We start from the raw sequence: 288,358 nt of genomic DNA on the forward strand, positions 1-288,358 counted from the left end.
AGTGGTTGGACATGATCATAGAATCAACCAGGTTGGAAGAGACCTCCAAGATCAGCCAGTCCAACCTAGAACCCAGCCCTGTTCAATCAACCTGACAATGGCACCAAGTGCCTCATCCAGGCTTTTCTTGAACACCTCCAGGCACGGTGACTCCACCACCTCCCTGGGCAGCACATTCCAATGCAAATCACTCTCTCTGGCAACAACTTCTTCCTAACATCCAGCCTAGATGTCCCCTGGCACAACTTGAGACTGTCTTCTTGTTCTGTTGCTGGGTGCCTGGGAGAAGAGACCAGCGCCCACCTGGCTATAGCCTCCTTTCAGGTAGCTGTAGACAGCAATGAGGTCTGCCCTGAGCCTCCTCTTCTCCAGGCTGCACACCCCCAGCTCCCTCAGCCTCTCCTCATAGGGTTTGTGTTCCAGGCCTTTCTTAAGGATCTTTTCCAACCTCAACAATTTTGTTAGCCTTGAAACAGGAGCAGAGCATGGGCTCTGACATAGGTCTGCAGTGCTCAGACCGTCTTATCCTTCACTCATTTTCTGGTGCAGTCTTGGAAACTGCTTAGAAGCGTTTCCCAGGTAATGCTCAGGTTTGTATTGGGGTAGGTATGTGCTGGGGACCATTCCAACGGGTACTCTGGATGTGGACACTCTTGTTTGTGGGGATGGAAGTTTAGCTTCGTGAAGGCAGGCTGCCCTGCTTGGTCTCAGCACCAGGGATTTGTCCCTGACCTGATCTCCAAGCAAGCATAGTCAGGAGGACAAAGAGGAAAAGGCCTTGAAGCATGACCAGACTCTTTTAAGAATAGGAACAGGGAAAACTGTGACTTACTATTGGGAAATGAAACAAAATTAGCAGGAGCCCTCAGACCAATATCTTGGACCTTAAATTGAAGTATACTCTTGACCGAGTGACCTTTTCATTGGGCCTTATAGCACTATGCAAACTTTGAAAGCTTAGTAACACTGAAGTTCATGGTATCAAGTTTGTAATTTGGCTCCTCTGCCAGGTTTACTTCTGGCAGTTTTGGCAGAAGGGCAAGAAATTTAGACAGGGAAACACAGATGCCACAATAAGTTGGAGTACTCCTCTCATTCTATGGTACAAAGCTTGCAGCCTTGCACCTGGACCAGCTTCTACTGATTTTTGACCAAAAAGCCAAGTCTTCCAGGGACATAACATGGCTTGAAATAAAATAGACAGCGTGGATCAGAAGCTGGCTGTTGCAGATCTGGAGCTCTTGGCCCACCTCTCTGAAAGGGCAAGTAAATGATGCTACTGCCATGACTTTAATTCAGAAAATTAACCCTAGCAGTGATTCTTGATCCAGTTCTAAATGAGTCTGAGTTACATCTCAGTTCAGCAGCTTTTCTAGGGATCCTGTAAGCCCTCTTACCCTAAACATCAGTGTGTTAGCAGCCAGAGTCTTGTTGCAGATACCTGAAAAGGAGGTGGTAGCAAGGTGGTCTCTTCTCCCTCATAACAAGTGATAGCACAAAAATAGGCTGAGAGTGGACCTTATTGCCCTCTACAACTACCTAAAAGGAGGTTGTAGTGAGGCTGGAGCTGGTCTCTGCTCCTGAATTATTAATGATAGGACAAGAGGAAATGGCCTCAAGTTGTGCCAGGGGAGGTTTAGGTTGGATGTTGGGAGGAAGTTCTTTCCTGAGTGGGTGGTCAGGCACTGGAACAGGCTGCCCAGGGAGGTGGTGGAGTTGCCATCCCTGGAGGTGTTTAAAAGAAGAGTGGATGTGGCACTTGAGACTATGGTCTAGTGATTAAAGGATGCTGGGGTGAAGGTTGGACTGAATGATCATGGTGGTCCTTTCCAACCATAGTGATTCCTAGCGATTAGATGTTGTGCTGAGGGATTTGGTTTAGTCAAGGACTTGTCAGTGTGCAACTAATGACTGGACTCAATGATCTTGAAGGACTTTTCCAATCTAAGAAATTGTGTGATTCTGTGAAATGGCCTCAAGTTGCACCAGAGGAGGTTTAGATTGGATATGAAAAGAAACATCTTCAGTAAAAGAGATAATTGACTCCTCATCCCTGGAGGGATGTTCAAAAGAGGCAGAGATATGGTGCCGAGGGACATGTTTTAGCACCAGCCTTGGCAGAGTTAGAAGTGGTTGGACTTGATGTTCTTGAAACTCTTTTTCCAGCAAAATGATTCTATTATTCTATGTATGCACAGTGACATTATTCACTTTCCTTTCCCTGGATTCCTTTTATCCACCCCCCCAATACTGTCAGGATGAATTATCTTTCTTCTTTTCAGAAACTCAGTGCTAGAGGTCACCATTTTTAGGCTCAGTTTATACAGTAATCATTAAAAACAACCAGCCTAAGTGCTGGGAAATGCTTAACAGAGGTTAGACCTATATTAACAGAGAAATAGGCTTGGTTTATTAACAGGTCTTGTTTAAACATGTCTCATTTCCATGCCCTTATGACCACATTAGGTTTTCACCTCAGATGGGCATGTGGCAGAGAAGTAATAGAGCGAGAGAAGAGACAAGCCCTTTTTCAGTTCACAGAACCCCAATTCTTTATTAATCACAGCTTGCTCACAATGACATACAGGAAAATAGCACTAATGAAGAGTAGAATATGCAGGCAGCAACCTCCAGGGGGGCAGGGACAACTTCAAAACTGCAGCTATTTTGGGGACGATGTGTTAGGTTTGGTGATACTGTACTTGGCACAAGCACCCTGTCTAGTCATTCCTCCTGCTTCAGCCCTCTCAGCCCTAGATGTCTGTCACTAGGTAGGGTTAGATAACACTCAAGAGTAAAGTTCATGATGAATGAAGTCAGCAGTGTAAAAAAAATGAAGAGAAAAGGTAGTAACTGGCTCATGGGTTCCAGGTGAAATATTTGTTAGCCTCTTGTACTATTAAACACGTAGTATGGTAGCATCAGATAAGCATCATAGATCATGGCACCTACAGATAAAGCCACTTGATGCTATCTATTAGTTGCTCCATTGATAAATTTTCAAGTGGTGAAAGAAGCTGACTTTACAATTAGCATTTGTGTGGCTGTTTGGCATTGCCCAGAATTTGTCATAGCTTGATGGTTTACAATATGCCTCTTAAATTTGCCTCAAACAGATCCCATTTGCTGTTGTTCTGTTGCACAGGTGGGTTTGTTGCCTTCACCTCAAAAAGCAGAGGTAACAAGCGCTGCCTGTGGCAATTCAACCTCGATTTTATAGCAGGCTACAGACTCCCGCAGCGCTGAGTTGCGTTTGAAGACACTACATCTTAAGAGCCTTTTGTCTCGGACAGCAGAACATGAAGTCATGATTGCCTGTGATCTAGTCACTGTTTCAACAAAGCTCATCGATGGCAAAGCAGTCTAGGTTATTAGGCAATGACTGGTCTCTAGCACCATAGAACTACTACTGACCTCGTGGGTTCGAATGAAGAGGCGCAGGGGGACAGGGTTAGACGTGAAGTGCTTTGAATGAACAGACCCAGCAAATTCAACCGAGTGGAAGTAGACAACATCAGAAGCCTGTTACAGGACATGTAAGATTATGAAATAACTTGCATAATGCAATACTTGTATTTTTTAACAAAAATGTAAGTATTTACAAAATAAGATCCAAGTTTTTTTGTTTTTTTTAAACATCAAGCAAATCATTCTGCAAAGAGACCACACTGGGTTGGTTTTTATTTTTGTTTCTTTCTTAAAGTTGCTGTTTGCTTTTTTTTTTTTTGTTGTTGTTGTGGTTGAGTTCTTGATTTTTATTTTATTTTTTTTTTAAACCATGTCATACATTTCCCATACTGATATCTCATGATCCATAATATAGGCAGGGGGAGTTTACTAATGGTGGGAATAGGTCACATCCACCATCGGTGTTTTCAGCCAGACAGTTCCACCTGGAGCTCCTTGTTTCTACGGACCTCTGCAGCATGCCTCTCCTGGAAAACACAAGAGAAGTGGGAGAAAAACAAATGAATCTAACCTCTGTCTCATTCCTGTGATCCTGTGGTGGAGTTGCCATCCCTGAAGGTGTTAAAAAAAAGCCTGGATGAGTCAGTGCCATGGTCTACTTGATTGGACAGGGTTGGGTGACAGGTTTGACTGGATGATCTTGGAGGTCTTTTCCAACCTGGTTGATTCTATGATTATCCTATGATTTTCTTTGCCCAGGGAGGCTCCTGATGACAACTCAGGTTGTGCATTTGATGCTCGTGCACTGCTTATTCCTCTTTAAAGGGTGCAACTTGGGAGGGTGTCATCCACCACACCATCCTGAGGCCTGTAGGATGTGTATGTTCTGCTCTGGAACTCAGTCTCTTCTCTGGTATGGACTTACTTAATTACTTTAAAGGCTAGCAAAGAGAAGTGTTTCTTGCAGCATAAAATCTCCCCCATGCTTACATCTGCCCTTGAAATTCCTAACTGCTTAACTACATAGGGAAGAAGGAGTGGGATTGAATTAATTACTAGATGCAGTAGAAGTGTTAGTTACTGTCTTACCTGGAACACTTAGGAACCGCAAAGAAAGGCCCAAGAGTTTACTTGCAGCAAGATGGCTCAGTATAAACATCTCAACCACCCCTTAGGCCAAATGGTGAAGCTGTTATTTTGTGATGGAGAAGGGGCATGGTGGCCAAAAAGTCAAAGCTAGGCACTTCTGTCCACTTTCAGACACATCTCCCCTTTTACAAACGTAGCCAGATTTAATTCAGAGTTACTTGAGCTCCTGTGTATTCAGCTGCTTCTGTGTAACTGGGCCCATGGTTAGACTGAACAGCTGTCAAATGGATTTAGGAATGTTCTACTTGGAGTGTTTATAAAGCTATTCTTTGGCAGCTTCTGGGGTTTAGGATTTTGGTTTATGCCTCTCTCAACCATCAAACAATCAGACTTTTACCTCTTGTGTCTGATCACTGAAAAAAAAAAGCCCCAGACGATCAAAGGACAAGCAAAAGGTGCCTACAGAAGCAAACACCCATCCCTAAAAGCTGACCTTTAGACTCTCCTGTGGTGTTTCCATGCATTAAAGGGTCTTCTATGGTAGAAAATTCATAGGAGCCAGCAGTTAACCTTTTTGTTGTGTCAGTTATACTATGGATCACAGATCAAGACAGTTTATGGCACCAACTGAACCTGCACATCCCAGTTCTTATAAGCTCCATCATTCTGGATGCTAGACTTTAGAAGGGGCTTACTGCCCAAGGCTCCTTTTAGCTGCTGTATGTGGAAGTTCTCTGTGATTGCAGGAACTTTTAGCCCCCAATACCTCAGGACATTTGCATTTGAAGATCTGGACCCAGGTATCTCACTTTTTCCCCTGCATATATACAGGGTTTGCTGTTTCATATGAACTGTCTGTATAGTCATGCCACTTTCAATTACTGGTCTGAACAAATGTTCCTAAATGAGTTACTGCCATCTTTTCTTCAGCAGCCTTCTCTGGATTTCATGCACATGTGGCATGATATCCTGGTGGAAATGGGGTTTAACAGTCTCTTAACATTAACCTAGGATGGAGACATGCTTCAGCTGTCCTTCCCATTTGCTTTTGGAACTCAAGGACAGCTAATTGGCTTTCTCTTTTTGTTTTCATAAGCTTTGGGATATGTGCATGCAAACTAATGCAGAAATGTCAAGGAATCTGAGTGTGGTTTTTAAGGTCAAGAGCTATCCCTTTTGTACAGTTACTTGTAACATTATTCTTTGGTTGCTGTTGTTTCTTTCCTGCTCTCTGAGACTTTTACCTCCATCAAAGAAGCAGAGATGCTTATGGAGGAAATCTCAGTGAAAACAACAGAGAGCTGTTTTCTTTCTGTAAGTCAACTTCCTAATACTGGTATTTGTCAACAAGTGATGACTCATAGAGAACTAATTATTTTTTCCTTATACTTCTAAATCTTTATCTGCAAGTTTCCCTTTGCTATGTGGAAAAAGGTTGTTAGAAAGAAGGGTATTCTTGGTCCTGCCTGGTGCTTATGATTTTCCTGTTTCCTCTGGCTACACTGAAGATCTCCAAAAGAAGATCTACTCTCTTTTAGTTGCCAGACTTATGGAAGAACAGACCCCTTTTGATGTATAGGAAAGATTATTTTTCCCCATAGGTTTTCATCTTTCTTCTTTGAGAAACTAAGAGCACAGACACAGGACAGGTTGCTTGACTCCTCTTAAAAGCTGAAATCTAAACATAAGTGACCTTTTATTTGTTCTCAGTACTAAAAAGCTAGAAAATCAAACTTTGTCTGGAGAGACTCCAGCAAAGGGCCATGAAGATTAAGGAAATGAAGCATGTCTCAGTCTCTCCTTTGAGGAAAGGCTGAGAGAGCTGAAACTCTTCAGTCTGGAGAAGAGAAGGCTCCAGAGGAGCTCATCAATGTGTATAAATACCTGAAGGCAGGGTGAAAAGACCCAGAGTCTTTTCAGTGGTGCCCAGTGACACGTCTAGAGGTGGTGAGCACAAACTGAAACACAGGAGGTTCTGCCTGAACTTCAGGAAACATTTTTTTTGCTGTGAGGATGATGAAGCACTAGCAGTGTTGTCCAGAGAGGTTGTGGAGTCTCCATCCTTGGAGATGTTAAAAAGCCATCTGGACAAGATCCTGGTCAACCAGCTGTAGGTAGCCCCATAGAGTTGTAGAACAGGATGGTTCTGTGATTTTATGACCAGATGATGTCCAGAGGTCTCTTCCAACCTCAACCATCCTGTGGTTATACAAGGGTTTTTTTCAAAAGTGAGGGGTGGTTTAGATAAGCACCAAGGGCTCTGACTTAAAAACTGCTCAAGGGTTGAAACAGATAAGAGCTACCCACCACACCTCTTCAAAATAGGGATTAGATTTTCCTGTCTAGGCTAAGGTGAGGAGTGATGTTGTGGTTACCTTCTCTTGGAGACGTTCAATAAGAGCAGCTAAATTAGCTTCACGGTTTTCTTTGATCTGTTCCATCTTCAGTATCAGCTTTTCCTCTGCCATTTTGCTGAAGTTATTGTTCTCCTCCAAAGCTTTTTGAAGCACTTCTCTCTCATGTTCTCTCTTCTCTGCCAGATGTTTCAGCACCTGGGCCTCCTGGGACTGGAAACAGAGAGACACATGGCTGAAAGGGAATACTCATGTGGAGCAAGGTAAGCCTCACAGGGCGATAGATCACTGAGAGTGGCAACTGCCTGAAGCTTGTTGCTTTGCTGTCACACACACTGTTTGGAAAGATCACTTCTGTGTCCAAACCAGATTAGCTTCAACCAAAGGGGCTTAGAGGCACTGCCTGGATGTGGGACATATGCAGCAGAGACACGTCTGAAGTGTTTCTGTTAAGAAGAAATGCTGTTATGTGTTTCTGCCTTGGGTTGTTGGAGTTAACAGCAGTGCTTGCTGAACCTCTGACAGCTGCAGGCTTTTTAGCTATGAGCATGTCGTCTGCAGAGACAAGGGACTGGTGTCTGAGCATAGCCACAGTGTCAAAAGGGAGCTTGCTGACACAGGTGAGGTCCATTTTCCACTCAGATTGGACTATTTAATGTGCTTGAATAATTACTAACAGACTTTGAAGCATGCTGTTGTGAAAGACAGAATCAATTCAGATAACGGTTTGGTTGTTGTTGAGTTTCTTTTTTTTTGTTTGCCTTTATTTTTCCCCCCATGAGATTTATTTTTGGCTTCACCTCTCTGATCAGAAAGGGGGAAACAGTTTTATTCTGTAGAAAGTAATAAACCCAATTTTTAGTTAAAAGCTCAAGCTTAATTTTGCAAGGAAGATGAAAACTGCAGGTAGGAATTAGAGATGCAACCTACATGCAAGACTATGTTGTTCTTCTTTGCAAACTCAGTGCTGAGCAGCATCAGCTTTGTTATTTGTTTCAAATCAAATTACTAATGTGAGACCAGAGATCCTAGGAGAGAAGCCAAAGAGATTGCAGCATTGGGCCCACCCTGCAGGCAAGCCTAGTCAAAAAGGCAATGTATTTCAGAAGGGTGATTTGGAAATGATAAACAAGTTGTATGGTTTTGGATACGATAAATTAGAGGGAGCATGAGAAGCAGACAGAAAACAGGGAATGAAATATGATTCCAGGAAGCTAAGTGCATTGTTTCAGCATGGACCACAATGAGCTGCCGCCTTTGTTATCTGTAAAAATGGATTTGTTTAAAGCCTGAATTAAGGGCTTTAGCCAATAATTAAAATGAGCAGTAATGAATCCCATTAAGCTCTATCATGTGGATTTAAATGGAGTGAAAAAAGCTGCACATTTTTGACATGAGTGAGGTCCAACTAGGAGCAGAAAAATAGTATTCTAATGAAGGTAAGGTACACATAAAGCCAAATGTAATCACGAGGCAAGTGAAGCATATGCTAGGAGAGGCTGAGAAAGCCAAGCAGGACATCTTGCAGCAGGACACTGCAGTAAAATGTATCTGGCCTTGAAAAACTGTAATGGTTGCTTGAGATCAGAGGAAAGAGCTACTTTCATCCATCTTGGCCACTTAATATATTTGTTTTCACCCCTAGCCTGATTGCAGTTAAGGACTCATTTCTCAAATTGTGATCCCTGGAGCACTTCCTGATGGGAATGGTCTGCCTAAATGGTTGGTAGCTTACAAAGGCTATTTTGGACTCCTACCTCCCTTTATAATGCAGTAAAATATGAAGCAATTTTCAGGAAATAACTGTTGTGTAGCAGAAAAGATGCTGCAAATGTGACCGACAGCTGAGTCTAGACATGAGGAACCCTGCCCATGGCAACAAGGTTGGTGTAGATGATCTCTAAGCTGCCTTCCAACCTAAGCCATTTTAGGATCATCTAGTTCCAACTCCTCTACAGGCAGGGACACCTCCTGCTGGACCAAGCTGCTCAAGATCCTATCCAATCTGGCCTTGAACACTTTCAGGGTTGGACCCTTTACAACTTCTTCTACTGTCATGTCTTTTTCCATGAAACATTTAAGAAGTGAGTTCTTAAATTGAAATACTTCCTAATTTGATACATTTAACGGTGCTTAAATGTGCATATACAATGTGTTGCAAAATCCAGCTTTTTCAGAGTTGGAAGGCAGACATTTCCAAGGACATATGCAGAGCCTGTAGAGATGCTATAGAAAGAAAAAAATAATGCATTGCATTTGGACTGTGCGTGTAAGCTGCACTTCTTAAAAGAGCATTGGCTTTCAGTAAGAGGGAGCAAAATGCCTTTGAGACTTTGGGGCACTTTCCCAATTTTCAGGATTTGCTTTCTTCTACTCAACCCCTCTGTCTTCTGGAATGACTTTGTATTTTCACAAATCCAGGAGAACTGTGGGAAATTGGAGTTCTGTACCAAAGCACACACAGTTCTGGAGGCTATGCTGGCAGACAATGCACTAAAAAGTAATTTGTGCACTAATGCATGATAATGAAGAAAATCCTTATACTCTAATCCAGTGTTTACTGGATGCAAATTGTGTTGGCACCAGTAAGAGTCTGAATGTGAGCTAAAGCAGACCTCAGGAACTGACTGCACACCCCTAAAGAGGTGGTTCTCTGTAACATGCCTCAATGAGCATTCCTTTTCCTCACTCAAAACGCTGTAGGTATTAACATATGGCATGTCCAGTGGCTCAAAGCAAAGGGACCCCCTGCTCCCCATCACAAGACATCCACATGGCAGAGCCCTGTTTAGACTGATGTCTCTCTTCTGATCCTGCTACACCCCACCCATTTGGGAGTCTGCCTGTTTCCCTCGTGTTCACACCATTTCTGAAATCCCCTTAGCACAAATTTGGAAGGTAGTTGGTGGTTTTGGTACTGGATTGTCAAACCATTTTCTGTTTCCAGCACATCTGGAAAAAGAACTTGGCCACCACATCTGTTCCAAGTCTGCTACACATCCAGACATGCATAAATGAATGACTCCAGATATCTAATGGGGCCAGGGCTAGTAGACTCCCTTTATTGCTTGTGTTGGGTTTTAACTGCTGCATTGGGACTCCCATGGTCTTGATACAGGAGTCTAATGTATGTAGGAAGTTTTTATTCCAGGTTTAGTTTCAAGATTGTGTTTGAAGTGCTGGAAAAGACACTTCCAAATCATTGGTAGTTTATCTTCTACCCCACTTATAAATGGCTGACCATAAGTGCATCTTGTGCAGCTCTTGGGAGAAAATGAGTAAAAAGGGCTAGAAATGGGATGAAAGATAAAGGAGGAGAGAAAAGTATGAAATGATGGAGGGAAATCACCAATACTTTGTCGCTCTTTGTTTTACCTTCTCAAGCAGTTCTTTGTCCTTCTTAAACCAGGGACCCCAGAGCTGGGCACAGTATCTTGCACCACTTTACAGTAATGGTATTAAAAACTCATGTAGCTATAAATCAGTATCCAACAGCATCGAAATCAGAAAACATGACTGTTTTCCTGCATTCTTTGTAGCCTTAATCATGAGGGATGTGCTGGATTCAATTTCATTCCAATACAAAGCCATTAAAAGGATTTAATTACACAGGGCTTGTCTTCCATAATCCCAAGTCTAGCAGAAATGTTCATCCCCTCAGTGTTTCACTTTAATGCTAGTAAGGTAAACATGGGCAACAAAGATGTAGAATTCAACATATACCTCTCAGAGTCTGTACAATCAAGGGTATTAGAATCATAGAATCAACCAGGTTGGAAGAGGCCTCCAAGATCATTCAATCCAATTTACCACCCAGCCCTATCCAATCAACTAGACCATGGCACTAAGTGCCTCATCTGGTTGTTTCTTGAACACCTTCAGGGATGGTGACTCCACCATCTCCCTGGGCAGCCCATTCCAATGCCAATCACTCCTTCTGGGAAGAACTTCCTCCTAACATCCAGCCTAGACCTCCCCCAGCACAACTTGAGACTGTGTCCCCTTGTTGTTTGCCTGGTAGAAGAGACAAACCCCAGCTGGCTACAGCCTCCCTTCAGGTAGTTGTAGACAGCAATGAGGTCTGCCCTGAGCCTCCTCTTCTGCAGGCTGCACACCCCCAGCTCCCTCAGCCTCTCCTCATAGGGTTTGTGTTCTGCTGAACATTCAAGGCCAATGGGTAAAGATTGATAGATGTTAAAGATTCTGTAAGAAATAGACTTCTGCTGCTTACAGTGTCACTGTGCTCTAATTTTTGAAGTGGGAAGGATGAAAAGATTTTTCTGGTTATCCATCAAGGTGGGAAAATGGAGCACACACATGCAAAAAAATAGAAAAAAAAAGGGATACTAATGACATGGTTTAAAGGGGATTCTATGAATGGAATGAACAAATCTGCAACCAGCCCAAACTGGTCTTGCTGTGTGGTGCAGAAGGAAAAGATGCCTCTGGTGGAATTCTGAGCTTGGTCTGGGAGTGTGAAGACATGGCTGTCGAGTGAGGTAGAGAAAAGAGGAGGAAAGGAAAGGGCTTTGTAAAAGCTTATAAGGGAATAGACAAGAATGATGAGCAGAAAGCTGTGTAAGGACAATGAGGCTCTAGGTACTCTTCTATGAGTTTGAACATTTATTAATGAACACTACTTAATTAACAGAGCAGAAATGAATTCTTAAAGAGTGTGAAATCAATTAGTATTTTTTTCCAAAAAGGCAATTCTTCTCCATTTGTTATAGTGGTTTTTAATGAGAAGAGTGCTGGAAGGACATGATCTAGAAACAGTCATGCCTGTCAGATGTTGTGCATCACCGAAAAGTATGGCAGCAGCTGCCAGAGTGGATGTCAGAGAAAGCCTAGCTGGTTTGTCTGGCAGCAGAACGTGGAAGATGCTTAGAGAAAGTGCAGATGATCTGTACAACTACCTGAGAGGAGGTTTCAGCAAGCTGAAGATGGGTCTTGTCTCCCTAGTAGCAAGTGATAGCGTGAGAGAAAATGGTCTCAAGTCACACTGGGGAGGTTTAGGTTGGATAGGAGAAGAAACCTCTTCACTGAAAGGGTTCTTCACCATTCTAGTTTACTGAATAGGGCTGGGTGCTAGGTTGGACTGGATGACCTTGGAGGTCTCTTCCAACCTGGTTGATTCTATGATTCTATGACCACTGGAACAGGCTCCCCTGAAAGGTGGTTGAATCCCCATCCCTGAAGGTGTTTCAAAGAGGCAGAGATGTAGTGTTGAGGGACATGGTTTGGTACCAGCCTTGGCAGAGTTAGAGAATGGTTGGACACAATGATCTTAATGGACTTTTCCATCCAAAATTGCTCTATGTTTCAATGACTTTGAGCAAATCTGTCTGGTCCTTTTCTGTCTGTCTAATCTACCTACCTACCTATCACTTCCTAGCTTTCAGCAGTCACCAAGTTACGTATTACCTGACCCAGAGGTTGAATTCATCTCATCGCTTCCTACAAGGTAGTGTTCTATCCATTTTGCTATTATCTTTTGGAAATAATATGTCAGTAATCTTCAAACAGTCTGTGACAACAAATATAGCTTGATTAAACAAACATGAAAAGGTGATTCCCCTCTCTCTGTTTTGAAATTGCTGACTGATAATTTCATTGAGCATTTTTTTCCCCTTTGGATTGTGTGAAAGAGAATATAATTGTTCCTATTAATCTTCTCATTACTATTCATGACTTTTTCAGGCTTCTATCTTATCTTTTATCTGTTGTCTCTTTCTAAGCTGAAAAGTAGACTATTTAATTTATCTTCCTATGTAAGATTTGCTATTCCTCTGATTGCTTTTTTATCCTTCTTAGCACTCTACTCTTTTTTTACGGGCCAAAAAATGAAGGCACCAGTTGAGATGTGAAACCACCAGGGATTTTAACAGAGATGTTAAAAAGGTTTTCCTTCTGCTCTTTGTTCCTTTCTCAGCAATTTCTCCTGCAGTGCTAATGTGGAGGTTCTTGTCAATTAAAATAACTCAATTATATGTTCATTCAAAATGAATATAGTATTGAGGTGAAGAAATGGCAGGTGTCTGTACTGCTGTCCCTGATTACCAGTTTATGGCATAATGAGTTTTTCTTTAAGAAGAAATGAACAGTAATGAAATCAATGAAATGAAATCTCTGGGACATTCAGTTTCTATTTCCCACTAAGAATGTGCATAATATCAAGGTTCTTAATTGCTGCCATTTCATTCTGGGTCTGTATCTTTGCACAAGTATTTGCACGCGCCGCAGAGGCACTTCACAGATTGAGTCTTTGGGGCGTTTCATCATTTGGCTGTTTGAAAGCTCATCCTTCTGGGCAGGTGCTTGTGCAAGTGTGTATTCTTTTGGTCTGCAGTCATGAACTTTTGCAGAAATGAATGCTCAAGGAGAAGGATTGCTTTGAAAGAAGCAATAGTGCTGATATTGGGAGCACACTCTTGTGATAGCAAGGCAGCAGAAGCGGCAAATGTAGCAATGCTTCTGTGTTTGTCTCAGAGAATTGTTCACATTAGCCAAGTGCAGCATAGTCAGGCCTCACTGCAAAGCAAAACTAAGGGCCGGGTTTGGAGCACTTGTCAGTAATCCAGCTCTACTGACTTCAATGGACTTATATCTTACCATGCATCAGTTTCCACTGGGATTTTTGGAGGTGACCCTGCCAGGAGTGAAAGGAGAATGGAACTCCTTTTGTTGGAGCCGCTCCATGTGCTGCCTGCGGTGTACCTGCTCTCCCTGCACTTCTCTAGACATTGCTGTCCATTTCTTACAAAGATTCTGCAAATGTCAGTTTTAGTAACAAACCACATTGTTTAAAAGAGAAATGAAAGGCTTAGTGACAGCTAAACTTGTTTAATTTTCAGATACCCTCTGCCAGCGATTCCATGAACAGGTGGAAGCGTCTTTTAATTCCATTTTAACTGGTGCAAGCAGATTTGCCACAAAAGAGCATTAATCACCTGGCTGAAGACACAGAAATTCCTTCTTTGGCTACTGAAGCGCCTCTGACTTCTGCAGCTCTCCTTTTGGGCCACAGCAAAAGGAAACATGGACTAACTAGGACAATACATTGCCATACTTTGACTTTCCCATGGCCACTGCAGCCAGCCACGACTTTCCTGAAGTGCTGCAGCACAGCATAAACACTGGGCCCATACAGGGCTCATTTTCAGGTTGGCAATTCAGGCTGGCTATGGCAGGGTCTCACTGGCTTTGCCTGCCATCCTACAAGTCATCTGATCCAGAATTTGTCCCTTTGTCTACTGAAAAAAAAAAAACCAACCAACCAGACAAACACCCAGCAAACCAAGCCCACCATCAGAGCAAAGAAAGACCTCTTCAACACAGCAGTCACCACAAAACCCAAACAAACAGTTAATGTGAACTTCCTGCTGCATTCACCTTGTGAAGAAGGTGTAGCAACCCTTCCAAACCCTATGTGACAAACACTGGTTATGAAACAGGGGTTTGCCGTTATGGGTAAGGTCATAAAGAAGAGAGGATTTAGCCTGTAGATCACTCCATGAGGCCAGCCTTCAGTGCTGTTGAGACTGTCTGCTAGAAATGCTTCTCCTAGTAGCTGCACTATGCTAGCATCTTCAGTCAAGTGTGAGGTGAATAGTCCAGAAGGCTCTTCATTCAGGGCTGATGTGCCTGCATACTGCATGAATAAGACATTTTAGGCATCAGGCATGCCTTGTGAGCAATTTTCATGGGTACTACCAGCATTCCAGATCTGGTAGCCCAGACTGTTTGAACTTCACATCCATCTTTTAGGCACCAGAAGACTTGCACTGTTTTTCAGAGGCTCTGAATGAACAACTTACACAGTAAGCATCTATATTTGAACCTCCTGCTTGAAGCTATCTGTATTCTGTGCTGCATGCTTCCCAAGCATCAAAACCAGTGAGGTTTGTTTGCAAGCTGCTGGATGAAAATTAACTTAAACATGTTAATAATTTTTGTCTATGGGGGCCACTGTGTGTCAGCAATGGCAATGGAAAACAGAGAAATGGACTGGAAATGTATGCTGAGTTAGGTCAAATCAGTAGTGCTCTTTGAAGGAATGATACCTTTCTCCTCTCCTCTGCAGCCTCCAGCTTCTTCTGGATCTCCTCAAGAGAGAGTTCTTTCTTCTTTGGAGAAGCTAAAGTTCGTGGTGCTTCTGAGACCGGAGATGGCGGCTTTAAGATCAGCTCAAAGGCCTGGCCTGAGGCACGTTTGTTGATCTGTTTCACTTCCATGTCTGCAGGATAAAGTGAGAAAAGGTAAGCCCTTCAATAATACTTCAGCAGCGTTGAGGGGAGCAGCAGCACAGACCTTAGTGTAGGATCAGAAGTACAAGCGAAAGATTTAGCATCTTTGCCTTGGGCATTTAAAATGCAATGGCAGATTATGGGCTGAAAACTGTTCTCAGGAGAAGTAAATTCCATTTTATCTGTAATAGCTTAATTATATCTTAATCTCATAAAGATAAAAATTTACAGCAGTTTTGGAAGCTTATTGGGGTTTTGTGCCATTTCACACCCCCTGCGAGCAGTGCCCAAGCTGATTAATTTTTTAAGCGTGCTTTCATCTTTTCTTGCTCTCCTTGGGAATTATGTCAGCTGTGAGGAGCTGCAATTCTCAGATGGGGAGTAGGAAAAGTACAGCTCAGTAGGAGAGGGACAGCATGGAGAGTTGAGTTGCTAGTAGGAATAATACCCAGTACCATAAGTAATGCACAAACAGTAGAAAGTAATAGACAAAAGCAGCAAACAAACAGTTAAACGAGCAAAACATCTACTGACTAACACTATGGCCTGGGGTGGTGAACTGAGTCACTTCCCAGCAGTAGCTCCACTGGCTGACCTGCAGGATAATTTCCAGTGGAAGTCACTCACCATCATATTTATAGATGTTCATGTTGCGAGGTTCCGGGTAAAAACAGGAGCAGATCAGGGAGAGCATGGACAGCTCCTTCATCTTTTCCTTGTAAGCTGAAACGAGAGCTCTTGTTAGCAGGCTTCACTTCCCCAGCTCCTCCTTGGCTGCTCTAGGTGAGGTGCCTGGCTGGCGACCAGCAAATCTGCTCTATCGCCCAGCTGGCAGAATCCTCTAGAATGTCTCTTGTGAACATTGATTAAGCTTTTATCAAATCACACATGAGATGCTCAGTGGTGCAGAGACTGCTTCTGATCTCCTGCATGACCTCAGCCTTGAGTGTAGAGCAGGCAGTCCTCTCTGGTTTACAGAAAGTGAAGCTGGCTACCAGGAAATGTATTTAGCATTGGAAGAGTGCCAAGACACCACTCTCCTGGCAGGTGGAGAGACATGAAGCTCTTACAAATTCTCTGATGTATCCAAATGCAATTGAGAACATCTCAGAAACGCTGCCCATGTGTTGCCATAGGCAGATGCTAAAGACATTATCTGTTGCAAATGAAAATGTCATCCAGATAATTAAAAATAAAAGCAGAAATCAGGATATGTTTATCAAATCCCTTGCATGGTGTCCTTAATATGCATAACCACTTGAAACAAAGCATTTCCTTCCTCACCTACTGGCCAAAATGTGTTGCTTCCATATTCGGGTCTAGTGTATATGATACACTACACAATAGCTGATGCCCTTGTAATTGACCTCTACAGTGTCTGCTTTATTGACTTTGCCATGACTATAGGTCCCAGACATAGTCTGAGGAGGAGTTGGTTTAGAAGTGTCAATACCAGCACCTAAGCACTATACAATGTTCTGCACTGACACTTGTTAATTGCCATCATCCCAGCATGTAAATAGGACAATGGTCTTGCATCTGGTCACTTGGCAAGTCAGTGACAGAGCTTGGACCACAGGTAGCCTCCTGGGTCTTGGGACAGTACCACAGCCACTGCCCACACTACAAAAAGTGTATTTGTTGATGGGGGTTTGCTTCAAAATACATTTTGGCACACACAAATTCCTTCTCTCTACCAAAATCAGATCTCATTTGCTGCCAGCATGTGAAAACATGGCTTAAAATATAACTGCCACTGAAGTATTGTTACTAACAGAGCAAACCAAGTTAATTCTTGATGTTACTAAAGGAAAATAAGGTATCCCTTTGATCTTCTAATTGTGCATACACATGAGACTGTCATTCAGCCTTTCTCATGGATGCTCTTGTGTTTCCTGAATTCATTTTCCCTACTCAGAAAGGTCCCCAAGGTTTAGGAGGGCTTGAGAGCCTTGGGTACTGCTCACTATGGTAGTATTAGGATGATTCATCAGCTCAGGAATTAGTTTCTAGCTGCCAGTGGATGATTAATTAATCTAAAGCTTTGTACGAGGGCTTCTAATCATGGGCACTAAATAACCTACCTAAAGGATATAGAGCTTTGCAGAAACCATTGATGAAAGCCAGCATCTTGGGTCAAGACTGTACTGAAGATTATGGTTTCTGGGAACAGAAGCTGCCAAGGAAGCTTGGACTTGACAATTTTTTTTGTTTGAAACTTAAGTGCCAACTTGCAAGGAATAACTCAGAAATGCTCTGAAAACACAAACCATGATGTCTGCTGAAGTCAAACATAATGATATGTCCATTTAAGCCTTCATCCAACAAAGCTTTTAACTGCATGCCTAATTCTAAGCACGCAGATGTGTTTGTCCAGACTGTCCTCTGAGGAGAGCTTTCCCCCCACACACACCAAAATCATATCCTTTCCAACAAGAGACTCTGCATCCTGCCTGGGGGTCTGCTGAACATACAGAAAATGGACACCAGGTTGCACAGTAAAGACATGGACACTGATGACATGAGCTGAAAGTTAAAGGTTCTTGTACAAGCTCTGCTCCATTGTCTACCTGGAAACATTTTTGGAAGAAGAGGTGTGCCAAGTAGCTTCCTGGGAACACTGCCTGTTGGGGGGTTGTTATTATTTTGTATCTTTGCTTGACATTGAACAGGTCTTGTTTTCTAACAGCACTTAGGGTAGTCAGAAGCAAAGTGTTTCTTCTTCTAGATTGCCTGCAAAATGTGACTGGAGAAAGATAAGGACATGCTCATCTCTCTTACCTTTCAGTACAACAGCTGCACTGAAAGCACACTGGTGAAATGACTGTCCTGTTCCATCCTAGACACTGACAGAATTAGGGTGCTTTTCCCTGCTTTACATCCATTACATTTCATTTTTTCACAGTACTAATTTAGTTTCCATTTGTCCTAGAAAGTCCTTCAACTGTATGAGGAGCTCAACTTGCTCACAGAGTGTTCAAGAGACTGCTGCAACCCTGGGAACCAACCAACCAACCTGCCATGATGACAAATACTGTTTCTCCTGATGGAAATGCTAAAAGAATTGGCCAAGAGGGCCACTGGGAGCCTGGGGTGTATTAAGAAGAGTCTGTCCAGCAGATCGAGGGAGGTTCTCCTCCCCCTCTACTCTGCCCTGGTGAGACCTCATCTTGAATACAGTGTTCAGTTTTGGGCTCCCCAGTTTAAGAGGGACAGGGGTCTGCTGGAGAGAGTCAAGTGGAGGGCTATAAGGATGATTAGGGGACTGGAGGGCATGGCTGATGAGGAGAGGCTGAGAGACCTGGGGCTTTTTAGTTTGGAAAAGAGAAGACTTAGAGGGGATTTGATAAATGTTTATAAGTATTTGAAGGCTGCCAGGAGCAGGGGGAGAGGCTCTGCTCACTTGCTCCCTGGGATAGGACAAAGAGCAATGGGTGTAAGTTGCAGCAAAAGAGGTTCTGCCTCAATACAAGGGGGAACTTCTTTACTGTAAGGGTCCCAGAGCACTGGCACAGGCTCCCCAGAGAAGTTGTGGGGTCTCCTTCTCTGGAGACTTTGAGGACCTGTCTGGATGTGTTCCTCTGTGATCTGTGTTAGATAGTATTGTCCTGCTCTGGAAAGGGGGTTGGACTCAATGATCTCCTTGAGTCCCTTCCAACCCCTAACATCCTGTGGTCCTGTGATGAAGGTCTCAAGGGGACTGAAGATTTGCACACCTCCTCAGGCATCCCACATCAGGGTTATGATCACCTGGTCCCCTTGACCAGGCAAAGAACAGCTTATTTGGCAGCACTGGGTAGCAAAGCAGGCTTTGCTCAGCTGTCCTTTCCTTAAACTGCCATACATCAAGAAAATAAGCAGTAACATTAGCCCAGTTAGTGGTCCAGTAAGAGTGGCTGTCCCATGTCACACAGGTTGAACAAAGAGACAGCTGTGCTTTCCCAAATCTCCATTGGATTTGGGATTAGCCATGGAAACCTTTTGTTTCAAACAAATTAGTGCTTCAATTAAAAAGGCAGCACTCAGGCCAGAAGGTATTGATTCAATCTGCACAGGACCTCTTGTGTTGACTGAAATAGGCATGTAATTATGTGTCTTACAGTGGGGCTTTTAAAACCCCTGAAGACAAGCAGTGGCTGCAACAGAGTTGGTTTTCCAAATGTGTTTCAACTGCCTTGCTAATTATACAGCTCCTTGTGCAGCCATGTAGGGTACATATCATCCCATTAAACGTGCAGGTTAAATGAGGGGAAGGAAATGATGGCAATCAGGATATTCTAAAAGCTCTCTGAGAGGGAAATTGCTAAGAAAGAACAAAAGACAAAAGATGGCAATAGAATCTTCTTAGTTCAACACAGCAAGATTTAAGTGTTTGTATACATTGAAAGATTCAAAGTCGGGCAAGAGCAGGACACTGGTTTTCACTAAAACCAGAAGGGACGTGCTGAGCAGGTCCAGAAGAGGCCATAAAGATGATCAGAGGGCTGGAGCACCACTGCTAAGACAGAGAGTTGGGGTTGCTCAGTTTTGAGAGGAAGACCTAATAGCAGCGTTTTAATATCTGAAGGGGACCTTGAGGAAAGTTGTGGAAGGACTGTTTAGAAGGGGCTGTAAAGGCAGGATAAGGGGCAATGAATCATAAAATCAACCAGGTTGGAAGATACCTCCAAGATCAGCCAGTCCAACCTATCACCCAGGCCTATCCAATCAACTAGATCATGGCACTAAATGCCCCATCCAATCTTTTTTTTTTAACATCTCCAGGGACAGTGACTCCACCACCTCCCTGGGCAGCCCACTCCAATGGCAAATCACTCTCTCTGTGAAGAACTTCTTCCTAATATCCAGCCCATACCTCCCCTGGCACAACTTGAGACTGTGTAATGGTTTGAAACTGGAACAGGATAGATTTAGGCTGGGCATGAGGAGGAAGTTTTACAACAAGAGTGCTGAAATACTGGAACAGATCGCCCAGGGATGTGCTTGAGTCCCCATCCCTGGAGACACTGAAGGTCAAACCTGACAGGGCCCTGAGTAACCTGATCCAGCTGGAGATGCTCACTGCAAGGAGACTGGGCAAGATGACCTTCAAGGGTCTCTTCCAACCCAATGCATTCTGTAATTTCAATATTAGCAGTTCTTGCAGTTTACTGTGAACATCCCAGTAGTTACAGATCTTCTTAAAATCTGAGGCTATGTCATTATTTCAGAACCTCTTATTTTAAATAAACTTCTCACATTCAGAGTTGCAGAGAAAGCTTTGGAAATATGATCCAACACCTTTAAAAACTGTGACAGCTTCAAAGAGGAAACTCAGGTAGCTTTGGAATTCAAGAATGCATGATTTTCTTCTGAGTCAGTTAATAGTATTGTTTTAAGCCAATCTCACCATTTTCTGGAACTTCAGGCATTGTGTTTAGAAAGTTGAGTGACCATTTCCATGCCCCTTTACAGACTCATAGAATGCACTGGTTTGGAAGATATCCTCAAAGGTCATCTAGTCAACCACCTCTATGGTAAGCAAGGACATTCCCAACTAGATTAGGCTGCTCAGAGCCTCATGAAGTCTGACCTTGATTGTCTCCAGGAATGGAGCCTCCACCACCACCCTTGGCAATCTATTCCAGCACCTTCATAGTTCAGAGATCTGTGTGCTCTTTGCTGGCTGGTCCAGGCAAGATCTCCCAATGATCTCCCAAACTGTGCCAGAGCTCTGTCTGCATGAGCAAGCAGGAAAGGAGAATAGGGCTGGATCTCTGAAGGGGAAGAATTCTAACGACTAAGTGCTCATGCTGTATGTTTTGGGTGTCATTAATTTAGACCAGGTGACTGCCATGGTTTGAACAACCATTCATGCCTGGAGTGTAGTAGATATACTGCTAATGCACATCTTCCAGTTCATTAACTACCAAGCAAATCAGTTTGTTCACACTGAGATTGATCTGTAGTATGAACCAAAGTATGTCTCTCTCTCTGAAGGTGCTCTCCTGATCTCAGAAACATGCTTATTCAGATTCATCCTACATTCTGCCACTAAGGACAGAAAATCAGTCCCCTGCCAGTTGTGCCTCTCTCTTTCCTGTTGAGTGAAGCTAATAGGGAAGAGTGCTATGTCATCAACCATTGCCTTGTCGCTGGGAGAAACAGGAAGATTAGGAGAAAGACTGGTAAAACCACCCTGTCTGTTCTCTTCTGTTACCCAATAGCTACCAGGATTTTTGTTTTTTTACAGTTTGGACTGTAAAATAGAAATCTGGCCTGATTATTGGGCCATGGACAATTTGGGTCACATTCTGTTCCTTGGCAAAGCACAGCAAGGACAGATTGCTGCGTCACAGCAAGAGACGGTTACTCATAAGCAATACTATTTTTAACGCATGAGATGGGATGGAATCAAGCACTAGTGGCATTCACAAAAGCACAGGGTGGCAGGGAAATCAGGGAGTGCTGCAGCAACAGATCTCTGAAACACAAAAGAAGATCCAAGCAGCTGTATCAAATTGACACAATGAACCCTGTTCTTGAGTGCAAGACCTTGCATGCCACTTCTGTCGCATAGTTCAGGTGACAGCACAGGATCTGGCTAGGAAACCCATCCCAAGGAGTACGTAAGCAGGTGTTTGATCATGCAAAGGCTGCCCAGTAATGACTTTCTTGCATTGATGGTGTGTAGATGCAAGCACGCAGACCAGAGGATGGCAACAAATCTAACTGAAAACTGCTCCCAAATTTTGCAGCTTAGTCACTGATACGACTATGGATTCTTGGACTACAGTGGACTACACCCAGTGCTAGCGCTGTGTCTGCGAGTATCATAGTATCATCAGGGTTGGAAGAGACCTCACAGATCATCAAGTCCAACCCTTTACCACAGAGCTCAAGGCTAGACCATGGCACCAAGTGTCTGACTGGATTCTAATGTCTTTGTTCACTTTACTTTTAGATGTCAGAAGGTTAATGTTATGGTTTAAAATGACTGTTTTTACTTTTAGATGTCAGAATGTTAATGTTACGATCTAAAATGTAAAAGGAATCATAGAATCAACCAGGTTGGAAGAGACCTCCAAGATCAGCCAGTCCAACCTAGCACCCAGCCCTAGCCAGTCAACCAGACCATGGCACTAAGTGCCTCAGCCAGTCTTTTCTTGAACACCTCCAGGGACAGTGCCTCCACCACCTCCCTGGGCAGCCCATTCCAATGCCAATCACACTCTCTGTGAAGAACTTCCTCCTAACATCCAGCCTATACTTTCCTCAGCACAACTTGAGACTGTGTCCCCTTGTTCTATTGCTGGTTGCCTGGGAGAAGAGGCCAACCCCCACCTGGCCACAACCTCCCTTCAGGTAGTTGTAGACAGCAATGAGGTCCCCCCTGAGCCTCCTCTTCTCTAGGCTAAACAACCCCAGCTCCCTCAGCCTCTCCTCATAGGGTTTGTGTTCCAGACCTTTCACCAGATGTTCCAGCATCTCAACATCTCTCTTGAATTGAGGGGCCCAAATGACTGGTCTGTAGTATTTCAGTTTATGCCATTTTCACCACTGAAACAACAAGGAAACCCTGACTATCACAGGCATCTATGACACAAGTTAATATGACTGTTCTGTTGGGCTACTGCAACCCCTTTGTCAAAGTGAGCTATCAGTGGAAGGAGGTTCTTGATTTGGGGAAAACCAGAACATCTTGCCACGGTCACTGGAAGCAAACAGCGATGTGGGCGTTTTGCCATAGTGACTATTAGAGAGCCTTGGGCTTGACTGTACTTTCCATTTACAGAAATGACAACACACATTTGCTTCCAGTGCAGAAGGAAGACAGCCTGTGCAGAGCCCTGATAGCCTCATCATACTGCATGCTGGTGGAAACATGCGAAGAACAGACAAGAAAGCTATGGGCAAGCTCCTCCGCCAGCTCTACAGAAGCTGGTCTGCAGAGCCAGACACTGCACTTTCTCTGCTGGTACACCCTTCTGGAGAGCCAGTGCATCACATTGGCACGAGGAAGTTCTTGGCAGCTCAGTTTCAACAGTCCTCCAAGGCTGAGGGGAAGGAAATGGATCCCAGTTATAGAGTAAACCAGATTGGAAGAGACCTCCAAGATCACCCAGTCCAACCTATCAAAAAGCCTGGCTGAGGCACTTAGTGCCATGGTCTGGTTGACTGGATAGGGCTGGGTGCTAGGTTAGACTGGATGATCCTGGAGGTCTCTTCCAACCTGGTTGATTCTACGACTCTATGACCCACCCCCAGTGCTGATACAGAGGTCTGTGTCCCTCCTGAAATTAGTTTGAACTTTAGAGAACTTCAGCCAGGGAGAAAACAAAAAGTCCAGAGGTTTTTTTTTCCCCAAAGGGAGAAAACCTCCTTCTTAAAGGTCTCCTTTGCCTTTGCAATTATTTCAAGGCATCCCCACTACATCTTCCTCTCTATCTCCATGCCCTATCTCCTTTCCCCCAATTTTCCCTTCACAGGAAAGGATGTGAGCTACTAAAGCAAAGCTTGAAGAAAATGGAAAGGGTGAACAGGAGTGAGAAATGAATTCAAAAGCTACAGTACCTCTAAGACAGCTTTATTTCCTTCTAGTTAACTGAAAACAATTGTTTCGTGTCTTGCAGTGAGAAGCTCAACCCCTGTTCTTCAGAAGCTCTGGTAGGATGCTGATGTTTAAGATGCTGAACTTAAGCCTACCTTCACAAGAGGCCACCACAGCCACACTCACTGTCACTCAAGTGTGAAAGTCAGGTAAGCACCAATAGTTTGCAACTCCTTAAGGCAGCCCTATCCAGTAATCATTCTGCTGTATTCTGTGAAACAAAAAAGACTGCAGAAATTAGCTTTGGGATGATGTGACCAAAAGGAATAGGCTGTACCAGCTGCACCAGGAGGAAAATAACCCTCCTGACTGGGGCTGACCTTACCTGCTTCAGAATAGTTGCTGGTTTTGCTGCATACCTGCACAATGCAAAGAGTCTCTTTTGCCTGCTTTTGTGGCAAGCTTGGCTCTGTTGTGGCTTACAGAAAAATCCTCAGTTTTCTTTCCATTCAGGACTACTGACAGTGTTAACAGCAGTGATTCTGGGTCTGATCCTGTTATTGTTTTTCCTGTACTCAAGGAAAATCCTTATTCCCTGAGCTATCACTCAGTCTTGTATGAATGATTTGAGAATCCAAACCTTAAGCTCTGGAATTTTTGAATGGATGGATTTGCTTTCCATGATTTAATGGTCACTCTGTCTAATGTATTTCCTTCACATTGTGTGCCTGAAAGGTGGTGAGAGACTTTTCCACAGCCCACAATCATTAAACTCTTTTTTACTTCTGAGGCTTTAAAAGCCATATATATCACTCCAAAATACCCAGGAATATGGCTCTGGACATGCCTTTGGTAAGCCATGCTTGATCTAGAATCTCAGTCTCCATACAGGCTAAAAACAGTGTTTTCAGGAATGCTGATGTTCACATGTGGCCAGAGAAGCAGGCTTCTTGCAGACTTTCCTCAACTCAGCCACCCCAGCCCTACTGTATACAGATTGTCTTACCTCAGCATTTCTGAGGCTGGGGCTACCAGCTCTAATGGTATGCCATAACAGCAGCCTCGTAGAGTTTGCTTTAGGACTTCTCTGCAGCAGTACAACCCCCACATGTCTGATCCTTCCCTCAGAAGTGGCAGAGTAGTGCTTAGGAGAACCCCTGAGCCAGGCTGTTCCCTGGGTTCAAAGCTATAGTGTTTGGCTGAGTCCTGGGTCCACATTAGTGGCTGAAGCACCAAGGAAAGATTTGCAAATGAGGTGGCACTTCTCCAGTGTCATCTTAAGTGCGGGGTGGACTGAGTTACAACTTGGAAACTTCATAGCCTGCAGTCAGCCTGCCTGCCCCCAGCAGCCCTGGCATGCAGATATCAGTCACTGGAACATCGACATGGCTGTGGCTTGCTGCTGATTCAGGCAGGTGGAAAGTGCAACTCTGAGTCTTCGTGTTAAGCAGATCTGGAGCACCTAGCAGTCAGGGACCAGGCTATTAGAGATGGCTGCTGTCTCCCAGTACACTCTTAAGGTCATCTCATTATGGTATTGATGGAGCATGCAAAGGCCCAGCTGAGATCTGTGCTACTTTTGTACAGACGTGAGCACCTAATGGCAAAGAGCTTATGTAGTGAGTGAGAAAGACAGGCAAGAGATGCTGGGGGAGCAAAGACAGAGAATGAAAAAAGATGCCTCAGGTCATGGACCCACTCTGCAGGAAAGCTTCATAGAGAACAGGAGTGGCTGAGGGAACTGGGGTTGTTTAGTCTGGAGAAAAGGAGGCTCAGGGAAGGCCTTCTTGCTTTTTGGTTGGAGTCAGGTGGGTGTTGGTCTCTTCTCCCTAGTAACAAGTGATAGGATGAGAAGAAATGGCCTCAAGTTGTATCAGAGGAGGTTTAGATTGGATATTAAGGAACATTTTCTCACTGAAAAGGTTGTCAATAACTGGAACAAGCTCCCCAGAGAAGTGGTTTTATCACTGCCCCTGGAGGTATTTAAAAGGTGTGGTGCTGAGGGACCAAGCAGACTGGATAGCACTGGTTTAATGGTTGGGCTCAAAGATCTTAAAGGTCTTTTCCACCAGCCTAAATGATTCCGTGATTTCTTTGTGAGTGACACCTCCACTGACACAGGCTGTCTCACAGACAGTGCTGCAAGCAACACTGGTACTGGGCTGGTGGAACAGCCCCTAGAGTGAGGATACAAATCAATTACGATGAAATAGAATGGCCACAGCTTACTTATGCACTCTACTGTGATCAAACAGCATCTTCTCAAGGTAGGAATTGTGCTGTGAGTTTTGTTTTAGCACAGCAGGACTGGGTTAGTAGAGCAAGGTGTGACAGAGCTGGCTGCCAGCACTGCTTTTATTTATGTGAACCTCTCCCTCAGCTGCAGTGTTTGCATTGGTGGCATTTATTCAGATTTTCCTATTGATCTCTTCAGATGCTTCCACTGACCTCATTTTGCAAAACCCTGACCCCCTTCTGTAGGCAAGACTCTGGTCTTGTGTAGCCCAGCCACACATCACTCCCTGACACTGGATGTCATTATATTCCATGGTAGCTGTGTGTTATTTACCCCTAGAGAGTAATGACATAACCTTGACATATTGTCAGTATTCATAATTGAAATAAGAATTCTGCAACTATTTCTTTTCATCTGGACATAGCAGATCAGAGAAAAAGAGGCTGAGGGGAGACCTCACTATCTACAAATCCCTGAAAGCAGACTGGAGCCAGTTAGGAGTCAGTCTCTTCTCCCTAGTAACAAGTGACAGGACAACAAGAAACGGCCTCAAGTAACATCAGGAGAGGTTTAGATTGGATCATAGAAGAAAATTAGTCACTGAGAGGCTTTTGAAACGCTGGAACAGGCTCCTCAGGGAGGTGGCTGAATCCCCATCCCTGGAGGCGTTTCAAAGAGAGAGAGATGTGGTGCTGAGGCACATGGTTTAGCACCAGCCTTGGCAGAGTTAGATAATAGTTGAACTTGATGATCTTCAAGGTCTTTTCCAACTGAAATTATTCTATGATTCACTTGTATTATGAAATCCCTCCCCCCATCTTCAGACTGAGAATACAGTCTAATTGTTTTAAGAGCCATATGAGCTTCTCAAGAGAGCAAATGTGTAGCAGAGTTCCCAGCATGTCCAGAAAGCAAGCCACTGGTAACAGCATTGAGGGAAGGAATGGCGAGTTAAGGAAGAGTGGGAAGAGAATCCATCTTGCTCTGACTTTAAGGGAGTCTAGGCTCATCCTCAATCAAGGGCACAAAGATGAACTGCTAGAGTGCCAGTTTCCGTGAATAGAGAGGATGGTCCTTGACATTTTCCTGGGATCAGATAAACATGGTTATAACAGAACAGTAGTAGGTCAGATCTAATATCTGACTATTTTTTATAGCTTATCCAGGGCTTGCAGCCACAACATGCATTGCTATACACCCCTGTGCCATTTCAAAGTGCAGACACCTCTGATACCTTCTGATACTTAAAAACCTGTGCTTTGAACTGATGAAGGCCAGAATATTAGCTAGGCATAACTTAAGGCTGAGAAAACAATCAGCAGATTCAAGTGTAAGGTGCCTTTTGTCTGTGCTTCGGGCAAAGAAAATACAAGGGCAATCAGCTAAGTAGACATTTGTCTTTATATCATAAGGGATAAATGCAGTTCTAATTTGCAGTGGGGGTGGTCTCTTGATCTTTACATTCTGGTAATTACCTGTATTCCTTGCTTGCTGAGTCATTTCACTGGGGGCAGAACCTATTGCAATTATTTTCACACCATAATTACCTAGGAGAATTCATTTTAGAGACAATATGCTGCTGTGGGGGCTGTGGAAGGTACTCCTCAAAGCATTCATTTCATACAGACCAGAGACCCTATTTTATACTCGCTCAAGGGCAAACACATAGAAGCATTCATGGTTTAATTTATACATAAGTGTATGCACAAAAATGGCTAAAGCTTTTCCTACATGTTTATTGGTTGATTTGGAGCAAGCTGCATGTATTTAATGTGCTTAACCCAAAGCCACATATCTGCAACTGCATCCTCATGCTACAGAATCCCTCTTCCTGGCTGCCATGACTACCGACTAAATGTCAAAATGCAAAAGACAATGCAAGGAGACAGCCTGAAAAATCCAATTTTCCTTCTGGCTTTTGAATGGAGTTTTAATTCTGTGGGACTGTAAAAAACTAAAACCCAACAAAACCAAACAATCAGTTGTCTCACCAGTTATAGTAAAGGCTTTGGTTTGCATTCTGCCCACAATCACACATGATTTCTATAAGGAGATTACTGAAAAATGAAGGGTTCCTATGCTTGTAATAATGTAGACAACATCATACATGTTGTAATTGTGCTAATCAACAACAGTAACTTTAAACCTTGCAGCCAGAGCAAAACAAGCTCTGGAATTTCTGTATAAAACTGAGATTAGAGTTTGCCTTTCAATGTTATTTGTGGAGGATTTTGTTTGAAACTTAAGGAGGGGTGGTAATGGAAATCATGTGCAGATCCCTGGTACTCTGGCTTATACTCTAGTGCTTTATTTCCCTTTTATCACAACAAAGATGACAGAAAGTTCAATGCTTTTATACAATTTCAAGAGTCTGCTCAACCTGGTGTATGTTGGAGCAAGGAGTTTATTTAATGACAAGGTACTCCACAGGATTGCATTTCTGCAGGTGTATGCAAGAGGCTGTATTTATTTAACTAGAAGCTCTTCCAAAAGACTGAATTTCTGGGTTTAGGGAAATTTAGTTTCTAATTTAAGAAAGTCTCCCTACGTAGGAAGCCTGTCAAGGGAGTGTTTATCCTTGGTGAAATTCTTGACTTGAAAAGAATGTCTTTTAAGTTTTGAAGGATTTTGAAAGCATTGCATAGAGTAAGGAAAAATGAGAGCGAATCCCTGATGAACCATGTTGATGCAAAGCAGATTCTGTAAGACTCATCTTTTCATTTGCTGTTGTCTTCTAACTGGTGGGCAGTAGAATAGCTGGGAAAAGCATCTTTTGACAGGTCTAGACTGGGACTCATTCTAGACATTCCAGTGTTCCACATGTTCATTGTGAAAATCTAGTGGTGCAACCCTGTTTTCACAGCATTTAAAGACATAAAGTAATTATCTGCTCATAGAATCATAGAACCAACCAGGTTGGAAGAGACCTCCAAGATCACCCAGTCCAACCTAGCACCCAGCCCTATCCAATCAACTAGACCATGGCACTAAGTGCCTCATCCAGCCTTTGCTTGAACATCTCCAGGCACAGTGACTCCACCACCTCCCTGGGCAGCACATTCCAATGCCAATCACTCTCTCTGCCAACAACTTCCTCCTAACATCCAGCCTAGACCTCCCCTGCCACAACTTGTGACTGTGTCCCCTTGTTCTGTTGCCTGGCAGAAGAGACCAACCCCCACCTGGCTACAGCCTCCCTTCATGTAGTTGTAGACAGCAATGAGGTCTGCCCTGAGCCTCCTCTTCTCCAGGCTAAACAACCTCAGCTCCCTCAGCCTCTCCTCATAGGGTTTGTGTTCTGCTGAACATTCAAGGCCAGTGGGTAAAGATAGATGTTAAAGATTCTGTAAGAGACTTCTCCTGCTTATAATGTCACTGTGCTCTATTTTTTTAAGTGGGAAGGATGAAAAGACTTTTCTGATTATCCATCAAGGTCATATGTCAGCATTTGGCTATGTAAACTCTTCGCCATCAGTGCTGAAAGATGAAGTTTAAGCATGAAAACAGGACAGATTCTGGGGCAGTGACTCTTTTAAAAACATAAATGTACAGAAATAAATGCAAGTTTATAGGCTGGCTCTGAAAAGCTCTCAAGGAAGAGGTGGTTTTGCTATTTCTTCCACCTTCCTTTCACAGGGGGCAGATTGGGAAAATGGAGGAAGGAAGCAGGTCAGAAGCAGAGGTCTGTGTGAGTCAACAGGAAAAGAGGTTGGGTTCACCGATGGCTGAAGGTATTTGGTGCTGTGGAGCTCCACCTAAGGCACTGCACTCAGTTTTGGTGTCCCCCCAGTTTAAGTGGGATGTGGAGGAAGGGCTATGAAGTGCGACCAAGATAGTAAGGGGCATGAAGCATGAAGCATGCAGCCTGTGAAGACTGGTGGAAAGGGCTAGGTGTGTTAGGTCAGGCAAAGAGGCAGCCAAGGGACAACATGCTAGCTCCTTACAACTACTCAAATGTAAGATCAGTGAAATGAGAGACTCAAACTCTTCCAGATAACAGAAAAAGAAACAATGGCTATAAACTGTAGCTTGGAAGCTTGTGAGATCATCCACCCAGGAGCCGGATAGACAAAGTGGTACTTAAGCATAAAGACATGCCAGGATCTGGACTTCTGCACTACTGCTATCATTCAGGATTTGTGGGACTCTCAGTGGACTCTTCTCCTGGCTTTATCCCCAGCCACTCACTCATTTGCTGCCCTCCATCTAACCTGTTCAGCTGTTCAATGTGGCCATCTCCTCCAGCCCCCCCACCTCTTCTCTGAAAAGCTGTCTTCCAAGTACCCTTCCAGATTTGGTTAAACCTCTCCCAGTAGTTCAGCTGGCTTGCAAAGCAAGCAAAAAGCCATACAGAACAGACACAGCCAACAACAACAAAAAGATGCATAGAAGCAAAGAAAAAGAAGTATCATCACTAGCCTTTTAAATTTGGGCTTTGCCTCACTGTGATGATTTTGTGTAGCTTGAGGAGCCTAACCAATCGTTTCATTCTTGGAACCCTTGCAAATAAAACAGCAGTCTGGCCATCAGCACAGCAAATCTGGTCTCTCTGCAAGTTTTGTTACTGAGCAAAACCTCTAAATGGTGCTGGAAATAGCACATCTGGATGTAAATGTGCCTATTTTAACCAGAAACGGGCCAACTGAAGACATTTCTACAGGTCAGACTTAAGGCTTACTGCAGGCCATAAAATAAACCTGAGGGATGCATTTAATTGGACATTCTTCTGGGCAGTGACAAGAGGCAATGAGGTGATCTGTGTGAAGTGATGGATGAAACCTTCAATAACCTTGACCCCTGCCAGGTGACAAACATCTTCCAATTTGTCACATCCTTTCTTAGCCTGACAAAAATACCTGCCAAGCATCAGCTCTGAGCACCCACTAAGCTACGACCATCTATCAGTGGTCCTCTGGAAGCCCTTCTAGAAGAGATGGCTCATATCCTGCAGCATTCCACTGTCGTGAACTTGCCCTAACTCCCAGGAAAATTTATTACAATAGAACCATGGGATCATTTTAGTTGGAAATGACCTTTAAGCCCATTAAGTTCAAATATTCTCTAGCTCTATCAAGGCTGGTGCTAAACCATGTCGCTCAGTACCACATCTGTGTCTCTTTTAAACACCTCCAGAGATGGGGATTCAAGCACCTCCCTCGGCAGTCTATTCCAGTGTTTGTACACCCTTCCTGTGAAGAACTTTCTTCCCATATCCAACCTAAAGCTCCACTGGTGCAACTATTTCCTCTCCTCCTATCACTTCTTACTAGGGAATAGAGACCAACACCCACCTTGCTCCAACCTCCTTTCAGGCAGTTGTAGAGAGCCAGAAGGTGTCCCCTCAGCCTCCTTCTCTCAAGATGAAACAACCCCAGTTCCCTCAGCCACTCCTCACAAGACCTGTTCTCCAGACCCTATGGTCTGTTTGAAGGTTTTGACAGCCCTGATCTTGAGCTGATCAATGCTGGTTTTCTGGCAAGCAGGTCATCCATGGATGAATTCCTAGCCCTGTTTCAAGTCAAGGTAAAAGCTCTCTTTGACTGTGGTGCATTTATGTTTTACCCAACAGATGCTTTCTGGGTGGCTTTCTAAGCTGAATTTTTTGAGCTATTTGTCACATATCTGTTTTTCTCTATTTTCTTTTTCTATTTTCCATTTCAGATTTTTTCTGTATGTTATCTACACAGCTATTTCTACTTACCTGATTTATACTTCTACTATTGTATTCTGCAATGTCTTTATGCATACATTGAAACATTTGATTGCCTCCATTAAGAAGATTATGATACCACTCAACAGCACATTGCTAAATTTGATCATATTTAGGCTCAGATTATAAATATTATTAAGTACTTTAATCAGAGGATGTGTAAAATGAATGAGGGGGGGAAATGACAGCTTCTTTGAAACTAAGCTGATGGTGGGAAGGAATTAGTAGGTTATTCAGAACTGATTAACCAGATGAGAAAGAACATTTGTTGGGATATTTTTGTTAGTTGTTGCTACAATAAAACTACAATAAGAGCCAGGAGTGAGCTGTGTTTTAGCTTTGCTACTTTAAAAAAAGTGCATCCACTTTTAAAAGTAGTAAAATTAATGCATAAATGTCTGTCCTGTAACTATTTATATTAACTTTCAGTAATGTAACTGCTTCCAATTGTCTTTCATGATCCACCTCTGTCTTTCATCTGTCTCTTCTCCTTCCCTCCTTATAGTCTTTTTCAGTGTAGCGATTTTTCTCCTGTTCTGAATGTTACTGAGGACTTCTAGAACTCATTTGCACACTCTCTCTCCATCTCTCTCTCCCTATCCATCTCTATCTGTCTCTCTTCCCATCTCTATTTCTCTCTCTCTCTCTCCCCATCTCTCTCTATATCTCTCTATATATCCATCTCTCTCTCTATCCATCTCTCTCTATATCTCTCTGTATATCCATCTCTCTCTCTCCCCATGTCTCTCTATATCTCTCTCTATATCCATCTCTCTCTCTACCCATCTCTCTCTATATATCCATCTCTCTATCCATCTCTCTCTATCCATCTCTCTCTATCCATCTCTCTCTATCCATCTCTCTCTCTATCCATCTCTCTCTCCCCATCTCTTTCTATATCTCTCTATCCATCTCTCTCTCTCTCTCTCCCCATCTCTCTCTCTCTCCCCATCTCTCTCTCTCTCCCCCCATCTCTCTCTCTCTCTCCCCCATCTCTCTCTCTCTCTCCCCCATCTCTCTCTCTCTCCCCCCATCTCTCTCTCTCTCCCCCATCTCTCTCTCTCTCCATCTCTCTCTCTCTCCATCTCTCTCTCTCTCCATCTCTCTCTCTCCATCTCTCTCTCTCTCCATCTCTCTCTCTCCATCTCTCTCTCTCCATCTCTCTCTCTCCATCTCTCTCTCTCCATCTCTCTCCCTCTATCTCTCTTTATATATATATCCATCTCTCACTCTCTCTCTCTCTCTCTATCTCTATCTATGCATGCAGTACTTGCCTCCACTCACAGAGAAGATGGTCTTGATGAATTCAGAGCCATGACTTTGCTACTAAATTGACCACATGAGCAGTTGATCCCTGAAGAGATTCTCCATTAATTTCTGTGGGGCCAGCGTGAGGGTATTTGGCTGATTTAGAATAAAAAAGGCTCTCCCTCACTGTATCTGGATTTTCAGGGCACTGTGCACCAGCAAATCCCAGTGTCAACAGCCTGTCATTAAATGAAAATCAGAGCTATTTCTGCATGGTTCAGCTTGCCCTTTATAGCACAGTTATTAAACTCCCTGGACTGGCTTGGCTGTCATATTTTTCAGTATGTTCTAAAATAAGGAGGAGCTGGAGCTATCCAAATGTCAGCTTATAACAGGTTGTCTTTTCTCTTTTATGGCATAATTGAATTGGTTTTTCCTGTATGAAAAAGTCTTTTCTCCTGTATAATCAAATTCTCATGTGTTTTTAGTGTAGCTGGCTTTTATGTGCCTTTTCAAAGTGATACTGGAGATGTTTTCTTCAGGAGACTCACAGAGGGGAAACATTGTTTCATTAGACATATTGGATATTAGGGGAAAAATCCTTTACTGAAAGAGTGGTCAAGCACTGGAACAGGTTGCCCAAAGAAGTGGTGGAATCACCATCCATGGAGGCATTCAAAAAATGTGTAGATCTGACTCTTCAGGGCATAGTTCAGTGGGCATGGTGGTGTTGTGTTGCCAATTGGACTTGAGGATTTTAAAGGTCTTTTCCACCCAACATGGGTCTACTACCATAGAGTTCCACTGGCTTAGGACTTAATTTCAGCAAGACTGGTGTTCCTGGGCATTGCATATCTTGGACATTTAAATGTGTGCCTGCAGCAACCCATGGCTATTTCCCATCTTGTGCCACTTTTTTTTCCTTCCACTGCAGTAGAAAATATGGGAGTCCTCCTTCCACTGAACACTACAACTGCAACGACTTGGCCTACAGTTCTCTTGGTTGGAAGGTTGCCTCTTGCTGAATTTTGGAGAAGCTTTCAGAAAAGAAATAATTTCACTATTTCTGGTAAGATGACTGGAGAAGAATATATGCATGTGGCAGACTAAACAAGTGCTTATTGTACTGCTTTGAAAGGCTCCAGTGCTTTGTGCCAGGAAATCATTCCTCATTTGAAAAATCTGCCCAGGCCTGGACCCAGAAGAAGTCATTGAAATTTCAAACTTCAGCTGTGGCTGGGAGGGACATGTCCAAGCTTTACAGACAGTTTCTCTGAAGACACTTTGTGCTGGGCGTGATTGACTCCATATGGGCTGAGAGTGCAGTGTTGGAAATTGGAAATGGATGAGGAAACAACTCTCCTGTGGTCTTAATTCCTCCCTTCTGGCTCTGCAGAAGTGTGGATGATTATAAGAAGGAATAGGATGTGTGAAGGGATAAGAGCTGAATCTGCCTGGTGGAAGAAATTGCTGAGAGCAGCTTAATTAAAAAAGAAGAAAAAAAAAGTCAAGTCAATCAGGGGATAGGATGATTGAAACTAGATCAAGACTGAGGGTGACACTATGACTGGCTGGGTAATGAGATGGGATTAAGAAAAATGAGGGAAAGGCTACCAAGGAAATGGACTGGGAATGGAAATCAGTAAGTGGTGGGGAAGAAGCAGATGGGAAACTCTGACTAGGATGGCAGATAGCTCACAATAAAGCTTGAAGTCATCTGAAATAGACATGTTCTTGACTGCTAGCTCAGGCTTTTGTCTAGTATGGAAATGATACTTGAAAGACTATATAAAAATATTAAAGTAGCAGTTCAGGGGCAGGCTGAGGTCCATCTGATGCTTAGCAGCTGTAATAATGAATAAATGTAAAAACCCATAAGCATTAAAAGGTGCCTTAGCTAGACTCAGATAAAGCATAGCTTAAGGTAGATAGCCAGTTTCTAGACTACACCAGTCAGTGGCATAAAATATCCACATAACTGCTTTTTTTTAACCTAAGAAATTCCTTAAGGATTATAAAATGTCCCTGAGCAGCACAGAATGGTAATGCAGCTTTAGCAGGTAAGTCACTCTGTTTCCTAATCTGCTCAGAATGGATTTTTGGCAGCTTCTATAACATCGGAGCATTGTTACAGTATAGAGCATGACCTCACGTCACCACTCTGAGGTAAGTAAGATTATCCCCATCCTACCCAAAAGAAAGTCAGGTCATAAAGTGATTAATAGACAAATCAAATAAAGAAGCTAAGTGCCTAAAAGGATAATTAAGACAAATCCAGAGTTCTAAATGCAAAATGGGGATCCTGCCAATTACCACATGGCTGCAGAGAGGCAATGAAAATCCACAAATACCTCAACTTGTGCTCAGTTCTGGGCCTCTCAATTCAAGAGACATGTTGAGATACTGGAACTAGTGAGGGGCCTGGAGCACAGCCCTGTGAGGAGAGGCTGAGGGAGCTGGGGGTGTGCAGCCTGGAGAAGAGGAGGCTCAGGGCTGACCTCATTGCTGTCTACAACTACCTGAAGGGACATTGTAGCCAGGTGGGGGGTGGCCTCTTCTCCCAGGCAACCAGCAGTAGAACAAGGGGACACAGTCTCAAGTTGTGCTGGGGTAGATATAGGCTGGATGTTAGGAGGTAGTTGTTGCCAGAGAGAGTGATTGGCATTGGAATGGGCTGCCCTGGGAGGTGGTGGAGTTGCTGTCCCTGGAGGTGTTCAAGTCAAGCCTGGCTGAGGCACTTAGTGCCATGGTCTGGTTGACTGGACAGGGCTGGGTGCTAGGTTGGACTGGATGATCCTGGAGGTCTCTTCCAACCTGGTTGATTCTGTGATTCTATGATTCTTCAAATTGGTGGTGCATTGTAGGGTGCTATTCCTTTTGTGCCAGAAAGGGTGCCTCAGACTTGGAATGTTTCATTCCCTAAGAGTGGTAATCAGGTCCCAGATCCTGTCCTCTGAAGAAATCCCTGTATCTTAGTTCCTAAGAGCATGTGGCACATAAAATAGGACAGGAACCTTCATGAATGCAGGTACAGGCACTGCTTGCTTTAGAAATGCAGCTGGGGGGAAATGTTGCTGGCTGTTTAACTGTTGCCATTGAGACAACTTGGACTGGGAAACACCAGAGCTGGGTTCAGTCTCTTTCAAAAATGAGGAGATTCAAGCTGAAGGGTCCTAACTACCACCTGCTCCTATAATTGTTTCTATTTTGGTGTATCATGCAAAATCCATCCATGGTTCTCTAAGTCAAGACTCCCCGGTTACTAGGTGGAGGTTAACCCTCCAGTGTGTTCTCTTGTCCTCTCTCCATCGTGGTGCTCTTCTCACAAAAGGGTGGGAGGTGGCCTTAGTTTGGTAGTTCCAGTGTTCTCTGGGGAGGAAGGGCATGCAAGGATAAGGGTCACCACATCCCAGCACCACATTTGGAGGCCCTCAGCTGTATGGCTGAGAGGCAGTACTGTGCTCATTGTCACTACAATGGAGAACTTTGCCGCTGCTGCCATGAGAGAAGTGTCCAAGGGACAGCTGAAGTCTCATCATTCTCCCCTGCATTTCCCTTTTGGTCGCTGAGTCACAAGTAGATTCACTCTGGGATAACCTCAGCAATGATGTCTGGACTCAATGATCTTAAAAGTCTTTTCCAGCTGAAACAGTTCTATGATTGTATGTGTTGTTTGAACTCAGCCAGAGGCACTGACCTCTCCCAAGGTGTTGTGGAGGAGCAGTCACTCCTGTACCCCACCACAGGTGCTTTAGAGCTATTCTCAGGCACCTTCCTAAACCTCCTCCAAACCCCACTGATATTGTTTTGTGATTGTATGTGTGAAGGATCACAATTTCTCCACAAAATAACTGCTACCACAGTCATGGGGTTTGTGTGTTAGAAGGACTGCATCATTTATTATTTGTTTATGAACTTCTGGGATTAAACATCTACACCTTAGGAAAAACAAACCAAAAACCATTTCTAAACAGATTCACCAAAGCCTAATGTTTTGTGCTGATGTTGTGCATCAGTTTAACTGCACATCCTGGCAAGAAGAGCTTAAATTCACTTCATTTGTTAAATTATGTATTAGAGGACAGGAAAAAGAAAAAAAACAACCACATAATAAATGGAAGAGAGAATTCAATCATTAGAGTGCAACTTTGTATGCTGGTATTGCTCAGACACAATGTCTTGAATATTTTGTTCCCTGGGGCTAGTGTTTCTCCATCCATTTTTTTCCCTCTTTCTCCTCAGGATGCAGGTATGTGCAGACTGACCTCTGCAAAGCAATTTTTCCTGGATTGGAAAAGTGCTGAGCAACCAGACCAACAGATACTGCCTGCACTGCAGCTACGAGTGCCCAGCACCTGGCAGGATGGAGGTATGTGCCCTAGGTTGAACTGCTGGCTGAGGTTCACACTTCCAAGTGGGATCAGTAGTCTTTTTTAATTGAATGAAAAGCAACATCACCTCAGACTATATCCACAGAATTCATAGAGTGAGGATCGTGTCTAACCTAGAAAGAAATGTGACTGGCAGCTGCCAATTTCTGTCCCCTCATGGGCTAAGGATGAGTTGATAGTGCTGAGGCCAGTGGCTGAACTCTAATGGCTCCAAGTGAGTCAAGACTCATTGACAAAGGTATTCCATCTGTCATCCATTTTATGGATACTGCTGAAGAAGACATGTTCTGTTCTCCACAAGCCACCTAATAACTGCACCAGCTTTTGTGAATGAAGGTGACTTGTGTGGAGAACTAACATTGCATTTTTGAAGGCAGCTACTGCAGAGCTAAGTAACCACAGCTGGTTCATGTGTGACACCTGCTCCTCCTTACAGCATTGGGTAGAACTATTTAGAGTGCCAAGATAAGAGGCTATGAAGCCTGATAATATAAGTTTAAAAGCAAATGTACTTAATATATACATAACCTGAGGGAGCACTTTCTATGAGAACACAAAATTTCACTTCCAGTTGTGTTGCTGTGCACTGGTTACGATCTCAGCTCCTTAAATTGTGGTGGCTTTCTTCCTGTAGTTAAGCTTTAGTGAGCCAGTTTTCCAAACAGAGCAGCTATTTGGGGTGACACCATTTTAGGATGCCTATTTAAGATACTTCAAGTTTGATGTTTTTCAGGAATGCTGAACATTTCATGTCCTTTTGGACTGTAAACTAAACAGGTAGTTAAATTAGACCTACATGAAAATGCTCCACAGGTCAAGTACTGCCTAGAGCTACCTGTGGTGGGAACCCTCAGATCTCCATTTCAGATGACATAATAAAGCCTACTTCTCACGGAAGGCTCCTAGGATAATTACTTAGTTAATTTTGTGTAGCCTTTGAAAGCTAAAATGCTGTCTGAATATATTGCTGATAGGAAGGTCCCATCTCTCTTCTGTAATGATTTTTCTTTTTCTAATTAATGCTATTAATTAGAAAGTGGAGAATTCTGTTCTAAAGAAATAGATACAAATGTCACCCCAGAAAAGCTCTTACTAGCAGGTTAGATTGCACATATATTTATAGCAATAAAACAAGTGATCTAGAGAAATGTAATGGCATAGTGCAAATATCAAAGAAATGGGGGGAAAAAAACCCAACCAAATAACAAACAAACCCAAACATGACAACATAAACACAAATCCCAGGCTTAATTAATTAATTAAAGGAAGTCCAAGTTGTCAAAATCAATGTGAATGAATTACAGGAATACATTATTAAGCAGGAATGCCTTTAATCTCAGTAAAGCTCATATTGAGACAAAGAAGTTTGGGCTCTCAGCAACTGCAGAAGGCATTTATGGATCTTGGAAGGAGTGGACATTTTTTTTCTGGACCAGAAGCTTGAAGGTTGTGGCAGAGCAGTCTGAGGAGCTTCTGGGATCTGTGTGTGTGGACTTGGCAGTGCTGGGTTAACTGTTGGACTTTGATGACTTTAAAGGTGTCTTCTAACAATATGACTCTAGATTTTAAAGAGGCGATGGAAGTGGAGATGAGGGAACATTTCTGAAGTTCTCAAGCAGCTGAACTTTATTTTCACAGCATGTTATGGAATCTTTTCCATCAGATGGTGGAACAGATGAGGACCCATCCTCCTGCCTGTCCACTTCACAAGCTAACTAAAGAATTGCCATGAGGTAATATAAATTCTTAGCCTTATAGAATGTAAAAAAATCATTACTGCCTGAATTATCAACAGCAGGAAGAGCAACTGACTTTATGAAACAAGGAAAGAATGTGAATAGGTGTTAACCTTTAGTTCTTTAGTACATTAGCTTAGTAATCAAAATGATCAGAAAAATAAGCTAATTGAAATGTTCCTTCTGCTAGACCTTGGCAATAACAGCATCTCAGTCAAATCACATTTCTGTTGACATTTGAGACAATCAATTCTTTTTTTAATCTTGTCTACATTCGTTCTCATCTTAATTTCCTATTTGTCTATTCAGATTGGTAGTTTTCTGACAGCTTGAAATAATTCAGTGCTGACTTGTGCTCACTTATTTATAAAACAGGAAGAACTGTATTTGTTTGTGAATGGAGGTGGTTTAATCCTTTGGTTTGTGAAAGGAGAAGGATTAATCCTTTTGCTACAACAGCATAATGGGGAAAGGAGCATGCTGAGTCCAAACTCAGCCTGGCGCTTAGCCGTCTGTTGTCTAACTTGAAGCCTGCCACTGCCATTGGTGTCCAGATGATTTCTTGTGTGTCATTGCTGAAGATCAAGCAATTGTTTAAGTGCACTGGAAGATCAGAGCCAGAATGCTGATCCTTTTGCTGCAAAACCAACCTTGTTATTAAAATAGCCAGTTAAACTTGACAACCATACACTTACTCATGACTTCATATGTATGTTTACATACCAGATCAAATGATAATGCAGTACTCAGTTAATAAACTTAGCAGTGACACTGCATCCATCAAGCTAAGTCTCGAGGTCTGAGCATGCAACTAGAATGCAAATAACTAAGTAGAAGAACAACTCTAAAGCAATTTTACAGCAGTTTCATCAGTCTTACTGAGATATGCTAAGGAGGCAGCATGGGGCTGCCTGAATTCTCATTTATCACCTCAGAGTTCCTGTCTAGCTCAAAAGGAGGCTGAATTAAAACACATCTGTAATGTACTATTACCACATAGCCCACGTTCTTCTGTTAAACAGCTTACTAGTAATTAAGTAAGAACCTTTATCAGGACTCTGACTTCCTGTATGAAAATTGCCTGAAGATGTTTTCAGGATAAATTTTCTTTGAACTAAACACTGCATAGAAGGATGTGCTGCAAGTCTGTGAATGAAATAATGGTTTCAGGCAGTTTTTGTTTCAGTGGCATTACTGACTGCTGCACCCTCAGAATGCCATGTACATGCCTAAAGAAAATGTATCTAACCAGGTTTATGAGTTCTGTAGTCACCACCACCTGCAAAAGCTCTTGACTTATGTAACTCCCATCCTATATGGTAGGGAGCATAAGGTGCAAAGGACAACAAGGTATGTGAAGGAGCAGAAGGTACATGGATGGAGTCCATCTACATCCAGATTTTATTTAAAGATGGCATCAAGGGGAGGATGCAATTTAGAAGTCCCCTGAATTTCTGTAGTCATCTTCTATGACATTTTAAGATAAGACACACTAAATAAGGAGTAAATAGGTGTGTGTGTGGTGTGGTTTACTATGTAATCTAAACAAAAAGAACTCTTGATGGGCATTCAGGGTGTACTGAGCTATGGAAGTTCTTGCAGTTGTTGAAATCCCTGCATAAGTCAAAGCAGCTTTCCTTGGAAACCCTTTATTTAACAGAGCCTAAGAGAAAATGAGGCTTAATTTTGCTTTCTATAGCAGAACATAAACACAAGCTTATGAAGGTACTTAGCATCTGTGGGACCTGAGTTATGTGAAGAGTTCTGTCCAAAGCCAGCAGGACTATTCACATGCTCAAACTCAGACACCTACTTAAGTGCCTTGCTGGAATAGGGCCAGAAACATAATAGTGGGCCAGCTTAAGCTGATTAGAAATGTTCTGCTGGCTCCAGTGGCAGTAGGATCTAGCCTTTATTGCCACTTTGCAAAATACAGTGCTCAACAGGGGGGAAAAAAAAAAAATCAGGCAATAGGTAGTTCTCTCAGTGGTCTATTGGGTAAATTTCGAGCACAAAACAAATGTAGCTTATTTAGCACTAACTGGAAATGTGATGACAGAGAATGCATCCATTTTTCCACATGAAGATAATATTTGTTGCCTTGGAAAACCTCTCAAAATAGAAGTGGCTTTTTCTAATAGGCTGCCCAGCTCCAAATTTCCTCTACAAATAACAAGGGAAAATAAAACTGCAAGAAATGGTGAAGAGAGCCCTTAGTCTTTGTGAGTTTGAACAGAGAAGAGGCTTTAAATATTATTATCTTTCAATTTTAATTGACTGCTGTTGTAGTTAGTATCTCTAGACACCTGGAGTAGGTAGTTAGTGTATGTAGCTTGTTAACCAGGTACTAATAGGCAAACTGGCATGACAGAGTCAATCCATCCTGGGCAAACCTAACGAATCCAGGCATCTCTCTTGGCTGCAGAAACCTTTTTATTGGTGTGCTGTGAGACCTTTAACCAAAGGCTGCCAAGCCCCTTTCTTCTCGAGAAGCAGAGTACCTAACAGGGCCTTCTGCAGTGCTAAGTCTCTGACTGACTACAAATTATCAATACTGATTACCAGATTGCTGCAGTGGGGAGGGGACGGCGTGCTCGGCACTGCAGGGCTGGCCACACTCCCACAGCCCTTGTCTCCTTCCTCTCTTTGCACCTCCAGCTGCTTCACGCTTTGTTCCCACTGGTGCCACAGGCAGGTTAAAATGCTTTCCATCCCCAGGAGTGGGACAGCAGCGTCCAAATAAATAAATGTATAATGCCTTGGTTGCAGCCACCGCCAGGAAAGATTCAGTATAACTTTGTGTAAGGTGATTAAGAGTCGTCACAGAGCCTGAACAGTAAGGGAAATCGAATAGGGTTTGCTTCTTGAGGAAGGATCCTAATTGTGTTGGAGCTCTCCACCCGTATTTTGCAGGATTTTTGCACAAGTGACTTTAATGATGAATGATTGGGAAAACTTGAATTGGACCGTGTTAGACATAGGTCCTGCCTTATTTCCACTCCTGCCTCCCTCCAAACATTAAAAGAAAAAAAGAAGTGAAAAGAAAAAAAAAAAAGCAAAGCAAAGCCAAGGAGCAGTGTGGTCACTGGCATCTGGATGCTGTCAGCAGGAGGACCCCACAGTTCTGCCCTGGCTTCCACACCCTCCACTGCGACTTTCTGCTCCCCACCCACCCCCGCAGCCTCCCTCGAACAAAGGGGCCAGGCTGCTGCTACCGCTCGCTTCCACAGCTGTCTGCAGGACGGGAGCCCTGTCGCCAGACGGGACCCCCAGGGCAGAGTGCTCCCCGGGGAGACCCCTAGACTGTCCGGGGCCAGAGCTCCGCCGGCCGCTCCCCGGGGCCTTGCAGAGGAGATGAGTGTGTGGGCGGTGGCACGGCGCAGGGTGCGGCTCCTGGCCGGGGGGGGGACCAGGCGAGGGTGGGAGGATTCTTTGCTTGCAGCTGAAAAACGCAAGATAACAGCCTCGCAAGATGCCCCCTCGGGAGAGAAAAACAGGGTGGGAACAGCTAGAAGGCACTAGCTCGCCATGATGCAGTGACCTACTTCAGCACACCCCACCTCCCCGTCCCTCCATCCTCCCCCCCTCCCGGCAGACTGCAGGTGCGGGCAGCAGGCAACCGGCGCATCCTCCTCCTCGCTCCCGCAGCGGCTTGCGCCGGGCTGGGCGCGGCCCTCTCCTCATTACGCTACTCCCCACCCCAAACCCACGAGTACCATGCCGCCGACACGGCTCCCTCAGAACCACCACCCGCATCCCCCTGCTGCCCTGGTGCTGGTTTTGGCGGTGCCTTTCTTCCCTCCTTCCCTCTTCTTCCCAAGGCGGTTCTGAAGCTGAGAAGAGGGCTGGCCCTTGGCCGACGGGGGTAGGAAGGTGATGGGAGGTGTATTTGCAGCGAGGATAACTTCCCGAGAAATTTTATCCTTTTTTTCTCCCTTCTCCCCCCCCCCCCCCCCCCCCCCCCCCCCCATGCCATGCTGTAGCTATTATTTTTTAAAAGAACCAATAACTGAATCACAGTCGGAGGAGTTGGAAAAGACCTTTGGAGATCATCTAGTCCAAAGCCCCCCTCCCATTTCAGAGCAGGCTGAAATGGCTGAAAGCAGTTCAAAATGATTCTGTGTCCATGTGCTGACCTCACCCATCGGTAAATCTGATCACAGGTGAAGGCATTAAAAGATCCCTCAGCATCCCACACCCGTTCTTTTTCTTTTCTTTCTTTTTGGTTCCCTTTTTTTCCTGTTCAAATAAAAAGCTGCTTAGCATTGTCTCGATTTTTTCTAAGCTTTAGCTTAGAAAAAGCACCCAGGGTAGACAGCAGTCCTGGGAACACAGTCCCTGTTGTACTGGCTGAAGAAAAAGAGATGTAGTTTCTTACCCATTGCTGTTTTAGCCATGGTGGGATGTGCAGCCTCTCAGAGGTGGTGAAGGCAAAGGGGTCCAGCTACAGCAGTGGAGAGAGAGAGAAGACTGAATAAGGCACTGAGTCAGCAGAGTGGGGCTGTGCAAGAGAAGGAGCAAGAGGCAGGAGCCCATGAATAATTATTGCTCCTCCACCCAAGCAGATTGGCTCTAGAGGTCCCCTGACATGACTCCTGCAGAGCCAGAATCTCCAGGCATTAAATATTGATCCACCAATGGTACTTGGAGTATAAAGTGCCAGAATGCAGTTTGAAATGGAAATCAGCCCTTGGATGCCTCTCCCCCCTCAGTCTGGCTTTAATAGTACATTCCATGTCAAATGTTTTATGTCTTACACGAAAAAAGCCTATTGGTGTTGAATGCTCTGCTGTTGCTACCTGTGAAACAGGCACGAATTCATTTTATTCCAAGGGTATGACTGTAAAAGGGGCCAGTGGAAGAGGTTTTCTAAACCACTGCAGCAAAGCAGCTGCTCAATTTAGTTTTCTCTCTGTGTCCCATTTCCTACAAATGTACAGCTACATCCCACAGATAGCATATACAAATGGTTTGTACCAAATGTTTCTGCATTTTGGTGTTTGTTTTATCATCCCCAGACTGAACCCTGGACAAGTTGAACTCTACTAAACATCGGGGAATGGCAGCTGGGCCTCCTCACACTCAGCAAAGGTTCTGGAAAGCCAAGAGCAGGATAAAAGTAAAGTCCATAATCACTTCCTTGATATGCCAAAACAAGAGCCACTGAGAACCTGCAAACTTAATTAAGTTGATTAAACATGCAGGATGGAGTCTGAGAGGATTATTACATGAAGGAGGATGGACACATTCAAAAGACTCTTTACATTAATTTGAAGGGTTCTCCAACCCCAGCAAAAGCAAGGCCAATGAAGTGACTGACAGCGCTAAACAAACGTGAGTTGTTAAGATTCTTACTTAGAAACATGGCAGTAATGGGAACTATTTGTACACCTCTGGGGGCTCAAAGCTGTTGCCAACCTAGAGAAGACAGTATCTGAGGTGATGCTAGAAAGAGGAAGACACTCCATCTTTACCTTCTCATCCGTACACTGTCCAACTGGAACTCATTTGCCTCTCCTGGGGGAAAGCAGCCTTATTGCCAAAAGGTTGGAAGGACAACAGGCACTGCTGCAGGCAGAAGGGGGATAGGGCAAGTTTTCAGCTTCAAATCTGGAGGATGTAACTTGTGGAGTTTTTTCATGATGCATATGGGTGGGAAAAGTAGGCTAGTGGGCAGAGTCTCCAAGGTGGGCCTGTGTGCTTCCAGAGGGGGCAGGATGTTGGGACTCTTCTTCGTCCAGAAGAGGTGGTGCTCTTCCTCTTTGTGTGCCGCCTTAGACCAGGTAGCTCAGGATTTTGCTTTGTAAGTTTTTTTGAGGTCAGGAACCAGCATTTTTTATGGTTGTTCAGCTTTGACAAGAGAAGGCTCCAAGAAGACCTTATAGCAACCTTCCAAAATGTGAAGGGGAACTACAGGAAAGATGGGGAGAGTCCCTTTATCAGGGATGTAGTGACAGGACAAAGAATAATGGCTTTAAACTGAAAGAGGATAGAGGATAGCTTTAGATTAGATGTAAAGAATAAATTCTTCCCCATGGGGCTGGTGAGATACTGGGACAGGTTGCCCAGAGCAGTTGTGGAGGCTCCAAGCTTGGAAATGTTCAGAACCAGGATTGGTGGGGTCTTGAGCCACCTGGTTTAGTATGAGGTATCCCTGTCCATGACAGGGAGATTGGAATGAGATGATCTTTGGTGTCCCTTCTGACTCAAACCATTCTATAATTCTATGATCTTTGAGTAAAACAGGGCACAGAGCAAGAGCCTGAAGTCAGTTTTCCCTTTTGAGTCACTATTGATGAGTACTGAATTGCAGGAACTAGGGATTTTTTGTTTGTTTGTATTTGTTTTGGAGTTTTGGTTTTCTTTGTTTGTTTTTGTTTTAGTTGGTTTGGTGTGTGTTTTTCCCCTTTCCCTTTCCCTTTCCCTTTCCCTTTCCCTTTCCTTTCCTTTCCCGTTCCTTTTCCTTTCCTTTTCCTTTCCGGACGTGAGTCTGGGGAGAGAAACACCCCCAAACCACACAGCATGCAGAGTGAGATACGTGTGGTTCTCTATTGTGTGAGCTGCAGCACAGCAGAGGCAGCGATGGCTCCGTGCTGAGGCAGCTTGGCTGTTCAGCGGGAGGAGGATGAGGCAGGGTACAAACCCTTATGGGCACAAACCGGAACCCAGGAATTCTCACTTGAACATGAAGGAAAACTTCTTTACTCGGGGTGCTGGAGCCCTGGAGCAGACTGCCCAAAGGGGCTGCTAAGTCTTTCTCTGGAGGCTTTTAACCCACATTGCCGTGATCCTGTGCATCCTGCTCTGGGTGGTCCTGCTTTGGCAGGTGGATGTGACTGGATAATCTCCGGAGGTCTCTTGCAACCCCCACCCTTCTGTGATTTCTGAAAGGCCCTGCCCTCACGGGGAAGCAGGAAGGCAGACCCAGGGGTCCTGCAGCCTATTTTTGGTGAAACCATTCTGGGTCTTCAGCTGTGTGAGATGGAGGTCTAATGATGCCGGCATGTCTGTGGCGAAAGGAATTTGTTCTTGATAGGAACCGTGAGAACCCACAGAGCATGGCATGCAGAAGGGCTGGAGAGCCTCGCCCTAAACCAGACACAACTTCCCAGCCCCCAGTCCTGCGGCAGGGACGGCTGTACTCGGCCTCAGCGTGGAGCACGCTTGTGCGGAGCTGCGCGGAGCTGCGCGGCGCGGCGGGCGGGGCGCGGGAGGGGCCCGTCTGTGCTCTCTCCGTGGTGCTGGAACGGGCGGGCAGCGAAGGGGCAGGACACCGGCGGTGAGGGAGGAGAAGCAGGGGGAAGGCAGGGCGGTGACAGGCAGGGGCTAGGCGCGGCAGTGGGGCGGTTCCTTCCCCGCACCCAGCTGGAGCAGACGAGGGGAGGTGGCGGGGAGGGAGTGGCCTGGTTCGGCTCGGCTCTGCGGAGCTAAGCTGCCTGGGAGTGGGGGAAGACACCAAGAGTGTGGTGCTGTAATGCATCTCGGCTCGGCTTCTGCATCCCCCAGCCGCGGCAAACGGCACGCCCAGTGGGCAGCAAAGGCGCCCTGGCGTCTGTGCTTGTATTTAATTGTGTTGTTTTCTCCCCCGCGGGCTGAGGCGGCAGCAGCAGCAGCTGGGGGTGCTCCCCACGGCAGTGGCTTCCCGCAGCCCCGGGCAGGAGGGAGTTGCTTGTCGCCTTGTCGCCTTGTCGCAGTGACAGCGGCCTCTCCCCTCTCCCTTCCGCGGCTCCGCCCGCCCCTGCCGCATCCCCACTCCCCGGGGTGGCCCAGGCTGCAGCCGACATCGGGGCCTTCTCTAAGCCTCTTCCGAAGGAGCTGAGCGAGTTGTCAGGCTGGGATCGGGGGTGAATAACTCGGCTGTCTCCCAGGAATGGGGGACCAGACTCCTGGGGGAAGCAGTGCAAGAAATCGCATGGCAGTGGCTGTCATGTCTAACTCTTGGCGTACACCAGAGCAGTTACCAGACACTCCACATTCCGCTTCTGATCCGCTGCTGCCTCTCAGCGTTGCGTTTCACGTATATTTAAGAGGAGCACGCACTAAGCTCCCGCTCGTCCTGCCAAGGCAAAGACTTGTGCCCTGCCAAGGCAAAGCCTTGTGCCCTGCCACACGCTGGCCTTAACCGGCATCAGAACGCGCTCGCAGCGCAGGTGTGTGGGTGCGCGGGCGGGCGGTAAGCGTGCACAGGCGGTTGAGCTCGTTAGCTGCACGAAGCTCCCGCTCGTCCTGCCAAGGCAAAGCCTTGTGCCCTGCCACACGCTGGCCTTTCTCTTAACCGGCATCAGAACGCGCTCGCAGCGCAGGTGTGTGGGTGCGCGGGCGGGCGGTAAGCGTGCACAGGCGGTTGAGCTCGTTAGCTGCACGAAGCTCCCGCTCGTCCTGCCAAGGCAAAGCCTTGTGCCCTGCCACACGCTGGCCTTTCTCTTAACCGGCATCAGAACGCGCTCGCAGCGCAGGTGTGTGGGTGCGCGGGCGGGCGGTAAGCGTGCACAGGCGGTTGAGGTCGTTACGTGCACTAAGCTCCCGCTCGTCCTGCCAAGGCAAAGCCTTGTGCCCTGCCACACGCTGGTCTTTCTCTTAACCGGCATCAGAACGCGCTCGCAGCGCAGGTGTGTGGGTGCGCGGGCGGGCGGTAAGCATGCACAGGTGGTTGAGCTCGTTAGCTGCTTCTGAATACCAGGGGAATATAGCTGAGGCTTTCAGTCTGTTCGCGTTCGGTGCTTCTTCTGGGACCTTGCCCAGATCACTGAGAGAAAAAGTTTATTTTCTTCCCATTTTTTTTGTTTTCTCTGTTTGGTGGGCCTTTTTACCCACCCCACCTACACCTCAGGCTTCCTCTGGTGCATTTGCAGCCATATCCTGGGATGCATCAAAGTAAGTGTGACCAGCAGGAAAAAACCAGGTGGTTCTCCTGCTCTGCTCTGTAGCCTCACCTGGACGCCTGCATGCAGTTCTGGGTCCCCCAGCACAAGGAGGACATTAAGCTGCTGGAGTAAGTCCAGAGAACACCACAAAGATGATCAGATAGCTGGAGCACCTTCCTTATGAAGACAGGGTAAGAGATTTGGGATTGTTTGGCCTGGAGAGGGGAGGGCTCTGGGGAGATCTTCAGTGGCTTTCCAGCACCGGGGGGAGGCCTACCAGAAAGCTGGGGAGGCAGCTGCTACAAGGGCTTGCAACGGCAGGGTAAGAGGAAAATAATTGAAGCTTGAGGAGGGGAGGTTTAGACTGGATATCAGGAATAAATTGTTTGCAGTGAGGGTGCTCAGACATTGGAATAAGCTGCTGAGGAAAGTTGTGGAAGACCCCTCCCTGGAAGCGTTCGAGGCCAGGCTGGATTAAGCCTTGAGCACCCTGGCCTTGTGGAAGGTGTCCCTGCCTATGGCAGGGTGGTTTGAAACTAGGTGATCTTTAAGGCTCTCTTCCAACACAAACCATTCTATGAGGTGAAGTGGTGCTGGAAAGATCAATGTTTATGCTCCCTTTGAAGACTTTTGTTGGTAGGTACTGAAATAACACAAACTGCAGACTCTCTTGCTCTTTGCCTGTGCTTTGTTTCTTTGCAGCAGGGTCTGTGCAGCCTTGTTTAGCTTGCTTAAAGAACTTGAGAAATTCACTTTCTCTCACTGACTTTTGGGCGACTGCTTTACACTTAACCTTTGTTGTTAGCAAATACAAATGGCCTTAATTAAAGCAGCTGTTGTTTTTTTTCCCCTCTGGCCACTCCTGTTTCTTTAGGGATTTTTTTTTCTCTTTGTGTCTATGCAATTTTAGAAAATTGGTTAGTAATTAGATCATTATTAGTTTGTCTCTATCCCTATTGTTTCCAACTCCTCAACAAAACCTATACCAAAAGATAATATTCAGACTTTAGGATGAAGTCCTCAAAAGTCAAAGAAGAATGGTGCCTGTGTAAGCTTGATTACCTTTCTTCTGCATGTATATAATGATGCACTTTTTAATGCTATGCTATTTTTTCCCTCACCATATTCCTCCTACCTACATAGCAAGATGGATGATCTTGGTGTGTACTATTTGATCTTTTATTTCCCTTCTCTTCTCATAGAAGCAGACCTTGACACAGTCCTCTGTGTCCTTGAAAGCATGGGTATATTTTTTTCTTACAGGAATGTTTGCCACAGTATTTGCCTAACTTGGGTGAAAAAAAAACACACCACCTTGTCCAGCCTTATTCTTCAGAACAGGTTAAGTGCAGGTTGAAAAATGTTAGTGTGGTTTGTTGTTTGAGTAAGCAGCTGAATCTTGAGTGTGTTAATGTAAAATTTAGAGAAGACTACAAACATGTTCATGTGCAATTGTGGCTTTTTAACCTTCCCCCCCCCTGCTATAAATCTACCAAGCAGATGAAAAGGCTAGCTGTATTCTCAAGGCACAGGGAAAAAGAAAGAACACTGATGCGTATGCATAGCTGTGGCTCATATCTAAATCTTTGTCACCATTTTCATCTTGAATTATGCTTTTCTCACCTTTTCTTTCTCCTGTGTAACACTGGAGTGATAGACCAGGGTATGCTGTTATATTTCTGTTAGCTTCTGAAATGGTGCTTTTTTTTCCCCCTGAGCATGGCCTATCTAAAAGTCATCTTGTTAAAAGCTTGCTAGTGGCTTGATAAGGCAGCTGCAAACAATGTCCCCATTAGTGCTTTCACGTGCTGCTCATTCCACACGCGGGTTGGAATAGCGCAGCTTTAGTGCTCGCCTGGTTTCACGCAGGCTTTTGTACTTGCATGGCTGCACGTGGTTTTCCTTCCAGCTGCATTCAGGATTGCTGGGGGGGGGAAGCTGAATAATGGTCTGAGGGTATTTGTGGATATTTTTTCCCTAGAAATCTGTCAGCTATGGCTTAATGCTAACACAGGCATTGTACATAACGAGATCTCCCTGAGCACCCTTGTCCATGATGTGAACTTGAGCTGTGCAAGGCTGCACCATGGAAGTGAGTTGGGTGCGTCTAGGCTGTCTGGTGCTGCAAATACATAAACCACCATAGGCACTGTTGGGGAAGATGGGGCAGACTGAAGTGGAAGGCAGTTGTGTGACTCTCAGTGAGGACAGCATCTTCACAAGACCATGAGAACTATTGTATGGGATCAGACTAAGGGGCTCAGTAGCTTATATCCTCCCCTGCCAGGGCCCCACCAGATAACTAGATTTTCTAGACACTGACAGAAAAATGCTCAGAAAAGGAAGTGTAGGAGAACTTTTCATTTCTAACCTTGCTTTTAGCCCATTAGAAGCTTAAAGGAGATTTTCTTTAATGACCATTTTTGCTCACAGCTTTGCCAGGCTTCATCTAATGTTTTCACTGTTGCATGCCCCTTGATTATTGTTTGTGCTTGAAAAATGTCAGCTGAGATGCCTTAGTTGGTTTGGAGGACACAGTTTAATGCAATGTGATAAAGTTTTGCATTTGCTGGTGTTCTTTTAAATTATTTTTCTTGGAAATGCAGGAGCTGTTTTGCAATAGACAATTAAAATCTGGCAGGCAGTTTTGGTAACAGAGAGAGGGACAGTCTTTTTTCAACTGCTTAAACCTGGTAACACTTTAATGCTTTAGGGAAAAAACCCAAACTGTCTTTATACTGCTATTGGAGACACCTGCTAAAATCTTAACAGCTGAAAATCTCTGAGGTGTTCTCAAAGAGGAGAGAAACTTTTTTAAAGCAGTGCCTGTCTCATCTCTTGGGATTGACAGATGGCAGAGAAGTAGTAAATGGGATGGACTAAATACTCATTATGAAGAACAGAAAGACAGAATAACAACTGGAGTAATGAGGGAAAGCTGGTAGTAGCTGGACAAAAGAGCTGTAATGAAGAAGCCTTTGGGAGCACAGATAATTAGGATCACAGAAGCAGACCAAGGAGAAAGTTGGGTTGTGAGACAGGACCTGTTATTTGTTTGCTGAAAAGATGAGACAAGGATTTGTGGCATAACATGGTGAGATGGTTGCTTGGCAACCTTAATTCTGTCCCCTTACAATACATGTGTGATTGTATGTTGTTTTGATGCAGGATTTCTGGCTCAGGCATGGTGCAGGATTGACTTGCCCCAGGGATATGCTTGGACTGTGCATGAGAGACAAGTGGTGCCCAGGTGACTTCTGTCTTGCTGCTTCAGATGGGAAGTCATTCATGGATGAAGCAAGGGAGGGTAAAGGAAGTCCTTGACACTGAAATAATGTGCTGTTGCCTTGGGCTTTTTCCTGTCTAGTGCTGATTTAGCCACTTTTGCTAGTTTTGTGATCTGTTTATGTGGATCCTGTAATAGTCTAATAGCTTCTAATTATCTAATTTTTAATGACTACCTTTAGAATCTTAAATTCAGTTTGCTCAGCAGTCACAACTGCTGATGATGCTGCAGTCTCTGTGCCTGAAGTATTGTTAAGTACTTCGGAATTACACCTGTGCTGCCTCAGGATGTCTAAAATCATTGAATACCTCTGCCCTTAACTTTTTTCTGTGCCTCCAAGCCCTGTGTTTCAGACATCAGTTCTACCTTTTCCTTAACCATTGTGAATTTTTGTGGAGCTAAATTAATTGCCTTAGTGTAGCACTCGTATTGAAATGATAAGGACCACTGAGAAAGCCCTGGAGGAAATTAGTAATTCCACCATCATAACACAACTGAAAAATGGGCAGTAAACAAATCATGGGCCACACAGTGGTGAAAGCAAAGTATTGATTAGCTTGTTTGGTGAATGAAACAGTGGTCCTACACAAAAGGTGAGATTAAAGACTGTGTCAAAATACACAGGTACAGCATGTTATTATCACCCTTGTACAGGAGAGATTTCCAAGAGAGGGGTTAGATTTGATGCCTCACCTGCCTTTTTGTGTCTCTAGGGCAAGGTGGGCTGTTTAGGTAGTTTGGAGTTTCAGGTTTGTGCTGAGTACTTTAATGATTATATTCCTGTTTTCGATGTGTAGAGTTCAAGAGTGCACTTTGTGCTGAGAGTAGAAGCTGATGGAGCTTTTGGAGATTCTTTCCTTCTGGGGGAATTTGCTTCACACTGTGCCCCATGTGGTCGCTGCTTTCCAGTAGTGTGGTTGGGTATACTAAGGGTAAATAGTTAATTGGTGCCATGGAAGATCGCGGCAATGCTTAACAACTTGTGCCTGGAGATTAGATAAGCATATTCAGTGCTGTTGTTTTCAAGGAAAAAGGTGTTAGGAGTAAGAACTCCTGTGGATAGGGACCTACTGGTTTACTGAAAACAAAAATCCTTTAAAGAAAATAAATGTTTCCTTTTGACTTTTTTTTTTCAATTACTGATACAAAGTGGGTGTCCAGAGCCTCATCCAGCCTGGCCTTAAACGCCTCCAGGGACGGAGCTTCGATCACCTCCCTGGGCAACCTGTTCCAGGGTCTCACCACCTGCATGGTGAGGAACCTCTTCCTAACATCCAGTCTGAATCTACTCATTTCTAGCTTTGTTCCATTGCCCGTAGTCCTATCACTACCTGACATCCTAAAAAGTCCCTCCCCAGCTTTCTTGTAGGCCCCCTTAAGATACTGAAAAGGCCACAATAAGGTCACCTGGGAGCCTTCTCCTCTCCAGACTGAATAGCCTCAGTCTCCTCATAGGTTGCTACATTAAACATGGCAGTGTAGATGTGACCATGAGATCATGCGATAAGGGGAGGGTGCTACAGATGTAACAGCATAACTTTGAGGATGACAACTTTAAGCTCTTGGATTTACAGATTGAATAGTTAGGCAAGGATCAAACTGTGTCCTTTCAAGGTGTGGATCTTCTCAAATTGCTTATTAGATGCCTGTTTTGCAGTGAAGTTCTGGCAGCAGGACTCTCAGAGCCAGAAAACTTTGATCTCCCATAGCTGCAATCCCTGCTCCACTGACCTTTCTATCTTTGTGGCAGAACAGAGTAGGAAATTGGAAAGTCAGTTCCTGCACTGGACAAATGCAGTCACCCTGACATCTAACAACTGCATGGCAAAATGACTCCTATTTTCCTAAGACTTTTCTAGAAAGCTACTTAGCTTTCACCTGAAGGCACTGGGTTATGAAAAAAAAATCCACTAATCTTTGGGAAAAATGCCTATTTTGTTAAATTTGGATTTCTCTGCCTTCTAAATCCATCTTCTCTTTTCCTTTGTGCCTTTTGCTCATTTAGGTTCCAGTCTCTTAGTCCTTTTCTTGAAAAAAAAAACAAGGTACTCTGGCTCCTGAAGTTTCTTGCTTTAAGGCATTATCTTAAGCTTGAGCTTTATGGCTCTTATTCCAGTTCTGTCCTTTATTACCTGTGATGTGTTTTTGTTTATCGTTAACAGACAAAACCTGCTTTTGCTGATTTATTTTGATGTGATCAAAACTGTCTTAATTTTTCTTGCCATAATGGAGCTGCTTAAGAATTCATACCATTTCCCCACTGGGAATCCCAAACCCCATCTAGACTCTGCTCACCAGGTGATTGTTTTCTATTACATTAGATTGCCTATTTCTGGGTCTGTACTTCTCTGTTGGAACATAAAATGCAGATTTGTATTATTTGCAAAATATAATACTTTTTTTCCATATCTGTGACACAGGCTGCAGTGTTTTACAGTGAGTTCTGTATCTTAAACACCACAGGCTAATTGGAATATTTTAATGAGAGAAATGAGTTCATTGGATGTGAAAAGAGAACAAAGATGTCTGTATCATTCATTGGTTTGCTGAGAGGGATGAAAAGTCAAAATATGAACAATTTTCCCTCAGTTTATCTTGAGAAGTTGCCCTGTATGTATCTCCTTTGGGCTAATATCTCTCCTCTAATCTTGGCTAACATAGTAGGCTGAAGATGAGCCAGCAGCATGCCCAGGTGGCCAAGAGAGCCAATGGCATCCTGGCCTGCATCAGGAACAGTGTGGCCAGTAGGACAAGGGAGGTTATTCTGCCCCTGTACTCAGCACTGGTCAGGCCACACCTTGAGTACTGTGTCCAGTTCTGGGCCCCTCAATTCAAGAGAGATGTTGAGGTGCTGGAACATATCCAGAGAAGGGCAACAAAGCTGGTGAGGGGCCTGGAGCACAGCCCTGTGAGGAGAGGCTGAGGGAGCTGGAGGTGTGCAGCCTGCAGAAGAGGAGGCTCAGGGGTGACCTCATTGCTGTCTACAAGTACCTGAAGGGACATTGTAGCCAGGTGGGGGGTGGCCTCTTCTCCCAGGCAACCAGCAGTAGAACAAGGGGACACAGTCTCAAGTTGTGCTGGGGTAGATATAGGCTGGATGTTAGGAGGTAGTTGTTGCCAGAGAGAGTGATTGGCATTGGAATGGGCTGCCCATGGAGGCGGTGGAGGCACTGTCCCTTGAGCTCTTCAAGAAAAGACTTGATGAGGCACTTGGTGCCGTGGTCTAGTTGAGTGGATAGGGCTGGGTGCTAGGTTGGATGATCTTGGAGGTCTCTTCCAACCTGGTTGATTCTATGAACAACTAACACATAGGCTTTGCTTCCTTTTCTTGTTGCTTGTCTGTCTGAGGTAGAGGGGGGAGGAAGAAAGGGTAGCTTTGAGCCTTTCTGGGCAGTTTCCTTTGGGAGGGAGTTTGGATTTCTGTATTATTTCTAGTTAGTATATAGTTTTAAATACTTGTGACTGTATGCTTGTGAATTTTGCCAGGCTGTAAGTATAGCTTCATCTTATTCCCAGGCTATCTGGGCCAGCCTGGTAAAGTTCAAATAGCATGTGTGTGTGTGAAAGTTCCTAGCCCATCTCACCATAGTAATGTTTTAAAGTTAACTGAATACTTTGTTTGTGTTTTTATCATTTTAACAGGGTTGTTGTGATGGTTTGAGTGTTCCCTGCCCCTTCCCTCCGCTTTAGGAAATCACCCAGACTGGACTCAGCTGGCTCTGGAAATATGAATGAAGCTTATATTTACAGCTAGCACAATACACAAGCAGATATTTACAGTATATACAGTTATAGACAGAAATATACAAGGTAGAAGGTAATACAGAAACACAACTCCCCTCCCAGAAACCTGAGTCCCCAGGAGGAGCTCTCAACCACCCCTGCACCTTGCCCCTACCCCTCTCAACCTTACCCCAGTCCCAAGGATGAATGGAGATTTGGCCAGGCGTTTAGGAAGCAAAGCGGGTTAGTCCAAAATGGAGGGTGAGGTTAGAGAGTAAGATGCAGCTCAGCCAGCAGCCCGAGTGAGAGTGGTTATCTAATGTTTTTTTATCTTGTTCCTATACATCTCAGTAAGCCTATGAGGGAAGTAGACATAGCCATTGTTTTCTTTCCACAGCCTGTAATCTAGTTCTTCTCACCAAAACATTCTAGCCTGCTTCAAACTAGCACAGTTATTTTATCAAGTATCAGGTCCTGCAATTTACATGTCTCCTAGACAGCTTTATAGTCATATGTAGGTAAGTGTTAAGATCCCTGAAGTTAATGAGAACACTCCCTGCCTTCACTAGGACAGGAGTAGGGTCCTCATTAGGCCACTCCACGAGCATGAATAGGTTTGAATGTGATGCTTGCAAAGAGCTGGGGCAGAATGTCATCCTGCTAAGTGCCATCTTTAATCCTGTGAGCACTTTTATTAATTGGACCCATTGAAGGTGCAGTAAATGCTCCAATCAATAACGTGTCATCAGTTCATAAATTTTTAAGGCTGAAAAGGGCTATTACTTTCTCTGAGTCATTCTGCATATAATTATTTTTGAAGTCACACATTTTATTAGTATATTCATATCTATTAGCATCCTATTTAGATTGCTGACAATTGCTGCTTCACATTGAATTTACACTAGATCCTGTTTGAGGAATCTCACTAGAAAGTACTGCTTTGGGTAAGGATGCTATGCTTGCTCTCCTTTAATCTCTGTGGTTAATCAGCCTTTAGACATTTAATGTGTTCACATTTAAGGCATTTCCAAAAGATCATCTTAGTTCAAGTGCATCTTTCAGAAATATGTTACATGAGTATAAAAAAGTTTTTATCCCTCATGAGCTTTTTCAAATACCAGTGTTCAAGGTTTGATTCTTAAGACTAAGTAAATCCTAGGTATTATGTGGATCTCTAAGTAAATACTAGGCATTGTGTGGATCAGTGATGTGCTCCTGTATTGCCAAACCAGTTCTGATTCCAGTCTTTGGGTTTTACTTGTGGTCCTTCCTCTGGTAATAGGTTTCACAAATGGGAGAAATTAGGTTTTCTGAAAGGATGATAAGGATCCAGAGCAGCAAAAGGAGTGCAGCATCCATCACTTCTGAGAAGCCATATGTCTCTGTTGCTAAAAAGCAGTAATTTTCAAAGTAAACAAGGCATATGTTGGAGAGCTCAGCTTTTCAATTCAGTAATGCACTTAATGTGGCTTTATTAAACATCAGCTGTGGCAGCGGTGATTCTAAAGTGAGAATCATCAGCTTCAAGTATCCAAAATTCAAGAGGTTTGAGGTAATACAATAGAGCCCATGTCCCTTTGTTATCCCAATAGTCATCTGTCTTCACAGTGTAGCAGCAGGGTAGGGATTTGCTCTGAGTAGCCCTTGGAGAAGAAAGGACTGTAGCATAGCATCCATTTTTTAACGTTAAGGTGACATAGTTACTTGAGAATTTCAGTTGTGGTGAAGAATGGAATTGCTGTGACAGTAATAAGAGCAAGCTTCCCCCCTCCCTTTATTCTGGTGTGTCAGGGTTAACAAGATTTTGTTCCATTATTTTTTTTTGTAGTTATGGAAACTGAGGTAAGGTGGTAGTGTGACTTTTGAAAGGCCACAGCTTGCCAGTCAGCATGTTTCACTAAGAAATATATTTGCTTTACTAGGGAATCTGGGGGTTCAACTAAAACCTTTGTACATAAAAAAAATCCCCTTACACAGCAACTGTCAATCTGCTCATATGAGTTTATTTCACCCAAAATAATCCTGTTTGCATGCTCCAGTCAATGGTAGGATGTCCATTGGTAAATGGATTCCTGACAGGAGTGTGGAAATCTGTTAGTTCTCTGCACAGAAATGGAATATTGTACCCAGTTCAGACCTGTGTTTTAAAAACTGCTCAAAGATTTGAGAGAGCTGTAGGGGAAAAAAAAAAAAAGCCCAGAATGATTCATGAGCTGCAAGAAATACCTCACCCCATGAGAAATAAAGAAATTGGCATGTTAGTGAATTAATAACAAGACTGAGAGGTGACCTCATTAAACGGCGTGAGCGTATTCGCAGTAAGAAGATTCTGAGTAGTACAGAAGCAATGGCTGGAAGCTGTCACCAGCCACGTTTAAATTAGGCATTCTGTGCCCGTTTTTAACAGAAGGAGTAATTAATCATTGAGATACACCATGAAAGGAAGAGGTGGATTCCCCATCCCTCTTTTTCAGATTAAGATGCGATGTCATTCTGGAAGATACACTTAAACACCAAGTTATTGAGCTCAGTACAAAGGTAATGGACTATAGCAAGCAGATCAGATGAGGGGATCACAAGTGGCCCTGCTGGATCCAGATGTTGTGGTTCCATGAGATCGTGCCCCTGCCAGGAGCTAGGTGAGGAGCTGGTGGTTTTTGCATGCATTGTAAATTGCACCTCTTGTAAAATGCAGGTTACCCATCCTCTACTCTGCTACTCTTCAGGAGTGTGGAATATGCTCTAGAGTAATCTGGTTAGGATAATCCTGGCAAAATGAGCTAGCTCAATTCAGTGCCCAAAGAAGCCACTGAAGATTGTTGGCTTTACTATACTATGGATCAGGTGACTCAATTTTGTCTGACATAGTGTAAACACTTACATGCCAACTTAAATCAAGTGTCCATGTGGCCTTCTAACTTGTTTGTGGTGCCAGTTAGGATACTAACAATGCAAGAAAAGAGTTATGTCCAGAGAGATGTAGCACAATCCAGGATGGAAGGCACCTGAGGATGTGTCTGGACCCAGCACCTGCCCACAGTAAGAACAATCTCTGTGGAGAGACAAGGTTTCTGAGGGCTTCCCTGCTTCTGGTGATTGCTAGTCAAGAGGTTTCTTAGAATGCTGTGCTTAATGTCCTGCCCTCTGAATTTCACTAGAGCTATTTGTGTTGACTGCTCTAAGATCCAGTGATAATGAGCTCTACAGTTTAATAGTACACTGTGCAAGAAAGCCTCACTTCACTTTAACCTAAATCTGCTCTTTTCTCACTGGGTAAACTGTGAGTAATAATGAATAAGTATTTTCCTTCTCCCACAGTCAACATTTCACTAAAGATCTAGGGAAGTTCTCTTCTTTTTACCTTGATAATGAAATGCAAATGTGTCTTTGTGCTCTTCCTGCTTTAAACCACGAGATTAAAATGTGATGTTGATGACATTAAACATAATGGAGCAAACACACGTTGTACCTAAAGGTCTTAGCTATAATGAGTTTTGGCTTCACTCAATAAAAAATCTTTGACAAAGCAGAGCCTATTCAGGCCTGAGCACACTGTGGAAAATCAATTTTCCATGGCTGCCGTGGCCCTGTGCAAAAGCTTAGTGGTTTTTTATAGTGAACCAAGCCTTTTGTTTTATGATTTGTTCTGCTTATAAATTGTGAGGATTGAGCCACTAATTTACAAAGGACAAACAAATCTTGGGTGACAGTTTAATTGCCTATTTAATATCTTAAGTCAGAAGTTTTACTGTGCTGTGTTGCGTTTGTGGGATTTCGGCATATTAACACCTGAACAGGAGCATGTAGCAAAACACATAATGAGTCTATCAAATGTCAAAACTCATGACACAGCTTAAAGGGAGAATTTTTACAAGGAAATGATACTTGAATAATTGTCATGTTGTAAAACTGCAGCCCTGGGGAGGCTCACGGAAAACTTTTCAGCAGAGTTCCAGAGCGCTGCTCCCAGTGCATTAATGAGGAGAATTACCACTGGCTCTGTTGGGATGAGGTTGGGTCCAGTTTCTTGGAACAATAGTCTGATTCTGTTATGCACAGTCATGTGCCATAAATCCTCTGCAGTTTAGCGTGCTAACTTTCCAGCCAAAGTGCTGTGCACCATGAATAATTTGGATTCAGTCCTTTTGGCTGTGGGTATTGGTACAGAGTGAAGCCCTGAGCAGATTGCAGGATCTTTATCAATGATCTGAACAAGGCAATTGAGGCCATTCTCAGTAAGTTTGCAGATGACAGTAAACTGGGAGAGAGTGCTGATCTGCTTGTGTGTAGAAAGGCGACCTGGACAGGTTGGATCAATGGGCTGGGGTCAGTTGTATGAGATTCAACAAGACCAAGTGCCAAGTGTTTTACCTGGGTCACAACAATTACATGAAAGCTTCAGACTTGGGGTAGGGTGGCTGGAAACTGCCCATCAGAGGAAGACTTGAGGCTGCTGGATGACAGCTGGCTGAATATGAGCCAACATGGGACTGAGAAGGCAAACAGCATCCTGGCATGGATCACCAATGATGTAGCCAGAAGGACCAGGGCAGTGACTATCCCACTGTACTCAGCACTGGCAAAGCCACACCTTAAGTGCTAGCTTGAGTTTTGTGACTGTCACTAAAAGAAGAGCATTGAGGTGCTGGAGCATGTCCAGAGAAGGGCAACAAAGCTGGTGAAGGGTCTGGAGAACAGGTCTGGTGAGGAGCAGCTGAGGGAACTGGGGTTGTTTAGCCTGGAGGAAAGGAGGCTCAGGGGAGACCTTTCTCTCTACAACTACCTAAAAGGAGGTTGTAACCAGATGTGTCTTAGCCTCTTCTCCCTCATAGCAGGTGATAGGATGAGAGCAATTGCCTTATGTTGCACCAGAGGAGGTTTAGGTTGGCTATTAGAAGAAACTTCTTCACTGAAAGGGTTCTCAGCCACTGGAACAGGCTGCATAGAGAGGTTGCTAAATCCCCATCCCTAAGGGTGTTTCAAAGAGGCATAGATGCTGTGCTGAGGGATGTGGTTTAGCAGCAGCCATGGTAGAGTTAGGTGACGGTTGGACTTGATGATTTTAAAGGTCTTTTCCAATGAAAATGATTCTGTGAGCACAGTTGCCAGCTCTCAGGGCTTGATCTGATTCGTAGTAGGAGGTGACTGGGTGACTTGGCATCATTGGCCAGGGTGTTTCAGAACAATCTCTGAAGAGTTTTGCCTTAGAAGGAGTTTGGCAACAGCATCCCAAAATGCCAGTTGTTGAACATCCCAAGGTAGATGGTAGGCTCAGCTGTCACAAGTCACCTGTGTTTGTTTCCCTCATCTTACTGAGCTGGAAACAGTTAATTGTCATGCCCAGCAGCCCCACTGGTTTCTCAGCAGTTTTTAAAGTCAATTTGATGACTCCTGAATGACATAAAGTCCTGTATGACAACTGTGACCAGCTGCTGGTGTAGGTCTATGGTATACCAAAGATTACAGTGGTGTTCTAGGTTGAGCAGTGATGCCAATGTTGTGAGCTACTTACAGTGATTTCTGAAATGGAAAGCTTGGCTACCAGTCAGCCAAGCTCAGCCAGTCTTCAGTCAGCCTTTCTGAAAGCTCCACTCAAGTTTAGGAGACCCTCAGGTTTGTGCCTTCAAAGCAAACCCAGATGAAATTCAGTGCTTACCCCCTAGCTATTTCTTTTGAAATGTCAGGTTCATTTGAAACTTGCTGCAGGTATTTTGGAAATTCTGGAGTGTGGAAGCAATGGGAGTGGCACACTTCCAAGTAATAGCAATGGGATCCATCCAAGGTCCTTGTAGCTTTGGGTAGGAGGTATTACACCTTCCAGAAGCGCTTAGAAGGCATGTGGGTGCCAGTCCTACTCCCATTACTTCAGTGGTGCATTGATTCGTTCCATAGTGTGTCTCAGAGCAACATTTGTGCATGAGTGAGAGAAACAGAGGCTGAAAATGTCTGCTTTTATGTTTTTATATCCCTAGACCTGTATTGTTTTCTTTTAATGGGATAAACCCAGTTTCCATATTAACATACACATGGAACCTCAAGAGTGAAGGAAAACACAAATGCTTGGTTCAGTTAGTGTTTTATCTCAGCTGAATTTAGGGTGGCAAACCATGATGTGTGTTTATACAGTCATCTTCCAGGTTTTCTCCTTGAGCTTGTCAGCAAATGTGTTCATCCCATTCATGGAGCAATGATTGCTGTAGTGCTGTCAGATCTCAGAAGTAATTGTGAGCCTGTTACCATGGTGTGCCCTGCTTCAGCTGCTGGAGTAATAAGCACAATTCAAGTGAGCTATTATGTAAATGTCCTTGAGGAAACATCAAGTGGTGAAAACATCAACAGCTGTAAGGACAGGACCCACTTATTAAAGAAATAAGGTCAACAAATCCACTGAGCTTTCTGAGGAGGATGAAAATTGATGTCAGGGTAGCTTTACCTGAGGAAATCACAAACTTTGGTAGTGGGACTTTGATTTTAGCAACTGGGTTGCTAGTAATCTCAGTTGTTTCTCAAAGGTTGTGATGGTTTTACTGTCACTGACATTTTCACAGGTTAATGCTTTCTTAGAGGTGTGCTCTTACCCAACCATAAATTAATCTGGGAAACACTTGTAGCTGTAGAAAAACCTGTGTCACTTTATCCCAGTACATAGGCAGAACTAGGGGGAATGGAGCCAAGCTGGAAGTGGGGAGATTGAGACTGGGTGGGAGGAGAAAGTTGTTCAGCATGAGAGTGGTGAGAGCCTGGAATGGGTTGGCCAAGGAGGTGGTTGAGGCCCCTTCTCAGGAGATGTTTAAGGCCAGGCTGGATGAGGCTGTGGCCAGGCTGATCTAGGGTAAAGTGTCCCTGGGCATGGCAGGGGGATTGGAACTAGATGATCCTTGTGGTCCCTTCTGACCCTGACTGATTCTGTGTGAAGAAAATATTTCTGCATAGTGAGGATGGGAAACTTCAGAATAGTTATCTAGGAAAGTTGGTGCATTGCCATCCTTGGAGATAACTGAAATGTTTCAGATACAGTCTTGAACAACTTACTAAACTGGAAGGACGTCCATCTAGATGACCTAAGTTCCTTCCAACATAAATTATTGTCTGATCCTTTAAGAAACTTACAGAACAGAGATACTTTCTGGTTTTGGTGTTACAGAATTATGACAAGATTTCCTACTAATAACTCTTCTTAGTTGTTTAGGTTTGGTTTTTTTTGCCCTTTTTAAATTCTATGTCTGCATCATGGATTGCAGAAATAAAGGAAAAGCCCTGGAGTTTTAGGAAAAATCAGTGTAGGATCCACAATGAAAAGAACTGCTGACTGGGGGCCACAGCCCTGGCACAGCATACCATGCATGTATGTACTGGGAAGCAGTACGAGAGGGAACGTGCCATTCCTTACCTTGTTATTCATTGGATAGAGATAATTCTCCAACCAAAGTATGTACTTCAATATTTGTGGTGATCTTAGGTGAGTGATTGGACTTGATCTTAGAGGTCTTTTCCAACTGAAGTGATTCTTTGGTTCCGTTCTTGGTCACTAGCAAACGTTCCATTTGCAAAGCGCAGCATTCCATCCCAAATGTAGGGGCATACGTTTGTTCCATGTACAGTAGAAATGGTGAGCTTTCAATGCCAGTGTCTCAGACCCTCTTCTAAAAAGCTAACATAGAATAATGACTGTCTGTTCAGCCTATTTGAATTATCGACAGCAAGGAGAGATGGGAGTGACTCCACAATTGACTTGATGGTACCCAGCAGCATATTCTTCTCTTACAAGCTCTCTTTGATCTGAGATGATTGCTTTCTCTTTCTATTCTGCAGGGACTCATCTCTAGACCTGGTGGGTTTAGAATGAGTCCCATTAATCTATTATTTTTTTCCCTTTCAGCAATGACAGCATCTTTAAAACAGGTCCCTTTTGTAAGGATTTTAAAGGTTTTCTGTGGCTTTCACTGAAGCCTGACAATTACTAAACTATCAATTAGCCTTGCTACTCTTCCAGACGTTGTGCCATTCTCAGGTTTTTGCCTTCCCTCCAAGGTCTTTCAGGAATGACTTCTCTTGCTTCATTCCTCCCCAGCACTCTCATATCTTTCTTCTCAGAGCTGCTTTCCAGCAGGCTAACTCCTCATCTGTACTGCTGCAGGAAGTTATTCATCCCCAGATGCAGGACTCCACACCTGCCCTTGCTGAACTTCTTGAAGTTGATCTCCACACAACTCTGCAGCCTGTGCAGTCTCACTGAAGAGCCTGACAGGATGTCAGCCACTTCTTCCAGTTCTGTACCTGAACATACACTCTGCTTCAGCCAGGTCCTTGATGAAGATGTTGAAGACTGGACTCAGTCCTGACACTGGGGAACATCACTAAGACCCTGTGCTATAGATCACAACCCTCTGAGCTCTGTCCTTCAGCCAGTTCTCAATCCACCTCACTGTCCATGCATCTAACTCACACTTCCTAAACTTCCCTGTGAGGATGTTGAGGGAGGCAGTGTCAGAAGGCTTGCTGAAGTTGAGGCAGACAACATCCACTGCTCTGCCCTCCTCCACCTAGCTGGTCATGCCATCATGGAAGGCTCTCAGATTGGTTAAGCAAGTGTGATTTCCCTTTGGTGAGTCCATGCTGACTACTCCAGATAATCTTTCTATTCCTTTTCTATTATCAGTTATTTCTCAGTGTTTCCAAAGGACCAATTCCATGGCCAGGGGAAATACACAATATCCTTCATTTTACAATGGAAATGAAGTTATTGTAGCAAAACAATGCTGAGCTTCTACAGTTTGTCTTGGAGCGTTTAGTTGGCTCGGTTACATTTGATTTTATAGGGGAAAGATGCCTGCAAAGTGAGCAAAGAGAGATTTCTTTTGCTGCCAATTGCAGTAACACTTCTGAGGTTTATTAGTTCTCACTGAGGATGGTGGCTCTTTGTTATAGTATGATAGGCTGTAATCTTTTCATCCTGTAGAGTATTTCAGTGCCTTTTCTGCCAACTGTCTTCTGTTCCAGAAGAGTTTTGTACTGAGCAGCGATATGAAATCCAATCCTGTGGCAGCGTGAGGTACAAGGTGCATCTTGTCACCGCTCTTGCATCTTTGGAACATTGCCACAGCAGGACCACATGGGTTTTGATTTAGGCATGTGCTTGAGAAGCACTGCTGTTTTGAGGGACAAAATGTCTCATTATTTAGATAGCATACATCACAGCAGTGCATGCTCCAGAGTCACTTTACTCAATCAACTAATGGTGTTGGCGCCTGTAGCCTAAACTATCATCCTCCTTGAGTCACATCAGAACACGAAAGGATATTGCTAGGAATTTCTGCAAAAGTGCATGTTTCTGGGGGCAAAACAAACATCAATTGGATCATTAAGTAAATAACCCTATGCATTCAGCTGTATTTTGATAGAGAACAATACTTGGAGACCTCCCTTTGTGTCTCCCTAAGTTCAGCAAAACCCCAGGAAAAAGAAAACCATCTCTATAATTAAAATTTATTGTCTCTTTTTAAATGGTGTTTTAAGTCTTAACTCTAAGCAAAAACAAATCAGGGAATAAATCTCATTAGGGGTAATCCATCTTCCTCTGCATCCTTTCTGTGAGATAATCTTGTCACCCTTTCTCCTAATTCTGAACATGTCAACCATTTGGTAATAGCATCCCTTTCCTAAATAATTTTATATTGCCCATCCCATCTGTGCTATGCTGTCCTCAGCACTTCACCACAGAAAACATATTTCATGATAACAGCTCAAGTGGGAGACCACTATGAAAACATGAAGAGCAAGAATCTGTTTGCAGTTGAAATGGAAATGACAATAAAAATTACTTACAGGAATTGCCTGTAGAATACTTTGCAGTTGCACTTCTGCATACAATAAAGATTGATTGAATTCATTGTAATGAATATTCAGCGCTGTGTAATCTGGTTGCAGGAGGGCTCAGACACTCAGGCAAAGCACCTGAGGGACTCCAAGGCTTTCTGTTTCCCTTGACATGCTAGCTAACATGCCTACATTAGCCAGCTCTGCAGTCCAGAGGGACCAAGGTCTGTGTGGTGAAATGCTGTGAGACCTCACAGCCTCACTGGGTGTATTTCAAGACTTGGGACTAGTTTTCGTGTGATTGTGAGCACTGAAGTGATGTTTCTGAGAGCAGAACAGTAATTAATTTGATTTAACTGCTTTTCAGGAGTGTGCCTTCTTGTTTAGTTTCATCCAGAAAGAATTAAATTCCAATGAATTTCTGTTGAAACGTAGAACGTTAGCTCCAAACCCCCTCTGTGGTACAAGCCAAAGTGAGGTAGGTGTGGGATATTCAGATACTGACTATCAGAAGGGCACTCCTGAACTGAACTAAGGTTGCTGTACCATTTCAGGTCTGCCATCACTTCTAGAAAACGAGTCCTGTACAGCTGTGTGGCACAGGGGGTGAGTGTCACACTGTAAGGGATTTTGTTCTTGGTTGTCCTTCACTGCCATATTTGCTTTGGATCAATTCCCCATTACTGCTGATAGGTGCAGCCTCATCTCTATGACAGAGAAGCTTTCACAAGGTTCAGGTAAATATTTGCTCTATTATATGAGTTTTCTGAGCTGTCACAGGCTGCAGTTCCCAAGAGGAGTATTTCTTTTCTTACCAGGGGCTGGATTGGGTCAAGTGAGTTGCAGAAAACTCCACCTTGTTAGTGAGGATGCAGCACTGTGAAGTTAGGTGTTCTGCATCCAGCCTTCCACACTGCCAGATAAGCCAGGAAAATAATGACAGCACATAACTGTATTAGTAAAGCTCATCTTTAGAGCATCTGTGTCTCCTTTAATGACCTTTTCTAAGTTTGCTAGCTGTCAAGATGTCAAGTCATATATGGTGAGGTTCATGCTATGGGCATATGTTTGTTGGCCAAGCCATCTGGGACAAAAGTCTAGTCCCAGGGAGACTTTTGCACTATGACTGGGGGAGGGGGAAAGTTAGTTTCTGGAATATTGCTCTCAATTCTTTCCTTTTATTTGCATTTAAGCTAAGGAAAAAGAGGTATGAAGCTGCTATAGATTTTGTCCAGTATGGCCTCTTTCCAGTACCCAAAAAGGGCCTACAAGAAAACTGAGGAGGGACTGTTTACAAGGACCTGTAGCACTGGGAGAGGGGGCAGTGGTGTTAAACTGGAGCAGAGTAGATTTAGATTGGACATTAGGAGTGAGGGTGGTGGAACACTGGAACAGGTTGCTTAGGGAGGTGGTGGTGGCTCCACCCCAGAGACACTTGAGGTCAGGCTTGATGGGGCTCTGAGTAATCTGCTGTAGTTGGGGATGTCTCTGCTTTTGCTGCAGGGGTGTTGGACTAGATGGCCTGTAGAGGTCCCTTCCAATCCAGTGTATTCTATGTTTGTTCTGGTTGGTTTTTAATTGAATTTCACTTTTCCACGTGCTGACCATGCTGACAGGAAAGGTTAAGCTCCTCCTTATTTTGCTCTGCATTAAGGAAAGCTGGATAGTGATCCCCTCCTTGCTTCTGCTTCTGCCCCAAACCCTGACCAGTGAAAATGGGACCTGTAGAGAGGGAAAGAAATTGTTGGGGTGAGAGATGTGTACTGAGTCAAGCTTTGGATCCAGCGAGTCAGCAGGAGCTGGAGAAAGAGAGATCCCCATTCAGATGTGTGGTGGGGCTTTTCCTTTCCATCTAATGGATGGTACAGGCAGGCTGCTGCCTGCCTTTTAGCTTTATCTGAAGCTGCAAGAGAGGCAGCTTCTGGTTTTTTGAGGGCTGTAGTATGTCTGTGCAAGTAATCATGTTGGTTTCTTTTCCCCCTGAGTTCAGTTGAGTTGCAAACAAATGGAAGTGCATGAGAAGGAACAGGTAATTAAGGTCAGCCCAAACTGACAACATTTTAGGATGCTTTGCTTTTTGGAAATGTAAAGCAAAGCAGGTCAAATAAATCTAATGGAGAAGTTCAGCAAGGGATTTAATTTTCAGCTCTTTTAATCCCCTTCTTTTAAATACTGAAAAAGTAAAAGATTTTTGACTTAAAAAGCCTAAATTATCCCTTTTGGAATTTTGGAGCAGAATGCATTTAGGAACATAAAATTATTTTATCAAACTAATTCTTAATGTGGAGAATATTTCAGTGTCCCTTAAAAAAATACATCTGTGCAAGTTGCTTCTCTTTACCCCTGTTTTTATTTCTTTGATCTCCAGTCCCAACTGTTGTTTTAGTTGGCAGCTGTCATAATTGTTTAAGCCTTTGTTGAAAGCTTAAAATTAATTTCAAATGATATAACTGCATTTGGCAAAGATAGAATCTTTAGAATGGTTTGGATTGAAAGAGACCCCAAAGATTATCTAGTTCCAACTGCCCTGCCATGGGCAGGGACACCTCCTGCTAGACCAGGTTGCTTAAGGCCCCATTCAACCTGGCTTTGAACAGTTCCAGCCTCCACAAGTTCTCTGGGCAACCCATTCTAGTGCCTCATCCCCCTTATGGAGGAACATTTCTTTCTAATGCCTAATCAAAATCTAGTTTCTTCCAGTGTGAAGCTGTTACCTCTCATCTTACAGTTTGTTCACATTAGGATCTTGCTATGTTTTTAATAAAATAAGAGAGTAAGTTAGCAAAGACTGAGGTGACACCTGAAGGACACTGAAAACCTATGGTTAAATATGATCCAGGTGATCCTTGAGCTCCCTTCTGGCCTTGTATTCTATGATCCTAAATAGCTTTGGTATAACTTGAAATATTTGAATGTTTACCTTGATCTGCTCAGATCAGCTGCAGTAAGTTAAACTGCAAAGACAGTGTATTGGAAAAAGCTCCTCAGGTGGAGCTGATGGAGGAGCACCATGTCACTGAGTCCTCCTGAGGCACAAGAAGGTGTGAAGGTAGGATGTTAAATAATTCAATACTGTTGACATTTAGGCTTTCCTAGCTAGGGACAGTCAACAAGAAAGTGTTCCTGATAGAAATTAAGCACCCACTGCTGGTGTTTTCAAGCTCTGCTCAGGGTCTTAAAATAAAGGAAGCAAACAGTGGCCACACAGTCACATTTATGACATTTACTGAAAAATGGCTTGGGCTCCACAAACTGAAAAGATGAAGGAGATTTGGATGCCTCTCTGGCTAGGTCCAGTTCATCTCTCCCTCCATTTGCCCTTTGCATGCAGTAGTCATTTGGAGAGTTAGTTTCAAAAGACAGCCAGGCAACCATGTCCTGTTCTGAGGCTTTCTTATGCTGGTCTTCCTTTGTGAAACACAGACAATGGCAGAAATCTTGATATTGTTTCCTTTGAAACACCAGGTAACACTCTTGAGTTCAGTGTGGAAGGACCAGGCTTAGTGGTACCTCTGCCAGCATTCAGCATCTATGGGAGCAGGTTGTCCTAGGGACTGCCCCATCTCACTGCTAAACAATACAATACAGATTATGACCATTGGTTTGAGGCTAATGGGAATATTTTAATGAGAAAAAATAGATTATAGGCTGTGAAAAGAAAATGATGGTGATGTCCACTTGTAGGTTTGTAGAGATGTATAAAAGCAAGGACAGAAACATAGATAAGACAGTCAGAGTTCTGTCTGTGTTCTCTCTCTGGGCTTGTACTGTTCTGCTTGGATTTGTGTAACCTGAGTAATCATTCTGCTTCTAACCCCCCTTACCAATCCTCCCAACTCACCTTGCAGGTAAGGCAGATTCTGGGATAAGGTAGAGGGGTGGAAAGAAGGTGGAAGGGTGGTTGTGAGCCACTCCTGGGGACCCTGATTTCTGGGAGGGGTATTGTGTTTCTGTATTACCTTTAACTTGCATATAGCTGCAAATATATGTAATACATTGTAAACAACTGCTTGTAAATTGTGCTAAGCTGTGAATGTAAAGCTTCATTCCTTAACTTCCAACAGTTGAGTCTAGTCTGGGTGAATTCATTGGAAGGGGGGGTGAGGGGGGCAGGTAACTCCCAAACCATCACATCCTTAAAGAGGACCATTTTCCAAGGTTTGACCAAATATTATCATAGCAACAACAAAAAGCCCAACCAAACAAAAAAAAAATGACCTCTGTTTTGGCATGTATATTTCCTTTTAAGGAACACAGTGATGGGGAAAAAAGACCAAGAGATTCTATCTACAGTAGTCCTCCCCAGACACTACTCTATTTGCTTTACATATGAATGACTTTAATCACCTTGGGGATGGCTTCTTAGTGCATATTTCTATTTTGCATCAGGAAAGGTTGTGGGGGGGAAAGGCATAAATAAAAACTCCCAAAGGTGGAGAAAGACTTATCGTTTGAACTGAGTAATGATGGAAGGAGCACTGTGGACAGGGAAGGAAAAAAATGCACCAAAAAAGAATATTAAATCAGAAATTATGACAGGGTAATAACGTGAGACTTGTACCTTTTATTATTCATCACTTACTATTATGGAAATGTATGCAGTGGCTCCACTACTATGCATGCAAATTCTTGACCCATTCTTCTGACATTCACCATCTGTGTGATTTTCATTAACCCTGCCTTTTTTAGGTCAGCTTCAAGTGGTTCTGTGCTCTTGCTCAAACTCAACCACAAAAAAAACCCCAAACAAAACAAACAACAAAAAGAGAGAGTGAGAGAGAGGGAAAGTGTGCCCAGCATGATACAGCATCATGGTAGCTGTTATCAGAAAAGCTTGTATGCAGGAAGTGAAACCTGCTGATGTATGCCTGAAGTGCTGAAACCTGAATAATAGATTCCAAACCAAAGCTGACATCTAAGTGAACATCACATCCCACCTAAACATCATGCATTCTTATTGGATCCAGGTCCAGAGCCCTCAGTACAGGATGGGTGTGGACCTAATGGAGCAGGTCCTGAGCAGGGCCATGAAAATGATCATAGGTTTGGAATACCTCTGCTATGAGGATAGGCTGAGGGAGCTGGGATTGTTTAGCCTGGAGAAGGGAAGGCTCTTGGGGAGGCCTAACAGTGCCTTCTGGTACCTGAAGGAGGCTTACAAGAAGGATGGAGAAAGACTGTTTACAAAGGTGTGCAGTGATAGCACATGAGGCAGTGGCTTCAAACTAGAGAAGAGCAGATTTAGATTGGATGTTAGGAACAAGTTCTTTACCATGAGGGTAGTGGAACACTGGAATAGGTTGCTCAGGGGGGTGGTTGAGGCCCCATCCCTGGAGATATTCAAGGTGAGGCTTGACAGTGCTCTGGGCAGCCTGATCTAGTTGAGGATGCCCCTGCTGACTGCAGAGGTGATTGGATTAGGTGACCTTCAGAGATCCCATCCACCCCAGACCATCCTATGATTCTATGGATATCCACTTGCTAGTGGGAAAGATACTTTTAGTATATAACCATTAGCTCATGAGTAAAAGATGAGGCTCAGACAAAATACAATATGCATTTAAGTTTCTTTATTTAGTAGAGTATCAAGGAAAATAGTTACTTGCTGTTTACAATTGATTACCAATATCTGGTCATTAGCAAAAGAAGAATGTAGCTGGGGCAGAACATAGTAATGAGACGTCATAAGGATGCATCCAGCTTTCCTTACTGAGAGACCATTAAGCAGTGCAATCAGATGTCCAACTTTATGTGGAGGTGTGTGATCGATGCCAAATAGATAAAAACACTCCCTTGGTTTCTCCCTGGTCCCTGGCCAGGCTCTGTGAAAATCCAGCAGGAGGGTGAAGTCAGAGGTTCCCACATTTAGAATCGCATAATCTTGTTTATTCGATAATAGCTGCACCCTCTTATGTTGACTTGGGAGACCTTACCTATGAGTGAGTGCACTGTGTAGGGCTTCCCAGTTGCTGGGAAAGGTTCTCCAAATCCTCACCTTACTTGGGGCTCCTCAGTGATTGCAGGGGAAAGTATTGAGGCAATTGGTGATGGATCTTTCTTCATCACTGTAGCTAACCTTACGTAGTAATGATTAGGTGAATTACCTTGATCTATTTTGTCCTTATTACATAATCATTATTAATCCTGTCTGTGCTATTACTGTTTTGCTGGCTTTCTTTTGTTTAGTGCATAAGTATAGATTTACCTCTTTCACCTGATGCTTCTGTCCCTTGTGTTAACCCCATCCATCAGCAATACATAAATTGGCATCATGGACAAGATTCAAAAGATAACTATATTGTGTGAAGGTTGGAATTCGTGCTTAAGCAGATAAAAACCATTTTGATGCTGGAGTTGTTGGGGTTTGGGTTTGTTTATGTTTTGTTTTGTTTTCAGAGGAACCTTTTGATGTTTAGCAGAGGTAGAACTTAGAAAATCCCAATTGAGATGTTTTTTTTTCTGTGATTATCCCACCATTCAACAATACAAGGACCAAGTCTCCCAATAGTATGGTGAGAATGCTGTGTGTAATCAGTTGTGAATTTAGTTTCTTTGCTATTCTGACTCCCAGCATCCTGGTCACATAGCTGCTTATATTTGGAGGGATGTAGTAGAGAGGTAGCAGGTAAGCACCAGCAGTTTCCATCTGCACAATTTTTGAGTGTCTCTGTTGGGAGGGCAGACCTCCCTCCACTGCCTTGCTTTGTGGATCAGGGAATTTAACCTGTCAACTCCAGGGATTTTACCTAGAAGTAGCATTTCCAACCTTTCTGCTGAGGTCATGGTAACAATATTACTATTACCTCTTCAAGTCTTTTAGGATCCTAAACGGTTTAAGTTCTGTGCATGATTTTGAACAGAATTTACATACCTGCCCCATGCTGGTTTGTTTTTTTTCTTGAATCAGTACAATGGAAAGGGCACTGCATGAAAATGACTCACAGGGTCGAAGACAAACACCCCTAAAAGGATTTTTTCTATGTCTTATTCTGTGACTTTTACTAATTTGTTGCTGTTGTTCTCAGGTAGAAGAGCTCACATTCTTTCTAGCCTGTGAACCCCAGTGTCACATAGCTGCTTGTAGAAAGGCTTCCCAAGTTTTAGTATCATAGAGTATTATAGTTCCTTTGATTGGAAAAGACCTTTAAGATCATAGAGTTCAACCATTCTCTAACTCAGCCAAGGCTAATGCTGAGCTGTGTCTCTCAGCAGCACATCTTTGCTTCTTTGAAACACTTCCAGGGATGGGGATTAAATCACCTCCCTGGGAAGCCTGTTCCAGTCTTTGAGAACCATTTTTAGTGAAGAAGTTTCTTCTAACGTCCAACCTAAACCTCCCCTAGCACAGTGTGAGTCCATTTCCTCTCATCCTATCTTTTGCTACCAGGGTGAAGAGATCAACACCCACCTCACTACAACCTCCTTTTAGACAGTTGTAGAAAGCAAGAAGGTCTGCCCTCATCCTCCTCCAGACTAAACAACTCCACTTCCCTCAGCCACTCCTCACAAGACCTCTTCTCCAGACCCTTCACCAGCTTTGTTGCTCTTGTTTGGACCTGCTCCAGTTTTTCTTGGCCCCAAAACAGAGCCCAGTGCTTAAAAAGTGTGACCTCTCTAGAATTTTGAGCAGGAACATTCTAGCTGTATCTTACAGGAACAGTAATGACACTTCCCAAATACATCTACAGAGTCAACACCTACCATACCACAGTGGTGGAGCTGTGTGTGACTCTGGTTTCTCAGAAATGTCAAGTCATTAAGGTGGCTCTGAAATCCTACCCTACAGGAGTTGCTGAGACTTCATAGATTTTTGTCCCACAACGAATTAGGCTGAAAAATAAGCATTCTGAAAGCTCACAAATCCAAACATTCTGCAACCTTGCTCTGCTTAGCTACATGCTTTGGACAGCAATATAGGTAATTAAAAGGCTGTACTGATCAGGCTGAAGTAGAGTATTTCACTAATGTCCTGAGAAAATACATGGGTTCTGCATAGATTCCTGTAGCTTACTTCAGCTGAGAACTTGTGCCAAACATGCAGACTGATGCCAAGAAGATGGTTCTGTTAAAATTGAGAATTGGTATTTTTTTGGTGATGAAGTGTGATGTACTATCAGTGATGGAAGTCTGAGCAGTCCAGAGCGCACCTGAATACTTCAGATCTGCTGAGGGAGTTGGGATTGTTTAACATGGAGAAGAGGAGGCTCAGGGGTGACCTCATTGCTGTCTACAACTACCTGAGGGGTGGTTGTGGCCAGGAGGAGGTTGCTCTCTTCTCTCAGGTGGCCAGCACCAGAACGAGAGGACACAGCCTCAAGCTATGCCAGGGGAGATTTAGGCTTGAGGTGAGGAGAAAGTTCTTCACTGAGAGAGTCATTGGACACTGGAATGGGCTGCCCGGGGAGGTGGTGGAGTCGCTGTCCCTGGAGCTGTTCAAGGCAAGGTTGGATGTGGCACTTGGTGCCATTGTCTAGCCTTGAGCTCTGTGGTAAAGGGTTGGACTTGATGATCTGTGAGGTCTCTTCCAACCTTGGTGATACTGTGAAATCCTAATCATTATTAATTTATTGTTAGGAAACTCAAATAGACATTTGAACCTGCAAGGATACCCTTAAGAATGGAATGTAGCTTTATTTATCTTCCCAGCAGTGCTACTGGGGGAAAAATAGATGGAATGTGCTATGACTGATCATATAATCAGCAAAATTGAAGACTTCTGTAATGCTGTGAATTATTTCCTAGACATAAAGCTCTAAAGGAGTGTGGCTGCCTGGGTCATGCTACAGGAGGGAGTCAGAGATGCGTCGCCAGTTACTTTGGTTGGATGTCTGTATCTACATGCTGAGTCTCTATAGCTGAGTTACCATACTGAGGCATGTTTATTTTTTGTGTTGCTTGCTGGCAGGCAACTCTTCAGAGGAGGCTGAATCTGAAAGGATTCTCAGGACTGAACAGCTCCCTCAAAAACATCAGTGTTTCAGGGAAGTCAGATCTGCAGTGTAGGGTAGGCTGCTGATGCAGTCTCATGATGGTTTGTTTGGGAGCACATTTCCAGCAGGTTAGGATTGCTGCTTGTGGTAGATGCCCTCCTTTAACATTGTGGTAGCTTTCTGTTTCTGAAGAGCAGGTGGGCAGTAAACTTGCTTTGAATAGAAAAGTGCCCCAGATCAGTTACTGAATGGCTGATGTTTAAACATCATCTTTGGTTTTCTGAAACAGTGCTGCTGATGCTATTTATTCTGTCCTAAGCTTTTATTTAATCTTTGGATTTCAATTTGTTCTACTGATGTATTTTCTGAAGCTGATACACAAGCAAGCAGAATTAGCTGTCTAACATGGTGGGTTTCCTTTGGGAGCTGCATCTCTGTGAGAGCAGCTAATGTGAAGCTGTGGAAACCACAGCCCTGTGACTCCTCCTGTGAAGTCAACACCCTTTCACTTTTCCAGTTGGTAGCTTCATTGCCAGTGGGATCCTGTAAACTGCTAGGTTGAGATTTTAGCTTTAGTGTGAAGAGTGAAATCTCATTCTGCTTTACTGCATTATTTCAGGATCCATAATTTCTATAAGATCATAATTTAAAAAGCCACCTTGGCTGAGTGAGCACTAGGAGAGAAACACCTCCATGCCACAAAATTCCTAGGGGAGAGGGAAAATCTTGTAGGGGTTATTTCCAGAACTGGGGATCGAGAGAGAAGAATTTGGGATGTAGCTTGTATGATAGTAGTAATAGTAGATAGTAGCTGAACATGAGCCAGCAGTGTGCCCAGGTGGGCAGAAGAGCCAGTGGCATCCTGGCCTGTATCAGGAACAGTGTGGCCACACCTTGAGTGCTGTGTCCAATTCTGGGCTCCTCAATTCAAGAGAGATGTTGAGGTGCTGGAACGTGCCCAGAGAAGGGTGATGAAGCTGGTGAGGGGCCTGGAGCACAAACCCTATGAGGAGAGGCTGAGGGAGCTGGGGGTGTGCAGCCTGGAGAAGAGGAGGCTCAGAGCTGACCTCATTGCTGTCTACGACTACCTGAAGGGAGGCTGTGGCCAGGTGGGGTTGGTCTCTTCTGCCAGGCAACCAGCAACAGAACAAGGGGATACAGTCTCAAGCTGTGCCGGAGAAAGTATAGGCTGGATGTTAGGAGGAAGTTGTTGGCAGAGAGAGTGATTGGTATTGGAATGGGCTGCCCAGGGAAGTGGCGGAGTCGCTGTCTCTGGAGGTATTCAAGAAAAGACTGCATGAGGCTTTGTACTCTGAGGTTGTTTAAAGAGCAAAATCATCTTTGCATGCAAAGGTGATTCTTGGCAAAGTTTAATGTTGCCTCAGTGCCTCTCTAACTTCTGCTGCTACCAGAGCAGGATAATAAAATGCTCTTGCAGATGAAGAGTGCAGCTGCAAAAAGACCTGTATTTGCACTTGAAGTGTCAGTAGAAGTTGTTCCATTATATCATGCCTCATGAAATGTTAGGCTAGTGGGTTTGGGTTTTGACAAATTTGCCTCTTAGCTGCTCAAATATGTCTTGTTAGCAAATGGAAATGTAACTAAAAGGGGTCTTAGTATTGAAAGAGTTCAGCTACTAGTTGCAAGGGGCCAGTTCTCACTGTATTCTTTTGTGCTGCATGTAGGGAGTGTACAGGGAACAAATAATCATCCCAGTGAAGAGTTACAGTTAGAATCTCACCGGATGGTGTAATGCTGATGTTACAGATAGCTGACTTTCTTTCTGCTAGTAGTTGTTAATGGTGTGCTGTGCAGTTGAAGAGGACAGCAGAGGTAGGTGTGAAGGACACTTTGCTGAAAGTGCTTGCCAGCCACTGTACACAGCCAAATCGTAGTCCCCAGACAAGTATGTTATATACCTGGCAGGATCTGAACTCTCCATTCTAGTGGGTGTTGTTGATATACATACTATACCTTATTCTGCATATTTAGGTGCTAACCACTCAATGCTAGACCTCCTTCTGTTATGGTTGGTTTCTCAATCCATTTAATTCTTCTGTGAAATGCAGATTTGTAATTAGTTTTGCAGAATCATGAATGGCTTCTAACTGGAAGAAGCTAGATTTGGATTAGACATTAGGAAGAAAATCCTCATGTGAGGGTGGTGAGGCACTGGAAGAGAATCATAGAATCAACCAGGTTGGAAGAGACCTCCAAGATCATCCAGTCCAACCTATCACCCAGCCTTATCCAATCAACTAGACCATGGCACTAAGTGCCCCATCCAGTCCCAAAGTAATCGTGCAGGTTCCAAGCCTGGAAGCATCCATCCCCACTGCTGTGGCTGGCTGCTGTGCTGCATCAGGTGTCCTATAGTTCTAAAAGCTCATGTCAGTTGTACTGATATTTTAAGGAGAAATGACTCTTCTGGCTCTGCTCTCTGATGCTGACTGTATGAACAAGAAGCAGGAGAGGATGAGCAACTTGAGCTTTTAACTGTAGTGAAGCAGAAATGAGAAAATGTGGAACAGATTGTAGCATCAAACTAATGGAGAGAATGTTGGAAGAGTAAAAGCACAGATAAGGACCATGGGGGGTCATAGTCATGAAGCAGGGTGTGAAAAAAGACTGCCAGAGAGCTGCTTTTCCTTAGAAGTATGATGGCTTTTAGCTGTCTGCCTCCAAGATGGAAAAAAGCTGGGGCTTGAAAGCTATGGCAGATCTAGACAGTGACTTGAGTTTTGATCAAGGCTCAGTGAAAATGGATAATGACGAGGAGAAATGCAGCTGATGACACAGGCTCAGATCTACTGACTTGAGAGCAGGGCCAAAGCCATAGGAAGACAGGCCCATGAATAAACATCCTTAAGATGTCAGGGGAACAATAACAAGACGGCTACTGGTGATTACCTTTAGGTGCATATTGAAAGGTTTGGAGGTGCGAGTCACTTGTCAGCTATGTGACCGTGAATGCAGGTGCTGACAAATGATGCTGTGTGCTATCCCAAAATCTGAACAGCAAAGCTAAGCTATCTCCTGGGTTTGATTACATAAAGAAACGTTTACTGATTGATGTACTGTGTGTCGTGCCTAGGAAAAGAGGTGTCTGCTCCTCTAAAGAGCATCCTGATATATATGCACCAAGGCTATCAACCTGTCTTGCATAACGGATGAGTAGGTAGAGCATATTAATCAGATGACAGTGGAAATGATAGAGCACTTATTAATTAGACCACAGCCATTGGGTCATTTAATGAACTCTTCTCTTTGTCAAGGAGCCAGAGGCAAGGTTGCAACCAACAAGAATATTTAGGTTGTAAGACTGGGATGAAGAGGAAGAAGAGGCTTTTCCAGGTGGACTTGCTGAATAGGGTCTGTACCTCGAGAGTATAGTCAAAGGACAGGGGACAAAACTCCCAAACAATTCATGTATCACAGATGGGTTTGGAGTACAAGCTGCTTGCAAAATGGATCCATGTGAAATACTCTGAAATAGAAGTCAGCTGGGCCAGGTGCAAGAAGTAGTTTTGCATAGGGAGGGAAGAAAAGCAAAGCTTTTAAGAAGCACCTTATCTTTGTAAACTCAAGCTGAGCCTAATCGTCTAAGTTATCAGGGGAAGTACAAATAGGGATTCAAAGGACAGTACAATGCTGTAAACATGTAGATTATGTGCTACAGAAGTTGGGGGATGTGTTTTCTCAAGGAGGAAGGAAATGCATCTGTTATCACATCTAAACACTGCCATTAATAAAGGGAGGGGGGAAAAAAGTCCTTGAATTAAGGTCAAAATCCAGAGAAAAGCTGCTAGTTACAAACAAGAGCTGAGTGAGATGTGAAAATGGGAAATAACAGAGGAATCTCATATCCTGAAGGAAGGACAAGGACAGGTAGTGATGTCCTAACCCAGGTGGCTTCCTGGTAGGTAAATGTGAATCCAACCTATGCATATTTGATGAAGGTCTAAATTTGCTCATTTGCCACATCTGTGTCCTAACTGCTTTTCATGAAGGGACCTTAGTGTATCCCTCTGACCAGAAGGGTCAATGCAGGGCAGCAGGAAATGTGGGTTTTCCACACCTAGAGCTCAGAATAATGCCATCAACTCAGGGGATATAGCTATTTTTCAGCATGCAGTTTCTCTGGCCCCACCAGGAATGTAGACAGACATGCTCAGGTGGCACTGTGATTTTTGGTGAACAATAAGAAGACCAGCTACATATGATCAGCACTTTCCCCCCCCCTTGAGTTTGGAATTTGATTAGGAAGGAAGGTGAGATCAACCCCTAGGTAGTATGTGCAGGCTCTAAGTGGATTTTGTCCCTTGGACTTAAAGGCAAGAGGCATATAAAGCACATGATGGAATAATGTCTGGATGCAATGCCAGACAGGTTAGCACAAATGGAGAAAGAAGACAGATGTATGCATTCTATTTCATTTTTTTCTGTTTGGGTAGCTCTACCAGGCAGTTTGTATCTAAGTTCTTGGAAGTGGCATCACTGCTTCCAAAATAAACAAAGAGATCAGCACCACTGCTGATGGTGCCAGATTTTCCAAGCCATTTGTACTCCAGACAGATGCCTCCAGCAAGGTGAAGGAACTGCGTTATGGTGATAGAATGCTTGAGTACACTTTTAAATACAATATTAGCCTTAAGCACAAAGCTATCAGCATGAGAGGAAGCATATTCAGTGATTGAGAGGGCATCCTTGCTAGCTGGTGGGAAATTAGAAGCCTGAGTCTGTATTTACTAAGCACTTGCTTGCCTTTGATGGATTCTATGTACCACATCATCTTGGGTAAAGGGCTTCAACTGTAAATTACTGCCACCATTAATCACCCCACAACTCTTCCTTTTCATTTGGGCATGGCCTTTGGGAAGGTACAAACACAGTTTTCTCTTCCTCACAAGGAAGACCCTCGCCATGTGTTTGGGACACGGGGAAAGTTGCAGAAATAAATGAAGAAGCCTGTATTAATGCTTCCAATACTTCCAGTAGAACTGAGTATGTCTTTGGTCTCTCCCATGGGGAGCACTGCCCACTGAAGTAGATCGTCCAGCCAGGACAAAGCAAGCTCTGGTTTGAAGGGAAAAAGGACCTCTGGGAGAAGAGGAAAATAGAAATCTCCCATAAGCTTGGATACAGCCAAGAATAAAAGGACAGAGATGTCTGGGCAGATACCAGAGGCAGCCTCATGGGGAATGTAAGCCTGAAAGAGACAACCTGATATAGGCTAAAGCTATGCATGATGTTAAGAAAAAACTGACAGTGGCATGAAATATCAGCTGAGTCCCACAGAGATGGTCCTGGTGAGACAAAACCCTCATGATCTCAGAGGCCTTCTACAATGGGCAGTCTGCAGTGCTGATGTACTTTAGGTGATAAACAGCAGTAATAGCTCTGCTTACTCCATGCTGTTTGTAGGACAGATGCCCAGATGTTGGCACAGCATTTGTACAAGGCTGCATGGCCCTCACTGTGCTCGTTCGCCTACAGCTGAGACTGAAGTGAAAGCAAAGAGCAACTGGAAATTTGGCTACGACATGTAGTAACTTTACAAAGCTAAAAATAGGTCTTGGCCTTGGGAATAACGAAGCATTCCTCACAGCCACTGTGTGTCACAGAGAAAGGTAATGGCACAGATGAAAAGACAACCTGTGGTGCCTCGAGAAAGTAAGAAGAAACTGCATGTTATGCAAAACCACATTTGCCCTAGAATGTGATGGGTAGAAATTACAAGGAGAGTATTAAGCAATTGCAGAAAAACTCTGCTACAAAACACCAGATCTACAATGCCTTTAATCTGCTGTCTCACCTCCCAGGCTCCATGCTTCTCAGGGCTATTTACAGTCTGGAATTTACCATGGGGACCTTAACATTCAAACTATGTGGCACAACCTTGGAGAGCCCTGTCTCTGTAGTGTTCCTTGAAACACTAGATACAGTGTTGGTCTTTGCAGAGTTAAAACTACTTTGGCATCTACCACACTTTTTTTGCTTGTGAACCATCAGGCTTAGTAAGAGAAGATGTTCTGCCACAAATCAGCATTTTTTTTTCTTGCAGATGTTTGCTATTTGCTGCTGCTTAATTCCCTTATTCTCAGTTCTTTTGCCTTGCATAGCTCTCAGTTTGCAGTTTGTCTCAACTCTTTCTGCAGGGGTAGCTTGGATTGTCGATATAGTTGTGTCTGGGGCACTCAGTTATTTATGGGTTCAGAACACCAAGTTGTAGGGTCTTGGGGTATAGATTTTCTGCTTCAGATGAATGCATGGCATCTCTTGCTGGAATATGTTTCTGTGTTAAATGTACAGAGTTAAAAGGATAAATATCACAACCTTCTTTACGGAGAGAGCAATTTGCCATTGGAATGGGCTGCCCAGGGAGGTGGTGGAGTCACTGTCCCTGGAGGTGTTCAAGAAAAGACTGGATGAGACACTTAGTGCCATGGTCTGGTTGACTGGCTAGGGCTAGATGCTAGGTTGGACTGGATGATCTTGGAGGTCTCTTCCAACCTGGTTGATTCTATGATTCCTCTTTGAATGTCATTTCAAAGGCAGAATATTTAAGGTCATGGGCAGCATAGTTTTCCTTACAACAACCATGTCGTCATTTTACTGTAGAAGAAACAAAAAATGTGCTACATTCTGCTACACTTGTAAGTTACATAACACCCCACTCACAAACATGTTCAAGGGGACAAGATGAATGCTTGGCAAATGGAGTGTTCCTCTTGGAAGAAAGTAAATTACGGGGATGGGAATCTGGACCCTGATGTTGCTGCAGAGGAAGAACTCTGTAAAGCAGAGATGAGCCTTGTGGTCACCAGGGTATTTGTATGAAGTACAACATCCTGCTTCATTTCCAGTCTTTGTACCTTGAGGGTGGTGGAGCACTGGAATGATTTGCCCAGGGAGGAGGTTGATACCCAAACTGTGTCTAGGTAGGTTTAGACTAGATATTAAGAAAAAATTATTTCACAGCAAGAGTGGTCAGGCATTGGAATGGACTGCCCAGGGAGGTGGTTGAGTCACTAACTCTGGGTGTGTTTAAAAGTTGTTTGAATGTGATGCTTGGGGATATGGTTTAGGGTGAATCTTGTAGAGTAGGGTTCTAGGTTGGACTTGGTGATCCTGAGGATCTTTTACAACCTGAATGCTTTTGTGATCTCTATTTCTGTGATATTCAAGGTGCAGCTCAACAGGACTCTGGGCAACCTGCTCTAGTTGAGGATGTCCCTGCTTACTGCACATGGTGTTGGACTAGACAACCTTCAGAGGTCCCTTCAAACCAAAACTATTCTATGATTTTATCTCAGAGGACACCATTCATCTACTTTTACTTACCTCCTCCTTGGCTCCAGGCTTGGCATTCCATTCCCCACACAATTTACATGGAAATTAACCTTTACACATTGAAGTGAATCCATGTCAGTGGAAATTATGTGGTCTGTTTATTGCCCAGTAGCTAGAGGCTTTTGAGCAGACCCTGGAAGACATTCAAGAACAACTAATTTCCTGCCCTTTCTGTAAGAGCAGATCCTTTCCTGAAGCTCTTCTGCAAGGAGTCAGCATGGATTTTAAGATCTTATGAAATGTTACCCATGCATCTGATTTTCTTTTTTGTCTGAAACTACAACAAAATGTATTAAAAAATTGAATAATTAAGCACTCCCTGACGTTTAGGAAATAGGTAAATCATGAAAGAAACCCCAAGGCCTTAATCACTAGCTGCATAGGAGATACCTGCAGCAGGTAGCAGCTCCCTGAGGGATTGCTTTAACCTATTTGCATTCTTCCACCAAGTAGTGAGTTTAATGGATAGGGTCCTTTCAGATGGGCAATCACAAAAATGTGGTCTGTATTTTCCTGACAGAAAATTGCATTTCTTTTGCCTAGCAGAAAATTTGCCTTAGGAAATTCTGATGCTTTTGCATAAGTGATTTTTTTTTTTTTTTTCCCTGTCAGAGTGTCTCTCAGAAGCAACATTTCCCACTGGTTTTACAATCTAGGTACATTTTTGAGCAAATTGTTCTTCTTCACTCGTTTATTTTCAGTTAGCATGCTGCTCTGGCAGCACAGCCTCTCCTTAGGTAGCCTGGGGAACAGGTGGAGACCGTAATTCCTCTGTCTTCCGTGCTTCCAGATTGTTCTTTGGGTAAGGTGACTTACAGATGCTTTTGTTCTATATCTGACTAATTTGGGAAAAGGTTTGTGATGGTTTGGGTGTTTCCCATGCCGCCCCCCCCACTTTAGAAATCACCCAGACTAGACTCAGCTGGCTCTGGAAATATGAATGAAGCTTCTATTTACAGCTAGCACAATATGCAAGCTAACTGTATATACTGTAAATATACAAGGTAAAAGGTAATACAGAAACACAACAGCCCTCCCAGAAACCTGAGTCCCCAAGAGGGGCTCTTAATTGTCCCTTCACCTTCCCCCTGCCCCTCTCAACCTTACCCCAGTCCCAAGGAAGAATGGAGGTTTGGCCAGGGGTTTAGGAAGCAAAGTGGATTAGTCCAAAGTGGAGGGTGAGGTTAGAGAGTAAGATGCAGCTCAGCCAGCAGCCCAAGTGAGAGTGGTTATCTGTGTTTTTATTTCTTGTTCCTATACATCTCAGCAAGCCTATGAGGGAAGTAGACATCACCATTGATTTCCTTTTACAACCTGTAATCTAGTTTTTCTCACCAAAACATTCTAGCCTGCTTCAAACTAGCACACTCAGATGTATATTTCTGAAGATGTATTTACAAAGAGTTTTGCAGAGGAAAGTCCTTCCTACAGTGCTGCAGCCTTGTGAACATAAGCAGTGCTGAGCTGTGTGTTGGCTACTCCTCATTCTCTTGGACAGAGTCTCTGAGCAGAGGCTGGCACTTGGTCATAATCCTCCCTTTGTAATGAGAGGGAAGCTTTGAGAAAAGACTGTGTTCAAATCTGAAAACTATAGTAAAACAGAGCATTGGCTTGTTTTGGTTTACACCACTGGAAATGGTAACAGAGAAAGCTATAGCTACAACCTTAAAATTTTGACTATGCTCAGCCCTCAGATTTTTTGTCCTTAAATTCCCAGTCATAAAATGTGGAAAAACCAAATGTAGATGTCAGTGAGGACTAGCATCAAGGTCCTAACTTTGGTATTATCTACTCTTCACAATCAAGTTCATATCAGACTTTTGGTATCACTTAAGTAGATACTTAAAACAAATGTTTAATGCTCTTATGCACAGGGTTTGTATTCAACAGCTCTGTGCTCAGTGGACCTTGAAATTAATCAAAAACCATCATTCATCCTCATTATTTCAGACAACCTCTTTTGCTCCTTACTCTCTTTGATTCTTTAAACATTCTCCATTTGTCAAGACATGTTGTTGTGAAGTCTGAATTCATTAATCAGGAAGATCATGTCAACCATCTGTGAAATACTCAGGGGTGAATATTTTACTGTCCTCTAGAAAATCTTAACATTATGGTGGTTTGGGGTACATAGATGTTTGCAGTCCCATCAGGTTGCAGGCGAGAGGTGATTCCATTTGCTTTCACTTCCCCTGGGTTTGGCAGGGGAAGTATCTCTGGTAAGGATTCAGGAGAAGGATAAAGCTCACATGGTGCTATCATCTGTTCTGCTAGAAGAGAGAGGGTGGGAGAGGCACTTCCTGCACAGGTCCAGAACCTGGAGCTAGGCAGTGAGAACACAAGGGTTATTATTTAGTGACATGGTTTAGTTGATTGGATAGGGCTGGGTGCTAGGTTGAACTGGATGATCTTGGAGGTCTCTTCCAACCTGGTTGATTCTGTGATTTATGGTCTTGATGTACAGAACTTTTGTACTCTAACTGAAATCCAGCCCAGGTTTCCCATGCCTCTTTCTTTCCAGAAGTTAATCACAGAATGTTGGTGGTTGGAAGGGACCTTCAGAGGTCATCAAGTCTAACCCCCTTGCCAAAAGTAGGATCACCTAGGGGAATCTTTCTTGGGCATTAGAACCACTCTGTCTCTCCATGCACAGTCTGCCTGCTCTGATGGGGAAAGCTAAGTGCACTCTCAAAAATATCCAGGTCTGTGTTAGCTTATAGATTGCTAAAGAAGAGTTCAGACAAGGACTTTGTGGGATATCTGCATAGTCCTGAATTGTAACTGGAAACAGAATCTTGAGCCAACCAAATGGTCCTGTGCTAGGAGTGCTGTAATTAGGACTGTTGCTAGATACTTGGCTTGTGGCTGCTGTAAGACCAGGGGACAGACTTGCATCGTCTAACTTGAGTTTCTGAGGCCTTCATTTTAGAAACACAGTCATCCCTTTCTAATCACAATTACAGAGAGGCAAACAAAGGCTCATTCTGGACTACACTCTAATCACTGCCTGTGGCAGCAGCTTAATGTATCCAAAATCCTAATTAAAGTGAACCTGAGCTCAACTTGGCCAGCATCTGAAAAGAGTGGTGAGCAATAAAGCTGGCTTGCCAAACATCTCCAGACTGGTAAATACAAATACAGGCTTGGTGTTTTCCAGTTTCCCAGAATGCAAAACTCGCTGCATCAAAAGCATCACTTACCAGGGAGACCTCTTCCACACATCTAGTGTGACAAGCGGGACCAGGAAACTCATCATCCCCCTGTATTCAGCACTTGTGAAGCCAGACCTTGAGCATTGGGCTCAGTTTTGGGGCCCTCACTCCAAGAAAGACATTGAGGTGCTGGATTTGGTCCAGAGAAGGGCAACAAAGCCAGTGAAGGGTCTGGAGAACAGGTCTGCTGAGATACAGCTGAGGGAACTGGAGTTGTTTAGTTTGGAGATAAGGATGCTGAGGAGAGACCTTCTGGCTCTCTACAACACTCCAATCTCTTTTCAGGGAGAGGTGGGTGTTGTTCTCTTCTCCCTGATAACAAGTGATAGGAAAAGATTAAATGGCCTCCTATGAGGAGAGGTTGAGGGAGCTGGGCCTGTTTAGCCTGGAGAAGAGGAGGCTCAGGGGTGATCTTATTACTGTCTACAACTACCTGAAGGGACATTGTAGCCAGGTGGGGGGTGGCCTCTTCTCCCAGGCAACCAGCAACAGAACAAGGGGACACAGTCTCAAGTTGTGCCAGGGTAGGTATAGGCTGGATATTAGGAAGAAGTTCTTCACAGAGAGAGTGATTTCCCATTGGAATGGGCTGCCCAGGGAGGTGGTGGAGGCACTGTCCCTGGGGGTCTTCAAGAAAAGACTGGATGAGGCACTTAGTGCCATGGTCTAGTTGATTGGTTAGGGCTGGGTGATAGGTTGGACTGGCTGATCTTGGAGGTCTCTTCCAACCTGGTTGATTCTATGATTCTAAGTTGCATCAGCTGAGGTTTAGGTTGGCTATTAAGAAAAACATCTTCACTGCAAGAGTTCTCAATCACTGGACAAGGCTTGTGTGAGAGTGGTGGTTGAATCCCTATCCCCAGAGGTGTTGAAAAGAGGCAGAGATACGGTGCTGAGGAGTGTGGTTTAGCACCAGACTTGGTAGTTAGATAATGATTAGACTCAATGATCTTAAAGGTCTTTTCCAACCAAACCAATTCTGCCCTATGTTCCCTTTTTGTGGATTCTGCCCTAAGTTCTTTTCATGTTACTGAAAACCACACAGACGCTCTGAGGAGCCACACGCGTGCTTAGCCAAAGGGTTAGTGTCCTGCACTGCTTAGCATTTAACCACCACGTACACAACTAGGTAGAAATAGTTGACATTTATCAGGGATCTCGAGGTACAGTTCAGTTGTTGGATGTCATGGTAAATAGAGTCTCGGGAAGGAAAAATCAGACGTGGGATGAATGTGAGGGGCATGGCTGGCCTCGTACACACACACAAGCACACAGATATAGGTACATAAAAGCAAACTGAATTTTTAGTTCACTTTTTTTAGTTCATAGAATTGTAGAATCATTGGGGTTAGGAAGGACCCCTGGGATCATCAAGTCCAACCATTGACCCTGCTCTACAAAGTTTACCCCTAAACTGTATCCTCAAGCACCACATCTAAATGACCTTGAAATACATCCAAGGATGGTGACTCAACCACCACCCTGGGCAGCTTGTTGCAGTGTCTGACCACTCTTTCTGTGAAGTTTTTTTCCCCTCCTAATTTTCAGTCTAACCCTACCCAGTTGCAGCTTGAGGCTATTCTCTCCTATCACTTATTACCTGTGAGAAGAGACTAGTGCCAACCTCTCTACAACATCCTTTCAGGGAGTTGTAGAGAGTGATCAGGTTGCCACTTAGCTGCCTTCTCTTCAAACTAATCAGCCCCAGCTCCTCCAGTTGCTGTTCATAAGATCTATTATCCAGGCCCTTCACCAGCTTTGTTGCCCTCCTCTGCACTTGCTCCAAATTTCATGCAAGGTATGAAGTTTATCTTGGCCCTGATGAACACCCATATTTTTGTTTAGTCCTTTTTAACATAATTCTCCTCATTTAACCTTATAGACACTTATTCTGTAGTTCCTGGGTTGTTGGCTGCTTTCTCAGAAGAGGTAGATAACTGTTTACTGCATTACAGGAAACTGTTTCCTATGGTGCATTTTGTGCTTTAGGGGAATAAAAGTATATTTGGAGGAAGCTGGATACCTTTGAGTGTTCCTGGGCCATCCTTTGGAGAGCACACTGATTTACAGAGAAACACTGTGCATTTCAAAATGATCCTCACTAACAATGTTTGATTTTCAAAGCTTGCTGAGAACAGAATCAGTGAAAGTCTTGTTCAGAATAGGCTGGGGAGTCAGAGAGTGAAAACTGCCAAGCCCAAGGAATTCTGAGACGTGCAAAAATGAAAGGCTTTTTTTGGTGGAAAAAGTGGCATTTGTTCTCATGGTGATCTGCCCTTTTTACCTGGCAAATGTTTTCAGTGAAAATGTTTGGTATAGTGATATTAAATGTAGTGATTCTATAGAATTGTCTCATTATGGCACAGCCATTGGACATTGAAATACTGGGACATAAGCCATGGACAGGAGAGTGCACAAGCTCAGTAAGTGCTGATAAAATAGAAGGTTGGAATGACCTTAGAGAATGGTGTAACAAATACAAGCAAAGGTAAGGCTGGAGCCTGTGGTTTTCACCTATCTCTGCTGACTTAGATTGCTTAGCCACAATGTGTGTGTTGCTGAGAGAATATGAAGAATGGCTACGCTAATTAGTATGTAATTTCTAATGCAACTACATGTAACCAATTACAGTTTAATACAATTTGTAGCCTGCTGATGAAAAGTATAAACCCACATGTTTGGCATGCAATAAATGGATTGGATTGGAACTTGCTTACGTTAAGCATTGCCCTGCCTCTGCTTCTGATGCCCACAGTATTGAAGCCCGTGGCACATATACCCGAGAGAAATCTTCTGTGCTTCTGAGCACAGTGCACAGTTACAATGATTAAGTAGAACAGAGCTACTGATGCTGTTAATAACTGGCTTTGAGCTTTGTTTCAAGGTAGAAATGATAATCCAGCCTGTTATGAGAGGCATGGAAGTTCAACTTTTGTATTCTCTTTTTGTCTTACTCAAAGTCATTGTTGCACAAGGGAGTGTTAATGTTATGAGTAATTCTAAGTATTTGGTTACATCAGCCCAACAGCTCAGAATTATGCAACCTTTCAAAATTGGGACAGGAATTCAGATGGGGATTCCTTCAGAAATTCTCCTCTAATCTCATCTTTAATAGCATCTGTCAATCTGCTGAAAGAAGCTTAAGATCAACTTTAGGCATTCAAATAACCTCAAAGAACATGTCTCTTTTCACAGCATTAGACACATTAATGAGAAATGAGACAAAGTCTGTTAGAGATTTCCCTCTTGGAAGTGTGTTCTCATTATTTGTTCAGGCCTGTTTTAAATGATTGTGTGTGATTTCTGGGTCCTGCTTCGAGGCTGAATATTAGCTAGAGAGCCTTTGGGGATCTTGATGCTGTATTCTGTGATTGTTCTGCTGGAGAGCTTTTGTGGTACACAACCCCATCTTCTTTCACCAACCTCATATTTTCGTACCATTCCTGTTTTCATAAAGAAGTTTTTCATTTGAAACTTGGCTAATAGCCTTCTCTTAGCCTGGAGAAGAGGAGGCTCAGGAGTGACCTCATTGCTGTCTACAACTACCTGAAGGGAGGCTGTAGCCAGGTGGGGGTTGGTCTCTGCTGCCAGGCAACCAGCAACAGAACAAGGGGACACAGTCTCAAGTTGTGCCTGGGGAGGTCTAGGCTGAATGTTAAGAGGAAGTTATTGGCAGAGAGAGTGATTGGCATTGGAATGGGCTGTCCAGGAAGGTGGTGGAGGTCAGAGGATCACAGGATATCAGGGGTTAGAAGAGACCCGAGGAGATCGAGTCCAACCCCCCTGCCAGAGCAGGACAATACAATCTTACACAGATCACAGAGGAGCACAACCAGGCAGGCTTTAAAAGTCTCCAGAGAAGGAGACTCCACAACCTTTCTGGGAAGCCTGTTCCAGTGCTCTGGAACCCTTACAGGAAACAAGTTTCCCCTTGTGTTGAGGTGGAACCTCCTGTGCTGCAACTTACACCCATTGCTCCTTGTCCTATCCCAGGAAGCAGTGAGCAGAGCCTGTCCCCCCACTCCTGGCCAGCCCTCAGATACTTATAAACATTTATCAAATCCCCTCTAAGTCGTATTTTCTCTGGACTAAACAGCTCCAGGTCTCTCAGCCTCCTCATCAACCATGCTCTCCAGTCCCCATATCATCCTCATAGCCCTCTGCTGGACCATCTCCAGCAGAACCCTGTCCCTCTTAAACTGGGGAGCCCAAAACTGAACACAGTATTCAAGATGAGGTCTCACCAGGGCAGAGTAGAGGGGGAGGAGACCCTCCCTTGATCTGCAGGACACACTCTTCCTGATACACCCCAGGATCCCATTGGCCTTCTTGGCCACAAGGGCACATTGCTGTGCCATGCTTAACTTGTTATCTACCAGGACCCTCTGGTCCCTCTCCACAGGACTGCTTTCCAGCAGATCACCTCCCAGCCTGTACTGATGGAGTTTATTATTCCTCCCCAGATGCAGGACTCTGCACTAGTTCCTGTTGAACCTCATCTGGTTCCTCTTTGCCCAGCTCTCAGTCTGTCCAGGTCCCATTGGATGGCTGCACAGCCTGCAGCTGTTTCAGCCAAGCCTCCCAGCTTGGTGTTGTCAGTAGCCTTGCTGAGCAGACTCAGTCTGTCTGTGCCCTCATCAATGTCATTGATGAATATGTTGAGCAGGACTGGCCCCAGCACTAATCCCTGGGCGACTCCACTGGTCACAGCTCTCCAGCTGGACCTGACACCATTGATCATCACCACTCTGAACTCTATCTTGCAACCAGTTCCTAATCCACCTCACTGTCTGCTCTTCCATCCCACACTTCCTCAGCTTGCTCACTAGGATGTCATGGGAGATGATGTCAGAGGCCTTGCTAAGGTCAAGGTAGACTACATCCACTGCTCTCCCTGAATCTACCCATTCAGTTATGCATGACTTCCCCTTGGGAAATCCATGCTGACTGCTTCTGATAACCTTCTTCTCTTCCATGTGCCTTGAGATGCCCTCCAGCAGGAGCCACTCCATCATTTTTCCAGGGGTGGAGGTGAGGCTGCCTGGTCTATAGTTTCCTGGAACCTCTTTCTTGGCCTTTTTGAAGACTGCAGTGCCATTGGCTCTCCTCCAGTCCTCAGGCACCTCTCCTGTCTGCCACCATTTGGCAAAGCTGCTGGAGAGTGGTAGAGCAATAGTATCAGCCAGTTCCTTCAGCACCCTTGGGTGCATCTCACCAGGGCCCAGGGACTTGTTAACGTTTATTTTGTGTAACTGATCCCTAACCCAGTCTGCACTGACCAGTGGGGAGCATTCCCTCCAGGCTTCCTCTCCTTCATCCAGGGTCTGGCGTACATAGGGGAGTTCAGCCTCAGGTGTAAAGTCTGGAGCAAAGAAGGCATTCAGCAGCTCTGCCTTCTCTGCATCCTCAGTTATCAAGGCTGCCTCCTCATGCAGTAGTGCCCCCACACCTTCCTTGTCCTTCCTTTTTCTACTGATGGATTTGAAGAAGCCTTTTTTCTGTTTTACTTCCTTTGCCAGCATCAGTTCCAAGAGGCCTTTGGCCTTCCTTGTTGCTTTCCTACAGGCCCTGACTACTTCTCTGTAGTTCTCCCAGGTGACCAGTCCCTTCTTCCATGAATTGTAAGATTCCTTCTTCCCTGAGATTTCCTTCAGGAGCTCCTTATTCAACCGTGCAGGTCTCCTAGCACACCTACCTGATTTTTTACTCAGGGGAATACACCTAGCTTGGGCTTGGAGGTATTCAAGAGAAGCCTGGGTGAGGCACTTAGTGCCATGATCCAGTTGTTTGGATGGGGCTGGGTGCTAGGTTGGACTGGATGATCTTGGAGGTTTATTCCAGCCTGGTTGATGCTATGATTCTAAGACATCTCTTCTCATGTGCTTTTTATTATCCAATATATGAATGGTTGGACTTGATGATCTTAAAGATCTCTGACAAATAATTCCTATGGTTCTATTTTTTGCCTCTTTCTTTAAGTGTCTTCACATCTTTCTAATCCAAGTTGGCTGATTCTTTAAAATGTGTTATTTCATGGTTTATCATCCTGGGCACTGCTGGACTTTGCAGTTCTGCTTTCCAAAATGCCTGTCAACAAAACCATCAACTTGGAAAGCTGCTGGGAAATCCATGCCAAAAGTCACCTCCACTGGACTGGAGGACTAAGTACAAGATTTAGTAAGGTGCTATGGACCTGCTGATAGTTTTTCCATATTAGTCAGTAATGTTAATTATTGTGAATGAAGCAGGGACCACCTGCATTTTGAAATGATTTGTTAGTCATATGGGGTGACAGTCTGGTAAATCCCTTAGAATTCATTAGTTTGCTTATAGCTGATGAACCAAAATGTGTCTTGAACTCCTTATTTAAATATACTTGCAGCAATGGGCCTTAGAAGAGAGAAAGTCACAGAATGAGTCATAGAATGCTTTGAGTTGGAAGGAACCTTAAAGATCATTTAGCTCCAACTCCCCTGCCATGGCCAGGGACAGCTTCCACTGGGCCAGGTTGCTATGAAACAATTCTTGCCAGGGAAGGCTATGGGACGGTGAGCAATCACTATTCCCTTTGGATGGCTTTATTCCTTTATCAACCAAGTTAGATATGTAGTCAGGACTGAACAGAAAAGGACAGCTGAAGTCTGTTGAGAGGACATTCAAAAAGGTTTAGATCAGTTCAGGATTCAAGAATAAACACTTAAAGACAGAGAGTCACACCTGCAAGCAGTGTAGCTCCTGTGTTTTCACTGGGTTAAGTGCAAATACAGAAATACACACCAGAGCAGATCTGACCATCAGTGATACCCAAAGCGTATTCCTTATTCACAGAATGCCCTCTAAAGGATGAATGTAATACCTAAGCTTATTGGATAATACACATTCACATAGAATCATAGAATCAACCAGGTTGGAAGAGACCTCCAAGATCATCCAGTCCAACCTATCACCCAGCCCTAACCAATCAACTAGACCATAGCACTAAGTGCCTCAGCCAGGCTTTTCTTGAAGACCCCCAGGGACGGTGCCTCCACCACCTCCCTGGGCAGCCCATTCCAATGCCAATCACTCTCTCTGTGAAGAACTTCTTCTTAATATCCAGCCTATACCTACCCTGGCACAACTTGAGACTGTGTCCCCTTGTTCTATTGCTGGTTACCTGGGAGAAGAGGCCACCCCCCACCTGCCCCTTCAGGTAGTTGTAGACAGTAATAAGATCACCCCTGAGCCTCCTCTTCTCCAGGCAATCTCAGAAGAAGCTGGGGGATTACAAAAGAGCTGGGGAGGGACTGCTAACAAAGGCTTGTAATGATGAGGGGAATGGCTTTAAAATGGAAGAGGACAGATTTAGACTGGAGATTAGGAATAAATTCTTTAAGGGTGATGAGACACTGGAATAGATTGCTCAGAGATTGTGGATGCCCCCTCCCTGAAAGTGTTCAAGGCCAGGTTGGATGAAGCCTTGAGCAACCTGGTCTAGTGGAAGGCTTTCCTGCCTATGGTAGGGAGATTAGAACTAGATTATCTTTAAGGTCTCTTCTAACACAAACCATTCTGTGATTATTAGCAGGCTTCCTTTCAGCTTTGGCAGTTAGCAGGAACAAAACTCCTTAAGATCAACTGATCCTTTGGACCAAGTGTCATTTTAAGACTTTTTTCTATAACCTGACAAAGCACTGAAGGAAACCAAGTGCTGAATGTGCCCATAATTGTCCGGTGATTTAGCCATCTCCTACTGAAATTGTTCAGACTATGAAAATGTTCTATGTGAAGATGCAATTGATGACCTTCAGAGCCTCTTTGAAAAGTGTGCCCTCTTTCTCCAGCATCTGAAAATAGCATGTGAACATAGAGAGCAGGTAAAGATGGAAAGAGAGAGATTGCAGGTTTGTGGCAGAAGTTGTTGGCCACAGATGTTTTGAGTTAGGAGTTATCCTCAACACGATAGAGATAGCATTCCTTTAGTGGTGGAAAGAGAAATTGCTGTACAGTGCAGTGCTGAAGCCTTTCAGAGGAATGACAGGGGACTGTGCCTTATTAACCAAGCTTATTGATGCAGATAAATGAAATGAAAGTCAGTAAATTGCTGATGAAATGGAGTTCAGTGGATTGTTTAGTCCATTCCATGCTGGAATGGTCTCTACCATACATTACCCTCCACCCTGCCTGGCTCAGCTTTAGATAATGAGACTCCTGACACTTTCCTTGTTACAGCTACAAAAGTAATGGCTTCCTTTTTCTGTTCACTTGACAGACTAAAATGTATTTCAGTGGCAAAAACATGATTGTAGACCAGTATTTGTTTGAACTGCATGTAGAGCTTTTTAAAGCCACAGCCACTGGTGAGAAGTTACTGATGTGTAAAAGTACCTGCAGATTGGTCTGGGTCTTCTGGGTCTGTGGTGAAAGCAGAGCCCAAGTAGCCATTATGGGGGGAGTCTGAAGAAGCTGCACCCTGTCCCAATCACAGCATTGGATGTAACAGGCATAGGAAGATATCAACAAATAGGTTATTTCCATCACACAGCAGGAAGAAATTCTGGGGTGAAAAATGAAGCAGAACTGAAGAGCTGTGTTGGGAGGTTATTGCCTAAAGTCAGCTGAGCCCAGGAAGTTCTTGTGGAAAAATCTACTGACTACAGTAACTTGTGTACAGGTATATAAGTGGCAAAGTTTGATGGATTCATGAAAGAAGATCAGAGAGGGATTTTTATATTACATAAAAATATCTTGAGTAATCAAGATCCCTGCTGCTGTTACATAATATCAGAGCTTTCAGATGTCTCTTTCAAAGGGCTGTGAGAGCTGAAGCCCAGCCCTGCTGCAGTGTTGCTGGGACAGGGGCTAATAGTTTGTCAGCTGCATGTTGTGCTGCATTGAATGAAGCACATGGTTTATGCCTGCCCCAGCCTCTGCAGACCTGAACCAGAATGAGTCTGGCTACATCTTGGCAAGAAGAGAAAGTTGTGGGAGTCTGTGTTGAGGCATGTGGTAATAGAGCTCCTTAAGTCCTGGCTTGATGAGTGACCACAGCGTGAATCTTCAACCTGTATGTAGCTGCATGGAATTAGAAGTGAACTCCTAGATGCACTATAGAATCAACTAGGTTGGAAGAGACCTCGAAGATCATCCAGTCCAACCTATCCCACAGCCCTATCCAGTCAACTAGACCATGGCACTAAGTGCCTCATCCAGTCTTTTCTTGAAGACCTCCTTTGGAGAGTGCTGATGAAGTTTAGGATATACATTTGTCCTAAGGAAGTCCTGACACATTGAGAGAATGGCATTAAGACATTGTCCCGAGTCAATGAAAGGATGAGGTGGCTGTTACTGTCTCAGATTAACTGCTGCTTACAGGGCAATCAGAAAGTACCAAGCATTTAAAATCTGCCTATTTATTATTTCTTTGAGTGGCTATCAAAGCCTAAGTAGAACAAGTGACAGGCTTTTAAGCATGGTCAGGCATTGTAACAGGTTGCCCAGGGAGGTGGTGGAGTCAGCATTCCTGAAGGTGTTCAAGAAATGTGTGTACATGGCACTTTGGGACATGCTTTGATGGCCATGGTGGTGCTAGGCTGAAGGCTGGACTCAGTGATCTTAGAGGTCTTTCCCTACTGAAACAGTCCTATGACTCAATGAAGTAGTGAGCTATCTAGAGAGAGACATAGGTCCTTCTCCTGGAATAAATTGGGAGCATTTTCATTTCTGTCCAGCCAGGATGGTCTTGGTTGATGCTGTAACCTCTGGAGGACTATTTAAATTCTTGAATGCTGTGAGACAGGTCCAGAGGAGAAAGAAGCTTGTCTGAAGATATGTGTTTTACAGTTAGAATGGTTCTTGGGGTTTATACAGTCTGGGCACTGGGTCACCAGTACAGGCTGGGTTTCACCTACAGAATGAGATAGAAAGCTCAGCGCTATCCACCAGTTATTTCCCAACTCTAGGTATGCGACCTGACAGCAGAACCACCCCCAGCCAGACCCATTCCCACCACCACACTTCATCAGCCCTTCCCCTGTGCTGAGAGAGGCTCACTGAGTCAGCATGTTGGCAGCCTGGTTAATCAAATAGAGCCATTCTCTTTTCTGCATGTCTCTTTTTTTCTGTCTGGGATTCCCAGCATTGGGATCCTTCCCTGCCAGAGACAGAAAGCACTGTGTGTGAGCAAGCACTGCCTGCTTGGAGGACATGCCAAAGCACATTCATGCTGAAGACAAGCAATCAAGGAGCTTAGGAAGATACATCATCTGCTGCCTCAGCTCAGAGAGAGCCAAAGAGGCTATGGTTACTTAGACATCGACACAAAGAAGGGCAGGGAATTTGGGTTAGCATTTTTCTAATTAATCTTTTTATCACTTTTTTTTTTTCACTTCAGAGTAAATCTATTTAAGGTTCCCTGCTGGTTTCTAAGAAAAGAAAAAGGTTTTTAATTAGAGCTGTACGGTTCATGTACCTAATGAATCAATAGTAATTGAATACAGTGGAAGCTTCTTCAAAGCACACCCATGGAGTAAAGTAAATCCTTTAACAGATTTAATTCTGTGACAAATGATCTTTTAAGAGTATTCTCTATCTTATATTGTCCCGAATGCATGTCTTTACCATGTACTCTCTTGAGTTCATCCAGGTAATAAGTGCCTGGATATCCAGTGGTATTAACTGTAGCAGTATTTGAAGATGTGAGTGTTAGACACAGTCACAGACATACCTGTCAATTAACACCTTACCAAGATTCTGCTGTTGTCTGCACCTAGTTTTTAGAAGTGCTAAATGGGTTGTCCCTGCAGACTACTGGAAATGGCCTGTACGTTTTGATGATGTAGTTAAGACTACAAAATATCTTCAATCAACAGGTGAGAAAAAGAAAGAACAACTCTTATGAGGAGCATCCAAAAGAACTGGGGTTGTTCAGTCTGGAGAAAAGGAGGCTGAGGGATGACCTTCTTGCTCTCTACAACTCCCAGAATGCAGGTTGTAATGAGATGGGGGGGGTTGGTGTTTCCTCTCTAATACCAGGTGATAGAAGGAGAGGAAATGGCCTCAAGTTGCACTGGGGAAGGTTTAGATTGGATATTAAGAAAAATAACTTTGCTGAAAGAGTGGTCAGGCATTGGAACTGACCACTCAGGCAAGCAGTGAAGTCACCACTCCTGAAGGCATTTAAAAAATGAGTGGAAATGGCACTTTGGGATATGGTTTACTGGCTGTGGTGGTGTTGGGTCAATGGTTGGACTCAGTGATCTTAAGGATTTCTTCCAGCTGGACCAAATATGTGGTTCTGTGAAAATTCAGGCAGGAAGAAGAGGAGGCCTTTTTGAATGAGTGATGCTTTAGTACTTGTGGCTGTTGCTGGAGAGAGAACATTGATCAAGGAAGACTCTTGCTCTGAGCAGGTGTTGTGGTCTTTCTTGTGTTGCATTATGTTCCTGTGTGACCTTTATTGTTTTCCAAAGAAGCACTGTAAAAATGATCTTTGAATAGGCAGTTAGACTTTGCTTTTACCTTGGTGACTGATGCTAGTGATTTCCAGGCTAGAAACGTTTCTCAGAAGCCTGTGCATGTTAAATCAAAGTGTGTTTTTCTAAAGAAGTTTTAAATTAGTCATTTAGATGATTTTCAGCATCACAGACTGCCTAGACTCTCAATGAGTACAACAATAAAGGGTGTTCATTTGAAGCAGCCGCAATTCCCTCTTGATATTTTATGTTCATTTTGATTTAAGCTTTATTGCTGCATAATTTTCACACCAGAAAAAAAGCTGGGTGTGTTAAATGTACAGCTGGAAAGGAGATAGTTGAGAGCTGACACTCCAAGTCTTCAGGGTTTGTGTAATTTATGGCCAAAATTAAAACAAAAAATAATAATTCTTAGGTATGTGAATGTCTGTGTGTAGTAGGGAAATAAATCTGCCTTTGGGTTGAACATGACAGTTTTTTGACAGTAAACAGCAACACTCTATTGGACATTTATGACCCAAGGAATGGAATATTTGATTGTGATGGTAGAAGATTTGAAGTATTAGAGAAACACCGCGCCAAAGCCACGGGAGCATTGTCTGAGTCAAATAAAGAGCAATTGGTTTAGAGTGATGAATTAAAGCTCTGTGCTTTGGGAAGAAAAGGAGCTTCTTGATCTAATAGTCAGAACCTCTGTTTTTTTCCCCTTCACCCAGAGCACAATGCTTGCAGCTGTGATATTTTCCCAACTACTTCTCTCAGAAGAGATGTTGGTTATGGAGGGGCAGGTGTGCCGAATGTGTGTTTCATGCCTGCCCTTGCCATGTCTCTGAAGTTGTGCCATGGGAAATTTAGGCTGAACGTTAGGAAAAAATTCTTTCCTGCAAGACTGGTCAGGCATTGAAACAGGTTGCTCAGGGAGATGGAGTCACCATCCTTGTAGGTGTTCAAGAAACATGGGAATGTGGCACTTTGGGACATGGTTTAATGGCCATGGTGGTCTTAGGTTGATGATTGAACTCAATGGTCTTAGAGTTTGTTTCCAACCAAAACAATTCTATGATTCTAGGGTCCTTTGGAATGGCAGGAGACAGGGTTTCCTGGATGTCTGGCATGGCCTTGGGTGCAGAGTGTATTTAGATCAGAGCCTGAGGTGGTATAGCTGCAGGGAATACTCTTTATCACAGCTGAATGACTAAAGTAACCAATAACAGTAAATATTTAATGTGAGTCAGTCCAGCCTTATGAGCCAACACTTCACAGTATTGCAAGATGTAATTTCTTAGCAGTTGAGGACTTTGAATTCCTGTAACTGTAATGGTAATGACCTCAGACTATGAGATGGCAAGATGTGATTGTGTAGCTTTGTCCCAGACCAGGCAGTTTGGGTGGCAGGCCATGCTTTGGATCCCAGCTACTTGTGTGGTTTGGGCTGTGCTTAGGTGGAGAGCAAAGCACAATGAGAGATGGAAAAGCTGTCAAAAACTAACATGCCTTTCCTGTGGTCTGTAGCTTAGTGTGCTGGAAAGACTCATCATTTAAGAGATATGTAATCATTAAGAGATCTGTAATATGCTTTTGAAAGATAGATGGACTGTAACTCATTTTTAGGTACAACTTAAGATATAGTGAGAAAAGCCTTTTAACAGATATTAGTTATCAGCACTCTGCACTTCTCAGCTTTAAAACTTGCAGAAGGGAAAGAGACTCCCAGAACCTTCTATGGGTGATTTAGAAAGATATTCTATGGGTGATTTAGAAAGATATATTCCTGTTATTCAAGTTGCCTTTTGATTGTGACAAGAATTACTTCTTCACCAGCATGCTGCTCATGTAGCTGTGCAAACTTGCTTTGCCCTAGGAAAAATCTATGCCAGAGTTATTATCAATGCACATGGTACCAGGTGCTTGCAGTATGAAAGATATCCTCACAATGGCTCTGTACAAGCATAATTTCTGAGGTTATTTGGTTCATTCTCATTGTACCTTGTGTATATGCAAGAATATACAGTATGTGAACTGCTAGAATGCAAGAAATGCCATTGCAGAGTACCTGTACAAAGACAGTTAAGAGAAATCAACATTAGGGAACACATCCCTGTTTCTCCCAGAAATATTTTAGCAGAGAGGTAGAAAATGGAGAAAACTAACCTTTGACTCCACTTTGTTCAGAGGTTTGATTTTTATTTGGCTTTTCCTTACAACAAAGATTTTCCTGTGATTGTGGAATATTTCTGTCTCCAAAGGTAGAGGAAAGAGTTAAGGCTCCATCAACATGTCACTAATTCCTGCCTCACTAAGGCTGGGGTAATGTATGGGAAGGTCTATAAGCACAGCATTCTCGTGTTTTAATCCTCTTCCATTAAATTCTAATGACTGGTTGCTAAACGATGTCATGCATTTCCTGGTCCTTTTATGGGGAGCTGTTTTCTAAAGCAGCAGCTTGGAAGCGTGCAGGAAGCAGTCATCTCTGGAATTGATTGCATTTCTGATGGAGCACTTTTGTACCGTATCCCTGGAGAAACCCTGCAGGTCATAATGGCTTATGTTCTCCTTGTAGCTGCAGTATAATAATTTACAGAAGAAGAGGAAAGATGGAAACAAGACCTGCCATCTTTAAACCTCTCTGCTACACTCAGTTTCTTTCTTTGTTTTTGTTCTTTCTAAAGAAGGCAGATCTTTATTATTAATGGAGTGCATCCAGTACAATGTAAACCTCTGGCTCTGAAACAGCTGATGTTTATAAATTGGTTGGGAGTATGATCTGCAAGACACACGTCCAATTTGATCAATTGATGTGGAAAGGGTGGTTGAACAAAAGCAATATTTGCATGCACTGGGACGGCAGTAATGATTGTGTCCCTTCTGTCTGTCACGTGGAGTCATTAGAAATGGGTGTCAGGCGTTCAGCTTTGATTTTCAGCACAGATAAGTAATGAACAAGCAAAGAAAGGAAACAAAGGCTGGCCATGCTGCAGAGCAGGCTGATGATCTGATTATGCCGAGAGGCTGGCTGCCACTTTCTTGTCTGGAGGATGCTTCCCATGATTCCCATTTCTGTCCTCAGACAAATATGGCTAAGAACTGTGTGGTGGTTCTTATATGTGTCTTCCCTGGAAAATTGCTTTCCTTGGTTCCTGATGGAAATCAACAAGACAATCCCCTGAGTGGATTCTTCCTGATGTGCCAGATTTGCTAAGTGCCCTGGTGTGCAGAAAAGCACGCAGGAAAAAATGCTTTTGAGGTTTATCAAACACATGGCATTTACTGTGGTTTCTTTTTCTCACATTTGCAAGTGTGTTGGTCTTCAGGAATATGCATAAATAGAGATGCTTTTTAGTCTTTATTTCTGCCAATACTTGGAATTGTAGATCCTGAGAAAGATAGGAAAGCTGGTCAGGAGAACAGATTTTATGAGGAGCATTTGAGGGAACTGGGTTTTTCAGTCTGGAGAAAAGGAGGCTGAGGAGAGACCTTCTCACTCTCTACAAGTCCCTGAAAAGAGATTGGAGCTAGCTGGCTGTTGTTTTCTTCTCCCTGGTAACAAGTGATAGGATGTGAAAAAATGGCCTCAAGTTGTACCAGGAGAGGTTTAGGCTGGACACTAGAAGAAACTTCTTCACTGAAAGAGAGCTCCCAAGATCATCAAGTCCATGCCTCAACACAGCACTAAAGGATCAACACTAAACCATGTCGAGCACATGTTCCTTGAATGCCTCCATGGATGGTGACTCCACAACTGCCCTGGGTAGACCATTCCAACGTTAGAGAATCCTTTGAGTGTTGAAATACTTCCTAATATCCATCCTGAACCTCCCCTAGTGCAGCTTGGAACAATTTCCCCTAATCCTGTTACTTATCCTCAAGGAGAAGAGGCTGCCCCCTCCTCGCTCCAACCTCCCTTCAGGTAGTTGTAGAGAGTGGTGAGGTCTGCTCTCAGCCTTCTCTTCTCCAGATTGAACAACCTCAGCTCCCTCAGATGCTTCTCACAGGTCATGTGCTCCAGGCCCTTCAGCAGCCTCCTTTGTTCTCAGTGGAATTTTTTTTCTGTGGCAGATATGTAGTCCTGGAGAGACACAACCCTTCTTTGGTGCTGGTGCTACTTGGATCTCTGGGCTATTAGGAAATCAAATTCTTTGCATCTGACTGAAGGTGGGCTCTCCTGTGCAAGGCAGGGAAGAGCAGTGAGTTGTCAGAGAATCATAGAATCAACCAGGTTGGAAGAGACCTCCAAGATCATCCAGTCCAACCTAGCACCCAGCCCTAGCCAGTCATATGTTTTCCAGGGGTCAATTAAAAGAGTCCTTTATCATCTTTATAGAAGCAAAATGACAACATGATGGTTGTGAGGACTGTGAAATAGAGCAATGACCTTTCCTCATGTGGAAGACAAAGAAGATTGTGGACTATCAAACTAGGCTTTTGCCCATGAAGATCAGAGTGGTGACTGCTTTTCCTAGGATCAGCTTCTCCCTCCTAGATGGGGGACTTTTATCTGCAAGTTCTGAGAGGTTATTAAGAAAGAATAGCTGAGTTTGAAGTAGACTGATTAATGCTCCCTTATTTCCAGAAGGCTTAGTCTTCAGTGGAATGGTGATGATTTGCTTATCTTGCACTCGTCAGTAGCAGACCCTCCCCAAAGGAATAGCCCTAGATGCAAGTTCTGGCAGAAAGGAGTATCCAGGAGTCTGAATGCAATCCTTTTGGCAGTCTGGTTTAATTCTGCCCACCATGGCTGGGAAAATCCAGTAGCACATTTACAATTCTTCTCAAGCTACTACTATCTGTTCCTGAATATGCATTTTACATTAACACTTAATGTTTGCAGTGAGTATCTGTACATTAAAAAAACATAGATAGTGTCCCTAAGGAAATCAGAGCACCAGGATCAGGCAGCAGGACCTTTTTAAGTGATCAGACAGAGTGACATTGTTTAATGAAATACCCCCACAACAATCTCATCTCCTGGAATGGTGACAGATTATACAGCCACGTACCCTAAGCACTGTGGGCTGCAACTAATGTGTTGGGTGACGGCTCAAAATTCCTAGCACCAGACCAGTTCCCCAGTTAGTCATCTGCTCAGTGCCCAGGGAAGGATATTGGTCACAATGCAGTGAAATTTCATAGAATCATGGAATCAGCCAGGTTGGAGGAGACCTCCAAGATCATCCAGTCCAACCTAGCACCCAGCCCTATCCAATCAACTAGACCATGGCACCGAGTGCCTCATCCAGTCTTTTCTTGAACACCTCCAGGGACGGTGCCTCCACCACCTCCCTGGGCAGCCCATTCCAATGGTGTTAATTTAGGTGTTAATAATATTTTGTAAACATGGGATCTCCTTGATCTGCATTTCCTATCTTGTTTTTAAAAGTCATTTTGATTTACATACTAAGACACAGGCCACTCAGTGCCTTACTAACGGAGCTATTTAAGTAGCTGTCGAAAAAGCTGTAGTTCTTTCATAGCTTTTGTCTATCCATGGTCCATTTTGCACCCTTGGGATCTCATGGTGAGTTTGTGTTGCTTGATTAATATGTGATCTGTCCTCCTGATGAAGATCTCCTGTCAGTCTTCTGCATGCTGAACAGCCCCAGGACTCTTAGTCTCTCCTCGTAAGAGATATGCTCCAGCCACCTCAGCATCTTTGTGGCCCTCTATTAGATTCTCCCAGGCAACCACCAATAAAACAAGGGGACACAGTCTCCAGTTGTGCTGGGGGAAGTATAGGCTGGATGTTAAGACAAAGTTCTCCACAGGGAGAGTGATTTCCCATTGGAATGGGCTGCCCAGGGAGGTGGTGGAGGCACCGTCCCTGGAGGTCTTCAAGAAAAGACTGGATGAGGCACTTAGTGCCATGGTCTAGTTGAATGGCTAGGGCTGGGTGCTAGGTTGGACTGGCTGATCTTGGAGGTTCTCTTCCAACCTGGTTGATTCTGTGATTCTCTCCAGTAGTTCTTTGTCTGTTTTGAACTGGAGAGGGCAGAGCTGGACACAATGTTGCAGATACAGCCTCACTGGATCAGAGTAGGTCACCTTGGAGCCTTCTTCTCTCCAGACTGAAGAGCTCCAACTCCCTGAGTCTTTCCTCATAGGGGAGGTGCTTCAGCCCTCTGGCCATCCTCATGGCCTTTCTTTGGACATGTTCCAGCACATGCATATCCCTCTTGTGCTAGGGGCTCCAGAACTGGATCCAGTACTCCAGGTGGGGTCTCACCAGTGTGGAGTAGAGGGGAAGGATCACTTCCTTTGAGTTGCTGCCCACATTTCTCTTGATTCAGCCCAGGATCTGGTTGGCTTTCTGGGCTGCAAGAGCACACTGATAGCTCATATTGAGCTTCTTGTTCACCAGCACCTCCAAGTCCCTTTCCTCAGGACTGCTCTCAAGCCAGTCGCTGCCCAGCCTATATTGGTGCTTGGGATTGCCTCAACCTAGATGCAGGACCTTGCACTTGGTCTTGTTGAACTTCATGAGGTTGGCTTGGGCCCATCTCTCCAGCCTGTCAAGGTCCCTCTGGATGGCATCCCTGCTCTCCAGCATATCAACCACACCACATAGCTTGGTGAGTGTGCACTCAATGCCACTGTCCATGTTGCTGACAAAGATGTTAAGCGAAGACTGGTCCCAGGACTGATCCCTAAGGGACTCCTCTTGTCACTGGTCTCCACTGGGACATGGAGCCATTGACAGCCACTCTTTGGGTGCAGCCGTCAAGCCAGTTCTTTGTCCATCTAGTGGTCCACCCATCAAACCCATGTTTCACCAGTTTGGAGATCAGGATGTCGTGTGGGACAGCATCAAAGTCTGTGCCAGAGTGGTGCTCTTGTATTTTGCTCCAGCTCTGCACCACACTACGACTAGTTTCTTACCTACTTTGGTTGCTCCTTCTATTGTCTATACCCTGCTATTTAAATCCACTAGAAGGAAGAGAACTAGAAATTAGCCTGTTTCCTGGAAAGGGAAGAAGGTTGTACATTATCACATTATCCCTGCTGCAGCCCTGCTTGCACATTGATCTATTTTCTCTTCCCAATCAGCATTTCTGTTCCCAGGCAGTCTATGTCTCTACCTCAACAGCATCAACAAATCAAAGGCTGTAGTTGTCTAGCTTAACATAACTCTCAATTCTCTGGACGTGCCTGCAATTAAATCCTGAGAAATAATTTCTGTCAAAATATTTGTCCATATCATATGTTCCAAAATGCATTCTTCTTTTTCCCTTAGTTTAAACCTGCCTGATCCTTTCACATCAATGTGAATTTGGGCTCCATTTTCCTGTTGTTAATAATGTATCCATTATGATGTATGTTTAACATTGCTCAGTTTCCTCTTAGTACTTCCTTTTCAGCAACAGAGCAGTGAAAGGTTCTGTTTATCATTTGGTGTTCATTTATTATTAATCTAAGATTTGACAGGCTCCAAGAGGGTGTTGGCTTTTTATCATGGTGCCTAAGTGAGCTTGTGGAGCAGATAGATATTTTGGGTTTGTTTTTTGGGTACACTATCATCTAAAGCAGATCATTTTGGTGATGTTTGCTGCTACTTGTGGTTTAGAAATATCTTGGTGTAAGATCAATTAAAATCATATTCCAAGAGTAAAAGGGAGAGGGAAATGCAATAAGAAGCACATCATAAAAATGTCTGTGATCTACTGATGTAAACTGATTCCTAGGGAAAAAAAAAGGTTCTGTAATAGCTGAGAAAGCAGTCAGTGTATTTTTTTTCATGCTCACTAACTGTCAGACCAGTAAATCAATCAAAAAAATGTGCTAGTTTGGGTGCATTCATAACCCCCCATATTTTCCATGTGTCAGAATTCTTCTTAAGGAGATTGTATTTCTGACTATTATCCCCAGTGTAATACTTAACTTACTGAGAAGTAAGTTGGGCTCCTAAATTTGAGTCTGACTACAACTGCTGTGCTCAGGGAAGTTAAAATAGAGGAAAATGCCTACACAACAAATGGCAACGTTTAGCTGCTGATGGGAGTGGGTACTGCAGATCCTGAGTGCTACCAGACACAACTACTTCATCTACACTGTGTCCTCCCTCAGTGTATTGGCTCTAATGTAAGCCCTTCTGTTATCTCAGGCTGCTGTCATCCTTCTGCTGTTGCATTCTCAATGTGTCTTAGATGTGTCTTATTTGTACAGATAATAACCATTTACCAGCCATCCCTGAAATTGCTTGGGGTCTTTCAGTCTTCAATCAACGGTGTCATCTGGTCTGACTCCCTTGCTCTGGCTTATCCTTAGGTTTATTTGACCTTTTGAGACAGCAGTGTCAGATCTGAAAAGCTTTCTGTCTCTTCAGTGCCTAATGTCTAGCAATATATGTAGAAAGAAAATCTGTAATTTTACAGGTGGTGAGGAAAGTCAGAGTAGTAAATGTGGTTTGCAGTCTTGGAAATGGTTTTAGTTTTCAGTGGAATTTAAACTGATGTGAAAGCAGTTACCAAAGCAAAGATAAGGATTTATCCATCACCTTTTCATAGTCAAATACAGTAGCAGCATTCAAGAAGGTGTGTACCCAGAGGGCATTTTGCTAATCAGTTTTACTTCATCCTACTTGTGGAATTGCTAGTTGAGGTTGTGTGTCATGAATAGCACAAAAATCAAGAGATGCTTGAGAAATTCAGTAGACAGATAGTAAAACCTTACCTAAGTTTTCTCCAATAGCCATAGCCAGGCAGGTGGGTAGGCATGAACATGTAATTATGTGCCACTCACAGCCCCACGCATGCCTGTGCAGTTATTCACAGGAGCACACACTCTTGCTCCCAGCCCAACCTGGGATTTGAAATGACTACCTTGCGCTGTAGGAAGAGCATTTGCACATAGTTGGACTCTGATCTTAAAGGTCTTTTTCAACCAAACTGTGATTCCATGGCTTCTGCCAGCAGTTGTATGACAAGGGAAAGGGACATTGAGATTTGAAACAGAGGCCAGTGAAACCTAATGATTATTCTCATCATCCTGACAATGTTAGCTTGTCTACATCACAGAATTTGATTATGGGGGAGCTCTGTGCATGGCCACAGTCTCTTAGCCTCCAAGTAAAGCAGTGAAGAAATCAGAATATTAAAGGTCCATTTATTTTCCTAGATTAGATTTGTCTCTCAGTTTCATTGTCGTAATTCCAGAGGTTAAATGTGATCCCTGGGTTAGAAGCACTTAAGCAAGCTGTATCTGGAGTAGGATGCTTTGGTACTGTTTTAGATTCCTCAGGGAATCCCATCTGAGTTCCAGCCACCAACTGAAGGGGCAGATGCTTCAGTGCAAGAGCAATCATGTCTGCCATCCTCTCTGTCCTGGATACTTCAGTGACACTAGCTGCTTAAGTTTAGGCCACTGGATTTCACCATGGGCCTGATATCCTCCTATATTTACTGCCACCATAAGACACTATTTTATGGGCATTAGCAGACAAATTATGATGTGAGGTGTGATAACTTGTCAGGAGAAATCCATCACCACTGTGAAGGTGCATGTAATGGGATCCATATGAAGACATGTGTAGTAAGTATCTGCCACTTGCAGATGGTAAATTATGGGCAACTCTGAACTCTTTGTGCTATAAAACTCTTGGTATTGTTCTGACAGATTCACATCACATCTGATAAGCCACTTGCTTTATTCTTTGGAAAGCACAGTGTTAATACTAAACAACTGAACAGAGTCTTCCATGTGGTTGTCCACTCACCACATCTTTTAGCATCATCATTAACTCCTACTCTAGAAAGTGATGATTTGACAGCTGTTGCTGCCAGGAATCTGACAATTGCAATGGCACACTTTGGATTGAAGCAGGTGCTCTTTATTCCAGGCCAGTGCAAGCATAAGACCCATGCAGGACAGAGGACCAAAACCAAAAGACCAAAAGGCCCCCATCACCCTTGCAGTGACTCCTTTTATCCCATCATACAAACAATACATTAACATAATTTAGGTGAGTACAGCCCAATCTTTAACATACATCATGTTTTGTTTTTCCTCTGGGCCAGATGTCCTGCTATCTTTTCTCCCCTGTGGGAGGCATCCTAAAGCTGTGAGAATGAGGGTCAAGTGCTTATAGACTGTTCATTATTATTCTTTCTTGCACTGGATTCCCACAGCCAGCCTGTGGAACATAACTGTTCTGTTGTTTATTCACACACCCCTCTCCCCAAACAACAAGAATGCAGCTTGATGTATGCTCTCTAGTGGGTAGCATCTGTGACTTGAATCAGTTTTGCCTCACTTGACCACAAACTAGTTGGCTTCCTACTGCAGATCTACACTGAGACTTCACAGTAATTAAATCACTACAGTCAGAAAAACACAGGTTGCTTATTTCAAATCCCACGTGACATGAGGCTGCATGGCATCTGTGATACCAAAACAATTCACTAAATGCACATCTGTGCTCCTGATGTTTACCAAGTTGATAATTCCACCATCTGACACTTTGAGGAAATGCTGGTGCATGCACTGTGGAGGAGATCAATACCTTGTTGGTAGGAGATTGCTTTTCTGTTAGTCTGGGAGATTGCTGTATTCAGAATACTCACTGTTGATGTTTTCTGTCTGAAAAACTTTTCTTTTTCACTTTCTTGCTTTCCTTTTTTCTTCTTTTTGGTAGTGTCAGGGATTTCTGGTTTATGTTTTGTTTGATATGAACCCTAAGCAGAACATCCTAAACGTTTTCCCACTTGCATTGATTTCCTCTCTGTTAAGAAACCAAAGCAAAAAAATCCCACTTTAGTAGATCTGCACTGAATCTGCAAGTGATTTGCATGGAATCAAACTGGAAAGAAAATAAATAGGGATGCTAGAGACATCTGTGATAACCTCTGAAACTATGCAATTTTGACTGCATGTGTAGTGAAGACAACCAGCAGTATGAGTTTGAGACAGCATAAGTAGTGTTGCTAATACCCTGCTGGATTTATGCAGAGGTTTAGATTACACACTCTTGTCTAATATGTGATGCAGAATGATGTGTAAACCCTTGCTGTGCTTCTGTTTGCCAGTCTTCAAAATAAGCTTGAAGTTGATGACTTCCTTGGTGGAGACAGTAAGGGAGAGAGAAAGAGGGACAGATATTTGCTTCTCAGAGGAGTAAAAATCATTCTGATGCACATAAAACCAGTTTAGACCTGTAAGGAGAGGGCAGAAGGCTGTGTGATTTGACAGAAGTGATGATCTTGCTGCCGTCAAGATGAGAGCCAACTTGTGAGTCAAAAACTGTAGAGCAGAGACGCAAGGTGAGATCTCTGAAAGTTGACCAGAACTAGATTTTCCTCTTCCCAGATGACTTCCTTCTTGACAAGTCTCCACAGCAGACAGTTTATCAAAAGGAATATCAAGAGGGAACTTGATTACATCAATGTCTGAATGTCCTCCTGGGTGGAAAGTATTCTAGAGGAAGAAGAACAAATGGCTGGAAGTCAAACCCTCAGAAACTGCAGTGAAAAATAGCACACACATTCAATGCTCTAATGGTTTCTTTGGCTTTAACGTGGGAAGCTATGGCAACAAATGACTACAGCAGTAAGACTCTTTCCTTTCATTAAATGCAGCAGCTGCTATTGTAGATTCTGCCACTGTCTTCTTCCCCAAAAGTCTGCGACACAAAATTAGCTCCAAAAGTGAGGCAGGTTGCCAGGGTTGAGCTGAATGAATGGCCTCTTCCTTACTGCAGGTGAAGATGACTGTAATCAAACTTCCAATATGGTAGTGAGCAAGCACAGAGTTAAGGTTATTTGTGCTCCTTACTTTAAAATGTTGTACTTTTATGTAGTTTATAAAGAATATTGTTGTTACCTGATCTCTCAACACCTTTAAACCAGACTCTCCTTTCTCTTCTGCATATTGATAGTGTATTTGTTGGTTTGTTTTTTTATATTTCTTTTCACTGAGTTCACAATAATGAATGGATTGGCTAGGGCTGGGTGCTAGGTTGGACTGGATGATCTTGGAGGTCTCTTCCAACCTGCTTGATTCTATGAATGCTTTTCTTTAGTTTCAGGTTTCTAGGTAGTGTGCACAAAATACTAGAGTAGACAACATGCAGGAGACAAGATCACTCTGGAAACCTTTCAGTGTAGAAAGACACCATACACATCAATCATTTTATGTTTTCATATATCTGAGTTCTGGTTATGAGATGTATTGCACCAGTTACAGAAATATTCCCTGCAGATGCACACTAAAAGAGATCCTTCTTTTAGGGTTGTGCATGCATTGTTGCATGAATCTATAGGCGAGAAGCATCCTTGCTGCCAAGCCATACCCATACAGAGTTTATGCCAAAAATCACTGGATTCTGCTAGAAGCTGGGAATTTAGGCATTTCTGCAGTACCTCCAGGTGTGTTTAACTGAAGATTTGGGTTTATATATGGGCATATAACTTGATAGTCTTAGAGGTCTTTTTCAACCTTTATGATTCTGTTACTCCTGCTGTATTGTTTTGGTGTTCCCACACTCTCTTTGATTATCATTTCTCAGTTTGAGTTACCAGCCTGTAAGATAACTGATGCTGCTGAGATCTCTGTTTTGGTCTGCCTGCTAGTTCAGGAAGACATGTCTGTGGCAGTTGATATTCAGCTCACATTCTCAGGCTTTGCCTTGCACCACAAAGGCTTTGCTAGAGCTGCTTTTGTGTATGAGGAAAGCTGAGTACCTGAAACATATTTTGCAGCAAGGGATAAACTGCAGAGTCACCAAATTGTGCAGCATATAGGACCCTGCCTGTAGCAACACATCTGTCTCTGTGAGCTCACATGGATACTTAAGTACCCATGTGGATGTAATGGATGCAAATAAATTAACTGTGCATAGTTATGAGCTTGCTAGCTCTGAGGGAAGCAAGTTACAATTTCGGCTGTCTTGCTGAACCCACATCTATTTGCAAGCTGAAGGAGCAAGGTTAGGGGTTTTTTTGGTTCTTCTGGCAAGTGAGTAGCTTCTGTCCTGATTTTTGTTGTGAATCATATCACCGTTCACCCTACAAAGAGTCAGGCAGGTCTTTGTGCATGGGCAGGTACAGCTTCAGAATAATTTAACTCATTGGCCATTTACATCATGAATAATTGACACCAAATCAATCTGATGGCATGGGGGGTGGGGGGCATCTTCAGCTGGTTAGGGCTTTTGTTCCAGTAATACACTGTCACTACAGATAAACAGATAGCAAAATGATGATTCAGTATTCTGTTACAAATGGGACTCTCCCTCAGGTGAATACAGAGGCTGTGAATCTCTGTGCCTGGCAGTGAATTGGAATCGTTAATTACGAGCATGAGGCAGAAGGTTTCATCTTCATCTGAAATCTGCCTGAGGGTGACAGGGTGGTATCAAACCCTTGTCCCTGGCTTCTGGGCGTCTTTAATTACTTGCCTCCAAGTTTCTAATCGCAGGGGCTCCCTCTCTGTTTCCATGACAACGTCCCTGCTCTCAGCATCCTGCACCTTTCTGTCTACACTCCAGTCACTTGGTAATCCTTCCAGGTTGTTTAATCAATATGGGAATAAAACAAGCATATAAAAGGGTGAATGCAGAAAGGGTGTTCATTTTCTCCCTTCCCCTTGTTGCTCCTAGGGGGTGGGTGGGTGGGTGTGGAAAAGCCTGCTTGCTCATGAATGAAAGTCTGAATGGTTGGCTTAGTTGTCTTCCTGGCTGATAAAACCTTCTCTCCATGACTTGTTGAGTCTGCCAGATTTCTAGTGAGGTGTTACATGGGGAGAGAGGAAAAATAGGAGAAAAAATAAAAAGGAGGCAGTGGAAGGTGGGGAGGAAGAATAGAGGAGGCTGGGAAGCACATGCCTGGCTTCTGCCAGCTGAAATCTGTTTGAAACACCTGAGGCTCTGGGCTCCCTGGTGATGAGGTGCTCACCTCTGCCTGGGACCAAGCAGGGCGAGGATACAGTGGCAGAGCAGGCAGGACTGCAGTCCCAAAGGAGTGTTCAGGACCCCTTTTGCAATCTGATGGTCCTGAATGGCTCCTCATGGCTCCTCCTAGGTTCTCCAGACCAGAGTGCAAGCCTGAGTTTGGATCTCTCTTGCCTCCAGGGCTATGCTGTTAAAACTTACAGGTCATAGTATTTCAAAAGGATGGCAAATAGTTTGGAGGCTCACTCCTTCCTGCTGCCTGTTTTTGCACCTGAATATGCTGCCATTTGCTGTTGTGCAGTCTGCCTGCCTCAGCTGGCCACAACACAGACTGGTTTCTCAGTTCTCAACAGAGACTCCTCAGATCTGTCAATTCCTGTGCATGTAATTGCAGTCACACTGAAGAACTTGCACTGTGATTTTATCATAGAATCAACCAGGTTGGAAGAGACCTCCAAGATCAGCCAGTCCAACCTAGCACCCAGCCCTAGCCAGTCAACCAGACCATGGCACTAAGTGCCTCAGCCAGGCTTTCTTGAACACCTCCAGGGACAGTGCCTCCACCTCCCTGGGCAGCCCATTCCAATGCCAATCACTCCCTCTGTGAAGAACTTCCTCCTAACATCCAGCCTATACCTACCCTGGCACAACTTGAGACTGTGTCCCCTTGTTCTGTTGCTGGTTGCCTGGGAGAAGTGGCCACCCCCCACCTGGCTACAATGTCCCTTCAGGTAGTTGTAGACAGCAATGAGGTCTGCCCTGAGCATCCTCTTCTCCAGGCTAAACAACCCCAGCTCCCTCAGCCTCTTTTATGGACCCCTTAGAAACAGATGTGGCAGGAGTTAAGACTTTTCCGTTGGTGCTCCTGTCACATACCACAGGACACCCCACACTCCCTAAAGAGGAGCTGTTATTAAGTGTCATCTTGCACCCTGTCACCCTAAGCCTTGCTGGTTGCCATTTTTTTGCCAGACTTAAGGAAGAAAGGGGGAGTAAATACATTATTGACCTGTTGGAAATTCTTTGCGTCTCCCAGCTAGAGATGAAGGCTTTTTTTTTTAAGCTTTATATCTTTAAGTGCAGAAGAAAATGTTTTGAGTAAGCTCTAAGTTGTCGAATTCTTCAGGCTCTCAACTTAATTTCTTTGATTGAAACAGAAGGAAAGTTAGGGGCAGAACCAGAAAGATTTGCTTTTGAAGGGGTAATACTGCATAGCTTTGTCAGGATGAAAGCAGGGAGATAAGAAGTCTTTCACCCGACAGCTGTGGGGGAAGGGTGAAAAAAATCACCTCTCATATGGCTGGATCTGTAGCAATGAGTGTACATAAAGCAACAAAGAAACGGACTCTTAAAAATATGATTTCAGTAAGGATCACCTTCTACACATCATGAAAAGTTTAAGGTACCCATCTGATTATGGCTCTAGTGGGTATCCCTTTAGTGGATTACAGGTCTATCACTGCAAAAGTTATTCCTCTCTTAATGTTTCTACCTTCTGGCAGCAAATTAGACAGGCAGACACACACAAAACCAAACATGTGTCTTTTGTAGGTGAACCAAAGAAGTGCTGAGAGAGAAATGTACCTCTTCCCACTGATTTTTATGCTCCTGTGCATTAAATAATAATAAGCCATCAAACCCTTGTAATTGATAATTTCTGCATGCTTGTGCTTTTTAAATACGTTGCAGTGGCATTTCAATCCTTGCCTCACTTTCTTGCATCCAGCCATGCATTTGCTATTTATTTAATTCAGTGTTTTAGGAAACACCACCTGGAGAACAAAGAGCAGCCGAGGAAGGGGCTGCTGTTGAGTTCTCAGAGTCATTCACAGGCTCACTAGAACAAAAGGCTGAGTTTCCTCCTGCAAATAGATGGAGATCGGTGATCAGTGTGGAGGACTGAAGCTCTGGCTCTCAACACCTCTGGACTTTGTCTCCTTATCAAATTTGAATCAATCTCTAAGCCTTGCAGGACCTGAAGCAATAACCTGCTTTGAACACTGAATCAAAGTGTTAAAAAATTAATAAAGGCTGTACTTAGTCTTCTAAACCTATATTTAGGTACCTGAACAAGTGACCTATTTCTGAAGCATGAAACTCCATCTCTGAATTAAAGGTTTCACTCACATCTGTGGCAGTTGTGAAGACTTCAGAAAATCAGATGGCCTCACTCCAACAGTTCCGTGTCCTTTTTGTGTTGGGGGCTCTAGAACTGCATGCAGTACTCCAGGTGGGGTCTGATGAGAGCAGAGTAAAAGGGGAGAATCCCCTCCCTTGCCCTGCTGGCCATGCTGCTCTTGCTGCAGCCCAGGACAGGGTTGGTGGTCTGGGCTGCACTCACACTGCAGGCTCATGTTGAGCTTTTCATCCCACATCTTGCTCCACTTTCTTTTCAGGGAGCTGGAGAGAGTGAGAAAGTCTCCCCTCAGCTTCATTTTCTCTAGACTAAACAGCCTCAATTCTTCAGCTGCTCCTCACCAGACTTGTTCTCTCCAGAGCCTTCACCAGTTTTGGTGCCCTTCTCTGGACCCACTCCATCACCTCGAGGTCTTTCTTGTAGTGAGGGACCCAAAACTGAACCCAGTTCTCAAGGTGTGGCCTCACCAGTGCTCAGTACAGGGGCACAATCACTTCCCTGGTCCAGGTGGCCACACTATTACTGATCCAGGCCAGGATACTGTTGACCTTCTTGGCCACTTGGGCAGCATCTTGCATGCCAGTGAAGCCCTGTGAGATGTTAACTTACTTGAAGCAACATGAAAGCTGTCCCATTATCAGCACACGGGCTGTGATGTGTCAGTGTCTCACCAGTGACAAGTTCCCCTCTGACAGCTGGCTGGCCCACAGCTCTGCAGCTGTGCTGCTATAGTTTGGGATTGTGGCTCAGTCACAAATCTGCCTTGAGCCTTCTACTTGCTGCTCCCCTCTACCTTGGACTGCCTGCTGGCTCAGCACTCAGATCTTCCTCATAGCAGCCTCAGATGCTAAACCTGAGGGAAAGAGGTCCATGTCCTGGTCATGCTAATGGTAGATACTGTCTCTGACATGTAGGACCAGGGGGCAGTTGTTCTGAAGACATGCAACATTCAGATCTGTAAGGAAGGAAAACAAAGTGAGGTTACTGTCCAAAAAATGTGATGGTTTCTCTTGTTTTTAATGTATTACTTTTACACCACCTTCGTTTAGGTGAGAAGACTGTGAGGAGTTATTTGTACAAGAGAATTATTGCAAGCTTAGCAAGTCAGGTCTGTTTACATGCAACTCTCAAGGCAGATGTGATGGGGTTTTAAAACCAATGCATTTTATGTAACAAGTAGTATGCTAAGGTTCAATTGCCAAGGATCATCCCACGAGCTATGACAACAGTACTCATTAGCAGTACATTTGCTGCCTGCTCATCTGGTGCTGATACATGACAGGTTAAGGCAAGAAACTTCTGAGCTAATTATGTGAGTTGCAAGAGCTTGTACTAACAAAGTGAGTAGGAATTCAGATGATGTAACAACTCATATGCTCTGTGGATTAATGTGGCATGGGGACATTAACAGACATCCACTGGAAGGCTGTGTGTGCATCCAAGCATAGTTAACTGTCTTTCCTATTTTCATTAGTTAATGTGAACTTGACAATATTGATCAAACTTATTACCTTTCCCATCTCTTTTATCATCTTATTTATTTGGGTTGTAAGTGCTTTGGCCCATGGAAAGTACCTGGTCTCCAGCTAATGGTGTTTGCATGGCCTCAGCTGCATCTTTAGCTAACGTTGCCATATCATATTATAAAGTGATGATTACCAGTGACCGGTGGGATGATTCCTGTCCCACAGAAGTAGCTATGAAAGACAGTATGTGCTGGCATAAAGAAAGCACCTATGGTCTGATACCTGGACTTCAGTATGGCAATATCATGACTCAGTGATTTATAAGAAGTTAATTAGGACATAAAGAAATTTATCCTAGAAACCCTAAATAATCTTTCTGCTTGGAGCACATTGAAACCTCCCCAGTTAATCCTCCTGCTGGGATCCCATGAGACCTCTCCAGGTATTTCAAGGGTGCATAGTAGGGAGACAGTGACTTCAGTGGGAGCTACTCATTGCTCTTCAGCTTCAAAGAAATACCCAAACCAGCTGAAATGTGAGAACACCATGCAGAAATCTGCTTAGAGAGCTTTCTCAGCTAGCAAACAAGTCTCTTCACTAGCTCGAGTGCTGTAGTTCTTGATCGTTTGTGCGTGTTGCCACCTCTAGTAAACGTTTTAGTATCTTTGTATGGCATCCTTATTTTTCCCTTAACAGACTGCTAGCCATGTGAAAGGGCACTGCCTTTGGTGATGGAGCACTGATCATGCATGTATGTATTGATTAGTGAGAGGAGAATTGGAAGTATTAGTGCCTCCTTGTTAAAATTGACAAACCTGAGTAGGACATCTTGCAACATGCGGTTTGATGGTGTTTGGAGACCTGACAACTGTGTTTCTGTTCTGTCTCTCCTCTTGCCCCATGGGAGGTGAGCAGATGATGCAAACACTTGAAGCCCTGGATCGAAATACATTTATTTATGAAAGGCTGTTCTTCTGGTTGTCCATTCTTTCCCAAATGCTGATTATGTCATGCACTTTGCATACTGAAACGAACACAGTATAAAATTTAAGTGTTGAATAGAATAAAAGCTCTAGCTGGTATCATCCACGAGCTTGAATTTACATGTGGTTGATATACATGAAAGTAACCTCTACAAATAGAGGGAAAGGAAGAGATGTATTTGTCTTGCCTAGTAAACTGAACAGAGCTCTCTAGGGTAGGACACCTCAGGGCAAGTTACCATAGCAAAATTTACATCCAGGTGACTGAAATTTCTGGAATTGTTAGGAAAGTCTATCTTGACAGTCTCACCTTTGTCTTCTTTTAGAGATATTTCTTCCACTAATTAATAGATAAATCTTTGCAATTTATGTCTCTGTTTCCTGTAGCAACTGTAGTTACCCAAGTCCTTCCTTGAAGAGGAAGATGGATTCTTTATCTATTTTTCTTACATTAAGAGCAGGCAAAACACTTCTCTCCTGGCATCAATGAATCCATGCTTATGTCAATTGCAATAATGAAGTTTCTCTTATTTTAAGCACAATTCTTTTTTTTTCCCACTGTGTGTGATGGTTTGGGTGTTCCCTGCCCTCCCACACTTTGGAAATCACCCAGACTAGACTCAGCTGGCTCTGGAAATATGAATGAAGCTTTTATTTACAGCTTAGCACAATATACAAGCAGATATTTACAGCATATACAGTTATAGACAGAAACATACAAGGTAAAAGGTAATACAGAAACACAACTCCCCTCCCAGAAACCTGAGTCCCCAGGAGGGGCTCTTAACTGCCCCTTCACCTTCCCCCTGCCCCTCTCAACCTTACCCCAGTCCCAAGGAAGAATGGAGGTTTGGCCAGGGGGTTAGGAAGCAAAGTGGGTTAGAAAAGAAAATGGAAGGTGAGGTTAGAGAGTGAGATCCAGCTCAGAGCTCAGCAGCAGCAGAGAAGACTCCCTTATCTATGTTTTGCTTTTATTCTTATACATCTCAGCAAGCCTATAAGCAAAGTAGACATCACCATTGTTTTCCTTTCACAGCTTGTAATCCAGTCCTTCTCACCAAAACATTCTGGTTAGCTTCAAACTAGCACAATATGAAATGCAATAATGAAAACTGTCAGTTCTGTAAAAAGGTCAGTCCTGTCACTCTTATGTACTCATCAATTCTTTGGAATTAAAAGAGACTTAGTAGTTGGCCCAAGATGAGGAATGTAATTTTAATTCCAGTGCAGATTGATTAGAGTTTTTTTTTTCACTACTATTTTCCCTTTCAAATGGCATTCAGTTTTGTACAGCTGATGGACAGAGATGCTCAAAAATTGTATATCAAAGTTGTGTTTAATGGATTAGTTTGCTGTTAACAAAGAACATATTTCTGTGGGGAAGTTGTGGGTTTTCCTCAGTGATTTTTAGAGACTTTGAAAATAACAACAAAAGCCATTTGCATTTCCAGTAATAGAAGTGTTGTTGTTCATTCTCCTTGGCAATGCTAAATTGGTTGGTTGATAGCCCAAATACACTCCACGGCTCAAGTTCCCAAGCTGACTTGTCCCTTACTGCATTTCAGTGGTCATTTTTTGTTTTCAGTAGCACATTACAGCATTTCAGTAAGAGGATAAAATACCTTCACCTGATACATGTTGTTCAATTGTGGAGTCACTCTTAGGAAGAAAATAGGAAAATATGAGTCCCTTAATTTTCAGAATCAGAAGGTTCTGGGGTCACCTCTCTGCATGATCTTTGCAATTTTCAGTGGAGGTCTTTAAAAGAGGGGTGTTGCTGAGGGACATGGTTTGGCATCAGGCTTGGCAGAGTTAAATAATGGTTGGACTCACTGACCCTAAAAGTCTTTTCCAACCCAAATGATTCTGTGACTCTAAGAATTTCTGTTTAAGGATGGGTTTGTTTGGAATGTTTTTGCAGAGTTTCTGAGTTCTGTTGGATGAGCTTGGAAGAATATGTTCTTATCTATCTGGCATGTGATTTCTGCTTGGAGCCAGTAGGTGAAAGAAAAGCAGAACTAGAGCTTCACATCAAAATCATCAACAAGACAACACAAAACATAATTCAAAGATCCCAGTGGAAGAATGGGAGTTCAAAGTGTCAGAGTCATTTCAATTTCTGTTTTCAATCTGGCAACAATGAGTGTCTCCTATTTTCTACTTACCATTGTCTTTCACCACTACCTATACAGGGACAAATACAGATTGATACAAATACAAAATCATGTAATGCTTTGGGTTGAAGCAATCTCTCAGCAACAGAACAAGGGGACACAGTCTCAAGTTGTGCCAGGGGAAGTATAGGCTGGATGTTAGGAGGAAGTTCTTCACAGGGAGAGTGATTGGCATTGGAATGGGCTGCCCAGGGAGGTGGTGGAGTCACCATCCCTGGAGGTGTTCAAGCAAAGCCTGGCTGAGGCACTTAGTGCCATGGTCTGGTTGACTGGCTAGGGCTGGATGCTAGGTTGGACTGGATGATCTTGAGGGTCTCTTCCAGCCTGCTTGATTCTATGATATTTCTTCCTTGAAAACCAAATTTGGATCAGGATAAACTCCTGATGAAACCAGAACACGTCAACTAAACTGATACTGAAACCATGTAGAATTACTTTATTTCAGGAGTATTTTAGAGGTTTACCTAAAGGTTGACAGTTGATTTGCAAATTTTTTGCTTTGGCTTGATTTGAGAATTAAATGTTTGTGTAATTTTCATGGTAATAGTGGTTTTACCTGAACAATGAAAACTCTAGGCCATCTGTATTCCCCATAGATAGGAGGCTGAGAGCTGTAAGATGTAATAAATTATCATGGCTGTTATTCACAGAAGAGGCCTCAAATGTCTTAACCATTCACAAATTCTCATTGACTTCAAATGCTGGTGTCCACATGAGAAAGAAGGGGGGGGAAACCCAAATAAACAACCCCCCCAAACTTGTACAATTTAAATCCAGTAAAAATTTCAATACCTTTAAAGTGTACATCATTTTAATCCATTTTAAATTAAGTAAAAATGCCCATCTTTACACTTAAACCCAAAAAAATCTCCAGGAAATGGAACCTTTTCATTCCTAGGAACAGAAATACTTCCCCCCCCCCCCCCCCATTGTTAGTGAAGCAAACACATTTCACACACACACACACACACAGAGACACTCCTGTAGAGCTGAAGTGATGGAAATGGAATTTATTCATGTAGATGAATGTGTGGTTGCTTATTAATGCAGGGGGATGTGTGGTTAAAATGAATATTTCACAGAAGCACGGAAGGTTAGAGATTGGAAGGGACCTCCAGAGATCATCCAGTCCAAGCCCCTTGCCAAAAGCAGGACCACCCAGGGTATTTCTGATAACTCAAGTATTATTTAAACCATTCCACTGGCAGAATCAAAATAAAACTGGCTTATTTTTAGCAGAACATATTTGTCAAGAGATAGAAATGAACTTTATTCTGAGCAGTGAAGGCAGAAGGATGTCTCTAACCTTTTCTAACCTTTGCCTCCTCTTACGCTGGTTCTGCTCCTGGGAGCTAGGCTGGAGCATGGCTCTGTGCTCCAGTAGCAGCATTCCCACCATGCCACTCATGCTGCAGAGTGCTGTGTCAGATGAGCGTGGCTGCTGAGTTCAGTTTCCTTTGTTTTTAGTAGCTGCCTGATTTCTTTCTTGCTCCAAAGGTGATCTGTCTTCAGGAGGGGCAATAGCATCTTTGTGGAAAAAGCTACCTTCTGTACAATCATAGAATTGTTTTGGTTGGAAAAGACCAGTGAGAATATTGAGCCTAGCTATTTATGATAAGCCCTTTTTGGTTTTTAATCAGGTGTGGAGCTGGATAGACATTAAATCGCATCCTCTTGATGTGGCTAGTTCAGTTATTTGCAGGAGTAAAGCTGTTTGGTCACAGTCACCATTCACACCTGATCAGCCACGAATTTCTCTGTCCTAGGAACAGAAAAGATTATTTCCAATGACTTGAGTTAAAGATTTTCCACACCTAGTTATAAGCTCCTTAACAATTTATCATTTCTCAGTCATCTTTTTGGAGTTAATGTTGCTCTTTGATGTTTGCTTTAATCTTCCAGTATAAACAATCATGCTGTAACCTCACAGACCAAAGCCCAGAACAGATAGTATGCCATTTGCTCTTCTTAGATAAGGACAGCACAAATTCAGTTTGGTTTATTTATATTTGTATAATTTAAACCTTCTAAGAGATAATGAAGCTGCTCTGTTTTGTTTGTTTCAGTTAAAAACACAAACCAAGCATGTTTAGCCAAAATGTCAAATGCCTTCCTCCTGCATGTGGAACTTTGGACTGGAGATGTGTAGGTGTTGCTTAATCAGACTGGATCTAAAGACTGAAAGAATAACTTTGTTTTTAAATTGGAAAGGATTCCACCTTGTTCTGGTTTTAGCACACCTCTCATTTTCTTTCTGTGCTTGCTAACTCTAAATGTGTGTATAGTTTATAGGATCATCATAGGATGTTAGGGGTTGGAAGGAACCCAGAGATCATTGAGTCCAGCCCCCCTGCCAGAGCAGGACAATCCTATCTAACGCAGATCACAGAGGAACACATCCAGACAGGCCTTGAAAGGCTCCAGAGAAGGAGACTTCATGACCTCTCTGGGGAGCCTGTTCCAGTACTCTGTGACTCCTACAGTAAAGAAGTTCCCTTTTGTGTTGAGGGGGGACCTCTTCTGCTGCAGCTTGCATCCATTGCTCCTTGTCCTATCCCAGGGAGCAGTGAGCAGAGCCTGTCCCCCCAGCTCCTGGGCAGCCCTCAGGTACATATAAACATCTACAATTACAATTATAGGTCAAGTTATAGGTTCAAGAAATATATTTGAAACATTTCTTGGAACTCAGACACAGAACCCTACAAACTCCTTTCTTGGAACCTGGGATAGAAATGAAGACTGCCAAGTTGCCAGCAAAATTGATTTCAGACCCTTGATCTCCATCCATTCCTAATCCAAAGGTCTGTCTTTCCTCAGCTGGCACGGGTGGATTTTCGAGAAGCAGTGCTGCTTTTGTTGGATGTCTTTGTATTTGTTATTCATTTTGCTGAATTCCATTGTGTCTATAAGACAACTCAGAGATTAATACTGGAAGTAGAATCATCTTGCAATGTTTGTAGGAATGCAAATTTTGCTAGAGCGTAACCAGAACTTTTATCAAAAAGGGCTGTCACTGGGGTGAAAGTGAAAATTTATGAGCACAGGAGACATCAAAGTCCAGAGTCAAGTGAGGGAGATGCTAAGAAGCAGGAAACCCCAAAAGAACCTTAAACAGGCACCTTGAAATGTCAAGAGAGGTATATTGTGTGCTGTGTTTCGTGTATATCCACACCTGATTTAGCTGACAAAGTGTAGAAGTATTCAATTTGTCCTGTGTTTGTCTCTCAGATCTTCCCAGATGTCTGGGCTTTTTGATAACTTTTAAAACACTTGATTAATATGAAAATGCTTTCTTCTAACTGTGAGGTCTTACCAGGACACTGTTTGCTCTTTCAGAGCTATGCATGCATAGTTATTACTTCACTAAATATAGAACCATAGAATCGCTTTAGTTGGAAAGAACCTTATTAAATCATGGGGTACAACCATTGTATAGCTCTACCAAGTCTGGTGCTAAACCATCTCCCTCAGCAACACATCTCTACCTCTTTGAAACATAGAATCAGCCAGGTTGGAAGAGCCCTCCAAGATCTGCCACTTCTAACCATCTTCCTGGTGAGCCTGTTCCAATGCTTGGCTACTCTTTCTCCTAATATCCAACCTAAACATCCCCTATTGTGACCTGAGGCCATTTCCTCTCCTGTCACTTTTTGTAAGGGAGAAAAGACCAACAGTCACCTGGCTACAACCTCCTCTGAGGGAGTTGTAGAGAGTGAGGTCTTCCCTCAACCTCCTTTTCTCCATGCTTAACAACCCCAGTTCCCTCAGTCATTCCTCACAAGACCTCTTCTCTCCAGAGCCTTCACCATCTTTGTTGCCCTTCTCTGTCTCCAGCACCTCAAGGTCTTTCTTGTAGTGAGAGCCCCAAAACTGAACCCAGTCCTCAAGGTGCAGCCTCACCAGTGCTCAGTACAGGGGCACAATCACTTCCCTGGTCCAGCTGGCCACACTATTGCCAATTCAGGCCAGGAAGGTATTGGCTGTCTTGGCCACCTGGGCACACACTGGCTTATGATCAGCCACTGTTGAACAACAAATGCCATGTTTGTGTTTCTTCTCTTTTAGTTTTGATGGGTCAAGGGCAAACATGGGTGAAAGTAGACAAAAGAGGCACAAACTTCAACAAAAGGTAAAATTGTGGGTTTGGAAATAAAAAGGGATTTGTTTTAAGAGATATTGGCTACTTCCACAAGCTTAACAAACTTGCACATATAAATAATGGTGATGCTTTGCACACATGTATGCAATTAATTAAAGGCTTATTTGCTTATCTAGGAAAGTTTTCCTACATCTGGAAATGCTTCAGGGCAATGTGAGTTGAGTAACTGCTGAGGGATGGGGATTATTCCCAGACATGTGGTGGCCCAGAGGTTATCACAAAACAGAGCAGACAGAGTGAGCTTTCAGGAAAGTCTGAAGGACACTTAAGGACATCTCTAGAAGGCCAACTCATCACATTTTCATTCCATAGAAATCAGCTGAAAAAAAATACCTTCTTTTTCTGCCTGTCAGTGAGGCTGGGAGTCTTTTTTCACCATTTGTGTTTCACCAAAGGCATGTACATTGATCCTTGCTGAATGCAGGAGTCTAGCAGCAGCGTAGTAACCCTGCACCACAAAAAGAAGGAGCCTGGTTCACAGGATGAAGAAGCTGTCCTTACAGGGCTCTCTGCTGTGTGTACTTACAGCTATTTGAAAGCCAGATACCTGGTCTGTGCAGATGAAAACGAGGCTGGGATGAATAACTGTCTGGAGATAGCTGCTTCACTGAGGATTGAGGGCACTCTCAGTAAGTTTGCAGATGATGCTAAGTTGGGAAGGAGCATTGATCTGATAGAGGGTGGGAGGGCTCTGCAGAGGGACCTGGACAGGCTGGAATCAATGGAGTGAGGCCAGTGGTGTGAAGTTCAACAGGGCCAAGTGTCAGGTAACAGCATTTGATCACCTGAGTAACAACAACCCATGAACATTGCAGTCTTGGGGCAGAGTGGCCCCAAGTGCAAGGACAGTGAAAAACTGTCCTTCAAAAAAGGGGTCAACAGCCAGCTGAAGATGAGCCAGTGTATGCTCAGGTGGCTAAAAAGGTAAACAGCATCCGGTTCTGGGTCAGGAATAACATGGCCAGCAAGACTAGGGTAATGGTTGTGCCCCTGTAATGAGTACTGGCTTCAGTTTTGGGGGCCTTGCTACAAGAAAGACATTGAGGTGCTGGAGTGGGTCCAGAACAGGACAAGGAAGATGGTGAAGGGCCTGGAGAATAGGTCTGGTGAGGAGTGGCTGAGGACCTGTTGTTGTTTAGTCTGGTGAAAAGAAGGCTGAGGGGAGATGTTCTTGGTCTCCTTGAAAGGAGGTTATGGCAAGACCATTGTAGTAACACTGCACTCTTCCTAGTGACTCACTTCCCCAGCAATGAGTGATAGGACAAGAGGAAATGGCCTGAAGCTGCACCAGGGAAGGTTTAGGTTGGGTAGTGGAAGAAACTGCTTCACTGGAAGAGTTCTTACTAGTGGAACAGGCTGCCCAAGGAGGTGGTTGAATCCCATCCCTGGAGGTGTTTAGAATACTAATATGAGCAAGCAGTGTGCCCAGGTGGCAAAGAAAGTCAATGGCATCCTGGCTTGTATTAGAAATGCTGTGTCCAGATGGAGTAGGGAGGTGACTGTCCCCTTGCTCTGGTGAGGCCACACCTTGAGTACTGTGTTCAGTTTTGGGTACCTCCATTCAGGAGAGATGGGGAGGTGCTGGAGCAAGTGCAGAGGAGGGTGAGGAAGCTAAGGAAGGACCTGGAGAATAAATCTTACAAAGAGCAACTGAAGGAGCTGGGGCTGTTTAGTTTGGAAAAGAGGAGGCTGAGGGGAAACCTCATCACTGTGTACAGCTACCTGAAAGGATGTTGTGGAGAGCTTGGTTCTGGTCTCTTCTCACAGGTAATCAGTGATAGAACAAGAGGGAATGGCCTCCAGCTGTGACTGGGTAAGTTTAGCTGGGACATTAGGAAGAATTTTTTTCTCAGCAAGTGTAGTCAGGCATTGGAATGGGCTGCCCAGGGAGGTGGTTGAGTCACCAACTCTGGATGTGTTTAAAAGTCATTTGGATATGGTGCCTGGGAGTATGTTTAGTGTGAGCCTTGTAGAGTAGGGATATTGGTTGGACTTGGTGATCCTGAGGGGCTTTTCCAACCTGAATGTTTGTGTGATTCTGTGAAAAGAAGCAGAGATGTGGTGCTGAGAGACACAGTTCAGCACCAACCTTGGTAGAGTTAGAGAACTGGACAGGCTGGAGGGTGGAGCAGGGCAGCATTTAAAGAAATTCAGCAAGGACAAGTGTAGAGTCTTGCACCTGGGAAAGAACAAGCCCAGGCTTCAGTGTAGACTGGGGACTAACCTGCTGGAAGGCAGCGAAGGGGAAAAGGATCTGGGGGCTCTAGTTGATGGGAGATTGACCATGAGCCAGCAGTGTGCTCTTGTGGTCAGGAAGGCCAATGCCATTGCCATTCTGGGGTGTATTAGAAGGGCTGTGGTTAGTAGGTAGAGAGAGGTTCTCCTGCCTCTCTACTCTGCCCTGGTGAGGCCACATCTGCAGTACTGTATTCAGTTTTGGGCTCCCCAGTTCAAGAGGGACATAGAACTGCTAGGAAGTGTCCAGCACAGAGACACAAGGATGATTAAGGGAATGGAACATCTCTCCTACAAGGAGAGACTGAGGGAGCTGGGGGTCTTCAGTTTGGAGGAGACTGAGAGGTGACCTCATCAGTGTTTACAAATGTGTAAAGGATGAGTGCCAGAAGGCTGGAGCCAGGCTCTGCTTGGCGATGCCTGATGACAGGACAAGGAGCAATGGAATCATAGAATCAACCAGGTTAGAAGAGACCTCTAAGATCATCCAGTCCAACCTAGCACCCAGGGTGGAAGCTGAGGCATAGGAAGTTCCATGTAAACATGAGGAAGAATTTTTCCCCTGTGAGGATGACAAAACACTGGAACAGGCTGCCCAGGGAGGTTGCTGAGTCTCCCCCTCAGGAAATACTCAAAACCTGTCTGGATGCATTCCTGTGTGATCTGGTCTAGGTGATCCTACTCTGGCAGGGGGGTTGGACTGGATGAGCTTTTGAGGTCTCTTCCAACCCCTGACATTCTATGATTCTATGAATGGTTGGACTTGATGATCCTAAAGGTCTTTCCCAACCAAAACAATTGTGTGATTCTACTGTGTGACTACAGAGACAATCAATATGGCTGGCTGGCAGCAGTGCCTTTCAAACAGCTGAAAGTAATCCTAGTGAAATGCTACTGTTTATGTAAAAACATACAAGGAGGATGATTTTTTTTTCCATGCAGCTACGTCAGTTTTGTTTGCTTGGGTTGTTTTTGTTAGTTGTTGGATTTTTTTCAAGCAAGAGGTGCTGAATGCAAGAAAATGGTAGGAATTAATTTTCTGTAAAGCACCCATTAGGCAGTAATGCTGAGCAGATCTCAAATACACACTTGGATATTTATGAAAGCTGTAGGAGAAAGCTTCTCACCAGAGCTGCTCTTTGCTTGCTGCTGTGCTTGGTCATTGCTGAAGGCTAAACAGCAAAATTTGGGACTTCCTTTAGGACAGTCAGCACACCAAGTTGTTAGCAAGAGGTGGAGAACAGAATAAAAGGAGCCCGTTACAACAAAACATGCCTCAGTGTGTGGATACAGAACGTCCTACAGCAGGTCAGTGATGAATATATGCCCCATGTGGGGAATTAGACATGCCAAGGAGTGTGATGGATTAGGTCTCTAGTGGCCTATTGAGAAGGTCAGTGTCTGGAGAGTATGACACTACCTATGTAATTCTGAGAGATAGAAAGGTGAAAGAACAAGAAAGCAAATGCTTTGATGGGATGAAAAAAATCCCTATCAATTAAGTGAAGTCCTTGTATTTGTTCATATAATTTCTTTTTCCATTTATCTGAACCTGGCTGCTGTGTTAAAAGAGTGAGTAGCTCTTGCTGTGTGCAATATTGACTCTCTGATGAAATGCAGGTATTAATGGAATAATGTGTCCTCTTATCTTGTGAATTCTAGGGAAATTATGAACATTAATCAAAAATTGAAAAATAAGGCAGTGATTGATTACTTTCTTGTACTTATCTGGTGATTATTAATCCCTAACATAATCAAGTAGAAACTTGAAATGTTTTTCAGACGTTATTTTAATCCTCCTTACACTCTCCTTCACTCACATCTCTGAATCTAAGAACAAGCATTCAAACCTGCTAGGTGCTAGTGGAAATCCTCTGTGCACTGTAGTGAGGAGGATCTGCTAGGAGACTCTGGTCATCAGAGGGAGCCATCTGGGCAAGAATGTTGCCTTCCTCTGCCCTTCATCCTGCTGCTGCAAAATTAATTCCGCTGGGATGTCACTTTGCTCCCTCGCTTCCCCTCATCACCCCACTGCTGGCTTTTCTTTTTCTATCACATCAAGTGGGAAGCACTTGACTTCACCTTGAAGGCCCTTCAAAGCTGCACCTTCCCTACAGATCTTCTCTAATTCACAGGAAGTGTCACATCTCAGCCCTGATAGGTCACTGATGCCAGCTTCGACATTCACTTGTTAACATTTCAAACAAGCACTTTCATGTCTTCTCTCCTGCTGCCTCCGAGGAGCTTGAGGCACACCTCAGTGAAGCTGCCTCATTACCCTTCATCAGACGCCACTAAAAGCTCTCCCTGGCCAGGGTGCCTGTGACAGTCTGCAGACAATGAGGTTGCTGCCAGGCTGAGCCTGCTGTTAGCTGTACTGCCCACCCTGTGTCTCATCACTTCCATCTCCTCCTTGGCTGGTTGTCTCTTTTCTCATGTTGTCAAGCTTTTGTCTTTTTTTCCCCCATCTGACCCTGTGCAGAACCAAATGAAATGGAATCCTTGTCCACGACTCCTAAGCTCTGTTGTTAAGGGTGGCTCATGAGAGTAGAGATGCACCTTCTACTTAGAAAGTCAGACTTATTTCAGTTGGAAAAGACACTTAAGGTCATCAAGCCAAATAATTCTCTAACTGCCATGTCTGGTGCCAAACCACATCACTCAGGACCACATCTCTGCCTCTTTGAAACACCTCCAGGGATGAGGATATTTCCCTTCCTGGGAAGTCTGTTCCAGCCTTGAGAACCCTTTCAGGGAAGAAGTTTCTTCTAATGTTCAATCTAAACCTCCCTGGGTGCAACCTGAGGCCATTTCCTATGAGCTTACTTGTTTAAAACTTTGTGGAAGGAAGCCTTGATTCAGCATGAATTGGTCAAGACACACTTTGCTCAGTCAGACATATTTCTGTCCCACAGACTTCAAATTGAAAGAGTGTGTATTTATTTGTGAAGTGTGTGGTTAAGTAGCTGGCTGGATCAGGGTGTTGAACAAGCTGAGACTGCAGTGTGATCAGCCATGGTGTCTTTGCATTGGCATCCACGCGTCTCTCAGTGCCAGCCTTGCTCTTTCAGCTGCGTGCAGACGCTGCACAGGGGATGCGCTGGGCACGGCAGCAATTAACCAGACAAGCAGCAAAGACAGAGAAGGCTCTGTTCTAGGGCTGGTGCTTGGCAGGAAGGTCGTGTCTTCAACTCGAGGTTAAATACAGATAGCTTCTGTTTTCACATAGCTGCATCCATACATGTGTGAATAGAATGAGAAGGAAGTGGAAAGTGATACCATGCAGAGTCACAGAATGGTGGAGGTTGGAAGTGAGCTCTGGAAGTCATCTAGTCCACCACCCTGCCTCCCCCTCCCCCTGCTGTCAGAGCAGGTTTGCCTAGATCAGGCTGCACAGGAATGTGTCCAGGTGAGTTTTGAAAGTCTTCAGAGACCACAACCTCTCTGAGCACCCTGGTCCTGTACTCCAGCACCTTTTACAGCAAATAAGTTTCTTTTTAAGTTCAAGTGAAACCTTCTGTGTTTTAGTTTATGCCCACTGCCCCTTATTCTGTATCTGGGCACCACTGAAAAGAATCTCACTCCATCCTCTTGATCACCACTTTTTAGATACTGGTTAGCATTGGGAAGATCCTCTCTTTAGTCTGCTTTTCTCCAGGCTTAAAAAGTCCCAGCTCTCTTACCCTATCATCTTAAAAGAGATTCTCCTCAGTTCCCTCAGCATCTTTGTGGCTTGCTGTTGCACTCTTTCTAGTAGTTCCCAGTCCCTCTTGAACTGGATATGTGGGGATCAGAGGGAGGCTGGAGGCCTGGAGAATTGTCTAGTACCTCTAAATACGCTCAGGCAGCCTGTCATGTTACAGAACAAGATCACATTTGTCTTCTGGCAGACCAGTGAGACCTCTGTAAATTATGTACCAATTGCTGGGACAGGCTCTGGAGCAGGGGAAAATGTGTTCTCTATAGTAGGGCTAGGCCAAAGGAAAGCATTGTTATTTGCTCTGAAATTGTGGAATAAAATACTCCAGGAACAGTATAGCAGTGCTGAGCATGTTCTGCAGGCATGTAAATAGACAATGAAGGCTCCCTATAAACCTCTGTCTTATTTATGGAAGGCCCAACTGATTGTATTTGGGAATTTGTTGCTGCTCAGGGTGGCAGTTAAGCACTCTGCTCAGTGAGGTTCCTATCTGGGATGCTGCTAAGTGTGAATATAGTAAATAAAGCAGCAAAGAAAAATCTGAAGAAATCCAGCTGAACAGTATGGGATGAATGCTGAGATCTGGGCTGGACTGAAACCTTGTGCATCTCCTGGCACAGTTGTAGGAAGTCAGGACATCAACTGAGGTTCTGTGACTTCTTAATTTGGATCTATTAGTGACTACACATCTATCAGGTTTGCTCTTTTGGCCAAGTGACACACAATACCACATCAAGTCCAGGGTCATTCTGCTGCATCCTGCCTTGCTGGGCAATATTCAGTTTTAAAAGAGCAGCTGGTCACCCTCTGTGTGCTCACCACCACGGGGCACAGTGCTGTGACAGCACTGCAAAGATCTCATCTCTTTCAGACAAATTTTAACCCCCTTTTTTAACCACTGCATAGGCTTTCTGGTCAGAACCCCCACAAGAACATAGTTCATAAATCAAAGTCACAGATCACAGAATTGTCAGGGTTGTAAGGGACCTCAAGGAGCATCTAGTTCCAACCCTCCCTGCCATGGGTAAGAACACTTTCCACTCAGTCAGGCTGCCCAGGGCCACATCCAGCCTGGCCTTAAAAACTTCCAGGTCATTAATTTCCACACATTTCTAGACTACCTGCTTTAGACCACTATGTGTTTAAATGTTTTTAATCAAGTTTGGAAGGAGTTGTGAGGAACATAAATGTGTTTGCACCATAGCATTGTCAAATGTGTTTTAAGATCCCATTGAAGAAATTGCCAGCTGAAAGTAGGAAGTAACCAGGGGCTACCTTTAATGAAAGGAGAAACAAGATTACTTCTGATTCCCCAGGTTTTCTCATTTTTATCTTTCTAGATAAAAGTACCTAAAGTTTTGAAGTGGTAGATTGTGTAAATAGGTAAAAGCATGGGAAAAAAAGGTAAAGAATAGATGAAAGGTCAATTAGATGCTTTGGTTACTGACTGGGTTAGCTTTTTCTAGTGAATCAGGAAATCAGAAGACTGTAAATTGTCTTGACTCCAACTTTTATCCAGTGTGAGGGCTGGCAGGTGTAAATCCCCATTCAGGAAACCAGCACATTGTGTTGTGCTGGTCACAGTGCTGTAAGTCAGCTGCCAGGATGCTCAGCAGAGAAGACTGCATTCAGTGGTCACTTCACACCTGGAGGGGTGATGTTAGTAGACACAAGTGAAATCGTAGCTGTGAAAATACAAAGCCAGTCCTCACAGGCCACCATGTGGCCAAGGAAGATCCATCATTTTTTATCCATAAAGCCAAAAGAAGTCAAGACCCTGAAGGCTCTACCAGGCACTACTGGCCCTGCCCAGTCTCCCTTAGACCTGCCTATGAGCCCCCATTTCAGTGCAGCCCTGGGTACGAAGTCTCTGCCCAAGTTATATTTTAGGCTAACCTATGCCTAGTTATTGTTCCATGAATGAATGTTGGACCTGAGAGGTTGGTTTTCCTCCAGCCCTGTGTCTCTCTGTGGCCTGCAGATCCTTGTGGAAACCCTGGATGGTCTCTCACCCTGATCCCTCACCTTGTTTTGTTTGAGACTGTTAACAAAACCTCTCCTGTGGTCACTGTGACCACAACCCTCTGCAGATCCTGTGCTAGAAGGGGCATAGTCATGCCAGGTTGCAGACTAGCAGTGTACCCTGTATGTTTCACTAGTATGTCTCTTCAGAGCTTGGCAGCCTTCTCTTGTGTGTGTTGTCCTCAACAACAGTGACTTGTGTACATGTGCAGTCCTGGAGAACAAACATTTTGTGCTCTCACCCCAAAACCTGTGTTTTAAGGAGCTGCTGCAAAGCCCAGGTTCCCTGCTGCACTATGTGCCATCCTGCATGGCACTGCAATGAGGCAGCTCTCAGGAAATTTTAGGGGTACAGTCCCAAATACTGCCTTAATGTTGAGAGACTTTCCTCTCTAAGCTGAGTACCCAAGGGTGGGAGAAAGAGAAGAGGCTAGATGGCTGAAGTAGGTTTCTTCTCTTCAATGCTCTCTGCACAGGTTTCCCTCTTGACAGTGTTTCCCAGACCCCAGGAGATCAGATCCCGTTACAAATGCTGCCCTTAGTTGTGCCAGTGTTGTCAGTCCTGTGTTTTGAGTTCTGGCACGCTAATGGCAGATTCTGGAGGTGGCTCCAGAAACCAGAGCTTGTGTCAGCCAAGTCATACAATCACAGAATGGTTGACCCTTGACAGGATCTCTGGAGACCATCTGGTCCAACCACTTTGCTTATGCAGGGCTGCATAGAGCAGGCTTCCCAGGACCATATCCAAATGGCTTTTTAAGATCTCCAAGGATGGAGGCTTCATGGCCTCTCAGGGCAACCTGTGCCAGTGCTTGGCCATCCTCACAATGAAAAATTATCTCCTGACGACTGGGGGAAGTTCTTGTTTGTCAGTGTGTGCCCATTGCTCCAAGTCCTGTCACTGGGCAACACTGAGAAGAGCCTAGCTCCACACTCTTTATTCCATCCCTTCAGATGTTCGTAGACATTACCAAAGCCTCCCCTAATCCTTCTCCAGGCTGAACAGTCCCAGTTCTCTCAGCCTTTTCTCTCAGGAGAGGTATTCCAGTCCCTTAATGTTACAGACACCAGTAAATGACTGAGAGAAGTTTGTGGTTATGTAGTTATCCATTACATTTGCACTCTGAATTGGTTTGTGCTGCCTCTGGGTGAGTGCTATCTTGGAGATAAATCTAGAGTAGTTAAAAAAGCAAAGGAACAAACACAATAATAAGCTCAAGTTCCTTGTCCTAATTAGTGGGGAAATCTTTTCTGCCATGTCCCATACAACCTGATGACACACTGATCTGATCCAGTCTCTGTCTGCAAACTGAAGCAGAACAGAATGTGCAGTGCCTTGAGCACAGAGTGGGAGATGGGTTCTAAGATGGTTTTACAGACAATTACTGATCTAATTTAAAGAGATAGCTGCAGCTCATGGTGGAGCTTTGACTAATACATAATGCTTATGCTTTTAAAGTAAAGCATCGAGTCAGTCATCAGCAAGTTTGCAGATGACACCAAGCTGGGGGCAGATGTGGCTGGGTTGGAGGGCAGAAGGGCTCTGCAGTGGGACCTTGACCACCTGGACAGATGGGCAGAGTCCAGTGGGATGGGGTTCAATAGCTCCAAGTGCAGGGTGCTGCACTTTGGCCACAACAACCCCATGCAGAGATACAGGCTGGGGTCGGAGTGGCTGGAGAGCAGCCAGACAGAGAGGGATCTGGGGGTACTGATTGATACCTGCCTGAACATGAGCCAGCAGTGTGCCCAGGTGGCCAAGAGAGCCAGTGGCATCCTGGCCTGCATCAGGAATGGTGTGGTCAGCAGGAGCAGGGAGGTCATTCTGCCCCTGTACTCTGCACTGGTTAGACCTCACCTTGAGTACTGTGTTCAGTTCTGGGCCCCCCAGTTTAGGAGGGACGTTGAGATGCTTGAGTGTGTCCAGAGAAGGGCGACGAGGCTGGGGAGAGGCCTTGAGCACAGCCCTACGAGGAGAGGCTGAGGGAGCTGGGATTGGTTAGCCTGGAGAAGAGGAGGCTCAAGGGAGACCTTATTGCTGTCTACAACTACCTGAGGGGTGGTTGTGGCCAGGAGGAGGTTGCTGTCTTCTCTCAGGTGGCCAGCACCAGAACAAGAGGACACAGCCTCAGGCTACGCCAGGGGAAGTTTAGGCTGGAGGTGAGGAGAAAGATCTTCACTGAGAGAGTCATTGGACACTGGAATGGGCTGCCCGGGGAGGTGGTGGAGTCGCCGTCCCTGGAGCTGTTCAAGGCAAGATTGGATGTGGCACTTGGTGCCATGGTCTGGCCTTGAGCTCTGTGGTAAAGGGTTGGACTTGATGATCTGTGAGGTCTCTTCTAACCTTGGTGATACTGTGAATTAGATACTAAGCCTATTTCTCATCTCCTCTTCCTTTACGTTTCAGGTTTTGTCCCTTATGCCAAGATAACCTGGGTGGACTAAACTATAATTTTAGTAGCAATTGCCTTTTAAAAGGCATTGATTCATCCCTCCTCTTGCTCTCAAGCTGGCTTCCCGTGCAGGCGCTCTGAAATGCCTTAATTTATCAAAGCTGCCAATGTCATCCATTAAATTGGTCTGCACCAAACAGTTTGCTAATGACTCTCAGCCTTGTTGGCTGCTTTTAATGATTATCTCAAATAGTGCTTGATAGTCTCCTCCCATTGATCACAACCTTGCCTCTTTTGTTCTTCTGGCAGCAGCTGTGTTTGTCCTCTCTGGGATACTTTATTCCAGTTCATGTTTATTGATGGTCGATGATCATCCTTTTCTGGAGTAGGAATGGAGTATAAATGACCTCTGCTGCTCACTTTTTCAGCTGTAATCACATTATGCAGGTCTGTAGTCACGAGGTAGATTCTCCACTTCATAAGACAGGTTGCAAAGAATTACAGAACAGAGACTTCAAATCAGCTCTTGAAATGAGAATCTGACTCAGGGTGACTGCGAAGAGATGATAGCTGTAGTTGATATTGATAGGGGCAGGCAGTTGGTGTAAGCAGCAGGAAACCTCAAGAAGTAGTTTGTGTCAGTACTTTGCTGTTTGACATCACTCAGACCCATCATTTTAGAAACCAGTGTGGTTTGAAAGTTGGTAGTTTGCTTTCTCTTTATTGGTGGTGTTTACTTTGAAGTAGGAAGTACCATGTTGGAGCTCTTCAACTGCATGGAGGGATTCCAACTATTGCTTATGCATTTTGAGGAAGCTGGGGCATCCACTTTGAAGCTTTTTTTTTGTTTCTTGGTGAGGAGAGAAGGTCACATCTGTTCCACCACTCAGAAAAAAAGGAATATGTCTGTTTCCCATCGATTTGTGCCTGGCATCATCATTATCTGACATTAACAGTCCGGAAACTGGAGATGATTCTTTCGCTGACAGCAATGGAAGACCCAGGCCTGATCATTCATGAGGATGATTGGAGGGCTGGAGCACTTCTCCTGTGAGGACAAACTGAGGGAGTTGGGGCTGTTCAGTCTGGAGAAGAGGATGCTCCAAGGTGACATTGTGGCCTTCCAGTATCTGAAAGGGGCCCACAAAAAAGATGGGAAGGGACTTTTTAGGATATCAAGTAGTGACAAGACTGGGGGGAATGGAGCAAAGCTGGAGGTAGGGAGATTCAGAGTGGATGTGAGGAGGAAGTTGTTGAGCATGAGAGTGGTGAGAGGCTGGAATGGGCTGCCCAGGGAGGTGGTTGAGGCCCCATCCCTGGAGGTGTTTAAGGCCAGGCTGGATGAGGCTCTGTCCAACCTGATCTAGGGTAGGGTTCCCTGCCCATGGCAGGAACTAGATGATTCTTGTGGTCCCTTCTGACCCTGACTGATTCTGTGATTCTGATTCTGTGGGTAGGTGGATCCAGCATCCCTGTATCCTCATGTTCATGCCTGTTCCAGGCCTGACAGCCCTGGCTACTGCCCTCCACTTCATAACATCATCTTTTTATTTACCCCTCAGTATAGAGAATATATATTATTTGAGGCAGGAACTACTGGAATGTGTAAGCCTAAAACAGTTTTAAGCAATATAATAGTGTAAGGTATGAAATCTTTATTCGAAAGTGTACAGGGTTAACCCTCCAGGGGGAGTGAGTGGGAATTGAAATTAGAACCAAGACCAAAAGATACCTGTTTAAAGATTTGTAAGGGGTTTCTTTTAATCAAAGAATCAACCAGATTAGAAGAGACCTCCAAGATTATCCAGTCCAACCTATCCCCTGCCCTATCCAGTGAACCAGACCATGGCACTAAGTGCCTCAGCCAGTCTTTTCTTGAAGACTTTCAGGGACAGTGCCTCCACCACCTCCCTGGGCAGCCCATTCCAATGCCAATCACTCTCTCTGCCAACAACTTCTTCCTAACATCCAGCCTATACTTCCCCCAGCACAACTTGAGACTGCAGCCAGGTGGGGGTTAGTCTCTGCTGCCAGGCAACCAGCAACAGAATAAGGGGACACAGTCTCAAGTTGTGCCAGTGGAGGTCTAGGCTGGATGTTAGGAGGAAGTTGTTGGCAGAGAGAGTGATTGGCATTGGAATGGGCTGCCCAGGGAGGTGGTGGAGTCGCCGTCCCTGGAGGTGTTCAAGAAAAGACTGGATGAGACAGTGCCATGGTCTAGTTGATTGGATAGGGCTGGGTGCTAGGTTGGACTGGCTGAGCTTGGAGGTCTCTTCCAACCTAGTGGATTCTATGATCAATTCTATGATTGAATTTACCTTCCTTGGATTTTAAAGAATCAAATAATGTGCTTGCTATTGTCTTTGGAAATTTACTCCAAAGAAGCAGCTGTTGATCAGCAGAAGAATGCAATTGTTTTTTAATTGCTGAGAAATATGTCTGAATTCTGCTGCTAAACAAAAAATTACTATTCAAACAGAAATAACTACATCATTCACTACACTGCTTTCTTCAAGGCCAAACCCAAACATTATGACAGATCTGTACTGCAAACTGTGAGCAGTGGTGAAGACTCAGATTTATCTAAAGCAGGAGCAGATGTGAGTAAATAACATGCCATCTAGAAAAAACAGACAAGAGGAATTGAGCAGTGTGAATGAAAAATTGTGTTATGATCTCCAGACATTTGTTTTAATATCAAGCATTTACTCACCATCTCAGGCCTCCAAAAGAAAGCACATTTCAAACTCTACCCAGTGAGAATAAGAAACTAAAGAATGCTCTAATGCACACAGTTTGGAAGGAACTTCAAAGGAATATACATGACATGAATCTTAACAAATTAGTGTATATTTGTTGCAATCCAAGGCTATGTTTTTATTCAAATTGGCTTTGCTACTGCCCCTTGAAAGGACTTTCTTTGCATATGGGTAGTGGAGATCAGCCAGTACTTTATGCTAAAAATCTTCCAACTCTCCCAACTGATCCAACTTCCAGTGAGATGAAATGCAACTGAGGTAGAGAAGCTGCCTGAGTATTTGAAATAATTTTTCTAGTATTTGCTGAGAGAATAGAATTGAGAGAGTGATTGGCATTGGAATGGGCTGCCCAGGGAGGTGGTGGAGTCACTGTCCCTAGAGGTGTCAAAAAAAAGTCTGGGTGAGGCACTTGGTGCCATGGTCAAGTTGATTGAACAGGGCTGGGTGCTAGGTTGGAGTGGATGAGCTTGGAGGTCTCTTCCAACCTGGTTGATTCTATGACTAGTGCATTTTGCTTCATTGGCCTTTTGTGTTTAGTTTCTGTCTGGATCAGAGTGTCATGTGGCTGTGCACGATATGAATGCTCATAGAATATACAAACAGTACAGAGAAAAAGTGTTTCAGTTTGTGTTTCTAGAAGTGCTCATGTACAAACCAGCAAAGCACGAGAGAAGATGCTGTCATTTTTTGTCACTTACAATTAAGTGAGAGCATTCAGAGAATAAACAGTCAGCTTTTTGTATAGTCCAACTCATTTCTGACAAAGCAGTTGCAGTCTGCTGTGTTCAGAAGAGCTAGTAAGGAGTTTCTCATAACAGTCACCTCATGTTGGTGAAATAAAGTGGACTATTTGTGGTTTCCTTTTTTCTCCCTGCAAAAATCTTTGTAGAGGGAGTTCAGAGATGCTACTGAAGATATTTATTGTGGACTGTATGTTATATACCCTTTTTCTTAAAGGGGGGGCATTGATTTTTTTCCTTTCTATATAACAAAAGGTCTTGGCAGCATAATTTTCTCTGGGTTGCTATCTACTGACTCTTGTTATGAACCATGGAGTATGTCTCAGTTCAAAGTCCTTCTACTGGCTTGGGCTGGCTTTTGACCATGCTTAAAGACACAGTAGAAAAGGATGATGGAAAAAACCCAACTCTTCCTAATCTGCTTGTCACTAATTCATGAGATAGGGGAGAATAAATTATTCATTGTGACTCACTCAGCCTGCCCTGGTAGGTAGGCTTTTGTAGTGTAACAACTTTAAACAAATTGCTCCCCTTTCCTCCTCCCAAAAGTGCCACCAGGTCTTAATCCATAGTGACACTGGATTTACATGATGGGCATGTGACCTAAATGCTAGTTATGGCCCACTGATGAGAGCACAGTTTTTATACCTGTGAATATTTTATAGATAACTCTATAGGGTGAAATCTTCCAAAGTGTTGGGTTTGGTTTTGTTTTTCATGTTAAAATGGACAAAAAAAAAAATCAGAATGAGAACATAGAATCACAGAATTGGTTTGTTTGGAAAAGATCTTTAAGATCATTGAGTCCAACCATTCTCTAACTCTACCAAGGCTGGTGCTAAACTATGTCACTCAGCACCACATCTCTGCCTCTTTGAAACACCTTGAGGGATGAGGACTCAACCACCTCTCTAGGAAGTCTGTTTCAGTCTTTGAGAACCCTTTCAGTGAAGAATTTTCTTCCAATATTCAAGCTGAACCTCCCCTGGCACAACTTGAGGCCATTTCCTCTTGTCCTATCTCGTTGCTAGGAAGAAGAGACTGACTTCCACCTTGCTTCAACCTCCTTTCAGGGAGTTGTAGAGAGCCCTAAAGTATCCCCTCCCCTGTAAGCAAGTAGAGTGCATAGATCACTATGCTATTAGCTTTTCCAGTGTAAAGTTACCTCTTTCCATCCCAGGCTTGGAAATCACTACACTTCCATACCTAAAATACACATTTCACATGCTGGATTTGTTTGGTTTGCAGTCTGTTCTGTCCCTTCCCCTTTATTCTCCCTTCCTGCCCTTCTATCTCCTATATCTACTATCTTTATTGCCACTCTTTACATATGAATGCTCATGTTCTTGCATGCCAGGACTTAATAATTTGCCATGATATCATGCAAATACCACTTCTGCACAGCTCACAGCATGCTTAACTCGCTTCTCTCTACATTACAGACAAAACTAAGGGAAGCTTTCTGCTGACCTTACCAGTTTGTGAAAACAGACCTGGATTTTTCAGGTCTGAACAGGTTAGAGCAGGGATATTACTCTAACTGAATGTCACTGCTATCAATCAGCTTCACAGTTTTCAGCCACTGTAAGTGATTCATCAGGCATGAATTCTTTCTTTCCATGCAGTCACATTTTTTTATCCTCTGAAACTCTCCTGGGTAAACTCACCTTGGCCTGTGAGGCAAAAACTTTTGCCATGGAGAAATGTCTTAACTTTTTCTTTTGCAGACCTTTTTTCCTTCCATTTTTGCAGAATTCTCTTTTTCTACAGTGGATATTTTCTGAAGTTTGGTATAATCATACAAAGGCACATACCTGTTCTTTAGCTATGTGGAATCATAGAAGTGTTGTGATTGGAAAAGACCTCTGCATTACCAGGTCAAACCATCAACCTAACACCACCATGGCCTTTAAACTGTGTCCCAAAGTGCCATGTCCACATATTTCTTGAACATGTCCAGGGACAGTGGTTCCACCACCTCCCTGGGCAACCTATAGGGAAGATTATTCTGGATAACTGTTATGGAGGGGTAACTAATTGATGTTTATTGATTGTTTATTTTGATGTTCAAAACTCTCACCACCCACAACCACTGATTTTAGTAATAATTGGTTCTTCTGCAACAGTCACAGAAACATTATACAAAGGAATAACTAGATCTAGAAATAACTAGCAAAAATATATAAACATTAATTGAACTGGAAGAGAAGGCTCCTGGGGTCAGTACACTGCTTGCAACCAATATACTGCTTGTCCTCTAGATGGACTCAAGGAACTCCTTTCTGCTTATGGGAGAAGGCAATGGTGAATTACAAGAGGCTTTAAGTATTTACTTGCAAAATATCTCCCATCTCATGGGACTACCTACAGCTTCAGAGAGTACCCAAAACACTTTCAGGGAATTCTGTTACTGTCTTGTCAGCTGCTGAGGCTTCTGATTCTTCCCAGGCTTCACAGGGTGCTGGGGAAAGGAGGCAGACAATCGCTGACATGGTCCTGGCTCCACTGGATGATCTGTGTGTCTCCAGGACTTCCTGTCAGATGTAGGCAGGATGTCTTGTGATGTGCAGTCTTAGGATGATGTCATGCTGGCTATGCAGGCTGATTGCATGGACGTGTTTAAAGCCTGTGTCTGGGAAACTGAAGGCAGTAGAGTTTCACAGTGTCACAGTATCATTAGGATTGGAAGAGACCTCACAGATCATCAAGTCCAACCCTTTACCACAGAGCTCAAGGCTAGACCATGGCACCAAGTGCCACGTCCAATCCTGCCTTGAACAGCTCCAGGGACGGCGACTCCACCACCTCCCCGGGCAGCCCATTCCAGTGTCCAATGACTCTCTCAGGGAAGAACTTTCTCCTCACCTCCAGCCTAAATTTCCCCTGGTGTAGCTTGAGGCTGTGTCCTCTCGTTCTGGTGCTGGCCACCTGAGAGAAGAGAGCAACCTCCTCCTGGCCACAACCTCCCCTCAGGTAGTTGTAGACAGCAATAAGGTCTCCCCTGAGCCTCCTCTTCTCCAGGCTAACCAATCCCAGCTCCCTCAGCCTCTCCTCATAGGGCTGTGCTCAAGGTCTCTCCCCAGCCTCGTCGCCCTTCTCTGGACATGCTCAAGCATCTCAACGTCCCTCCTAAACTGGGGGGCCCAGAACTGAACACAGTACTCAAGGTGAGGTCTAACCAGTGCAGAGTACAGGGGCAGAATGACCTCACTGCTCCTGCTGGCCACACCATTCCTGATGCAGGCCAGGATGCCATTGGCTCTCTTGGCCACCTGGGCACACTGCTGGCTCATGTTCAGGCGGGTATCAATCAGCACCCCCAGATCCCTCTCTGTCTGGCTGCTCTCCAGCCACTCCGACCCCAGCCTGTATCTCTGCATGGGGTTGTTGTGGCCAAAGTGCAGCACTCTGCACTTGGAGCTATTGAACCCCATCCCATTGGACTCTGCCCATCTGTCCAGGCAGTTCAGGATGCACTGAGGCAGTGAGCAATGACAGCAGCAGGCAAGCAAGCACAAACACAACGGCAGAGCACACTGTGTTACCTGCTCGTCTCTTTTTATCAATACAGCCCAAGACTATGGGGCTTTTGACACAGAATAGCCAATCAGAGTGGCACTTAGCCAAACTTGATCGTATCAGGTGAAGCCATAGGCTTGCTTTACCCAAATCTGGGAAAAGCATAGGCCTTGCATGAGACAGGCACAAGCTAAGCATGTGTACCTTGTTTACCACAAGACGTAAACAAGTCTGGGCAAGCCAGAGTCCTTAGACTCAATAGCTCCAGGTTCTTTGTCCTCTTTCCCACAGTTGCTTCTCCCCATAGCAGAAGGAGGGAGAGCAGAAAAACACATCTAGGCAAGCCAAGACATGTATAAGCCTACTTTGGCCTATTCAGGCCTACCATGACATCTTGAGCAGACAGCTGAGACAAAAAATACTGCCTTCTGCCTTCCCATGTAGGCCTGAGCAAGCCGTTTAACTCCTTTATCTACCGGCAAATTGGAACCTGTGGCTCTACTTCCATTCCTAGCTTGTCTAGACTGGGAAACTGAAGAGCTCTAAGGTGGTCACTAGATTTAACACACATTCCTTAATCTGCAAGTGTTCCCCATAGCTTGGTCTGCACCCCAGTATGAATTACAATGGCAAAGATCATGCAGAAAAGAGGGAGTTTGAAAGTAATTTCTCCTGATACTTGCCTCTGGTGTGTGTACTACTGGTTAGACCACACCTTGAGTGCTGTGTTCAGTTCTGGGCCCCCCAGTTTAGGAGGGACATTGAGATGCTTGAGCGTGTCCAGAGAAGGGAGACGAGGCTGGGGAGAGGCCTCGAGCACAGCCCTACGAGGAGAGGCTGAGGGAGCTGAGATTGGTTAGCCTGGAGAAGAGGAGGCTCAGGGGTGAGCTTATTGCTGTCTACAACTACCTGAGGGGAGGTTGTGGCCAGGAGGAGGTTGCTCTCTTCTCTCAGGTGGCCAGCACCAGAATGAGAGGACACAGCCTCAAGCTACACCAGGGGAAATTTAGGCTGGAGGTGAGGAGAAAGCTCTTCCCTGAGAGAGTCATTGGACACTGGAATGGGCTGCCCGGGGAGGTGGTGGAGTCGCCGTCCCTGGAGCTGTTCAAGGCAGGATTGGACGTGGCACTTGGTGCCATGGTCTAGCCTTGAGCTCTGTGGTAAAGGGTTGGACTTGATGATCTATGAGGTCTCTTCCAACCCTGATAATACTGTGATACTACAATTTCAGTCAGATTCTATTTTAGCAGTTCTGTGTTCTCAAATGATACTCTTGGTTTCTGATCAGAGTCACAGCGCTGCTGCTCATGACAATTTTCATTCTGCATTGTTGCTTCAGTGATATGACATAGGTTTGCTTTACATCAGGTCTTCCAAATTGGCAATCTACAGTGAACTGATAGAAAAATGGAAGTGCCCCCCGTGAGGCAGCCAGCTGGGAGACAGTGACATCTGGTACATTAGCACAGCAGTGCACAGAATAGATTTCATGTTTTTCCCCATTGATTTCCCATCTGAAACCACTAATCCATCCCTGGCTACAGTTGCAAAGCCATCACAGGAGTGTGCAGTTATAGGCTCTTGAGCAGAACTTAACTGTTTCGCTCGGCATGGATCCTCTTCTCTCAGAGCTGACATCCTTGAGCCAGGTACCTCTGTGCCTTCTCTCAGTCCTGTTTGGCAGAGTGAATGGCTTTGGTAATCGGTATCAAAAATTTCATCAAGTGACACTGTCAGAAATGCCTTGAGAATAAGTTTCCTCTTGGACACTGCCAGTGTTCAGGGTGCTTCAGCAGCAGCCTGACCGTCTGAGATCCACTGAGAATGGCCTTGGGCTCCCTTGCCCCACTTCAGCATCATACAAGGTGTTGGAACAGGCTTTCCAGGGAAGTGGTGAAGTCACTATCTCTGAAGGTGGTCAAAAAGCAAGTAGATGTGACACTTTGGAATGTGGTCTAGAGGTCATGGAGGTGCTGGATAGAAGGTTGGGCTTGATCTCACAGGTCTTTTCTGTCTTTATGATTCTATGTGAGCTTTGCATGGAATGGGCTGCCCAGGGAGGTGGTGGAGGCACCGTCCCAGGAGGTCTTCAAGAAAAGCCTGGATGAGGCACTTAGTGCCATGGTCTGGTTGACTGGCTAAGGCTGGGGGATAGGTTGGACTGGGTGATCTTGGAGGTCTCTTCCAACCTGGTTGATTCTATGATTCTTCTAGAGCTTTTGCAAAACAACTCCGCTTACGCACATGGACATTTCTGTGACAGTTCTTTTCTCCCTTGTGTTTTTGCCTCAAGAAGGTGGTTCTGTCCCTGCTGAAGCATTTAATCCTTTTGTTTTACAGAACACCATGCCTTACAGATGACCTGTGGAGGGCTCCTCAAACACACCATGTTGAACAAAGTGTGCTAGTGTGCAGTTTTAGTTACTCATCCATTTGGAAGTCAGAAGTACAGATGCACAAGAGTTAGCCAGATCTGCTATTTCAAGGCTGCCCATGAAAAAGAGGGGAAGAGTGAAGAAGGCAGCCTTTTATAAGCCATTGGATGCATGTTAGGACATTTGCTCTTCTGTTTTTTCTTTACTTAACATTTTTGAATCATGGAATCAACCAGGTTGGAAGAGACCTCCAAGATCATCCAGTCCAACCTAGTACCCAGCCCTGTCCAATCAACTAGACCATGGCGCTGAAATTAACATAGGGGGTGTGATTTTCCTTTCAGCTAGCATTTGGGGAGGATTATGGTAGAGCTTTTCTGTTTGACTTTCCAGACAACAGGCAGTAATATTTTAAGGCTGGAATAACCTGACATTTCTGGCTTTGCTATCTCCATTGGTGCCCTCTGCAAGACTCCAACATGACCTAACATCTATTCAATAAACTGGCAGCAGCTGCAGCCCCACAACAGCTCTCTGATCCCTTTTAGGTTAGTCTTCTGTCAACAGATTGTCATGAAACTTGCTGATCTTTCTCAGGCATCATACTTGGAGAATCCTCCCAGTCCTGCAGAGGTTTGTTGTGTGGTTTTATTTGTTGTTTTGTTTTTTTTATGGTGGTGTTGGCAAAATTTATTTGCCCCTCACATAAAGCAACATGTGGGTTTGCATTTGAGAAGCTCTGTGGTGACTGTCCTGGCTGACAGAGCTCTACTTTGAGTCTGTGTTTACTCCTTCAGTAACTTCAAACTTAAAACATCGAGTTTTTCTAAATGCAATTATTCCTTAGCTATTAGGAGAAAAAAATGCAGTTCTAAATTGGCTACAGATCATCTCTACACAAGCAATCTTTACATTTTGTGAAGGGTTTTTTATCCTGTTTGAGTAATCTGGGGCTTGTGACCAAAATGTTGAAGAAATCCTCTTCATTCTCTTCTTCTCCATACATGTTTTCTTTTCTGGAATGTGAATCCTCTTCTTCTCCAGCAGGTCTATAGCTGTTATTCTATAATTATTCATATTGTTTGAATAGCACTCATGATAAATGAAGAAGATTTCTGAGGACAGGTCTAATGACCTTTCATTTCAGGGACTGTAGTATCCTTCCATCCTGGAGGATTGGCATGGAGGATCCCTATTACCACAGTATTGGATAGCCCTTCATTTTATAAATGCATTAGGGTTGAAGGAATGAATTCTCAATGCAACATGGATCAGAAATGGGGATTCAAAGAGATTTGTTTAACAATTGTGTATTTCCATAGAAGCCTTAGAACACTCTCATCAGGTTTTGTTTCATTTTCTTTGTGATTACTTCTTCAGGCCCTAAAGGTTCTGCTCATTTTGCCCTTCTGTTTTTCAGCAATTGCTATTATTTGTTCACAAATAGTTTTATCCTCTGTGTAACCTCTTTGTAGATCTCTTTTTGTACCACTGTGAGGGAGGAGAGTGATGAAAATTGACTATGAAGAAAGGTAGAGAGTATGTGGGAGCTGACTCGTGCCTTGCATGGGCAACTAAGTCCTACAGCACCACCAGAATATAGAATAAAGCAATACAGGATCTCAGAACTGAAATGCATCCTCATCATATGTCAGCAGTTTGCTTGGGCTGCTCTGTTTTTATGAACAAGCTGTCCAGGTAGCTTGGCAGAACTTCAGATTTGGCATTAAAGCTTATCATGATTCTTTAGCCTATGATGATTACTAATGCCTTGGGACTAGGATCAGTAAGGACACTCTCTCTTTATGTAGACATCTATTTATCAAGTACCCTGTAACACCTAAGGCATGTTGATTCCCAAGTGAAACCATCTTTAACATGCAGCACAGCATAGCAGTGATTTCAACAGAAAGTGATCTACATTAAAGTCAACTGAAGACAGGTTTTGGGTTTGAGTGGAAGTGTGTCCAATGACACAGAACCATCACCTCAGGCATGTTTCCAATGAGTACATTGGTACTCAGTTGAAATACTTTGCATCAGTTCCAGAGCACATACCACAGCTGCATTTTATACTTTACATTTAGTGTCCAGATTTACTCCAAGATTTCGATCTTACAGAACAAGAGTAAATAGGAGATATCCATGAGGATGCTGAGATTAGCACCCACAGTGCTAATGTCCTATAGGACATACTTGGATAATGTGGTAACCTTCAGTACAATATCCAGACGCAGGTCCACCTAGCAGAGAAGATAATGTACTCTGTGTGTTTGGCTCTACTGAAAAGATTGTTTTCTTTCTCGTTGCTGTTTGTCCTTCCAGGTTAATTCAGCATTATTAGACTCTTCTAAGAGACAACCTCACTTCTCTTTGTAGAGAGCATGAGTGTTTTGCCTTCCTGGAAGGGACGCAGGAGAAATGCAAAGATCGCAGTAAGCTGCTAAGCATCGGTGAGTGTTTGGCAAGGCTTATTTGGCTTAACCTCTCTTTCCTTGAAACACTTTGGGAATGGAAGAGCCAAAGGCAAAATTCATGCCAACTTTGCCCTTTGCGACAAAGCTAAAAACAGCCCTGGAACTGAATTTTGGCTGCAAGAGATCCCCCCAAGAAAATTCAGCAACACAAAGTAAGCATTATGTACCATGCCCCAGTTATGGGTCGATCTGTTTTCTTTAATTCCCACTGAAATAATTCTCTGATGTCTTCAGGATTATTCTAGGATTTGTTTTAATACACATACACTTGCACTGAAGCTGCAAGCTGATGCGCAATCAAAAGCAAGCCTCTGCTCTAGGGCTGAGTTTTAAGACAAATATAATTACTTGATTTTCACCTTTGCAATGTGGAGGACTGGCCCTGCGTCAGGGATGTTAACTTCTGCTTTGGGAATAATGCTTCAGTTTGTTCTTGGATGATTCTTCAGTAAGCTCTGTTGCAAAAGAAGCTTAGTGTAAGAAAAGGGCAACAAAGCTGGTGAAAGGTCTGGAGAACAGATCTTGTGAGGAGCGGTTGAGGGAATTTGGGTTGTTTGGTCTGGAGAAAAGGGAGCTGAGGGGAGATCTCCTGGATCTCTACAGGAGGTTGGATCAGGTGGAAGTTGTTCTCTTCTTCCTAGTAACAAGTGATATAGGATGACAGGAAATGGCCTCAACTTACACTAGAGAATGTTTAAGTTGGATGTGAGAAGAAACCTGATCACTTAAAGGATTCTTAAAGACAGCAGTAGGTTCCCCAAGGTGGTGCTTGAATCCCCATCCCCAGAGGTGTTTCAAAGAGACAGAGTTGTGGTGCTGAGGGACATGGTTTAGCACCAGCCTTGGTTGGACTTGATGATCTTAAAAGCCTTCTCCAGCAAAAACAATTCTATGATTCTAACAATCAAAGATGTTTCAAAGAAACCTGGATGACAAAAAGATGTGTACCAGACTTCGTTTCCTTCCTTCCCCCCCTCTCCCTTCTTTTTCTCATTCTTTCTCTCACTTTTCTCCATGTTGCCTCAATACCTGCTTCACCCTAGACTGAGAGTTCTCACAGGGCATAAATCTTGCTCTCAAATATAGACAGTGACAGCAGATTTTGGGTAAGTCTGTGTGATGTGTGAGGGATTTGGATACAGAACAGGAGGAAGCCCTTATCTAAGCACAACTGCAATGCTTGGGAAGGTCTCTCTCCAGGGCAAGCTAATGGTAGGAAGCAAGAGGGTGCTTAATCTGAACAGTTCAGGGATCCCTAGTGTCAGCCAGGACTAGAATGAAAAGTGTGGTCACTGGGTTTGGGTTATATCAAATTAGAGCCTCTTCAGGGGGGGGAAGACAAAATAAAAAAAAGAAACAAATAAAAAAGTCTGTAGCAGCTGGTAATTGGGACAAAGGCTATGACCCATCTGAAAACCTGTTTACCAGGATCTGTTACTAGCCTCTAAGGAGAGAAAATGTGTTTGAAGTCATATTTGTACAGATAAAAAAGGCCTGTAAAAGAGTTAGAAGATGCTGATCGAGGGGAATTTTAATTACTCCTGCACTGCCATAAATCTGAACTTCAGAACTGAATCCCAAGGAAAGAAACAAGTTTGGAAAGAGAGATTGCATACTCAGGAGTGCTTAAGAGCAAGTGTTCATGCCACAAGTCAGAGACAAGATGTGTCTGCTCAACAGGGAATAGCAGAAGAGTATCTTATGAAGTCTACTTGAAGAGGAAGGAGCTCAGATGGACTGAGTAGCATCTGTGATTGTTTCAGAAATTTGCAAGTCACAAGTGCTAATTCAGAGATTTATAGTCAAAGCATGTGAGTGCTTTGAGTCCAGGAGAACATTAAGTTTTCTTTTCCTTCCTTTTTTGACTTAATTTTGGAGAAGGCTTCAGAAGTCTGGTTTCAGTTTTTCTTGTTCTCTGCCTAGGGATGACTGAATTTTACTGCTTTAAACTCTGTTTGGTGACTGATACACGGAGCCATTTTAAGGTGTTATCCATCTGATACAAGAACCTGCTTTTGTCATGCTATTTACAGCTAGGCACTGATCCACTAAGGCATCTATTTCCCAGACAACCCTGATAAGAGTTCCACAGTATTAAATGTGTCCAACCCCAGGTAAAGAAACTGAAAGACAGACGATGCCAGGAACCTGAAAGATCTAGATATGAAAGGGAGACACATCTGATCACATAACTTATCACTTGTCCTGAAAAAGGAAAATGGTATGAGGCAGCCAGGACAGTTTATGTATGTACCAATAGACAAATTCCATTTTTTTTTCATGGATCCCTTAAAAATAAAGAACATACATGCCAGATTCTTCTATGCTTTTCAATCAGCCTTCTTAAAGATATTTCATTAGAAGTACAATGGCAAAATTATAAAGTCAGTGCCTATAACTTCTCAAGAAACACAGCCCTGCAAATATTTATTGTCTGTATTGTTAATCCCTTAATCCTAATTTAAAATAGAGTTAATATCTCAAAACCATTTAAAATACTAATTATAGATGCATGAATATGTCTCTTCTATATGATTTCAAGCTCCTTTCCCTAAACCTACTCATCTTCCCCATTGTCTACTGTTCAAATAAGCAGGGTGAAAGCTCCATCAGGGAAGCAAGCACAGCCAAGTCTCCACTCCCCTACACAAGTGCAAAGAGTTGCACATTTCTGAGCCTAAAATTCACCCCACCAGAGCTTTCACAATCCTATTTATGGGATCTAGATTTCCAAGGAAGAGTGAGCACAACACAAAATGTTCACTTCCATAAATTTGCTTTTATCTTCAATAGTTTTGTCAGAAGCAAGGAAACAAAAATGTTTTGTATTCAGAGCCATGCTGATTCCACTGTTTAGCACTTGAGCTTTTGTTCAGAAAGAAAAGGCTCTTGAGAAAAAGTGTGTCCATAATTCCCAGCCTCCATTAGCAAAGGACTTTGAAGACAAAGAAACCCAAACCAATCTTACAGCTAGAGAGGTCTAGGACAATATCTCTCTCTAACCAGCATCCTCTTAACAGAGCTGACTCAAGTGGCAAAATTAGATCTTTAAAATTCTGGAGGATGAGGCACTTCAAACTGTGATAAACAAGAATTAGCAGGAATTGTCTTCACAGCCTGAACAACAAGCTCATATCCTGCGTAGATAAGAAGTGTACCAGACAGAAATACACTAGGTTTAGGACACTCCAGTACCTGAGAGATGCATAAACAGCTCCCCATTGCTCTCTGAATCTTTTGCCCTTCATGATTAACCAACGTCAAATGTTAAATTCAATGATGGTGTTATCAGGAGAGATAATCCTGCCTTCAGGCCTTCATTTGATTTCTTTCTTTCTTTCTTTCTATCTCACTTAAGTTTTTCCTCTATGCACACAGTGCAGTGCTGCTCCCTCCATTCAAAAATACTCTTTCTGTAGTCTGAGGGTGAAGCTTTTAGAACTTGGGAACTATGAACAGAAAACTGAAGCTACCGTAAAAGTAAGACAAAAAGCAAAATTACTGGTTTAGACAGTAATAGCATTTTTATTTCTGTTCCATCTCTAACCTGAGGGCTCTTCTGCTCTTGGTAAACAAGGAAGAGTCACAACTATTGCTCTCTGACACGTGGCAAGCTTATTGTCATCATCAGATTGCACCAGGTATTGATAAATCTTGAATCTGAGCACAGGAAAGTAAACAAAGCATTAAAAATATTCTGTTTGCCTTTGTTTGGAGAGGCACAAAGAGATAAAGGTGAAATAGCACAGAGCTAAAGGGCTGTGAGTCCAGAGAATGTGTTGAGCTTGAATATGATCAAATGAGAAATCAATATGTCAAAGCTGCTCGTGTAGAAGTCAGCTTTAGGTGAAGAATAAAATAAGGCATGGATCTGAGTAGATTACTCATTGACTACCATGCATAAACACCTGAGTCCTCAGACCATCGATCACAAGAATGCATTTTCACATCTTTAATTGTCATAGTGAGGATTGCCTCTCCTTTGTGTTTGTGTTTCACCAAAGGATGCTTTAAGTGGATGTCACTCACAGAACATCATTTAAGAACAGAAGGATCTTTCTTCCCTTTGCTGACAAGTTAAGGAAATTCTCTTTAAAAAAAGAAAAAAAGAAAAAGCTGTTTGCAGCTTTTGATTAATCTTTGTCTGCATAACTATACCATCTCAATCTCTAAATGCTAAGGTTTTTTTCTCCTTATTACTAACCTTCTTTTGTGTATTCCCTGCATTTTTTTTTAACATGGCAGCATATGGACCCAAATCTCTCTATTTATAGAATCAACTAGGTTGGAAGAGATCTCCAAGCTCATCCAGTTAGACCACACCTTGAGTACTGTGTTCAGTTCTGGGCCCCCCAGTTTAGGAGGGACATTGAGATGCTTGAGCGTGTCCAGAGAAGGGCGACGAGGCTGGGGAGAGGCCTTGAGCACAGCCCTACGAGGAGAGGCTGAGGGAGCTGGGATTGGTTAGCCTGGAGAAGAGGAGGCTCAGGGGTGACCTTATTGCTGTCTACAACTACCTGAGGGGTGGTTGTGGCCAGGAGGAGGTTGCTCTCTTCTCTCAGGTGGCCAGCACCAGAACAAGAGGACACAGCCTCAGGCTATGCCAGGGGAGATTTAGGCTGGAGGTGAGGAGAAAGTTCTTCCCTGAGAGAGTCATTGGACACTGGAATGGGCTGCCCGGGGAGGTGGTGGAGTCGCCGTCCCTGGGGCTGTTCAAGGCATGATTGGACGTGGCACTTGGTGCCATGGTCTAGCCTTGGGCTCTGTGGTAAAGGGTTGGACTTGATGATCTGTGAGGTCTCTTCCAACCCTGATGATACTGTGATACAGTCCAACCTAGCACCCAGCCCTATCCAGACAACCAGACCATGGCACTAAGTGCTTCATGCAGTCTTTTCTTGAACACCTCCAGGGACAGTGACTCCATCACCTCCCTGGGCAGCCCATTGCATTCAAAGCCTTCAGTGATGTTTCACTGGCAGCCACTGCGAAGTGACATGGTTGCACTAACCTTCTTGATTCTTTGCTCCTATTTCTCTTCACTGCTGAAGATGAAATCATGTGTTGTCATCAGTCTTAGTTCAGTGCTGTGGTTTTAGACAAGCTCTTATCTACCTCTTTGGGGAAAAAAAAAAGGAAGGAGATGGTTTAAAGAGAAAATCTGCAATGCACTTTTATTCTGGTCATAGAACAAAATGTCAGTCATTTTTCTCCTTTTATCTATAGTATAACAAGTGATGTGCTGGTTTTCTTGCCAGAAGCAGCATTATTATGTGCAGTAGACTGATCTGTTATTAAAAATTGCAAGCTTAATGCCAATGGCATCCTGGCCAGGATCAGGAACAGTGTGGCCAGTAGGACAAGGGAGATTATTCTTCCCCTGTAGTCAGCACTGGTCAGGCCACACCTTGAGTGCTGTGTCCAGTTCTGGGCTCCTTAATTCAAGAGAGATGTTGAGGTGCTGGAACATGTCCAGAGAAGGGCAACAAAGCTGGTGAGGGTCCTGGAACACAGCCCTGTGAGGAGAGGCTGAGGGGGCTGGGGGTGTTTAGCCTGGAGGAGGCTCAGGACAGACCTCATTGCTGTCTACAACTACCTGAAGGGAGGCTGTAGCCAGGTGGGGGGTGGCCTCTTCTCCCAGGCATCCAGCAACAGAAGAAGGGGACACAGTCTCAAGTTGTGCCGGGGGAAGTATAGGCTGGATGTTAGGAGGAAGCTGTTGTCAGAGAGTGATTGGCATTGGAATGGGCTGCCCAGGGAGGTGGTGGAGTCACCATCCCTGGAGGTGTTGAAGCAAAGCCTGGCTGAGGCACTTAGTGCCATGGTCTGGTTGACTGGCTAGGGCTGGGTGCTAGGTTGGACCAGATGCTCTTGGAGGTCTCTTCCAACCTGGCTGATTCTATGATTCTGCTTTAGAAGCTGCATGAACATTAAAGCTTTTATTTTTTTCTATTAGCCAGACACAGATAATGCACTTCAGAAAAAACAATTAGCCACCGAGGCTGGCTGACAGCCATCCAGGTGACTGCAACCGCACCGTGTGCTTATGACATGAATTCAGCTCTGGGCGATCTTTGACAGCAGAGGAATCTGTGTGCCTGCTCCACGAATTTGCTGCAGTGCTATGGGGAAATTCTGCCTAAGTTAAAACAGTTCTGATTTTCCACCAGTCACAGGACATATTTGCAAGCGTCTGTTATTTAGCGATCCAAACCAAACACGCTGGGATGAGCCAGCAGCGGTTTTGTTGAGATGGTCTTTCACTGAGACATGAAAACACTCAGCAAAGCAGCTTTTCATACTTCAGATTAATTTATAGGCCTTTGTGAAACGCAGATTAAAAATGCAACGAAGCTCTTCTGAGTATAAACATCTTCCTTACATCCAAACTCTCTTGGCACAAGTAGATAGAAGCCAGTTGCAGTTGGCTTCTATCTGTGTTCTATAAATTCTGTTCTATATATATATCCTAATACCAATTGGGAGGAAGACTGGGAGAAGCAGACAGGGTTATCACAGAATTAACCAGCTTGAAATAGACCTTTGAGATCACCTAACACCTTCTAATTAACCAAACCATGGCACAAAGTGCCTCATCCAGCCTCCTCTTAAACATCTCTAGGGATGGTGACTCCACCACCTTCCTGGGCAGCCCATTCCAATGCCAATCACCCTTTCTATGAACTTCCTCCTAATGTCCAGCATAAAGCTGCCCTGGATGATGTCCAATTGCTGGTTATGGGAACTGTTATTTCCCATAGGTTGTTCATACATCCTGGCCCTAAAATCACTGTTTGTTCCCATCCAGTTTTTCAGTGATGCACATAGGTGTTCTTCTCCAGCTGCCATTTAAAATTCAATGTGTTGATCATAGAATCATAGAATCAACCAGGTTGGAAGAGACCTCCAAGATCACCCAGCCTCATCCAATCAACCAGACCATAGCAGTAAATGCCTCAGCCAGGCTTTTCTTCAACACCTCCAGGGACAGCTACTCCACCACCTCCCTGGGCAGCCCATTCCAATGCCAATCACTCTCTCTGGCAAGAACTTCCTCCTAAAATGCTCCCATCAAGACAACTCTTTTTGGATTCTAAATGATCCCAGCTGTGTTGTGTGTACCTGGCTGAGCTGGCAGTTGTGAAGTATCTTTCCATGCTGCAAAGACCAATAAAGGGGTGACAGACTTTGTTTGTTTTTCTGCCTCATAATATTTGTTTGGCATCTGTGCACATCTGCAGAACTGCCAAGATTGATGGAGGGCACATATGTAAGTATTTCCCATTTTTATTGTGGAAGAGTCCCTGCCATAAACTGCCTCTGAGACAAACTAGCTACAAGCAAACAACCTTACTGTACACTGTTGTTTTAATGGCCTGATTTAGCCCCCAAGAGTTTAATAGAAATTTTAGGGTTTAAACAGTAGCTGATACAATATAAGTATAAATATATAACTATAAAATGCTAAATGTATATTATATATAATACAAAATACACATCATAAGTATACTTACATAAGCACAGTCCTGTTCAATATCTTTATTGATGATCTGGACAAGGGGATTGAGTCCATCATAAGTTTGCAGATGACACCAAGCTAGGAGTAGGTGTTGGTCTGTTGGAGGGTAGGAGAGCCCTGCAGAGGGGCTGAGGGAGCTGGGGATGTTTGGCTTGGAGAAGAGGAGGCTCAGGGGTGACCTTGTTGCTGTCTACAACTACCTGAAGGGAGGCTGTAGCCAGGTGGGGGTTGGTCTCTTCTCCCAGGCAACCAGCAACAGAATAAGGGGACACAGTCTCAAGTTGTGCTGGGGGAGGTTTAGGCTGGATGTTAGGAGGAAGTTGTTGGCAGAGAGAGTGATTGGCATTGGAATGGGCTGCCCAGGGAGGTGGTTTAGTCGCCATCCCTGGAGGTGTTCAAGAAAAGACTGGATGAGGCACTTAGTGCTATGGTCTAGTTGACTGGATAGGGCTGGGTGCTAGGTTGGACTGGCTGAGCTTGGAAGTCTCTTCCAACCTGGTTGATTCTATGAACGTGTATGACTAAATTCAGCAACAAACTGTATGTTGATGTAACAGTTTTTACTTGAAATTTTACGTGATTTGTACTTTCAGGTTTTCATTGTTCAATCTCGGTTTTTTTCAGTAATTGCCTTTTCCCTTGTCACTAGCTCTGAAATGAACATTTTGGGGTATGAAAATTGGCCTCTCTGTGGGGTTTTGAGTTTTATCTACATGAGTGGTTTTCTTCCCCCCAAATGCCTGTTCCATTCTTTTTATAGTGTTTAACTTGCATGTGAAGAATTTTCAGCATTAAGTTTTCAATGGAAGTGTAGCTAATTTATCTTAGAATGCCAATTGAGAAGTAATCAATTGTAGCATCACTTTATTCATAGTGGGTTTTTTTTCAGAGTCTTCCAGACTCACTACTCCCCACCTGGAGTACTGCATCCATTTTTGGAGCCTCTATTACAAGAAGGATGTGGACATGCTGGAGTGTATCCAGAGAAGGGCCACTGGGATGATCAGAGGGCTGCAGCACACCTCTCCTATGAGGACAGACTGAGGAATTTGAGGGTGTTCAGTCTGGAGAACAAGAGGCTCCAAGGTGACTTTATTGTGGCCTTTCAGTGTCTGGAGGGGGACTACAAAAAAGCTGGGGAAGGACTTTTTAGGATATCAGGGAGTGACAGGACTGGGGGGAATGGAGCAAAGCTGGAGCTGGGTGGGTTCAGACTGCCTGCAAGGAGGAAGTTGTTGAGCATGAGAGTGGTGAGAGTCTGGAATGGGTTGCCCAGGGAGGTGGTTGAGGCCTTGTCCCTGGAGGTGTTTAAGGCCAGGCTGGATGAGGCTCTGGCCAGGCTGATCTAGGGTAGAGTGTCCCTGGGCATGGCAGGGGGATTGGAACTAGATGATCCTTGCGGTCCCTTCCAACCCTGCCTGATTCTATGATTCTAAAAACTCTTTGCTTTGCTCTATAGCTTGGTCCAATTGCCTTGATGTATGCTAAAAATATTTCCTTAGGTTCCACAAAGGCTGTGTTGTAGTGCTTGGCATTTTACTATCCTTCACTGGCAGTAGCACTGAAAGAAAGGATAATATTGCTCATGAAAATACTACAGCCATTAGCACAGTTTAATTATTCAGACAAGTCCAAGGGAGCCATTAATAAGACCCAGTAGTGACGTCAAACAGCACCCACAAACCAGGAGCACTCCGTTCTATCCCCATGCTGATTTAACAGACCGAAGCCTTGCCTGTGATAAGAAAGAAAAATATTGAACCCAACAACTGCTTAATTACAAACCAAAAGCCATTTCAAATTAAGGCAGTCAATCCAATTTGTGCAACAGGGCAACACAGTAAAATATTTTATTCTCCTTGAATTATTTTCTGTGCAACTTCTATTAATTCCATGGCAGGGAAATTTCCAGAGGCGAGACAGATCTTTATTAGCCCCCCGCGTTAAGGTTTCGTGCTTGAAAGGATGAATACCAATGAGCTCTAAAAAATAATAAAGAGAATTAAAAAATCAATATGCCAAAGCGAATGTATGCAGGAGAGCTGCAAATGGTTTATCATAGAAACAGTGCTATTGTATTTAAAAATCCACAGACCTCTTTGGGGAGGTGAACCTGTGTCAGAAGTGAAAAGAAACAAACCCGTTAAATATTTTCAAGTGCCTAATGAAACCTCTTCTCTGAAACTGGCTTGCTACATTATTTATTGAAGATCTAATTAGTAAGTGTAGCTCTCAGAGCCTGGCTTCACTCATTCTGAAGTGACAAGCTGGGGTCGGAGTGGCTGGAGAGCAGCCAGACAGAGAGGGATCTGGGGGTGCTGATTGATACCTGCCTGAACATGAGCCAGCAGTCTGCCCAGGTAGCCAAGAGAGCCAATGGCATCCTGGCCTGCATCAGGAATGGTGTGGTCAGCAGGAGCAGGGAGGTCATTCTGCCCCTGTACTCTGCACTGGTTAGACCACACCTTGAGTACTGTGTTCAGTTCTGGGGCCCCCAGTTTAGGAGGGACACTGAGATGCTTGAGCGTGTCCAGAGAAGGGCGACGAGGCTGGGGAGAGGCCTTGAGCACAGCCCTACGAGGAGAGGCTGAGGGAGCTGGGATTGGTTAGCCTGGAGAAGAGGAGGCTCAGGGGTGACCTTATTGCTGTCTACAACTACCTGAGGGGAGGTTGTGGCCAGGAGGAGGTTGCTCTCTTCTCTCAGGTGGCCAGCGCCAGAACGAGAGGACACAGCCTCAGGCTGCGCCAGGGGAGATTTAGGCTTGAGGTGAGGAGAAAGTTCTTCCCTGAGAGAGTCATTGGACACTGGAATGGGCTGCCCGGGGAGGTGGTGGAGTCGCCGTCCCTGGAGCTGTTCAAGGCAGGATTGGAAGTGGCACTTGGTGCCATGGTCTGGCCTTGAGCTCTGTGGTAAAGGGTTGGACTTGATGATCTATGAGGTCTCTTCCAACCCTGATGATACTGTGATACTGTGATATATCTATCATACAATAAGAAACCAGAAGAATTCTACAGATTGCAAAACCTGCTGGGAGATATTAAAGTAGTGATTTAGTCTCTCCATGTAAAATCAGCTGCACCGTTTTCCTCTCATTTACATTATGGGGAAAGCAAGACATCTTGTGTATTAAGAGACCAAAAAAACCCTGTCTAATTCTTCCTGCCATGTGAAATCTCAAGTTTTGGCAGTTCATGAAGGACAAAGTGCCTCCAAGAAACCAATACTAGGCACCACTGACATGTTTTCCTGCTGCATTTATCAGTGTTTTGCCATCAAGTAGTGTTTCTCTTGAGTATCACTTGTTGGCAGAAGTTTTTCACTTTCTGAAAGCATGAATTCATGCAGGGCAGTGTGGCAATGGATTGCTTTGGTTGGTGATATACTCAGTCTTCTAAAATGACCTGTGGTGAGCACAGTGGCAGGAAAGGGGAGAGTAGGACAATGGAACAAGCTAGTATTGCTTGATAGAGGATTAGAACTGGGCTTGGAGAAGAAGCAGCTCAGGGGAGACCTCATTCCTGTCTACCACTACTCAAAGGGAGGCTCTAGCTAGGTGGAGGTTCGTCTCTTCTGCCAGGCAACCAGCAACAGAGCACGGGGGCACAGTCTCAAGTTGTGCAGGGGGAAGCATAGGCTGGATGTTAGGAGGAAGTTGTTGCCAGACAGAGTGATTGGCATTGGAATGGCTGCCCAGGGAGGTGGTGGAGTCACCATCCCTGGAGGTGTTGAAGCAAAGCCTGGATGAGGCATTTAGTGCCATGGTCTAGTTGATTGGACAAGTCTGGGTGCTTGGTTAGACTGGTTGATCTTGGAGATCTCTTCCAACCTGGTTGATTCTATGATTATGTGAAAGACTTTTTGGTGCTAGAGTGGGTTGAGAACAGATCTCTGAAGCCAGTGAAGAGTCTGGAGAACAGGTCTTATGAGGAGCAGTTGAAGCAACTGGGGATGTTTAGTCTGGAGAAAAGGATGCTGAGGGGAGTCCTGGATCTCTACAGCTCTCTGAAAGAAGGTTGGAGCGAGGTGGGAGTTGGTCTCACTTCTCCCTAACAACAAGCGATAGGACAAGAAGAGATGGCCTTAAGTCGCACCAGTGGAGATTTAGGTTGGATATCAACAGAAACCCTAATCACCCTTTCCATGAGGAAGTGCTTTCTAATATTCAACCTCAACCTTCCCTGGTGCAGCTTCAGACCAGGAATGGGCTGCCCAGGGAGGTGATGGAATCACAGTCCTTGGCCGTGTTCAAGAAAAGACTGAATGAGACGCTTAGTGCCATGGTCTAGTTGATGGACAGGGCTGGGGGCTAGGTTGGACTGGATGATCTTGGAGGTCTCTTCCAACCGGGTTAATTCTATGATTTTGCCTTCTACATTCCCTGTTTTTACTTCCTGAGAAAAAATGTGTTTGAGTATGCACCTGTGTAAGTATGTTTGTGTGTGAGGAGGAGAGAAATGGAGGAGAAAAGTAGAAAAAGTTATGATTAGTTAAAAAAAGAACCATCTGTCAGAAGTGAATTGCCTGGCCTGTATCAGTAGTGTGACCAGAAGGACTAGAGAAGTCATTCTTACACAGCACTGGTTAGGCTACACCTTGAGTACTGTGTCTAGTTCTGTGTCCTTCAGTTTAAGAAAGATGTCGAGATGCTTGAACGTGTCCAAAGAAGGGCACTGAGGCTGGCGAGGGGGCTGGAGCACAGCCCTGTGAGGAGCAGCTGAGGGAGCTGGGGGTGTTCAGCCTGGAGAAGTGGAGGCTCAGGGGAGACCTCATTGCTGTCTACAACTACCTGAAAGGAGGTTGTAGGCAGGTGGGGGTTGCTCTCTTCTCCCAGGCACCCAGTGACAGAACAAGAGGACGCAGTCTCAAACTGTGCCAGGGCAGGTTTAGGCTGGATGTTAGGAAGAAATTCTTCACAGAAAGAATGATTGCCATTGGAATGGGCTGCCCAGGGAGGTGGTGGAGGCACCGTCCCTGGAGGCATTTAAAAGGAGGCTGCATGAGGCACTTAGTGCCATGGTTTAGTTAATTAGAAGGTGTTAGTGATAGGTTGGACTCAACAATCTCAAAGGTCTTTTCCAACCTGGTTAATTCTGTGATTCTGTGAAAGAACCTGAAAACTATAAAAAAAGCTGAAGTGGTCAACCAGAGATTCTTTTTCTGTGTTCTGGTGGATGCATCATTTAAGGCATTAATTACCAGTGAAAGGATGAGACAATGGGAAGAGAATAATGAGTGATGATGATTAAAACACTGACTCAGAGTCAAGCATCATTAACGCTGGCAGGTTACTTGTTCCAGAAAATATTGAATTTCCAAGACATCTAGGGGGACACTGATATGATTTACAAAAGCTGGGGGTTTTTTATGTCTTTTTTTTTTTCCTTTAGAAGTTCACACATTATAATGATAGTCTCCCCATAGCAAACTCCACATTTCACAGTGAATTTTGTTTGAGAAAAAAGAAATATGTAACGACAGAAAATAAACTCCTCAAACAGTCTGAACTGAATTTCCCCCACAGCTTTCTTGTAAAGAGAGATTGAGCAGCTTAAACATGTAAATAGTTACATCTCTCAAAGACTAGAAACCCAAGAGTCTTCATAGAATCATAGAATCAACCAGGTTGGAAGAGACCTCCAAGATCATCCAGTCCAACCTAGCACCCAGCCCTAGCCAGTCAACCAGACCATGGCACTAAGTGCCTCATCCAGGCTTTGCTTCAACACCTCCAGGGATGGTGACTCCACCACCTCCCTGGGCAGCCCATTCCAATGCCAATCACTCTGTCTGGCAACAACTTCCTCCTAACATCCAGCCTATGCCTCCCCTGGCACAACTTGAGACTGTGTCCCGTGTTCTATTGCTGCTTGCCTGGCAGAAGAAACAAAAGTCTGTTGGAGCTGTGAGTGGAGATCCAGACTGGGGACTTCTGGATGCTTCAGGAAGAATCAAGATCTTGGGGGTAACACACCACAGTGAGAGTTCATTTCAGAGGGAAAGTAGCTAGGAATAAGAACAGGGAATGGTCATGACTCAATGGTTCAGTCCATTCCAATCAAAGTGATTCTATGATCCTTGTCTTTGCAGCCTTTGTAGTACAGATCTCCTTGGGTATGAGTGTCTTGTAATCCTCAGCATTTCCAAAGGAAGGTTGAGGTACCTTATGCAGTGTGATTGGAAAAGCAAACAGTTTCCAGACCTCCATCATTTGACCCCATTTTGTGCTTGCACATGGCTTTTCACAACCTGTCCTCCTGCTGTTCAAGCAAGGAGCTGAGGAAACATCTCATTTCTGGAGCCCAGCCCTATGGAAAGGAGCATGTGCCACTGAGACACAGAAATATGGACAGAAGAAGGAGGACAGAAAGTCTTGGAACAAGTAACTGTGTCAGAGTCTAGAAACAGACTTTTCAGGGAAAAGAGATATGTTTTTAAAAGCTGGGTTGGAAAAGATCAGCTGGGCAAAGATGTGTTGTCTTCATGCTAATGTCAATGGGCTGTGCTACAGACCAGTGTTTGAGTTTATTTCCCTGTTGTTACTCTTTGCAGGTGTTCTCTTATGCCTGCATTTTCATATCCTGCCTTTAATATTATTTATCTGCTTTTCTCTCATTTATTTTTTAATATGAGTTCCAGGAAATACATTAACTGCCCTGCTGGTTTAGTATTTCAGGAAGATAGTTTCCACTGTTTTGAGCCAAGATTAAAACATTCAGGCAAAGTGCTTTTCTTTCTTGTATTTATTAAAGGACTGTGTTTATCTTGCCTGTGCAGCCCTGCCAGGTTTTCTTAGAAATATATCTTCCATTTGGGAAGCCTTAACCTCTAGTACAATAAAGGCAATTATAGCTACCAGAAATCATGGGCAAGACAGACAGATACCAAGTGAAGGAAAGCTGGAAGCCAGGCATTGCTTTTATCTTGTGGAGACAGGTTGTGGTTGTTAGCTACTTCTAAATCCCACTGCAAGCTCATTATGCCCAGCTAGTTACACCATAGCTCTCCTTCCATTCTCTCCAGGAAAACAGAAAACCAGAGAGTAAAGGATTCATTTATCCATAGGCTGAGGAAATGTAAGCAGAAAGGTGAGAAGGCTGATGGGTGCTATAATCACACAATTACAGCAGACCTGCCCATTCTTCCACGGGCCATGAGCTTTCCTTTTTGTCCCAAGTTCCAGCCACAGCTCTCCCACCACGATGTCTTATGCCACACCAAGACAGCCTGCTCCTTATTGAAGTATGCCCAGCCTTCCTGGGCTCCTTGGCCCTTCAGGACTGCATCCCAGGAGAATCTGCCAACCAGACTCCTGAACAGGTCAAAGTCTGCCCTCTAAAAGTCCGAGGTGGCAGTTCTACTAATCCCTGTTCTTACCTTCCCAGCAGTCATTTCATGAGCACTGTGCCAAAGGTGGCCTCCAACCTTCACATCACCTTTGAGTCCTCCTCTGTTTGTGAACAGTCTAGCAGAGAGCTTTTCCTAGTTGACTCACTGGCCAGCTGTGTCAGAAAGTTCTCTCCCATGCACTCCAGGAACCTTCTAGACTATTTCTTCTCTGCTGTGTTGCATTTCCAGCAGGCATCTTGTAGCAATTAGCAGCAGTGCTGCCATTTAAGAATTCAGGAGGCTCTCTGAGGAGCTGAACCTGTGTCAAATGTGAAAGGAAAGGGTTTTCTGAAATACTTTCATCACTACCATGAAATTGCTGACATGAAATCTCCTAGTTGCTGAATTATTTAGGCAAAAAAAGTAGTAAGCAAGTTTCTCTCTCAGAATCTGCTTTTGCTGTTCCTAAAATAATTGCTTCTGTGTTTTCTGTTTGCATTTTTTTTCCCTCTGGAGGCTTTTTTTTTTATATCCACAAATTCCAAGTGGACTTTCACCTAGTATAGGCTTTTAACAGTTCCTGTGTGAAAGTAAATCATGCAGCAAGAAATAAGGGAGACAACCAACAGATGGGACTTGGGATGCAATACCCAGTAGCAGCAACCACAGAATCTTTTGGGACATGTATGTTTTATGTGAAGAACATCCGCAAGGAGTTCTCATATTGACCAATGTGGATGTTTCAGCCAAAGTTCTCCTCTCTCTTGAGCTTACATAGGTCAAGTAGACCTTGATAAAGGTCATTGAAATGACAATGGATGTCCAAGTCCTAACTAGAGCTGGGTGAAATGTCAGAGCAGAGTCCACACTCTTCAATGTTTATTTTTTTAGATGCTTCCTCCACTTAGTCATGTTTTGTCTGTGGGACTTGTGGGCTGAATTTCCTTGTGGCAGTTGGGTTGTACCACAGGCTGTTTGACTTGCAGAAGGCTTTTTCTCTGGGTTTGGGAGCTGCCCTCACTGCAGACACATGCGGTTTAAGTTCAGCTGCTTTCCAGAATTTGCTTAGCTTGAGCAGGACAATGACAAAACATCTATTAGTGAAGAAGCCCTTTTATACTTAAAGGAACACTGGAAGTACCGATTGCTTCTGCCCATATGTCTTTGTGAATGCAGATTGATTGGGCATTTGCCTTTTGTTTGTGTTCAAACGTCAGGGTTTATGACTCACTTGAGTCTTTGCAATTTTCCTTCGTGCCATTATGCCCACACATCTCTTTGCTAAGCTACTGCAGACCAATCTTTTCTAATATGGTTTTCCATCTCCTGTGTAACATTAAACCTTTACAGCCTTCCTCCTCAACGTGCAACTTTTCCACTTGAAGCCCTGGCTGCTCATCTCAACTCTCTGCTTGTTGTTACTCTCTCTGTAAAACATGATTGCACAACTAACTCATCTGGTGTCAGTGATTTGCCCTAGTGGTTATCCACAGATTTTTTTCCAATGGAATTATGACAAATCATGACCAATAACCACCACTAGAAATGTAATGAAAATACAGCTATTTAAACGGGACTGAGTATTGATAGAGGATGAAAGCTAACTCTTGTCAGAATTCTGGCAGCCAGGGAGATTTTTCTTGGTTTGACTGCAGGTATTAAAAAAGGAACAAAACAGAGTTGTAAAAGGTTGTAAAACGTCAGTGGACAAACAGCTGTCATTTCTGATAGGTTGGATATCATAACTGCATTGATTATAACAGCAAAAAAATATTGTTATGTTCTGTGTTCATGAACAACAGGTCAAGCAGGGGACCCTTCCTCAGCCGACTTGCTCACCAGCTGTGTCAGAAAGATCTCTTCCAGACAATCCAGGAACCTCCTAGAATGTTTCCTCTCTGCTGTGTTCTCTTTCCAGCAGGCATCTGGTAAGTTGAAGACTCCCATGAGAACAAGTGCTAATGACTGTGAGACTTCTCCCAGCTCCTCACAGAGTATTTCTTCTGCTTGCCTGTCCTGGTTGGGTGATCTACAATGGACACCCATCATATGCTATATGTTCTCATATTTATGTCTAGATAAGGTTGACTTCTCAAAAGTTTTGTACAGCAATAGTACTTTAGAAACCACCTTTCTTACAGATACTTGCTTACAGAAATTAAAGGGGTTTGAGGACACAAGTAGTACTCTTATTGAGCAGTGAGATGGTCTAGGAACTGGTTAAAGGAAAGAAGTCAGAGAGTTGTGGTCAATAGGACAGAGTCTAGCTGGAGGCCTGTAACTAGTGGAGTCTCTCAGGGATCAGTACTGAGACCAGTATTATTTAGTGTATTCAGCAGTGACCTGGACGAGGACATGGAGTGTACTGTCAGCAAGTTTGCTGATGACACCAAGCTGGGTGGAGTGGCTGCCACACCGGAGAGTTGTGCTGCCATTCAGAGAGACTCAAGTTGTGCCAGGGGAAGTATAGGCTGGATATTAGGAGGAAGTTCTTCCCAGAGTGATTGGCATTGGAATGGGCTGCCCAGGGAGGTGGTGGAGTCGCTGTCCCTGGAGGTGCTCAAGGAAAGACTGGATGAGGCACTTAGTGCCATGGTCTGTTTGACTTGATAGGGCTGGGTGCCAGGTTGGACTGGATGATCTTGGAGGTCTCTTCCAACCTGGTTGATTCTATGATTCTATAATGTCCAAATGGTTGCTTAGTTGCTGTCTTCTTCTGGCGTACAAATAAACAGAGCCTACTCGTAGCTTTACTCTTCATTAGAGCCTAAACAAAACAATACTGAGATTCAGAGGCTTAAAATCACTTCTGTCATTGTCTTGAGAATTCATGCATTGCATCAGGCTGCTCAACAGCCTGGTTCAGATTTACATTTCTATGTTTATATTATAGCTCAGCAGTTAATACAGTGTCAGCCTGTGACGCAGGACATTACTCACTGTTATTCTCTGGTATTTCACTGCTAATCCTCTCTGTAAGATGTGCCATGGATGCTATAATGTTTCTAGATGAAACTTAATTTTCTACTTCTTTAAGCACTTTTATGCTAGCCTAATACATCTGCTTCAATTATTTTACTTTCCTGATACAGTGAACTTTCATTTCCAAGTCTTAATGACCTTTTGGTTGTAGTCATTCTGAGTTTGAAAGGCTCTGCTATTTTTATGCAATTAAAGAAAAATAATGATCATTTCTCTAAGTGGAAAAAAATATTATGCCATTATTGAGTAAACCTGCCAGAGCACTGGTGCAAGGGTCATTTGGATGACAAATGCTGTTTCTCAAATATCCTGAGAAGATTCAGGGGCTACATTAGATTCCAGAAAGGGTCTGCACCAAAGATGCTTCACTCGATTAGGAGAGATTTCATCTGGCAAAAAAAAAATGAGGCAGCAATATAAGGTGGGGAATAAAAGGTAAGAAGCATACACTGTTGAAGAAAACAGATCAGAACTAGAGGATTAGATAAAGCTGTCTTGTCAGTTCAACACAAAAGGGCAGGAGAACTGGAGACCTTAAAAGGACAGTTTCTATCGACCGACACATTAGCATAATCTCATTAAAAAGGGTGGAATAGGAAGATGCAAAACTGCCCAGGGGCTTCCAGTTGTTCGGGTACTGTTCGCTCAGCCTTTATTTAACACCACCATTAGAAAGCCTAATGGACTCTTTATATCACACTGTTAGACATATGGCAGCATCTTCAGTAATTGGAGTGTGATATACAGCAACAGGCTATTGTTTCTCTGCTGCTACATGCAATGAGGCCAGCGCTGAATAATTACTTACTGCACGTTCCAGATAGCAACACACAGGAGATGGGGCTGCCAGAGAGGAATTTTAGGGTGGGAAGAGGTCATCCTGAGGGCCTAGAAGCTGAGACAATAGCTGCTTGTTCTGTATGGATTTTGTAGGCAGCAGAGTGAGTTATTTGGTAATATCAGCTTGAGGTTATGCTTAGATCATGTTTCTTCAGAAAGCTGGAAGGCCATGCCAGACAGCAGTGTCTTTAAAGGAATATTAAACATGCTACAACAAATTAGGTAATTAATTACAATTAACTTCTGCAGGAGAGGCCATTTGATATTACTGCTTTTATGGTAGATTAGGTTTGACGATAGCCTTTCTTAGGCAGTAAGACCTATTACTGACTATGGAGAAAACATACTGAGGCTGAGGGAGCTGGGGGTGTGCAGCCTGGAGAAGAGGAACCTCAGGGCAGACCTCATTGCTCGCTACAACTACCTGAAGGGAGGCTGTAGCCAGGTGGGGTTGGTCTCTTCTCCCAGGCACCCAGCAACAGAAGAAGGGGACACAGTCTCAAGTTGTGCCAGGGGAGGTCTAGGCTGGATGTTAGGAGGAAGTTGTTGCCAGAGAGAGTGATTGGCATTGGAATGGGCTGCCCAGGGATGTGGTGGAGTCACCATCCCTGGAGGTGTTCAAGCAAAGCCTGGCTGAGGCACTTAGTGCCATGGTCTGGTTGACTGGCTAGGGCTGGGTGCTAGGTTGGACTGGATGATCTTGGAGGTCTCTTCCAACCTGGTTGATTCTATAATTCTATGATTCTATACTTAAAAGCAGAAGGGGTGTTTTATTATGTGTAGTACACATGTTTTGAAGTGATGAAGACATTAGCGATATTAAATTGACATTTGCTGCTTCTGGAAAATAAACATCAAATTTGCATGACTGAAGGTAAATCAATAAGACCTGGCAGGAGAACTAGGAAAAAAAAACAACAACAAAACAAAACCAAAAGCAGGCAATCAAGAAAACCAACACAGCTGGAGCTGGAAGAGATCTTAAAAAAGATCATCTAGTTCCTACCCCCTTGCCATGGGCAAGGATAACTCCTGTTAGACAGGCTTGCTCAAAGTAAGCCTGGCTTTAAACACTTCCAGAGATGGTGTGCACAGCTTCTCTGGACAATCTGTTCCAGTGTCTCACCACCTGTAAGGAACTTCTTTCTAATGTAAATGTACCCTGCCCTAGATTAAAACCATTGCCCCTTGTCCTATCGCCACAGGCCCTTGTAAAGTCTCTCTAGCTTTCCTGTAAGTCCTCTTCAGGTACTTCAAGGCCACAGTAAGGTCTCCCTGAAGCCTTCTCTTCTCCAGGCTGCACAGACCCAGCTCCTTCAGATTGTTTTCATATGGGGGTTGCTCCAGCTCTCTGATCATCTTTGTGGTTACAGAATCACAGAATGATAGGGATTGGAAGGGATCTCCAAAGATCATCTGCTCTAACCACCATGCCAGAGCAGGACCACTTAGAGCAGGTCACACAGGAATGCATCCATGCAGGTTTTGAAAAGTCTCCAGAGAAGGAGACTCCACAACCTCTCTTAGTAGCCTGTTCCAGTCTTTTGTCACCCTCACAGTGAAACAGTTTTTCTTTCTGTTCACATGGAATCTTCTGTACTCCAGACCCCATTGCCCCTTGTCCTATCATTGGACATCAGTGAAAACAGCCTATCTCCATCCTCCTGGCACTGCCCTTCACATCTTTATAAATATTAATGAGGTCACCTCTCAGTCCCTTCTGGAGGCCCTTCTGCCTCTCTGGAATATGAGCACGTTGTAGTTTTAACTGGTCATTTATTTTTGCTGTAGCAGTGTAAAGTTAACCAGCAAAATAAGAAGGTCATCTAACCCCCACAGCCTGCCATAATTCCAAATCCTCAAACAGCAGTTAATATTTGTTTTCTGGCTTCTGTGATGAGTCCAATAATTCTGTATACATAGAGCAAAATCCTGTCAAAGCTTGGTTGTGTTATAGAATCATAGGATCACAGAGTAGTTTGGGTTGGAAGGGACCTTAAAGAGCATCTAAATCCAACCCCCTGCCATGGGCAGGGATGATTCCTATTAGACCAGGTTGCTCATGTTCTTGATGCCCCATTGTGTGCTGGGGTATTGTGAGGCTGTGTCTCTGCAGGGGCAGGTCTGGGGCTGTTTCTTCTGCAGGGTGGAGAAGCAGTTGTATCCCTTTGGGGAAGACCAAGGTAAGGTACCAGCATTGCAGGCAGACAAGTTAGAAGACCAGACCCTGGCAGAGGAACAGCTCCTACTTTTTCCTTCTTCAATAAGTTGGTGACATTTCCTATCTGCTGAGAAATGAAGAAGACTGTAGAATTTTGGACATGTAGTCTTCAAATGATTCCTAATACCACAATGTCTGTGCAGATTAATCCGTTGCCTTGGGATGCCATGCTTTGGTAAGGGATACAACTAGAAGCTGATTCTTCTTTTAGAGCAGTTTAATCTAATTTCCTGCCATGAGTTTTCAGCTGATAGACATTCAAGTCATAAATAATTAAAAGGTCACAAATTCCTGAAGTGTGGCACCTATAGGGACTTTGCTTAGGAATAAAGGGCAGCAAAGCAATGAAAATGATTTTCCTGGAAGTGAAGAGTCAGTCATCGATGGACAGGAGCAATCAATACCAAATTTGAAACAGCCAAATCAATAGTACTTAAAGCACAAGGCTTCCCTTTGGCACAGGTTATCTTGTGGCTTTGAAAATTCCAGTGGATCTGCAGACAAATTCTCTTCAATCAAGAGAGTTCTGTTCACTTCTTCACCTATGTTATTGGGAGATTGTGGATATGAACTGTGAAAAAGATGGGGAAAATCTGACTTCATCATCTCCATGTCTACCACAAATTATCAAGGAGGCCTGTTCAGGATGGTGGTTTGTTGGCTTTTTTTCTTGTAGCTATCATGCTCTGTAAAAGTTATCCCACACTTCCTAACAATGCAGTAGAAATGCTCTGCTACTTAATACTTCTTTTTCCAAACTGAAGCTAAAAAGCCTCTCAATGATTTAAAAAAATATTATAATCACAGAATGGTAGCAGTTCAAAGAGACCTCAGGAGATCATTGAGTCCAATCCCACTGCTAGAGCAGGGGCACATAGAGAAGGTCACACAGGAACACAACCAGGTGAGTTTGGAATGTCTACAGAGATTAAGACTCCACCACCTCTCTGGGCAGCTCGCTCCAGTGATCATCACCATTAAAGAAGTTCTTCCTCGTGTTTAGATGGAACTTCTTATGTTCAGTTTTGCACCCATTACCCTGGGCATATTACCTCTTGACCTATAATGAGCCAGCAGTGTGCCCAGGTGGCCAAGAGAGCAAATGGCATCCTGGCCTGCATTGGGAACAGTGTGGCCAGTAGGACAAGGGAGGTTATTCTTCCCCTGTACTCAGCACTGGTCAGGCCACACCTTGAGTGCTGTGTCCAGTTCTGGGCTCCTCAATTCAAGAGAGATGTTGAGGTGCTGGAAGGTGTCCAGAGAAGGGAGACAAAGCTGGTGAGGGGCCTGGAGCACAAACCCTATGAGGAGAGGCTGAGGGAGCTGGGAGTGTTTAGCCTAGAGAAGAGGAGGCTCAGGGCAGACCTTATTGCTGTCTACAGCTACCTGAGGGGACATTGTAGCCAGGTGGGGGGATTGGCCTCTTCTGCCAGGCAACCAGCAATAGAACAAGGGGACACAGTCTCAAGTTGTGCCAGGGGAGGAGTAGGCTGGATGTTAGGAGGAAGTTCTTCACAGAGGGAGTGATTTCCCATTGGAATGGGCTGCCCAGGGAGGTGGTGGAGGCACTGTCCCTGGAGGTGTTCAAGAAAAGCCTGGCTGAGGCACTTAGTGCCATGGTCTGGTTGAGTGGATAGGGCTGGGTGCTAGGTTGGACTGGATGATCTTGGAGGTCTCTTCCAACCTGGTTGATTCTATGATTCTATGACTCTATGACTAGACCCATCATCCTGACTCCCTCTCTTGAAGTATTTGTAAGTATTTTTGAGATCCCACTCAGTCTTCCCTTGTCCAGACTTAAGATGACTCAATTCTCTCAGTCTTTTCTCATAAGAGAGATGTTAATCAGTGAAATTAAAAACACTGCTAAATTGCTGGACAAAAAAAATACAGCACCAGTAAAGTATAGGTGGAAAAGGATTTTATGCTGACAAATTACTGAGCAATAAAATATTATGAAAAGCAAGACACTTTATAAAGAAGATAACTCATCTCTACTATATATAGGACAAGAGAGAAATTTAAGGTAGAAGATAAATTAAGCTAATTATTTTCTCTTCCATCTTGACTCGTGTACAGGAATGCTTACCATGAATACATAGAGCTCCAATAAGAACTTTCCCAGCTTAGTCCAGTGGTACTGAGCAAATAGAACTAACTCTGCAGGTTTTATGAGCTTTCTTTGCTACAGTTCATTACCATGGGGAAATTTCACTGTGGATCTAATTAAAGCAAAGTAAAACTAATAGGGTGGCTTATAAAAACAATTGCAAATGTGATGTATTTCCCCTCCATAAAGACACCATGATGTGCAATTTTGCCTTTATAAGCACTCCACTCTAAAACATTTACTGTTCCTGACAGCTGAAGGGGCAGAGGGTGGACAATTTCTTGCACAGCTCATTACAACCACAATCATGAAAAACAAATTCAGATACCCAGTTCCAGAGAGGGGTAGAACAAATCCAACCCAAGGTTAACCTTAAAATCCAAACCAATTCGCTAAAGATTTATTCACAGGGTAATTTGTTTTCATCAGTATGTTTGCCTTCCCAGTGGAACATCTGGCAAAGCATATGCTGCATCAAGGTAAAAAAAAAGTCTTCTCAACCTTCTGGATTAACAGCCCTCAGAAATATACTGCTTGTCAGGCTAAAGTGGGTCAGTTATTTGTAGAAGTGCATGGTTGTCATAAGGAACCTTCAGGAAAGATTTAGACATTAGTTTGCAATCTATGAAATGAAACCAGGGACTGAAGTGACTCCTAACCATTCTCAGAAGAAGGCTTGTGTTTTGTTTCCAGAAAAATGCCATGTGATAAATAGAATAAAGAATCACAGAATCATAAAATGGGTTGGGTTGGAAGGGACCTTAACGCACCTGAACGCTTTGCAGCATATGTCTAGAGAACAGAAGTCCAGAAAAGAATGTGGAAGGTCAAGGAAGTGCATGAAATGGTGGTACCAAAACGTGAGGATTTGAAAGATATGTGTTGGAGTCCAGTGAAAAACTTCCTCCAAAGCCCTGGGCAAACAGCTGCTAACCCACCCTTACTGTCAGTCTTCACCCACCTAGTGATTATTATTCTGCCCATGCCTCTTTTGCCATTTAACTGTGCTACACCTCAGTTCCCAATTGTTAAAGGCAGCTATGAATAATTGATGGCCTTTTTATTCTGCCTTTATTCTGTCTCATCTTTTAAGGTTTCAGTTCTCAGAGTCTGTCTTTTACAGCACTTTGGACTCCCATTCTCTCTGGGGTGTTTTCTTCAGTGCATGATAGCTGTAGAGTGGATAGTTACCTGCCCATGATGTTGCATTGTCTTAACAAACAGCACTTTGGACTCCCATTCTCTCTGGAGTGTTTTCTTCAGTGCATGATAGCTGTAGAGTGGATAGTTACCTGCCCATGGTGTTGCATTGTCTTAACAAACAGCACTTTGGACTCCCATTCTCTCTGGGGTGTTTTCTTCAGTGCATGATAGCTGTAGAGTGGGTAGTTACCTGCCCATGATGTTGCATTGTCTTAACAAACAGCACTTTGGACTCCCATTCTCTCTGGGGTGTTTTCTTCAGTGCATGATAGCTGTAGAGTGGATAGTTGCCTGCCCATGGTGTTGCACTGTCTTAACAAACAAGCTCCTCTCATGTCCTGCATTTGTCTAATAATAACTGCATATATTTCACAACTGTAGAGAGAACTCTCTCATCAAGCAGCAATTTATCTGTTCCTCTTGAGAGTGAGGGATGAAATTTTCTAGCCTCACCAAATTGTTGTTGGGTGATGCTCCAATTGTGAGAGCAATGGTATGATTTTGGGGATAGGATGCTCTTGGTTCTTCCTCAGGTGTTGAGCTTCCTCTTCTCTCATAGAGGCTTGGGTTTGGTTTACATTCATATGTTGCTGATAGAAGTCACAAGAAGTTTTTGGAGATAACTCTGGAGCAAATGGAAGAAGTCAATTGTAGCTATGCAGGAAGTAAGAAACCCAGTACTGGGATGGGGTAATGACAGTAACTAATCAGACCATAGCTAGAACCCACTCAGGTGAGTCATGCTCCCACATTGACACTGAAGATGTCCTCCCACCTCTTCTTCTGTAGCAAATATAGAAGTTCAAAGAGCAGTATGGGCATATCTTTCGGTGTCTTCTACGTGCTGCTGCTTTGTGTCCTCATTTTACCTACCTACCTTAGAGTTCCTTAGCCACACTTCAGCAAGTAGTGACTGATGAGAGCTAACAGACTGTGACTGTAATGTTCCTTCAGTGACAGCAATTAGCTGCCAACATTCCTCATACTCTACCTGCTATCAGGATGTTGTGCTTTACCCAAACCTTCATCTTATTGTTATTCCTGCCCTGCCACTCTAAATAACATATCTGCAATGGACTTTACACAGATTCCATTATCAATGCACCCTGGAAAGGTCCAGATGATATTCTTATGAGAAGGAAGCTTCCAGAGACACTCAGTTTCGGATTCTTGTAAGTAGGTAAGTAATTGTGTAATAAACATTTACCAAGGTGTCTTGGTTTGCTGAGACAGAATCACAGAATCAATTTTGTGTCAGGAAAGCTGCATATCTGAGGTGACTACAGCACCCAATTCAGTGAGAAAGATGCCTTGGATGGGTTGTGGCCAGCCATGGTATGAGGGGCTGCATAGTGATCAAGGTCTTTAGCAATGTGGGATAAAGCCAAAGCATCTGCCTCATGCTAACCACCAGAAGTGTTCCATAGTATAAATCTCATGCTCACTGTAAACTGAAAAGTTTACCAGGTGCAGTCTCTTTCCTCCGTGGTTGCCATGCCTGAAGGGTCTTGTCCATGTGTCTGCTCATGAGACCTACTCTCCTGGCTGCTGTAACCATCAAGTTTTCACTAGTGCTGTGGTGTTCACAGTGCTTAGGCATCCAGCACTCAGAGCTGGGAGTGCAAAGCTCACAACTAGTATGTGGACTGAGTATAAATTCGAGTACTTCATATTAATCTTAATATTATAGGGTTTATTATTATTTCATTATATCTGTTTCTATTCAGCTCTTCTCAAGGAAGAGGTGAGGATGTCATTGGATTATAATTGAGTAAATGGAAGTAATGAGAAACTCTGCATTAAATACATTTATCAAAGGCAAGATGCAGAAAGAGATATGGTGACTTGATGAAGCTAACACCTGATTAATAGCAAAATATCTGAACTGTCCAGTTTTGAAATTAATTTACAGCTCTATTTCAGCTGCAGCAGGAAGAAGCTCATGTTAGATAAGGAAATGCCTCAAGTTGGGACTATTCCTTATGATATTTTCAGTGAGCAGTGGAAAAAATTATTTCTTGTGGGGAGAGATGAAAGCCAGGCACTTGGGAAGCATGGTCACAGCGACACACTGAAGTGTTTCTTCCTGCACTGGATTCAAAGGCCTTGTGAATTTTATTCTACCATGTTGGCACAGAGGGGTTCAAGCTCTTTCGTGAGTGCAGATCCATTTGTTTGTTTTGTTTTCCTTAGCATTAAAAAGCTTCTGTCTGTCTGTTTCATGCACTTCAGAAAACAATCAAACAATATCTCATCTATCACTTTGTAATGCAACAGTAGATTTTAAGCAAGGGTATTCAAGTGGCTCTCAGCTTCCTAGTGGTGATGGTCTTAAATATTAATGGCTACGCTGCACTTTGTGATTGATACTTAACAGCAGAGGACATGTTCTTGGAGCTGTAAGTTAGTCATCCATGCTTTTGGTTATCATGGTGAGTCATAGTTTCATAGCAATTCAATGATAACTTCTTTCTCTGAGGGGCACGAACGCCCTTCAAGCTTTTGCTTTTCCACTGTCTCTGCTGGGATGTCTCAGGTACCCAGATGGCATCTGTTTTGTTTTCATTTTCATGGTCTAAATGGGAGATCTCATGAAATTTGTTGCTGTTGCTTTTCCTGTCCTCATCATGCACTAGAATTTTTGAGAGAACAGTTATTAATGTCACAAATCTGCTGGTTTAATTTGAGATCAGACAGCTAGCTTGTCATCTAAGTGTTGTACAACTGCCAACCAGACAGTGAAAAACTGGTTCTTAATTTGCAGGGAAATAATCTTGTAGTAAGTCAGCTTTATAGTTGGCTCACGAGGAAGCCTGTAAAGTAATCTATCATCTCTTTGCTGTTCACTGCTATTTACTGTACTATCAAATTTGGGCCTTGCTCTGGTTCAAACTACAGATTCACTCAAACTTTGCAGGATGTTGCTTGTCTCGTTGTGCTAAGGAGGGGTTTGAATCTGGGTTTGGGGTAAAATGCACTGAGGCCAATGTAAAAGTCATTAAATAATTTATTAATATATGCAGAGAAACATCCCCGAACTTATTTACAACTCACCCACACAAATTCTATGATGCAGCTGGTAAAACTGGTTTGCAGAATTGTCTCAGTTCTAATTTATATTTCCAGAGACTCAGACAAACTTGATAGAACCAATAACAATTTTTATGGAGTGCCCTTCCCTCTTCCCCTTCTTTCCCAAAAGAAATGGATTAGATGGAGAGAGAGAGAGAGAGAGAAGTAAGCACACTCAAATAAATGAATCTCACTCGATTTGGAAGTTAAAAAGAAAAGTTTAATGATAGCTTAAAAAAGGTATCTGAGGCAGGGAAGTTACAAAAGGTTAGGGAAGGGAAAATAGCAAACACAAAATGTGTAAATACAACCCGATGGTGATGGTGATGGCTTTGTCCACCTTGTGGGTGATGATGAAGCAAAGAGAAACCAGGAACAGATGGTAATTGTGGTATGTAGGGAGCAGAGTGATGCAGAGAGAGATGCAGAGAGTGAGGCAGAGAGAGTGAAACAGGAAGTCCCCCTGCTTTTATGGGACAGGAAGGGGGAGTGGGCTAACCATCACCTGGTAGTGTTCAGACCCACCCCTGGGGAGTGGTCAAGGCCACCTAGGGTCAGGTTCAGGGTTGCTCCCCCTGGAGTGTTAACCCTATACAATCAATCATAGAATCAATCAGGTTGGAAGAGGCCTCCAAGATCATCCAGTCCAACCTATCACCCAGCCCTATCCAGTCAACCAGACCATGGCACTAAGTGCCTCATCCAGTCTTTTCTTGAAGACCCCCAGGGACGGTGCCTCCACCACCTCCCTGGGCAGCCCATTCCAACGGGAAATCACTCTCTCTGTGAAGAACTTCTTCCTAATATCCAAGAATGTATCTATGCAGTCAAATGAAATGATTTAGGAAAAGTCTTTAGAAAGGTTTATAACCAGAGAGCCTTGCAGCACCAACTGCCGCTGAAAGGTCAAGCTTAAAGTTCTACAAAGTTGAGTAAAGAGAGTTCGGCTGCTCACTGGTCAGAAGTCTCAATATGTGCGCTCTGAAAGCATAAACAGGAAAATGTATGGAGTGAAAGCCAGGTGGTGGACTTCAGGTGGTAATGATGGGATGTGGCTTTGCTGCTTGTTCAGTCCAAATGGAGCACGCTGTCTGAGAATGGTTCATGGACACGAGAGAGGTCTTCTGTGGCTCTCAGGAAGTCATCGGGTGGTCAGCAGCCACCTGGGCAAAGCAGGGTCCAGGCTTGCGGGCTGGAGCAGTCCGATCTAGTGCTGTGTATAGCAAGGAGCCGGCCCTGGGGCTGGCGTGGCAGCACGGCAAGTCCCAGTGTCCAAACCCCTTGCTGGGTCGTTCCCTATGTTCGGGCTCCATAGTCTGCTGGATCATAGATGCACTGTGTCGTAGCACACAGAAGCACATAAAGCAAACAGGTAGCGAGCAAAAGCAGCGGCAGGCAGCGAGCAAGCAGGGAGAGGTGAGCATCTTGTCTACCTGGATTCTCCTGTTTATCAGATGTGGGCTGAGATTAACGGTCCTTTGGCCACGATATCATCCAATTGGCTTTTGGCAGTCGGCCAAAACATACCAAATTAGGCAGGGTCCACAGGCCTGGGTCCCCCAATATGGGAAGAGCAGGAGCCTTACACCTGCTAGGCCATAAGCTAGGCACCTGGGCTTACACAACAGCGTTACACATCCTGGGTCCTGGGCAAGCCAGACCTTATGGCGCCAGGTCCTTTGTGTCCCTTTTGTGTCCATTTGATAGGTAAACATGTGTAAGCCTATTTTGGGCCTATGGGTCCTCCACGACACCTTGCTGAATTTGAGGGTGAATTAAATCACATACTGTGGATGCCCACCACACTACAAGGCAGCACTATTTCCATCTAGTGGTGTCATTTCCTAACTATTATGGCAGTTTTACTCTGCAGGGTAGAAGATACTGGGTTCACCACATTACATCACATATTAAAGTGGTAATGCAGTCCCATATCTCCATCTACTTCATGTGTAGGTTGGAAAAGACATCACTGCTTTTCCATACATTTCTCTGGCTGGGCTTTGGGATCCAAACCAGGCAATCGTGGTTTTGCAAGCATTATGCACGCTGGTTTTGCTCTTACAAATACTTCTACATTACAAATACTTCTATACTCTAATTGACTGTTAATCCTGTGTAACCATTGTGTTTTTCAGGGTACTCTTGATTTCAGTCTACTGAGTGGCTAAGGCAGAGATTCTCAAGCCTTTGCAGTAGCTTCAGCTTTAACTCCTCTACAAAGAAGTCAGTATGCCCTGTGAGTGCACAACTGTGTTGAGGGGGTGCCTGCAGGTTTCCCGTGCCATATACCCTGATTCCTGTAGTGCCCGGTGACTGGATGGTAAGTCAACCTTTCTAAACTCCTCATCTGCCATCTTAACTTCCAGTAACTCAGGAACTGCCAGTAGGGGAGAATTTGTCAGATCCTATCATACCTAAGTGTATTCACAAACCACTGAGCTTCTGTCTGCTTTATGTCCAGGCTCCAAGCATTAGATCCCACCTTGAGCCTTGTCTTTAAGTGCCTTTATCTCCTGCCCTGCACAGATTCCCCAGCTGCCTGTCTTCCTTGTTGCTTTGCACATCCTACCCAATGGTTTGGTCTTGCCAGGAGTGGTTGGAAATGAGGAGAAGGTGACAGCAGCAGCCCTGCCTCATCTTGGTGCATCTTCGCATTTGCTTCCACTTTTCCTTGATTCCTTCACATTTTCTGCATTCCTCACAGAAGTTTTGAGCCTTTAATAACATTCCTTGTCCTGACTGCTCAGAAATGAGGGCTGCACAAAATCCACAGGGCATTTTAAGACTGAATTGCTCTAAAAACATCTGATGGATAATTTGCTGGATACTATAGCACACAGTGCTCCCAAAGTAAGAGGAAAAAATTGCCCATCAGAATCTAGTTCTGCTTAAAAAAAAAAATGAAGGTAAGTTCTGACTGGTTTCCATGGCTACCATCTACTGTACATTGATATTTGCTGTGACCAGCATTTTAAATGGCCCTGGGTGAGTCCTCAGCACATAGATTCTCACCTGTGACATATCAGATGTCACATTACAGATGCACTTTCAGCCACTGAATGTGACATTGAGGTTTGCTGGTTTAAATTTTGGACTAAACTAATTTTTAACAAAAAATATAAACTTGAATGTGGAGCAGGCAGCTGAGCAGCCAAGTTTGAAAACACCACAGTGAGAAATGTCTGGTCCCATTTGCCTTTCTCCACAGTTTTCTGACAGGGCTTCTACCAACTATGATGTGTGCTCAGAGGAAGGTAGTGCAGGATCTCTTACAGTTAGGTAGGTGTGGTGTCCCATGTGTGAATTGCAATGCTGGCACTGACCATAATGGTCGACTCAACCACAAGTTATCTTATGAAGTTCTGTCAAGAAGCCTTCTAAAGACTGCTAAGTGCAGGGTTCTGCACTTTGGCCACAACAACCCCAAGCAGCGCTACAGGCTGGGGACAGAGTGGCTGGAGGGCAGCCAGGCAGAAAGGGACCAGGAGGTATAGGTAGATAGTACCTGAACATGAACCAGCAGTGTGCCCAGATGGCCAGGAGAGCCAATGGCATCCTGGCCTGAATGAGGAACAGTGTGACTACCAGGACAAGGGAGGTTATTCTTGCCCTGTACTCAACACTGGTCAGGCCACACCTTGAGTACTGTGTCCAGTTCTGGCTCCTCAATTCAGGAGAGATGTTGAGATACTGGAACGTGTCCAGACAAAGCTGCTGAGAGGCCTGAACACAAACCTTATGAGGAGAGGCTGAGGGAGCTGGGGGTGTGCAGCCTGGAGAAGAGGAGGCTCAGGGCAGAGCTCATTGCTGTCTACAACTACCTGAAGGGAGGCTGTAGCCAGGTGGGGTTGGTTTCTTCTGCCAGGCAACCAGCAACAGCACAAGGGGACACAGTCTCAAGTTATGCCAGGGAAAGTCTAGGCTGGATGTTAGGAGGAAGTTGTTGCCAGAGGGAGTGATTGGCATTGGAATGGGCTGCCCAGGGAGGTGGTGGAGTCACCATCCCTGGAGGTGTTCAAGGAAAGCCTGGATGAGGCACTTAGTGCCATGGTCTGGTTGATTGGATAGGGCTGGGTGCCAGGTTGGGCTGGATGCTCTTGGAGGTCTCTTCCAACCTGTCTGATTCTGTGATTCTGTGCTGTGAGTATCTAGATGTTACGTATTTTGCCAAAGAATCATTAAGATGGGAGAGGAACTCCACAGTTCAAGAAGGACAGGGACTTGCTGGAGATGGTACAGAAAAGGGCTACAAAGATGGTTAGGGGGCTAGAACATCACTTTTATATCAAAAGACTGAGAGAATCATAGAATCAACCAGGTTGGAAGAGACCTCCAAGATCATCCACTCCAACCTATCACCCATCCCTATCCAATCAACCAGACCATGGCACTAAGTGCCTCATCCAGTCTTTTCTTGAAGACCTCCAGGGACGGTGCCTCCACCACCTCCCTGGGCAGCCCATTCCAACGGGAAATCACTCTCTCTGTGAAGAACTTCTTCCTAATATCCATCGGGTCTTTTTTAGCCTAGAGAAGAGGAGACCAAGGGACCTTATCAGTGATTGTCAATAATAAAGGGTGGGTGTCAGAAGGATGGAACCAGTCTTTATTTTCAGTGGTGCCCAGTGACAGGACAATGGGTAATGGGCAAAAATTTGAATACAGGAAGTTCCATCTAAACATGATGAGGAACTTCTTTAAGGGTGATGGAGTCCTGGACGAGGCTGCCCAGAGAGGTGGTGGAGTCTCTATCTCTGGAATCATTGAAAATCAACCTGGATGTGATCCTGTGTGACCTTTTTGAAGAGAATCAGCTTTGGCAGGGAAGTTAGACTCAACGATCTCCAGCGATCTCTTCCAACCCCTACCATTCTGTGATCATCAGATCTATCTGTCAGCCCAGTACCACCATGCCCACTCACAACACACACCTCATCTCTTGGTGAACCAGTCATTGCTTTATTTCTTCAAGTCTGATTTATTACAACCCTTCAACATTTTGTTTGGTTGGTTTTTTTTCTGCTACTGGCACATGTTTTGAAATTAAAGAGCCAAGTCAGGGAGGGAGTACTTGAAGTTTTATAGTCCCCTGGTGGAGGATGAAGTCCAGCATGCTGAGCAGTCAACAGGCTAGTTTCTGCTCAGGTAAACACTGGCTAAAGAGTTGGTGTACCTAATCTGTTCTGTTACAATCTCCTGGAGCAGTGAAGTGAATTTAAGATAGGATTTTTGCACATGTGCATAGATTCATAGAATGGTTTAGGTTGGAAGGGACCTTGAAGATCATCTAGTTTCATCCCCCCACTGTTATGGACAGGGACACCTTCCACTAGACCAGGCTGCTCAAGACCTTATCCAGCTTGCCCTTGAACACCTCCAGGGAGGGGGCATCCACAGTCTCCCTGGGCAACCTGTTCCAGTGTCTCACCACCCTCACTGTAAAGAATTTCTTCCTAATATCCAGTCTAAATCTGCTCTCCTCAAGCTTCAGTCCATTTTCACTCAGCCTATCACTACAAGCTATTGTAAAAAGTCTGTTCCTGGATTTCTTGTAGATCCCCTTCAGGTACTGGGAAATTGCTCTGAGGTCTTCCCAGAGCTTTCTTTTCTCCAGGAAGAACAGCCATACCTCTTGCAGCCTGTCCCCACAGGGAAGAATCCTCAGGCCTCTGAGCATCTTCGTGGCTCTCCATGCCCTCTTATGCTGGGGGCACTAGAATTGGATGTGGTACTACACGTGGGGTATTATGAGAGCAGACCAGCATCCTGCTGGTCACACTTCTTTTGATGGAACCCAGAACATGGGTGGCCATCTGGGCTGCCAGCTCATGTTGAGTTTATCATGAACTGACGCCCCCAAGTCACAACTGTGCCTCTTTACACCTAGAAAAAGTAGATCATTTTCCCCCAGCTTTACTATCTGCCCACTTTTGAGGAAGTTCTCTAGTGTACCTCTGGTATTTTACTGTGCTCACACAAGCAAAATCTTCTCAATGTTTATTGCTTATTCTAAGTATCTGATCATTATGGAGCTTCACTACAACAGGACCCACTATGATAAATTTCCTCAGTATTTATAGAGATGTCTGAGGCAAGTGCTGGTGAGTTGTTTGCTATTGGGCCAGCATTAATAAGAAGATGATTTAGGTGAAATGTTGCACAGTAATGAACTCTGTATTAGGCAAATCAGATGTTAATGTTAGCAGTATGCCCTTTTTTTAATATTAATATCTGCAATAACCTGCCTCATTTAGTTCTCAACTGCAAAGATATTTCCTATCATGGAAACATCACATTTACATTGCTTTGACCTTTCTGTGTCAATTAAGTGCCCTCCTTTTTTTTCCCTCTTATTAAGTTATATGTAATGCTTCTAGTTTGTCAGAAAAGAGAGGGGGAAGGGGAGAGCAATGTTGCCTTAAACAGCTGGCAAAAGCTTTTAGCAGTAATTGTTTGGACACACAGAGCATTCTTAGAAGATGCTCATCTTCAGCCTTTCATAGCCCATAAATTAAGTTCCCTGTGCATGCACTTAGTTATGAGTGGAATGAAGAAATACCTTGAAAGAGTTCCTTCTTTCCTATTGCATACCAAATTCTTTGCTCCTGACGTGATTTTGTGGCATGTTGCACCTGATTCCTTTCAGACACAAAAGAACTAATAAGAATGTGTTGTCTACAACTACCTGAAGGGAGGTTGTAGACAGGTGGGGGTTGGTCTCTTCTCCCAGACAACTGGCAGTAGAGCAAGGGGACACAGTCTCAAGTTGTGCTGGGGCAGGTATTAGCACTTTGAAAACCAGGCTCTTTTAATGCTTCTAGACATTCAGAGATGCTTGTTGAATATTCTCTTTATGGCAAACTTCTTTACAGCATGGAAAGATGCCCAAGTATTGTGAGTTTAAGGGTCTATCAGAAATGAATTGCTAACAAACTTCACTACATTTGATGTTTATGTATCAGCCATGTACATGTGACTTGATGTATATGTGGCCAAACACCCTGATGTGCCTTGAAAAATACATCATTTAGGTGGTGTTCCTCTAAGATGGGAGCACTGTCTAAATTGCTGCTGCAAAGTGGAAGGATTTCATGCTGCTGGGAGGACTGTGAGGAGAGGCTGAGGGAGCTGGGGGTGTGCAGCCTGGAGAAGAGGAGGCTCAGGGCAGAGCTCATTGCTGTCTACAACTACCTGAAGGGAGGTTGTAGCGAGGCAGGGTCAGTCTCTTCTGCCAGGCAAGCAGTAACAGAAGAAGGGGACACAGTCTCAAGTTGTGCCAGGGGGAAGTATAGGCTGGATGTTAGGAGGAAGTTGTTGGCAGAGAGAGTGATTGGCTTTGGAATGGGCTGCACAGAGAGGTGGTGGAGTCACCATCCCTGGAGGCATTCAAGGAAAGCCTGGCTGAGGCACTTAGTGCCATGGGCTAGTTGACTGGCTAGGGCTGGGTGCTAGGTTGGACTGGATGATCTTGGAGGCCTCTTCCAACCTGGCTGATTCTATGATTCTATCCAGTGGTCTAATGATAAAATCAGTAATTATGTGAATGACCCTTAATGTCAGCAGTCTTCACAAATGAGTAAAAGGGGATAAAAGACGTGGAGAGACGTACAGCATGACCAGTATTGTGTTTTCACTGTCAGATATGCTTCCTGCCAGTGTGGACTTTTGAGAGCATCAAGCAGAGGCTGGTGTGTGTGTGTGTGACCTGTTCCTTCTAGCCACACACCGCTGAACTGGAACTTCTGCCCAGCATCACAGCTGCAGAATCTCAAAATGTCAGGGGTTGGAAGGGACCTCCAGAGATCACTGGGTCCAACTCCCCCTGATTCTGGAGACCCTCATACCATGGCTGGCCACAACCCATCCAAAGCATCTTGCCAACTTTGTTCTCAGTGATTCAGGTGCTGCAGTCCCCTCAGATATGCAGCTTTCCTGAATGGAAAACTGATTCTATGATTCTGTCTTGGCAAACCAGGACACTGTGACAAATGTTTATTACAGAATGGTAGGGGCTGGAAAGGACCTCTGGAGATCATCTAGATCAAGACACTGCTAAAGCAGAGTCACCTAGGGCAGACTGCACAGGATTGTGTCCAGGTGGATTTTTAATGTCTCCAGAGAAGGAGACTCAGCAACCTCTCTGGGCAGCCTGGTCCAGTGCCCTATTATTTATGATCCTCTGTTGGGCTACTACACTATAGCATTTGAAGAGAAAAGGGAACAAAAACCTCATTAATTACCTGCTCAATGGAAACCACATGTAAGAGATTGAATTGCTGTCACTACCCTTTCTCACTTAAATGCATACAGAAAAAATCTTCACCAAAAAAAAAGAGAGAAAAGAAATAAGAGAAACCCCATCTTCCTGAGAAAGAGTTAACATAGCTAAACTCATTGAGAGGAAACAAGTTGAAGTTTCATTTAAAAATTACAGGGATCACTTGAGGACTCCAAGCTGTCAGATGTAATGACTATGAGTGAACGTGTTTGCCCAGAGCCCGTAAAGCTTCAGTAGAACCTTGTGGTCTTATTTACCATGCTGTTCCAGGCAGCTGCAATTCATCCAGCCCAGTGTGTTTTGACAGGCAGCCAGATATCTTCACACTTCCACTCTGAGGGGCTTAAGAGCTGAGTGCTAAGCAGTGAGCACTGCCACTCCACAGTGCATTTGGCACCAGCATCCCCAGTGAAGCCATGCAGCTTTGCATAAGAAGAAAAGGGATGTGGACAGGGATGGGAAGAATAGCTCAGTGTGGTGGTTTGGGTGTTACCTGCCCCTCTGCACACACTTTGGAAACCACCCAGACTGGACTCAGCTGGCTCTGGAAATTTGAATGAAGCTTCTATTTACAGCTTAGCTCAATATACAAGCAGATATTTACAGGAGAGACAGAAATAGACAAGGTAAAAGGTAATACAGAAACACAACAGCCCTCCCAGAAACCTGAGTCCCCAGGAGGGGCTCCCAACTGCCTTTCCACCTTCTCCCACCCCTCAACCTTACCCCAGATGTCATCTTGTGCCCCAAGGAAGAATGGAGGGTCAGCCAGGGAGGTTAGGAAGCAAGTGGATTAATCAGAGATGGAGGGTGAGGTTAGAGAGAAATGCAGCCCAGAGCTCAGGCAGAGAGCGACTCCCTTATCTATGTTTGGATTCTTGTTCTTATACATCTCAGCAAGCCTATGAGTGAAGTAGGCATCACCCTTGTTTCACAGCCTGTAATCTAGTTCCTCTCACCAAAACATTCTAGCTGCCTTCAAACTAGCACGCTCAGCTAATTGCTTTGAGCAAGAAAGAACCTATGTACTTACAAGGACAGCTGCAAAGTCCAGCATGGTAGCAGAGATGGGAAACTGCCTTTGTTTCATTACAGGCACACTGCCAGCCATGACCCTGGCAGTGTGGCAGCTACCTGTGACTGAAGTTTTTGTAGCAGCCAGACCTAAGTGTGACCTAGACTTCTTTGCTGTGATGGATTTATCAGCCTTCACAAGCAGTCATGGGTCTTGTCAAATCTGCTGGTCCACAGATTTATGGATCCATTTTACCATTTGTTACTGTTTGCTCAGTTGGTTGTACCTGGGAACAGAGCTCACAGCTACTGAGAGTGATTTTACTTGCTGTTGCTTCTCAATCCTACCTGCAGTGGTGCCTAGACAGACACCCCAGAGAATGAGTCTGTTATCCCTTGGCCCAGAGTCTTAGATGAAAATCTACTATGTTCTAAAATTGCTTTTTGTTATGGCTTTTTGTTATGGCTTTTCAAATGTCTGCAAGTAAATCATACTCCTACATCATCTGCCAGGTACCTTGCGTGTTCCACTTGGAAAATAGATATTGGAGAATGCTCTGAATCTTGCAGTCACTTGTAGAAAATGCAGGAATTTTCATAGAATCCTAGAACCATGAAGGTTTATTGGAACTGTTAACCCAACACTACCCTGCCCACTAAACCATATCCTATATGGTTTAGTAACCGATATGCATGGGTTTTGAATACCACCAGAGATGGTGACTCCAGCACTACCCTGGTCAGCCTCTTTCAGTGCCTGACCACTCTTTCAGTAAAGACATTTTTCCTCATTTATACTCACCTGTCATAGTTTGAGCCCACTCAGTAGGCAGCAAAGCACCACTCAGCTGTTCCCTCATTCCTGCCTCCCTCTAGTGGGATAGGCAGGAGAAGAAATTCAGAGTTGAGAGGAAGGAGAGGGAAGACTCACTCAACAGTATGGTCATGGGCAAAAAACAGACTCCACTTGCAGAAATAAAATCCATGTAATTTAAGCAACAAAACTACTCATTCACCAAGTGAATCTGACTAGGTCAGTTAAAAATGCAAGTGGGTCTTTAAAGTTAAACACCTTCCCCCCACTCTTCCCTTCTTCACAGGCCCAACTCTGGTTCCTCCTCTCCCTCAGCAGTGCAGAGGGGCAGAGAACAGAGGTTGTGCTCAGTCCCAGTCTGTTCCACATTGTTCCTGCCACTCCTCACAGCCCTCCCATGCTGCAGCACTCTCTGATGGGAGATAGCAGTCCATGCACAACTCTTACCACTGTGGGTCCCTTCCACAGGCAGCAAGCATTCTGCCTAGAGATGGACTGCTGCAGTGCAGGTGTCCCTCAGAGTCTCTCCCTTCTTCCCAGTCACTCATCTCCTCAAGCAGAGTCCTCCAGGGGCTGCAGGCAGGATTCTGCCCCACCACTGATCTCTACGTGCTGCAGGGGCTCAACCTGCCATCTCACCGTGGGCCAAAGGGCAATGGCTACTCCCATGTGCCTGCCTTCCTTCTTCTTCAGTGTCCACAGGGTAGCGTCTCCCACATTCCACTTGTTTTCAGAAGCAAAGGAGCTCTCAAACCCAAAATAAGTCCCTTAATACATTTCTCCCCTTTAAGTATGTATAGGCAGGGACACTGATTGGCTTGGCCTTGGCCAGAGGCAGGTTTGGCTTGGAGTTAGGAGAGCTTCTCTAAGCTTCTTAACTCATGCCAGCAGCCCCCTCCCTCACCAGGCACAAATCCAACATTAAAAAAGCAAGGCAAGACTCTCAGCAGTGAAGGAGACATAGGTCCCACTAGAAATCTTTCAACCTCCTACATGTTTCTCATATACTTCTAACAACAATTTTAATAATGTTTGTATAAATAACCCACAAGAGAAATCAAAAGAAGCAGCCCAGCAGTGGGTAAGCAGGTTTTAGTTGTCAGAAGGGATTCACTGAGCTGCTGGAGCATGTGCAGAGAAGGGCAACAAAGCTGGTGAAGGTTCTAGAGAGCAAGTCTTGTGAGGAGCAACTGAGGGACCTAGGGTTGCTTAGTCTGGAGAAGAGGAGGATGAGGGGAGACCTCATTTCTGTCTACAACTCCCCAAAATGAGGTTAGAGTGAGGTAGGGCTCAGGCTGTTTTTCCTAGTATCAAGTGGTAGGACGAGAGGAAATGGCCTGAATTGTGCTGAGCAGGTTTAAGTTGGACATTAGGGAAAATTTCTTCAAGGATGTCCAGGGAGGTGGTGGAGTCATTGTCCCTGGAGATGTTCAAGAGATGTGTGGCCATGACACTTGAGGACATGGTTTAGTGGCCATGGAGTTTGTACAGGGTTAACCCTCTTGAGGGAGTGCTCTTGCCTCCTCCCCAGGGGTGGATCTGAACACTACCAGGTGTGGTGGTTTAGCCCACTCCCACTTCCTAAGATCCATAAAAGCAGGGGGACCTTCTGTTCTCTCTCTCTCCCCTGCCTTCCTGCTCACCAGCAATCACCATGCATTTTCCTGCTGCTCTTTGTGGCCATCACCCACGAGGCAGACAAAGCCATTGCCAAGAAAATCTGGTTGTATTTACACATTTTGTATCTTGTTTTTTCCTTCCCTATACCCTTGTAACTTCCCTTTTACTTATTGTTACAATTTTCTTCTTCTAACTTCCAAATCACAGTCAGATTATTTATTTGGGTGTGCTTACCTTTGCTCTCTCTCTCTCTCTCCATCTAATTCCTTTTCTTTGGGAAAGAAGGGGGAGGAGGGAAAGGCATCCTATAAATTGTTTTTTGTTCTATTCAACTACATTTGAGTCTCTGGGGAATTTAAATTAGACTGAGACAGAGTCTTAGGCTGACAGTTGGAGTCGATGCTCTTAATGGTCTCTTCTAAATGAAATGATTCTATAATTACATGGCAATTCAAGGGATGATACCTCTACAGAAGTGTCTATGTCTGATTCATACACATGTGCATGTACATTCCCCTATAGATAACATTTGTGCATAAATCAGAAGCTTTGGGGGCAGCAGGGTTTTTATATCTGTTATTAGGTACATGAGATAGCACATGGAGAGCTGCTGGCATTACATCTGACAGCAGGCTCCCCACTGAGTTCAGCTAACTTTAGATCTGCACCCAGCAGTTTGAGAAAGGTTCTCCTCCCCCTCTATTCTGCCCTGCTGGGGCTGCACCTGGAGTATTGTGGCCAGTTCTGGGCTCTCCAAGAGAGACAGGGAGCTAGTAGAAAGTGTCCAACAGAGATGCTAAGGGGATTGGAACATCTCTTACAAGGAGACTTGGGGCTGTTTATCCTGAAGAAGGGAGGTCTGAATGCTTACTGATATCTATAGGTTGGAGTTCCTGAGGGTGGAGCCAGACTTTTCAGTGGTGGTCAGTGATGTGGCAAGGGGTAATGGGTGTGGACTAGAGTGCAGGAGGATTCACTTGAGTTTAAGGACAAGCTTCTTTACTGTGAAGGTCCAGAGCACTGGACCAGGTTGCCCAGAGAGGTTGTGGAGTCTGCTTCTCTGGAGACTTTCAAGACCCACCTGGACATATTCATTTGTAAGCTGATCTAGGAGTAGCTGTGTTAGCAGGATGGTCAGATTAGATTAGATGGTCTCCAGAGGTCCCTTCCAACCCCTACCCTTCTGTGATTCTGTTGCACGCTTACCCTTTAACCTGTACTGTGGCAGAGACTTAGGCAGGACATTTGTCTGGCACATTTCAAGAAGAAACAGGTAACAAATACTATGCAAGGCTAAGCAGAGGCAATCACTATTTTAGTGGTGTTATCAGGACAGAATGTGAGGTTGTTAATGCATCTGACTAGATTTTATCGTGTCTGATGGTAATAATTTACTTCAATAGATTTAATGGCCTGAGTTGTTATGCCATTATCATGTCACTGCTGTACTAGGACAGAATGCTAGTTTGAGTGCTAGCAGCATTTCAGTTAAAGCAGTTTCTTTGAAGACCCTTATGCTGTGTGCTATAAAAAATGATATAATATGGGTTTTTATAAGGGCATAAGAAAAAAACATTAGCACTGTTAACCACTGTCCTAATTCATGCTCTTTAAACATAGTAACACTGACTATTAGAGTGAGTGGGAGAAGATTAACTTGAAATGGGGAAGAATGTGAATTTATTATTTTAGATGAAGAAAGGCTGTAGAGATACTGAAGGCATATCCTCTAGAACTTTCTGACAACTTCTGCAGAGCACAAGTTTGAATATTTTTCATTTCACTTAGAAGCAAATTGACTCATGTTCATGAGTTTTGTATTCTGATCAGAGAAATGTAGTTAACTCTAGGATATGCAGAGTGCTAGAGGTTAAAGGTACAGAGTTTTGCCTAGATGCCAGACCCAAATGCGGTCACCCATTCATGGCCTGCATCAGGAACAGTGTGGCCAGTAGGACAAGGGAGGTTATTCTGCCCCTGTAGTCAGCACTGGTCAGGGCACACCTTAAGTACTGTGTCCAGTTCTGGGCTCCTCAAGTCAAGAGAGATGTTGAGGTACTGGAATGTGTCCAGAGAAGGGTGACAAAGCTGGTGAAGGGCCTGGAACACAAACCCTATGAGGAGAGGCTGAGGGAGCTGGGGGTGGCACCGTCCCTGGAGGTGTTCAAGAAAAGACTGGATGAGGCACTCAGTGCCATGGTCTAGTTGAATGGCTAGGGCTGGGTGATAGGTTGGGCTCGATGATCTTGGAGGTCTCTTCCAACCTGGTTGATTCTATGATTCTATGAATATATTTTTGTTTGTGCTAAAGGTGTGTGAGCTGCTGGTTAGTCTGATGGTCTGCATTCCTGCCCAGGGACCTCAGCAGCGGGGGGGTTGTCAGTGTGGGCTCCCCGATGGACAGGACTGGTGCAAGGCCAGATGTGGTGTTCCCAATTAGGACAGGAAACCATCACAAAGCAGCCTTTACCGTGATCCAACCAGAGCATGTGCCAGGCGGGATAATGCTACTGTCCCCATAGCTCTCTTCTGACCAATTTGGTCCTGCTCACAGAGGTACCTTCTCCTTATGCTCTAATTCCTTCCCTTGGGCCATGGGGAGCTGTTATGCAGGTCCATATCAGGCATCTGGTGTCTGATTAAACTGATCATTTAAATTTCTAAGGCTACTGCTAGACATTTTCTGCCAGCGCTGAGCACGTAGAAGAAGGATCCCAAGAGTTCAATCATCTCACATGCATTTTAAATTATTGATTTTTATTTAGAAGTAAATTCAGACAGGAGTTTATTTAAGCATGTGTTTTCTATTCACTTGCAATGGTATCATTTAAAATTCAAATGGGGAATTTTCCATATTTAAACTGGAAAACTACCAGCGACTCAGCTTCTGCTTTCTACTGTGGGAGAGGTGGCATGGAAAGGCTTAATGTTTTCTCATTTTGGTTTCATGTCATTTGATGACCTTTCTAATCTGTGAGGCTGTGGCATCACCTTTCTAGAATCACATATTCCCTGGGAATCTACTGGGACAGGCCTCAGGTGCTCCATCTCCTTCAATTATATCGTCTGACACAGCATGTTTGCTCACTGCCTGCAACATCTGAGGTATCTGCACAGCTCTCCCTTCCCCCAGAGAGGATTGATGTCCTGAGGCTGCATATGGACCAGACATGTAGGAACAAAGTGGCAAGTCAGGTAGCACAGGTGCTGACCAGAGCGGTGGGGGAGGAGAAGACACATTGTGGAACCTTCTAAACCGGTTTGATGGTGAAGCCCTCCTGTTGTGTTAGCATGGAGATGAACCTCTAAATTAGCTAGCTACAGATATATAACCTGCAAATCTGATCCTCGTGGACACAAACAGTGGTGCCCTGCAAACATTTTCTGCCTAACTTTATTCTCCATATGCAGACATTGCATTTTTTACACCTTATCTTTTTAGCCAGAAGTATCCTGACCTACCTTTCGTTCTGGTTTTGATGACTTTCTCTTAGACCTCTAGCATGATGCATTTAAAGTGCAAATTATATTGAAAGAGTGAGAAAATGAAGAAAAACAGACATGACTTATTTTTTGTGTGCTTGTTAAAGCTCCTATTGTTGCATCTAGAGGAGAGAAAATAAGCTGTCTGCCTCCAGTGTGAAGTAATTTGCCCTACTAGAGTGACTGAGATATTCCCAAAGGTAAGCAACTGCTCTGGAAAAAGAAAAGAACAGTAGACATTTAAAGCTTAAATGGTTAAAGCATTTACTTCATAAATATTACAGTCAAGCTAAAGCTTCTAACTCTCCCACTCCTGTAAAGGATGGTGTTCAATCACAGTGCAGCTGGGAGGGTGTCAGTGAAGATGCTGGAAAGGATCAATACAGTTCCCTAGCAACAGGGCTACGTGCCTGGGGTTCCTGCTTCCTTAGGGACCTTTCTGACCCACTAAATCAAGGCAGCAGGCTTGCCTCTCCTGCCAGTGTGATGACTTGGAGCAAACATGCCCACTGCTCTGCCATCAGCCCAGAGATAAGAGGAACAAGTAGCAGTGGGGTGGGAGGAAGGTAATTATGTTGCTGCTTTAAAAAAGATGAGCATGCTGTCTTTCAGGATAAGCCTTTGAAGAAAGGTAGCTTTAAGAAGGGAAAGAATCCTCAAATGCAATGATACAACTACTGCTTTCTAATATCAAATGATGTACCTCAGGTTTTATTATGGAACAGTCACAGTCTGTAGCCATTAAGCAGAGCTTCTGAGCAGAGGTTAGTTGAGCTGTGCTCACAGGGATGCAGGATCATGGAAAAAGCAGACAGTGAAAAGCATACACAACTTCTTAATCTTGCCTTTCTTTTAACCTTGATGAGTTTTGTAATTTAATTGTGGGTGGCAGTTTAAAGAGAGTTGCTTCCTGCCATGAAACAGCATTTTTAGGCCTCTTCCACTCTACCTGAGAAAGTGCTGACTTGGTACATGCAGAGGAGTAGGTTCATCTCCTTATGTGTTCAGAGCCAACATGAGGTCCAAACAGACCATCTGTCTTGGTTTGAAATTGTATGGCCTAACTGAAAAACAAAACAAGCAAACAAACAATAAAACCCCCCCCACCACACACATAAAAAGACCCACACAACCCAAAACAATAGGAGAGGAGAAGCAGACTGCTGAAAGTCAATCAATGTTAAAGCCAGAGGCTTCCTGAGACCATTATTTTCCTCAGAAAGTTGAGTGCCATGGAGTGAAAATGAGCAGAGCTGTAGTGATGAGAGAGAGAGTTCAGCACCAACTTAGGGAATGGCTGGGCTTGGTGAACTGAAATGTCTTTTTCAACTGAAATGACTCTATAATTCTATTGGAAATGTGTTTTGTGTCAGGACAAGGAGCATGTTTTACTGCAGTTATCACAGAGTATCTGTAAATCCTGACTCCTCTGACACATTTCAGATGATACTGTGTCCTGTTCTGAGAAACCACTCGATTTAAGAAAGATGTTGAGGTGCTTGAACGTGTCCAGAGAAAGGCAGCAAGGCTGCTGAGGGGGCTGGAGCACAGCCCTGTGAGCTGGGGGTGTTCAGCCTGGAGAAGAGGAGGCTCAGGGGAGACCTCACTGCTGTCTACAGTTACCTAAAAGGAGGTTGTAGCCAGGAGGGAGTTGGTCTTTTCTGCCAGGCACCCAGTGACAGAATAAGAGGACATAGCCTCAAGCTGCACCAGGGCAGGTTTAGGCTGGATGTTAGGAAGAAGTTCTATGTGGAAAGAGTGATTGGCATTGGAATGGGCTGCCCAGGGAGGTGGTGGAGTCACCATCTCTGGAGGTGTTTAAGAGGAGGTTGGATGAGGCACTTAGTGCCATGGTCTAGTTGACTGGCTAGGGCTGGGGAATAGGTTGGCCTGGATGATCTTGGAGGTCTCTTCCAACCTGGTAGATTCTATGATTCTATATCCTCTTGTCCTGTCACAAGTTGCCTGGGAGAAGAGCCTGTCCCCCAGCTGACTACAACTTCCCTTTAGGTAGTTATAGAGAGTGATAAGGTCATATCACTGAACCACAGAATTAACCAGATTGGAAAAGACCTCTAGGATCATCAAGTCCAGCCTATCACCTAACCCTGCTAATTAACTAAACCATAGCACTAAGTGCCTCATCCAACCTCCTCTTAAACACCTCCAGAGATGGTGACTCCACCACCTCCCTGGGCAGCCCATTCCAATGGCAAATGTCCTAAAGACATTCTTCCAATTACTATAGCCAGAAGCAGGCTTGGCATTGCTATAACCTATGGTCAAGGAGGAAATGGCTGTAACTCCACCCTCTACCAGACTGGAGAAAAAACAAGAAAGAGAAATTACTTTTTGTTCCCTGGCAGTCTTGTTTCAGGCAGGTCTAACTGGACACCTGCACCAGCCTCTGGATGTGGGCTCCTTATCAAAGTCCACACTCAACACACAGAGCCAGCAGCTCTGACCCAAGCCAGGGTCATAGGAAGGCTGTGTCTTATACAACTATCTGAAAAAAAACCCCAAATATTCTGGGACAAGAAAAGCCTTTTTTTTTTGTTTTTTTGACAGCCAAAACATCTTGACAGATCCACTGTGAAAGATGAAAAAGCCTCCCATGCCTCCCAAAAGCTACAAGAGTAATTGAGCAATTTGGGCTCAGTGAGGTGTGGAGGGCAGAGCTAGGGAACGTTGGCACGATTCTTCAGGACCTGACAGCTCCTCAGGAAGAGTCTATTTTTCAGTAAGCTGCTCATTAATCAGCATTCTTTCCAACACTTGAGACAGCCCCAGGAACTTAATCGATGCTCTTTCCCAGCAGAAAGCCAGACCACCTTGCAAAACACAACCCCAGTGCACATACCAGGCCCCCCTCCAGCACAGGGTTGTGTTTTATGGGGTGTGAGGGAGTTCCTGGGTGCTATATGCGGTTGAACTAAACATTTGTTTTAGGACTGTGAACAGTGAATAGCCAATAAAACATTATGGACTGCCTATACAGGCAAAATGATATCTCAAGAATGGCCCATAAAAGCAATTTGGTTCCAAAGATTCTGTGCAAAGAGGGAGATGAGGCACCTGCCTAAAGCAGCTCAGTGCCCTCTCAAGCTCAGCATAAGATGCCTACACTCCATCAGCATCCCATGGCCACTGATTGTGACTGAGCAGTAATTTCCTCTGTTAAGATCATCTTCTGGGTGTGCCCCCAGGAGTGGGTAGCCTCAGACCTGCCCTCCTGGAGCAGTCCCAGCTCCCTCTCTTAATGGAGCAGTGGAGGTCTGGACCTGTCCATCCTTTTTATGCTTTCTTTAGGCTACTCCACTAGAAAGAACAGAAGATTTATGAGACAATATGGGTGGGGGGGGGAGAAGGAGCAGGCCTCAGTAACTCACTGATGACAGTCCCTGTGGTGGTTGTATTTTCTTCAATGACTTCTCATATGGCATGCATAAGCAGTCCTTCCTGAAGGTACAAATCCTCCAAACCCCCGGGGGGTATATTTATGCAGTGGGCTGCCATGCAACAGTAAAACAAGAGCTTCCAAAGCCTTGGACATATCCAAGGGTAGAGGCAGCAGTTCTGTCTGCATGATTGCTAGGCACCATAAATCTGGATTAGCTGATCAAGCTCTCATGTATGTTTTCTTGTCAACAATTTATGTGCTTAGGAAATGAAATGTAATGAGAGATAGAAGCTTGATTATACTGGAAAGCCTGGAGGCCTGTCTTAGAACTTCAGCATGGCTATTATTTTCAGGTGTCAGCATGACAAACTTTTGTGCAAGCAAATCATTACACTTTGTGAAGAGTATTTTTCACTAAAGGCCTGTGTTATACAGCTTCTGAAATAATGCTGGTTCTGTATAATCACAGAATCAACCAGGTTGGAAGAGATCTCCAAGCTCATCCAGTCCAACCTAGCACCCAGCCCTAGCCAGTCAAGTGCCTCAGCCAGGCTTTGCTTGAACATGAGACACATTTGTAAATCACAGATTTACAGAGTAGTGAGGATTGGAAGACACCTCTGGAGATCATCTAGTCCAAGCCCCCTGCTTGTGTGGGTTTGCCTAGATCAAGCTGCCCAGAATTACAATGTCCAGGCAGGTTTTGAAAGTCTCTAGACAAGGAGACTCCACATCAGATGATGTCCAGGACTTCATCACACTCAAAGTGAAGAAGTTATCCTTAAGTTCAAATGAAACCTCCTGTGTTCTAGTTTGTACCCATTGCTCCTTATCCTATTACTGGGGACTACTGAAAAGAGCCTTGAATAAATATTGTTTGGGTTTTTTTTTTTTATGTGTATAAATTCTGATGATCTCTTGGGCTAGAAATGCAAATATCCTATAGCTGATACATAACTAACATCAAGTATCAGGAAGCAGTAGTGAGCAAGGTCTCTAACATTTGCCTTTTCTGTGGTCTGGATGTTATAGCAACAGAATCTACAAGGGCCTGCATCTGGGTTGATGCACAACTACAGGCTCGACAGTGAGTGGCTGGAGAGCAGCCCTGAGGAGAGGGACTTAGGGGTGCTGGTAGACAAGAAGCTCAACATGAGCCAGCAGTGTGCACTTGCAGCCCAGAGAGCCAACCAGAGCCTGGGCTGCATCAGAAGTGTGGCCAGCAGGTGGAGGGAGGTGATTCTTCCCCTCTACTCTGCTCTGGTGAGACCCCACCTGGAGTACTGCATCCAGTTCTGGAGCCTCCATTACAAGAGGGATGTGGAGATGCTGGAGTGTGTCCAGAGAAGGGCCACGAGGATGCTCAGAGGGCTGCAGCAGCTCTGCTATGAGGACAGACTGAAAGAGTTGGGGCTGTTCAGTCTGGAGAAGAGGAGGCTGTAAGGTGACCTTATTGTGGCCTTCCAGTATCTGAAGGGAGCCTACAAAAAAGCTGGGGAGGGACTTTTTAGGCTCTCAGGGAGTGACAGGACATGGGGGAATGGAGTGAAGCTGGAGGTGGGGAGATTCAGACTGGACATGAGGAGGAAGTTGTTCAGCATGAGAGTGGTGAGAGGCTGGAATGGGTTGCCCAGGGAGAGGATCGAAGCTCCATCCCTGGAGGTAAGGCCAGGCTGGATGAGGCTGTGGGCAGCCTGCTCTAGGGTAGGGTGTCCCTGGGCATGGCAGGGGGGTTGGAACTAGATGATGCTTGTGGTCCCTTCTGACTGTGACTGATTCTATGATTCTACATTCCCCCCCCCCCCCCCCCCCCCCCCCCAGATTCCATGGAAAAAGTCTAGAGAGTTGCCATGCAAAGTCTCCTCTCACATTTCTGTCTGTCTGGAACATGAGAAGTAAACTCCCTGATTTGAAGGCCTTGGTTGGCTCAGGTTAGGATTCTTGGGAAGCACGATGTCTTTTCCACTCCATTAAGAAGTTTGGCTTTGTGCAACTTCAGTGAATTCCATGGGGAGTGACACTCAGTCACATGTCAGAGGTCTGCTGCGTTTCACCTCCTGCAGAAAGATCTGTCATTATAGGATAAGGTGCTGCTGCTGCTGATGCAAATTAATGTACTATGACAAAGAACTACTGGAGGAGGGTAGATGATAATAGGTGCACTTAAGACAGGAAAAAAAATTAAGGCAATGTACAGGAAAAAAAACAACTGAGAATTATAGGAGAGTTTTGTCAAGCTTATCTTGGTTGGAGGGCAAAGTGTTCTCCCTTAGTTCTGCACATAATTATTCTAGGAGTTCCACTTACATCATTTATTATTGCATAGACCTTCCTAGCTTGCTGAATAGTTAGTAGCCAAAGCAGGGCTTTCTTCATGTTGGCCCTGCTAACAACTGCTGTATCTTCAGATATTTCAGTCTCATGTATGCTAAGGACCTGGACAGGCTGGATGGGTGGGCAGAGGCCAATGGGATGAGATTTAACAAGGCCAAGTGCAGGGTTCTGCACTTTGGCCACAACAACCCCAAGCAGCTCTACAGGCTGGGGACTGAGTGGCTGAGAGCAGCCCGGAAGAAAGGGACCTGGGGGTGTTGGTAGATAGCAGCTGAAGATGAGCCAGCAGTGTGCCCAGATAGCCAAGAGAGCCAATGGCATCCTGGCCTGGATCAGGACCAGTGTGGCCAGTAGGACAAAGGAGGTTATTCTGCCCCTGTACTCAGCACTGGTCAGGCCACATCTTGAGTACTGTGTTCAGTTCTGGGCTCCTCAATTCAAGAGAGATGTTGAGGTGCTGGAAGGTGTCCAGAGAAGGGCAACAAAGCTGGTGAGGGGCCTGGAGCACAAACCCTATGAGTAGAGGCTGAGGGAGCTGGGGGTGTGCAGCCTGGAGAAGAAGAGGCTCAGGGCAGAGCTCATTGCTGTCTGCAACTACCTGAAGGGAGGCTGTAGCCATGTGGGGGTTGGTCTCTTCTGCCAGGCAAGAAGCAACAGAACAAGGAGACACAGTCTCAAGTTGTGCCAGGGTAGGTATAGGCTGGATGTTAGGAGGAAGTTGCTGGCAGAGAGAGTGATTGGCATTGGAATGGGCTGCCCAGGGAGGTGGTGGAGTCACCGTCCCTGGAGGCGTGCAAGGAAAGCCTGGCTGAGGCACTTAGTGCCATGGTCTGGTTGATTGGATAGAACTGGGTGCTAGGTTGGATGAGCTTGGAGGTGTCTTCCAAACTGGTTGATTCTATGATTCTAATATTCCTAACGAGGGAAACCTCATAGATTGCCACATCTATGCAATTCTAAATCTTCTTCTAGGACATGCTTTATAGTCTTTTATGTTGAATATAGTCTATTTTAATACAGGAATGTTTCTCACAGACCTGTGGGAACAGGCTGTTAAGAGCCTGGAAAAGAAGAGGCCACAGGGAGACCTCAAAGAGGCCTTCCAGTACCTGGAGGGAGCCTTCAAGAAAGCCAGGGGGAGGGACTTTTTACAAGGGCTTGTAGTGATAGGATAAGAAGAAATGGATTGAAGCATGGGGAGAGCAGAGTTAGACTGGATACTGGGAAGAAATTCCTTACAGTTAGGGTGGTGAGACACTGGACCAGGTTGCCCAGGTAGGTTGCAGATGCAGATGGAAGTGTTCAAGGGCAGGTTAAATAAGACTTTGAGCAACCTGGTCTAGTGGAAGGTGTCCCTGCCCACAGCAGGGGGGAATGGATGTTCTTTAGCTTGCTTCCAAACCAAACCCTTCTACAGTTCTGTGATAATGGCAGATAACTCCAATATTATAAAGTACAATATGAATATAAAATGCCACATCACACCATGTGGTTTACAAATACCTTAATGTAACATTAGCATTCCTTATAGTAACATTAGTTTAAAGTGATATTAATACATTATTATCTTCATAATTTATTTCTCTGTCCAAAATAGTTGTATGTATTTCCTTTGCTAGAGCTCTAGCAAGAAGGTTTGGTGCACCACATTAATTGTCCCATTAATTGTGCAAAGAATCTTCTTCCCTAGAGTTTGTTTAGCTGTAACATTCTCCCTCCCCTCCACCTTATACAGCCTGAACAAAGTTTTTCAGTGTTCAGAGGCCTCCTGCATCATCAATCCCCATGTCATGTAACACTTCACACTTAAACCCTCTCTGTCTGGGCAGGTAACCCATAGGTTTTCCATGCAGCGTGAGCACAGGTTAAATTACATCTCCAAACTAGTTATGCCTGATTTGAGTTGATGTTTTCTAATTCACTGCAGTGATATGAAACTTTTTTGTTTCTACTAATGATCTTTCACTGAAAGATTTTGTACAACGTCCCAAATATTTAGTGCTTTCCTTTAGAGTCTGTAAGTAAAGAGAGGCTTCTCCTTGTCTGCGTGGTAAAGTGCCCCAAGGTGCAGTTGCAGAGCACTGCAACTCTGGGCTTTTGTGATGAGTTAGGAACTTTCCCACACACTCTACTGAAATTTACCAGACAGCTTGGAAGTAAGATGAAGCCATAATTACAGCACAGCAAAATTCACAAGCCTCTATACACAAAATATTTACAAGTATTTACAATTATATACAACTTAGAAGTCCAAACTCCCTCCTGGACAAAGGAAACTGCCCAAGAAGGGCTCAAAGCTGCTCTCTTTCTCCCTCTGCTTTCCCAGACAGAGAAACAAAGCAACTAGCAAAGTTTATGTTTGTTATGCATTAGCCAAGATTAGAGGAGAGATGTTAGAGCATAGAATCAGAGAATCAACCAGGTTGGAAGAGACCTCCAAGATCATCCAGTCCAACCTGCACTAAGTACCTCAGCCAGGCTTTGCTTGAACACCTCCAGCAACTCCACCACCTCCCTGGGCAGCCCATTCCAATGCCAATCACTCTCTCTGCCAACTTCCTCCTAACATCCAGCCTATACTTCTCCCTGGCACAACTTGAGACTGTGTCCCCTTGTTCTGTTGCTGGTTGTCTGGGAGAAGAGACCAACCCCACCTAGTTACAACCTCCCTTCAGGCAGATTTGATCACAGGATGTTAGGGGCTGGAATGGACCCCAGGAGATCACCGAGTCCAACCCCCTGCCAGAGCAGGACAATACTATCTAACACAGACCACAGAGGAACACATCCAAACAAACCAGATCATCCATGAAATATGAGATCAGCTTTCTCACTCTTAAACTGGATAGCCTTTAACTGGTGTGTTTTTTTTCTCTTGGTGGCTGGATGAGAGGAAGACAGCTGATTCTTCCCATTGGCAAGTGATTAGTAACATCAATAGCAATTGTATGAAGTCTAAATAGTTTAGGTAACTGTATTGGTTTTAATAAAAAATCCATGCTCCTGGAAAACTTAGCTCATTGCTTAGTGCATTGCTTTAGCTCATTGATTTATCAATGATGGTTGGAGTAATGGAAACTTAAAGCATTTGCTGTGATTCAGATCCTATTTGGGTTTGTTTGTTAAGCAGCACAACCACATGATATGTTAACGTGTGACTTTGAGGTGGAAGGTGTTTAGGCAGGGGATGAGAGTGATTTGATTCTGAGGCATGAGGTATCTTCTCTCTTAGGAAGAAAAGCTGAGGGATTTGGGGATTTTTTAGCTAGTGAAGAGAAGACTGAGGTTGGATTTTATCAATGATTATAGACAGTTAAAGGGTGAGTGCCAGGAGGCTGGAGTCAGCCTTTAGGCAGTGGTGGCCAGAGACAGGACAAGAGGTAGCAGGCACAGATGTGAACATAGGAAGTTCTATGTAAACATGAGGAGGAACTTCTTTGCTTTGCAGTTGGTAGAGCTCTGGAATGGGCTACTCTGAGAGGTGGTGGAGTCTCCTTCTCTGCAGTCATTCAAAACCCACCTGTAAGTCATCCTATGCAACCTGCTGTAGCTCACCCTGCTCTTGCAGGGTCAGTTGGATTAGACAATCTCCAGAGGTCCCTTCCAACCCTTATCATTCTGTGATTCTCTTGGTTTTGTCAAGTGTTTGTTACCTTTTGCTGAAGCTCTTACAAGATATTGTCAAGTCACTGTGTCCATAAAGATGTTGCAGAGGTGGATTCAAGATAAATCCAAATGTCCAGTAGAGCACTAGAGTGGAATACAATATCTTCTCATTCTACTAGAGCACTCTGATCTGGTTAAAGGTCAGAGAATTATAATATCATTAATGTTGGAAAAGACCTCTAAGATCACCAAGTCCAACTGTTAACCCAACATACCCACTATGCCATGGCCTTAAGTAGCATGTCTATACTTTTTTCTGAACACCTCCAGGGACAGTGACTTCTTCACCTCCCCATCTGCCCTGTTTCAATGCCTGACCACTCTTTCAGTAAATATATTTTTCCTAATATCTAATCTAAACCTTCCGTGACACAGCTTGAGGCCTTTTCTCTACTTCAGCAGATATCCCTTCTCACTGTGAGAGTGTTGAACCAGAAGACCTATAAAGGTCCCTTCCAATCCAAAGCTGGATGTTAGGAGGAAGTTCTTCACAGAGGGAGTGATTTCCCATTGGAATGGGCTGCCCAGGGAGGTGGTGGAGGCACCGTCCCTGGAGGTGTTGAAGCAAAGCCTGTCTGAGGCACTTAGTGCCATGGTCTAGTTGACTGGATAGGGCTGGGTGCTAGGTTGGATTGGCTGATCTTGGAGGTCTCTTCCAACCTGGTTGATTCTATGATTCTATGACTAAGTACACATAAGCACACAAAAATACTGACTTTTGGGGCTATGAAAGAGGCTGTTGGAAGAAAGTGTTTCAAAGATTTAATAGCAAAGGACATCTTTAGTAGTGGTTGGTAATTTTATTTCACAAGTCCAAGGGCCTTTCTCATTATTGCTTTCAATGTTTTTGTTTAGAAGGGTCTGTTTGGTTCTAATAGCAGTGGTAACTTTATTTTCTAAGTTCCTGGTGAAATAAACTTCTAAGTTCTCTGCCATAGCATGGGGGGGACAAAATTCACCAGCAAAAGTGGCAAAGATTAACTATAATGTCTTTGTTCAGTTTCAGAGCTAAATACTCTCTCTGTCTAAATACTCTGTTCTAGGCTTTTCAGGCACGTTTATCTCAGCTGTTTGGATTAAATGCTTAGGGACATGGTCTAAGAGTCATGTGCAGGGAGAAGTTAGCTTATGGTTGGACTCCATAATCTTAAGGTCTTTTCCAACCAGACAATTCTACTATAAAGGAGCATTACTATCCTGCAGATTTGCTGTACTCCAACCATAGTCTGGAAGAAGCAATGGTATTAAGAAAGAAAAAGTGTTATAAGGCACAACTTAGTTCATATGAGATCCATATCACCTTCCAAGAAGTAAAATATTTGACTTTTCAAATGAAGAAGTGTAGACAAAAATACAGATTGGATTGTTTCATGGTCACCTTTTATTACCTGTCAGAATTCTCTCACAGTTTTGCTCTAGAAGTGGCAATTCTGACCTTTTGGCATGGATCACTAGTTGAAAAAATGAGGTGGTTGGAATAATGCTGGAACCTTAAGACTCTGCTCTTTATTAAACTAAATTAAATAAAAGGGACAATGTTACTGTTATGTCCTGTGATTATCATCCCATATTCCTTTGTGCTCTTAAATCTGCACCAAAAAATCCAATTTGGATGTATGGATTGATACAATGTGAGACTTCAGTGAGCCTACAAACACTGTTAAAGAGAAGGGAATTTCACATCATGAAACACAAGGAAATTCCATATTTGAACTACAGTAAGTCCTAGAGGCATACTGAAGTGTGTCCTAAAGCTCTCAAAGACCCAGGTTAAGACCCAATACAACCTAGTTACTCAGTACTTCTCACTGCAGTTATGCCACAGGCTGAGAAATAGAGAGAGAAACACAAGGGAAAGGGTGATTAATTCTAGTGTTATTATGTTTATTTTGCAGAGCACATCCTGCATTTGCCCAAGCCTCAAGGAAATCTGTGTCAGAACCAAACTTTTTGATCAAGCAGAGTAATTGTCATAGAATTCTATGGTTTTCATAACATCCTTTATAGCTTTTGACTAAAATAACCATTGGTTGCCTGGAAAAAAAAAGGAGGAGGAGGAGGAAATGGGACAAATGTGAAAAGCACTCTTAGCAATATGTTTTTTTCTGACTATGACAATGTGTGAATTTCATTTTACATGTGACTTTACACATAATGGAAGCCAACCACCCAGCCTGCTCCACCAAGTGGAAACTACCAAGTGAGACAAAAAAGGCAAGTCAGCATGCACAACACTGAACCTTGACTTCCCTTGTGTTTAAGTGACCTAAATCACAGTGAGTAGCAAATTCTTTCACTTGGAACAGTTCAGTAAGGTTTCAGAATGTTGTCACCTAGATTCTTTCAGTAAGCTGCATCAACACACATTTCATGCTTTGGTGATTCCCTGGAAAGCAGTCATGAATTATCATTTACACTGCTGTCAGTCCAAAATGACACCAGCTCCTGCACATGCACTCTTGTGATATCAAAAATGGAAAGGAAAACTCCAGTAAGAACCAACAGAAATGCAGTCTGCCTATTAGAATCAGAGCATCACAGAATCAACCAGGTTGGAAGAGACCTCCAAGATCATCCAGGCCAACCTAGCACCCAGCCCTAGCCAGTCAACTACACCATGGCACTAAGTGCCTCATCCAGTCTTTTCTTGAACACCTCCAGGGATGGTGACTCCACCACCTCCCTGAGCAGCCCATTCCAATGCCAATCACTCTCTCTGGCAACAACTTCCTCCTAACATCCAGCCTATACTTCTCCTGGCACAATCTGAGACAGTGTCCCCTTGTTCTATTGCTGGATGCCTGGCAGAAGAGCCCAACCCCCCACCTGGCTACAACCTGCCCTCAGGTAGTTGTAGACAGCAATAAGGTCCCCCCTGAGCCTCCTCTTCTCCAGGATAAACAACCCCAGCTTATGGAAGCTTGTTTCCTTGCTGCTTCTTTGGTAAGTTTGCACTAATTATTTAGATTTTGTATGTTTCCCTTATGCAGAATGCAGTCAAAAGGTGTAAAATTAAGCCTGTATGTCTGTTTTTACTACAGGTGTTAAATGAAAGGTATAGTCTATCAGCAAATACTACAAAGTGGCATTACACAAAAGCTCTTACCCCGAAACAAGCAATTTAATGCTACTTAGAACTGGCTGTGTACTCATCATTTTTGTCTTCCTCATCTTGAGGCCCACAGCTGTTTCCATCCCAGTTTCTTCAGGGAAATGACTGCAAAATTAGGGATAACCTGATACTTTCCTGCCTGATTTTGAAAGTGCTGCCAGGTCTAATTGCCATGAGTGCAATGCCATCTGTCAGTGCCCCACAACGACATTTCATGAGAGCATCCAATTAGCAAATTTAGGATGAAGTTTAATTAATCAAACGTAAAGCTTCAGATTTAAGATCCCTTCCTCCTCTCTCCCCTTCAATAACCTCTTAGTGAATTTAATAATGGTGTCATTTCAGCCCTCTTTGTTCTGCTCTTTGCTTTAACTCACTTTCTATTTGCATATCAAAGCTGCAATTAGAAAACAGTACATTTTGCTGATAGTTTTAGGCACTTCATGCCTATCATCTAGACCAGGAGCTAATTTAGAACCATGGTAAGCAAACTATTTTTTTTTTTTTAAAGTAGGACCTAACTAAAATGATTAATTCTATTTCTGACCTTCAGATTTGAAGGATCCAAATATTTCTGGTTATATCTTGCAGATTAAAATGGCAACAAATTGCACAATCCCAGGATCAGCCTTCATTCGTTTTCTATATTCCTCTACAGAACTTGTTTGTGAGGCTCTAGGTACATTCATGATTCAGTAGAAGTGCAGAACATTGTGTTGAAAAATAATATTGCAGCAATAGTTTGGGTTTTTTTGCCTCTGTTTTATTTTGTTTTCAAGTCTGGATTATTTATTATTTTGCAGTAGGATAGGAGGTTTTTTTTCCCCCCATACAATTTGATAAATAACTTCACTGATAAATACATTTTATGCTTGTAAACCTGCTGCGATGTAATGTGTCAGAGTAGGACCTAATTAAAAAGACTTTTAATTCAAAGTAGAACCTAACTTAAAAAGTTTAATTCTGTTTCTGACCTTCAGATTTGAAGGATCCAAATATTTCTGGCTATTGCTTAGAGATTAAAATGGCAACAAATTGCACAATCCCAGGAGCAGCCTTCATTCGTTTTCTATACTCCTCTACAGAACTTGTTTGTGAGGCTCTAGGTACATTCATGATTCAGTAGAAGTGCAGAACATTGTGTTGAAAAATAATATTGCAGCAATAGTTTTTTATTTTGCCTTTATTTTGTTTTGTTTTCAAGTCTGGATTATTTATTATTTTGCAGTAGGATAGGAGGTTTTTTTTCCCCCCATACAATTTGATAAATAACTTCACTGATAAATACATTTTATGCTTGTAAACCTGCTGCAATGTAATGTGACAGAGCAGGACCTAATTAAAAAAGATTAATTCTATTTCTGACCTCCAGATTTGAAGGATCAAAATATTTCTGGCTATAGTTTAGAAATTAAAATGGCAGCAAAAGGCATAATCCCAGGATCAGCCTTTATTCATTTTCTATATTCCTCTACAGAACTTGTTTATGAGGCTCTAGGTACATTCATGATTCAGTAGAAGTGTAGAACATTGTGTTGAAAAATAATATTGCAGCAATAGTTTTTTATTTTGCCTTTATTTTGTTTTGTTTTCAAGTCTGGATTATTTATTATTTTTCAGTAGAATATGAGGCTTATTTTTCCACACAATTTGATAAATAACTTCATTGATAAATACATTTTATGCTTGTAAACCTGCTGCAATGTAATGTGACAGAGTAGGACCTAATTCAAAAGTAGGACCTAATTTAAAAAGATTAATTCTATTTGTGACCTTCAGATTTGAAGGATCCAAATATTTCTGGTTATATCTTACAGATTAAAATGGCAACAAATTGCACAATCCCAGGATCAGCCTTCATTCATTTTCTATATTCCTCTACAGAACTTGTATGTGAGGCTCTAGGTACATTCATGATTCAGTAGAAGTGCAGAACATTGTGTGGAAAAGGAATATGGCAGAAACAGTTTGGGGGTTTTGCCTTTGTTTTGTTTTGTTTTCAAGTCTGGATTATTTATTATTTTGCAGTAGGATAGGAGTTTTTTTTTTTTCAGTACAGTTTGATAAATAACTTCATTGATAAATACATTTTATGCTTGTAAACCTGCTGCAATGTAATGTGTCACAGTAGGACCTAATTAAGAAGTAGGACATAATTTAAAAGATTAATTCTATTTCTGACCTTCAGATTTGAGGGATCCAAATATTTCTGGTTATATCTTAGAGGTTAAAATGGCAACAAATTGCACAATCCCAGGAGCAGCCTTCATTCACTTTCTATACTCCTCTACAGAACTTGTTTGTGAGGCTCTAGGTACATTCATGATTCAGTAGAAGTGCAGAACATTGTGTTGAAAAAGAATATGGCAGAAAGAGTTTGGGGGGGTTTTACCTTTGTTTTGTTTTGTTTTCAAGTCTGGATTATTTATTATTTTGCAGTAGGATATGAAGAGTTTTTTCCATACAATTTGATAAATAACTTCATTGATAAATACATTTTGTGCTTGTAAACCTGCTGCGATATAATGTGACTGAGTAGGACCTAATAAAAAAGTAGGACCTAACTAAAGAGACTTTTTTTCAAAGTAGGACCTAAATTAAAATGATTAATTCTATTTCTGACCTTTAGATTTGAAGGATCCAAATATTTCTGGTTATATTTTACAGATTAAAATAGCAACAAATTGCACAATCCCAGGAGCAGCCTTCATTCATTTTCTATATTCCTCTACAGAACTTGTTTGTGAGGCTCTGGGTACATTCATGATTCAGTAGAAGTGCAGAACATTGTGTTGAAAAAGAATATTGCAGAAATAATGTGGGGTTTTGCCTTTGTTTTGTTTCGTTTTCAAGTCTGGATTATTTATTATTTTGCTGTAGAATATGAGGCTTTTTTTTCCACACAATTTGATAAATAACTTCACTGATAAATACATTTTATGCTTGTAAACCTGCTGCGATATAATGTGACTGAGTAGGACCTAATCAAAAAGTAATACCTAACTTTAAAAGATTAATTCTATTTCTGACCTTCATATTTGAAGGATCCAAATATTTCTGCTTATATCTTACAGGTTAAAATGGCAGCAGATTGCACAATCCCAGGAGCAGCCTTCATTCATTTTCTGTATTCCTCTGCAGAACTTCTTTGTGAGGCTCTAGGTACATTCATGATTCAGTAGAAGTGCAGAACATTGTGTTGAAAAATAATATTGCAGCAATAGTTTGGGTTTTTTTGCCTTTGTTTTGTTTTGTTTTCAAGTCTAGATTATTTATTATTTTGCAGTAGGATATGAGGCTTTTTTGTCCACACAATTTGATAAATAACTTCATTGATAAATACATTTTATGCGTATAAACCTGCTGCAATGTAATGTGACAGAGTAGGACCTAATTAAAAAGTAGGACCTAACTTTAAAAGATTAATTCTATTTGTGACCTTCAGATTTGAAGGATCCAAATATTTCTGGCTACTGCTTACAGGTTAAAATGGCAACAAACTGCACAATCCCAGGAGCAGCCTTCATTCATTTTTCTATACTCCTAAACAGAACTTGTTTGTGAGGCTCTAGGTACATTCATGATTCAGTAGAAGTGCAGAGCATTGTGTTGAAAATGAATATTGCAGAAAGAGTTTGGAGTTTTGCCTTTGTTTTGTTATGTTTTCAAGTCTGGATTATTTATTATTTTGCAGTAGGATATGAAGAGTTTTTTCCCCCATACAATTTAATAAACAACTTCATTGATAAATACATTTTATGCTTGTAAACCTGCTGCAATATAATGTGACAGAGTAGGACCTAATTCAAAAGTAGGACCTAACTAAAAAGACTTTTAATTCGAAGTAGAACCTAACTTAAAAAGATTAATTCTATTTGTGACCTTCAGATTTGAAGGATCCTAATATTTCTGGTTATATCTTGCAGATTAAAATGGCAACAAATTGCACAATCCCAGGAGCAGCCTTCATTCGTTTTCTATACTCCTCTACAGAACTTGTTTGTGAGGCTCTAGGTACATTCATGATTCAGTAGAAGTGCAGAACATTGTGTTGAAGAAGAATATGGCAGAAAGAGTTTGGGGTTTTGCCTTTGTTTTGTTTTGTTTTGTTTTCAAGTCTGGATTATTTATTATTTTGCAGTAGGACATGAATGGTTTTTTTCCCATACAATTCAATAAATAACTTCACTGATAAATACATTTTATGCTTGTAAACCTGCTGCAATATAATGTGACAGAGTAGGACCTAATTAAAAAAAAAGATTAATTCTATTTCTGACCTTCAGATTTGAAGGATCAAAATATTTCTGGCTATTGCTTAGAGATTAAAATGGCAACAAACTGCATACTCCCAGGATCAGGCTTCATTAATTTTCTATACTCCTCTACAGTACTCGTTTATGAGGCTCTAGGTACATTCATGATTCAGTAGAAGTGCAGAACATTGTGTGGAAAAGGAATATGGCAGAAACAGTTTGGGGTTTTGCCTTTGTTTTGTTTTGTTTTGAAGTCTGGATTATTTATTATTTTCCAGTAGGATAGGAGGTTTTTTTTTTTCAGTACAGTTTGATAAATAACTTCATTGATAAATACATTTTATGCTTGTAAACCTGCTGCAATGTAATGTGACAGAGTAGGACCTAATTAAAAAGTAGGACCTAAGTTTAAAAGATTAATTCTATTTCTGACCTTCAATTTGAAGGATTAAAATATTTCTGGTTATATTTTACAGATTAAAATGGCAACAAATTGCACAATCCCAGGAGCAGCCTTCATTCGTTTTCTATATTTCTCTACAGAACTTGTTTGTGAGGCTCTAGGTACATTCATGATTCAGTAGAAGTGCAGAACATTGTGTTGAAAAATACTATTGCAGAAATAGTTTGGGGGGGGTTGCCTTTGTTTTGTTATGTTTTCAAGTCTGGATTATTTACTATATTGCAGTAGGATATGAGGTTTTTTTTCCCCCATACAATTTGATAAACAACTTCACTGATAAATACATTTTATGCTTGTAAACCTGCTGCAATATAATGTGACAGAGTAGGAGCTAATTAAAAAGACTTTTAATTCGAAGTAGAACCTAACTTAAAAAGATTAATTCTATTTCTGACCTTCAGATTTGAAGGATCCAAATATTTCTGGTTATATCTTACAGGTTAAAATGGCAAAAATTGCACAATCCCAGGAGCAGCCTTCATTAATTTTCTATATTCCTCTACAGAACTTGTTTGTGAGGCTCTAGGTACATTCATGATTCAGTAGAAGTGCAGAACATTGTGTTGAAAAATACTATTGCAGAAATAGTTTGGGGGGGGGTTGCCTTTGTTTTGTTATGTTTTCAAGTCTGGATTATTTATTATTTTGCAGTAGGATATGAAGGGTTTTTTTTCCCCCATACAATTTGATAAACAACTTCACTGATAAATACATTTTATGCTTGTAAACCTGCTGCAATATCATGTGACAGAGTAGGACCTAATTAAAAAGACTTTTAATTCGAAGTAGAACCTAACTTAAAAAGATTAATTCTATTTCTGACCTTTAGATTTGAAGGATCCTAATATTTCTGGTTATATCTTACAGAATTAAAATGGCAACAAATTGCACAATTCCAGGAGCAGTCTTCATTCATTTTCTATACTCCTCTACAGAACTTGTTTGTGAGGCTCTAGGTACACTCATGATTCAGTAGAAGTGCATAACATTGTGTTGAAAAATAATATTGCAGCAATAGTTTGGGGTTTTGCCTTTGTTTTGTTATGTTTTCAAGTCTGGATTATTTATTATTTTGCAGTAGGATATGAAGGGTTTTTCCCGCATACAATTTGATAAATAACTTCACTGATAAATACATTTTATGCTTGTAAACCTGCTGCAATGTAATGTGTCAGAGTAGGACATAATTAAAAAGTAGGAACCAACTAAGAAGACTTTTTATTCAAAGTAGGACCTAACTTAAAAAGATTAATTCTATTTCTGACCTTCAGATTTGAAGGATCCAAATATTTCTGGTTATATCTTACAGATTAAAATGGCAACAAATTGCACAATCCCAGGATCAGCCTTCATTCATTTTCTATATTCCTCTACAGAACTTGTTTGTGAGGCTCTAGGTACATTCATGATTCAGTAGAAGTGCAGAACATTGTGTTGAAAAGGAATATTGCAGAAATAGTTTGGGGTTTTGCCTTTGTTTTGTTTTGTTTTCAAGTCTGGATCATTTATTATTTTGCAGTAGGATTTGAGTGTTTTTTTTTTTCAGTACAGTTTGATAAATAACTTCATTGATAAATACATTTTATGCTTGTAAACCAGCTGCAATATAATGTGACAGAGTAGGAGCTAATTAAAAAAGATTAATTCTATTTTTGACCTTCAGATTTGAAGGATCAAAATATTTCTGGCTATTGCTTACAGAATAAAATGGCAACAAACTGCATAATCCCAGGAGCAGCCTTCATTCGTTTTCTATACTCCTCTACAGAACTTGTTTGTGAGGCTCTAGGTACATTTATGATTCAGTAGAAGTGCAGAACATTGTGTTGAAAAATAATATTGCAGCAATAGTTTGGGGGGTTTTGCCTTTGTTTTGTTATGTTTTCAAGTCTGGATTATTTATTATTTTGCAGTAGGATAGGAGGGTTTTTTCCATACAATTGGATAAATAACTTCACTGATAAATACATTTTATGCTTGTAAACCTGCTGCAATGTAATGTGTCAGAGTAGGACCTAGTTCAAAAGTAGGATCTAACTAAAAAGACTTTTAATTCGAAGTAGAACCTAACTTAAAAAGATCCTTCAGATTTGAAGGATCCAAATATTTCTGGTTATATCTTGCAGGTTAAAATGGCAACAAATTGCACAATCCCAGGATCAGCCTTCATTCATTTTCTGTATTCCTCTGCAGAACTTGTTTGTGAGGCTCTAGGTACATTCATGATTCAGTAGAAGTGCAGAACATTGTGTTGAAGAAGAATATGGCAGAAAGAGTTTGGGGTTTTGCCTTTGTTTTGTTTTCAAGTCTGGATTATTTATTATTTTGCAGTCGGATAGGAGGGTTTTTTTTCCCCCCATACAATTTGATAAATAACTTCACTGTTAAATACATTTTATGCTTGTAAACTTGCTGCAATGTAATGTGTCAGAGTAGGATCTAATTAAAAAGTAGGACCTAACTAAGAAGACTTTTTATTCAAAGTAGGACCTAACTTAAAAAGATTAATTCTATTTCTGACCTTCATATTTGAAGGATCCAAATATTTCTGGTTATATCTTACAGATTAAAATGGCAACAGATTGCACAATCCCAGGAGCAGCCTTCATTCATTTTCTGTATTCCTCTGCAGAACTTCTTTGTGAGGCTCTAGGTACATTCATGATTCAGTAGAAGTGCAGAACATTGTGTTGAAAATGAATATTGCAGAAAGAGTTTGGGGGGGTTTTACCTTTGTTTTGTTTTGTTTTCAAGTCTGAATTATTTATTATTTTGTAGTAGGATATGAGTTTTCTTTTTCAGTACAGTTTGATAAACAACTTCATTGATAAATACATTTTATGCTTGTAAACCTGTGCAATGTAATGTGACAGAGTAGGACCTAATTAAAAAAATGATTAATTCTATTTCTGACCTCCAGATTTGAAGGATCAAAATATTTCTGGCTATTGCTTAGAGATTAAAATGGCAACAAAATGCATAATCCCAGGATCAGCCTCCATTCATTTTCTATACTCCTCTACAGAACTTGTTTATGAGGCTCTAGGTACATTCATGATTCAGTAGAAGTGCAGAACATTGTGTTGAAAAATAATATTGCAGCAATAGTTTGGTTTTTTTTGGCCTTTGTTATGTTTTCAAGTCTGGATTATTTATTATTTTGCTGTAGAATATGAGGGTTTTTTTTCCACACAATTTGATAAATAACTTCAGAGATAAATACATTTTATGCTTGTAAACCTGCTGCAGTATAATGTGACAGAGTAGGACCTAATTAAAAAGACTTTTAATTCAAAGTATAACCTAACTTAAAAAGATTAATTCTATTTCTGACCTTCAGATTTGAAGGATTCAAATATTTCTGGTTATATTTTACAGATTAAAATGGCAACAAATTGCACAATCCCAGGAGCAGCCTTCATTCATTTTCTATACTCCTCTACAGTACTTTTTTGTGAGGCTCTAGGTTCATTCATGATTCAGTAGAAGTGCAGAACATTGTGTTGAAAAGGAATATTGCAGAAATAGTTTGGGGTTTTGCCTTTGTTTTGTTTTGTTTTCAAGTCTGGATTATTTATTTTTTTGCAGTTGGATAGGAGGGTTTTTTTTCCCCCCATACAATTTGATAAACAACTTCATTGATAAATACATTTTATGCTTGTAAATCTGCTGCAATGTAATGTGACAGAGTATTTCCAAAGCACATCTTATTCCTGCTGGTGATGGCAGAAATTTAAAGCAGGCTCAACTATCTGATCCTGCAAGAAGGAATTTATAGTTTCATTGTTTGTTCAAATGGTCAGTAGCAGAGAGGGAGTTTCCCTCATCATTTCATCCTGCTGCTGTCAAAACGATTGTAGTGGAAAATATTTCTTTCTGAGGCTGCTGTGTAAGTATAGAAATAGCATTTTTATGTTTGAAATGTTTGGTTTGAATGGTCTGGTGCTGATCCATTATAAAGTGATAAAGGATAATCACATTACTGGGGAAGGCATCTGGTACCCAAAGCAGGAAGGTCTATTTTCAGACTTTATGGGGGCAGCCTTACATTTTCATGGCTCTTTGTGTTGATCTCTGCTCTGCTTTTTCATTATTCTTTTGCAGATAAGTCCAGAAATATATTTTACAAAAGTACATATGAAGAAATACAGTGATTAAAATGACCTCCTGATACTTGCAGCCATCGTTCATCACTCGTCATCTATTGTTCTAAACATTGTGTAGCTGTATTAGCACACAGAAAGGAACAGAGGTTGTTTGTATTGCAGCCTGGAAGTGGGGCTATGGAGACAAAAGGTTCCCCGAAGGTCCTTTGAGCCCTTCTTAATCTATGCCAATTGCTGGGTCAGTAGTCTGGGGTGGAGGGGGTAGGAAAAATAATCAAGCCCACATTTATAGAAGTTCTTATAGAAGTTCTTATAGAATCAACCAGGTTGGAAGAGACCTCCAAGCTCATCCAGTCCAACCTAGCACCCAGCCCTAGCCAGTCAACCAGACCATGGCACTAAGTGCCTCATCCAGGCTTTTCTGAAGTATTTCTCATTCATAAAACCCTGAATGCTGGCACGTTGAGATCAGTAAACACCCAAGTTCCACACCTCTCACAGGTATGTGTTCCTTGATCCTTTCAGTGACAGAGTTTGTGAGTAGCTGGTTTGTATTCCAGCAAGTTTAAGGGACAAAAAAAAATGCTGAATGACTGTGGGGAGAGCTGACCTAAATTCAGCTGTGATCAATATTACACATCTGACTGGTAAAACAAATACAGGTGTGTAAGACTTACACTTTGTTGTTAAGCAAAACTTAATTGTAGTCCTGTTTCTTCCCTGATGTTTTAGAGCATGTTTTTCAGATTAAGGAGTGATACCTTCTATTTCTTGCTGTGCCACCCAACTCCTGCATAAAATGATCACTGAGTTTCAGCTCCTGACTGTGGCAGTGCTTGTGCTGAAATGTACAGGTCAGATTTTCAAAGAGTAGTTCAGTGGATGGCTTTTGTGTAAGGCCCACCATGGGTACCCTGCCCAGCCCCTGAAGGATTTTCAGCTGTGAGGACCTGGTATGAGAGAAAATCCGAGGGGAAAGCATCTGAGGGGCAGCATCGATAAATAAGGTAAGTTCTGACTTCACCTTCCTCTTTGTGCTTGAAAAGGTCAAGTCACTCTGATGTGAAGAGGACAGAGGGCAAGTAAAACAAATACAAGTCTTCATGGTCCTTACTCTCCTTCTGCCTGTCAAGTAATGTTTATCTTGACACAGCCTTCACCAGCTGAGATCAGCAGGAGTTATACAGAAGCCAGGCACAGACTTCTCTCCGCCAGTCCAGCACGGACCAGGTGTTCCTCCTCCATTACAGAGAAGCAGGATGCTCCACCATACCTCCTCAAGAACATACTCTTGGATTGCACTACAAGGTAGAGCATATGGAACAGAATTCTTTTCACTTAAACTTATGGAAAAGTGTCTTTATTGTGAAGGTGCTGGAGCTGCACCCAGCTGCCCAGAGACATTGTGGAGTTTCCTTCTCTGGAGAGTTTCAAAACCCACCTCTCTAGATGAACCTGCTTTAGTAGGGCAGGGGTTGGACTAGATCTCCAGAGGTCCCTTCCAGCCCCTACAATTCTGTGATCTCTAAGAAAAAAAATAGGACATCTAGCATCCTGTATTTATCAGGGAATACTCTTTCCAGCAGAACTCTTTTCCCACTGTTCCTATGATCTTGCACTGACTTCCAGATCCCCTGCTGAGCTTCTGAGAACTGATAAAGCAATACATTTGTATGTGGAGTCTGGCTTCATTTGTCTGAGAGCAGAAATAAGCAGAAAATCCAAGAGAACCCACGTGACTTCTCTGATAAAAAATACAGAAGAGGGTTTGCTGGCAACATGCATAACCATTTTTTACTCTCTATTCAAGTCATGCTGCATATAGGTATAGGTATTTCACAGGGAAATACAACAGAGAAATGCTGGTGATTTGGTTGCTCTTTAATAATGGGGAAAAGGAGAACAGTCTTCAGAAAAAAAAAATGAAAAGGCAAACCTGAGTGTAGAAGAGAGAAAAAACCCTACAAATTTAATGCAAAGGCTTGTGAGGAAGTGGATAACATTACAACATAGCTGCAGCAATTGGTCATAACTTTCTTTTCTGTGATGTGGCACTGCACTTCGCTGATCATAGAGGTCAGCACAGGCTTGTGAGGGTAAAACATAATATTCATTAAAGTTTTGCTTATTTCTGCTATGGTGTACCCATGAAGAAGAGAGAAACCACTCAGATGCTGTCACTAGCAGAAAACCAAGATCATCTTTGTGGCAAGGATGATTAAGTAACAGAATGTTAATATTTAATACTTTAATTGGGTTTTTTTTTTTGGGCAACCTATTGATTTTTATATGAGCTTCAGAAAATTGCAGTGCTTGGTGTTTGTCAGCCACTTGCAATGCTCACTTTTTAGTGTCAGTTTTATAAGCTCTGCACTGATGTAAGACTGGGGAGATTGTATCTATATCTATACTTACAGCTGTATATATATCTCTGTATCATCAATATCCATATCTATACTTTTATCTGTGTATATGTATCTATATCATCCATATCCATATCTATCTCTACACTTATATCTGTATCAACCATAGCTATATCATCCATATCTATGTCATTTATACCCATATCTATACTTATATCTGTATATATATATATCTATATCATCAATATCCATATCTATCTCTATACTTATATCTGTATCTATATCAACCATAGCTATATCATCCATATCTATGTCATCTATACCTGTATCTATACTTATATCTGTATATATATGCAATCAATATCCAAATCTATATCTATACTTACATATGTATCTATATCATCCATAGCTATATCATCTATACTCATATCTATACTTATATCTGCATATATCATCTATATCTATACTTATATATATCTATATCATCCATATCTATATCATCTATACCCATATCTATACTTATATCTGTATATATCTATATATATCATCAATATCAATACCTATATCTATACTTATATATGTATCTATATCATCCATAGCTATATCATCCATATCTATATCACCTATACCCATATCTATACTATATATCTATCTATATACTATATATCTATCTATATAATCTATATCCATATCTATACTTATATATGTATCTATATGATCCATAGCTATATCACTCATTTCTATATCATCTATATCAATATCTATACTTATATATCTATATCATCTATATTTATATCTGTATGTCTATATCATCTGCCTATCTATCTGTCATCTATGTCTATATATCTGTTACTGTCAATTCAAGGGTGAATTTGTCCTAATGTTAGTTAAAACTGAATTCTCATGGTTGGCTGGCAGGCAAAATCTGCAGAGTGATTTTTCCTGATTGCTTGAAGACTCAGGTTTTATGTTGGTGATGTAGCTGCTGGAGGGAGTATGTGAAAGTTTGAGTGCAGCCTCCTGAAGGTTATTTGCTTAAGCCATGCAAAAAGATGATGCCTCTGCAGTTCACCCAAGTTCAGAGGTGATGTCAGGCTTTGTTTCATTATCTGCTCTGGAATGGCCATTTAGTAACTTTCAGAACTGGGACCTTTGAAGAAAACAAGCAGAAAAAACCCTCCAAAACCCATATAGTGCTCATCCTTTTGTATACCTCACCAGCTTTTGATGTTACAGACCCTGGTTTGTTTTGGTTGAATAGCACAAGAACTCATGGAAATAATCCTTTTCACTAGCAAGCTGAATGTGAACTTGCAATGGAAATATGGCTGGTAATTAGGACAAGGTGATCAGGGCAAAGAAAAAGGATCTTCCTCTGTGTAAAGAAATGGAAAAAGATTGCAGAGATCATAGTCTCAGTGCTCTAGTATATTCCATATTTTATTTCCTTCTTCCAGTTACCTCCCTGTTAACCAAGTACCAGAGAAACAATCTGACACAGCTGAAGCCCTTTGTGGTTCTAGGGGACGTGTTTTAGCACCACAATTGGCAGAGCTAGATAACAGTTGGAATTGATGCTCTTACAGGTCTTTTCCAACTGAAGTAATTCCATGCTCCTATGAAGAAAACTGACAACATGGGTGGATGTAAATTTGATTCCAGTCAAAGGGTACTAATGTAGATACAAACCACAACCTAAATGTGTGTCTTTGATACCGAAGCCTACGTATCCTGGCCACATGAAGGCAGAAGCCCAAATCTGCTTTTATGGTGTAGAATCTTACCATAGGTTGACTTCCCCCAACCACCCAGTATTTAGGTGAAAGATGAACACATTTGGAAATGCCTGTGGATACCTGCATACTAACAACAACAGGATGCTTCTGTGATGACTTGGTGATCTTGCAGGTCTCCTCCAGCCTTTATGATGCTACGATGCTTGCATGCAGTTCTACAAATGCTGCATAAACAGAGAGCTGAGAATGACAGTGCTCTATTTTGTTCCTGAACTCTACAGACCTAGCCCTCTAGGCTGTAGCTTTTCTACAAAAGCATTGCTGCTGCCAGCAGCTTGAAAGAACACAGATTTGTCTCGTGTTTTCCATAGCCAGCTATTGGGATTATGGATTCACCACGTCATAACAGCATTAGGTTTAGCTCAGAATGGGAAGGAGGACATTTATGCTCAAGCCACTCTGAAGTGAATTTGTTGACTCAGTGCACCATAGTTAACATCACAACAGCTTTTTTTTTAACCTGCTTTGTACTCTTCTTCCCTGTGATGTGTGCATTGTGTACCCTTCAGCCACAGTTAGCTATTTTTGTTATTTTTCTGGGTTTCCTTTCCTTTCTCCTTTTTATCCTCGGGTGACTGAGACATTGTTGTGCTTTGGTTCTCTCTGCATTCAGAATCAGTTAGCTGTGGCATAAAACACTAACAACTGGGAGAGGAGTAACACAGAATCATAGAATCAAGCAGGTTGGAAGAGGCCTCCAAGGTCATCCAGTCCAACCTGGCACCCAGCCCTATTCAGTTAACTAGACCATGGCACTAAATGCTATATCCAGGCTTTTCTTGAACACCTCCAGAGATGGTGCCTCCACCACCTCCCTGGGCAGCCCATTCCAATGCCAATCACTCTCTCTGTGACGAACTTCCTAACATCCAGCCTAGACCTCCCCTGGCACATCTTGTTCTGTTGCTTCTTGCCTGGCAGAAGAGACCAACCCCCAGCTGGCTACAGCCTCCCTTCAGGTAGTTGTAGGCAGCAATGAGCTCTGCCCTGAGCCTCCTCTTCTGCAGGCTGCACACCCCCAGCTCCCTCAGCCTCTCCTCATAGGATTTGTGCTCCAGGCCCCTCACCAGCTTTGTTGCCCTTCTCTGGACACATTCCAGCACCTCAACATCTTTCTTGAATTAAGGAGCCCAGAACTGGACACAGGACTCAAGGTGTGGCCTGGCCAGTGTTGAGTACAGGGGCAGAATAACCTCCCTTGTCCTACTGGCCACACTGTTCCTGATCCAGGCCAGGATGCCATTGGCTCTCCTGGCCACCTGGGCACACTGCTGGCTCATCTTCAGCTACTATCTACCAGCACCCCCAGGTCCCTTTCTTCCTGGCTGCTCTCCAGCCACTCTGTCCCCAGCCTGTAGCGCTGCTTGGGGTTGTTGTGGTGATGATCATGGTCACATGAATAAATCAATGTATAGTTTTCTTGGCAGCCTCCACTGATCACATTTGAGACCTTGGAATCCTTCCTCTAAGAAACATGCAATGTTTGCTGCATGAACCTTCATACTCCTGATCAAAACCCTGAACATAAAGTCCTGAACAACCTAGCAGTATCTAGACTAGTGTAAAAAAAAGACCTGATGCACTAAACTGTAGTTCCTTGTTTGGAGTATTTCTTTGATGTCTAAGTGTGGAGGCAGATTAGACTTTTAAGCACTTTGGAATCAGATTCTGCCTTCAGAGAGTGAGTTGCAGGAAAACCTCATCCCTAGAGGCTCTCTGTGAGTCTACTGTGGGTTTTTATGCTCTCTTAAATCACGGCTTTTAGAGGAGGGGGTTAACAACTGTAAATGAACTGCATCATGCTTATATGATTGCCATTGGAATGGGCTGCCCAGGGAGGTGATGGAGTAGCCATCCCTGGAGGTGTTCAAGAAAAGACTGGATGGGTCACTTAGTGCCATGGTCTAGTTGATTGGATAGGGCTGGGTGATAGGTTGGAGTGGATGATCTTGGAGGTGTCTTCCAACCTGGTTGGTTCTATGATTCTATGATCTCCTGTACTGGCAAAAAGCTGATCTGTCTTTAGCTGTTCTAGTCCTAGCTTGCAACAGTTAAGAATGACTCTGTGAGATATGCTAAAAACAACCACTAATGACCCAGAGCTTGCGAGGCTAACACTGTAATCTCCATTGACACCCAGAGGCTAATCATTGCCTCCACTGAAGCTTAGAGGCTAAAGGTGCTCACAAAAGTGTAAGTTCCTCAAAGGGCACCATGACTCTTGCCTTGTTATTTTGTGACACTCTCCATATGCAGGCAGTAGAGCTCTATCTCCTTTTAATGATGCCTCTCTTGACATACAGCTACTTATTATTTCCTGATTGTTAATTTTTATGAGCTTTCTTTTTGTGAATTACTGACATGTGGCATATTGCAGCTTCTTTCTCCTGCAGTTGTGCTGTTTGAACACGTTAAAAAAAGAGAAGCAGCTTGTCTGATACCCAGGGACATTTTAAAACATCATCTAATAAAAATCTTTAATATGTAGTTCTTGCTCTTTGGGGAGGTTGGTGTATATAGCAGTTTGGTGTTCTGTTCCCTGGGGAACCTTGAGGTGGAACTGGATCTGACCTCAATATCAAGCAGTTTAAATTGTTTGGTCTCTTAACTCTCTCCAATTTTAGTTTCATTTTGTTATGAAAGGCTTGTAAAATAGAGAAAACTTGGACAGACAGCTGCAATCACTGCCTCTCTGCTGAAGAGAGAAGTTCACCCAGATGATCCTTGGTGAGAGTGAGTATATGCCACAGCACAAATGAGGGAGGATCCTCAAGTGAAAGAAGCTAGGAGTTAATTCTGTAAGTTAATTCTTTGCCACTATACTTAGCAATGGTGAGCAGTGGCTTGAGTCCTGTGTTCAGTTTTTGGCCTCTCACTACAAGAAGGGCATTGAAGTGCTGGAGCATGTCCAGAGAATGATCTGGAGAACAGATCTTTTGAGGACTGGCTGAAGGAACTGAGGTTGTTTAGTCCAGACAAAAAAAGACTAGGGTAGATCTCCTTGCTCTCTACAACTACCTGAAAGGAGGCTTTGATGAGTTGGATATTGGTCTCTTCTCCCACATAACTAGTGATAGAACAAGAGGAAATGGCTTAAGTTGCTGCAGGGGAGGTCTAAATTGGATATTAGGATAATTGTCTTTATCTAAAGAGTGGCCAGGCTTTGGAACAGGCTGCCTAGGGAGATGGTGGAGTCACCATCCCTGGGGGTGCTCAAGAAAAGCCTGGCTGAGGCACTTAGTGCCATGGTCTATTTGACTGGCTAGGGCTGGGTGCTAGGTTGGACTGGATGATCTTGGAGGTCTCTTCCAACCTGCTTGATTCTGTGATGATTCTATGGTGGAGATGTTCAAAAAGTGTGTAGACGTGGCACTTCGGGACATGGTTTAGTGGGCATGGTGGTGATATGTTGATGGTCAGAGTTGGTGCTCTTAGAGGTCTGTTCCAAGCCTGATGATTTTATGCTTCTATGACTCCATGTACATCTTTCTTTGTGCTCACTGTTTCTAGGCATACCTTTTGTTCTGCCTTGATCTAATGAATTCTATGTTTTCTGCTTTTGGAAAACCTTCCCCTATAATATGATTACTCTTCAGGCTAAGAAATCCATACATTTAGAGAAAAAAAACCCTTTGATTTCTAATTGCATTGAAGTTTCCATGTGGTTTAGGAACTTTTATGCATAGTATTTGTTCCGGTACGGTGCTGAGTGCTGTCTGTTAAATAGGCCTAAGGCAGTAAGATCTGTAGACAACTTGTTGCCATCTGCATCTTTATACTGAACATTAGCAGCAACTTCTTGACTGAAGGGCTTGTCAACCACTGGATTAGGAACCCCAGGGAGGTGGTTGTATCCCTGAATGTGTTAAAAGTCAGAGAGATGTGGTGCTGAGAGATAGAATCATAGAATCATAGAATCAACCAGGTTGGAAGAGACCTCCAAGATCATCCAGTCCAACCTAGCACCCAGCCCTATCCAATCAACTAGACCATGGCACTAAGTGCCTCAGACAGTCTTTTCTTGAAGACCCCCAGGGACGGTGCCTCCACCACCTCCCTGGGCAGCCCATTCCAATGGGAAATCACTCTCTCTGTGAAGAACTTCTTCCTAATATCCAGCCTACACCTACCCTGGCACAACTTGAGACTGTGTCCCCTTGTTCTATTGCTGGTTACCTGGGAGAAGAGACCACCCCCCACCTGGCTACAATGCCCCTTCAGGTAGTTGTAGACAGTAATAAGATCACCCCTGAGCCTCCTCTTCTCCAGGCTAAACACCCCCAGCTCCCTCAACCTCTCCTCATAGGGTTTGTGTTCCAGGCCCCTCAGCAGCTTTGTTGCCCTTCTCTGGACACGTTCCAGCACCTCAACATCTCTCTTGCATTGAGGGGCCCAGAACTGGACACAGCACTCAAGGTGTGGCCTAACCAGTGCTGAGTACAGGGGAAGAATAACCTCCCTTGTCCTACTGGCCACACTGTTCCTGATGCAGGCCAGGATGCCATTGGCTCTCTTGGCCACCTGGGCACACTGCTGCCTCATCTTCAGCTTACTATCTATCAGTACCCCCAGGTCCCTTTCCTCCTGGCTGCTCTCCAGCCACTCAGTCCCCAGCCTGTAGAGCTGCTTGGGGTTGTTGTGGCCAAAGTGCAGAACCCTGCACTTGGCCTTGTTAAATCTCATCCCATTGGCCTCTGCCAATACGGTTTAGCATCGTGGTAGAGCTAGAGAATGGTTGGGCTGAATGATCCTAAAGGTCCTTTGCAACCCAAACAATTCTGCATTCAGCAGGTAAGGCTGATTATGTTATTTGACATAGAAAATCTAGATCTGTACACTTTGTGGGGAAGGACAGGTGAAAGAGTGAGATCCAAAGCGTTGTGTTCCTGTTTCCTTTCAGCCTCTGGCGTTAAGATGCTGTGCAGAGAAGGGGGAGGAAGCCATGTGTAGAGCCTCTGAAGGTTGCTACCTGTGAGGCAAGATCGATGCTTCACATTCGTGAGTGCCACCTACTGGCACTGTAGTAACTATTTACACACAAATGGAAAGTGCTCACGTAACAGACAGGAGACTCAGAGACACTGTGCTCCCAGGTAGCACAGATCACAGGATATTATGAGAGGAGATCATCGAGTCCAACCCCCCTGCCAGAGCAGGACCACACAATCTAGCACAGGTCACAGAGGAACACATCCAGACAGGCCTTGAAAGTCTCCAGAGAAGGAGACTCCACAGCCTCTCTGGGCAGCCTGTTCCAGTGCTCTGTGACCCTTACAGTACAGAAGTTCCCCCTTGTGTTGAGGGGGAACCTCCTGTGTTGCAGCTTACACCCATTGCTCCTTGTCCTATCCCAGGGAGCAGTGAGCAGAGCCTGTCCCCCCACTTATTGACCAGCCCTCAGATGCTTATAAACATTTATTAAATCCCCTCTAAGTCTTCTCTTCTCCAGACTAAAAAGCCCCAAGTCCCTCAGCCTCTCCTCATCAGGCAGTCATCCAATCCCCTCATCATCCTCATAGCCCTCTGCTGGACCCTCTCCAGTAGATCCCTGTCCCTCTTAGACTGAAGAGCCCAAAACTGAACACAGTATTCAAGATGAGGTCTCACCAGGACAGAGTAGAGGGGGAGGAGAACCTCCCTTGATCTGCTGGACACACTCCTCCTAATACACCCCAGGATCCCATTGGCCTTCCTGGCCACAAGGGCACATTGCTGTGCCATGGATGTTATCCACCAGCACTCCCAGGTCCCTCTCCACAGGGCTGCTCTCCAGCAGATCACCTCCCAGCCTGTACTGGTGCAGTTTATTATTCCTCCCCAGGTGCAGGACTCTGCACTTGTCCTTGTTGAACCTCATCTGGTTCCTCTGTTCCCAGCTCTCAGTCTGTCCAGGTCCCATTGGATGGCTGCACAGCCTGCAGCTGTTTCAGCCAAGCCTCCCAGCTTGGTGTCCTCAGCAAACTTGCTGAGCAGACTCTGTCTGTCTGTGCCCTCATCAATGTCACTGATGAAGATGTTGAACAGGACTGAACCCAACACTGATCTCTGATCCCATTATGATGGTTCAAAATCTGATGCAAGGAACTGAATATCAAAATGTGATCTCTTTATGCAGAATGGTGGGGGAAAGCCCAACCATTTAAAATATAAGCCAATCAATTACATATTTTAATGCTATTCTTAAAAGCAAGCATATTATCAGGAAATAGAATGTAGGCACTATTTATGTATTTGCCTCCTGTCACCCAGGAAAAGATATTTTCTTTAAACCAGATCTCCATGTTTGACTTTTTTTTTTTCTCAAAGTGGTAACAAAACACTAATGAAATGCTAAGAAAATACCATTTCTGTGTGCAGCATTTTAGTTCATTCTCTTGTTTGAGTTATTAAACAATTCCTGTCTCTTTAATGGGAAAATTGAGATAATTTTTTCTAGACCAAGCAGTAATTTAAAATTAATTTAGTACCAAAGAATATTTATCTCAGTACTCTTGGCACTTTCAATATAAAGTATTTACAATTTATTGAATTAATGTGAAACTTCCTGAAGTGTTCCAAGAGCCAATCTTTTGGATTTTCACTTGGATCATAGAAGCATAGAATGGTTTGGGTTGGAAGATAAAAGATCATAGAAGCATAGAATGGTTTGGGTTGGAAGACAGAAGATCATAGAAGCATAGAATGGTTTGGGTTGGAAGATAGAAGATCATAGCATAGAATGGTTTGGGTTGGAAGATAAAAGATCATAGCATAGAATGGTTTGGGTTGGAAGATAGAAGATCATAGAAGCATAGAATGGTTTGGGTTGGAAGATAAAAGATCATAGAAGCATAGAATGGTTTGGGTTGGAAGACAGAAGATCATAGAAGCATAGAATGGTTTGGGTTGGAAGATAGAAGATCATAGCATAGAATGGTTTGGGTTGGAAGATAAAAGATCATAGCATAGAATGGTTTGGGTTGGAAGATAAAAGATCATAGCATAGAATGGTTTGGGTTGGAAGATAGAAGATCATAGAAGCATAGAATGGTTTGGGTTGGAAGATAGAAGATCATAGCATAGAATGGTTTGGGTTGGAAGATAAAAGATCATAGCATAGAATGGTTTGGGTTGGAAGATAGAAGATCATAGCATAGAATGGTTTGGGTTGGAAGATGAAAGATCATGGAAGCATAGAATGGTTTGGGTTGGAAGATAGAAGATCATAGCATAGAATGGTTTGGGGAGGAAGATAAAAGATCATGGAAGCATAGAATGGTTTGGGGAGGAAGATAAAAGATCATGGAAGCATAGAATGGTTTGGGTTGGAAGATAAAAGATCATAGCATAAAATGGTTTGGGGAGGAAGACAAAAGATTGTAGAAGCATAGAATGGTTTGGGTTGGAAGATAGAAGATCATAGCACAGAATGGTTTGGGTTGGAAGATAGAAAATCATAGAAGCATAGAATGGTTTGGGTTGGAAGCTAAAAGATAATCTATTTCCAATGCCCCCTGCCATGGACAGAGACACCTTCCACTAGATTTGGTTGCTCAAAGCCCTGTCCAACCTGGAACACATCCAGGCAGGGGACACCCACAACCTCCCTGGGCATGTGTTGTTTGTCTGAGAATTTTGGCCCAGCTGTAGATTCTTACCTTACTTAGGTTTGTCAATACAAAAATGAAAAAGGAAAAAAAAAAACAAAAACCACAACCTGATTTATCATAACTTTGTGTTTTTAGGATAAAATTTGCATGCTCTTCTCCAAGATGAACAGAAAAAATTGCATTGAACCTACTGAGTCTGAATCTTTGCTTCCACATTAGTGGAAAATCATTACTGGAAAAAGATTTTCAGGTGCAAGAAGCCAAGCTTTCACATCTGGCTGTAGCCAGGTGGGGTTGGTCTCTCCTCCCAGGCAATCAGCAACAGAACAAGGGGCCACAGTCTCAAGTTGTGCCAGGGGAGGTCTAGGCTGGGTGTTAGGAGGAAGTTGTTGGCAGAGAGAGTGATTGGCACTGGAATGGGCTGCCCAGGGAGGTGGTGGAGTCACCATCCCTGGAGGTGTTCAAGAAAAGACTGGATGAGGCACTTAGTGCCTTGGTCTAGTTGACTGGCTAGGGCTGGGTGCTAGGTTGGACTGGATGATGTTGGAGGTCTCTTCCACCCTGGCTGATTCTATGATCTGTGCTCTCTGCTTCCCACCACTGCTGAGGAGATGAAGCTCTATTTGAGAGCTATTTATCTGTCAGAATAAAGCTCATTTGCCTTGCCAAGTATTTTCAGTCAGAAACTCAGGGCCAGATTTTAATCACCTCCATTACACTGTGCCAGTGGAGTTGTCACCTCTGAGGACAGGGAAGGTGTTTGGAGGTGTGATGTTATAAATAGAGTGCAAAGCACTTTTATAATAGTCTGTGTTCCTAGGCTTTAGAAAATGTGCATGGTGAAATCAAGCTGAAATGAACTCTTTCTAGCATTTCTAAATTGATGGAGTGGGTTGGTGAGAGAAGGGGATAGAAAGTCTGTTTTAACCTTTTTTCTCCCTGCTTTTCTACTGCCTCAGTCTGACAATGAATCCCCAGGATATATAAAGCCTTCAGATTTACAGGGACATAAGAAGACCTGGTTCTTATTATTACAGGGCCACGGGATGGAACGAAACAGCCTTTAAAATTGTATCTTTGTTTCCTTACTGGGAGGATAGTAATTGACATCTTAAAAATAAATGAACCCAAAGGAATATCACAAGCTTTTGAAATCAAAGTCATCCACAGCACAATCAGCAGCAAGCCTTCACTTGATGCCCTATTTGGCATCTTCAGCAGGGAGCCCAAGAAGAGGATTAAACCATCAGAAGCTACATACTCTGTTTTCCCCAAGGTTTATTTCCTCCAAGCTGCTCTTCAGCCACACTATGGCATGTGCCACTTCACCTGTCAGGTCTATGCCAACAAGCCCCGAGAATAACAAAACTCTCCTCCATCCTTTTTTCAGGAAGGAATTGGTTTCCCATATCTGCTGCTTAATCCCAGCTCTTGGCAAAACAGGGCAAAATACTCCTCAGCCTTCCAAATCCCAGGGGTCTGCCCAACATGCTGTTCTCTTGGAGTCTTTAGAGTTGTTTGCCTAAAGGTTTCATTTCAATTGCCATTGTTTAACTGAATCTTGATTCATCTTGGCAAATGTTTGTTATTTCATTACATGAAGCTTCCCATCACTAGAACTGCATTAAAAAAACAACCCCAAACCAACTAAATCATTTGGTTTATAACACTTACTTGAGATGGAAATAACATTTTAGTTAGTCCTAATCTGCTCTACAGCTGGAAAGTTCCATCCCTAGGCAGTTCTGTTCTCCATGATAGTTTATTATTTGTGCTCTCCTGTATAGATTTTGAGATACTTTTGTTTAACAGCCATCTCCATGCTGCTCATTTTGGTTTCCCTTCTAACAAACTGTCATGTGTTTCAGCTTTCCTGCTGTTAAACCTTGTCTGGCAGCCTCACGAGGAACACATCTGAGCCATTTTGCACAAGCAGCATTTTTCTGCGTGTATCCAGATTCAGGGAGTGTTTCAGGAATGCTTTCTGAGCACTGCAATCTTGGTTTGAAAGTAAGCTGTGTTTTACTGTATGAGGAGGATTTGTTCTGTCTCAGTGCACCTTGAGGGAAGCAGGCGTTTAGTAGGTGACTTTTCAGGCAGCACCCTTCAAAAGCAGCTGTGTAAGCCTTTGAAGGCAGCAGCTGACAGTTTACTTGTCTCAGGCTGCTCTTCCTGCATTATAGTTGCTGTTGTGTTTAAACACCTCAGTTCTGGGTCCTGTGACCTTACAAGTTAGCTTTACTGTCACTACAAGTAAGCAGATGATCCAAGCACTGGATTGCTACTGGACAACCAGTCCTCAATGGTCCTTCTGCACCTCTGCTCCCCAGCATGTTGACTTCACAGTGTTTAATCTTGAAGGCTGTTTAGGCCAGTGAATGCTGCACTTTCCACCTTACCCTGCAGATCTGGGAGGAAAGCCCAACATCTCACATGTCATGCTGGGTTATCTTCCTGATCAGGTCCATGAAAGAGCGTAGATTTATACTGGATATTAGAAAGAGATTCTTTACAGTAAGAGTGGTGAGACGCTCAAACAGGCTGCCCAGGGAAGTTGTGGAGGTGTCCAAGGCCAGGTTAGGCACAGCCCTGAGCAACCTGGTCCAGTGGAAGGAGTCCCTGCCCATGGCATGAGGGGTGGGACTAAATGATCTTTAAGGTCCCTTCCAACACAGAATCACAGAATTAACCAGGTTGGAAAAGACCTCTAGGATCATTGAGTCCAGCCTATCACCTAACCCTGCTAATTAACTAAACCATGGCACTAAGTGCCTCATCCAGCCTCCTTTTAAACACCTTCAGGGATGGTGACTCCACCTCCCCGGGCAGCCCATTCCAGTGCCAATCACTCTTTCCATGTAGAACTTCTTCCTAACATCCAGCCTAAATCTGCCCTGGTGCAGCTTGAGGCTGTGTCCTCTTATTCTGTCACTGGGTGCCTGGGAGAAGAGACCAACCCCCACCTGTCTACAACCTCCCTTCAGGTAGCTGTAGACAGCAATAAGGTCTCCCCTGTGCCTCCTCCTCTCCAGGCTGAAACACAAACTATCTCTTTCCCTTTTTGTAGGCAACTTCATAAGCACTCAACCAAGCCTTTGCAGAGGCAGTCATGTAGCAATTTATAGTGTTTCTAGCCAAGTACCAAACAATTTCTTTCCTACCAAGTGAGACTGGTCTTATCAGTAACATAAGTATCACCAAGAAATGTGTTCTAGGAGAAAGTGTCACTCCTTCTGTAGCTCAACATAATGGTGCCTGCACTACACCACTAAAAAGCCTAGAGGTGTCCGTGATTTCTTTGGGCAGAAGACTTAATCTAATCAGGTATGTTCTAAACTTACTTCTGATGACCCACAGACATGTCAGCAAACAGTTAAAGCTTCTGAAATGCTCTGAAATGCCCAGATAATGACACGAAAATAAGATGGCAATGTTCCTGATGGAGGTTTCTAATAATTTCTTGAGTTTTACTCTGTCTGTTAAAGAGGCTTAGGGGCAGATATGTTTCTGTCTGTTTACTGTGCTTAGCAAGTGGATTAATTTCCTTCTAATGAACCTTCAACTTCAGGACAATCAATCTGTCTGTGTCTTAGAATCATAGAATCAAACAGGTTGGAAGACACCTCCAAGCTCATCCAGTCCAACCTAGCACCCAGCCCTGTCCAATCAGCTAGACCATGGCACTAAGTGCCCCATCCAGGCTTTCCTTGAACACCTCTAGGGAAGATGACTCCACCACCTCCCTGGGCAGCCCATTCCAATGCCAATCACTCTCTCTGTGAAAAACTTCCTCCTAACATTCAGCCTAGATCTCCCCTGGCACAACTTGAGACTGTGTCCCCTTCTTCTGTTGCTGGTTGCCTGGCAGAAGAGACCAACGCCACCTGGCTACAGCCTCCCTTCAGGTAGCTGCAGACAGCAATGAGCTCTGCCCTGAGCCTCCTCTTCTGCAGGCTGCACACCCCCAGCTCCCTCAGCCTCTCCTCATAGGGTTTGTGTTCCAGGCCCTTCACCAGCTTTGTTGCCCTTCTCTGGACATGTTCCAGCACCTCAACATCTCTCTTGAATTGAGGGGCCCAGAACTGGACACAGTACTCAAGGTGTGGCCTGGCCAGTGCTGAGTACAAGAGAAGAATCACCTCCCTTGTCCTACTGTCTTCAATGTCTTCAAACATTAAGCATTGCTATTCATTTTCAGCTCCCTTTCTATGCGTAACTTCAACATTTTCTTGAAATGTAACTGATTTCTTGCAGGTTTTCTTGTGGCATAAGGCAACGCCAGAATGCAGAGGGTGCCATAGGATGGTCATCTCAAGGCAACCTTCCAGCTGGAGAGAGAAACTAATCTGGAAATGTGGCTGATGTCTTTATTGCTTAGCTAACTATTCACCTACCCTCAACAGTTGGTAAGCTGCATCTGACTGTGGGAGTTACAAGGGAAAAGCAAATAATTTACCCCTAAAACCATTTTAAAAAGAAAAATATAGCAGTTAGAGAAATATCTCTAAAAAATACTTTAGTACTCCACTTACGTGTCACCTAAATAGGATACCATGCTCAGGAAAGGCAGGGAGTGGAAGACTGCACTTTATTTAACACATAGAATCATAGAAGCAACCAGTTTGAAAGAGACCTCCAAGAGCATCCAGTCCAACCTAGCACCCAGCCCTGGCCAATCAACCAGACCATGGCACTAAGTGCCTCATCCACTCCTTTTTTGAACACTTCCAGAGATGGTGCCTCCACCACCTCCCTGGGTAGCTCATTCCAATGGCAAATCACTCTCTCTGTGAAGAACTTCCTCCTAACATCCAGCCTAGACCTCCCCTGGCACAACTTGAGACTGTGTCCCCTTGTTCTGTTGCGTAGGGAGACAGTGCAAAACTCCTTGCTTGTGAAGTTTTGTCAGAGCATGACCTAGGTATGGCAGTGTTGTCACTACTGCTAATGATTAGAGTGACACTGTCCTTTCTACTTGATGGTATTCAAGATGGCCAAGATCTAGTGGTGCTCTGCAGTTTCTGTTTCTGAGTTAGTACTGAATGAGGATTGTCCTGGATGAACAGAACTGATTCTGGTCAGCGCTGTGACTTCCCAGCTCAGTCTCTGCTCAGTGCCAGCACTTTGTGCAGCTCAGGGCAGGTTTGTACAGACAGTGGCTGCTGTTAGCAGGGAGAATGTGATGGGGAGAGTTAGCACCAAGGGTAGGGCTGCAGAGCAAGGGCCCTGCTACATTTTCTTGTGTACCATCTTGGGATGCAGAGTTAAAGGCTGCACCTGTAACAAGGAAAGGACAGGAAGGGTCACCCTAAGCTTACCAGTGAAGGATTACATCCCACGGACCTCCTATTTGGTTTAAAGCTGAGGGATCCCTTCAAACCTCTTTTTTAATGCCTGGTGTCCAAGAAGGACTGTTCATTCTGCCTTTGCTCCTGATCCATGAGTTTCTGAATCCCATTCCTGTTTGCTGACAAATCCAGTCCGGGACTCCTGCCACACTGTCAGTGGTGACAGTAACTAACTGCCACTGGAAGTTGGGTTTGATGCTGATTTGTATCTCTTCCATTTTATTGCAGTTCTTTTCATTAAAGCTGGTTTAGTTTTGGTTTCTGACCTGTAAGTCCCTCTCCCTTATTCCCTTTCTCTTCCTCCTGGCATGGGAGAGGAGTTCACAGAGAGCATCTGTCACTCATTTTAATGGCCAGCCCAGCACTGACTCTTGCCAAAAACTTTGTTGTTATTTCACAACTGATTGTCTTCCTGTTTTGTTCTTTGATTACCCAAAACACTATCTGTGTGGTCAGAGAACATGCCCCTTGTTTGTAATGTTGCTGCACTTTCCACAGGCAGAGCTTGAATAAACAACTTTAGAAACCATACATAACTATGGTAGTGGAAGGAGCTGGAATTACCAGTTTGGACAGGCTGGAATGAAGAGGTTGAACTGGAATAGCAAGATCAGAGTATTAAAAGACAGTGTGCAGCAGGTAGTTGATTTCAAAATGTAAAAGGATATTAATTTCCTTTTTTTGTTAGATTTTGTCAATGCTCAGAAATGAGCACTTTGAAAACCAGGCTCTTTTAATGCTTCTAGACATGCAGAGATGCTTGTTGAAAATTGTGTTTTTGGCAAACTTCTTTACAGCATGGAAAGATGCCCAAGTATTGTAAGTTTAAGGGTCTATCAGAAATGAATTACTAACAAACTTCACTACATTTGATGTTTAATGCATCAGCCATGTACATGTGACTTGATGTATATGTGGCCAAGCACCCTGATGTGCCTTGAAAAATACATCATCTAGATAGTGTTCCTCTGAGATGGGAGCACTGTCTAAATTGCTGCTGCTGCAAAGTGGAAGGATTTCATGCTGCTGGGAGGACTATGAGGAGAGGCTGAGGGAGCTGGGGGTGTGCAGCCTGGAGAAGAGGAGGCTCAGGGCAGACCTCATTGCTGTCTACAACTACCTGAAGGGAGGCTGTAGCCAGGTGGGGTTGGTCTCTTCTGCCAGGCAACCAGCAACAGAAGAAGGGGACACAGTCTCAAGTTGTGCCAGGGGAGGTCTAGGCTGGATATTAGGAGGAAGCTGTTGTCAGAGAGAGTGATTGGCATTGGAATGGGCTGCCCAGGGAGGTGGTGGAGTCACCATCCCTGGAGGCATTCAAGAAAAGCCTGGCTGAGGCACTTAGTGCCATGGTCTGGTTGACTGGATAGGGCTGGGTGCTAGGTTGGACTGGGTGATGATGGAGGTCTCTTCCAACCTGGTTGATTCTATGGCTCTAAAATGTTTTTTAAAGGTAAAGCAGGTCAGATTGCTGCTACAGCTGCCTGCCTAACCAGAATGCAATTCCTCATGACAAAGTCCATGGTGCATAATAAATTACCTTTATGCAAGACTATTTCCAAATATTGTCCTGCTCATCCCTAGTATAATATACCTTGTTAAAAATCCATTAATACAACCACAGCAGGCTCTGGGAGACTCTCAACAGACTGACATAATGCAGCAAGAAGATGAGTCCTTCTAGATTTGATTCATTACCACATTACAGTAAAATTACCATTACTACCTAAGGGCAAAATCTTTTATATTAAAACATTCCAACTTACTTTTGACTGTATTTGACCAGCTGAGCTTGTGTTGTAAACTGAGCTTTTTTTCCCCCCCCTCCATTTTTTTTTGGTGATGTTTTTATCCCCAAAGTATTTCCATTTCTCAGGCTTCAAAGAATTCTTCTGGAGCTATGATAATACAGATCAATATTTATAATTAGTGTCCTTTAGGCAATTAAACCTTAATTATGTACCAGCACAAAGATAATGTCTCCTTAAAACTACCATCATCCCTACCACACCTAGTGGACCTTCAGGCTGTCTCTTCATGTGTAATCCTCATTTACACCCTAAGAAGGTGAGGAAATTGGAAGAGCAATTTGCAAGTGTAGCTTTATTGATGTGGGAGTGCAACTAAACTGCCCTTGCACTGTTAGATCATCACTCAGTTGCTACTGAATACTCCATCTGTGCATGTCAGAAACCAATGCTCCTCCTAGTCTGGATCAGCAGCAGTGCGATTGATAGGACCAAGGAAGGGACTGAGCCCCAATACTGGGCACTGGTGAGGCCACACCATGAGTTTGGTATCAGTTTTGGGGCCCTCACTAAAAGAAAGACCTTTATATGCTGAAGCTTGTCCTGAAAGGGGAAACAAAACTGCTGAAGGGTCTGCAGAACAGGTATGGTGAGGAGTGGGTGAGGGAACTGGGTTGTTTAGTCTGGAGAAGAGGAGGTGGAGGGGAGGCTTTCTTGCTCTCTACAAATCCCTGAGAGGAGGTTGGACTGAGGTGGGTGAGGGGGGTTGATGGCTTCTGCCTAGTTAGAGAATGAAAGAAATTGATTTAAACTACACCAAGTGAGGTGTAGATTGGATGTTAGGAAAAACTCCTTCACTGAAACGAGCTGCCAAGGGAAGTGGTTGAATCTCCATTCCTGAGAGTGTTTCAAATAGGAAGAGATGTGGTGCTGAGGGACATGGTTTGACACCAGCCTTGGCAGAGTTAGATAATGGTTGGACTCAATGACCTTAAAGGTCTTTTCCAGCCTAAATGATTCTATGATTCTGTGACTCAGGAGAACATTTTTGACCTGTAATACTTTGAGCCTGCAAACTGCATTCAGTCTTTCATTGTGCTCTCCTAAAACCTTAGAATGGACAAATACATACTTTGCACTCTTCTAAGTTTTAAGAAGTCTTCTTTCAAACCAAACCATCCTGGGATAAATCTGTCATGACTGAATTCAGAAAACACATTAAATAAGTTAACTCATTTTCACCCTTCCCAGTTTGGTAGTTGGAGTGCTTTCCTTAAAGGATTTCTCAATGCTTACCTATTCCACTATTTATCTGGGGAACAACTCCTGCTAAAGCTGCAGTTCATAGAATCATAGAATCAGTCAGTGTTGGAAGGGACCTAGTTCCAACCCCCCTGCCATGAGCAGGGACACCTCACACTAGATCAGGCTGTCTAGAGCCTCATCCAGCCTGTCCTTAAACACCTCCAGGGATGGAGCTTCAATCCTCTCCCTGGGCTATCCATTCCAGCGTCTCACAGCTCTTATGGTGACAAACCTTTTTCCTAACATCCAATCTGAATCTACCCATTTCTAGCTTAGCTCCATTTCCCCCTAGTCCTGTCACTACCTGACATCCTAAAAAGTCCCTCCCCAGCTTTCTTGTAGGCCTGCTTAAGATATTGAAAGGTCACAATAAGGTAATCTCAGAGCCTCCTCCTCTCCAAACTGAATAGCCCCAACTCAAGTCTCTTCTCATAAGAGAGATGCTGTAGCATCAGACTGGGTGTAAGGCTGAATCATTCACAGAACCAGTATCAATTCATTGAGTGGTTTTAGCTGAACTACATCACCTCATGTCTGACTCTCAGCACTTTCTGTCCTCTGGCAGTATTACGAAGGAGACTGTCTGAAAGTATTGTTTATGGACTATTGCTATAGTTAACATGAAAGAGCATTTAAAAGTTATGACACAATTATGAAGAAACAATAAAACTATAAGAAACTTTCACTGCCTGTAGCCTGAGGCATAAAATGATCTGCAGACACTTGATCTGGCTCATGGTGTAGCAGGGAGAATTTAAGGCATTCTGCAGATGGATTTACCCAAGTGTCACAGGTCCAACTGGTGCATTTTGAACAGATTGGTTCACAGCAGCCTTCAAGAACAGAAGCTGGGTTCCTTTTGAGAAAAGAAACACAGAATTGGAAGAGACCTCAAAGATCATCAAGTCCAGCCACTGACCTAACATGGCCATTAAACCATGTCCCAAAGTGCCATGTGCCCTCCAGGGATGGTGACTCCACTGCCACCCTGGGTAGCCTGTTTTAATATCTGAACACTCTTGTAGTAAAGGAATTTTAATGCTGGAAAAAGTTCTTGGTAAAAGAAGCTCAAACATGTAAAGCCTGCCAGGAAGGTGGGCAAGAGGAAGCAGAGAGGAGTTGAGTAGCAGAGAATGAAGTTGAGTAGTGCCTGCTGGCTGGAGTAAGCTCAGTAACTGACACCTGCACCAGGAGGTAACATCATAGAATCACTTTGGTTCAAAAAGACCTTTACGATGATTGAGTCCAACTTTAACTCTGCCAAGGCTGATGCTGAAACCATGTACCTCAGCACCACATCTCTGCCTCTTTGAAACACCTCCAGGGATGAGGATTCATCCACCTGCCTGGAGAACCCTTTAAGTTGAAGAGGTTTTTTTCTAATACCCAACCTAAGCCTCCCCTAGTGCAACCTGAGGCCATTTCTTCTCATCCTGTCACTTGTAACTAGAGAGCTCAACCCCCATCTTTCTCCAACCACCTTTCAGGAAGCTGTAGAGAGTGAGAAGGTCTCCCCTCAGCCTCATTTCCCCCAAACTGAACAACTTGAGTTCCCTTAGCCACTGGAGAGCTGCTCTCCAGACCTTTCACCAGCTTTGTTGCCCTTTTTTTGGGCAACTCCTGTAGTGAGGGCCCCCAAACTGAACACCTTAAAGTGTGGCCTCACCATGTAGTGAGTGCTCAGATTTCAACAGTGGCAAGGAAGAAGGGCAACAAAGCTGGTGAAGGGCCTGGAACACAAACCCTATGAGGAGAGGCTGAGGGAGTTGGGGTTGTTTAGCCTGGAGAAGAGGAGGCTCAGGGGTGACCTCATTGCTGTCTACAACTACCTGAAGGGAGGCTGTAGCCAGGTGGGGTTGGTCTCTTCTCCCAGGCAGCCAGCAATAGAACAAGGGGACACAGTCTCAAGTTGTGCCAGGGGAGGTCTAGGCTGGATGTTAGGAGGAAGTTCTTCACAGAGAGAGTGATTGGCATTGGAATGGGCTGCCCAGGGAGGTGGTGGAGGCACTGTCCCTTGAGGTCTTCAAGAAAAGCATGGATGAGGCACTTAGTGTCATGGTCTAGTTGACTGGCTAGGGCTGGGTGCTAGGTTGGACTGGATGGTCTTGGAGGCCTCTTCCAACCTGGTTGATTCTATGACTCTAAGATAAATATGTGCTGACAGCATCACTGGAACTTCATTTGGAGAAAGTCCTGACTCTGTTCTCTGCACAAGGAAAACTGGGAGAAAGCCTTACCTGGAAGCATGGGGTTTGTTTCACAACAGACAGACATCACTTCTTATCTGAGCCTAAGAGGTGACACTGAAAATTTACACAGTGATTTACCACTAATGCCTGAGAGTAAGATGCCTTTTATGTTTACAGACAGTTCTCCTTTCAATTAAATCCAGATTCTGTTGTCAGAAAAATTACCCATGCTAGTCATTAAATACTAAACCGAGCAGAGCAAAATGACTTGCAGGCTTCCCAGGTGAGACTTCATCCATTTTAGATTTCAAGCAAATAGGAAGAAGCAGCAGAGTTTGCCAAATCATCCCTCCTGCCTGATCAATAGCCTGTGTATAAAACTTGCCAGCAGACAGGGATTTCTTTCATTATAATTCTTCAGCCACTCTTAACCTCCTAAATTAAACTCCACCTATGTGCAGATGTCTCGTACTCTTGAGCACTATTTATCACAATAAACATTAAATATAAGCCTGGCTTACAACAGGGCCATAAATTGAAGTACCTGCTAGATATTTTATGTCCCATTGGTTATGAAGCTGTTCACAGTCCTGCTTCTAATTGCTCAAATGCATCACTTGAATATTTTTTTCTTGCTGAATCTGTGCATTTAAAGTATGTTCAGTGGTTGACTCACACCAAACTCCCAGAGTAAGTTCAAGTGCAGTTTGAGAGGAACTATACTAAACTTTTCCAGTTGATTTCAAACAAAACCAGACTGTAGCATCTTATACAAGTACTCTTGGATCAGTAATATGAAAAAGTGGACTTTCCACCAGCCACTTCTGCTGCCAGTCTTCCCCTTTTTGTCAGTGCTGCCTCAAAGTATGTCTCCATTAGACATTCTCTCTGCAAACAACAGGAGGGTAATAGGCTTTTAAAAGCCTTGGGCTGAAATGGAACATTCAGGTTGATATACTTGTGTTGTCATTTTAGCTTGGGGTTGAGCTGACCCTTGAAACTGACCTCTCTAAATAATTCTCATTCAGGTTTTAACCCTGCAGCCACTCAAATGTGTTGGAAATAGAGAACGCAGGATGGGTGCTAGCTCTGACCTCAGTGCTGTCCCCACAGGCCCTGGCACTGTGGATGCTAGCAGCTCAGGCCATGATGGATGCCAACCCACACTCACTCATCTGGAAACAGACATAAAATAAATCAATCCATTGAGACCTGTTGTTTTCTTGCCAGCATACCCTGTTGGGTGACAGTGACCCCTTGGCCCTTTTTGTAACAACCTTTTCCTGTTGTTATGTGAAATATGGGGGTGGCTGACCCCCCTGTTAGGCTGTGCTGTCATCCAGAGTGACCTGGACAGGCTGGAGAGCTGGGTGGAGGAGAATCTCATCACGTTAAAGAAGAGCAAGTGTAAGGTCAGGCACCTAGGGAGGAATACCCCCCCTGCACCTGTATAGGTGAGGGGTTGACTGCTGGGAAGACAGTCTGTGGCAAAAGACCTGGGACAAGGGGGTGACTGTGAGCCAGAAAAGTGCCCCTGTGGACAAAAAGGCCAACAGCATCCTGGGGTGCATCAAGAACTGTGTGACAAGTAGGCTGAGGGAGATTCTCATCCCCCTCTACTCTGCCCTGCTGAGGTCTCATTTGGAGTGTTGTGTCCATTCTCATCTCCCTGGTTCAGGAACTGTTTGAAAGGGTACAGAAAAGGACTACAAAGGTAATTAGAGGGCCAGAATATCTTTCAAAAAGAGAAGCTGAATGACTTGGTGCTTTTTAACCTAGAGTAAATGAGACTGAGGGGGAGATCTTATCAGTCATACAAACAAAGGGTGGATGCCAGGAGAATGAGGCCAGTCTTTTTTCACTGGTGTCGAGAGGTAGGACAAGAGGCAATGGGCACAAACTTGGCTATAGGAAGTTCCATGAGGATGAATTTCTTTTGGGAATGGCAGAGCACTGGAACAGGCTACCTAGAGAGGTGGTGGAGTCTCCATCTCTGGAGGCATTCAAAGCCTGTGCAGCCTGCTCTAAGTGACTGCTCTGGCAAGGAGGTTGAACTAGATGATTTCCAGAGGTGCCTTCCAACTCCCTTCACGCTGAGCTTCTGTGGTTCAGTAATTCATAGGACATTTACTGCAGATTTCTTGGGGTAATGAGTAGAGATAACACAAAAATAAATGTTGTGAGAACTCAATAATTAATGTTCCTTAATTTCCAGAAGAGTAAAGTTTCTCTGTGTCTCTACTGCTGGTTGAAGTTTAGCAAGTTAATACATCCTGTGAAGCATCACTGCTTATGATTTTCTCTCCAGCAGCTTGCTCAATTTTTTTATGCAAATACCACAATTAGGAGTAAGCTCAGTGAATATGAACACTTCTAATTACCTCCATATTGTCTTGTGATTTAAAACTGAATCTTCTCTTTAGTATTAAAGCATTTTTTTTCAAGGTACAGCACAGCCTGTTTAGCTCTTTTAGCAGGTTTAATATGGCTCACAAAGGAAACAGAAATGATGGAAGTGTCACATGCTGGATATGTGCAACCTGGATCTAAGTGTCTCTAGTTAGGAGATATATCCTCCACCCTCTTCTTCAGCATTGCTTTTTCAGTCAATTTCTCCAGCAAGGTCAATGTCCTGCAGCTCCAAGACTACTGCCCCTACTCTCAATCACATCACCTTTGCTCTTGGCTTTTCCATCCGTCACACAGAATCATAGAATCACAGAATCAACCAGGTTGGAAGAGGCCTCCAAGCTCAGCCAGTCCAACCTAGCACCCAGCCCTAGCCAGTCAACTACACCATGGCACTAAGTGCCTCATCCAGGCTTTACTTGAACACCTCCCTCCAGGGACAGTGACTCCACCACCTCCCTGGGCAGCCCATTCCAATGCCAATCACTCTCTCTGACAACAACTTCCTCCTAACATCCAGCCTAGACCTCCTCTGGCACAACTTGAGACTGTGTCCCCTTGTTCTGTTGCTGGCTGCCTGGCAAAAGAGACCAACCCCACCTGGCTACAGCCTCCCTTCAGGTAGCTGTAGACAGCAATGAGTCTGTCCTGAGCCTCCTCTTCTGCAGGCTGCACACCCCCAGCTCCCTCAGCCTCTCCTCATAGGGTTTGTGCTCCAGGCCCCTCACCAGCTTTGTTGCCCTTCTCTGGACACCTTCCAGCACCTCAACATCTCTCTTGAATTGAGGAGCCCAGAACTGGACACAGCACTCAAGGTATGGCCTGACCAGTGCTGAGTACAGGGATAGAATAACCTCCCTTGTCCTGCTGGCCACACTGTTCCTGATCCAGGCCAGGATGCCATTGGCTCTCTTGGCCACCTGGGCACACTGCTGCCTCATCTTCAGCTACTACCTACCAGCATTCCCAGGTCCCTTTCTTCCTGGCTGCTCTTCAGCCACTCTGTCCCCAGCCTGTACTGCTGCTTGGGGTTGTTGTGGCCAAAGTGCAGAACCCTGCACTTGGCCTTGTTCAATCTCATCCCATTGGCCTCTGCCCACCCATCCAGCCTGTCCAGGTCCCTCTGCAGGGCTCTCCTACCTTCAGTTTTGAAAGCAGAAGGGCTTCTTACCATTTTAAGGCATTAAAGGTCACCAGCACCACGCATAAGCACAGTGGGGCAGCAGGAAACAAAGGCAGACTGCTCCATCCCTTTGCTCCTGTGGGAGGGTGATGTAGAGTGATACCTGGATGGGATGCAAGGCTCAGACATGGCTGTCATGAGCTGCATTAGCCCTCTGCATGGCACTGGCAAAGCTTCTGCTTCACAGCCTTTTAAAGGGTGCTGTACAGGGACCCCTGGCTGATGTTCTTCACCCACATAGACCTGATTCAGGATAATCATAAAATCAACCAGGTTGGAAGAGACCTCCAAGACCATCCAGTCAAACCTATCACCCAACCCTGTCCAATCAACTAGACCATGGCACTAAGTGACTCATCCAGGCTTTTCTTGAACACCTTCAGGGATGGCAACTCCACCACAGGATCACAGGAAGTCAGGGGTTGAAAAGGACCCAAAGTGATCATCAAGTCCAACCCCCCTGGCAGAGCAGGACCATAATTTAGCTCAGGTCACATAGGAACACATCCAGAACACCTCCCTGGCCAGCCCATTTCAATGGCAAATCACTCTCTCAAGGATCATTTCTAGAGTCAGTCTAGAGAACTGTTACCACATCAGATCCCTTTGCCAGCCTTCCCAAAATGTTGGCACTCTCACTGAAATTCCCAGTGGTTAACAACTGCATGTCAAAACCACTGCAGAATTTGACCACAGCCTATCAATGCATTCAGATAAGGCCAGGGGCTTTCAGCTGTCTCAGAAGGGCAGCTGTCATAGAATCAACCAGGTTGGAAGAGACCTCCAAGATCAGCCAGTCAAACCTATCCCCCAGCCCTAACCAATCAACTAGACCATGGCACTAAGTGCCTCATCCAGTCTTTTCTTGAAGACCCCCAGGGATGGTGCCTCCACCACCTCCCTGGGCAGCCCATGTCCATTGGAGCCTCTTTGTGGCTCCTTTGCTGGCACAGTACAACCCTCAGCTGCCCATGCTTCTGACTCCATCACCCTGTTACCTCTCATAACCACCATCACACAGAGACAGGCATCTCGGTCAAGAGGACTGCAAAACAAGGTTGAATGAATGCTAATGTGCAGATGGCTTTACTAAACACATTCCATGGCTTCTGCTGGATGCACCCTATCACCTCTTACCCCCAACCCCACCACAGCACACAGACATGCTACTAAGGTGAGCACTTTGAAACAAGCACCCATGAGAAATTCAAAGCAAACAGGATCTTAGGGCCACTGGGATGCTCAGAGGGCTGGAGCACCTCTCCTGTGGGGACAGACTGAAAGAGTTGGGGCTGCTCAGTCTGGAGAAGAGGAGGCTCCCAAGTGACCTTATTGTGGCCTTTCAGTATCTGAAGGGGGCTATAAAAAAAAGCTGGGGAAGGACTTTTCAGGATATCAGGGAGTGACAGGACTGGGGGGAATGGAGCAAAGCTGGAGATGGGTAGGTTCAGGCTGGACGTGAGGAGGAAGTTGTTGAGCATGAGAGTGGTGAGAGGCTGGAATGGGTTGCCCAGAGAGGTGGTTGAGGCCCCATCCCTGGAGATGTTTAAGGCCAGGCTGGATGAGGCTGTGGCCAGCCTGCTCTAGGGTAGGGTGTCCCTGGGCATGGCAGGGGGGTTGGAACTGGCTGATCCTTGTGGTCCCTTCCAACCCTGACCGATTCTGTCATTCTATGATCTCTGATACCAAATCTGTAGCTTAAACTATGGGCAACCCTGCTGAATTAATGGCACCCAAATCTGCATGCAAACCAGGATAATTTTAAAGAAATCCAATTAATTATTCAGGATCTTGTGCTATTATTATGTTAATATTATACTTCACAGGCTTTTCTAAGTTTGTGCTGTCATCATTTCTCATATTCATGGCTTAAGATCATTTTTTAAAAATTAATTGTATGCAATAGGGCTCATAAGGAAATCACAGCATGGTCTAGCCTGGAAGGGACCTCAAGGAACATCCAGCTCCAACCCCCTGCTATAGGCAGGGACACCTCCCACTAGAGCAGGTTGCTCATTGCCTCATCCAACCTGCCTTTAAACAGGAAGGGAGCAGCCACAGGCTCCCTGGGCAACCTGTGCCAGTGTCTCACCACCCTCACTGGAAAGAACTTCCTCCTAACACATAGTCTAGATCTCCCCTCTGCCAGTTTAAACCCATTATCCCTCGTCCTGTCATTACAATACCTTGTTGGTAGCCCCTCCCCAGGCTTCCTTTAGAGTCCTTTCAGATTCTAGAAGGCCACTATAAAGTCCTCTTGAATCCCTCTCTTCTCCAGACTGAAGAGCCCCAACTCTTGTAGCCTGTCATAGCAGAGCTGCTGCAGCCCTCTGAGCATCTTTGTGGCCCTCCTCTGGACTCGCTCCAACAGCTCCATGTCCCTCTTGTGTTGAGGGCTCCAGAACTGTACACTTAAAATCATAGAATCAACCAGGTTGGAAGAGACCTCCAAGATCATCCAGTCCAACCTAGCACCCAGCCCTAGCCAGTCAACTAGACCATAGCACTAAATGCCTCAGCCAGGCTTTTCTTGAACACCTCCAGGGATGGCAACTCCACCACCTCCCTGGGCAGCCCATTCCAATGCCAATCACTCTCTCTGGCAACAACTTCCTCCTAACATCTGGCCTAGACGTCTCCCAGCACAGCTTCAGTCTGTGTCCCCTTCTTCTGTTGCTGGCTGCCTGGCAGAAGAGACCAACCCCACCTGGCTACAGCCTCCCTTCAGGTAGTTGGAATGAGCTGTCCAGGGAGATGGTGGAGTCACCCTCCTGGAGGTGGTGAAGAAAAGCCTGGATGAGGCACTTGGCTGTGGTTTAGTTAATGAATAAGTTGGCCATGGTTTAGTTAATTAGAAGGTATTAAGTGACAGGTTGGACTCAATGATGTTGAAGGCCTTTTCCAACCTGGTTAAGTCTGTGAGGGCCAATGTGTGCCTACTGGCACCCACTACCTGAGAATGCTTCCCAGGACTCTTCCCTGGAGCACTGTACAGGGAAAATCTCACAGGTGGAAAGCGAGCCTGCAGTAAGAGCACTAGGTATGAATCAGCTTTAAATTGATGTATTTTGAATGCTGATGCTTTATGATATGAGGACACTGTGAAAAGAAGATTACTATTTTAATCAGCTCTCTTATTGGCTTTTCCCAAAATCATAGCAGCAATAAAGATGAAGGTTTGCAGAGAATCAATTTTAGTCCTCTGTTTTATGCTGACCCTTCCTGACATCTGAGATTCTGCAACATTGGAGGCTGACATTATTAGTTGTTCAGCTCTATCAAACTGGAAATTTCACCTTATTAAAATGCAGTTGCTATGGAAACCCTCCAGTTCCATGGTTTTTTTTGCTTGCAGGCCGTGGAGCAAAAATCTTAGCACCAATATACAAGTCAATGCACGTCATTTTAAAGTACCTTCTTGGTGCTTGGATGCTCTTAAAATGAAAGGGGAAAAAATACCAATAAGAAGTATAAGTTGTTGCACTTTATCTTAATGTACTGGAAAGAGTGAAAGATGCTTTTCAACAATTATCTTGGGTTTATGCCACAGAGAAATAGTACCTAGACAGAGACTGCTTCTGAAATTGCCTTTCTTTTTCTCCAACACTTCTAGAGGCCCAGTTCCTGTCTCCTCTTTTATTCATGCTTAACAATTTGAATATTTTTATTTTAATAACTTTGTCCTTGGGGTTTGAAGGTCTCTTTTCTTCCTTTAGGACTCTGGGAACCTCACTTTTCAGATGTGTGTCATGCTGTTCTGCTTTATGACAAGGGAAAGGGGCATTCACACTCACCAGTGAAACACACAAACTGATGAGCCATGTGCCTAGGGTGTAGAAGAAACCTCGAGTAGAGCAGGAAGCAAACCACACAACACTGCAGACCAACCTTCATTCACTTCCCTGTGTTAACATTATTTGCTGGAATGGCTTTTCTTAAAGTTTTATTTTACCTTCTGCCATTGAGGTCAGGAATATTTATTCACCTTACATCCTTCACTTCAGTAACGTGCACAAAAGAGAAGACAACAGCCCACAGAACTGGGCAGTCATCACCACTGAGAACTGGACCACAGGATGCCAGGGGTTGGAAGGGACCCAAAGAGATCATCGAGTCCAACCCCACTGCCAGAGAAGGACAATCCTATCTAACACAGCTCACAGAGGAACACATCCAGACAGGCCTTGAAAGTCTCCAGAGAAGGAGACTCCACAACCTCTCTGGGCAGCCTGTTCCAGTGCTCTGGGACCCTTACAGTAAAGAAGTTCCCCCTTGTGTTGAGGCAGAACCTCCTGTGTTGCAGCTTACACCCATTGCTGCTTGTCCTATCCCAGGGAGCAAGTGAGCAGAGCCTATCCCCCCACCCCTTTCTTGACCAGCCCTCAGATGCTTATAAACATTTATTAAATCCCCTCTAAGTCTTCTCTTCCCCAGACTAAAAAGCCCCAGGTCCCTCAGCCTCTCCTCATCAGGCAGTCATCCAATCCCCTAAGCATCCTCATAGCCCTCTGCTGGACCCTCTCCAGCAGATCCCTGTCCCTCTTAGACTGAAGAGCCCAAAACTGAACACAGTATTCAAGATGAGGTCTCACCAGGACGGAGTAGAGGGGGAGGAGAACCTCCCTTGATCTGCTGGACACATTCCTCCTAATACATCCCAGGATCCCTTTGGCCTTCTTGGCCACAAGGGCACATTGCTGTGCCATGGTTAATTTGTTATCCACCAGCACTCCCAGGTCCCTCTCCACAGGGCTGCTCTCCAGATCACCTCCCAGCCTGTACTGGTGCAGTTTATTATCCCTCCCCAGGTGCAGGACTCTGCACTTGTCCCTGTTGAACCTCATCTGGTTCCTCTGTTCCCAGCTCTCAGTCTGTCCAGGTCCCATTGGATGGCTGCACAGCCTGCAGCTGTCTCAGCCAAGCCTCCCAGCTTGGTGTCCTCAGCAAACTCGCTGAGCAGACTCTGTCTGTCTGTGCCCTCATCAATGTCATTGATGAAGATGCTGACAGCACCAGACCCAGCACTAATCCCTGGGGGATTCCACTGGTCACAGCTCTCCAGCTGAACCTGGCACCATTGATCACCACTCTTTGAACTCTGTCTTGTATCCAGTTCCTAATCCACTTCACTGTCTGCTTTTCCATCCCACACTTCCCGAGCTTGCTCACTAGGATGCCATGGGAGACAGTGTCAAAAGCCTTGCTAAGGTCAAGGTCTCTCTGAATCTACCCATTCAGTTATGCCATCATAGAATGCTATCAGGTTAGTCAAGCATGATTGGACTCATGGCTGGACAGCTAAGCTCTTACCCACAGCTTTAGTGCAGATTTTCTGGGTATGTAGTGACTCTACAGGATATGTTCTGGGTCAGAGGAAAGGTTTGCCATCTTATTCTCAGCCTGGCTAATAGTAGATGGCTAAGAACAAACAAATGGCAGTGTTGCATTTCTAATGTATTGTTATAGCCTTCAGCAACCTGAAGTTCAGGATCCAGAACAGACTTCCCCTGCTATATTTTTGTCTAAGGTGTGGTTTAGTCAGGTCTATGTTTTACACCAACCAAGCCACCTTGTTAGAATCACAGATTCATTTCTGTTGCTAAACACCTCTAAGACTGTAAAGTCCAAGCATCAACTCAACACCACCATTGCCACTAAAACATGTCCTGAAACATCACATCTACATGTTTTTTGAACACCTCCAGGGATGCTGACTCCACCAGCTCCCTGGGCAGCCTGGACAGCACTGTCTGACCAATCTTTTAATATAAAAAAAAATCCCAATATCCAATCTAAACCTGCCCTGGTGCAACTTGAGGCCACTTCCTCTCATGACTAAGGAGAGGAAACCAACACACCCAGCTCAAAACAATCTCCTTTGCCATTGGAATGGGCTGCCCAGGGAGGTGGTGGAGTCACTGTCCCTGGAGGTGTTTGATAGGAGACTGGATGAGGCACTTAGAGCCATGGTCTAGTTGACTGAATAGAGCTGGGTGCTAGGTTGGACTGGATGAGCTTGGAGGTCTCTTCCAAGATGGCTGATTCTGTGATTCCTTTTAGGGAGTTGTAGAGAGCAAGGTCTCCTTTCAGCCTCCTTTTTTCCAGAATAAGCAATCCTAATTCTCTCATCCACTTCGATGCCCCAAACCTTTCCAGAGGACTGTATGAAGAACCTCACCAGTTTTCCATTTGCCATCTGGTCCTGCCTTGCACGAGTCAGCATGAAGTCACACATGAGGTGTGCAATCCACCTTCTTCACAGGCTCATAACTTCATAAACCTTTGCTCCATCATTCCTGGGCTACTGATTATGGGCAAGTCACTGCAATTCTCCATTCTGCTATATCTCACCTCAAAGCAGCAATAATGAGAGCTTTCTCTTCTCAGAGAATACTTCTCTATACACACTAAAGAAATGGCAGTACTAAAGTTAAATTAATAACCAAAGCTTATGTCCATGGGTTGGTACTGAGACGAGAAGCTTCCCAGATCCCAGTACCCCTGTAGCTGGTGTGACATCCACTTTGGGCAGGAAGGGAAGAGGGCTGGCCAGACCCATGTGGTAGTGGTAAAAACCTTTTAAAGAAAGCTTTCCACGTGGGAAGCTCACTCAGCATGGCAGAGAGTGAGCCTGAAGAGTAGGGAATCTGGAACAGTGGGGCCACACCAGTGCTTCAGCATTTAGATATGTCCATCACAACATTGGTTTTTGAGTTATAATTGTCAGCAGCCCAGCGAAGCAACCAAATCTAAACCAGCAGTGACTGGGTCCAGATGAAGGGAAGGAAAGCAGCAGAGAGAATATGAGATGGGTGAAGGTTCTGTGCAGTAAAAGCAGCCTACAGGGCCACTGAAGAGAGAGCAAAGAAACAATCTCCTTGGCCATTGGAATGGGCTGCTCAGGGAGGTGGTGGAGTCACCATCCCTGGAGGTGTTTAATAGGAGACTGGATGAGGCATTTAGTGCCATGGTCTAGTTGATTAGATAGGGCTGGGTGCTAGGTTGGATTGAATGATCTTGGAGGTCTCTCCCAACCTGGTTGATTCTATGATCTTAGAGGTCTTTTCCAACCACAACAATTCTAAGACTTTAAGACACCAAACAGTAGAAAAGCTCCACAAACATCCATCCAAAGCATGGTTGAGCCAGCAGAAAGGCTTCCAAGTCAATACTGAGAAGCAGAGCTGTTCAAAAAGATTGCTTTTTGATTCTTTTCTGACTACTGTTATTCAAACTGATGTAGTAATGATATTTAACATTTTAAGAGGGGCAAGTTAGTTCTATATTTTAGAAGAAAATACAGGGCAAGTTTAACCCCAGTAATGTTAATTGTGTCATGCTCAAGGCTTCATTGCTTGGAGGTCTCCAGGACCTTTAATGTGCTTGCACTACCCCAATTAACATGAAATTACTTCATTATTAGCAAGTAGATGCATTGAAGACCTATTAAAATGGATGAGTTGCATAGTAGTAACCTACACTGGGACTTAGTTGTTCCCCTCTACATTCTGCTTAAATAACTGCTGGAAAGAATGCAACAGATGAAGGAAAAATATTCTTAGCTACAGACATAAGGAATTCATTTTATGAAATGCTTCTTTTCTCATTTCTGTGTTTCTAGTTTGACTCCAGCTTGACGATTCTCACTGCTTTTAAATTGATTCTAATTAATTTCATAGTGCTTTACTTTGCCAGCAAACTGCCTCCCAGATTTTGATTTTTCAGTTAAATAAAACTGGCCTCTTTTCCAAAGGATTTTATGGCTTATCTACATCCTTTTTCAGAGTAGTCATTGCTCTCTTGGCTACTGAAATGCTGTCTTGCAGAAAGGAAGGTGAGACAGGCTGCCACAGCTTAATCAACTACCCTACCCCCTGGACTCGAATTTAGAAGTGATTTCCTTGTCCTCCTTATTCTATGGCCCTATAAAACCAGCATTAGGGCTTCAAGAGAAGAGTCAGAGGTATGATCCCTGGCCTTAGGCTGCTGTTTCAGCCTGGACAAGATACACATTAAGATGTTCCCTTGTCTGCTACTTTGTCTATTGGCTCCACAGGCTGGTTTCTGTGGATACTATACAAAACTGCCCCCCAATGCATTACATATAATGCATAGCTACTGCTCAGTCATGGATCTGGGGGAAAGAAATGCTGATGGCTGGACACTGTCACTCTCTTTTAGTGGTACTTAGGCTTCCTTTGCAGTCTTCAGCCATTGGGCATTGCAGTGGTGCTCTCATCATCTCAAAACTCCTACATACACTTCCTCTTATTAGATCTTAAGCCTTAAGTTAGGCCACCCCAGGGAGACTTCTAGATTTGTTTGATATTCAAATATTCATTTGTTAATGCTCACTCCTAACTGAGTGCCTTGACAAATGAGTTATATCTGCCCTCCCTGATACAGTAAAAATGATTATTTCTATATTAATACATTCATATTCCAACAACTGGGGAGGCCCTAATAGCCAAGCTCCCCACCTAAGCACACCTTATAACTGTGAGCTAAGAACATCTCCCTGGGAATTGAGAGAGTGTGGGTTGAGACTTTTCCCCCCCTTCTCTCAGGAGGCTGGATCTAGAGATAAGGTGAGTGGACATTCAGGTCTGGTGATCCCATCATGAGGCAAGCACGATCAAACACTGCAAGTGCATCACTGGTGGCATGGCCTCATGCCATCGTGTGTGAGCTCAACAAGCCAAAACCTCACAGTACTGAGCAGCAGATGATGGGGGACTAGAGATGTTTCAGAGGGATATCATTGCACCATGCAGCTGCCTGCCTTTTGCATATTTACTCTGCCAGTGACTATAACATTGTCATTTTATTCCTTGCTCACTTTAGAATTGGCTATACAAAAGGAGTAGAAGTAAGATTTTGCTTCCTGTTCCTTAATTTCTAGGTACATTCCTATATAGTTCTGAATTTTAACCTTCCTTTTGCTGAGATTCAGTTACAGGACTCCAAAGTACTCCTCCAGACACTTCCTATGTTGTGGCTTTACTGCTTGACTGTGCATTGACCTTGCACTTGTGTTAATGTCACAGAAACACTCAGGTTGGAAAAGACTCCCTGGATCCAAGCAATATCCCTACTCTACAAGGTTCACCCTTAAACCATATCCTCAAGCATCACATCCAAATGACTTTTAAGCACTTCCAGGGTTAGTGACTCAACAACCTCCCTGCACAGCCCATTCCAATGCCAGACCACTCTTGCTGGGGAAAAAAGTTTCCTAATGTTCAGTCTAAACCTACCCAGTCACAGCTTGAGGTCATTCCCTCTTGTTCTATCACTAATTACCTCCAAGAAGAGACCAGCAGCAGCCCTTCCACAATATCCTTCCAGGTAGCTGTAGACAGTGATGAGGTCTCCCCTCAGCCTCCTCTTCTTCCAACTTAACCACCCCCAAAACCCTCAGTTGATCTTCATAAGATTTATTTTCCAGGCCCTTCACCAGCTTCATTGCCCTCCTCTGCACTCGCTCCAGCACATCCACATCCTTCTTGTAACGAGGTGCCAAAAACTCTGTCCCTATGTACATTTTGTCCCTTTTCTCATACACATTACAGTCAATGCATGTCTCCTTCCCCTATCCCTTGCCCAGAACACATCCAATTGCTGCAGGTCCTCAGATCCCCAAGCAGAACACAGCTTCTCTGCTTTCTGTATCCTTCACTAGTTATCATTAATCCCTTAGCGCTTTCCTTTGCTCTGGTATTTCACAGAAGAGTTTATATACTGCAAATTGCCTCCTGCCTCCCTTTCCCTTCAGTTACCATCTGTTCTGCATTATCCTCAAATGTTCTTTGCAGTTCAACAAACTTCCACTAAAAACATGGGCTAGTTCCCTTCCCTTCTTCACTCTAAATCTGGCTCTGTATAAAGTCTGTGTGCAGCTGCTCAGTACTTGCTTGGAGGTTTATCTGCTGCCTCAAGGCTTTGTTTGCCATCCCTGTAATCCCTCACTCAGTTTCTTGATGCTGTATTCCCCTTTTTCTTTCTAGAATGAAAGGGTGAGGAATAAGTGCACCTACAGACTCTCTGAGGACCTGCAACCCCATCCAGCCTCTGCTATTTCCATTGAGTTGGCTATCAGAGCAGGCATCCTTTCAGCTTGTGTTATGAACTCAGTTGCCTAGTCAGGCACTCAGTGACATTCTACAAGCTGCCAGGTGAAATATTTCTGTGCTTTAACATTTGCTTCATCAGAACATTTTCTTCCCTTGCCAATGTGACTTTTTACTTCATCCTGAACTGTAAGAGGTAGTGATTTCCTCTGTAACGTTTCAGGCTTCTGGGGGCCACCTCTAACTAAATGCTACAAAGATCCACATAGCCACAGGTTCATTCCTGATGTGGCTGTTTCTGTCCAGCAGTGTTTCTGCAGCCACTCTTCAGGTAGTTGTAGACACCTGAAGCATGCAAGCTAGCACAGCTTCACTAAAGGAACTGAGTTCAAGTCTGTACAGACATTTGGCAGCACTGGCCACAGTCAGTTACTCTTTCCTTCACTGCTGGCAGTGGTCACTTGCTCAAGCAGTGATGCACAACATATTTCTACTCCAAAAGTATCTTGTTTGTACCGATAGCACCAACAGTGTTCTTACCCAGGTGTCCCCAGCACTCACCATTACCAAAGATATCAGCTTCAGACTCATAGCCTGCACTACTCTCTTGGCCCTGTCTGAGCAGTGAGGACCCAGGAAAGTTGGAGGTGAACTACATACCTTCTCTTCTCTGCAGCCAGGGGTACTTCTGCTTGGTCTCCTCTTCAAAGTGCTGGAGCAAGGCACAGCTGGTCAGGGTGTGAGGGTATGCAAGGCCTTACACGTGCAAAGGAGAAAGTGGCATGGCATTGCCTGGCCAAGTGCTAACAAAGCATTGCTGAAGCACTTCACAGCATGGAGCTGTTGGGACTGGCGAGGAGAAGCATTAAGCATAAGGGAGAAAAAGGAGCAGCTGAGAGCCTCATGAGCCTTAAAGATCTTCTCCAAACACATACAGCTGGGTTGACTTCTCTGCTGCTCAGCAGTGAGGGTGCTATCTGCAGGACTGTGGCATCACACATCACTGGCAGGCTGGCTGCACTTTCAAGAAGCCAGAAGTGAGAACAGCAGGGTCATGGTCCCAGCTCACAGAATGAGGTCCAGCCCTGCCCAGCTGAAAGGCGGCAGCACCACTCAGTACGAGTCCAGAGCACAAAGCATTGCTGTGGATTGCCACTGGTTTGGATAGTTTAACTACTTTGGTTTATCTTATGAATAAATAGCTCTCTGAAAGTGTCACAGATGTTTGGATTCAACAGTTCTGAGTCAGAAGATCTGTAGGTATACCTCTGAGCAGCTCCACAGGCAGAACAAGCACCTTCCACCTCTTCCCTAACCACACAAAAAATAGCCATCTGGTTTCATTGGTTCTCTCTTATTTTCAGTTCTCCTCACGCCTTGGGCAGGTTGTTAGCCTTAAAGAGTCTCCACACCCTGAGGAACTAGAAGTGCATGACTGTAGTCCATGATACCAGTAGATGAAGATCCAAAGGCTGCAGCTCTGCTTCCTGGGGCAGTGCCCCAACCCAAAGATGTTGTGAGGACCTGCGTACCAGGACAGACTAAGACCCACGATGTCTTGCAAAGGCTGACCACAGACTCTGATTTGACAGCATGTGATGTCAAACAGCTTTTCAGGAAGTGGAAGGCTCCAGCTATATTATTCCAGGACAGATGGGATAGCTCAGATGGGATAGCAGATGGGCAAGCTGCCCAGAGAGGTTGTAGAGTCTCCTTCTCTGAAGAGATTCCAAAACTACCTGGATGTTGCAATCCTGGGCAACCTGCTCTAGGTGACTCTAGTTTAGCAAGGCAGCTGGACTGGATGATCTCCAGAGGTGCTTTTCAAGTTCCAACATTCTGTGATAAAACAGATAAAATATAGATGTTTCTTTTAAACATAAATCATCATCCACCTTTAATCTCCACCTGTATCATATGCTGAAGCCATTTCTGTGCCTTACCTTCTGATATCTGATGGGCTCCATGGGTGGAAAAGGGGAATCAAAGGAGCCATTTCAAAAGCTTTCAGTGCTATCCCTGCTGAAACTTCAGTGTTAGGGCTCAGTGACACAGGTGCTGATTTCTCCAGGCCAGGGTCTCCCAGAATTCCATCAGAAAGTTAGCTAATGCTTGGACCTGACGATCTCAAAGGTCTTTTCCAACCACAGTGGTTCTCTGAACCTGCAAACGAAATGCAGATGTAACACCACAAACAGATTTGGGGTTGCAGTTTAGAGTAGAAAGAGTTCTTCATTTCAGGAAAACAGACATAGAATGTGCCATACAAAAGCAAAGCCCCTCACAAAAGCCCAACAAATTAGCCCTGGCACCTAAATGCATCAGGTTTGTTTGCACTGTAGGAAGAGTGCTTGTCAAAGGCACAAAGCTTGTAGGGATGTGCTCACAACTACTTCCCATAGACCATTCCTTAGCATGAAGTTGATAGAATTTGCAAAGATTTCCAGAAGCTGGAGATTAGTGGTGGCCTGGCCAAAAACATGACCTGGAATTGTTCTAAGTGCTGCAAGGGAGAACTCTTCTCTGCTTGCTGAAGATAGCTGAGCAATTTGTGCCACAATCAGGATCATTGTGTTAGAGGGGAAATCTAGCTCTCAAGAACTCTGCTGGAGGAAAAGGATTTATTTCTCCTTTCACATATCACTTTAAGAATGATTCTTTTCTTTTTGGGAGTTGCATCTAGAATTCTTTTTCTGCAGCATTTGAGAGGCCACAAGTGAAAGGTGCTTTAGAACACAAAAATGACTGCAACATACTAAAGTTTATGTCTCATTCAAAGGCTTTTCAATGAAAAAAAAAAACAAAACCCAAACCTCCAATCCCCTCAGCTCATAATTGTGGCTGTTTGAGCTGATTTTCTAGCTCAGACATAAGGGAGAGGTGAACATTCCAGGGATAGGCCACAGAATGGCAACAATGGATAAGTCAAGATCATTCCCTTGGAGCATCAAGAGCTTTATGCCTAGAAGCACAGCTTGTTCTTTCCCCTTGCTGGCTTCTGCTGCTTGAGCTGCACCTGCCTGCTATCTTCCCCCGCTGCTGCTTTGCCACCTCTTGACCCCTTCCCCTTCTTCATTTAGGTTATTTTTTTTTCTCTCTAGTAGTTTATTTCTCTCTATACTGTTAAACTATGAGAAATACAATTTCATCTTTCCCTGACTTGCCAAAGAAATCTGTGTTGTGGTGAGTTTATTCTACTGGGGCAGGGATCCACCCTAACCCAAGACAATAACCAACAACGGTATTATATAAGGTGACTTTGTCCTTATACAGTTTATGGCTTATGGCTTTGGATTTCTTTCTGAAGTATTTTTTCTATGCACATTATGCACACTCTGCACTAGAGCAGCTGCAGAGAAGGGCGACGAGGCTGAGAAGAGGTCAGGCAAACATGACCTGTGAGGAGCGGCTGAGGGAGCTGGGGGTGTTTAGTCTGGAGAAGGATGAGAGGGGACCTTATTGCTCTCTACCTAAAAAGAGGCTGTAGTGAAGCTGGAGCTGGTCTCTTCTCCTGAATTATTAATGATAGGACAAGAGGAAATGGCCTCAAGTTGAGCCAGCGGAGGTTTAGGTTGGATGTTGGGAGGAAGTTCTTTATTGAACAAGGGGACACAGTCTCAAGTTGTGCCAGGGGAAGTATAGACTGGATGTTAGGAGGAAGTTGTTGGCAGAGAGAGTGATTGGCATTGGAATGGGCTGCCCAGGGAGGTGGTGGAGACACCGTCCCTGGAGGTGTTTAGAAGGAGAGTGGATGTGGTGCTTGAGGCTATGGTCTAGTGATGAAGGATGCTGGGATGAAGGTTGGACTGGGTGATCAAGTCAACTAGACCATGGCACTAAGTGCCTCAGCCAGGCTTTGCTTCAACACCTCCAGGGACGGTGACTCCACCACCTCCCTGGGCAGCCCATTCCAATGCCAATGACTCTCTCTGCCAGGAACTTCCTCCTAACATCCAGCCTAGACCTACCCTGGCACAACTTGAGACTGTATGCCCTTGTTCTATTGCTGGTTGCCTGGCAGAAGAGACCAACCACACCTGGCTACAGCCTCCCTTCAGGTAGTTGTAGAGAGCAATGAGCTCTGCCCTGAGCCTCCTCTTCTGCAGGCTGCACAACCCCAGCTCCCTCAGCCTCTCTTCATAGGGTTTGTGTTCCAGGCCTTTCATCAGCTTCATCACCCTTCTCTGGACACATTCCAGCATCTCAACATCTCTCTTGAATTGAGGGGCCCAGAACTGGACCATTTAGAGCTACTGTAGGAAGAATCAAAGAGTCAACAATCAGGAAAAAAGATAAAGCTAGAATAAAAGGCTTCAAACAACCATCTGTGAGACGAGGAAGAGCTGGTATCTATGCTGCCTTGGAGGCAGCTTCTAGACTTAATAACAGAATCAATTAACTTAATTGACACAAAATGTGAATTGCAACACTCACCAATGATCACACAAGGGTGTGACTATGCACTGAATGGAAGAAGAGCTCAAGAAACACGAGGAGTAAGTGAGAAAGGCACACAAAGGCAGAAGGCAGTCAGTGGTGAGCTCTACTGCACCATGGCGAGAGACACTTCCCCGCAGCAGCTTTGTTCTGAGGATTCAGATTTCCCCACAGCTCTTCTGTTTAAATCCTGTTATGCCCAAATTGCTAATGTGATCCCGTGGGGCAATTCCTATCCTGTTACAGAGGTCTCATCACCCACAGCAAATCGAAGCGAGGACTCATGTTACCAGTTTAAGCCAAGCAGTGGATCACTTCCATGGGGTTTTAGGTTACCTTATTTTTCCTCTCCATTGCCTCTAAGTTTTTTTGGCAAACATCCATGCTACTTAAAACAGCAGAGCAGGCATTCAGTGTAAAAAGCCCCAGAAATCTCTCTCTTTCCAAAAAGAAACCAACTTGCTCTCTAATTCTGTGGCACTTGGCATTTTCACTCGGCTGCCAGGGAAAGAAAAGGCTTCTCCATGTTTTCCAGAAGCTGAGTGTGGCACTTTAATCATAGAATCAACCAGCTTGGAAGAGACCTCCAAGCTCATCCAGTCCAACCTAGCACCCAGCCCTATCCAATCAACCAGACCATGGCACTAAGTGCCTCATCCAGGCTTTTCTTGAAGACCCCCAGGGACGGTGCCTCCACCACCTCCCTGGGCAGCCCATTCCAATGGGAAATCACTCTCTCTGTGAAGAACTTCTTCCTAACATCCAGCCTATACCTACCAATGTGACTGTTACACTTGTACCAGGAGAGCATATTATAAGACCATGCAGATGTTCTGTCACCTTCAGCAAAAGCAGCCACTGATGTCTCAGTTGGCCTCCTTGAAGGTTTTATTTATGTTGTATCTGAGGATGAGGGAAGAGGTTCAAACAAAATTAGTAATAACTCATGGGATGCTGTCTCAGGCTCACAGAGAACAATTTATCTCCTCTAGATTTGGCAGTTATCCAGAAACTGCTTGATAATATTTGGGTCATCTGGGCCAGGCAGGGTATAAAATGATATTGGCAAATGTCCTCGTCTCACCATGGTTCTCCTCAAATCTCTTACTGTAGTTTATATAATTTACATTTATAAGCAAACAACTGCACTACAGGCAGATAGCAATTTTTTTATTAAGAGAGAAATTTCCTAGTAAAATTCACAGTTAAATTGGCATTTTGCTCACCAAGGCATTTGATTTTCTAGGCTAGAGTGTTAGAACTTCCACCACAGAGAAGGCATTTGTGCTGCTGGAACTGTTCAGAAGCCATCTCATGTATATCATAGAATCATAGCATGTCAGGGGCTGGAAGGGACCTCCAAAGCTCATCCAGTCTAGTGCCCCCTGCCAGAGCAGGATCACCTAGACCAGATCACACAGGAACACATCCAGGCAGGTTTTGAGTATCTCCTGAGAGGAAGACTCCACAACTCCCCATGGCAGCCTGCTCCAGTGTTCTGTCACCCTCACACTGAAAAAAATCCTCCTCATGTTTAAATGAAACTTCCTATGCCTCAGCTTCCACCCATTGCCCCTTGTCCTGTCATCAGGCATCACTGAGCAGAGCCTGGCTCCAGCCTCCTGGCACTCACCCTTGACATTGATGAGGTCACCTCTCAGTCTCTCTTCTCCATGCCATTCCTTAATTCTGGACAAGTAAGGTCTCACTGCTTTAAGCATCACTATTTTCTAGTGTCCTAAAAACCAATCTGAGCTATTTGAGCCCACTTACAGCCTGTTTCCCTCGACAACAGGACAAAGGGTTCTCAAAGACTCAAAGTCATGGAAAACCTTCTCCAGCAGAGCACCTGGCCCATGTACCTTCATACATGCCTAACTTAATTTCCATCTGTGCTACGCAGAGCAAAGAGAAACTGAGCAAACAGTTCCTTTACACTAAATATATCTGACAAGAACCAGGTAATGAGATGTTCTGCTCAGTATGGGTTAGAGCTGACCAGCCCTAGACAGAGCAGAAGACTGTAGGGTTTATCACAATGGCTTTAATGAAAGCTAAGTTGTTTGGCTTTGCTCTCTTTAATCAGTGCCTTTTTTTTCCCCTATTGATTTCATGTAAAAATATTTGTGACCTAAACAAGAAAACACTAATAGCACTATCCCCTATGACCTCCTTTTTTTATTGTCTCAGAAGATGAGCAAGAGCCATGCTATATAAAGCTGTCTTTCTGTTTTATGACATGCTCTAGTGGCACAGCAATGGAAAGGTCACTAAGAGAACAGTCCAAGTCCCTGAAGCCAACAATGTTAACTGTATTTCAGCCTACCCTAGAACAGTGTTCTTTTAATTAATGCACTTGTGGGGAACTGGCAAATATTTGTATAGCTTAAGAATTTGGCCCAATGTGCTTTACAACAGTAAACAAGAGAAGTACCTTTCAACTCGCTCTCCTTATTTGAGATTGTTTCCAGCACCTCTGTGACAGCATTTTAATGGGCTTTAGCATTGTCCTTCTGTTTCCAGCACCTCTGTGACAGCATTTTAATGGGCTTTAGCATTGTCCTTCTGTTTCCAGCACCTCTGTGACAGCACTTTAATGGGCTTTAGCATTGTCCTTCCATTTTCAGAGCCAACAAGAGAAGCAGAAGAAATGTAACACAAATGAATGCTAAAGCAGTGTTCTCCAAGTCTTAAATGCTGATGCAGTAAGCTATGTTTTTTATGCCTCTCTCAAGCCCACACTGCAGCTTAAATCTCACCTGCCTCTTATTGTGTTGAATTTTTTAATGATGTGAAAGTCCAGTTAGGATTTTAGATTCTTAAGTGTGATGCAGTATTAAGAAACAATGCTTTTGTGAATGACAAAATTTAGAACACAGTACACAGCTTGGGTAAAAAAAGGCAATCATCATACCCTAGTAATCCTCCTGATTTTATCAGCCTGCATATATGAGAGGTAGAAAGCATGGAGCCAATCACAGAATGATAGGGGTTGGGAGGAACCTCTCAAGAACGTCTAGTCCAAACCCCCTGCCAGTGCAGCCACCTAGGGCATATTGCACAGGGTGGCATCCATCTGGGTGTTGAACAACTCCAGAGGAGACTCTAGCACCTTTCTGGGCAGCCTGTTTCAGTGCTCCACAATCCTCAAAGTAAAGAGGTTCCTCCTCATATTTAAATGAAACTTCCTATGCTCATGTTTGTGTCTACTATGTCTTGTCCTGTCACTGAGCAACACTGAAAAAAGACTGGTCCCATCCTCCTGATGGCCACCCTTTAAGGATTTTAAAGCAGTGATAAGATCCTACTTCACTCTTCTCTTCTCCAGGCTTGAAAGGTTGAAGTCCCTTAGCCTTACTATAAAATGTAAAGATTTTAATTATGATGAAAGGATGATTCAGCACTGCAAGGACAATGTTACTAAGCTATTTTTATTCTAATTGTGAACTGCAGAATTGGTAATCACTTAGGAGAAGGTAAATGCAACTAGAGTGGGCTAACAGAACCATAGAGTCAACCAGGTTGGAAGAGACCTCCAAGATCAGCCAGTCCAACCTAGCACCCAGCCCTGGCCAATCAACCAGACCATGGCACGAAGTGCCTCAGCCAGGCTTTTTTTTTAACACCTCCAGGTATGGCAACTCCACCACCTCCCTGGGCAGCCCATTCCAATGCCAATCACTCTCTCTGCCAACAACTTCCTCCTAACATCCAGCCTAGACCTCCCCTGGCACATCTTGAGACTGTGTCCCCTTCTTTTGTGGCTGATTGCCTGGCAGAAGAGACCAACCCCCAGCTGGCTACAACATCCCTTCAGGGAGTTGTAGACAGCAGTGAGGTCTGCCCTGAGCCTCCACTTCTGCAGGCTGCACACCCCCAGCTCCCTCAGCCTCTCCTCATAGGTTTCACCAAGCAGCCAGATCATGCATTACTCCTATTTTGCACCAAGGATTGCCCTGCATTTACGTTTCTTTGCCTCCTGGTTACACACCTGCTCTTGCTTACCAGCTATAGTTTTTAAAAGCACTTTTAAATTATACCTGCACAACTGGAAAACAAATAGCCAAGGGGAACAGTCACTTTTGCAGCTACTTGACAGCAAAAGCTCCTTGAGGTGATGACCTGCCTGGTCTGTAGGTGCTGGATGGTAGCAGTCATCATCTTTGATGACGGAAGCTTCTGGCTTCACGTTCATCATACACAATGGGAGCTAGGAGCAGATGGAGTTCTCACAGAATTGGTTTGGGCTTTGGCCAGAGGTGATGCATGTTCTCCTCAAGAATATTTATTAGTGGCCTTCAGTTCTTTAAAATCCTTCCAAAGCAGGTAAGGCAGGTCAGGGGAAAATCATAGCTTTATTGCTCTGCCTATAAACAAGCACTTCCATAAACTTCAGATGATTCAGCTTGTACCAGGAAGAAGTGCAAACACCTTTGCATGTCAGCACTTGCAGCTATCGAAGACAATGCTGGCTCCTTTTCTTTCTTCCCTCCCCGTTTCCCCTATGACATCCTCACTAATGGAACATATCTTAGTTGAAACAAGGTCTACTATTCATGCAGCTCTTTTTGCACACCATTTCAGCTAACTGAGACTTGACTCTGCATGTGTTTCTGGAATACCTAAATACATTCTGCCATCCGGGGTTACATTTGCTCTTATGTTCAATTATTAAAGCTGAAGGCCTTAATTTTCTTTAAGCTTTAGAAATAAGCAGCAGAAAACAGGCAGATGTGTTCCAGGAAATGTTTCCTGGAGAGGGACAGGTTAAACAAGCTAAAATATATATTTACTGTAATATATATATATTTATTTATTTACTATAAGAGTTCCAAGTAGCCAACACAGGTTGCCTACCCCTTTTTTTCCCCTATGCAGCTCAGTGAAGAGCATTTGTGATAACTGTGTTCTTTTTTAATTCATATTGACATTGAAGATGGCTTATAAGCAGAGTGATTTCTCAGGGCTTTAAACTCTACCAGCTAGACAAACACACTAAATTCTGTTGATACTAACAGCACAAGGATTTTGGTGTTTTCACTGCTACAGCTCACAGACTGACAGCTCTAGAATGCAGGCAGGTGCTCAGGTTTCAAACTGACTCTAAAAGATGGGATAGAACAGCAATAGCAAAGTGAACAAGGGGACACAGTCTCAAGTTGTACCAGGGTAGGTATAGGCTGGATACTAGGAAGAAGTTCTTCACAGAGAGAGTGATTGGCATTGGAATGGGCTGCCCAGGGAGGTGGTGGAGGCACCATCCCTGGGGGTCTTCAAGAAAAGCCTGGATGAGGCACTTAGTGCCATGGTCTAGTTGACTGGATAGGGCTGGGTGCTAGGTTGGACTGGATGATGTTGGAGGTCTCTTCCAACCTGGTTGATTCTATGATTCTATGAATCATGCTGATACAGGGAGAGATTCCTGCCTTAAGATCTCCTCTGGATTCCTTCTCCATGCTTTTTATGACTACACCCAGTTGATTTTATCACTAGCTATGGTCGAATTGCCATCAGAGAGGAATTCTTTCCAACACAGGCACCACATCTCCTGTGATGAGAGCGAGATGCAAGATGAAGACTGAAAGCAGAGCATTATGATGAACATAAAACCACCTGGCAGGGCTTTTCTCCACTTTCAGTGGATAACTCAGGGTCTAGCTTTCAAAGGACCTGCATGATGCAGCTCCCGAGAAACTCGAGCCTTTGTGAAGGCAGCTCCTCAGTGTTTCAGGAGGCACAGTTTGGGTTTTGCTAAACAAATGGAACTTAGTAGTACTACTCTGATTGCCCATTCGAACCTGGGAATGTTTATTGACAAACACAATGCTTCCTGTGTAAACAAATACGACATCAACATCTGCTGTGCTACTAAGTCATGCAGTCCTGCACTGGTTTGTTTGAAACATGCTACTGATTTACACACCTGTCCTTTGCTGTCATGCCACCGATGATACTGCTGTAGATGCTCATTCTCTTCTGGCTACATCCCCAAGCCCCTTGCATTGGTCACTCATTCTAGTGCTGGTCTGGAACAGAGCTTAGCTGGGAATGCATGCTTCCTCTTCCAGCTGCTTTCAGAGTCAGTGTTTGCCCTGGAAATGTGTCTTGGCCAAAGACAGGTGGGTTTTTGCCCAGATAACTATTCCCAGCTTGCATGCTTTCTAAATAAAGATCTGATTTCTCTTTTTCAGGCTGAAATTCTATTCCTTTTTACAAATAACCTCTGTTACCATTACTCTTCCTCTTGCAGGCACCCTGATTGCCCTGACACGTGTCCATCCAGGCTCTTGGATGAGCATCTAAATACTTTTTTCTGTTGCATTTAGTCCATTGCTAACAGAATTTTTGGGGTGAGGGGGAAGAGAGTAAGTTTTTTTCAGGGAAAAACCTCTGCTATGAGGACAGGCTATGAGAGTTGGGGCTCTTCAGCCTGGAAAAGAAAAAGCTTCAAGGAGACCTTATAGTGGCCTTCCAGTATCTGAAGAGGGCCTACAGGAAGGCTGGGGAGGGACTATTGACAAGGTCTTGTAACAACAGGATGAGGGGTAATGGCTTTAAACTGGCAGAGGGGAGATTCAAACCAGATGTTAGGAAGAAGGTTTTTACAGTGAGGGTGGTGAGAAACGAGAACAGGTTGCCCAGGGAGGTTGTGGCTGCTCCCTCCCTGGACATGTTCAAAGCCAGGCTGGATGAGGCACTGAGCAACCTGCTCTAGTGGGAAGTGACCCTGCCTATGGCAGGAACTAGATCTGGATGATCTCTGAGGTCCCTTGAGCCTAAACCATTCTATGATTTCTGATACTGCTTTTGTAGAAGATTATGAATATAAATCAGGAAAGGCAATTTGCAGTTCCATACTGTTTTTATTCCATTCTGGTCCCAGACTGGCCATTTTCCTATCCAGATTCGTATAGCAGAACTCCAGTAGGAGAGCATCCTACAGAGTGAGTAGCTTAAACTTCCTCCAGACAAACTAGATGCAAAGGTAATGCTCAGCATTTGCAATTTCTCCTACTAAAAATGCCACAAAGTGATTCAAAAAAATCTTGTGATGACCATTAGTAATGGAGTAATAGCTAGGGCAGAAACATTAGAATCATAGAATCAACCAGCTTGGAAGAGACCTCCAAGATCATCCAGTCCAACCTAGCACCCAGCCCTAGCCAGTCAACCAGACCATGGCACTAAGTGCCTCAGCCAGGCTTTGCTTGAAGATCTCCAGGGATGGTGCCTCCACCACCTCCCTGGGCAGCCCATTCCAATGCCAATCACTCTCTTTGCCAACAACTTCCTCCTAACATCCAGCCTAGACCTCCCCTGGCACAACTTCAGACTGTGTCCCCTTGTTCCATTGCTGGTTGCCTGGCAGTAGAGACCAACCCCACCTGGCTACAGCCTCCCTTCAAGTAGTTGTAGACAGCAATGAGCTCTGCCCTGAGCCTCCTCTTCTGCAGGCTGCACACCCCCAGCTCCCTCAGCCTCTCCTCACAGGGCTGTGCTCCAGGCGCCTCAACAGCTTTGTTGCCCTTCTCATTCCAGCACCTCAACATCTCTGTTGAATTGAGGAGCCCAGAACTGGACACAGCACTCAAGGTGTGGCCTGAGCAGTGCTGAGTACAGGGGAAGAATAACCTCCCTCGTCCTACTGGCCACACTGCTCCTGATCCATGCCAGGATGCCATTGGCTCTCTTGCCCACCTGGGCACACTGCTTAGCTACCTCTCTGCCTTCCTTATAAGGACTGCAAACAATAGAAGGCAAATATTATAATCATAACTGCAAGATAACTTTCTCAGTATTACACTGAGAACACAAAAAGTTCTCAGAGTGGACCTTGTTGGCTGCTGCTACTGCATGTGACAATTTCTTCAGCTTTTTGGAGGCTTTCTTCCAGAAGGGAAAACACCATAGAAGAAAATAATTCTTGCTAGCCTTGCTGTTTGATACCAAGTTTTTAATACAGATTTGACTGATTAACCTTGATATTCTGCTCTCATTTTGGCTTAGTTTTCAGGTTATGATTTGCCTAAATAAAATGCTAACAAGTAATTCACTCTTCAAGAATTGCATTGCCTTTATATACTCATTTAAACCTGCTCCTCAGAGTAAGGTAGAATTTTATGTCCTGGCCTGTCTTTTTCTTTACTTCCACACTTCCTCAATGACAAAACCATTTATCTCTGGAGATGTTTTAATGTCTCCCAAAAAATACCCCCTATCAGAAGAGTGGCCATTGAACACACAGCTACTTGGCTAAGTGTTAAGTAGTTCATTCTACTAGACTGGTTGCTGTTGGACTGGTACTGACTGCTTATCAGAAGGGTTTCCTCATCCCCTTGAGAGTAGAAGCAGATATGGTCAGGACACAGCCCACCCGAGATCTTACAGAAGGCCAGGTGTCTGGACAAAGTGTTATCTTTCCTATCATACAATCAACCAGGTTGGAAAAGAACTTCAAGCTCATCCAGTCCAACCTAGCACCCAGCCCTGGCCAGTCAACCAGACCATGGCACTAAGTGCCTCAGCCAGGCTTTGCTTGAACACCTCCAGGGATGGTGACTCCACCACCTCCCTGGGCAGCCCATTCCAATGCCAATCACTCTCTCTGCCAACAACTTCCTCCTAACATCCAGCCTAGACCTCCCTTGGCACAACTTGAGACTGTGGCCCCTTGTTCTGTTGCTGGTTGCCTGGGAGAAAAGACCAACCCCCACCTGGCTACAGCCTCCCTTCAGGTAGTTGTAGACAGCAATGAGGTCTGCCCTGAGCCTCCTCTTCTCCAGGCTGCACACCCCCAGCTCCCTCAGCCTCTCCTCATAGGGTTTGTGTTCCAGGCCCCTCACCAGCTTTGTCACCCTCCTCTGGACATACTCCAGCACCTCAACATCTCTCTTGAATTGAGGGGCCCAGAACTGGACACAGCACTCAAGGTGTGGCCTGACCAGTGCTGAGTGCAGGGGAAGAATAACCTCCCTTGTCCTGCTGGCCACACTGTTCCTGATCCAGGCCAGGATGCCATTGGCTCTCCTGCCCACCTGGACACACTGCTGGCTCATCTTCAACTACTATCAGTACTCTCCACAAGAAGTTTGGTGCTCAGACACTGTGGAGCCCGACTATAGCTTATGCTGGAGAATCATATCTTCCTGTTATGCATAAATGGATCCAACCAAGATCCCATGCCAGAAGTCTACCATGAATTTCACTTGGCAGAGGTTTCTGGCAATGTATCCTGGTCTCTGGTATCTTTGTAGTTAAGCCAGCAAGACCAGACATGTCAGCAGTGGTATGAAGAGTCATTTTAGTAATGTTTTCTGTCTTTTAGAAAGCCAGGGAAGAAAAGCCTGAAGGTTTTTCAGCTGGAAATTTTGGGTTCTACCTCTGCTTAAGGAGTTTAACATTTAGTAGCTCCCACAATGATATCTCACTCTCCTATAACCATGCTCCCATATTTTTAATGGCAAGGGTAAACAACTGTGGTCTGCCACACTCCCTCCTCCTCCTTTTTTGCTAGTAATATGCCTGGAGAGAAAACAAACCAACCAGCCACTGCCTAAATAAAGTTGTCATTGCAAAAGGAAACAATGCCTTATGAATTACTCTGGCAGAAACTGTAAACAGAGCTTGGGTAGAACTCCCAGCAGTTCTGGAAGGCTTAACTCAAGTCCTTTCTAACACAATATTACTCAACTTACTGGTGTCTATATCAGACCTGTAGAAGTAGGAAGGATAAAAGCTTTGTTTACACATTGTAGGTAATTTTAGCATGAAAAGGCAACACAAATACATATTCCAATAGTTTTAAAGAACATGAACAATAGGAGAGAGGAGATCAAATGATTTGGATTGCAAAATGAAATCTTGCCCTTTTGTGGCCCTAATCCCTGGATTCCCTAAGCAGCATAAATGGACATGCAGATGAAGTAACGCAGATTGGGATTGTGTCAGACACCTTTTAATTGCCAAGAGCTGAAAGATTAAGCCAAGACAGTAATTCCTCACATGGTAGTATCACACTACGTGTTTTGCTACACTGAAGTTCTGCTATAATTATCTCACACATGTCAGCATTCAGAACTTGAAATGCACCACGATTAAGTAACTGAAACTTCTAGCATGATGCTCTACAAAATATATAATCAAGAAACAGGTAAAGCCATTTTGTTCACTTGCTTCAACTGAAGAGATCAGAAGACAGAACTGGGATTGCTAAATCCCAGTATTTAGACATCAACGTCCAGCACCTGAAGGGGGTCTACTAAAAGCTGGGGAGTGTCTTTTTAGGCTATCAGGGAGTGACAGGACATGGGGGAATGGAGTGAAGCTGGAGGTGGGGAGATTCAGAGTGGGCATGAGGAGGAAGTCCTTCACCATGAGAGAGGCTGTGGCCAGCCTGCTCTAGGGTAGGGTGTCCCTGCCCATGGAAGGGGGGTTGGAACTAGATGATGCTCGTGGTCCCTTCCAACCCTGACTGACTCCGTGATTCTAAGGTAAGTTTAAACATTGTAACTGTTCAAAACATGACTCATGAGAGGTGCAGCAGCACACTCCCTTCTGCTCTAGTCAAGTTTATTGCATCGATCCCTGCAAGATGCCACAGAAGAGATTTAACTTCAGTTATAAGCTTATAGCTTCATACAGATGAAAAGAAAATGCATGTCTTGAGCTGCATCATTCCTTTTTTCTGTGTAAATTGAAAGAATCTTTAGTACAAGACAGAGCAGAAGTCACAAAGATTCTACCCACACAGTACACACCACCTGTAGCTAATGGGACGCAGTAGAGATTTCAGTTTGCAGGGTTGGATGTGGCACTTGGTGCCATGGTCTAGCCTTGAGCTCTGTGGTAAAGGGTTGGACTTGATGATCTGTGAGGTCTCTTCCAACCCTGATGATACTGTGATATATAGAACCATATGTTTTATCCGATCAGTTTGTGGCAAGAGGTCACAGACAAGGAGGAAGGGGGGGTTTGAATGAAACTGCATTCCTGCTTGCACCACCATCTCAATAAGCTTAAAGATAAGAGTAATTAGATTGGCAAAGGAGGGAGGCATGTGGAAGAGATAGTCTTTTGCATATTTAAATGGAAATGCATTCCTCCTGGTGCCACCTTTCCTGTATGAGCAAATAGAATCATAGAATCAACCAGGTTGGAAGAGACCTCCAAGATCATCCAGTCCAACCTAGCACCCAGCCCTAGCCAGTCATCTAGACCATGGCACTAAGTGCCTCAGACAGTCTTTTCTTGAAGACTCCCGGGGACGGTGCCTCCACCACCTCCCTGGGCAGCCCATTCCAATGCCAATCACTCTCTCTGGCAAGAACTTCCTCCTAACATCCAGCCTATACCTACCCTGGCACAACTTGAGACTGTGTCCCCTTGTTCTATTGCTGGTTGCCTGGGAGAAGAGACCAACCCCCACCTGGCTACAATGCCCCTTCAGGTAGTTGTAGACAGTAATAAGATCACCCCTGAGCCTCCTCTTCTCCAGGCTAAACAGGCCCAGCTCCCTCAACCTCTCCTCATAGGATTTGTGCTCCAGGCACAAGAAGAACCAGGACTTTGAAGTTCATGAGGAAGACACTTACTTCATCAAAGATTACCAGAGGGACCACCGGATAAAAGGAGACCTGTGTGGAAGAGACATCTCACATTGCTAAGAACTGATAAAGAAAACCCAACCTTTCCTTAGAACTTAGTAAATATGTAATAGAATAGGGTATAAAAAGAGAAAACTGAAGGCAAAGGGTGTGCGTTGGGGTAGAGCAGAGTCTCTCCTCGCACCCAGGCCTGTACATTGCTTGATTCCTGCAACTTTATTAAAGCCTTAACTTGCATGAACACCAGTTTGTGCCTGTTATTTATGACAGAGGATATTCCAGGCTTCTTTACATTGCTAAGCTAGACCACACCACTGCTGCAGGAAAGAGCACAGCTGTAGAAGTTCCCTCTCCCAACACAGACCTTGCTAATGTGCAGGAATTCTGTTTCTCCATGCAAGAATCCCAACAGACGCAGCCTCAGCTTCATGATGTCAGCCCTGCCTTCTCACATCACCCATGGCTTTCTCTGTGAAGATCATTTACACTGCAAGCAACACATCATTGCTGTCTACAACTACCTGAAGGGAGGCTGTAGCCAGGTGGAGGTTGGTCTCTTCTCCCAGGCAACCAGCAACAGAACAAGGGGACACAGTCTCAAGTTGTGCCAGGGGAAGTTTAGGATGGATGCTAGGAGAAAACAATGTGTATATATATGGGTCTTCCTCTCCAGGCAATTTCATTAGAGACAAATCCCATCTAAGCATCCCACATCCTTGTAACCATTTATCCCTTCGTAAAGAGTGGCACAAACACAACTGAAGAGGACAGCAAAATAAATGGGTAAAGTGAAGAACAATGACTAACTGCAAGAGATGATGACAATTGTTATTTTAGCTGATATCACAACTCTAAAAATGTTACCACTGAACTGGAGCCTGAACATGGGACCCATAAATGTTAGCATACTGCACAGGGATGTTCCTTGTAGGGCATGGGGGACTTGAAGAACCTCGCTTTCCTCCAGGTTTTGAATGCAAATCCCTGTACAGGAAGAAGACATCTCCTGCTGAGGATCTGAAAGCATGGACCTCCTGTTATGCACAAATGATCACTTCCTTCATTTTGCCCAAAGCTCAGAAGATGCCAGTCTTGGAACACAAACCCTATGAGGAGAGGCTGAGGGAGCTGGGGTTCTTTAGCCTAGAGAAGAAGAGGCTCAGGGGGGACCTCACTGCTGTCTACAACTACCTGAAGGGAGGTTGTAGCCAGGTGGGGGGTGGCCTCTTCTCCCAGGCAACCAGCAATAGAACAAAGGGACACAGTCTCAAGTTGTGCCAGGGTAGGTCTAGGCTGGATGTTCGGAAGAAGTTCTTCACAGAGAGAGTGACTGGCATTGGAATGGGCTGCCCAGGGAGGTGGTGGAGGCACTGTCCCTGGAAGTCTTCAAGAGAAGCCTGGCTGAGGCACTTAATGCCATGGTCTAGTTGATTGGATGGGGCTGGGGGATAGGTTGGAGTGGATGATCTTGGAGGTCTCTTCCAACCTGGTTGATTCTATGATCAACAGTTCAGAAACTGAAATGTTCCTTCACAGGAAAAGAAATGAAAGTTTTCTCTTATATTTTCTATGATAGCAGCAAACTAAAGACAAAAGTCTCCTATTTCACAGACTCACAGAAGCATTCTGGTTGGAAAAGATGCCCCAGGATCATCAAGTCCAAGCATTACCCTTACTTTACAAAGTTCACCCTTAAACCACATCCTCAAGTACCACATCCAAACGATTTGTTGGAACAGAGCATATAAGCCCTGGGCAAGTAGAATGTCTGGTTCTGGACCATCCTCACTTGCTCTTCTTAAAGCCCATCTATTTACTGCTTGTGGCTGTGGGGCATTACACACAAAGTTTCAGGTGGCACCTTTCAGTGCAGAGCCAGCCAGCTGCTTTACATTGCTAAGCTAGACCACCACACCACTGCCACAGGAGACAGCACAGCTGTAGAAGTTCCCTCTCCCTTCACTGAAGGCTGTACAATTTTTTTTAGTAAATAAACAAACAGCTTATTAGAATAATCCATTTTTTCCAGTCTGTGTTAAAAGCAACAATCCCTTCACTCTGAAGGGGAGCAAAAAAAAATGTTTTACCAGCCCTGAAGGGTTTTAAGCTGCTCAGTCAAAATTTCATCTTGCCATTTGGATTTCCAGCTCTGCGAAGGGTTTGTAGAACTTGCCTGAATCTGAAGGTCATTTACACTGCAAGCAACACATCATTGCTGGCTACAACTACCTGAAGGGAGGCTGTAGCCAGGTGGGGGTTGGTCTCTTCTCCCAGGCAACCAGCAACAGAACAAGGGGACACAGTCTCAAGTTGTGCCAGGGTAGGTCTAGGCTGGATGTTAGGAGGAAGTTGTTGGCAGAGAGAGTGATTGGCATTGGAATGGGCTGCCCAGGGAGGTGGTGGAGTCACCATCCCTGGAGGTGTTCAAGCAAAGCCTGGCTGAGGCACTTAGTGCCATGGTCTGGTTGACTGGCTAGGGCTGGGTGCTAGGTTGGACTGGCTGATCTTGGAGGTCTCTTCCAACCTGGTTGATTCTACAACCCTTTCCAATATGAACAATTCTATGTGTTTTGTAAGATGACAGAACAAAGTGGATAAATGAGACATAGGGCACAGGCAGACAAGCAACAAGATCAACTCTTTAGAGCATCAGGCAGTGCAAGAGCAAGAATTCCACCTGCACACCCTTGCAATCACAAGCAGTTCCACTGATGGGCACAGAAGCTCATATTTAGCATATCCTTCCTTTAACTGGCTTTGCATGCCTGATTTACTGAGTGAGGCCACTGCTGTTGGTTAGCATAGCTGCTACACAGCAGTAACAGCAATCTCTGCTACAGAACATGAGTTGCAAAAGGGATGCTTATCAACTGAACTAGAACACAGATCTAGTAGTTGAGAGTAGCTTTCCCAAAGGGATCAAAACTAGCTCAGTAGAGGCAGGTGGAAATTTTGGAGAGAAGAATCAGGTTCAGGCAGCTTCCTACCAACATTGCTGTGCTCTGCAATCACTTCCATTGATCAATAGGACTATGCAGGCAGCAGTGTTCTCTGTGTAATGCAACAAAACTGGCTCCATGTAAATTCAAACTCAATATGGTTGAGGTGCACAATCTGGCTCATTTGTTTCATAGCTGAAACCCACTGGCTTTCCAAATTATTATGGAAGTATCAACAGCTGTTCTCTCCACCCAGCTCTTTAATGTTGAGCTGGAAAGCAGAGCAATCCATCAGTAATGAGAACCAATCCCTTCACAGAATGTGAATAAGCAAAGAACATGTTATTGGAAAATTGGATCTGTAAAAAAGATACTTAGTGATCAAAATATCCTTTGTCTTGGAGAAAATAACACATGGATGATTCACTCTTGTGAGGACTGGGGGGAGGAAGGAATGTTGTGTTTCTGTGCTTGGTCTTTGAAAACCTCTGCCAAATATTTGAAGACAGATTCATCCATCCCCTGGGGTTCAAAGGTATTAGCACTCTCACATAAGAGAAAAAAAAATAAGACAGCTATTCACAGAACCACAGAAAACCAATTGTCCAAAAAAAGGATGCTTGGATTTTAAATTACTACACTGTTGAATGGACACAGACCTAATGCAGCAGCTGCATTTTTCTGTGCTGCATCTAATTAAAACCTTGTTATAGTCTTAGTTGTTGCATATTTGTTATATGCCCCAAAAGAAAATTGCTTTCCAATAAAAGTGAATCAACTTATAAACCAATTTCTGGTTAAAAGAATGCCTTATTGTAAAAAAGAAATTAATTTAACATGCCTTCCAAAACCTTGTTATTTGTTATTCTCAATTTATGCCTCTGGCTTCTAATGAAAAATATGCAAATTAGCTACTTATTAACTCATCAGTGGTCTCTTATAACATATACCGAGTTGAGGAACTGAAAAATAGTCCTGATTTATGGCTGTATTACTTGCAAAAATTTCCTGAGTGTACATAAAATGCATCCAGTAATTGTAGTTAACACTTCTGGGTTAGGAACTGGCTGGAGGGCTGGACCCAGAGAGTGGTGGTGAATGGTGCCACATCCAGCTGGCAGCAGTCACTAGTGGTGTCCCTCAGGGATCTGTGCTGGGCCCCATCCTCTTTAGATGATCTGGATGAGGGCATGGAGTCAGTCATCAGCAAGTTTGCAGATGACACCAAGCTGGGGGCAGATGTGACTGAGTTGGAGGGCAGAAGGGCTCTGCAGCGGGACCTTGACCGCCTGGACAGATGGGCAGAGTCCAATGGGATGGGGTTCAATAGCTCCAAGTGCAGGGTGCTGCACTTTGGCCACAACAACCCCATGCAGAGATACAGGCTGGGGTCAGAGTGGCTGGAGAGCAGCCAGACAGAGAGGGATCTGGGGGTGCTGATTGATACCCACCTGAACATGAGCCAGCAGTGTGCCCAGGTGGCCAAGAGAGCCAGTGGCATCCTGGCCTGCATCAGGAATGGTGTGGTCAGCAGGAGCAGGGAGGTCATTCTGGCCCTGTACTCTGCACTGGTTAGACCTCACCTTAAGTGCTGTGTTCAGTTCTGGGCCCCCCAGTTTAGGAGGGACATTGAGATGCTTGAGCATGTCCAGAGAAGGGCAACGAGGCTGGGGAGAGGCCTTGAGCACAGCCCTACGAGGAGAGGCTGAGGGAGCTGGGATTGGTTAGCCTGGAGAAGAGGAGGCTCAGGGGTGACCTTATTGCTGTCTACAACTACCTGAGGGGTGGTTGTGGCCAGGAGGAGGTTGCTCTCTTCTCCCAGGTGGCCAGCACCAGAACGAGAGGACACAGCCTCAGGCTGTGCCAGGGGAGATTTAGGCTCGAGGTGAGGAGAAAGTTCTTCCCTGAGAGAGTCATTGGACACTGGAATGGGCTGCCCGGGGAGGTGGTGGAGTCGCCGTCCCTGGAGCTGTTCAAGGCAGGATTGGACGTGGCACTTGGTGCCATGGTCTGGCCTTGAGCTCTGTGGTAAAGGGTTGGACTTGATGATCTGTGAGGTCTCTTCCAACCTTGGTGATACTGTGTGTGATCTGTTATCAGCCTTATGGTTACTTGGAGCCCATCTAGATGTCCATGTAAATGACATTGTGTGATGGTTTGGGTGTTAACTGCCCCCCCACTCATATGAAATCACCCAGACTAGACTCAGCTGAGCTGGAAGTTAAAGAATAAAGCTTCATATTCACAGCTTGGCACAATATACAAGCAGACACTTATAATAATTACAGCTATAGACAGAAATATACAAGTTAACAGTAATACAGTACCCCTACCAGCAAGTCAACCCAACTCCCAACCACCCTTCCAGCTCTCTACTTTATCCCAGAGTATATCTTATGTGCAAGGTGAGTTTGGAGGATCAACAAGGGGGGGGGGGGGGTTAGAAAGAAGGATTAGTTACACAGCAAAAGTCCAGAGAGAAAGCACAGGCACCAGCTGCTACAGAGACACACAGATTGTCTTATCTATATTTATGTGCCCAGGGAGGTGGTGGAGGCACCGTCCCTGGAGGTCTTCAAGAGAAGCCTGGCTGAGGCACTTAGTGCCATGGTCTAGATGACTGGATAGGGCTGGGTGCTAGGTTGGACTGGATGATCTTGGAGGTCTCTTCCAAACTGGTTGATTCTATGTGCTTGTTTGCATACATCTCAGCAAGCCTGTGAGTGAAGTTGACATCAGCATTTTCTTTCCTTTCCACAGCCTATAATCTAATTCTTCTCACTAAAATAATCCAGTTAGCCTCAAACTAGCACACGCTGCTTAATCCCCATCATTGCTAACAAGAGCGGTGACCCCCAAAGAAGGGCCTTGGAGTGCTGAGGGACAAGTTCACCAGGAGTCAACAATGTGCCCTCATGACCAAGAAAGCCAACAGTGTTTTGGGGTGCATTAGGAAGAGTCTGGCTGCCCAGGGAGGTGGTGGAGTCACCATCCCTGGACGTGTTCAAGAAAAAACTGGATGAGGCATTTAGTGCCATGGTCTAGTTGATTGGATAGGGCTGGGTGATAGGTTGGACTGGATGATCTTGGAGGTCTCTTCCAACCTGGTTGATTCTATGACCTGGTGAGGCCATACTTTGCATATCATATCCAATTCAGGGCTTCTCTGGGATAGGGAACTACCAGAGACAGTCAAACAGAGGGCCACAAAGATGCTGAAAGGACTGGACCATCTGTCTTCTGAAGGAAGGTTAGGAGGCTTGGGGCTATTCTGCCTTTAGAAGAGCAGACAGATAAAGGATCTTCTGAATACTGATCAACATTCAAAGTGTGAAGATCATGAGGATGAAGCTGGGCACTTTTTGGTGGTGACCAGTGAGAGGAGAAGAGGCAGTGGGTACAAACTAGTACACAGAACGTTTCACTTGAGCTGAAGGAAAAATTTCTTTACTTTGAGGGTGCCAAAGCCCTGGAGCAGGCTGTCCAGCAAGGTTATGGAGTATCCTCTAGAGACTTTCAAAACCAACCTGGATGTGATGCTGTGCAGCCTCTTCTGAGTGATCTTAAAATGCCTGCAATAGAATTAGGCTGTTAATATGCATGGGAGGCATGCTGTCAGATCATGGAAAAACAATATGAGAAGTCAAAATGAATGCTCAGAGCTGCGTAATCAATCTCTTTTCTTGGCATTTTTTGGATGCTCGTTTCAGAGGGAAGGCTGAAGATAATCTCTTTCATTCCATGGCATCACAAAACCATGGTCTTTCCCTATACAGAAAAGGGAAGTTTTAATGTGCACTACTCTGGGGTGAGAATTTAGAGCAGATGGTGAACTACAAGGTGAGCTGGGAGTTTGGACTAGATCTCCAGAGGTCCCTTCCAACCCCTACCATTCTGTGATCCTCAGTGGTTAGAATGATAAAGAGCAGGTGGGTTCTTTGCTCTACCCAGCTGACACAGGTCAAGACGAACACAATCCCTCAAGCTAAGTAAATTCATAAGAAGACTGATTCTGGCTGCAAGCCATCTGTGGCTGTAACTGTTCTGCTAGCAGCTGCTTTTCCAAAGCATGTTTGAAATTAGTGAGTAGGTTAGCAAGGCTGTTTGGCCTTAGGTTTCACCAGATTATTTTAAGCTAAATCACTAAGCTGGTCTGCCAGTTTACAGACCATCCAGCATTTCAGCCCTCAGCACTCAGACAGAATAAGTACTGAATGCCCAGAGCAAAACCAGCAGGATGAAATCTGGAAAATAGCAAACCTAACTGGAGAATCAGGGAGTTGTTATAAACTAGAGTATATTCATAGGGAAGATAAGAGCTGCAGACATCCTAATCTCACTGCTGTCATCATCTGATGATGGTATCAGAACTGCCCTTCTGTGATCAGAACTGAAAAGACTCAGGGCTGTTCAGTCTGGAGTAGAGGAGGCTCTGAGGTGACCTTATTGTGGCCTTTCAGTCTCTCAAGGGGGCCTACAAAAAAAGCTGGGGAGGGACTTTTTAGGCTATCAGGTAGTGACAGGACTAGGGGGAATAGAGCAAAGCTGGGGATGGCTAGGTTCAGGCTGGATGTGAGGAGGAAGTTGTTCAGCATGAGAGTTGTTAGAGCCTGGAATGGGTTGCCCAGGGAGGTGGTTGAGGTCCCATCCCTGGAGGTGTTTAAGGCCAGGCTGGATGAGGCTGTGGCAAGCCTGATCTAGGGTAGGGCATTCCTGCCCACAGCAGAGGGGTTGGAACTAGATGATCCTTGTGCTCCCTTCCAACCCTGACTGATTCTATGATCAGCAGTGCCTGAGGCTGATGCTACCTTGTAGTTCACTATCTGCTCTAAATTCTCACCCAAAAGTAGTGCACTTCCCTTTTCTGTTTAGGGAAAGACCATGGTCTTGTGATGGCCTGGAATGAAAGAGATTATCTTCAGCCTTCCCTCTGAAACGAGCATCCAAAAAATGCCAAGAAAAGAGACTGATTACACAGCTCTGAGCATTCATTTTGACTTCTCATATTGTTTTTCCATGATCTGACAGCATGCCTCCCATGCATATTAACAGCCTAATTCTATTGCAGGCATTTTATCCAAGACAGATAAAACAATTAAAATACTCAATGTAGTGAAAAAAAAAAAATAAAGACAGCTGCTACCTAGTAGTGATCTAAATGTTCTCTTTTCTAGATCAAAGAGTCTTTGTGTCAATGCTGAAACCATTTTCACAGGCAGAAAGCACTTAGTGGTAAAGAAAAACCACAAAGAAACCAGAAACAAAACCAAAACAATGACTGAAGCCATTCTTAAAGGAGAAATATTGCAGCAAAACCCCAAATTATGCCTAAGTTCTTTGAAGGTCTGAGCCCAAATTGTTAAGTAATGAACAGCTCAACCCAGAGTAGTTTCTCTTAGCTGTCCAAGTGTTTCTTTTCATCCGCTACGAGAGAAAACCAAACAAACATACATCTGGCTGTCGAAACTTTTCCTTCGACATTGCCAGGTGCAGAATCAGCAGTTGCATGCCTTACAACTGCCATGAGCTAGTTCAGTAACCCTGATTGAAGCAAAGGCTGTTTGTTGTGCCTCCATTCATGCACTGTGAAGCGCTGGCTTGACCTGACTTACATTATGAAGTGATGACTACGGAGGGACTCGGAAGGCATCTCAAAGGTATGCACTTTATGCCACAGAGTTGTGTATCCTGATACACCAAGACCGTTAGAAAGCAGATGTCGGAGACGAACCCATCAGAAAGCAGCACAGGTGCCGCACATGTTCTGTCCGTGACCCACTCCCCACCTGGCCGCGAACAGCGCAGGCTCAGCCCCTCTCTGCACGCACCCAAACACCGACCGCAGCTGCGCCGGGGCACGCTCTATAGAACTCCTCTTAGGGGTCTTCAGTTTAATGCCCTTCAATATGTGCCCACCTTTCACTGGTGGCCAGGGCTGCACTCCAGCAGCTGCTCTATCACCCAGTGGGAGAGCCTAAACCCTCTCTCTCGTTCATTAACAAAGACTGCATCGCCTCCCCCTAATCGACAAAGATAAGGGTTGCCTTTGGTAACCCCCGGGACTCAGACTCGGTGCTTGGCCTGAAGCTCAGGGCTGCAAACCAACAGACAACGCCTTCCAAACTCCTGGACCCCAGCCTGGCTGGAATGCCCAGGATGCCTACATCTTATCTCAGCTCCCCCCAAGGGCAAAGGCTGATGTGCATTCAGGGTATGGACAGGTGCAGCCAGGCAGGGGGCGGAGGCCCTCTCCCCGGCGGCGCCGGACCCCTGCGAATGCCTGAGAGAGCACAGGAACAGCTCCTGGGGAGCTGCAGGCGCACACTGAGCAGAAAACTGTGCAAAAGGCAGGGGGATGCCTGCCGAAGGGTGGCACTCCCACCGGACCACCTCTAGCGCTTCTACCAGACCACCGAGTGCGGACCTCCACCGGACCACCAGAGCTGCACACCCCCGAAGAACCTCTGACCAGCTCCACAGCAGATCATCCCTGCGCCACGCACCCGTCTCCTTCTCTCCCCTCCATCTGCGACCGAGGGCAATATCATCACAGCTCTTTTCCTTCCCTGCTTCTTCCCTTTTCCGTCGTTCTCGTTATCTCTCTCTCTCTCTCCCCTTTCCCCCTCTCTCCCTCTGTTTTGTCCAACCTTATCCTTTAATAAATACTTTCGTGGTAATACATGGTCTCATTTGCACCTTAATTTCACAACACGGAAATCCATAAGAACAGATCTTGCTCCTCTGGACAGAGATAATTGTTAATCTCTGTCCTCTGGACCTTGACACCCAGTGAACCCCCCCTGGCAGAGAAGGGGAATCAGGAAAAGGAGGGAAGACCCCCAGGTTGAAATGAAAAGGGATCTCCTGAAACAGCCAAACTGATCCCAGACTCAATACAAAGCATATTAAGTGATACTCACCCCAACAAGGGTCCAGCAGTCACAGCAAAGAGAAAGGCCTCAGGAGAAGGAGAAGCAGGTTCAGGAGAAGCCCAGGCAGAACGTTCTACCACGAGTCTCCTCTCCTAAAATGTCTGCTTTTATCCTAAGTGTGACGCTGATGGTGTGGGACACACCTGTAGCCAACTGCAGTCAGCTGTGCTGGCTGACTCTAAATTGCTGATGGTCTGCAGCTGCCATTGTGGTGCAGTAAATATACTCCATATGCTGCCTGAGTTCCACCAAAATATAGCAAAGTGGAAAAAAGAAAGAAGTCTGAGCCCTTCAGCACTTGCTTTCTCAGTCTAGTGCTCTGTAACTCTTCTGTGCCCCAGGCTGAATAACACCAGCAATCTATTCTCAGTTTCTCATTGTAATATAAAGGCATTTCCCCCTACAGAGACCTATAATTCCTCTATTGTTCCTTCAGTCTATCATCCACAGGAGAATTCTTTTTAACCTGAGAAAGGTCAATGTGTTTTGTGGTTAAGTGCAAAGCAGTACTTGTGATGTACAGCAGATCAGGGCAGAGGTCATTAATGATTACAGACAGATTTTGAATCATAACAAAAGTTCACTAGAAAAAAACATGCAAAAAATTAATGAATTCCTTATTTGTTTCTCTTTTTTGTTTGCCTTACTTCAATAGAAATGTCACAGGAACCTAGAGAGACTTGCAGGTGAAATAAAGCTCAGACATGTCTTGTGTTTTAGCTCTGCTTTCATCACTGCTGGCTTGGTGATTCTGACCAAGTGATAACAGGATATATTTGTATATAAATTCTCCTGACTTTCTGATCGAGTTCCAGCAGTGCTACTTCCTTGTGGGCATCCTGTGAGTCTTGCTACTCAATATTTGCAAAGCTTTCTGAGGCAATCACAACACCCAACTGTGCTTCCCTTGTCTGGCTAACAGATTTATGATGGGCAATACTAGGCAAGCAAATGAAGCAAGTCACTCTGCTCTAAGAAGGCTTTACAGAGGGACCTGGACAAGCTGCTATGATAGGTCAGTGCCCCTAGAATAAGGTGGAACATGGTCCAGTGCCAGTCCTGCACTTAGAATCTTAGAATGCATGGAGTTGCAAGGGTCTCTCCCTGCAGTAAGCAGGGACATCTCCAATTGGATCATGTTGCTTGGGGCCACATCAAGTTCAGCCTTGAACGTCTCCAGGGATGGGGTCTCCACCATATCTTTGGGCAACTTGTTCCAGTGTTCCACCATCCTCACTATAAAAACCTTCCTTCTGATGTCTGACCTAACTCTCCCCTGCTCCGGTTCCAAGCCATGGCCCCTCATGCTATTGCTACAAGTCTTTTCAAACACTCCCTCTCCAGCCTTCCTGTAGGTCCCCTTCAGATATTGAAATGCAGCTCTAAGGTCTCCACACAGCCTTCTCTTCTCCAGGGTGAGCAGCCCCAACTCTCTTAGCACGTCTTCATAGCAGAGGTTGTTGTGACAAAAAAGGCCAACAGCATCTTGGATTGGGTCAACAACAGTGTGACCAGCAGGACCAGGGCAGTGATTGTCCTCCTATTCTCAGCACTGGTGAGGCCACACCTGGAGGATTGGGTTCAGTTTTGAGGCCCTCACTACAAGAAAGATCTTGAGCTGCATATCCAGAGAAGGACAATGAAGCTGGTAAAGGGTCTGGAGAACAGGTCTGGTGAGCAGTGGCTGAGGACTGGGCTTGTTTCATCTGGAGGGAAGACCTCACTCTGCAACTACCCAAAAGGAGGCTGGAGCCAGGTGGGTACTAGTCTCTTCTCCCAAGTAGCAAGTGACAGGACAAAAAGAAACAGCCTCAGGTTGCATCGGTGGAGGTTTAGGTTGGATATTAGAAGAAACTTCTCTGAAAGGGTTCTCAGCCACTGGAATAGGGAGGTGGTTCAATCTCCATCCTTGGAGGCATTGAAAAAGAGTCAAAGATGTGGTACTGACCAACATGTTTTAGCAGCAGAGTTAGTGAATGGTTGGACTCAATGATCTTAAAGGTCTTTTCCAACCAAAACAGTTCAACAATTCTAAGAAGACAACATATGTTCAGCTGAGCTGAGAAGCAACCTCTTCATAAAGCATCTGCTCAAGTAGAAAGGTGATATGGAGACAGGTAATTCCATTTTTAGTTATTTTCTCTCCTGAGAACAAGGGAAATGTGCAATCTCTGTGACAAAGGATCAAAGTCCCTTATGGCAAGAGGTTACGGAATAGCTGAGAACACACCGCTTGAATGAGATGTGTGGCTCCTGGCTGTGATACAATATTCTTTAATGTGTTTCAAGAAGATGTCTGAGTCATAACTGGGAACTGTGACAAACAACAAAGCAACAGCTAGAAAAGGTCACGAGCAAGGGAAAGGAAACACATTGCCTGGTGCTGGCAAAGTACTAATCCTGTCTCCCACTATAGACAGCCTCTACCTACCTGCTCCTGAGGGTCTTTCCTTCCAATGCAGACCTCTGCAAGGAACTAGACACTTAGATCCTGAGGATTGTTTTATTCTAATAGCACCAGTATACACTGACAAGGTGGGGTAAGCTGCTCCTAATACTCAAACCTCTATTTCTTTTAGCAGTAAATTTGAGCAACACTGAGGATGCTTTCCCTGGTTATAAATGCTGATGAAGGGTAGACTGCAGTATGAGTTACAGAAATCCTCTAATGGGCAAGAGCTAGGCTTGTCTGCTTCTTCTTTCCAGTGAATGAGAATAGCAAAGCATGATGCTGAGGAAAAGAAATTTGGGAGGGAAGAAATGCTCTCATCTCACCATAAAATAGAGAGAACATGAAAAAGAGAGGGGAAAAATAAATTATGAGATGGTTCCTGAGTAAGTTAGACAGAAAGCAAAGTAGTCACTGCCAAGGTTTCTTGCAGAGTGGCAGGACAACGATACCTTCATTCACTGTGTGCCTGGGGAGATCACAGCCAGCAGCATGTTGCAGATTGGTGGAGTGTCCAAATGCATGAGAAGTGCTTCTGTTAAAACAAGGCAGCAGAAAAGCTGGTGTCTCAGCTACTCATCAAATTATCTTGGGGTAGGGGGGGACGACCCAGAGGTCAAATGGGACATCAGAACACTCTTTTTAAAAGTGTTACATAAGACACTAAAGGGCTTCTTTTATGGGGAGAAAAAAAGCTTTGTTTCTTGTTCCTTTTCACAGCAGTCTATTGCATTTTTAAATCAGGACCGTTTATGGAGCAATAAAAACCAAATGGTCTTGTAAACCATTTCTCTTGCTCAAGACAAAACACTGCCCTATGACTTCGAGCACCTTGTCAGACGATACTGATTCTTTTCAACACCAGAACACAAAGACAGACCTGGGCACAATGGCTCATCTTTAGCCAGCCAACACCTCCAGGTCTTTCTCTGCTGGGCAGCTTCCCAGCCACTCTGCCCCAAGCCTGGAGTGTTGAAGGGAGTTGCTGCAACTCAAATGTAGGACCTAGCACCTGGCCTTGCTGAATCTGCATATGTATCTAGTGGTGAACTCATTCCACGGGGATTTATTTGCATCTAAACCAATCTTTAATGATTTAATGCTGCACAGTTACGCACACTTATCTTGGACTTGCATCACTGAAATCAGCTGCTGGCAGAGGGACAGAATCTGGCCAATGTGCAGGCATGTTCCCAGCACCATTTTGCTCACTGACAAACACACAGTGTGTTCTCCATTGCTACTGTTCCCACAGCTTGTCAGGACTTGTTTTGTACTAGAATGCAAAGTGCTGTGGGCAAAGGGCGTGCGCCCTTGGCCACATCTACAGTACCCTGATCCTGCCTTGGGGCTTGGTTGTTTTTCCTTGTAAGGAAGGCATGATCCAATTAGTCACACAACCCCAGAGAACAAGTATCACCAGGCAGCTTCTAATCGACCTGCAGGTGGGAATTATTTGTGCAAGTGATTCAGGAAGCATTCAGGATGAAATATTTGATGACAGTAAAAAGGCCTCATGTGTCACTAGCTATGGAAAACCAAACCTTATCAGGCTTTGCTAAACAACTGCTTTTCTAAATAGTAACAGGTTTAGAATCAAGGAATGATGAAATCCATCTGGTTGGAAAAGACCTTTAAGATCATTGAGTCCAACCATTCTCTAACTCTGCCAAGGCTGGGGCTAAACCATATGGCTCAGTATCACATCTCTGCCTCTTTTCAGTACCACCAGGGATGGGGATTCCAGTGGTTGAGGACCCTTTCAATGAAGGTGTTTCTTCTAATCTCCAACCCAACCCTCCCCTGGTGCAACTTGAGGCCATTTCTTCTCATCCTGTCGCTTGTTACTAGCAAGAACAGACCAACTTCTTTTCAAGGTGTTGTAGAGAGTGAGAAGGTCTCCTCTCACCCTCATTTTCTCAAGGCTGAACATCTCCAGTTCCCTCAGCTGCTCCTCTCAAGATGTATTCTCCAGACCTTTCACCAGCTTCAGTGCCCTCTGGACCTGCTCTGGCACCTCAATATATTTCTTGTAGTCAGGGCACCAAAACTGGAACGAGACTCAAGGTGTGGCCACCACAGGGCTATTTGATTCTACTTTGAGAAACAAAAAATAATCACTCTTCATTCATACTGAGTAAGACAGAGCCTTTTCATTTCTGATTCTTCAGGTTTTCTGTGTTCACCATTTAAAACTGGTCACCCTGCACCAGTGGAGTTCTAAACACTGATCAACCACATCGGTCTAGCAGTTTGTCTGTGATTTACAAGATGGGAAATTAAACTTGGCATAGTGAGTAAAGTTTGATTGTTGCTATTCCAATCATTAGTTGTATTTCAGTTGTAATTTTCACACTGTCAGCAGCATATTCTGGTGTGTAATTAGTTTAATAGCTTTTGCTTATTCCATCCTATCAAGTTTCCTCTTTATTTTAAAGAATGTTTAGGTTTCCTAATCTGAAGGCTATAATTTCATGATAGAATTATGACTACAACACTGACAATCCCTTCCAAGGAACTGTTTAATTATCTGGGGTAGACTGAATCAAGTGTTCTAGATAAAAATAAATGAGGACAAAGAAAACAGTATCACTTGATTGCTTTGGCATCCATATGGACTTCAGTTACTTATGCTGGCCTGGATTTTCAGGTCAGTCCTACAATGTAAAACATATCTGCTTACATACAGCCTGAGTATTCCACATACAGAAAGATACTTTTAATTCTATAACCAGTTCCACATACAGAATGGTTTCTCAGCTCTAGGGAGTGCAACAAAACCATCTGCAAGCAAAATTCATGGCCATGAGTAGATACAGAGCTCTGGAAGGATGACTGCTCAGGAAGGTGGTGGAGTCACTGTCCCTGGAGGTGTTCAAGAAAAGCCTGGATGAGGCACTTAGTGTCATGGTCTAGTTGATTGGATAGGGCTGGACTGGATGATTTTGGGTTGGTCAGGTTGCACTGGATGGATAGGTTGGACTGGATGATCTTGGAGGTCTCATCCAACATGACTGCTTCTCTGACACTGTTTCATCTACCTCCAACAGGCATGAGTGCCTCAATGGCACAATGAAATAAAGCAGTGTCATCTGAAGATACAAAACATGCTCCATACATGCATAGCAAAAAGGAGTTGAAATAACTTAATTGACCTGAATGAACAGAGTCTTAGAATTTAGTGTCCTGGTCATGCTATCCTACCTACCTGGGAAGTGTAGGGATATAAGAGTGGAGCTCAGTCAACCTTTTGCCTGCAATTCTTCCTGATACAACCATCCTGCAAATTAAAGTTCCAATTTGGGTTGCAGTTTGATGTTAGCCTCTCCTGCTTGAGAGTCCTAACTTTACACACTCTAATTGTGTTTTATTCAGCCACTGTGGTCTGGTTTACAAACCATTTGTAAAATCTAATATTAGTCACAGGCCTACAAATTGAATAGCTGGGACACATAACTTGGAAAACCAAGCTGGGAGACTTCTGAATGGAGAGCTAGGCACTTAAGAATCTGCTTGTTTGTCATCTGGATAAATCAGACCCAGACAATGTAACTAACACCAGCTGAAAAGGATTACTACAATCAAAACAAATCAATAAGAGGCACTCCAGAGAAGTATTTTTGAGTCTTCACTGGACTATGTCACTACTTAAATGCTCAAATGAAACCAGTAGAACAAAATATCCATATGGAGTCAGCCTAAAATTTGCAAGAGCATGGAGAAGGCTTCACTGAAGTTCCATTTCTTTTGAAAGACAGCATGGAGAACTCCAGCCAAGTTATATAAATGGCTGGGGGAAACAGTCATAGTAATTGAATTGTTCTCCAGCATAAAAACTAGATGGCTTCTAATCTGGTATTACTGCATCAGGCCAGATGTGCTGGATCATGAGAGGCAATCAAATTAAACAGATAAGCAGGAAATCTAGACTGGCTTTACAAATGTGCCTCCAGAAAGCTAGTAAAAGTGGCCCAGAGCTCTGCAATCTGAACAATGAGTTAAGTTTATGCATTTTAAACTAGAAGTTTACACATTTTAGTCATAAATTGCCTTTCACAGGATGTTTGGGACTTGGGAATAAAATGGCCTGTGTAGATTTGGGACTGTGGAAGAACAGGTATTCCCATCCCATCAGAAAGATTTATTTTCAAGTCTGTTCTTTGAAAAGCTAAATGCATTAAGAAGGAAATAAGGACCATGACTGAACCAAACAGCAGAGCAGATGCAGTGCTAAAAACGATGGCAAAAGTACTGACTGAGTGAGACGAAGACTGAACTCTTACTTGCCTGCATCTAAAATCCTTGTAAGGGGATTGTGCAAAACCTACACTTGTCACTTCTGAAAATCCAGTCATGCCTGCCCTCCAAGAGAGCAGCCCACAGACTGAACCTGCCACAACTGGAACAGCTAGAATGTCCATAGTAGAGGAAGGATATCCTGCCCACATCTGGGTTCTCAGTCAGAAGCTTCCTAAAGACTTCAAATACTGGTCCTGTATGCAAAGGGTTCTTAGGAGAACTAAGCTTCACAGATCGATCTTAGGAATGGGCCACAGAGGTCAACCTGAGAAAGCAGAAGTTAGAACTTGGTCAAAAAAAAATGAAGTTTCCAAACAATATGTCTGCATCAACACAAAATAGTGAAGCTGCTTTTTTGGTGGAACAAAATCCCCTCAATTTCTCTTTCTTATTCAACTCTAGAAAGAGCATCTTGCTCTCTTTTTTCCTCTCTGCAGCCAAGAGAGAGCCATGTAATATCTGCAGTGATAGCCCATAAAGACAGAATCATTAAGGTTGGAAAAAGACCTCTGACATCACCAAGTCCACCTGTAGATCATCAAGTCCAAGCCATTTAACAAATGGCTAAGCAGCAGCTCGTATTCCACTACAGTATAGGATATTCATGGAAATCACAAAACACTCTATTTTTCAGTGACTACTTTAAAGGATATTAATGGAAGAAAAATATTGGCTAAATGGAAGAAGCATTGTTTTAATCTAATTTAACACACATTCAGCTCAGACAACATCTAGCTGGTAATTATCCAGAATGCATGGTCTTCTTCAAATGATCTGCTGCAAGCTGATAATTATCCAGAACGCATGGTCTTGTTCAAATAGTCTGCTGCAAGCAGAACAAAGCCTCTGCACCCAAGCCAAACATACACATAGATTGGAAGGCACCTTAAAAATCACCCAGTTCCAACCCCTCACCATGGGCAGGGACACCTTCCACTAGACCAAGCTACTCAAGGCCCTGTCCAACCTGGCCTTGAATACATCCAGGGTGGGGGCAGCCCCAATATCCCTGGGCAACTTGTGCCAGTGTCTCACTACCCTCACTGTAAAGAATTTCTCCCTAATCTCCAGCCTAAACCTCCTCTGTTCCTGAGGAAGAAACAGAACTAAGGTACACATTACACATCAGCCTTTCTAACTGATCATTATTTATGTTGCCTGAAAGCTAGATTGCTATTTTCATATGGTTTGTTGGAGGCTTTTTAACAGTTTTGTGCTAGTGGGTAGCACCTGCTGATGAAAGGCACTCAGAAGAGCTGCTTGTATCATCATGCTTTCAGGGAAGCAGTTAAATCCTCTCCTTCAGCACCCTCACACCCACATCCTCTTATTCGTATGCAGCATCTTCTCCCTTGCTGTCTGGCCTGTGAATTATGTGTCTGCTGTTACGTCTTCTGCCAGTATTTGCTCATCGATGGGGGGTCATTTTTCACCTCCTGAGATACACAGTCATCACAGTTACCACTTTGACTTCCATGACAGAAAACGTGAACCGTGTCCCTGCACTCCCATTTTTAACCCTCTTTTGTCCTACAGGAGGCTGAGGACTATTCTAGTCACAACATGATTAGGTTTTGGTTTTTTTTTTTAATCTAATTGAGATCAGTCTGAGGCTGCAAAATTAGGTGATATCTGCTTAGCATCTTGTTCTTGAAGTAGCAGTACTGGTCTCTGTCCACTCAATCCTGGGTCACAGCAGATCACTGTGGGGTTAATTCTGCTCTTCAGTATCACAGTACTCAGCAGACCGAGCATGGGAGAGACAAATTAAACGGAAACGCACACAAGTGTGTGTGAGTCAGAGAACACTGCAGGGCAGGAAATAGTTTCCTAAAAGGAGCAAGAGGCACTTAATCAGAGGGACCATGTGAGTGGCAGGAATTACTTACTCCTCAAGCTAGAAGATGCCAGAGCATCTGGCTCTACCACTGCCATCAAACCGCCGGAACTCCTGTGCGCAGTGCGGAGAAGCAGAAACTGCTGGAGCGACACTCATCTTGGTATGGCTGCCAAGCCTTCAAGGGCATGTGTGGCTGCAGGGAAAGAACCCAACAGGATGCTTTCCAGACCAAATTCCTGGCACAAAGACACATGCATCTTACATGCACAGAACAGAGCGTTCAAGACATTCAAATCCCTATGAGATTTCCAATAGCAATTCCTTCCATAAAGAAACCAACTGCTGACAAATCTATCATACATCTTGTGCATGCACCTTCCATCATCTCTGGCTGTGGGTTTCTTTACAGTGCCTTGTTCCTTACAATAAAGTCTCTAGAGGTGCCAAAAATCTAACACCTATGTGCAAAGTGCCTGGCCCCAACTGGATGTCAATAGCAAAAGACAAGTTAACACTTTGCTAACACTAGTAGTGCTTGTAAAAGGGGAAAACAGACTGAAATAAGTTTCCCTTACGAAATGCTGAATCATGGCCCCAGATATTCCCAGAAACTTTGCCAGGATGTTTCCCATCTTGCTTGCTTGGTTTTGTTTTTTTTTTCAGTAGGCTTTAATGCATTGATAGTAATGAGCATTTTCTCCTTTTGGCAGCAGGTACTAGGAAATTATTTAGTGCATGACAACACCCCCATCTCCACTGAATCATAGAATCATAGAATCAACCAGGTTGGAAGAGACCTCCAAGATCATCCACTCCAACCTATCACCCAGCCCTAACCAATCAACTAGACCATGGCACTAAGTGCCTCATCCAGTCTTTTCTTGAAGACCCCCAAGGACAGTGCCTCCACCACCTCCCTGGGCAGCCCATTCCAATGCCAATCACTCTTTCTGTGAAGAACTTCTTCCTAATATCCAGCCTATACCTACCCTGGCACAACTTGAGACTGTGTCCCCTTGTTCTATTGCTGGTTACCTTGGAGAAGAGGCCACCCCCCACCTGGCTACAATGCCCCTTCAGGTAGTTGTAGACAGTAATAAGATCACCCCTGAGCCTCCTCTTCTCCAGGCTAAACAGGCCCAGCTCCCTCAGCCTCTCCTCATAGGATTTGTGCTCCAGGCCCCTCACCAGCTTTGTTGCCCTCTTCCCCACAGCAAACTCCTGTTCCTCCATGGTCTGACACAGCCAGGACTTCAGAAGCACAAGCTTGTCCAAGCCAAACCAAGAACGATGGCTATCTGGGCAGAGTGTTGGTGCTCACTGACACCAGTAGCGCTTGGTCATGCCTTCATCACCCCACCAGTAATGCTACAACCTAGTCAGACCTCAGAGGCATCAACCTCAACACAAAGTAGCTCTGAAGAAACACCTCTCCTTGCCCAGCCAGGACATTTGCAGCCTGCTAACACAGCTGAAGCTGAGCTGATCAGAGCTGCAATTATCTGTCAAGCACCACAATGAAGTGGCCTCCTCCTTAGAAAGCAACAGGTTTTAGGGGCACATGCAGCAATGTGCTCAAGTGGCCAAGAAGGACAATCGCATTCTAGGTGCATTAAGAGTCTGGCCAGCAGGTTGAGGGAAGTTCTTCTCCCCATCTGCTCTGCCCTGTGAGGCCACACATGGATTTTGTGTTCAGTTTTGGGCTCCTCAGTTCAAGAGGGACAGGGAAGTACCGGAAGGAGTCCAACAGATGGGATGCTGAGAGGATAGGAGCATCTTTTACGATGAGAGGCTGTTTAGCCTGCGGAAGAGCAGACTGAGTGGTGACCTTTCTCAATGCTGATCAATATCTAAGTGTGGAGTTGAAGAGGATGGGACTGAGTTCTTTCCAGTGGTGGCCAATGATAGGACAAGGGCCATCATGTCCAAACTAGAACACAGGAAGTTTCACTTAAACATAAGAAAAGACTTTCCTGTGAGGGTACAGGAGCACTTGACTAGGCTGCCCAGAGAGGTCATGGAGTCTCCTCTGGAGACTTTCAAAACCCACCTGGATGGGTTTCTGTGCAACCTGACCTAGGCATACCTGAGTTAGCAGGGTGAAGAGGGTGAGTTGATCTTCAGAGGTCCCTTCCAGACCCTATCCACTATACAATTCTACAACTGAGTGCCTGCTAGGAGCAAGGAACAAGAAAGAATGGCACCTGCAGCAAGCTTGGGGGAATGCCAGACAGGAGAGCACCTCTGAAACACCTCTGGTTAAAGGTTAGTTTTATGGCACAAAAGAAAAAAAGCCCAAAAAGCTGCTTTTCTGCAGACTTGAGCTAAATGGCAAGTCACTCAGCAGTTTGCTTCCCAGGAGGGCGCCTGGAACAATCAGTACATTTGCTGCTGGGAAGTATAAAAGGTAATCTATATCCTGCTATGGCTGCAGTTCCTGGAATGGCCACATTGCCCACGGTGCTCTGTGACCTCTGGAGAGCCAACGTTTAAAGTCCCCTTCTGCCAAGAGGGCTTGAATTGGTGTGAAAATGTTAAGGCAAAAGCTGTCTGGCATAAATTAAAGCCACATGCAAACAGCATTATAGAAAGGAATAACACAAACATTCACGTTCTTGCCTTCTGCTGCTGTGTGCAGCAGGGTAAGTATACACCTCCAACACCTTGCAAGCCTGAAAAATGTGCTGGAAGCTCAGCTGAGTGAAACAGCTGTTGTAGAGCATGCAATGGTATCTTGTATTGCTTCAAATATCTTTGTCTGGCTAAAGAGTGCTGCCTGTGGAAGCTTGGTTTATAGAACCAAAACAAAACAATAGCAGCAACTCGTGAACAAGACACTGTGGTGGGTTGGGTTGGGAACCAGCTTCCCCCCTTCCCTCAAAAAAAACCCTTCCCCCCCCCCAATTAAAATTTACCAGAGCAGCTCAGAGGGGTTGGAAGTAAGATAAAGCTCTGTTTTACAGGAAAACTAAATTTACAAGCATATATACAAATTATATTTACAGGTACTTACAGTTATATACAATACAGAAATAATACAGGAGTCCAGTCCTCCCCCCCAGACAAAGAAAGACAGAAGGAATACTTCAGCATCAGTAAGTTTGCAGATGACAGCAAGCTAGGAGCAGGTGTGGAGCTGTTGGAAGGTAGGAGAGCCCTACAAAGGGACCTGGACAGGCTGGATGGGTGGGCAGAGGCCAATGGGATGAGATTTAACAAGGCCAAGTGCAGGGCTCTGCACTGTGGCCACAACAAGCCCAAGCAGTGCTACAGGGTGGGGACTGAGTGGCTGAGAGCAGCCAGGAAGAAAGGGACCTGGAGGTGATGGTAGATAGCAGCTGAAGATGAGGCAGCAGTGTGCCCAGGTGGCCAAGAGAGCCAATGGCATCCTGGCCTGCATCAGGAACAGTGTGGCCAGTAGGACAAGGGAGGTTATTCTGCCCCTGTACTCAGCACTGGTCAGGCCACACCTTGAGTGCTGTGTCCAGTTCTGGGCTCCTCAATTCAACAGAGATGTTGAGGTGCTGGAAGGTGTCCAGAGAAGGGCACCAAGGCTGGTGACAGGCCTGGAGCACAGCCCTGTGCTGGAGGAGAGGCTGAAGGAGCTGGGGGTGTGCAGCCTGCAGAAGAAGAGGCTCAGGGGTGACCTTACTGCTGTCTGCAACTACCTGAAGAGAGGCTGTAGCCAGGTGGGGGTTGGTCTCTTCTCCCAGACAACAAGGGGACACAGTCTCAAGCTGTGCCAGGGGAGGTCTAGGCTGGATGTAAGGAGGAAGTTGTTGGCAGAGAGAGTGATTGGCATTGGAATGGGCTGCCCAGGGAGGTGGTGGAGTCACCATCCCTGGAGGTGTTCCAGAAAAGCCTGGATGAGGCACTTAGTGCCATGGTCTAGTTAATTGAATCTGGCTGGGTGCTAGGTTGGACTGGCTGATCTTGGAGGTCTCTTCCAACCTGGTTGATTCTATCATTTTATTCTGGTCATTTCTGTCCAATACTTGAGATAAACATCCTAAAATCTGAAAACTTCTCCTCATAAGAGGCATGAATTTTCCAGACAGCTGAAAGTTTTTTAGGACAGGTCTTAAAATGAGTACTTCACTGCCAATTATTATCTTCTGGATCTGCAGCTTTGAAAAACATGGTAAGAGTTCAGTGCTCTCAAAAAGAAGAGGAAAAGATGTTTTTCTCTAGCTTTGGAGACTGAAAAATCACTTGAAACTGCATGGATCTGTAATGCAAGAGCCAAGTTCTACAACGAACACATGGGATAATAACCCAACCAACCTTTCATCACTTTAAATATACTCTAGAACAAGCAAAGCCTATTTGATTTAGTGCTTGTTATTTTCACTTTACAAACGTAAGGGGCTCTAAAAATGGAAATGTTGGGGGGGGGGGGGGGGGGAAACACTCACAAAAATTTAAAAGGAACTACAGAAAATTAAGGCAATGGAGTGTTCAGCTGCACAAAATTCTGGAGTAGGCAAGAGGTTGTTTCTCCAAAGGGATTACTTATTCTTATAGATACTTAAAGGGTGGGTGTCAGGATAACAGGGCCAGTCTTTTTCCAGTGGTGCCCAGCAATAAGACAAAAGGTAATGGGCACAAACTTGCACATAGGAAGTTCCACCTAAACATGAGTTGGAACTTCTTTGCTTTAAGGGGTCTGGAGCACTGGAATGGGGCCCAGAGAGATGTTGGCATCTCCATCTCTGGTGTAATTCAAAAGCCACCTGGACAAGCTGCTGTAGGTGAACCTGTTCTGACGGGGTGGACTAGATGATCTTCAGAGGTCCCTTTCAACCCTGATCATTCTGTGCTTCCTGGTTTTCTGTACTAATAGTGACCATCCCACTGCAGCAGCTCCTTTCCCTCCCATCCACTCTACAGCAGGGGGGACAGTCATGTGAGAGGCAACAGAGCTGCCTTAGCATACGGAAGCCCTCATCTCTTCCCTAAGGATGCCTGCCCCAACTGGCACACCTCTGAAAGGTTCCCACTGTGCCTCCACAACAGTTTCCCCTCCTGCTGAGGGCTCTCAAATGCTTTGCTGGGGGCAGTTAGCAGGGTGTCATTTTCCAGAGGTGAGCTTACATGAATAAAGCATAACTTCAGGTAAAGCTCTCAATGTGCTGCTGAGCAAATGCCTGCCTCACGCTCCACAACCACTTCTTATCTCCCTGTGTAATAAGGACAGTCACAATTCCCTGGGACAGTGACTCCAGGTCTTCCCCAGTGCATGACAGGTGAGACAGAATACTGAAAGAAATCACATTTCATTTTCCACCTGCTGTAGCCAGGTGGGGGGTGGCCTCTTCTCCCAGGTAACCAGCAATAGAACAAGGGGACACAGTCTGAAGTTGTGCCAGGGTAGGTATAGGCTGGATGTTAGGAAGAAGTTCTTCACAGAGAGAATGATTTCCCATTGGAATGGGCTGCCCAGGGAGGTGGTGGAGGCACCGTCCCTGGGGGTCTTCAAGAAAAGACTGGATGAGGCACTTAGTGCCATGGTCTAGTTGATTGGATAGGGCTGGGTGCTAGGTTGGACTGGATGATCTTGGAGGTCTCTTCCAACCTGGTTGATTCTATGATTCTATGAGCCAAGGTGAAAGAGTAGATACATACATATGTGTCCTCCATGCTGTTGGAACAATCAGAATCTAGTGTTGACTTTTCTCTTGCCTTTCAGGACAAGAGCACCAGAAAGCAAAAGGCACCAAAGCAGAATTTTGATCTGAGATGTAATTACAAACCTTCAACTTTTCTTTTTGTTGTTGTTGGGTTTTTTTTTGGGGGGGTGTTGGTTTAGCTTGGTGGGCTTTGGGGTTTTTTAAGTCAATAGGGTTTCTTGCAAGTTCAGAAGTGCTATAAGTTATGCCAAATCAACATGACTCAGCTGTGGACGTGCTCCTCTGAAAAGTATTCCTGACCTACCTGGTGTGATCTAAATGCAAAAAAGAACTGTGAAAATTTCATAGACATTCATAGAATCAACCAGGCTGGAAGAGACCTCCAAGCTCAGCCAGTCCAACCAGTTGTGAAATGTCCCAAGCCAAGTTGCATGGGACCTTGACCAATCTGGTCTAGCAGGTGTCCCCCCCTGTGCATGGCAGGGGGTTGGAATGTGATGATCTAGGAGGTCTCTTCCAACCCAAATCATTCTGTAAATATGGGTTGAGGGTTTTTTTACATATGCTCTTTGTGTGATCTGGATTAAAGCTTCTACATTTCACATCACATTTGTGTGAGCCGCCAGTCCTTGCCACAGTCTGAACTCGAGTCCACTGTGACCAAAGATTCTCTCCATTAATTAAGTGTGTTTCTGCAAATTCAGCAAGCAACTAACTAGATGATGCTCTGGATTTTTCTGAAGAATCAAAAACCTGCTTGGTAAGCTTGGTCAAGACTGGCACAGGCAATTATGTTTCCACTTCACAGAACCATTTCTTCTGGTGCAATTGTCACCACGCCAAGCAAATGATGATGAACTGAATCCATCACACAGATAAACAGTGAACTGATGTTTGCCCAACACCATGTGCAGCACCACTGAGAGATCCCAACACATTTCACACACAGCATGGAATATATTGTGCCAGTGATTGCAGGTTTGGGTTCTGCACTATTTCATCTCCTAAGTACAGCTCATAACCTATCATGAGGAGCATGCATACATGAAAGAAAGACTTATGGTACCCCTTTGCAACTACAAGCCTGCCAGTTGTCTTACAAAATCATATTGCTGCCCTGTTCTACAAACTGGATTTTAGTTCTACTACACAAGTGGTAGTAGAAACAGCTTAGGAGTTATACTTCTGTTACAGAGCAACCTCTAAAAACTATGACACAACCTTTACAATGGCTATATATGAAGACTTTAAACAGCATAGTGCATGGTAAAGGCTCTGAAGGACTTGCTTTCTGCTTGCCATCACTTGGAGAAGTTCTGTTAATACTATCTGGTGAAATACTGGAACACGTTGCCCAAAAACCTGATTGAGTTCCCATCCCTGGAGACATTCAAGGTCAAACCTGGTGGGCCCCTAAGCAAACTGACCTAGCTGGAGATGACTCTGATCTCTGCAGAGGCATTGGATAAGATGACCTTTGAGAGTGCCTTTCAACCCAGTGCATTCTATTCTTCTGTCTCACTACCAGGGCATCAGCATTTCAGGGCAATGAAGATGATTAAGGGCTGGAGCACGTGCCCTGTGAAGTGAGGCTGAGGGACCTGGGGCTTTTTGGTCTGGTGAAGAGAAGACTTAGAGGTGACCTAATCAATGCTTATAAATATATGAGAGATGGGTGTCAAGAGGGAGGGGACAAACTCTTCTCAGTTGTGCCATCTGCTAGGACAAGGGGTAATGAGTATAAACTACAGAGCAGGGAGCTCCACCTCAACATGAGGAAGAACTTTGCTGTAAGGGTCTCAGAGCACTGGAACAGGCTGCCCAGAGAGGCTGTGGAGTCTCCTTCTCTGGAGACTTTCAAGACCCACCTAGATGTGTTCCTGTATGATCTGAACTAGATTTTGTGTTCCTGCTCTGGCAGGGAGGTTGGACTTGATCTATGGAGGTCCCTTCCAACCCTTAACATCCTGCAGTCCTGTGATCTCACAGCACTCTGGGATACTCGTCTGCCACATTCTCAGCTTGGCTCCTTGATTTCTGCCTTATTGGTTTGCTTTGGCTCTGACACTGGCTGGTGGTTCCCAGGTTCCTGCAGCAGCATCTCCTCAGATGCCGGTGTCCAGGAGCAGCATGAAGTTGGTAAGGAAAACCAAATGCTGCAGAGCCTTGCTTCAGGGGAAGGCACAGCACTTCCCACCTACCCCATCTCCAACCTGACAGTTACAGAAAAATCACAATGTGTGAAGCAGAGAGAGCTCCCAGTTACCCAATATGTGACATATGGGATGCTCTGCAGACGTAAGTGGTATGTACCAAAACACTTTGAATTCAATTTGCTAAACTGGAGTTATAAATAACTCTAAACTTCAGTTTCACAGAAGAACACACTGCTTACTTAGGTTTCACAGTCAGCATGGAAGAGCTAGGCTACTTTCCCTCTCTTCTTCACAGAAAGGGTTATCCAGGCATTGGAACAGGCTGCTCAGGGAAGTGGTCTAGTCATGGGCACACAGGGGCATGGTGGTGGGATTGTGAGCTCTAGGTGAGCAGTAAACTTAATCTCAAAGGTCTCTTCCAAACTCAACTATGATTCTGTGACCTACCATACAGCAGAATCATTTGCATTTACACAATGAATTGCTATAGATCTCAGCAGAACTGTTTTCCAAACCCTTCACCAGCTTCATTGCCCTTGTCTAGACACTCTCCAGCACCTCGGTGTCTCTCTTGTAGTAATGGCCCCAAGAACTGAACCCAGTCTTCAAGGTGTGACCTCACCAGTGCTAAATAGAGGGAGACAAATTCCTTGGACTTTCTGTTCACAGTAGTGTTGATACAGGCCAGGATGCTGTTGGCCTTCTGTAAAGGAGATGTTTTAAGTATGTATGCTTTTAGCTGTATGGAAACAACACCCCAAGGTTACATTTAACTCACTGAGATGACAGATAACTTCAGCATCTTCCTTCACTACCCTTAACTGTTGAGGAGGACAGCTTGCTGTCTAGCATTAAAAAAACCCACTTTGTTCCCCATGGATCTGCTCTTTCATAAAGGTCAGCACATCCTCTGCTTTGCCTCTGTCAGCTGAAACCAAAAAGAAGTCAGTCAGTAAGCACAGACTCTAACTCGTGAGCTCCTGGGGTGTTTTTGCCCTTCTTCTTTAAAGATATATGTTAAATATACTGCTTTCTAAAAACAAACAAAAAAAAAGAGCAAATCATGGAAAGGTATTTCTCATTGAAAAAGTTTGATTTTTATAGGAATACAGCAGAATTATAAAGCAATCTTCAAAATAACCCCATATTGTCATTTGGCTAGGAATTCTTCCTTTGCATGGAGTAAAGATATTCCTATTTAACAATTAAGGCACTTGCTAAAGGGCTTCCTCAAAGATATTTCTTCCCAGACAATTATTTTGTCATAGGACTGCTACCATCTAAAAGAGGGTAATTGCAATGCACTGACTCCTCAGGAGTGTTTTCAGATGAAACAAGCTGGCCAAAGGAAAATCCAAGTGCAGCTTCAATCACTGGACGCCAGATTGATGATTGCACAATCATAGAATTAAAGATCCTTTCCAACCAAAACAATTCTGCAAGATCATCCACTCCAATCTTTACCTAATTCTATCATGCCTGGTGCTAAACCATACCACTTAACACATTCCAGTCACTTGCAGTTGCTGTCACTATCAGCCTTGCCAAGAGACTTTCCCACCTGAGATCTCTCATGATGTCCTTTGTATTTTTAAGGAGCAGTCAAACTTATGCAGAGCCCTGATGATACTGTGATACTGTGTGATACTGTGCCTGAATTAGAAGCCTGCTCAGCATAATTTGAATGAGCCCTGTGACCCACAGGCAAATGTCAATATTATTCTCTACATGCAAATATTCCCTTTGTTTGCATAATCCTCAAGAGTCTCATGTTTCAGTAGCTGGCTGCTTCTAGCAGACCAAAGGGCAACACAGTGGAGAGACCAGCAGCAAAGATTATGAGAAGCCCCTGAGCACCAAAATGAGGCTTCTTGGCCTTATCAAAGCCAGAGTTATTAAATGTAGCTTCTGGTTATGAGTAGGTCAGCTTCACTTATGTCAGGTGAAACTTTCCTGAGTCAAAAGAAATACTTCCTAGTGCTTCACCCTCCTCCTGCAACCTGCATTACTCTCAGCACAAGTGTGGAGTTACAGAACTGCTTCAGTTGGAAAAGACCTCGAAGATCATCAGGTCCAAGCATCAACTCAATGCCACCATGGCCATTAAACCATGTCCCAAAGTGCCACATCTGCACGATTTTTGAACACCTGCCAGGATGATGACTCCATCACTTCTTGGGGAGCTCATTTACATGCTTGACTGGGGAAGTAAGAAGAAGACACAGTAATAATTTAACTCATGGGCACGATGCAGCATATGTTTGTACACACACACTCCCAAATCAATAAAGCAATACTTTACAGTCCTCTGCCTTAAGTCAATTTCTTTCACTCATTCTTCTCATCAGCATTTCCTGTCCCTTAGCACTGGCTGTTGGTACATCCCCCACCAAGTTCAGGCCAACAAAAAATGACTTCACACATAGGTAAACCTCCTACAGATTCTAGCTTTCTTTGAACACCAGTCTAAGCAGCCACTGACCATTTCTTGTGTGCAGTAATAAAGACATTTTGCCTCTGGAGTGAACTGTGTTGTCCTTTCTCTCTCTTCCACACACAGACGCATACCAAATCCTGAAATCCTTCCACCTCGTGCCTAAAGATGACTGGTGTGGGGTTTGTAACACCTCATGATGTGATAAACAATACTTTTCACTGCAAAAAATGAGACCATTCTTGTTCAATAGTGTTGACTCAAAGCCAAGTGCATTTGGCCAGTAGGACAAGGGAGGTTATTCTTCCCCTGTACTCAGCACTGGTCAGGCCACACCTTGAGTGCTGTGTCCAGTTCTGGGCTCCTCAATTCAAGAGAGATGTTGAGGTGCTGGAACATGTCCAGAGAAGGGCAACAAAGCTGGTGAGGGGCCTGGAACACAAACCCTATGAGGAGAAACTGAGGGAGCTGGGGGTGTTTAGCCTGGAGAAGAGGAGGCTCAGGGGTGACCTCATTGCTGTCTACAGCTACCTGAAGGGAGGCAGTGGCCAGGTGGGGTTGGTCTCTTCTCCCAGGCAACCAGCAATAGAACAAGGGGACACAGTCTCAAGTTGTGCTGGGGGAGGTCTAGGCTGGATGTTAGGAGGAAGTTGTTGGCAGAGAGAGTGATTGGCATTGGAATGGGCTGCCCAGGGAGGTGGTGGAGGCACCGTCCCTGGAGGTCTTCAAGAGAAGCCTGGCTGAGGCACTTAGTGCCATGGTCTGGTTGATTGGATAGGGCTGGGTGCTAGGTTGGAGTGGATGATCTTGGAGGTCTCTTCCAACCTGCTTGATTCTACAATTCTATACTTTGTCCATTCGAGAGCTTTCCACAATTTCTCATTTTCTTTCAGTCTTACAGGTTTTCATACTCTCAGACTTCTGCCTTTCAGGTTTGTTTTATCTGTAGTATATTTTAGTATCCCTCACTCTTTCTTCAGACCAGATACTTTTTACTGCAGTCCATTCAAAACTGCAAGCCATCCTGAAATCTGTTATTATCACAGAATTGTAGAGGCTGGAAGGGACCTCTGGAGGTGGAATCCTATCCCCCTGCCAAAGCAAGGGCAAGCCAGACAGAAAAGCACTTGACAGGCTCTAGGGAAGGAGACACTAAAATCTCTCTGGGCAGTGTGTTCCAGTGCTCCATCACCCGCACAGTGAAGAAGTTTTTCCCCAT

At 44.1% G+C, this 288,358-nt stretch overlaps 1 protein-coding gene and 2 long non-coding RNA genes across 3 annotated transcripts; 1 reads left to right on the forward strand and 2 right to left on the reverse strand.

Moving 5' to 3' along the window:
* Positions 1–2,526: 2,526 nt before the first annotated feature.
* On the reverse strand, positions 2,527–43,548 carry STMN2 (stathmin 2). Its single transcript, XM_064154623.1, has 5 exons — positions 43,327–43,548; positions 15,725–15,820; positions 14,915–15,087; positions 6,873–7,064; positions 2,527–3,935 (listed from the first exon to the last, which is right to left on the reverse strand). The coding sequence occupies exons 1-5, from the start codon at positions 43,343–43,345 to the stop codon at positions 3,876–3,878; spliced, it is 540 nt and encodes a 179-aa protein (XP_064010693.1). The 5' UTR covers positions 43,346–43,548; the 3' UTR covers positions 2,527–3,875.
* Positions 43,549–47,745: 4,197 nt separating this feature from the next.
* LOC135181433 (uncharacterized) lies at positions 47,746–145,006 on the forward strand. Its single transcript, XR_010304877.1, has 3 exons — positions 47,746–48,003; positions 142,449–142,576; positions 144,524–145,006. It is a non-coding gene; the product is annotated as an uncharacterized LOC135181433 (long non-coding RNA).
* Positions 145,007–227,159: 82,153 nt separating this feature from the next.
* LOC135181434 (uncharacterized) lies at positions 227,160–244,255 on the reverse strand. The gene is made up of 2 exons (XR_010304878.1): positions 243,081–244,255; positions 227,160–227,425 (listed from the first exon to the last, which is right to left on the reverse strand). It is a non-coding gene; the product is annotated as an uncharacterized LOC135181434 (long non-coding RNA).
* Between the last annotated feature and the right edge of the window lie 44,103 nt (positions 244,256–288,358).

The sequence above is a fragment of the Pogoniulus pusillus genome, chromosome 14, assembly GCF_015220805.1.
Source record: "Pogoniulus pusillus isolate bPogPus1 chromosome 14, bPogPus1.pri, whole genome shotgun sequence".
Classification (NCBI taxonomy): domain Eukaryota; kingdom Metazoa; phylum Chordata; class Aves; order Piciformes; family Lybiidae; genus Pogoniulus; species Pogoniulus pusillus.

Coding starts and splice junctions, on each gene's coding strand:
- STMN2 (XM_064154623.1), bottom strand. Junction 15,088..15,724: donor GAACATCTATAAATATGATG/GTGAGTGACTTC, acceptor TTTATCCTGCAG/ACATGGAAGTGAAACAGATC. Junction 3,936..6,872: donor TTGAACGTCTCCAAGAGAAG/GTAACCACAACA, acceptor TGTGTTTTCCAG/GAGAGGCATGCTGCAGAGGT.